The 272,197-nt window shown below is 49.1% G+C and overlaps 3 protein-coding genes and 4 pseudogenes across 3 annotated transcripts; 3 read left to right on the top strand and 4 right to left on the bottom strand.

The window, feature by feature from the left end:
• Positions 1-15,747: 15,747 nt before the first annotated feature.
• On the top strand, positions 15,748-19,739 carry LOC147119164 (uncharacterized). The gene is made up of 2 exons (XM_085984865.1): positions 15,748-15,848; positions 18,232-19,739. The coding sequence occupies exon 2, from the start codon at positions 18,552-18,554 to the stop codon at positions 19,344-19,346; it is 795 nt and encodes a 264-aa protein (XP_085840991.1). The 5' UTR covers positions 15,748-15,848; positions 18,232-18,551; the 3' UTR covers positions 19,347-19,739.
• A 16,881-nt stretch (positions 19,740-36,620) lies between these two features.
• Positions 36,621-243,853, top strand: LOC147119159 (uncharacterized; annotated as a pseudogene).
• Positions 97,288-105,220, bottom strand: LOC147119163 (uncharacterized). The gene is given in 2 exon segments (XM_085987062.1): positions 97,288-98,050; positions 105,215-105,220. Coding segments are annotated over 2 exon segments (609 nt in total). The 3' UTR covers positions 97,288-97,447.
• On the bottom strand, positions 128,307-129,135 carry LOC147119162 (uncharacterized; annotated as a pseudogene).
• On the bottom strand, positions 175,621-187,513 carry LOC147119161 (uncharacterized; annotated as a pseudogene).
• Positions 188,058-190,336, top strand: LOC147119160 (uncharacterized; annotated as a pseudogene).
• Positions 243,854-257,352: 13,499 nt separating the features above from the next.
• On the bottom strand, positions 257,353-261,633 carry LOC147119158 (uncharacterized). The gene is made up of 2 exons (XM_085984868.1): positions 260,042-261,633; positions 257,353-258,582 (listed from the first exon to the last, which is right to left on the bottom strand). The coding sequence occupies exon 2, from the start codon at positions 258,193-258,195 to the stop codon at positions 257,605-257,607; it is 591 nt and encodes a 196-aa protein (XP_085840994.1). The 5' UTR covers positions 258,196-258,582; positions 260,042-261,633; the 3' UTR covers positions 257,353-257,604.
• Positions 261,634-272,197: the final 10,564 nt, after the last annotated feature.

Below are 272,197 nucleotides of genomic sequence, written 5' to 3'. Positions count from 1 at the left end.
TCTTTTAAAATGTCTCGACTTTTATCCATCTTCGAATTGTTAGCTTGGGTAATTCGCTACCGGTAGCCCTCTGTCTCACCCCACACCCACACCCACGCTTCGTCTGGTGCTGCTCCTGCTCTGCTCCACTACCCAATCCCCCGTCCACACCCCCCCCCACCCCCCCACCACATACCCCCACCTCACCCCCCCCCACCCCCCCCACCACAAACCCCCCACCACACCCCCCCCCACCCCCCACCACCACAAACCCCCCACCACTCCCCCCCCCTCCCCCCCCCACCACTTACCCCCCACCACACCCCCCCCCCTCCCCCCCCCACCACACCCCCCCACCTCTCCCCACCCCACCCCCCCCCTACACTAACCCCCCACCACACCCCCCCCACCCCCCCCCCCACAAACCCCCCAACTCACCCCCCCTCCCCCCCCACCACAACCCCCCCCCTCCACCCCCCACCCACACCCCATCTCCCCCACCTCCCCCCCCCCCCACCCCCCCCCACCACCATCCCCCCCACCTCACCCCCCCCCCACCCCCCCCCACCTCTATCCCCCACCACCTCACCCCCCCCCCCCCCCCCCTCCACTAACCCCCCTACACTCCCACCCCACTCACCCCCCACGACCTCAATCCTCCACCCCACTCCTCATCCCCCCACCTCACCACCCCCCCTGACCCCCCCCTCCACATTCACCCCTACTCTCCAACCCCCTCACCCCACTCCTCTTTCACCCCTACTCTCCCACCCCCACACCCCCACCTCAATCACCACTACTCTCCACCCCTCTCACCCCAACTCCCTTTCACCCCCTCTCCCAATAGCCCCTCACCCCACTCCTCTTTCACCCCTACTCTCCACCCCAAACACACCAACTCCTCTATCACCCCTCCTCTCCATCCCCCTCCCCCCAACTCCTCTTCATCCTACTCTCCACCCCCTCACCCCAACTCCACTTCACCCCTACACTCCACCCCCCTCTCCCCAACTCCTCTTTCACCCCTACTCCCCCATCCCCCTCACCCCCAACTCCTCTTTCACCCCAACTCTCCAACCCCCTCACCCCAACTCCTCTTTCACCCCTACTCTCCGAACCCCCTCACCCCAACTCCTCTTTCACCCCTACTCTCCAACCCCCTCACCGCAACTCCTCTTTCACACCAACTCTCCAACCCCCCCTCACCCCAACTCCTCTTTCACCCCTGACTCACTCCAACCCCCTCACCCCAACTCCTCTTTCACCCCAACTCCTCTTTCACCCCTACTCTCCAACCCCCCTCACCCCAACTCCTCTTCACCCCTACTCTCCAACCCCTCTCCCCAACTCCTCTTTCACCCCTACTCTCCAACCCCCTCACCCGAACTCCTCTTTCACCCCTACTCTCCAACCCCTCTCCCCAACTCCACTTTCACCCCTACTCTCCAACCCCCCTCAGCCCAACTCCTCTTTCACCCCTACTCTCCAACCCCCACCCCAACTCCTCTTTCACCCCTACTCTCCAAACCCCTCACCCAACTCCTCTTTCACCCCTACTCTCCAACCCCCTCACCCCAACTCCTCTTTCATCCCTACTCTCCAAACCCCTCACCCCAACTCCTCTTTCACCCCTACTCTCCAGCCCCCTCACCCCAACTCCTCTTTCACACCTACTCTCCAACCCCCTCACCCCAACTCCTCTTTCACCCCTACTCTCCAACCCCCCTCACCCCAACTCCTCTTCACCCCTACTCTCCAACCCCCCTCACCCCATCTCCTCTTTCACCCCTACTCTCCAACCCCCCACCCCATCTCCTCTTTCACCCAACTCCTCTTTCACCCCTACTCTCCACCCCCTCACCCTAACTCCTCTTTCACCCCTACTCTCCAACCCCCTCACCCCAAGTCCTCTTTCACCCCTACTCTCCAACCCTCACCCCAACTCCTCTTTCACCCCTACTCTCCAACCCCCCTCACCCAACTCCTCTTTCACCCCTACTCTCCAAACCCTCACCAAGTCCTCTTTCACCCCAAATCTCCAACACCCCTCACCCCAACTCCTCTTTCACCCCTACTGTCCAACCCCTCACCCCAACTCCTTTCACCCCAAATCTCCAACACCCCTCACCCCTCACCCCTACTCCTCTTTCACCCCTGCTCTCCAACCCCTCACCGCAACTCCTCTTTCACGCCAACTCCTCTTTCACCCCTACTCTCCAACCCCCTCACCCCAACTCCTCCTTCACCCAACTCCTCCTTCACCCCTACTCTCCAACCCCCTCACCCAACTCCTCTTTCACCCCTACTCTCCAACCCCCTCAACCCAACTCCTCTTTCACCCCTACTCTCCAACCCCCTCACCCCAACTCCTATTTCACCCCTACTCTCCAACCCCCTCACCCAACTCCTCTTTCACCCCTACTCTCCAACCCCCTCACCCCAACTCCTCTTTCACCCCTTCTCTCCAACCCCCCCTCACCCCAACTCCTCTTTCACCCCTACTCTCCAAACCCCCTAACCCCAACTCCTCCTTCACCCCTACTCTCCAACCCCCTCACCCAACTCCTCTTTCACCCCTACTCTCCAACCCCCTCACCCCAACTCCTCCTTCACCCCTACTCTCCAATCCCCTCACCCCTACTCCTCTTTCACCCCTACTCTCCAACCCCCTCACCCCAACTCCTCTTTCACCCCTTCTCTCCAACCCCCCCTCACCCCAACTCCACTTTCACCCCTACTCTCCAAACCCCCTAACCCCAACTCCTCCTTCACCCCTACTCTCCAACCCCCTCACCCAACTCCTCTTTCACCCCTACTCTCCAACCCCCTCACCCCAACTCCTCCTTCACCCCTACTCTCCAAACCCCTCACCCCAACTCCTCTTTCACCCCTACTCTCCAACCCCCTCACCCCAACTCCTCTTTCACCACTACTCTCCAACCCCCTCACCCCAACTCCTCTTTCACCCCTACTCTCCAACCCCTCACCCCAACTCCTCTTTCACCCCTACTCTCCAACCCCCTCACCCCAACTCCTCTTTCACCCCTACTCTCCAACCCCCTCACCCCAACTCCTCTTTCACCCCTACTCTCCAACCCCCTCACCCCAACTCCTCTTTCACCCCTACTCTCCAAACCCCCTCACCCCAACTCCACTTTCACCCCTACTCCCCAACCCCCCTCACCCCAACTCCTCCTTCACCCCTACTCTCCAACCCCCCTCACCCCAACTCCTCTTTCACCCCTACTCTCCAACCTCCCTCACCCCAACTCCTCTTTCACCGCTACTCTCCAACCCCCTCACCCCCATACTCCTCTTTCACCCCTGCTCTCCAACCCCCCTCACCCCAACTTCTCTTTCACCCCTACTCTCCAATCCCCCTCACCCCAACTCCTCTTTCACCCCGACTCTCCAACCCCCTCACCCCAACTCCTCTTTCACCCCAACTCTCCAACCCCCCTCACCCCAACTCCTCTTTCACCCTACTCTCCAACCCCCCTCACCCCAACTCGTCTTTCACCCCTACTCTCCAACCCCTCTCACCCCAACTCCTCTTTCACCCCAACTCTCCAACCCCCCTCACCCCAACTCCGCTTTCACCCCTACTCTCCAACACCCCTCACCACAACTCCTCTTTCACCCCTACTCTCCAACCCCCTCACCCCAACTCCTCTTTCACCCCAACTCTCCAACCCCCCTCACCCCAACTCCGCTTTCACCCCAACTCTCCAACCCCACTCACCCCAACTCCTCTTTCACCCCTACTCTCCAACCCCCCTCACCCCAACTCCTCTTTCAATCCTACTCTCCAACCCCCCTCACCCCAACTCCTCTTTCACCCCTACACTCCAACCCCCCTCACCCCAACTCCTCTTTCACACCTACTCTCCAAACCCCCACACCCAAACTCCTCTTTCACCACTACTCTGCAACCCCTCTCACCCCAACTCCTCTTTCACCCCAACTCCTCTTTCACCCCTACTCTCCAACCCCCCTGACCCCAACTCCTCTTTCACCCCTACTCTCCAACCCCCTCACCCCAACTCCTCTTTCACCCCTACTCTCCAACCCCCTCACCCCAACTCCTCTTTCACCACTACTCTCCAACCCCTCTCACCCCAACTCCACTTTCACCCTACTCTCCAAAGCCCCTCACCCCAACTCCTCTTTCACCCCTACTCTCCAACCCCCCTCACACCAACTCCTCTTTCACCCCTACTCTCCAACCCCCTCACCCCAACTCCTCTTTCACCCCTACTCTCCAACCCCCTCACCCCAACTCCTCTTTCACTCCTCCTACTCCCCAACCCCCCTCACCCCAACTCCTCCTTCACCCCTACTCTCCAACCCCCTCACCCCAACTCCTCCTACACCCCTACTCTCCAAACCCCCTCACCCAACTCCTCTTTCACCCCTACTCTCCAACCCCCTCACCCCAACTCCTCTTTCACCCCTACTCTCCAACCCCCCTCACCACAACTCCTCTTTCACCCCTACTCTCCAACCCCCCTCACCCCAACTCCTCTTTCACCCCTACTCTCCAACCCCCTCACCCCAACTCCTCTTTCACCCCTACTCTCCAACCCCCTCACCCGAACTCCTCTTTCGCCCCTACTCTCCAACCCCCTCACCCCCAACTCCTCTTTCACCCCTACTCTCCAACCCCCCTCACCCCAAATTCTCCTTCACCCCTACTCTCCAGGCCCCCTCACCCCAACTCCTCTTGCACCCCTACTCTCCAAACCCCTCACCCCCAACTCCTCTTTCACCCCTACTCTCCAACCCCCTCACCCCCAACTCCTCTTTCACCCCTACTCTCCAATCCCCCTCACCCCAACTCCTCTTTCACCGCAACTCTCCAACCCCCTCACCCCAACTCCTCTTTCACCACTCTCCAATTCCTCATCCCAACTCCTCTTTCACCCCTACTCTCCAACCACCCTCATCCCAACTCCTCTTTCACCCCTACTCTCCAACCCCCTCAGCCCAACTCCTCTTTCACCCCTACTCTCCAACCCCCCTCACCCCAACTGCTTCTTCACCCCTACTCTCCAACCCCCTCTCCCCAACTCCTCTTTCACCCCTACTCCCCAATCCCCCTCACCCCAACTCCTCTTTCACCCCAACTCTCCAACCCCCTCACCCCAACTCCTCTTTCACCCCTACTCTCCAACCCCCTCACCCCAACTCCTCTTTCACCCCTACTCTCCAACCCCCTCACCGCAACTCCTCTTTCACCCTACTCTCCAACCCCCCCTCACCCCAACTCCTCTTTCACCCCTACTCTCCAACCCCCTCACCCCAACTCCTCTTTCACCCCAACTCTCTTTCACCCCTACTCTCCAACCCCCCTCACCCCAACTCCTCTTTCACCCCTACTCTCCAACCCCTCTCCCCAACTCCTCTTTCACCCCTACTCTCCAACCCCCTCACCCGAACTCCTCTTTCACCCCTACTCTCCAACCCCTCTCCCCAACTCCACTTTCACCCCTACTCTCCAACCCCCCTCACCCCAACTCCTCTTTCACCCCTACTCTCCAACCCCTACCCCAACTCCTCTTTCACCCCTTTCTCTCCAAACCCCTCACCCCAACTCCTCTTTCACCCCTACTCTCCAACCCCCTCACCCCAACTCCTCTTTCACCCCTACTCTCCAAACCCCTCACCCCAACTCCTCTTTCACCCCTACTCTCCAGCCCCCTCACCCCAACTCCTCTTTCACACCTACTCTCCAACCCCCTCACCCCAACTCCTCTTTCACCCCTACTCTCCAACCCCCCTCACCCCAACTCCTCTTTCACCCCTACTCTCCAACCCCCCTCACCCCATCTCCTCTTTCACCCCTACTCTCCAACCCCCCACCCCATCTCCTCTTTCACCCCAACTCCTCTTTCACCCCTACTCTCCAACCCCCTCACCCTAACTCCTCTTTCACCCCTACTCTCCAACCCCCTCACCCCAAGTCCTCTTTCACCCCTACTCTCCAACCCTCACCCCAACTCCTCTTTCACCCCTACTCTCCAACCCCCCTCACCCCAACTCCTCTTTCACCCCTACTCTCCAAACCCTCACCAAGTCCTCTTTCACCCCAAATCTCCAACACCCCTCACCCCAACTCCTTTCACCCCAAATCTCCAACACCCCTCACCCCTCACCCCTACTCCTCTTTCACCCCTGCTCTCCAACCCCTCACCCCAACTCCTCTTTCACCCCAACTTCTCTTTCGCCCCCACTCTCCAACCCCCTCACCCCAACTCCTCTTTCACCCCTACTCTCCAACCCCCTCACCCCAACTCCTTTCACCCCTATTCTCCAACCCCCTTACCCAAACTCCTCTTTCACCTCTACTCTCCAACCCCCTCACCCCAACTCCTCTTTCACCCCTACTCTCCAACCCCTCACCCCAACTCCTCTTTCACCCCAACTCCTCTTTCACCCCTACTCTCCAACCCCCTCACCCCAACTCCTCCTTCACCCCAACTCCTCCTTCACCCCTACTCTCCAACCCCCTCACCCCAACTCCTCTTTCACCCCTACTCTCCAACCCCCTCACCCCAACTCCTCTTTCACCCCTACTCTCCAACCCCCTCACCCCAACTCCTCTTTCACCCCTACTCTCCAACCCCCTCACCCCAACTCCTCTTTCACCCCTTCTCTCCAACCCCCCTCACCCCAACTCCACTTTCACCCCTACTCTCCAAACCCCCTAACCCCAACTCCTCCTTCACCCCTACTCTCCAACCCCCTCACCCAACTCCTCTTTCACCCCTACTCTCCAACCCCCTCACCCCAACTCCTCCTTCACCCCTACTCTCCAAACCCCTCACCCCAACTCCTCTTTCACCCCTACTCTCCAACCCCCTCACCCCAACTCCTCTTTCACCACTACTCTCCAACCCCCTCACCCCAACTCCTCTTTCACCCCTACTCTCCAACCCCCTCACCCCAACTCCTCTTTCACCCCTACTCTCCAACCCCCTCACCCGAACTCCTCTTTCACCCCTACTCTCCAACCCCCTCACCCCAACTCCTCTTTCACCCCTACTCTCCAACCCCCTCACCCCAACTCCTCTTTCACCCCTACTCTCCAACCCCCTCACCCCAACTCCTCTTTCACCCCTACTCTGCAACCCCTCACCCTAACTCCTCTTTCACCCCTACTCTCCAACCCCCTCACCCCAAGTCCTCTTTCACCCCTACTCTCCAACCCTCACCCCAACTCCTCTTTCACCCCTACTCTCCAACCCCTCACCCCAACTCCTCTTTCACCCCAACTTCTCTTTCGCCCCTACTCTCCAACACCCCTCACCCCAACTCCTCTTTCGCCCCTACTCTCCAACCCCTCACCCCAACTCCTTTCACCCCAAATCTCCAACACCCCTCACCCCAACTCCTCTTTCGCCCCTACTCTCCAACACCCCTCACCCCAACTCCTCTTTCACCCCAACTTCTCTTTCGCCCCTACTCTCCAACACCCCTCACCCCAACTCCTCTTTCGCCCCTACTATCCAACCCCTCACCCCAACTCCTTTCACCCCAAATCTCCAACACCCCTCACCTCTACTCCTCTTTCACCCCTGCTCTCCAACCCCTCACCCCAACTCCTCTTTCACCCCAACTTCTCTTTCGCCCCTACTCTCCAACACCCCTCACCCTAACTCCTTTCGCCCCTACTCTCCAACACCCCTCACCCCAACTCCTTTCGCCCCTACTCTCCAACCCCCTCACCCCAACTCCTCTTTCACCCCTACTCTCCAACCTCCTCACCCCAACTCTTCACCCCCCTCACCCCAACTCCTCTTTCACCCCTACTCTCCAACCCCTCACCCAGTCCTCTTTCACCCCAAATCTCCAACACCCCTCACCCCAACTCCTCTTTCACCCCTACTATCCAACCCCCCTCACCCCAACTCCTTTCACCCCAAATCTCCAACACCCCTCACCCCTACTCCTCTTTCACCCCTACTCTCCAACCACTCTCTCGTATTTACCAATGATTCTAGAAGCTCTTTGAGTTGGGATGTTTCTTTATTCTGTCCACTCGAGGAGTGTGATAACAGACTTTCTCCTGTGAATATAGAGCTGGAGTATTGGGCCATGATGTGTTTGGTGTTCATCTTTTTCACTTTAAAATTTGAGTCTTGTGGTTTCAGACACCAGATAATAAAGCTCACAACAACAGATTGTCTTTCACTGACTTTATTAACAGCACTGCAAAGATACAGACAGAGTATAGTTACCTGATCCGGTGAACAGGGATAATACAGTGGATCCAGAGCTCTCTTCTCCCCAGGTCTGTTCTAACAAGCTGCGACTACACTGGCGATATTTATATTTGACTTGTTTAGTACATTATTGATCTGGCCCTGCCCAAACCATAACCACAAGGATATCTGTCATTGTTCTGACTGTGACCACAAGGCTGTGTCACTATCACACACACACACCGTTTCCTTGTTTCACATCTCCATACACAGACCATCTCTTTACACATCCCCTTTCTACACAATTGCAGCTGACATGAGCAAGGATGTGAGGCTCATTAAAAGACACACTCATTTCATGACAGCAAAGGTTACACTGGGACTAATCTTCAGTTCTTCTCCATTACAGGCAAAATGCAAAGTGGTCCTGCAGCACATGGCACCTTAACAGAGTCTCATCGGCCTACAATAGAGCTAGAGGATTGGGCCGTGATCTGTTTACTTGTTCATCTCTTGTTCAATACATTTACTGAGTGCATTTAAATTTAAAACCAGGTTTGCAGGTGTGATGCTCTATTCACACATCGAAGGTGAGAGAGATGCTGTGGGTCACACACTAAGCCCAGTAGCTGAAAGTGATTAACAGACTGGGTTTTGTGTTTAGTGATCCCGAGCGTGTTACCGATACCTTCCCTGGATACCAGGGCTAGGAGAGGCACTCTGGAAGGTATGGGGAGCTGGGACTTGTCCATGAGAGATACCGAAGGTTTGAGAACTGAAATGATCTAGACTTAGAAAAGAGAACAGGCCCAAAAATGGAACAGTCGGTAACAGGACATCAATTAGTCTCCTCTTAGCTTCGAGAAATGAAGGGCTCGACACACTATGTGTTTGAAACAAAGCTGATTTATTTGACAGGTATCAAAATATTAAAATCCAGCCCAGTTATAGGGTTATTGACATCAGCAGAAACAAACCCCAACTGTCACAATGATCATGGTTCAGTCCTGGATGTGATTAACAGCAGCAATAACAGCAGAATCCAACTCCTGCAGTCACTTGTGAACTCGCTGGTGTTGCAGCAGGTTAGATGACTGAGTGAATCCTTTCCCACACACGGAGCAGGTGAATGGCCTCTCCCCAGTGTGAATATGCCGGTGTGTCAGAAGGTGGGATGAACGAGTGAATCCCTTCCCACACGTGGAGCAGGTGAACGGCCTCTCCCCAGTGTGAGTGCGTTGGTGTTTCAGCAGATCCCTTCTGCTTTTAAAGCTCTGCTCACAGTCAGCACATTTAAATGGTCTGTTATCAGTGTGAACAAGGTGATGTGCAGCGAGGGTGGATGACTGAGTGAATCTGTTCCCACACACGGAGCAGGTGAACGGCCTCTCCCCGGTGTGAGTGCGTTGGTGTTGCATCAGATGCTTTCTGCTTTTAAAGCTCTTCTCACAGTCAGCACATTTAAATGCTCTCTTATTAGAGTGAACAAGTTGGTGTGCAGTGAGGCTGGAGGAGTTAGTGAATCCCTTCCCACACACGGAGCAGGTCAATGGCCTCTCCCCAGTGTGAATACACTGGTGGGTCAAAAGGTGGCATAATTTCGTGAATCCCTTCCCACACACGGAGCAGGTGAACGGCCTCTCCCGAGTGTGACTGTGTCGATGAGTTTCCAGCTCAGACGGGTAATTGAATCCCTTCCCACAGTCCCCACATTTCCAAGGTTTCTCCGTGGTGCGGGTGTCCTTGTGCCTCTCCAGGTTGGATGATCAGTTGAAGCCTCATCCACACACTGAATACATGTACGGTTTCTCCCCGCTGTGAACGGTGCGATGATTTTTCAGGCTGTGTAACTGGTTAAAGCTCTTCCCACAGTCAGTGCACTGGAACACTCTCACTCGGGAGTGTGTGTCTCGGTGCTTTTCCAGTCACACTGATGTTTGAAATCTTTCCCCACAGACAGAGCAGACAAACATTCCTCCTTCCACATTCAAAGGCCGATGATATTCAGGTCCTGATGAATTGAGTCACTCTGTCAGATCTTGACAGGATGTTTGGTTTGAGTTTCCCGTCTGTAAATCCTCCCCTTCTAATGCCCTGTAAAAGGAGTTTACAAAAGTCATCACTGTAAGTAGAGGATAGAAATTCAGAACAGACAATTCTAGTTTCTGATATGCCTATCAATTAGTCCAATAAAAGGCGACGAGTTAAGAACGTAACTGAAGGTTTTTATTGGCTAAATAACAGAGCCCACCCTCGTGGGTGATCCGATCCAACAGGGAGGAATACTAGCCAGTCAGCTACCTTTATACCTGGGCAGGTAATGGGCGGAGTCGGAGGTGGTCAGCCCAGGTATAACAGTGCGACAAGAGGCGACCTCGTGTAGTGATGTGACAGTGAGAACAGTGAGAACAATATACAGTGATAACTATAACAGTGGTTTACCACATTCACCCCTTGTTTAGATTAGAGTCCGGCGGGGTGAAGTGTATTACCAGCTCTGGTATGTCAGTCTGTCCGGAGGCTTCGTTAGCCTCTCCGATCGTCGCAGCGGCGGTGTTACATTATCCGGTGTTAAAGCTGGTGTCTGCGTAGTCGGCAAAGGCTCGTGGGGTTCCGGCATGCCGTCTACCTCGGCTGGACTCGGGGGGTTGGGAGGGGGGGGTGAGGGTGCGAGGTCTCGTAAGGAGACAGTGTCCTCCCGTCCGTCTGGGTAAGCCACATAGGCGTACTGGGGGTTGGCGTGCAGGAGGTTCACCTTCTCGACCAGGGGGTCCGTTTTATGGGCCCTCACGTGCTTTCGCAGCAAGACGGGTCCCGGAGAGGTCAGCCAGGTTGGTAGGGTGGTTCCCGTAGTCGACTTCCTGGGGAAGACAAACATTCGAGCATGGGGGGTGGTGTTAATGGCAGTGCAAAGTAGTGACCGGATGGAGTGCAGCGCAATCGGGAGGACCTCTTGCCAGCGGGAGGTTGGGAGGCCCTTAGACTTTAAGGCTAAGAGGGTGGCCTTCCATACCGTCGCGTTCTCTCTTTCCACCTGGCCGTTCCCTCGGGGGTTGTAGCTGGTGGTCCTGCTTGCTGCAATACCCCTCTCCAATAGGAACTGACGGAGTTCCTCGCTCATGAAGGAGGCGCCCCGGTCACTATGTATATAGTTCGGGAACCCGAACAAGGCGAAGAGTTTGTTCAGGCATTTAATGACCGTGTTACTGGTCATGTCTGGGCAGGGGAAGGCAAAGGGGAAACGGGAGTACTCATCAACGATGTTGAGGAAGTACACATTACGGTCGGATGACGGTAGGGGCCCCTTGAAGTCGATGCTCAGACGCTCGAAGGGGCGGGTGGCCTTGATCAGGCTTGCTCTGTCCGGCTTATAGAAGTGCGGTTTGCACTCAGCACAGATCTGGCAGTTCCTGGTCATGGTCCTGACCTCCTCGATGGAGTATGGCAGGTTGCGGGCCTTAATGAAATGGTAGAGTCTGGTGACTCCGGGGTGGCAGAGGTCATTGTGGAGGGTCTGAAGTCTATCACTTTGCGCGCTGGCGCATGTAATGCGTGAAAGAGCATCAGGGGGGTCGTTCAGTTTACCGGGCCGGTACAAGATCTCATAATCATAGGTGGAAAGCTCGATTCTCCACCTCAAGATTTTGTCGTTCTTGATCTTGCCCCTCAGCTTGTTATTAAACATGAAGGCAACCGAGCGTTGGTCGGTGAGGAGGGTAAATCGTTTGCCTGCCAAGTAGTGCCTCCAGCGCCGTACTGCCTCCACAATTGCCTGGGCTTCCTTCTCGACCGACGAGTGTCGGGTCTCGGGGCCCTGTAGGGTCCTTGAGAAGAAGGCTACCGGCCTACCCTCCTGGTTAAGGGTAGCGGCTAGGGCGAAGTCGGATGCATCGCTCTCCACTTGGAAGGGGATTGACTCATCCACTGCGTGCATTGTGGCCTTGGCTATGTCTCCCTTAATGAGGGAGAAGGCCGCGCACGCCTCTTCCGTGAGGGGGAAGGATGTGGTTTTCAGGAGGGGTCTGGCTTTGTCCGCATAATTGGGTACCCATTGGGCATAGTAGGCGAAAAGCCCCAGGGTTCTCCTAAGTGCTTTTGGACAGTGGGGGAGGGGTAGCTCCATGAGGGGGCGCATTCTTTCGGGGTCGGGGCCGATGACTCCGTTCTCTACTACACAGCCAAGGATGGCAAGGCGCGCTGTGTTAAACACGCATTTCTCCTTATTGTAGGTGAGGTTCAGCCGTTGGGCCGTACGGAGGAATTTCTCCAGATTCACGTCATGGTCCTGCCGGTTGCGGCCGCAGATGGTGACGTTATCGAGATAGGGGAAAGTGGCCTGTAGTCCGTTCTGGTCAACCATCCGGTCCATCTCCCGTTGGAAAACCGAGACCCCGTTGGTGACACCAAAGGGGACCCTAAGGAATTGGTAGAGGCGGCCATTCGCCTCGAAGGCGGTGTACTGGCTGTCCTCCGGGCTGATGGGGAGTTGGTGGTAGGCCGACTTGAGGTCGATGGTCGAGAATACGCGGTATTGTGCAATCTCATTGACCATGTCCGATATGCGGGGGAGGGGGTATGCGTCCAGCTGGGTGTATCTGTTTATGGTCTGGCTGTAGTCGATAACCAGGCGATTTTTGTCGCCGGTCTTGACTACCACCACCTGGGCACGCCAGGGGCTGCTGCTCCCCTCAATAATGCCCTCTTTCAGGAGTCGCTGCACCTCAGAGCTAATGAAGGCTCTGTCCCCAGCGCTGTACCGCCTGCTCTTAGTAGCGACAGGTTTGCAGTCGGGGGTGAGGTTAGCGAACAGGGAAGGTGGCGGTACCTTGAGGGTGGATAGGCTGCAGGTGTTACGCGGTGGGCGGTTTAACTTTCGCTGGTTGTCGACTGTGAGTGGGGGGAGGGGTCCACCGTATGCTAGGGTTACACTTTGGAGGTGGGATTGGAAGTCCAGCCCTAGTATGACGGCAGCGCACAGCTGGGGGAGTACGAGGAGTTTAAAATTTTTATACTCTGTCCCTTTAACCGACAATGTCACGACACAGTAGCCGCTGATGTCTGTGGCGTGCGACCTCGATGCCATCGAGATGCGGCTGCGCGTTGGCAGGACGGGGAGGGAGTAGTGGCTCACCGTGTCTGGGTGGATGAAGCTCTCCGTGCTTCCGCTGTCGAACAGGCAGGTCGTGGCGTGGCCGTTGACTTTGATGTCCATCATTGAGCTGGCCAGGTGGTGCGGGCGGGCTTGATCCAGGGTCACGGAAGCTAGGGTGTAGATGAGCGCGTCGTTGTCATGACAAGATGGCGGCGAAGATGGCGGCCCCCGTAGTTCACATGAGGCTCTGTTTAAATCGTTTGCCCCGCACAAAGATGGCCGCCCCTGCTGTTCCCATGAGGCTCTGCAGGCTTCGGCTGCCCCGCACAAAGATGGCCGCCCCTGGTTTTCCCATGAGGCTCTGCAGGCTTCGGCTGCCCTGCACAAAGATGGCCGCCCCTGGTTTTCCCATGAGGCTCTGCAGGCTTCGGCTGCCCCGCACAAAGATGGCCACCCCCAGGGTTCGCATGAGGCACTGCTGGCTTCTGAGGATTTGCTTCTGCAGGCCTTGGAGAAGTGGCCTTTCTTGAGGCAGGTTTTGCAGGTCGAGTTTTTGGCTGGGCAGCGCGACCTCGGATGCTTCTCCTGGCCGCAAAAGAAGCAGCCAGCGGCCCGATCGGGGTTGCCTGATGTCGGGGCCGGTACCGGGGCTAGCGGGCCCGGTCGGATCCGTGATGCAGACGCTGAGGTAGGTCCCGGGGGCAGCGCTGTGAAGGGTGGTGGGGTGGGGGTCGGGCCCGAGTCCCAGGGTCGCGAATAGTACCTGGCAAACGCTTCCTGGTCTTGCTGGGTGGCCTCTAGGGTGAGGGCGAGGGCTTCGGCCTTGTCCAGGTCTATGTCCTTAGCTTCAAGCAGTCTTTGCCGTGTGTAGTCGGAACGTAGGCCTCTCACCAAGGCGTCGCGGACATTGTCTTCCATGTTCACAGTAGCCGTCACCGCTTTAAAGTCACAGTTCCTGCCGAGTTGTCTCAGCGCTCGTGAAAATTCAGCTATCGATTCTCCTGGCAGTTGCTGGCGAGATCTTAAGAGATGCCTAGTGTACATGTAGTTTACCGGGCTCCGGTACTGCTGTTTCAGTAGGTTGATGGCGTCGTCGTACGTAGTCATGTCCTGGATGAGTGTATATACTCTCGGGCTCGCTTGGGCTTTCAGGACTCTTAGTTTGGATCTCTGAGGGACGACGGCTTCCTCCAGGTACGATTCGAAGCAGTCCAGCCAGTGTTTGAAGTCGTTGGCTGAGTTTGGTGCCTGTGGGTTTAGATCCAGGTATGGTGGTTTCAAGGCTTGCAGCCAAGCCGGCTGGTGTGGCCCGTTGTCTGGAGGCTGCTGTTGCTGTGCTGCTGGGTGAGCTCCTTGCTGTTGCTGTTCATTATCAGACATCTTTAAAATTTAGCCAATAAAATTGATATGCCTATCAATTAGTCCAATAAAAGGCGACGAGTTAAGAACGTAACTGAAGGTTTTTATTGGCTAAATAACAGAGCCCACCCTCGTGGGTGATCCGATCCAACAGGGAGGAATACTAGCCAGTCAGCTACCTTTATACCTGGGCAGGTAATGGGCGGAGTCGGAGGTGGTCAGCCCAGGTATAACAGTGCGACAAGAGGCGACCTCGTGTAGTGATGTGACAGTGAGAACAGTGAGAACAATATACAGTGATAACTATAACAGTGGTTTACCACAGTTTCTATGGAACATTCTTTTCTCTCTTGTTCCCCAAAAGCTATAAATCCCTGTCCCACACACTCTGCCTCCTCCCTGTGCTAAAATCCAAGCCCATCGCACGATCTCCAAATTATTTCCTCTGCTCCCAGTTTTCTTCCTCCCCTGAAAGTGCTGACTCTGGCTGGGTTCAGTTCTACACTCGCTGATTCCCCTCCCTCTCCTCCCCTGAAGGTGCTGACTCTGACTGGGTTCAATTCTACACTGATTGGTTCCCCTCCCTCTCCTCCCCTGAAGGTGCTGACTCTGGCTGGGTTCAGTTCTACACTCACTGGTTCCCCTCTCCTCCCCTGAAGGTGCTGACTCTGGCTGGGTTCAGTTCTACACTCACTGGTTCCCCTCCTTCTCCTCCCCTGAAGGTGCTGACTCTGGCTGGGTTCAATTCTACACTCACTGGTTCCCCACCTTTTGAATTGCTCTGGGCACTTTATTAAACACACCCACAGCAGACACACATTAATCTGATGGGAGATCACTGACACACGAGCAGCCAGCGGTGTGAAGCCTCCTGAGAGTCCAGCCCCTTTCCAGCCAGTATTTACAGGAGCTGGGACACAGAAAGTGTCTCATTAAAATCACTGATATATTTGTTCACACAAACCAACCCCCAAAGTAATGAATAATTTCTCCTCCATTTGCAGACTGCCAAGGTCCGCGCATGCTCAGCTCACCTTCTGTTATTCAGGTTTAAAGGTCAAGCCCGTCCCTCACACACTCTGATTGGTTGGAGGACCCGCCGCCCGCTCGGTCCTCCAGCCCCGCTCTTCCTATTGGTCCGGAGCTCCCGTCAATCAGCAGGGCAGTGTGAGCTGAGCATGCGCGGACCTTGGCAGCAGCCGCTGACACATCAGGTGAGAGAGCTCAGGGAGCGGGTTCATGAACCCCGGGGGGACGCGGGCCGCTCACACCCCGAGCTCAGGGAGCGGGTTCATGAACCCCGGGGGGACGCGGGCTGCTCACACCCCGAGTGCGGCCCCAGGCCCCATTATTAAAACACTCAACATTATCCGCCCGCCGCTTCCCGGTTTCTCCCGATTCGCTCAGCAAAGGGGCCCCCGCCAAACTCCGGGCCAGACAGGAAGTCAGGGAGTGTCTGTAAATGGAGGAGAAATGGGGACTGGTCAGGGAGCGTCTGTAAATGATGGAAAAATGCAGACTGGTCAGTGAGCATCTGTAAATGGAGGAGAAATGGAGACTGGTTAGGGAGCATCTGTAAATGGAGGAGAAATGGAGACTGGTCAGGGAGTGTCTGTAAATGAAGGAGAAATGGTTACTGGTCAGGGAGCGTCTGTAAATGAAGGAGAAATGGTGACTGGTCAGGGAGCGTCTGTAAATGGTGGAGAAATGGAGACTGGTCAGGGAGCATCTAAATGGAGGAGAAATGGAGACTGGTCAGGGAGCGTCTGTAAATGAAGGAAAATGGAGACTGGTCAGGAAGTGTCTGTAAATGGAGGAGAAATGGAGACTGGTCAGGGAGTGTCTGTAAATGGAGGTGAAATGGTGACTGGTCAGGGAGTGTCTGTAAATGTAAGAGAAATGCTGACTGGTCAGTGAGTGTAAATGAAGGAAAATGGAAAGTGGTCAGGTAGCATCTGTAAATGGAGGAGAAATGGTGACGAGTGAGCGAGTATCTGTAAATGAAGCAGAAATGGTGACTGGTCAGGGAGCTTCTGTAAATAAAGCAGAAATTATTCATTATTTTGGGGCTTGGTTTGTGTGAATAAATATATCACTAATTTCAATTAGACTCTTTTCCATGACCCAGCTCCTGTAAATACGGGCTGGAAAGGGGCCGGACTCTCGGGAGGCTCCACACTGCTGGCTGCTCCTGCGAAGTGATCTCCCATTAGATTAATGTGTGTCTGCTGTGTGTGTGTTTAACAAAGTGCTCGAAGCAGTTCATAAGGTGGGGAACCAGTGAGTGTAGAACTGAATCCATTCAGATTCAGCACATTCAGGGGAGGAGAGAGAGGGGAATCAGTGAGTGTAGAACTGAACCCGGACAGAATCAGCACCTTCAGGGGAGGAGAGGGAGTGGAACCAGTGAATGTAGAACTGAACCCAGCCAGAGTCAACACCTTCAGGGGAGGAGAGAGAGGGGAACCAGTGAGTGTAGAACTGAACCCAGCCAGAGTGATCACCTTCAGGGGAGGAGTGAGAGGGGAACCAGTGAGTGTCGAACTGAACCCACCCAGAGTCAGCACCTTCAGGGCAGGAGAGGGAGGGGAACCAGTGAGTGTAGAACTGAACCCAGCCAGAGTCAGCACCTTCAGAGGAGGAAGAAAAATGGGTGCAGAGGAAAAAATGTTGGGGATTATGCAATGGGTTTGGATTTCAGCACAGAGAGGAGGGAGAGTGTGTGGGATGGGGATTTATAGCTTTGGGGGAACAAGAGAGGAAAAAATGTTCCATAGAAACTAGAATTGACTTCTTTATTTCTGAATGGCAATAGATTGGGAGAAGGGGAAGTGCAACGAGACCTGGGTGTCCTTGTGCACCAGTCGCTGAAGGTAAGCATGCAGGTGCAGCAGGCGGTTAAGAAGGCAAATGGCATGTTGGCCTTCGTAGCGAGAGAGTTTGAGTACAGGAACAAGGATGTCTTGCTGCAGTTATACAGGGCCTTGGTGAGACCACATCTTGAGTATTGTGTGCAGTTTTGGTCACCTTATCTGAGGAAGGATGTTCTTGCCATGGAAGGAGTTCAGCGAAGATTCACCAGGCTGATACCTGGGATGGCAGGAATGACGTATGAGGAGAGATTGGGTCGATTGGGCTTGTACTCGCTGGAGTTTAGAAGAATGAGAGGGGATCTCATTGAAACTTATAAAATTCTGACAGGACTGGACAGACTAGATGCAGGAAGGATGTTCCCGATGGTCGGGGAGTCCAGAACCAGGGGTCACAGTCTAAGGATAAGGGGTAGACCATTTAGGACAGAAATGAGGAGGAATTTTTTCACCCAGAGAGTGGTGAACCTGTGGAATTCTCTACCACAGAAGGCAGTAGAGGCCAATACATTAAATATATTCAAGAAGGAGTTGGATATATTTCTTAAGGCTAAAGGGATCAAGGGATATGGGGAGAAGGCAGGGACCGGGTACTGAATTTGGATGATCAGCCATGACCGCATTGAATGGCGGATCAGGCTCGAGGGGCCAAATGGCCTACTCCTGCTCCTATCTTCTGTGTTTCTATCCTGTACTTAGTGATGACTTTTGTAAACTCCTTTTACAGGGTATTAGAAGGGGAGGATTTGCACACGGGGAACTCAAACCCCGTCAAGATTTGACAGAGTCACTCAATTCATCAGGACCTGAATATTATCGGCCTTTGAATGTGAAAGGAGAAATGTTTGTCTGTTCTGTCTGTGGGGAAAGATTTCAAACATCAGTGTGACTGGAAAAGCACCGAGACACACAAACCCGAGTGAGAGCGTTCCAGTGCACTGACTGTGGAAAGAGCTTTAACCAGTTACACAGCCTGAAAAACATCGCACCATTCATAGCGGAGAGAAACCGTACACGTGTTCTGTGTGTGGACGAGGCTTCAACCGAATGTCCAACCTGGAGAGACACAAGGACACCCGCACCATGGAGAAGCCATGGAAATGTGGGGACTGTGGGAAGGGATTCAATTACCCATCCAAGCTGGAAACTCATCGACGCAGTCACACTGGGGAGAGACCATTCACCTGCTATGTGTGTGGAAAGGGATTCAATTACCCATCTGAGCTGGAAACTCATCGACGCAGTCACACTGGGGAGAGACCATTCACCTGCTCTGTGTGTGGGAAGGGATTCACTAAATTATGCCACCTCCTGACACACCGGCGTATTCACACTGGGGAGAGGCCATTGATCTGCTCCATGTGTGGGAAGGGATTCACTAACTCCTCCAGCCTCTCTGCACACCAACTTGTTCACTCTAATAAGAGATCGTTTAAATGTTCTGACTGTGAGAAGAGCTTTAAAAGCAGAAAGCATCTGATGCAACACCAACGCACTCACACCGGGGAGAGGCCGTTCATCTGCTCTGTATGTGGGAAGGGATTCACTCAGTCATCCACCCTTGCTGTACATCAACTTGTTCACACTGATAAGAGACCATTTAATTGTGCTGACTGTGAGCAGAGCTTTAAAAGCAGAAGGGATCTGCTGAAACACCAACGCACTCACACTGGGGAGAGGCCGTTCACCTGCTCCACGTGTGGGAAGGGATTCACTCGTTCATCCCACCTTCTGACACACCGACATATTCACACTGGGGAGAGGCCATTTCCCTGCTGTGTGTGTGGGAAAGGATTCACTCAGTCATCTAACCTGCTGAAACACCAGCGAGTTCACAAGTGACTGCAGGGGTTGGATTCTGCTGTTATTGCTGCTGTTAATCACATCCAGGACTGAACCATGTTCATTCTGACAGTTGGGGTTTGTTTCTGCTGATGTTAATAACCCTATAACTAGGTTGGATTGGAAGGAAACGATGTGTGTGTGTGATAGTGACACAGCCTTGTGGTCACAGTCAGAACAATGACAGATATCCTTGTGGTTATGGTTTGAGCAGGGCCAGGTCAATAATGTACTAAACAAGTTAAATATAAATATCGCCAGTGTAGTCACAGCTTGTTAGAACAGACCTGGGGAGAAGAGAGCTCTGAATCCACTGTATTATCCCTGTTCTCCGGATCGGCCAACTATACTCTGTATCTTTGCAGTGCTGTTAATAAAGTCAGTGAAAGACAATCTGTTGTGAGCTTGATTATCTGCTGTCTGAAACCACAAGACTCAAATTTTAGAGACAACAAGATGAACAAGTAAACACATCACGGCCCAATACTCCAGCTCTATATTCACAGGAGAAAGTCTGTTATCACACTCCTCAAGTGGACAGAATAAAGAAAGATCCCAACTCGAAGAACCTCTAGAATCATTTGTAAATATCTTTCAAATTCTGACATATCAATTGTCAGTGTCCGTTCCATGGACGATGAGAGAGGGGCTGGAGAGTAGGGGTGAAAGCAGCTCAACACCCTTTTCAATGGGAAATTTCCAAGCACAAAAGGTGCAGCAGGGAAATGGAGCCACAGAGGGGCTCGGCGGGGAGAGGTCCCTCTTCACCCACATTAAAATTTAGATTCCTGAGGCATTGGGACCAGTTCTGGGGGATGTGGGACCTGTACAGGCTGGACGGTTTGCACCTCAACAGGGCCAGGAGCAATATCCTCTCGGGGGTTGGGGTTTGCTGGTGCTGTTCGGGAGGGTTTAAACTGATTTGGCAGGGGGGGTGGGCACCAGGATGTAGCATTAGAAAGGAGAAACATGGTGCACAGAAGAGTCTGAGATACAGATAGCACTAGAGTAAGAGATAGTACAGTATTAGGTGGGGTCAGACTAAGAGAAAATACAAGAAGGTCTAAGATAGGTTTACAGTGCGTGTATGTTACCTTGGGCTGATAAGTGGCAGTAACATTCGCACCACAAAAGTGCCAGGCAATGACTATCTCCAACAAGCGAGAGTCTAACCACCGCCCCTTGACATCAACGGCATTACCATCGCCGAATCCCCCACCATCAACATCCTGGGGGGTCACCACTTACCAGAAACTTCACTGGACCAGTCACATAAATACTGTGGCAACAAGAACAGGTCAGAGGCTGGGTATTCTGCGGAGTGCCTCACCTCCCGACTCCCCAAAGCCTTTCCATCATCTACAAGGCACAAGTCAGGAGTGTGATGGAATACTCTCCACTTGTCTGGGTGAGTGCAGCTCCAACAACACTCAAGAAGCTCAACATCATCCAGGTGTGTAAAGCAACCCACTTGATTGGCACCCCATCCACCACCTCAAACATTCACTCCCTCCACCACCAGCGTACCGTGGCTGCAGTGTGTACCATCTACAAGATGCACTGCAACAACTCGCCATGGCTTCTTTGGCAGCACCTCCCAAACCCACGACCTCTTCCACCTAGAAGGACAAGGGCAGCAGGCGCATGGGAACACCGCCACCTCCAAGTTACCCTCCAAGTCTCACACCATCCTGACTTAGAAGTATATCGATGATCCTTCATCGTCACTGGGTCAAAATCCTGGAACTCCCTACCTAACAGCACTGTGGGAGTACCTTCACCACACGGACTGCAGCAGTTCAAGAAGGCGGCTCACCACCACATTCTCAAGGGCAATTAGGGATCAGCAATAAATGCTGGCCTTACCAGCAATGTTCACATCCCATAAACGAATAAAAAAAAGGAGGGCCAATTTCAATAGGTTAAGAACGGACCTGGTCTGGGTAAATTGGAATCAAAGATTGGCAGGCAAAACTCATTGAACAATGGGCTGCCTTTGAAGAGGAGATGGTTTGAGTACAGTAGAGGTACATTCCCATGAGGGGGAAAGGTAGGTCAACCAAAGCCAGAGCTCCCTGGATGATGAAAGAGATAGAGATTAAGATAAAGCAGAAAAAAGGGGCATATGACAGATGTCAGATTGAGAATGCAAGTGAGAATCAGGGTGAATACAGAAAGTTCAGAGGGGAAGTGAAAAAGGAAGTAAGAGGGGCAGAGAGGGAGAATGAGAATAGACTGGCAGCTAACATAAAAGGGAATGCAAAAGTCTTCAATAGGCATATAAATAGTAAACGGGTAGTAAGGGTGGAGCCGATTAGGGACCAAAAATGACAACTATGCATGGGGGCAGAGGGCATAGCTGAGGTACTAAATGAGTACTTTGCATCTGTCTTTACCAAGGAAGAAGATGCTGCCAAATTCATAGTGAAAGGGGATAAAAATTGATAAAGAGGAGGTACTAGAAAAGCTGGCTTTACTTAAAGCAGATAAGTCACCACGACCGGATGTGATGCACCCCAGGATGCTGAGGGAAGTAAAGGTGGACATTGCAGAGGAACTGGCCATAATCTTGCAATCCTCCTTGGATACGGGGGTGGTGCCAGAGAACTGGAGAATTGCAAATGTTACAAGCTTGTTCAAAAAAGGGCGTAAGGATAAACCCAGCAACTATAGGGCAGTCAGTTTAACCTCGGTGGTGGGGAAGCTTTTGGAAACGATAATCTGGGACAAAATTAAAAGTCACTTGGACAAGTGTGGATTAATTAAGGGAAGCCAGCACGGATTGTTAAAGACTAACTTGATTGAATTTTTAAAGAGGTAACAGAGAGGGTTGATGAGGGCAATGCGGTTGACGTGGTGTACGTGGACTTCTAAAAGGGGTTTGATAAAGTGCCACATAATAGGCTTGCCAGCAAAATTGAAGCCCATGGAATAAAAGGGACAGTGGCAGCATGGACATGAAATTGGCTAAGTGACAGGAAACAGAGAGTAGTGGTGAACGGTTGTTTTTTGGACTGGAGGAAGGTACACCGTGGTGTTCCCCAGGGGTCGGTACTAGGATCACTGCTTTTCTTGGTATATATTAATGATTTGGATTTAGGTGCACAGGGCACTATTTCAAAATTTGCAGATGACAAAAAACTTGGAAGTATAGTGAACAGTGAGGAGGATAGTGATAGACTTCAGGAGGACAGACAGGCTGGTGGAATGGGCGGACACGTGGCAGATGAAGGTTAACACAGAAAAGTGTGAAGTGATACATTTTGGTAGGAAGAACGAGGAGAGACAATATAAACTAAAGGGTACAATCCTAAAGTGGGTGCATGAACAGAGAGACCTGGGGGTATGTGTGCACAAATCATTGAAGGTGGCAGGGCAGGTTGAGAAAGCGGTTACAAAAGCATCCTTGGTACAAAAGCAGAGAAGTTATGATGAGCCTTTGTAAAACACTAGCACGATTTTTTTTGGTGGCCGCGGGGGGGAGATCTCCAGAGGAGATGAGGTCAGTGACAGTCTTGGAAACGGTGGTTTGATGTTCGGTAGTGGGGTCATTGTCCAGGTGGAGGTAGGAGGAGGTGTCGGAGAGTTGGCGTTCAGCTTCCGCTAGGTAGAGGTCAGTGCGCCAAACAACAACAGCACCACCCTTGTCAGTGGGTTTAATGACAATGTCAGGGTTGGATCTAAGAGAATGGAGTGCTGCACGTTCAGAGGGAGGTAGGTTGGAGTGAGTGAGGGGAGCAGAGAAATGGAGACGGCCGATGTCACGGTGGCAGTTAGCGATGAAAAGATCTAGAGAGGGTAAGAGGCCAGGGGGAGGGGTCCAGGTAGAACGGGAATTCTGAAAGTGGGAGAAAGGGTCAGTCGTGCGGGGGGAAGACTCCTGGCCAGAGAAGTGGGCACGGAGACGAAGGCGGCAGAAAAAGAGCTCAACATCGTGCCGAGCTCAAAATTCATTGAGGTGGGGGTGTAAGGGGATGAAGCTCAGACCTTTGCTGAGGACTGATCGTTCGGGGTCAGAGAGGGGAAGGTCAGAGGGGATAGTGAAAACGCGGCAGGAGATGAGATTGGGGGAAGGGGGGTCAGAGGAAAGTGAAGGGGAAGAAGGTTCCGGAGGGGCGTTGGTGTCCAAGAGTCGATGAAGCTTGTGATCCTTGACATCGGAAAGGAAGAAAAAAAGTTTTTTGTTGAAGTGTCAGATGAGTCGAAGGATGAAATGGAACTGTGGACCCGGACAGCTTTGAGACAGAGTGCGCCGGTGTTGCTGAAGAGAGAGGTCGAGAGTGTTCATGTGGCACCGCATGGTGTTGAGCGTGGATCTCAGGATGCGGCGAGAGCAGTAGTTCGAGGAACGATGAATATCTTGGAGATATTTGTAATCCTGGGTGGGTCTGAAACACGAAGGGTGGAAGTTTAGTTGGAATCCACGTGGAATAAGTCGGAACCAGAGACAGTTGCTGAGGAAAATGATGTGGCTGTGAAACCGAGTCTTGGCAGATACCTGATCAAACATGAGAAGGGAGACTGAAAGTAATGAAGAAGAACAAGGTTGAAGAGCCAAACGGAGATCCCGTCAAAGAGAAGAGCAGAACCTCTTCAAGGTAGGCATTCCTAGAAGAGGTGTGGCAGTGAACCAAACACTAGTACGATAACAAAATACTGCAGATGCTGGAAATCCGAAATAACAACAGAAAATGCTGGAAAAACTCAGCAGGCCAGGCAACATCCGTGGAGAGAAATTAGAGTCGACGTTTCGGGTCTAACCCTTTTTCAAAACTGGATAGGAAATGAAATAAATCGAAAGGCAGGGCTGTTTTGAAAAAGGGTTAGACCCAAAACGTCGACTTTAATTTCTCTCCACGGATGTTGCCTGGCCTGCTGAGTTTTTCCAGCATTTTCTGTTGTTATTTCTTTATAAAACACTGGTTCAGCCTCAATTAGGGCATTGTATCCAATTCTGGGCACCGCACTTTAGGAAGGATGTGAAGGCTTGAGAGAGGGTACAGAAAAGATTTACAAGAATGGTTCCAGGGATAAGGGACTTCAGTTACGTGGATAGACTGGAGATGCTGGGGTTGTTTTCCTTAGAGCAGAGAAGGTTGAGAGGAGATTTGAAAGAAATGTAATCAATTTAATCAAGGAAAAAATTAACAGGCACTTGGAGAGGTTTAAGCTAATTGAGGAGAGCCAACACGGATTTGTGAAAGGCAGATCATGTTTGACTACTCTAATTGAATTTTTTGATGAAGTAACAGAGAGGATTGATAAAGAGAATGCAATGGATGTTGTCTATATGGATTTTCAGAAGGCGTTGGACAAAATAACACATAGAAGGCTGGTTAACAAAATTGAGGCTCATGGAATAGGTGGGTCAGTGGCAGCTTGGATAAGGAATTGGCTTAAGGACAGAAAACAACCAGTCTAAAAAACAACCGTTCACCACTACTTTCTGTTTCCTGTCACTTAGCCAATTTCGTATCCATGCTGCCACTGTCCCTTTTATTCCATGGGCTTCAATTTTGCTGGCTGTTTTTCAGACTGGAGGATGGTGGACAGTGATGTTCACTTTGGGTCAGTGCTGGGGCCACTGCTTTTTTGATGTATATAAATGACCTGGATATTGGAATACAGAGTACAATTTCTAAATTTGCCGATGACACCAAACTTGGGGGTGTGGCAAACAGTGATGATGACATCAATCGACTGCAACAGGACATGGAAAGGCTAGCAGAATGGGCAGACAAGTGGCAGATGGAATTTAATACGGAGAAGTGTGAGGTGATGCATTTTGGCAGAAGGAACAGGGAGAGGCAATATACACTTAATGGCACAGTTTTAAAGAGTGTGCAGGGACAGAGGGACCTCGGAGTTAATGTGCATAGGTCCCTGAAGGTGGCAGGACATATTGAGAGAGTGGTTAATAAAGCATATGGGATCTTGGGCTTCATAAATAGAGGTATTGAGTACAAAAGTAGAGAAGTTATGCTGAACCTTTATAAAGCTCTGGTTAGGCCACAACTGGAGTATTGCATCCAGTTCTGGTCACCACACTTTAGGAAGGATGTGAAGGCCCTTGAGAGGGTGCAGAGGAGATTTACCAGAATTGTTCTGGGGATGGGGGATCTTAGCTACAAGGACAGGTTGGAGAAGCTGGATCTGTTTTCATTAGAGCAAAGGAGGTTGAGGGGTGATTTGATAGAGGTGTACAAGATTATGACAGGTTAGGATAGGCTAGCCGGGGAAAGGCTGTTCCCACTAGTTGATGGTACAAGGACTAGGGGATACAGAATTAGAATTAAAGTTTGGGCAAGCGATACGGTGGGGGGACGTGAGGGAAAACTTTTTTACGCAGCGAGTGGTGAGGACCTGGAACTCGCTGCCGACGGAAGTGGTGGAAGCGGAGACACTCAATGTTTTCAAGGGGAGACTGGATAGGCACTTGAGGGAAATAAACTTGCAGGGCTACGGGGATAGAGCGGGGGAATGGGACTGACTGGATTGCTCTACAGAGAGCCGGCACAGACTCAATGGGCCGAATGGCCTCCTTCTGTGCCGTTATGACTCTATGACTCTCGGTGTTCAAAATGATGAGGGTTCTGGACAGAATAGATAAAGAGAAACTGTTCCCATTAACGGAAGGGTCGAGAACCAGAGGACACAGATTTAAGGTGATTGGCAAAAGAACCAAAGGCGACATGAGGAAAAACTTTTTATGCAGCGAGTGGTTAGGATCTGGAATGCACTGCCTGAAAGGGTGGTGGAGGCAGATTCAATCACGGCTTTCAAAAGGGAATTGGATAAGTAGCTGAAGGAAAAAAATTGCAGGGCTACGGGGAAAGGGCGGGGGAGTGGGACCAGCTGAAGTGCTCTTGCAGAGAGCTGGCACGGGCTCGACAGGCCGAATGGCCTCTTTCTGTGCTGTAACCATTCTATGATTCTTGGTTTCCAGTTTGGGCTTTCGATGGCGGACTTGTTACCCAGCATGCACCGCGATACAGAATGTGCTAAATAACAACAGAAAATGCTGGAAAAACTCAGCAGGCCAGGCCACATCCATGGAGAGAAAATAGAGTCAACTTTTCAGGTGAACCCTTTATCAACCCTTTTCTCTCCACGGATGTTGCCTGGCCTGCTGAGTTTTTCCAGCATTTTCTGTTGTTATTTCGGATTTCCAGCATCTGCAGTATTTTGCTATCGTACAGAATGTGCTGTTCGCCAAAGGTGCCCAGTGCGCAGGCGCAGTGCGGTTCTGGCGTTGGAGCATGCGCAGTGTGACTTTAATCAGTGCGGCGCGAGTGCTGGAGACGGACACAGGCTGAAGACACATTTTGGCAGTGGGAATGAGGCGGCGAGGTGAGAGGCAGCGGAGCGAGAGGAGTAATGGACCCGGTGAGAGGGCGTGGAGCTTTCATAAGCTGCTGATGTAGGCCGCAAGCCCGAAAAAGAATCTACAGATTCCGCGTTTGCAGCTACGGGGCTTTTCCGGACAACAGGCCCAAATAATGGCCGCCATCTTTGTAAAGGAAAGCGGGAGGGGTTACTGTGCAGCTATGTTGATTCAGTGAGATACAGAGCGCATGTGTGGCCATCTTCATACAGGAACAGTGAGTGGGCGGGGCTTCAGGGTCCCAGTGACCAGGAGAGACAATCATTGACTCATTGATTTTATTCTCACTCTGCACACACGGAGTTTCTCACCATCTCTCCTGAAGGCGCTGGAAAGTGCCGGGGTTGCAATTTACTTCCCACAGAATTGTAACAGAAGGGCCCCAGATTTAGGTCCCCTTGTTCTCAGAACTGATCCCCGAGACCAACCAATGTGGAGTGTAGAGGGAGTTCTGATAAAAAGACGACCGACCTGAAACGTCAACTCTGTTTCTCTCTTCACAGCTGGTGCCTGAGTATTTACAGCAGTTTCTGTTTTTACTTCAGATTTCCAGCAGCCGCAGTATTTTACTTTTTTACAAGTGTAGAACTGAACCCAGCCAGAGTCAGCACCTTCAGGGGAGGAGAGGGAGAGAGGAACCAGTGAGTGTAGAACTGAACCCAGCCAGAGTCGGCACCTTCAGGGGAGGAGAGGGAGGGGAACCAATGAATGTAGAACTGAACCCAGCCAGAGTCAGCACCTTCTGGGGAGGGGAGGGAGGGGATCCAGTGAGAGTAGAACTGAACCCAGCCAGAGTCAGCACCTTCAGGGGAGGAGAGGGAGGGGAACCAGTAAATGTAGAACTGAACACAGCCAGAGTCAGCACCTTCAGGGGAGGAGAGAGAGGGGAACCAGTGAGTGTAGAACTGAACCCAGCCAGAGTCAGCACCTTCAGGGAAGGAGAGGGAGAGGAACCAGTGAATGTAGAACTGAACCCAGCCAGAGTCAGCACCTTCAGGGGAGGAGAGGGAGGGGAAGCAGTGAATGTAGAACTGAACCCAGGCAGAGTCAGTGTTGTGTCCGTCAGTAATAAGACACAAGACTGCAGGAGAACGGTACAACAGGTGTTTACTCAACGTGGCTCACTCTGGAACTGAACTGTACAGATTACTACTCAGTGCTATATACAGGTGTGGTCACTGCCGGTACTGCAGTATACATGAGCTGTAAAAAGTAGTTCCCCCCTTAAAGGTATATATATACATTACAATTCCTCCCCTTTTAGATTAAAAGTACCATAACACTCATTTAACAATTAAATATCAAACTAATTACAATTAACACTTTTAACATACAACGTTATCTGAAAATAGTCCATTTATATATTCAGTCTTTGGGGAGGCTTCCTGATCCTTTCTGGATAACGCCTTTCCCGAGTGTCTCGCTCTTGGTGCGGAGGCGATTCTGGCACCCTGTCGTTGGTTGGGTCATCAGCTTCCGATGCTACTGTTTCTGGGGTAGATGCGACCTGTACATTGGGTTCCTCACCAGGTACGTATGGGCGAGACATGGGGTTGACTTGTTCTAGGATCTGGTCAGCATGGCGTCTCACGATGTTCTCCCCAACGTCCACTGTGTACATTAGTGGGCCCTGCCGTGTGCATATCGTTCCTGGCTGCCATTTTTCTGTTCGGTAGTCGCGGGCCAAGACTGGTTGCCCTACATTGAAGCTCCTTGTTGGCTTCTCATGGATGTGCTGGAATTGCTTACTCTCAACATCTCTTCGTACGTTTGGTCTGAGCAAATCCAGGCGAGATCTTAACCTTCGGTTAAAGAACATCATGGCCGGGGCCTGGTTGGTGACTGCATGTGTCGCATTCCGGTAGGTGAACAGGAAATTGTCCACCTTGTGCTGCAGCGGAATGTTGTCATTGTACATAGCCTTTATTGCCTTCTTAAAGGTTTGTACGAACCTCTCAGCCAATCCATTTGTGGCTGGATGATACGGGGCGGATGTGTAATGCCTTACCCCATTCTTCTTCATAAACCTCTGGAACTCTTCGGACACAAACTGTGGTCCGTTATCGGAGCAAATCTGTTCTGGCAAGCCGTTCCTGGCAAAAATGGTCCGTAGGACTGCAATAGTTTTCTCCGTGGTGGTGGAGGACATTTTGATGACCTCAGGCCATTTCGAGTGCGCATCCACGGCTATTAAAAACATTGAGTCCATGAATGGACCAGCAAAATCAATATGCACCCATTGCCATGGAGATGAGGGCCACGCCCATGGGTGTAGAGGGGCATGTGGTGGTGCATTTTGGACTTTCTGGCATCCTGAGCAGCTCTTGGTCAGGTCCTCGATTTGTTTATCGATTCCCGGCCACCACACATAAGCCCTGGCAAGGCTTTTCATTTTTACCCCTCCCAGATGACCCTCATGAAGCTCATTGAGCACTCTATCCCTTAACTTGGGTGGAATTACCACTCGGGATCCACACATCAAGGTCCCCTGGCACACTGACAGCTGTTCTCTTCTTGACGAGAATGCTGGCAACAGTGAGTCGCCATGTGCTGGCCATCCCTTCACCGTCAAATCATATACCCGAGACAGTGTCGGGTCATTTCGGGTCTCCTTTTCCATACGAGCGTTAGTTACCGGTAGGTATTCAACTATAGTCGAATGAAATATTTCGACAGGATCCACTGCTGGTGCTTCCTCCGCAGTAGGCAGTGGCAGGCGTGATAGCCCATCAGCATTTCCATGCTGTTTCGTGCCCTTATATTCAATCTCATAGTGGTGCGCCCCTAGAAAGAGTGACCATCTTTGTAGTCATTGTGCAGTCATCACCGGAACGCCCTTCTTCGGATTAAAAAATGGAGACAAGGGGCTGGTGGTCAGTCAGCAAGGTGAACTTCTGCCCGTGCAGATAGTGATTGAACTTTTTCACTCCCCACACTAGGCTGAGGGCCTCCCTGTCAATCTGGGCGTAGTTACGCTCGGCTGAGGTTAGTGATCGTGACGCAAAGGCTACTGGCCTCTCTGAGCCGTCCGAGAATTTGTGCGACAGCACCGCTCCAATGCCGTAGGGTGACGCATCACACGCCAACCGAATTGGTAATGCTGGGTTGAAATGGGCCAATACCTCTTTCGATGTGATTAGTGTTTTGCTCTTCTGGAAAGCTCGTTTACATTCGTCACTCCACTTCCATGGCACTCCAGTTTGCAGTAGGGTGTTCAGTGGGTGTAGTATTGTAGACAAATTTGGCAAGAACTTATGGTAGTAGTTTACCGGCCCGAGGAACGACCTCAGTTGTGACACATTTTCCGGTGCTGGAGCCTTGACTACTGCCTCAATCTTTTCTGGGGACTTATGTAACCCCTCTATCAATAACGTGGCCAAAATACGAGATCTGTTTTTTTAAAAACTCGCATTTGTGGCGGTTAGCTCAGAGCCCATATTCCTTCAATCTAGTGAGCACCTGCTCCTGGTTGGCGAGGTGATCACTGTCATTTTTGCCCGTGGCCAGGATGTCGTCCAAATAACACTGGGTCCCTGGGATCCCTTGCAGGACTTGTTCCATTGCCCTTTGCCAAATAGCCGGAGCTGATGCTACCCCGAATACCAGCCGGTTGTATTGGCAGAGACCTTTATGGGTGTTGATTGTGAGGTATTTTTTTGATGCTTCTTCTACCTCCATTTGCAGATACGCCTGGGCCAGATCAATCTTAGTGAAGCGTTTCCCTCCAGATAGCGAGGCGAAAATATCTTCAATCCGCGGAAGTGGATTTTGTACGGTGTGAAGGACCGGGTTCACTGTTACCTTAAAGTCCCCACAGATGCGAACCTTCCTTGGTTCCCCAGGCGTACTGCTCAACGACTTTTTCATCACAGGGACGATGGGCGTAGCCCACTCGCTCCAGTCTACCTTGGACAGTACACCTGAACGTTCCAGACTCTCCAGCTCTGCTTCGACGGCTGGGCGGATTGCGTAAGGTACCGGTCTGGCCTTAAAAAATTTTGGGCTTGCCTTTTCTTTGATTTTAATTGTTGCTGTCATGCCTTTTAGTGTTCCGAGTCCTTGCTGGAACACTGCTTGCACGTCGGTTAGGATCTTTGAAAGTCGCCCAGGTGTGACGTCGTCATCCTTTTTGGCAGCCACAGTCAGTGCCTGTATGGAATGCCAACCTAGCTGTATTTTCTGGATCCATTCACGTCCCAGTAATGGTGGTCCTCCATCTTGCAATACATACAGGTCTAGTTTTGGTGTTTCCTTACTGTTATATATAATGGTCACCCTTATTTTTCCTTTGGGGTAGACGTTTTGCCCCATGTACGTCTTCAAAATAATTTTTGTGTCTCTCAAGGGTATGTGTGAGAATAGCCGCTCGTAGTCCCGTCGGTTTATGACTGTTAGGGCTGATCCTGTGTCCGATTCCATTTTTACCTGTACTCCTGCTATCTTGAGAGTGACCCAAATGGTTCAGTGATCCTCCGGTGTGATCACATTATGTAGTTTCAGACAACTCAGCTCCCTGCTTTCGGAGTCGGTATCATTCTTTTGTTCGTCTGAACTATTCTCCATCACCTTATGTACCTTCTTGTACTTTTCTTTTGGAGGTTTCTTATTGCTGGTTTTCTTTCCCGACCTGCAGACTCGTGCTATGTGTCCTACTTTTCCACACTGTCTGCACACTTTGTCTTTGAACCAGCAATCATTGTGGTCATGTGTTGTTCTGCCGCAGCGATAGCACTTCTCTGTTCTGTATGAAATTTCATTTGTGCCATATTCTTGCAGTCTCTGTTGTATCTCTGCAGCGCCCCGTGCTGCTGCTTCATATGATACCGCAATGCTGAAAGCCTTGTCCAGCGTAAGGTCCTTTTCAGATAAAAGCCGTTTCTGGGTTCCTTCACTTTGAAGCCCACACACAAACTTGTCCCTTAAGGTATCTGCCAGTCCCGTTCCAAACTGGCAGTGTTTCGATAGTTTGCGCAGTTCTGTTAAATATTCAGCATTGCTTTCATCCTTATGCTGGTTCCGTTTGTGAAACTTGAATCTTTCTGCTATCAGCAGCGGTGTGGGGTTTAAATGTTCCTGTAGTATCGTCACTATGTCGCCAAAACTCTTTTCCACTGGCTTCGCTGGGGTTACTAGATTTCGTAATAAACCATATGTCTTTGCACCCATTAAGTTTAACAATACCAGCGCTTTCTTGTCATCTGGCACCTCATTTGCCTTGCAGTATACCTCTATTCGTTCGACATATGTAGTCCAATCTTCGACTTCATTGTCAAATGCGGTGATACTGCCACTCTTCGACATTTTGGGTGTGGTTTAAAATGGCGTCTCCCAATGGCTTAAAATGGCATCTCCCGCGCTTTCCTTCCTCCCCCGCTGCTGCCAATGAGTTTTCCGCGGGCCTTCCTATGCTGCTGCCAATGCCGCTCTCGGCGGTCCTCGTGGCAATGGTGGCGCCTCGCAGGTTTCTGCGCGTCTCTCTCTCTCTCCTCGATGCTGCTCGGCCCCTGAACACCGGCTGCGCCCGGTGCGCTCTGCCCTCTCTCTCCCCCGTCGACGCTGCTCGCCCCTTTGCTGTGCCGCTCGGTCGGGCTCTAGCCCACCGCTGTCCGGGAAGGGTCTGCGCACTACCTGTTGTCAGCCCGTTTCGCTGGACCACCGTGACTGGAAAGCCAAGCCTGGCTCTCAACAGCCTCCCCCGCAATTCTCGAGTCTCTGCTGCTCTGATGGATGACTGGGCAGTTTCCCGTGGTCGACGCCCGTGTCTCTGGCCTTGACCTCCAATCTTCTGGTCTCCAGGAACGAATCCCTGGGAGGTGATGCAGAATTGCAGGTAGGATCGAATTTTTCTCGTCGCCAATGTTGTGTCCGTCTGTAATAAGACACAAGACTGCAGGAGAACGGTACAACAGGTGTTTACTCAACATGGCTCACTCTGGAACTTAACTGTACAGATTACTACTCAGTGCTATATACAGGTGTGGTCACTGCCGGTACTGCAGTATACATGAGCTGTAAAAAGTAGTTCCCCCCTTAAAGGTATATACATTCTATATATACATTACAGTCAGCACCTTCAGGGGAGGAGAGGGAGGGGAACCAGTGAGTGTAGAACTGAACCCAGCCAGAGTCAGCACCTTCACGGGAGGAGAGGGAGGGGAACCAGTGAGTGTAGAACTGAACCCAGCCAAAGTCAGCACCTTCAGGAGAGTAGAGGGAGGGGAACCAGTGAGTGTAGAACTGAACCCAGCCAGAGTCAGCACCTTCAGGAGAGTAGGGGGAGGGGAACCAATGAGTGTAGAACTGAACCCAGCCAGAGTCAGCACCTTCAGGGGAGGAGAGGGAGGGGAACCAGTGAGTGTAGAACTGAACACAGCCAGAGTCAGCGCCTTCAGAGGAGGAGAGGGAGGGGAACCAGTGAGTGTAGAACTGAACCCAGCCAGAGTCAGCACCTTCAGGGGAGGAGAGGGAGGGGAACCAGTGAGTGTAGAACTGAACCCAGCCAGAATCAGCACCTTCAGGGGAGGAGAGGGAGGGGAACCAGTGAGTGTAGAACTGAACCCAGCCAAAGTCAGCACCTTCAGGAGAGTAGAGGGAGGGGAACCAGTGAGTGTAGAACTGAACCCAGCCAGAGTCAGCGCCTTCAGAGGAGGAGAGGGAGGGGAACCAGTGAGTGTAGAACTGAACCCAGCCAGAATCAGCACCTTCAGGGGAGGAGAGGGAGGGGAACCAGTGAGTGTAGAACTGAACCCAGCCAGAATCAGCACCTTCAGGGGAGGAGAGGGAGGGGAACCAGTGAGTGCAGAACTGAACCCAGCCAGAGTCAGCATATTCAGCGAGAAGGATAAAGGTGTTGGAGATGGTGGGATGGGTTTGGATTTCAGCACAGGGAGGGGGTAGAGCGTGTGGGATGGGGATTTACAGCTTTGGGGAAACAAGGGAGGAAAGTGTGTTCCATAGAAACTAGAATTTTCTGTTCTGAATTTCTATCCTGTACTTACAGTGATGACTTTTGTAAACTCCTTTTACAGGGTATTAGAAGGGGAGGATTTACAGACGGGAAACTCAAACCAAACATCATGTCAAGATCTGACAGTCACTCCATTCATCGGGACCTGAATATCATCGGCCTCTGAATGTGGAAGGAGAAATGTTTGTCTGTTCTGTCTGTGGGAAAAAATTCAATCATCAGTGTGACTGGAAAAACACCGAGACACACACACACCCGAGTGAGAGTGTTTCCAGTGCATTGACTGTGGAAAGAGCTTTAACCAGTTACACAGCCTGAAAAAACATCACACCATTCACAGTGGGGAGAAACCGTACACGTGTTCTGTGTGTGGACGAAGCTTCAACCGATCATCCAACCTGGAGAGACACAGGGACACCCGCACCACGGAGAAACCGTGGAAATGTGGCGACTGTGGGAAGGGATTCAATTACCCATCCCAGCTGGAAACTCATCGACGCAGTCACACCGGGGAGAGGCCGGTCACCTGCTCCGACTGTGGGAAGGGATTCACTCGGCCATCCTACCTTCTGGTACACCAGCGAGTTCATACTGGTGAGAGGCCGTTCACCTGCTCCGTGTGTGGGAAGGGATTCACTCAGTCATCCAACCTGCTGAAACACCAGCGAGTTCACAAGTGACTGTGGGGTTGGATCCTGCTGTTATTACTGCTGTTAATCACATCCAGGACTGAACCATGTTCATTCTGACAGTCAGAGTTTGTTTCTGCTGATGTTAATAACCCTATAACTGGGCTAGAGTTCAATGTTTTTATATCTGTCGATTAAATCAGCTTTGTTTCTAACACACCATGGGTCGAGTTCTTCATTTCTCCAAGATAAGGGGAGACTGATTCATGTTCTGTTAATGACTGCTTCATTTTTGGGCCTTTTCTCTTTTCTAATTCAAGATTATTTCAGTTCTCATACCTTAACATAGAAACATAGAAGATAGGAGCAGGAGTAGGCCATTCTGCCCCTCAAGCCTGCTCTGCCATTCAATGAGATCATGGCTGATCATCCAAATTCAGTACCCTGTCCCTGCTTTCTCCCCATATCCCTTGATCCCTTTAGCCTTAAGAAATATATCCAACTCCTTCTTGAATATATTTAATGAATTAGCCTGAACTGCCTTCTGTGGTAGAGAATTCCACAGGTTCACCACTCTCTGGGTGAAGAAGTTCCTCCTCATTTCTGTCCTAAATGGCTTACCCCTTATCCTTAGACTGTGACCCCTGGTTCTGGACTCCCCCGCCATCGGGAACATCCTTCCTGCATCTAGTCTGTCTAGTCCTGTTAGAATTTTATAAGTTTCAATGAGATCCCCTCTCATTCTTCTAAACTCTAGCGAATATAAGCCTAATCGACCCAATCTTTCCTCATACATCATTCCTGCCATCCCAGGTATCAGTCTGGTGAATCTTCGCTGCACTCCTTCCATGGCAAGAACATCCTTCCTCAGATAAGGCGACCAAAACTGCACACAATACTCAAGGTGTGGTCTCAACAAGGCCCTGTACAACTGCAGCAAGACATCCTTGCTCCTGTACTCGAATCCTCTCGCTATGAAGGCCAACATACCATTTGCCTTCTTAACCGCCTGCTGCACCTGCATGCTTAACTTCAGCGACTGGTGAACAAGGACACCCAGGTCTCGTTGCACTTCCCCTTTTCCCAATCTATTGCCATTCAGATAATAATCTGTCTTCCTGTTTTTGCCACCAAAGTGGATAACCTCGCATTTATCCACGTTATATTGCATCTGCCATGCATCTGCCCAATCACCCAACCTGTCCAAATCATACTGGATTTTCTCTGCATCCTCCTCACAGCACACACGCCCACCCAGTTTTGTGTCGTCTGCAAACTTGGAGATATTACATCTAGTTCCCTCGTCTAGATCATTAATATATATTGTGAATAGCTGGGGTCCTAGCACCGAACCCTGCAGTACCCCACTAGTCACTGCCTGCCACTCGGAAAAAGACCCATTTATTCCAACTCTTTGCTTCCTGTCTGCCAACCAGTTCTCTATCCAAGTCAGTACCTTACCCCCAATCCCATGTGCTTTATCTTTGCACGCTAATCTCTTCATGCGGAACCTTATTGAAAGCCTTCTGAAAGTCCAAATACACCACATCCACTGGTTCTCCCTTAACTATTCTACCAGTTACATCCTCAAAAAATTCCAGTAGATTAGTCAAACATGATTTACCGTTTGTCAATCCATATTGACTTTGTCCGATCCTGTCACTGTTTTCCAAGTGCTCTGCTATTACATCTTTTATAATGGCCTCTAGCATTTTCCCCACTACCGGTGTCAGACTTACCGGTCTATATTTCCCCGTTTTCTCTCTACCACCTTTTTTAAATAGTGGGGTTACATTAGCAACCCTCCAATCCATGGGAACGGCTCCAGAGTCTATAGAATTTTGGAAGATGACCAGCAATGCATCTACTATTCCTAGGGCCACTTCCTTAAGTACCCTAGGATGTAGATTATCAGGCCCTGGGGATTTATCGGTCTTCAATCCCGTCAATTTCCCTAAAACCATTTCCCTACAAATACTGATTTCATTCAATTCCTCCCTCTCATTAGACCCTATGTTCCCCGACATCGCTGGGAGGTTATTTGTGTCCTCCTTTGTGAAGACAGAACCAAAGTATGTATTTAATTGGTCTGCCATTTCTTTGTTCCCCATTATATATTCCCCTGATTCTGACTGCAAGGGACCTACGCTTGACTTCACCAATCTTTTTCTCTTCACATATCTATAAAAGCTTTTACAGTCAGTTTTTATGTTCCCTGCAAGCTTACTCTCATACTCTATTTTCACCTGCTGCATGTGTGGGAAGGGATTCACTCAGTCATCCACTCTGCAGACATGCCAGCTTGTTCACACTGACGAGAGACCCTTTAAATGTTCTGACTGTGCCTAGAGCTTTAAAAGCTCCGGGGAGCTGAAGAAACACCAGCGAGTTCACGCTGGTGAGAGACCATTCACCTGCTCCGCTTGTGGGAAGGGATTCACTGAGTCATCCCACCTGCTGGAACATCAGCGAGTTCACACTGGAGAGAACCCATTTAAATGTTCTGACTGTGGGAAGAGATTTAAAAGCTCTCGGGAGCTGAAGGGACACCAACACCTACACACTGGGGAGAGGCCGTTCACATGCTCCATGTGTGGGAAGGGATTCACTCGGTCATCCAACCTGCTGGCACATCAGCGAGTTCACACTGGAGAGAGCCTGTTCACCTGCTCTGTGTGTGGGAAGGGATTCATTCAGTCATCCAACCTGCTGGCACATCAGTGAGTTCACACTGACGAGAGACCCTTTAAATGTTCTGACTGTGGAAAGATCTTTAAAAGCTCCAAGGAGCTGAAGAGACACTGGCTCCTCCACACTGGGGAGGGTCCGTTCACCTGCTCCGTGTGTGGGAAGAGATTCACTTAGTCATCCACCCTCCAGTCACACCAGTGAGTTCACACTAACGAGAGGCCCTTTAAATGTTCTGACTGTGGGAAGAGCTTTAAAAGCTCCAAGAACCTTAAAGTCACCAGCATCTTGACACTGATCATAGAATCTAACAGCACAGAAGGAGGTGATTCGGCCCATCGTGTCTGTGCCGGCTCTTTGAAAGAGCTGTCCAATTTAGTCCCAAACCCCAGCTTTATCCCCAGAACTCTGCAAACTAGTCCTCTTCAAGTACATGTCCAATTACCGTTTGAAAGTTCCTGTGGAACCTGATTCCAGCATCCTTTCAGATGGTGCGTTCCACATCTTAACAAACCTCTGTGTGAAAACAATTCTCCTCATTTCCCTCTAGTTCTTTTAGCAACTATTTTAAATCTGTGACCTTTGGTTACCGACCCACTTGCCAGAGTGAACAGTTTCTCCCTCGATCAAAATCCCTTGTAATTTTGAACACCTCTATTAGGTCTCCTCTTAACCTTCTCTGCTCTAAGGGGAACAATCCCAGCTTCTCCAATCTCTCCACATAACTGAAGTCCCTTATCCCTGGTACCATCCTGGTCAACCTCCTCTGTACCCCCCCCAAGGCCTGGACATCCTTCCTAAAGTGTGGTGCCCAGAACTGTAAAGAAGGCTCCAGCTGAGGCCAAAACACTGCAGCTGTACAAAACCCTGGTTAGACCACACCTGGAGTACTGTGAGCAGTTCTGGGCATCACACCTTAGGAAGGATATATTGGCCTTGGAGGGAGTGCAGCGTAGGTTTATCAAAATGATACCCGGACTTCAAGGGTTAAGTTACGGGGAGAGATTACACAAATTAGGGTTGTATTCCCTGGAATTTAGAAGGTTAAGGTGTGATCTGATCGAAGTTTTCAGGATATTAAGGGGAACAGATAGGGTAGATAGAGAGAAACAATTTCTGCTGGTTGGGGATTCTAGGACTGGGGACATAGTCTAAAAAGTAGAGCCAGACCTTTCAGGAGTGAAATTAGGAAACACTTCTACACACAAAGGGTGGTAGAAGTTTGGAACTCTCTTCCGCAAACAGCAATTGATGCAAGATCAACTGTTAATTTTAAATCTGAGATTGATAGGTTTTTGTTACCCAAAGGTATTAAGGGATATGGGCCAAAGGCGGATGTATGGAGTTAGGTCACAGATCAGCCATGATCTCATTGAATGGTGGAACAGGCTCGAGGGGCTGAATGGCCTCCTCCTGTCCTATGTTCCTAACTCGTGATTTGTAAAGGTTTAGTATAACTTCCTTGTTTTTGTATTCAATGGCCCTATTTACAAAGCCAAGTATCCCATACGCTTTCTGAATCGCCTTACCAACTTGCCGTGGCACTTTCAAAGATTTGTGAATAAGGCCCCCCAGGTCCCTCTGCTCTTCCACCCCCTCAAAATAGTCCCATTTAGATTATACGGCCTCTCCCTGTTGTTTCTCCCAAAGTGCATCACTTCACACTTATCCTCATTTAATTTCATCTGCCTTGTGTCTGTTCATTTCATAGTCTGTCTCTGTCCTCCTGAAGTCTGCTACTACTATGCTCACTATTTACTACATTGCCAAGTTTTGTATCATCTGTAAACTTCAAGCTTGTACACCTATACCCAAGTCCAGGTCATTTATATATAACAAGAAAAGCAGTGGCCCTAATCCCGACCCCTGGGGGAACCCACTGCATACTTCCCTCCAGTCAGAAAAACATCCCTCAGCACTGCTCACTGCCTCCTCTCCCTTAGCCAATTATATACCCAAATTACCATCAGCCCTTTAATTCCCTGTGCTTCTATTCCCCGAGTAAGTCTCTTATGTGGTACTTTATCAAATGCCTTTTAAAAGTCCATATATACAACATCTACTGCACTACCTTTATCAACCCTCTGTTACTTCATCAAAGAACTCAATCAGGTTAGTCAGACATGATTTACCTTTAACAAATCCATACTGGCTGCCTCTTATTAACCCATGCTTCTCCAAGTGAGAATGAATGTTGTCCTTGACAATGGTCTCCAGTTGTTCACCCACCACTGACATTAGACTGATTGGCCTGCAGTGACCAGGTTTATCCCTCTCCCCTTTTTTAAACAGGGTGTAACATTTGCAATCCTCCAGTCCTCTGGCACCACTCCCATATATCTGAGGGAGACTGAAAGATTGTGGTCGGAGCTTCTGCTATCTCCACCCTAGCTTCCCTCAGCAATCTAGGATGCATCCCATCTGGACTGGGTGACTTGTTAACTTTGAGTGATGACAACCTATTGAGCACCTCCTTTTGATCCATTTTATCCAATTTCTCTACTCCCCCCTCCTCTACTGCGACATTAACTTCATCCTCTTCTTTTGTGAAGACAGATGCTAAGTACTCATTCAGTACCTCAGCCACGCCCTCTGCCTCTGTATGATGAACTCCTATTTGGTCCCTAATCGGCCCCACCATTCCTTTAAATATCCTTTTACTTTTCATGTGTTTATAAAAGATTTTTTGGTTCCCTTTTACATTACCCACTAATCTTTTCTTGTATTCTCTCCCTTGTGGCTCAGTGGGTAGCACACTCGCCTCTGAGTCACAAGGTTGTGAGTTCTAGTCCCACTCCAGAGACTTGAGCACATAAAGCTAGGCTGACAGTGCAGTGCTGAGGGAGTGCTGCACTGTCAGAGGTGCTGTCTTTCTGATGAGACTTTAAACTGAGGCCCCGTCTGCTCTTTCAGGTGGATGTGAAAGATCCCATGGCACTATTTCGAAGAGTGGGGGAGTTATCCCCGGTGTCCTGGCCAATATTTATCTGTCAACCAACATCGCAAAAACATTGCTGTTTGTGGGAGCTTGCTGAGTGCAAATTGGCTGCCGTGTTTCCCACATTACAGCTGTGACTTTGAGATGTCCGGTGATCGTGAAAGGCGCTATATAAATGCAAGTCTTTCTTTCATATATCCTTTTTCAATTTCCCGCACTCTCTGTATTCTCCTGGTTTTTGACTGCATTCTGTACCTGACATTTGTTGTAAACTTCCTTGTACTGTTTTCTTCTAACCTCTATATCCTTTGTCATCCAGGGAGCTCGAGCTTTGGATGCCCCATCTTTACTCCTTATGGGAATATGTTTGGTTTGTACCCGGTGTCAAATTTTGTTTTATAACGCTCCCATGAAGCGCGTTGGGAGTTTTTTCAACATTGTATAAATACAAGTTATTGTTATTGTCTGAAACTAACAAATTGTCCAGAGGAAAAATAACAGTATTTTTACTCCCAAATATTAAATATTTTGTTCCACGAAGTTTATCTGCTTTTATTCCTGAATTTAAAAAGTCTCTATTAAAACCTGAGCCAGTGTGTTGTGAGACAAAGAGCCTTGTGTCCAATAAGGGGAATAAAGGCCCACAGCCTCCCCTGGCCCCGGGCCCTGAACAAGGGACTGGAGAAACTCGCTGCCCTGCGGATCAGACAATCAGCCGGCGCTAGTCCTGCCCCTCGGGCTCCCCAATTGGTTGGAGGACCCGTCGCCGGCTCGCTCCTCCAGCCCCGCCCCGCTCGCTCCCTATTGGTCAGAAGCACCCATCAATCAGGCCGCTGGCCCGGGTCACGTGACTCCGAGGAGATCATGTGCACCGTCCAACTGCCTGCGCTTGGTCCGGGGCCTCGCGGACTCTCAGGTTTTTCTATTTCACTTTATTCTCTCCTGATCCACCCCTCCCCCCACCCCGCGCGATTCTCCACCCAATCGGAGGGGAAAAAACTCACTTTGCGTCACCGATCGTGACTCTGGAACCGATGAATGGAGTGACTCTGTCAGATCTTGATGTGATGTTTGGTTTGAGTTTGCGGTGTGTAAATGCTGCCCTTCTCACAGCCTGTAAAAGGAGTTTACAAAAGCCATCATTGTGAGTTCAGGATAGAATTTGACAAGATTCTCTCCTCCTGGTTCCTGGCCAAGGGGGCCGCGCATGCGCCCTGCTGCCCCCTGAGCCTCTCAAGATGGCGGCCGTTACCCCGACCCTGTCACCGGGAGAAAGCCCCGCAGCTGCCGCCCCGCTCGGGGCAAACGCCCGGCGCTTCTTGTTCGGGGCCTGAGGCCCACCCCGGGTGTGAGTGAAGCGGATAATGTTGAGTGTTTTAATAATGGGGCCTGGGGTTATGGGGAAAGGGCGGGGGAGTGGGACTAGCTGAAGTGGTCTTGCAGAGAGCCGGCATGGGCTCGACAGGCCGAATGGCCTCCTTCTGTGCTGTAACCATTCTGTGATTCTATAAAATATTAGAAAGTTTGTTCCACAGAAGCACGGGGTTTATCTGCTTTTATTGATGAATTTAAAAAGTCTCTATTAAAACCTGAGCCAGTGTGTTGTGAGACAAAGAGCCTTGTGTCCAATAAGGGGAATAAGGGCCCACAGCCTCCCCGGCCCCGGGCCCTGAACAAGGGACTGGAGAAACTCGCTGCCCTGCGGATCAGACAATCAGCCGGCGCTAGTCCCGCCCCTCAGGCTCCCCGATTGGTTGGAGGACCCGCCGCCGGCACGCTCCTCCAGCCCCACCCCGCTTGCTCCCTATTGGTTGGAAGCTCCCATCAATCAGGCCGTGGCCCGGGTCACGTGTTCCTCACCGACTTTACAAAGAAAGCCTTGCGCAGTCGGCGGGCGGAGCTGCAGGTCGGCGGGAGCGGGGTCGGGAGATTAATAAACTGCGGGTAGGTCGTGCCACGGTGTTTATAAAGATGGAGAATGGCCTCAGGCCAGAATGAGATCCCGCGGCCAGGTCTGTGTTCCACCGGATGGCAGCGGTGAGGCTTTTTCTCGGTGACAGGCCCGGGTTACGCGCCGCCATCTTGGTGGAGTAAAGACGGTCTGGTTCCACCAGCAGCAGGGCGCATGCGTGGCCATCTTGGTACAGGAACATGAAGCAGGCAGGGCTTCAGGGTCCCAGTGACCAGGTGAGACAGTCATTGACTCATTGATTTTATTCTCACTCTGCACACAGCGGGTGTAGAACTGAACCAAACCAGAGTAGAGGGAGGGGGAAAACTGGGAGTGGAGGAAAGAAATGTTGGAGATGGTGCGATGGGTTTGGATTTCAGCACAGGGAGGAGGGAGAGTGTGTGGGACGGGGATTTACAGCTTTAGGGGAACAAGAGAGACAAGAATGTTCCATAGAAACTAGAATTGTCTATTCTGAATTTCTATCCTGTACTTAGTGACGACTTTTATAAACTCCTTTTACAGGGAATCAGATGGGGAGGATTTATAGACAGGAAACTGAAACCAAACATCATGACAAGATCTGACAGAGTCACTCGATTCATCAGGACCTGAATATCATCGGCCTTTGAATGTGGAAGGAGAAATGTTTCTCTGTTCTGTCTGTGGGAAAAGATTTCAAACATCAGTGTGACTGGAAAAGCACCGAGACACACACACCCGAGTGAGAGTGTTCCAGTGCACTGACTGTGGAAAGAGTTTTAACCAGTTACACAGCCTGAAAAAACATTGCACCATTCACAGCGGGGAGAAACCGTACACGTGTTCTGTGTGTGGACGAGGCTTCAACCGATCGTCCAACCTGGAGAGACACAAGGACACCCACACCGCAGAGAAACCGTGGAAATGTGGGGACTGTGGGAAGAGATTCAATTACCCGTCTGAGTTGGAAATTCATCGACGCAGTCACACTGGGGAGAGGCCGTTCACCTGCTCCGTGTGTGGGGATTCACTAAATTATCCCACCTTCTGACACACCAGCGAGTTCACACTGGGGAGAGGCCGTTCACCTGCTCTGTGTGTGGGAAGGGATTCACTCGGTTATCCAGTCTGCTGACACACCAGCGAGTTCACACTGGGGAGAGACCGTTCACCTGCTGTGTGTGGGGGAAGGGATTCACTTGGTCATCCAGTCTGCGGAAACACCAGCGAGTTCACACTGGGGAGAGACCGTTCACCTGCTCCGTGTGTGGGAAGGGATTCACTTGGTCATCCAGTCTGCGGAACACCAGCGAGTTCACACTGGAGAGAGACCGTTCACCTGCTCCGTGTGTGGGAAGGGATTCACTCATTGTTCCACCCTGCTGACACACCAGCGAGTTCACACTGACGAGAGACCTTTTAAATGCTCGGACTGCGGGAAGTGCTATAAAAGTTCCGGGGAACTGACATGCCATCAACATGTTCACACTGGGGAGGCCGTTCAGGTGCTCTCACTGTGGGACTGGGTTCAAGCAATCATCTGAACTCACTGTACACCAGCGCACTCACACTGGGGAGAGGCCATTCACCTGCTCGGAGTGTGGGAAGGGATTCACTCAGTCATCCCACCTCACTTCACACCAACTTGTTCACACCAATAACAGACCTTTTCAATGTTCTGATTGTGAGAAGAGCTTTAAAAGGAGAAATGATCTGCTGAGGCACCAGCGAGTTCACAAGTGACTGCAGGGGTTGGATTCTGCTGTTATTGCTGCTGTTAATCACATCCAGGACTGAACCATTTTCATTCTGACAGTTGGGGTGTGTTTCTGCTGATGTTAATAACCCCTGTAACTGGGCTGGAGTTTAATATTCTGGATATTTGTCAAATAAATCAGCTTTGTTTTAAACACCTTGTTGTGGATTTCTCATCTCTCTTCACTGACAGCAAAGTCCCCGTGTGGGTTAATCTCGAGGTGTGTAAGAACTGTGTCCCAGCCGCTCTCTGCCATGGTTCAGAGCCCCTAGCCACGGAACAGAAGGCTCCTTTACAGCTGTGTTTAGAGTCAGGAAGAACAACGGTGAATGCTGGAAACGTGCTGTCAAATCAGATATTGGTGTCAAACTGCGATCAGTTCCTGACTGAAAGTGAAACGGAAGGTTTAAGTTTCCAGTCTAAAAATGACTGTGGTAATTATTCTATGTAGATTTAACGTGTTTGTCTGACAGTCCTGAGTCTACCATTTTAAGGCAGGCATTAACCCATTTAAAATAAACCTGTTTAAAATAAATTGGTTAAAGTCTGCTTTAAAATAGCAGATGGAAGAATTTACAAGAGCCTGTTAACTGCTGGTACAATTATACAACAGATAAAGAAGGACCTGCAGCGTGTTTCCAGGAATTCCCTGTTTTATTGATGTGTGTGTGTGTTAAACACCAGGATAACTAAAAATACACAACCCGGAACATCCACGGGGGTGCGATCCCGACAGTTACTCTGGGATCACTCCCGCTGCGGAACTCCACCACTGACCCTGCTGAAGGTTGTAGGCTCAGGGAGTGGGGCCTCCAGGAGTGGACGGTTAGAAAGCTGGGCTTTAGTATCCTGACAAATATATGGCGAGAACCAGAGGAATCCTTACTGATGAACCGTCTGGGGTTTTACCTGTCAGCGTAGATCTAGGGGAGAATGATGTCTGACTCGCCGGACTTTCTTACATTGAATCCAGTTTGGATCAAGATTCATTCAGTTTACAGGAGAATAGGGACAAATATCACCCAGAATTGAGGAAGACAAAAGCAGCCATTAGAGAAGCTCAGAGATCTTTGGAAAAGAAGATGCTGCACAATTGTGGTAATAATAGTAAAAGCTTTTCCAGCTACGTCAGGAGTCAGAAGACCATTAAAGATGGTTTAAGGCCACTGAAAGACAGTTCAGGACAGATTGAAACAGATTCCCAGGCTGTGACAGAGCTGTTAAATGACTATTTCACATCAGTCTACGCTCCTGTGGGTGATGCTCAGATTCCAGCTGTGGGATGTGCTGTCGACAAAATAACATCATAAATATTAAAATAGAAAGGGATTGTCATCTTGGATAAAATAGGAGATCTGAAATTGGATGGCACTCCAGGTCCAGATGATATCCACCCACGGGTGTTTAAAGAGATGGGTCAGTGCTCTGTGAGCCCCTTGCCCGTATCATCAACAGCTCCATAGAGTCAGGGATTGTTCCCTGAGATTGGAAGGTAGCTCACGTAGTTCCCATTTTCCAAATCGGGGAGAGATCAGAGCCAGAGAACTACAGGCCCGTCAGTGTGACCTCGATCACAGGGAAAATGCTTGAAGGGATCCTGAGAGATGCTGTTTATGATCACCAGGGAAAGGGAAGGGGCCGTTAGAGAGACTCAACACGGCTTCCAGAAAACAAGGTCACGTCTACAAACTAGCTGGAGTTTGTGAAGAAGTTGTTAGGTTGGTGGATGAGGGGAATCCGGTTGACATTGTCGACCTCAGGGTTGTCAAACTCATTTTCTATGGTGAGTCTGATCCGATATCCTGGCACTTGGTGAGGGCCACATTCAGCAAACGTTATTAAAATAGGAATAAATGAAGATAAACTATGTCAGTGATTATTTACAGTTAGATTTTATTTACAGCTGCTGCTGCTCCCGATCCCTGGCACCTCTCGGCTTGAACCATTGCACCAACATTTGGAGCAAGTGACTGGGCTGAGGCCTGTCCTGGATAAAAACATGAGGATCACTTGTCACCACAGAACCTTGTTACCCAACCACTGACCCTGGAAGTGAATTCCACAGCCTCACAACTCTGTGTGAAGAAGGTTCTCTCGATCACTGTTCCAAATCTCCTACATTTAATCTTGTATCTCTGGCTCCTTGTCCTGACCCCTCCACCACTGGAAACAGCCGGCTTCTATCGACCCCATCCCACCTTTCATCATTTTAAACATTTCTATCATATCACCCTGGAATCTGTGCTGAATATGAGAAGCACGAGTCCGAACAGAAAGGACACAAAGTCAGACTGGGCCAGAGACCGAGCCACCTACCATTCTGGTCAGGAATGCACCTGTACTTCCTGGACTCCTTTTTGTCTGAGATGTGGGTGTCGTTGGCAAGGCTGGCATTTATTGCAATTATTGCCCCCTCCCTAACTGCCCTTGAGAAGGTGGTGGTGAGCCGCCTTCTTGAACCGCTGCAGTCCGTGTGGTGAAGGTCTTCCCACAGTGCTGTTAGGGAGGGAGTTCCAGGATTTTGACCCAGCGACGATGAAGGAATGGCGATTATATTTCCAAGTCTGATGGTGTGAGACTTGGAGGGGAACTTGGAGGTGGTGGTGTTCCCATGCGCCTGCTGCCCTTGTCCTTCCAGGTGGTAGAGGTTGTGGGTTTGGGAGGTGCTGCCGAAGAAGCTTTGGCGAGGTCATGGGTTTGGGAGGTTAACCAAAGGTTTTTAGGGATATGGATCAAAGGCAGGTATGTGGAGTTAGGTCACAGATCAGCCATGATCTCATTGAATGGTGGAACAGGCTCGAGAGGCTCAATGGCCTTCTCCTGTTCCTATGCTGCTGAAGAAACCTTGGCGAGTTGCTGCAGTGCATCTTGGTGGTGGATGGGGTGCCGATCAAGCGGGCTGCTTTGTCCTGGATGGTGTCGAGCTTCGAGTGTTGTTGGAGCTGCACTCATCCAGGCAAGTGGAGACTATTCCATCACACTCCTGACTTGTGCCTTGTAGATGGTGGCAAGGCTTTGGGGAGTCAGGAGGTGAGACACTCGCTGCAGAATACCCAGCCTCTGACCTGCTCTTGTTGCCACCTGATCTGTTTACAACCACAACTGTCTGCCTCAGTGATTATTAGATAAACCACAAGTACACAACACTCTCTGCTGCACACACCTTGTAAACATTATCTCTGGGCCTCCACAGTGAGGAGGTAAACTGCAAGGAGAGGGGAAAAGAGGAGCCCTTCCTTCCCATGGCAATCTGCGTGCTTTACTCTGTAACCTTTACTCTTCAAATAACGTCACTCCCTGCGGCTCTTTTCAAGGTTTCTTTGGTGACCTTTTCCCGCAGTTCGGAATATTGACAACACGGCCAACCTGCATCATCGGTGACATCACAATGACTGTTGACAACACGGCCGACCTGCATCATCGGTGACATCACAATGACTGTTGACAACACGGCCGACCTGCATCATCGGTGACATCACAATGACACTGAACGGTTTAGGGTTCGTGGTCGGGGTCTTGTGGTTCGGAGCTGGTGTTACACTTCGGGGTTAGTGGTTAGGGTTAGGACTAGGTGTTAGAGGTTAGTGGATATGCTATGGGTTAGGATTCGTGGTTAGGCGTTAGGAGATAGTGATTGAGGTTACAAACCACTATTGACAATGCCGTGTCACTGGACACGTCCTTTTTCTTTTCATTTTTTGATGTGTGCTCTATACACACATCGAGGGTAATGGTTGATGGGTGTTTTTCTGACTGAAAGACTGTTTCCAGTGGGGTTCCGCAGGGCTCAGTACTAGGTCACTTGCTTTTTGTGGTATATATTAATGATCTAGACTTGAATATAGGGGGTATGATTAAGAAGTTTGCAGATGATACTAAAATCGGCTGTGTGGTTGATACTGGAGAAGGAAGCTGCAGACTGCAGGAAGATATCAATAAATTGGTCAGGTGGGCAGAACAGTGGCAAATGGAATTCAATCCGGAGAAGTGTCAGGTAATGCATTTGGGGAGGGCTAACAAGGAAAGGGAATACACATTAAATGGTAGGACACTGAGTAATGTAGAGGAACAAAGGGACCTTGGAGTGCATGTCCACAGATCCCTGAAGATAGCAGGCCAGGTAGATAAGGTGGTTAAGAAGGCTTACGGAATGTTTGCCTTTATTAGCCATGGTATAGAATACAAGAGCAGAGAGGTTATGCTTCAACTGTATAAAACACTAGTGAGGCCTCAGCTAGAGTACTGCGTGCAGTTCTGGTCACCACATTACAGGAAAGATGTGATTGCACTAGAGAGGGTGCAGAGGAGATTTACAAGGATGTTGCTGGGAGTAGAGAATCTTAGCTATGAGGAAAGACTGGATAGGCTGGGTCTGTTTTCCATGGAACAGAGGAGGCTGAGGGGAGACCTTATTGAGGTGTATAAAATTATGAGGGGCCTAGATAAAGTGGATAGAAAGGACCTCTTTCCCTTAGCAGAGGGGTCAAAAACCAGGGGGCACAGATTTAAAGTAATTGGGGGAAGGTTTAGAGGGGATTTGAGGGGAAATTTCTTCACCCAGAGGGTTGTGGGGGTCTGGAACTCACTGCCTGAAAGGGTGGTAGAGGCAGGAACCCGAACCACATTTAAAAAGTACTTGGATGTGCACTTGGGATGCTCTAACCTGCAGGGCTACGGACCAAGAGCTGGGAAGTGGGATTAGGCTGGATAGCTCTTTGTTGGCCGGCGCGGACACGATGGGCCGAAATGGCCTCCTGCCGTGCTGTAACTTTCTATGATTCTATGTTGTGGATCACACGCTAAGTCCAGTTGCTGAAAGTGATTAACAGACTGGGTTTTATGTTTCGTGATTCCGGCTGTGTTACTGAGACTTTCCCTGGATATCAAGGCTAGGAGAGGCACTCTGGAAGGTATGGGGAGCTGGGAGTTGTCCATGAGAGTAACTGAAAGTATGAGAACTGAACTAAACTATAATTAGAAAGGAGAAAAGGCCCAAAAACGGAACAGTCGGTAACAGGACATCAATTAGTCTCCTCGTCTTACAGAAATAAAGAACACAACAGTTTATGTTTACACCAAAACTGGCTTGACAGAAATCCAGAAACTTAAACTCCAGCCCAGTTAAAGGGGTTATTAACATCAGCACAAACAAAGGATGTGATTAATGGCAGAATCGAACCTCCTGCAATCACTTGTGAACTCGCTGGTGTCTCAGTAGGTGAGATGTTCGACTGAATCCCCTCCCACACACGGAGCAGGCGAATGGCCTCTCCCCAGTGTGAATTCGCTGGTGTCTCAGCAGGTTGGATGACTGAATAAATCCCTTCCCACACACAGAGCAGGTGAATATCCTCTCCCCAGTGTGAACACGCTGGTGTGTCTGGAGATTGGATGCAGAAGTGAATCCCTTCCCACATACAGAACAGGTAAAGGGCCTCTCCCCGGTGTGAACTCGCTGGTGTTGAATAAGGTGAGATGACTGCCTGAAGCTCTTCTCACAGTGAGTGCAAGTGAACGGTCTCTCGTCTGTGTGAACAAGCTGATGTTTAATTAGATCTGCAGAGAGTTTAAAGCAGTTCCCACAGTCAGAACATTTAAAAGGTCTCTCGTCAGTGTGAACTCGGTGGTGTAATTGGAGGCTGGACGACAGAGTGAATCCCATCCCACACACGGAGCAGGTGAACGGCCTCTCCCCGGTGTGACTGCGTCGATGAGCTTCTAGCTGTGATGGGGAACTGAATCCCTTCCCACAGTCCCCACATTTCCACGGTTTCTCCGTGGTGCGGGTGTCCTTGTGTCTCTCCAGGTTGGACGATCAGTTGAAGCCTCATCCACACACTGAATACGTGTACGGTTTCTCCCCGCTGTGAATGGTGCGATGTTTTTTCAGGCTGTGTAACTGGTTAAAGCTCTTTCCACAGTCAGTGCACTGGTACACTCTCACTCGGGTGTGTGTGTCTCGGTGCTTTTCCAGTCACACTGATGTTTGAAATCTTTTCCCACAGACAGAACAGACAAACATTTCTCTTTCCACATTCAGAGGCCGATGATATTCAGGTCCTGATGAATGGAGTGACTGTCAGATCTTGATGTGATTTTTGGTTCGAGTTTGCGGTGTGTAAATGCTGCCCTTCTCACAGCCTGTAAAAGGAGTTTACAAAAGCCATCACTGAGAGTCCAGGATAGAAATTGACAAGATTCTCTCCTGCTGGTTCCTGGTCAAGGGGGCCGCGCATGCTCAACATCCAAGGGTATTCAATATTTAGGAAGGGTAGGCAAAAAAGAAAGGGAGGTGGGGTAACATTGCTGGTTAAAGAGGGGATTAACACAATTGAAAGGAAGGATATTAACTCTGATGATGTGGAATCTGTATGGGTAGAACTGAGAAATATCAAGGGGAAGAAAACGTTAGTGGGAATGGTGTATAGACCTCCAAACAGTAAGGTGGAGGTTGGGGATGGCATTAAAAGGGAAATTAGAGAAGCATGCAGAAAGGGCACAGCAGTCATCATGGGTGACTTTAATTTACATATAGATTGGGCTAACCAAATTAGTAAAAATACTGTGGAGGAGGAATTCCAAGAATGTTTACGGGATGGTTTTCTGGAACAATATGTCGAGGAACCAACCAGAGATCAGGCCATCTTAGACTGGGTATTATGTAATGAGAGAGGATTAATTAGCAATCTTGTTGTACGAGGCCCCTTGGGTCAGAGCGATCATAATATGATAGAATTCTTCATTAGGATGGAGAGTGAAGTAGTTGACTCAGAGACTAGGGTCCTGAATTTAAATAAAGGAAACTACGATGGTATGAGGCGCGAATTGGGTAGGATTGATTGGGGAATGTCACTCAAAGGGTTGACGGTGGATAGGCAATGGCAAACATTCAAAGACCGCATGGATGAACTACAGAAGTTGTTCATCCCAGTTTGGGATAAGAATAAAACAAAAAGGATGACTCAACCGTGGCTAACAAGGGAAATTAGGGATAGCATAAGATTCAAGGAGAGGGCATATAAATTGGTCAGAAAATGCGGTAACCCTGAGGATTGGGAGCAGTTTAGGATTCAACAAAGGAGGACAAAGGGATTAATTAAGAAGGGGAAAATAGAATATGAAAGTAAGTTTGCAGGGAACATAAAAACTGACTGTAAGAGCTTTTATAGATATGTGAAGAGAAAAAGATTAGTGAAATCAAGTGTAGGTCCCTTGCAGTCAGAAGCAGGGGAAGTTATAATGGGGAACAAAGAAATGGCAGACCAATTAAATGCATATTTTGGTTCTGTCTTCACAAAGGAGGACACAAATAACCTTTCAGAGATGTTGGAGAACATAGGGTCTAATGAGAGGGAGGAACTGAAAGAAATCAGTATTTGTAGGGAAATGGTGTTAGGGAAATTGATGGGATTGAAGGCTGATAAATCCCCAGGGCCTGATAATCTACATCCTAGGGTACTTAAGGAGGTGGCCCTAGAAATAGTAGATGCATTGCTGATCATCTTCCAAAATTCGCTGGAATCTGGAACTGTACCCATGGATTGGAGGGTAGCTAATGTTACCCCAATATTCAAAAAGGGTGGCAGAGAGAAAGCAGGGAATTACAGACCGGTAAGCCTGACATCGGTAGTGGGGAAAATGCTAGAGTCCATTATAAAGGATGTAATAGCAGAGCACTTGAAAAACAGTGAAAGGATCGGACAAAGTCAACATGGATTTACAAAAGGTAAATCGTGCTTGACTAATCTACTGGAATTTTTTGAGGATGTAACTGGGAAAATAGATAAGGGAGAACCAGTAGATGTGGTGTATTTGGACTTTCAAAAGGCTTTTGATAAGGTCCCGCATAAGAGATTAGCGTGTAAAGTTAAGGCACATGGGATTGGGGGCAAGGTATTGACTTGGATAGAGAACTGGTTGGCGGACAGAAAGCAGAGAGTAGGAATTAATGGGTCTTTTTCCAAGTGGCAGGCAGTGACTAGTGGGGTAAGCACAGGGATCGGTCCTTGGGCCCCAGCTATTCACAATATACATTAATGATCTAGATAAGTGAACTAGATGTAATATCTCCAAGTTTGCAGACGACACAAAGCTGGGTGGGCGTGTGTGCTGCGAGGAGGATACCGAGAAACTCCAGGATGATTTGGACAGGTTGGGTGATTGGGCAGAAGCGTGGCAGATGCAATGTAACGTGGATAAATGCGAGGTTATCCACTTTGGTGTCAAAAACAGAAAGGCAGACCATTATCTGAATGGCAATAGATTGGGAGAAGGGGAAGTGCAACGAAACCTGGGTGTCCTTGTGCACCACTCGCTTAAGGTAAGCATGCAGGTGCAGCAGGCGGTGAAGGCGGCAAATGGTATGTTGGCCTTCACAGCGAAAGGGTTTGAGTACAGGAGCAAGAATGTCCTGCTGCAGTTGTACAGGGCCTTGGTGAGACCACACCTTGAGTACTGTGTGCAGTTTTGGTCGCCTTATCTGAGGAAGGATGTTCTTGCCACGGAAGGAGTTCAGCGAAGATTCACAAGGCTGATCCCTGGGATGGCAGGAATGACGTACGAGAAGAGATTGGGTCGATTGGGTTTATACTCGCTGGAGTTTATAAGAATGAGAGGGGATCTCATCGAAACTTATAAAATTCTGACAGGTCTGGACAAACTAGATGCAGGTAGAATGTTCCCGATGGTCGGAGACTCCAGAGCCAGGGGTCATAGTCTAAGGATAAGGGGTAAGCCATTTAGGACAGAGATGAGGAAGAATTTGTTCACCCAGAGAGTGGTGAACCTGTGGAATTCTCTACCGCAGAAGGAGGTTGAGGCTAAGTCTTTAAATATATTCAAGAAGGAGTTACATATATTTCTTAGAGCTAAAGGTATCAAGGGATATGGGGAGAAGGCAGGTACGCGGTACTGAGTTTGGATGATCAGCCATGATCTCATCGAATGGTGGAGCAGGCTCGAGGGGCTGAATGGCCTACTCCTGCTCCTATCTTCTATGTTTTTATGCGCCCTGCGCCTTTCAAGATGGCGGCTGTTACCCCGGGCCTGTCACTGGGAGAAAGCCCCGCAGCTGCCGCCCCGCTCGGGGAAACGCCCGGCCCGGAAGCTCTTGTTCAGGGCCTGAGGCCCACCCCGGGTGTGTGTGAAGCGGATAATGTTGAGTGTTTTAATAATGGGGCCTGGGGCCGCACTCGGGGGGTTAATGAACCCGCTCCCTGAGCTCGGGGTGTGAGCGGCCCGCGTCCCCCCGGGGTTCATGAACCCGCTCCCTGAGCTCGGGGTGTGAGCGGCCCGCGTCCCCCCGGGGTTCATGAACCCGCTCCCTGAGCTCGGGGTGTGAGCGGCCCGCGTCCCCCCGGGGTTCATGAACCCGCTCCCTGAGCCCGGGGTGTGAGCGGCCCGCGTCCCCCCGGGGTTCATGAACCCGCTCCCTGAGCTCGAGGTGTGAGCAACCCGCGTCCCCCCGGGGTTCATGAACCCGCTCCCTGAGCTCGAGGTGTGAGCAACCCGCGTCCCCCCGGGGTTCATGAACCCGCTCCCTGAGCTCGAGGTGTGAGCAACCCGCGTCCCCCCGGGGTTCATGAACCCGCTCCCTGAGCTCGAGGTGTGAGCAACCCGCGTCCCCCCCGGGGTTCATGAACCCGCTCCCTGAGCTCGAGGTGTGAGCAACCCGCGTCCCCCCCCGGGGTTCATGAACCCGCTCCCTGAGCTCGGGGTGTGAGCAACCCGCGTCCCCCCCGGGGTTCATGAACCCGCTCCCTGAGCTCGAGGTGTGAGCAACCCGCGTCCCCCCGGGGTTCATGAACCCGCTCCCTGAGCTCGCTCACCTGATGTGTCAGCGGCTGCTGCCAAGCTCCGCGCATGCTCAGCTCACACTGCCTGGTAATTGACGGGAGCTCCGGACCAATAGGAAGAGCGGGGCGGGGCGGGGCTGGACGACCGAGTGGGCGTCGGGTCCTCCAACCAATCGGAGTGTGGGAGGGGCGGGGATTGACCTTCAAACCTGATCAACAGAAGGTGAGCTGAGCATGCGCGGGAGAGGCTGATTGTTGCGCAGTGTGAGCTGAGCATGCGCGGGAGAGGCTGATTGTTGGGCAGTGTGAGCTGAGCATGCGCGGGTGGCGAGGCTGCAGCAGGTCAGAGGGAGGCGGGTTAATGAACCCCGGGGGGACGCGGGCTTCACACACCCCGAGTGCGGCCCCAGGCTCGATTGTAAGAGCAGTGAACATTATCGGCCCCCACCAGCGGGTTCCCGTTTCACTCCGGCCCGAATCTCAACAAAGCGCCAAACTCCGGGACAGACAGGGAGTGAGTCAGGGAGCGTCTGTATATGGAGGAATGAAGACTGGTCAGGGAGCGTCTGTAAATGGAGGAGAAATGGTGACTGGTCAGGGAGCGTCTGTAAATGCAGGAGAATTGGTGACTGGTCAGGGAGCTTCTGTAAATGGAGGAGAAATGGCAGCAACACAGCAATCGCCATTGCAGCCAGCGGGTGAAGAAGACGAGCGCGGGAAAGACCGCCAAGCGCGGGAAACCACCATTTTGGAAAAAAAAAATTGGAAAAAGACTAAACATGGGAACATTAATACTTTTGATAGCGACATCGAAGATTGGACCACGTATGTAGAACGCGTAGAAGTTTATTGTAGAGCAAATAAGATACCAGATGGGGAGAAAGCACTAACCTTATTAAACTTAATGGGTGCGAAGACATACGGGCAATTGAAACACCTTCTATTACCAGAGAAACCGGCGGATAAGACTTTAGCGGATATTGTTACCGTCCTGAGAAATCATTTAAGCCCCACGCCGCTGATGGTAGTGGAACGATTTCAATTTTACAGCAGAAAGCAGCTGAAAGATGAAAGCAATGCTGAATTTTTAATTGCATTGCGTAAGCTAGCAAAGTACTGTCAGTTTGGAACAGGACTAACAGATGCGCTAAGAGATAAATTTGTGTGTGGATTGTTAAAAGAAGAGACACAAAAGCGACTGCTTGAGAATGAGCTGACGCTTGATAAAGCTGTCGCTATGGCAGCATCGCACGAAGCCGCAGCGAGAGGCACGGCGGTAATGCAGCTACGGTCACCGGAACTCAGCACAAATCAAATGGTCTTGGGTACAGTAAAATGTTATCGTTGTGGAAAGACAACGCACGATCAGAACCAGTGCTGGTTCAAAAATAAGGAATGCAGAAAATGTGGCAGGCTTGGTCACATAGCTAAAGTATGCCGGTCAGGAGAGAAGACCAGCAACAAAAAGTCACCGCAGGGAAAGTACAGAAAGGTACACAAGGTGACAGAGAACAGTTCGAACGAACAGAAGTCAGATTCAGACACCAGCAGTAATGAACTGGGTGGCTTAAGAGTACACAACGTTGGTAAGGAAGCAGACCTCCAGACAATTTGGGTCACACTTCAGATAGCAGGAGTCCAAGTGAAGATGGAATTGGACACTGGATCGGCATTGACGGTCATGAATAAGAAAGATTACAAAAGGTTATTCCAACATATTCCCCTACGGGATACGGAGATTGTATTGAAAACATACACTGGGCAAAGAGTATACCTCATCGGAAAGATAGAGGTAAAGGTGGTCCACAAGGGCAAAGAAAGCCGAGGAATGGACTTATATGTGCTACCTGAAGGAGGTCCACCACTACTGGGACGGGAGTGGATTAGAAAAATGAATATGGACTGGCATTCCTTAAAAGCACTAACGGTAGATGCCAGGGAAACAGATGTCAAACCTAAACGATTGTCCAGAATATTGGACGATGCTAAAGAGGTGTTCCAGCAGGGACTGGGAACACTGAGAGGAATTACGGCAAACATCAAGATTGAAGAGCATGCACAACCAAAATTTTTCAAAGCCAGACCGGTACCCTATGCGATACGACCTGCTGTGGAAGCGGAGCTGGAAGCGCTAGAACGTTCAGGAGTACTGTCTAAGGTAGACTGGAGTGAGTGGGCTACGCCCATTGTTCCCGTGATGAAACGTCCTTCGAGCAACAAGCCGGGAGAACCAGGGAAGGTTCGCATCTGTGGAGATTTCAAGATCACTGTTAATCCGGTGCTTCACACGGTGCAGTATCCGCTTCCGCGGATTGAGGATATCTTCGCTTCATTGTCGGGCAGGAAACACTTCACCAAGATAGACCTGGCGCAGGCGTACTTACAGATGGAAGTTGAGGAAGAGTCACGCCAGTACCTCACGATTAACACGCATAGAGGCTTGTACCGGTATAATAGACTGGTTTTTGGAGTGGCATCGGCTCCAGCAATTTGGCAGAGGGCCATGGAGCAGGTATTACAGGGAATTCCAGGCACACAATGTTACCTGGACAATATTCTGATTGCAGGAGATGGTGACGAGGAACACCTCGCAAATTTGGAACTGGTGCTCATCAGATTGAAAGAATATGGACTTCGAGTTAATCGGCAGAAATGTGAGTTCTTTCAGAAGCGGATCTCGTACTGTGGCCATGTCATTGACCAGGAGGGACTTCATAAGTCTCCTGACAAGATCGAAGCGGTTGTGAAGGCTCCCGCTCCGGTTAATGTATCTCAGTTGAGGTCGTTCCTAGGATTGATTAACTATTACCATAAGTTTCTGCCAAATTTATCCACGGTACTGCACCCGCTGAATGCTCTTTTGCAGAAGGGAGTACCATGGGAGTGGAGCGAGGACTGTAAGAAGGCCTTTCGCAAAAGCAAGGAATTGATAACCTCAGAGGAAGTGTTGGCTCACTTCAACCCAACACTGCCTATTCGTTTGGCTTGTGATGCTTCTCCATATGTTATTGGGGCAGTACTCTCACACAAGTTGCCAAATGGCCTGGAGAGGCCAGTCGCGTTCGCATCCAGATCATTGACCTCCGCTGAGCGCAACTATGCTCAGATAGATAGGGAGGCTCTCAGCCTTGTGTGGGGAGTAAAGAAGTTTAATCATTACCTGCAGGGCCAAAAGTTTACGCTTCTGACAGACCATCAGCCGTTGGTATCCATTTTTAACCCTAAGAAGGGTGTGTCGGTGATGACAGCACAGAGACTCCAGAGATGGTCCCTTTTCCTAGGGGCACATCAATATCAGATAGAATTCAAAGGTACAAAGCAGCATGGTAATGCTGATGGGCTGTCGCGCCTGCCACTACCTGAAGAAGAGGAGACAACGAAGGTTGACCCTGTTGAGTTATTTCACTCGACCATCATCGAGTGTTTACCAGTCACCAATGCAAGTATTGAAAGAGAAACCAGGAACGACCCGACACTGTCCCGAGTCTACGAGGTGACAGTGAAGGGATGGCCAGCACATGGTGATTCTCTGTTACCGGCATTCTCGGCAAGACGAGACCAGCTGTCCGTCTGTCAAGGAACATTGATGTATGGAACGAGAGTGATTATTCCTCCTAAGTTAAGGGAAAGAGTTCTAAAGGAACTGCATGAAGGTCATCTGGGGGGAGTCAAGATGAAAAGCCTTGCTAGGGCTTATGTGTGGTGGCCGGGTATCGACCAACAGATAGAGGAGCTGACGAAAAGCTGCTCAGGGTGCCAAAAAGTGCAAAATGCACCTCCGATTGCACCGCTGCATCCATGGGAATGGCCTTCAGCCCCATGGCAACGCGTACATATTGACTTTGCTGGTCCATTCATGGACTCCATGTTTCTAATTGCAGTGGACGCACATTCCAAATGGCCAGAAGTGATCAAGATGACTACCACTACTTCAGAAAAGACAATTGCGGTGTTAAGAACGATATTCGCAAGGAACGGATTGCCAGAACAAATATGTTCCGACAACGGACCACAGTTCGTGTCAGAAGAATTCCAAAAATTCTTAAAGAAGAATGGGGTGAAACATTATACCTCTGCCCCATATCATCCGGCTACAAATGGGTTGGCCGAGAGATTTGTACAAACATTCAAAAAGGCAATAAAGGCCATGAGCGAAGATCAGATTCCACTACAACATAAGGTGGACAAGTTTCTACTGGCATATCGAAACGCCGCTCATGCAGTGACAAACCAAAGTCCTGCCATGATGTTTTATAACAGGAGGTTGCGGTCCAGGTTGGACTTGTTAAAACCAAATGTGCGGAGGGAAGTTGAAAACAAACAGTTCCAGCATATAAATAACAAGACCACTCGGAGTTTCGAGGTAGGACAACCAGTGTTGGCCAGGGACTATGGAACCGAGAAATGGCAATCCGGAACAATTCGGGCCAGACAAGGACCCCTGATGTACACGGTAGATGTTGGTAAAAATGTAATACGGCGTCATGCTGACCAACTGGTAGAATCGAGAACAAGGGTCGAACCCATGGTTACGACAGGGACAACCGTGGAAGAAGTTAGTGAACCTGAAGCATCTACCTCGGCAGTGAATGTACCTGATGATGATGTCCAAGACATAAGAGACCAACTAGAGGAGTCACCTCAGCAACAAGAATCAAAGACCCCTGAAAGGCGTTATCCAACTCGAATCAGGAGGCCTCCTGAGAGACTGAACCTTTGAACTGTTTCTACATGAAGTTGTATATGTATATATGTTATTATGTTATGTTAAATGGGGATATAACTGTTAAGCTAAAAAGGGAGGATTGTGGTGTATGTAACTTGTTCCACCTTAAGAGAACTTAAACCTGTTCCACCTTAAGAGATGTACTACTTTCTCTGGCTGCTGTATACGGTAATACCGGTGGTGACCACACTGGTATATAAGTGCTGTGTAGTAATTTGCTGGGTAGTACAGCCCTAACCTCCGAATGGTAAAGACCTATTGAAAAGTTATTCTTGTAGTCTGTGTCAGTAATTGACCTTAAATATAACTGGAACACACAGACTTAACAGAGACTGCTCAGGGAGCGTCTGTAAATGAAGGAGAAATGGAGACTGCTCAGGGAGCGTCTGTAAATGGAGGAGAAATGGTGACTGGTCAGGGAGCGTCTGTAAATGGAGGAGAATTGGAGACTGCTCAGGGAACGTTTGTAAGTGGAGGAGAAATGGAGACTGCTCAGGGAGCGTCTGTAAATGGAGGAGAAATGGTGATTGCTCAGGGAGCGTCTGTAAATGGAGGAGAAATGGTGACTGGTCAGGGAGTGTCTGTAAATGGAGGAGAAATGGTTACTGCTCAGGGAGCATCTGTAAATGAAGGAGAAATGGGGACAGGTCAGGGAGCGTCTGTAAATGGAGGAGAAATGGTGACTGCTCAGGGAGCGTCTGTAAATGATGGAGAAATGGGGACTGGTCAGGGAGCATCTGTAAATGGAGCAGAAATGGTGACTGGTCAGGGAGCGTCTGTAAATGGAGCAGAAATGGTGACTGGTCAGGGAGCATCTGTAAATGGAGCAGAAATTGTGACTGGTCAGGGAGCGTCTGTAAATGGAGGAGAAATGGGGACTGGTCAGGGAGAGTCTGTAAATGGAGGAGAAATGGAGACTGGTCAGGGAGCGTCTGTAAATGGAGGAGAAATGGTGACTGGTCAGGGAGTGTCTGTAAATGGAGCAGAAATGGTGAATGGTCAGGGAGCGTCTGTTAATGGAGCAGAAATGGGGACTGGTCAGGGAGAGTCTGTAAATGGAGGAGAAATGGTGACTGGTCAGGGAGCGTCTGTAAATGGAGGAGAAATGGGGACTGGTCAGGGAGCGTCTGTAAATGGAGGAGAAATGGAGACTGGTCAGGGAGAGTCTGTAAATGAAGGAGAAATTACTCATTATTTTGTGGCTGTTGGTTTGTGTGAACAGATATATCTGTGATTTTAATGAGACGCTTTTCTGTGTCCCAGCCTCTGTAAATACTGGCTGTAAAACTAGTAGGGAGCAGAAACAAAGGCCAACAGTGAAGAGGGTCAAAGTGCGGAAAAAATTAAACAGGCAAAGGTGAAGGCACTTTATCTAAATGCACGTAGCATTTGCAACAAGGTGGATGAATCAATGGCACTAATAGAAGTACAGTAAATGGGTGTGATGTAATTACCATTACAGAGATATGGTTGCAGGGTAAGCTGGGAACTGAATGTTTCAGGGTACTCAACATTTAGGAAGGACAGACAAAAAGGAAAAGGAGGTGGCGTAGCACTGTTAATAAGGGATAAGATCGGTACAGTAGAGATAAAAGATCTTGGCTTGGCAGATCGTGATGTAGAACCGGAATCAGTTTGGGTGGAGCTAAGAAACAGCAAAGAGTGGAAAACATTGGTGGGAGTTGTGTATAGGCCACCAAACAGTAATGGTAATGTAGGGCACAGTATCAATCAAGAGATTAGAAGTGCATGTAACAAGGGCAATACGGTAATCATGGGGGACTTTAATCTACATATTGACTGGGCAAATCAAATTACCACTAATAGTGTGGAGGACGAATTCTTGGAATGCATGCGAGATGGTTTCCTGGATCAGTATGTGGAGGAAGCAACCAGGGAACAGGCTATTCTGGATCTGGTGCTGTGTAATGGGAAAGGGCTAATCAATAATTTTGTGGTAAAGGGGCCTTTAGGGACAAGTGACCATAATATGATTGAAGTTTACATTAAGTTTGAGAGTGATGTTGTCCAATCTGAAACTAAGGTCTTCAATCTAAACGGAGGAAACTACAAGGGTATGAGGGACAAGTTGGCCATGGTAGATTGGGAGACTACACTATGAAGGTGGACATACAATGGCTAACATTCAAGATAATAATGCATAATTTGCAACAAACATATATTCCTCTCGGGCATAAAAACCCAAAAGGAAAAGTGATCCAACCATGGCTAACAAAAGAAATTAAAGCTAGTATTAAGTCAAAGGAGGAAGCTTATAAAGTTGCCAGAAAAAGCAGTCAGCCTGAGGATTGGGATCATTTTAGAAATCAGCAAAGGGGGACCAAGAAATTGATAAAGAAAGGAAAAATGGAATATGAGCACAAACTAGCGAAAAATATAAAAACGAATTGTAAATAATAATTCTAATAGGTCTAAGAGCGTTAAAAAAACAAGCCTGAAGGCTTTGTGTCTTAATGCGAGGAGCATTTGTAATAAGGTGGATGAATTGGCTGCGCAAATAGAGGTAAACGAATATGATTTGGTTGGGATTACAGAAACGTGGCTCAAGGATGGCCAAGACTGGGAACTCAACATCCAGGGGTATTCGATATTTAGGAAAGATAGGCAAAAAGGAAAGGGAGGTGGGGTAGCATTACTGGTTAAAGAAGGGATTAACACAATTGTAATGAAGGATATTAGCCCTGATGATGTGGAATCTGTATGGGTAGAATTGAGAAATACTAAGGGGAAAAAAACGTTAGTGGGGGTGGTATATAGACCTCCAAACAGTAAGGTGGAGGTTGGGGATGGCATTAAAAGGGAAACTAAAGAAGCGTGCAATAAGGGCACAGCAGTCATCATGGGTGACTTTAATCTACATATAGATTGGCCCAACCAAATTAGTAACAATACTGTGGAGGAGGAATTCCTGGAGTGTTTACGGGATGGTTTCCTGGACCAATATGTCGAGGAACCAACCAGACATCAGGCCATCTTAGACTGGGTATTATGTAACGAGAAAGCATTAATTAGCAATCTTGTTGTATGAGGCCCCTTGGGTCGGAGCGATCATAATGGGCCAGAAATTCGCGGCCAAAGGCGTGAGTGCGCTCGGGGTACTCACGCATCTGGCCGTTGGAAATGCCGGCGTTCAGCATGAACAGCGCATGCGGGGAACGCCGGCATTTCCAGACCTCGAGCGCGTGCGACTGCACAGGCAGCGCTTGCGCAGTGAACTTCGTAGATTTCATTCATGAAATCCGTGAGGGTAAGTCCTCAGAAGTTACACTTGAAAAAAGCAAGTGTAAAGTGGTTCATTGGCTGCGGAGGAAGAAACATTTTATCGTGGAGCTTCTGAAATGCAATATTTTTGTTTGGGAAAGGGAGGGAAGTTATTTTAAGTAAGTTTTAAAGTTAAAATTTTTTTATTTTTTTTTAAAGGGTTTTCAGAACGGTAGGTAGAAGGAGCAATTGTGGCTGTGTGAATGGAATGTGAGAATGAGTTATGTATGTATGTCCACATATATTCCTTTACGTATATGTATGTATGTTTTATATTCCTTTACTAATGTGTATGAATGTATGTTTTTAATTATGATTTTCAAATAAGTTACTTTCTCTGAAAGTCATAATTAAATAATACATTCATACACATAAGTAAAGGAATATATACATAACACGCAAAGGAATATATACAGACATACATACTTTCAGAAGCTCCACGATAAGAAATATCTTCCTCCGCAGCCTCTGGAGCAACTGTACCCATGCTTTTTTCATGTGTAAGTTGTAATGACTTGACCTCACTGAAAGCATTAATGAAAGCGGCGAATTATACTGCGCACGCGCTGCCTGTGCAGTCGCACGCGTTCTGCCTCTGAACCCCTTCGTTCAGAGGACAGGAAATGCCGGTTTTCCCCAAAAGCACTGTGCATGCTGAAAACCGGCATTTCATCCGGCCAGATGCGTAAGTACCCCGACCGTACTCGCGCAGTTGGAAGGGAATTACTGGGCCAACATTTTACATGTCAATAAAATGAAAAATTTATCAATTGCACGACTTGCCCCCTCGCATCTGCGACTGAGGGTCCAAGGAGGTGCATTGCGCAAGAGGTCATCATCGTACGTATCCTCACACTGTTCCCTTTGGGGAACTGTATGAAGTGGTGGAAGGATTTATGGCCGTGATTAACGCTCATTCCGTGACCGTAACCATCTTTGAACCAGCCATTAGGGTGGTTAGTCCTATGGCGGGAGGGTTTTACGGGCTCCCACAACCCATCTGAGGGGGGGGGGGCCACCAACACCCACGGACGCAAGTATCCTGCTGGATGTCCACCCAGAATTTAAAGTTGGAACTCTGACTCCACTTGCCGGGACTGTCTGGAGTGGGGTTCAAAACCCTACTCCTTCTGGCCCAGCGGCGGGGATGCTTACTGCTACGCAAAAGGCCCACTCCGCACAAAAGGTGACACCCATACGTTTCCTGCGCCTTTTCCCTCCCCGTGACTGGAGCCCTATGCTGCCATTTCACGTTGCTAATCGGATTGGGCATTTGTCATAGCGGTAGGATCCCCGCCGCTGGGCCAGATCAGGGTAGGGTTTCGAACCCCGCTCCAGACAGTCCCGGCAAGTGGAGTCGGAGCTCCGGCTCTAAATTCTGGGTTGACATCCAGTGGGATATTTGCGTCCGTGGGTGTGGGTGGCCCCCCCTCCTTGTATAGCTTGTGGGAGCCCGTAAAACCCTCCCGCCATAGGACTAACCGCCCTAATGGCTGGTTCAAAGATGGTTACGGTCACGGAATGAGCGTTAATCACGGCCATAAATCCTTCCACCACTTCATACAGTTCCCCAAAGGGAACAGTGTGAAGACACGTATGACGACAACATTGCTAAATAAATAAATGGAATTTAAAAAATTCTTTTAGGGCTTTTAAAAGTCTTTAAATTGCTTTAATTCTCTTTAAAACTACTTCAGATTACTCAAAATAATGTAAACATTTAAAAAAGTTTATAAAAGTTACCAAAATCTTCAAAAAACTTCCAAAAACCTATTTAAACTGCTGCTTTGCATGTAAAAATCCTTAGCAGCTTGACAGAAACATTGGGGGCGTGTCCAGTGAAACTGAGACCTCAAGGGGCGTGTCTCACTTACACTGCACGCTCCTGGCTTCGCGCTGGCTGCACTCCTGGGCGGCGTGACGTCATACGCTGCCCGGGATTCTTCTTTTTCATTCACCAAGTCCAGGCGTCCCTGGAGCTGATCGTCAGTAGCACGGGGTAAGTGTAAATACGGGGCTTGCACGCGCTGCAAGCCCCGTTCTGGAATTTCTGGGCCAATATGATTGAATTCTTCATTAAGATGGAGAATGAAGTAGTTGACTCGGAGACTAGGGTCCTCAATTTTAATAAAGGAAACTACGATGGTCTGAGGAGTGAGTTGGGTAGGATTGATTGGGGAATGGCACTCAAAGGGTTGACGGTGGATAGGCAATGGCAAACATTCAAAGACCGAATGGATGAACTACAGAAGTTGTTCATCCCAGTTGGGCATAAAAATAAAACAAAAAAGGTGACTCAGCTGTGGATAACAAGGGAAATTAAGGATAGCATAAGATTCAAGGAGAGGACATATAAATTGGCCAGAAAGAGCAATAATCCTGAGGATTGGGAGCAGTTTAGGATTCAACAAAGGAGGACAAAGGGATTAATTAAGAAAGGGAAAATAGAATATGAGAGTAAGCTTTCAGGGAACATAAAAACTGACTGTAAAAGCTTTTATAGATATGTGAAGAGAAAAAGATTGGTGAAGTCAAGCGTAGGTCCCTTGCAGTCAGAATCGGGGGAATTTATAATGGGGAACAAAGAAATGGCAGACCAACTAAATACATATTTTGGTTCTGTCTTCACAAAGGAGGACACAAATAACCTCCCAGAGATGCCGGGGAACATAGGGTCTGATGAAAGGGTGGAACTGAAAGAAATCAGTATTTGTAGGGAAATGGTGTTAGAAAAATTGATGGGACTGAAGGTCAATAAATCCCCAGGGCCTGATAATCTACATCCCAGGGTACTTAAGGAAGTGGCCCTAGAAATAGTAGATGCATTGCTGGTCATCTTCCAGAGCTCGATAGACTCTGGAACAGTACCCATTGATTAGAGGGTACCTAATGTTACCCCACTATTCAAAAAAGGTGGTAGAGAAAAAGCGGGGAATTATAGACCGGTAAGCCTGACATCGGTAGTGGGGAAAATGCTAGAGTCCATTATAAAAGATGTAATAGCAGAGCACTTGGAAAGCAGTGACAGGATCGGACAAGTCAACATGGATTTACAAAAGGTAAATCATGCTTGACTAATCTACTGGAATTTTTTGAGGATGTAACTGGTAAAATAGATAAGGGAGAACCAGTGGATGTGGTGTATTTGGACTTTCAGAAGGTTTTCGATAAGGTCCCGCATAAGAGATTAGCGTGCAAAATTAAGGCACATGGGATTGGGGGCAAGGTATTGACTTGGATAGAGAACTGGTTGGCGGACAGAAAGCAAAGAGTTGGAATAAACGGGTCGTTTTCCGAGTGGCAGGCAGTGACTAGTGGGGTACCGCAAGGATCGGTCCTAGGACCCCAGCTGTTCACAATATATATTAATGATCTGGACGAGGGAATTGGATGTAATATCTCCAAATTTGCAGATGACACAAAGCTGGGTGGGGGAGGATGTGAAACTCCAGTACGATTTGGACAGGTTGGGTGATTGGGCAGAAACATGGCAAATGCACTATAATGTGGATAAAAGTGAGGTTATCCACTTTGGTGGCAAAAACAGGAAGGCAGATTATTATTTGAATGGCAATAGATTGGGAGAAGGGGAAGTGCAAAGAGACCTGGGTGTTCTTGTGCACCAGTCGCTGAAGGTAAGCATGCAGGTGCAGCAGGCGGTTAAGAAGGCAAATGGTATGTTGGCCTCCGTAGCAAGAGGGTTCGAGTACAGGAACAAGGATGTCTTGCTACAGTTGTACAGGGCCTTGGTGAGACCGCACCTTGAGTATTGTGTGCAGATTTGGTCGCCTTACCTGAGGAAGGACGTTCTTGCCATGGAAGGAGTGCAGCGAAGATTCACCAGGCTGATACCTGGGATGGCAGGAATGACCTTTTGAGGAGAGATTGTGTCGATTGGGCTTATACTCACTTGAGTTTACAAGATTGAGAGGGGATCTCATCGAAACCTATAAAATTCTGTCAGGCCTGGACAGACTAGATGCAGGAAGGATGTTTCTGATGGCCGGGGAGTCCAGAACCAGGGGTCATAGCCTAAAGATAAGGGGTAAGCCATTTAGGACTGAAATGAGGAGGAATTTCTTCACCCAGAGAGTGGTGAACCTGTGGAATTCTCTGCCACAGAGGGCGGTGGAGGCCAGTTCATTAAATATATTCAAGAAAGAGTTGGATATATTTCTTAAGGCTAAAGTGATCAAGGGATATGGGGAGAAGGCAGGGACAGGGTACTGAATTTGGATGATCAGCCATGATCTCATTGAATGGCAGAGCAGGCTCGAAGGGCCGAATGGCCTGCTCCTGCTCCTATCTTCTATGTTTCTATGTAAAAGCTTCTATAGGTATGTAAAAAGGAAAAGACTGGCGAAGGTAAATGTAGGTCCTTTACAGTCAGAGACTGGGGAATTTAAAATGGGGAATGAGGAAATGGTTGAGAAATTTAAGTAAATACTTTTTTTCTGTCTTCACGGAGGAAGACACAAAAAACCTCCCAGAAATACGAGAAAACCAAGGATGTTTCGAGAATGAGGAACTTAAAGAGATTATTATTAGTAAAAAAAAATACTCGCAAAATTAATGGGACTAAAAGTCGATAAATCCCAAGGACCGGATGATCTACATCCTAGGGTTTTGAAAGAGTTGGCCATTGGAATAGTGGACGCACTGGTTGTCATCTTCCAAAATTCTATAGATTCTGGAACGGTTTCTGCAGATTGGAGGAGAGCAAATGTAACCCCTCTATTTAAGAAAGGAGGGAAGAGAGAAAACGGGGAACTACAGACCTGTTGGCTTCACTTCAGTAGTTGGGAAAATGCTGGAATCTGTTATAAAGGATGCACTAACTGGGCACTTAGAAACTAATAGTAAGATTGGACAGAGTCAATATGGATTTATGAAAGGGAAGTCCTATTTGACAAACCTATTGGAGTTCTTTGAGGATGTAACTAGTGGTGTATCTGGATTTTCAGAAGGCCTTCGATAAGGTCCCACACAAGAGGTTGGTGAACAAAATTAGGGCACATGGAATTGGGGGTAATATACTAGCATGGATTGAGAATTGGTTAACAGACAAAACAAAGAGTAGCGATAAACAGGTCTTTTTCAGGATGGCAGGCTGTGACTAGTGGGGTACTGCAAAGATCGGTGCTTGGGCCCCAGCTATTCACAATCTATATCAGTGATTTGGATGAGGGGACTAAATGTAACATTTCCAAATTTGCTGATGATACAAAGCTAGGTGGCAGTGTCAGTTGCGAAGAGGATGTGAAGAGCCTTCAAGGGGATCTCGACAGGCTCAGTGAGTGGGCAAGAACATGGCAGATGGAATATAATGTGGATAAATCTGAAGTTATCCACTTTGGTAGAAAAAAAAAGGCAGAGTATTTCCTAAATGGTGAAAGATTGGGGAATGCAGATGCTCAAAGGGACCTGGGTGTCCTTGTACATGAGTCACTGAAAGTGAATGTGCAGGTGCAGCAAACCATTAGGAAGGCAAATGGTATGCTGGCCTTCATTACAAGAGGATTTGAGTACAGGAATAAAGAAGTCTTACTCCAATTATATAGGGCCTTGGTGAGACCACACCTGGAGTACTGTGTACAATTTTGGTCTCCTTACCTAAGGAAAGGTGTACTTGCCATAAAGGGAGTGCAACGAAGGTTCACGAGATTGATTCCTGGGATGGCGGGACTGTTGTATGAGAAGAGATTGAGTAAACTAGGCCTGCATTCTCATGAATTCAGAAGAATTAGAGGGGATCTCATTGACGCATACAAAATTATTACAGGGCTTGATAGGATGGATGCTGGGAGAATGTTTCCCTTGGCTGGGGAGTCTAGAACAAGGGGCCACAGCCTCAGGATAAAGGGTAGGCCATTCAGGACTGAGATGAGAAGACATTTCTTCACACAGGGTGGTGAATCTTTGGAATTCTCTACCCCAGAGGGCTGTGAAGGCTCAGTCATTGGGTATATTCAAAACAGATTTGATAGATTTCTGACGAGTAAGGACATCAAGGGATATGGCGATAGGGCCGGTGAATGGAGTTGAGGCAGAAGATCAGCCATGATCTCATTGAATGGTGGAGCAGGCTCGAGGGGCCGAATGGCCACTCCAGCTCCTATTTCTTATGTTCTTAAAGGGGCTGGACTCTCAGGAGGCTCCACACCGCTGGCTGCTCGTGTGTCAGTGATCTCCTATCAGATTAATGTGCTTCTGCTGTGTGTTTAATAAAGTGGCCAGAGCACTTCACGAAAGGTGGGCCTTTATTACAAGAGGATTTGAGTATAAGAGTAAAGACGTCTTACTGCAAATATATAGGGCCCTGGTGAGACCACACCTGGAGTATTGTGCACAGTTTTGGTCTCCTTGCCATAGAGGGAGTGCAACGAAGGTTCACCAGACTGATTCCCGGGATGGCGGGATTGTCCTATGAGGAGAGATTGAGTAGACTAGGCCTATATTCTGTAGTGTTTAGAAGAATGAGAGGTGATCTCATTGAAACATACAAAATTCTTACAGGGCTTGACAGGGTAGATGCAGGGAGGATGTTTCCCCTGGCTGGGGAATCAAGAACCAGGGGTCACAGTCTCAGAATAAGGGGTCGGCCATTTAAGACTGAGATGAGGAGAAAATTCTTCATTCAGAGGGCGGTGAATCTTTGGAATTCTCTGCCCCAGAGGGCTGTGGGGACTCAGTCATTGAGTATATTAAAGACAGCGATCAATAGATTTTTGAATATTAAGAGAATCAAGCGATATGGGTACACTGCAGGAAAGTGGAGATGAGGTAGAAGATCAGCCAGGATCTTATTGAATGGCGGAGCAGTCTCCAAGGGCCGAATGGCCTACTTCTGCTCCTATTTCTTATGTTCTTATGAACCAGTGAGTGTAGAACTGAACCCAGCCAGAGTCAGCACCTTCAGGGGAGAGAGGGGAACCAGTAAGTGTAGAACTGAACCCAGCCAGAGTCAGCACCTTCAGGGGAGGAGAGAGGGGAACCAGTGAGTGTAGAACTGAACCCAGCCAGAGTCAGCACCTTCAGGGGAGGAGAGGGAGGGGAACCAGTGAGTGTAGAACTGAACCCAGCCAGAGTCAGTACCTTCAGGAGAGGAGAGAGGGGAACCAGTGAGTGTAGAACTGAACCCAGCCAGAGTCAGCACCTTCAGGGGAGGAGAGGGAGGGGAACCAGTGAGTGTAGAACTGAACCCAGCCAGAGTCAGCACCTTCAGAGGAGGAGAGAGAACGGAGCCAGTGAGTGTAGAACTGAACCCAGCCAGAGTCAGTACCCTCAGGGGAGGAGAGGGAGGGGAACCAGTGAGTGTAGAACTGAACCCAGCCAGAGTCAGCACCTTCAAGGGAGGAGAGGGAGGGGAACCAGTCAATTTAGAACTGAACCCAGCCAGAGTCAGCACCTTCAGGGGAGGAGAGGGAGGGGAACCAGTGAGTGTAGAATTGAACCCAGCCAGAGTCAGCACCTTCAGGGGAGGGGAACCAGTGAGTGTAGAACTGAACCCAGCCAGTGTCAGCACCTTCAGGGGAGGAGAGGGAGGGGAACCAGAGAGTGTAGAACTGAACCCAGCCAGAGTCAGCACCTTCAGGGAGGAGAGGGAGGAGAACCAGTGAGTGCAGAACTGAACCCAGCCAGAGTCAGCACCTTCAGGGGAGGAGAGATAGGGGAACCAGTGAGTGTAGAACTGAACCCAGCCAGAGTCAGTACCCTCAGGGGAGGAGAGGGAGGGGAACCAGTGAGTGTAGAACTGAACCCAGCCAGAGTCAGCACCTTCAAGGGAGGAGAGGGAGGGGAACCAGTCAATTTATAACTGAACCCAGCCAGAGTCAGCACCTTCAGGGGAGGAGAGGGAGGGGAACTAGTGAGTGTAGAACTGAACCCAGCCAGTGTCAGCACCTTCAGGGGAGGAGAGGGAGGGGAACCAGAGAGTGTAGAACTGAACCCAGCCAGATTCAGCACCTTCAGGGGAGGAGAGGGAGGGGAACCAGAGAGTGTAGAACTGAACCCAGCCAGAGTCAGCACCTTCAGGGGAGGAGAGGGAGGGGAACCAGTGAGTGTAGAACTGAACCCAGCCAGAGTCAGCACCTTCAGGGAAGGAGAGGGAGGGGAACCAGTGAGTGTAGAACTGAACCCAGCCAGAGTCAGCACCTTCAGGGAAGGAGAGGGAGGGGAACCAGAGAGTGTAGAACTGAACCCAGCCAGAGTCAGCACCTTCAGGGGAGGAGAGGGAGGGGAACCAGTGAGTGTAGAACTGAACCCAGCCAGAGTCAGCACCTTCTGGGGAGGAGAGGGAGGGGAACCAGTGAGTGTGGAACTGAACCCAGCCAGAGTCAGCACCTTCAGGGGAGGAGAGATAGGGGAACCAGTGAGTGTAGAACTGAACCCAGCCAGAGTCAGCACCTTCAGGGGAGGAGAGGGAGGTGAACCAGTGAGTGTCGAACTGAACCCAGCCAGAGTCAGCACCTTCAGGGGAGGAGAGGGAGGGGAACCAGTGAGTGTCGAACTGAACCCAGCCAGAGTCAGCACCTTCAGGGGAGGAGAGGGAGGGGAACCAGTGAGTGTAGAACTGAACCCAGCCAGTGTCAGCACCTTCAGGGGAGGAGAGGGAGGGAAACCAGAGAGTGTAGAACTGAACCCAGCCAGAGTCAGCACCTCGAATTGTCTGTTCTGATTTTCTATCCTTGCTTTGCAGTGATGACTTTTGTAAACTCTTTTTACAGGCTGTAAGACCGCAAACTCAAACCAAACATCAGGTGAAGATCTGACAAAGTCACTTAATTCATCAGGACCCGAATATCATCAGCCTTTGAATGTGGAAGGAGAAATGTTTGTCTGTTATGTCTGTGGGAAAAGATTTCAAACATCAGTGTGACTGGAAAAGCACTGAGACACACACACCCGAGTGAGAGTGTTCCAGTGCACTGACTGTGGCAAGAGCTTTAACCAGTTACACAGCCTGAAAAAAACATCGCACCATTCACAGCGGGGAGAAACCATACACGTGTTCTGTGTGTGGACAAGGCTTCAACTGATCGTCCAACCTGGAGAGACACAAGGACACCCGCACCGTGTGGGGACTGTGGGAAGCGATTCAATTACCCATCCTAGCTGGAAACTCATCGATGCAGTCACACTGGGGAGAGACCATTCAGTTGCTCTCACTGCCTGAAGACTTTCAAAGAATCATCAAACCTGCTGAAACACCAGCAAATTCACACTGGGGAGAGGCCGTTCACCTGCTCATTGTGTGGAAAGGGATTTTCTCAGTCTAACCACCTGCTGACACACCAGCGAGTTCACACTGAGGAGAAGCCTTTCACCTGCTCTGTTTGAGGGATGAGATTAACTCAGTCATCCAACTTCCAGACACACCAACTTGTTCACACTAATAAGAGACCTTTTAAATGTTCTGAGTGTGAGAAGAGCTTTAAAAGCACAAAGGATCTGCTGACACACCAGTGAATTCACACTGGGGAGAGGCCGTTCACCTGCCTCAAGTGTGCAAAGGGATTCGCTAATTTATCCAACCTGCAGACACACCAGCGAGTTCACACTGGGGAGAGGACGTTCACCTGCTCCGTGTGTGGGAAGGGATTCACTCAGTCATCCAACCTGCGGACACACCAGTGAGTTCACAAGTGACTGCAGGGTTTGGATTCTGCTGTTATTGCTGCTGTTGATCATATCCAGGACTGAACCATGTTCATTCTGACAGTTGGGGTTTGTTTCAGCTGATGTTAGTAACCCCTATAACTGGGCTGGAGTTTAACCTGTATCAATGTCAAATAAATGAGTTTTGTTTCCCACACACGCAGTGTGTCGAGTCCTTGATATCTCGACAATAAGACGAGCTGATTGAGGACTTGTTACAAACTGAGTGGAATCCATCTGAGAACTGAGTTCCCACAACTTGTTAAAAGATGGATCGACAAGATGTCCAAGTCTGACAGGACAGAAAATTCTATTATATCACAGGGTCCACTTCAACCCTCCAGGGCAGTGAGTCCCTGTAATATTGGATTTTAACCTATGGGAAATATTCTGATAATCTGTTATTGTCACGGGGCAAAGCAGCCTTGTTACTTTAACATCCGTTTAATCAAACTCAATGGACAATCTGATCTCCAAAGGGAAGCGTCTCCTTAAAGCTGACGGTGTCGGCAGTTCTGCAGCTCATTTCTCAGTGTGAGCATGTCAGAATGTAAAGCTTTAACAACAGCCGATGTTTCACAAAGGGAGACCTCACCAGACCAAAGGTCATTGGTGGAGTTTAATGGGCTGTTTGTGTCCCTGGGCTACAGGAGGCCATTTTTAACCGAAGGAAAACTGGTCACAGCAAACGGAGAGTTTAACAGACTGTCCCTGGTCCACTCGAACCCCCACCTCTCTCTCTCACTATTTATGGGCACTGCTGCAGTAATTGCTCCTCTGACCTTTCCTCTCTTGTCCCTCCTACACCCCTAATACACGGCCCGACACAATCTCCCTCCCCCTACATCCTCACTGTGCTGGAATCCACACCAGTCTCCCCATCTGCTCCTTGTTCTCTCCCTGGATCCTAAAACTACTGAACTCACTCTTCCCCTCCTGAAGTCTACAGGCTCTAAAACTGAAGCTCGGTGTCCCTCAGTCCCGACTCCTTGATTTACCTCCCCTTCGCTCCTCCTCTTTCCCCCTTGGTTGTGTTCCACACTCTGGGCCTTGGGCCTTCCCCGGGGATTCTCAGTATGAACAGGTGGGATGTGTTTGGAGACAGGATGTCCCGGCTCTCCACCTTTAAAGGGACAAGGAGACGATCAGCTGAGCTGAATGGCCCTGCTTTATGACATCACTGCAGTGCCTAGCAACCAGCCTCCCTGGGCCCTGCTCATTATGGGCTGGGTTTAGCTCAGTGCTGTTACAGGAAGGGAAACAGGAGCAGGATTCGCCCCGTGTGGAGCCCAGGATTAATGGGGAGAGGTACAGGATCAATTTATACCTTATTGAGTGAGAAATGTCATTGTCCCGGACACTCCCTGTCCCTTGGTATCTGTGTCGGGGAGCGGCTGATGGGTTTATTCTGTATCTAACCCGTGCTGTACCCGACTGGAGCGTGTTTGATGCTGACACTAGGGGCTCAGCTCCACGAGCACAACATTTAACCCAAAGATGATCTGATAAACCCATCAGCTTCTCCCCTGGACACAGGTCCTGAAGGACAGGGAGTGTCTCTGATATTTTAGTTGGTGTCGTTGATCAAGTTTAAACACCTCGCTCACATCTCCTCTCACCCTGCTTTGTTCTAATGAGAAGTGCCCCAGTTTCTCTCGTCTCTCCTCCTGGGAAAGAGAAGTTCGCCTCAGTTAGAAACTCAAACAGGCGCTTCACTGCAGACAGGTCATCATGAGGAAACATTTCTTTGCCAGCGAGTTCTTATGATCTGAAATGCACTGCCTGAAAGGGTGGTGGAAGCAGATTCAAGAGTAACTTTCAAAAGGGAATTGGATAAATATTTGAAGGGAAAACATTTACCGGGATATGGGGAAAGAGCAAGGGAGTGGGACTAATTGGATCGCTCTCCCAAAGAGCTGGCACAAGCATGATGGGCCAAATGGCCACCTTTTGTGCTGTATCATTCTAGGATTCTCTGATAACTAAAGCCTCTCATCCGTGGTATAACCTCAGTGAATTTATTCTGCAGCCTCTCTGTGGCCCCGACATCCTTCCTAGTGTAAGATGCCCAAAACTTATTCTAACTGCAGTCGAACCGATGATTTTGTTTTCTACGCCCCATTTATAAAAAACCTCGGGTAACATTTTTAAACCACTTTATAAACTTGTCCTCCAACATTTAAAGATTTGTGTATCTGATCTCCCTGTAGATTTTAGAGATATTAACATAACATGGTTAAAATACATTGACATCAAATGTCTGATATAATGTGTATTATGGGAAAGAGAAGTTTAGTCTGAGTTAGAAACTCAAACAGGCCTTTCACTGCAGACAGGTCGCCATGGCAACACTGATAAGACATTCCATTCACTGAATCGACTGGTTGGAAACTGTAATCAGATCAGGGGAAAGAACAGGTTTTGTCTGTTATTAACCACAATATAAGCTTAGAATCATAGAATGGTTACAGCACAGAAGGAGGTCATTTGTCCCGTCCAGCCCGTGCCGGCTCTCTGCAAGAGCACTTCAGCTAGTCCCACTCCCCGCCCTTTCCCCGTAGCCCTGCAAATATTTTTCTTTCAGGTACTTATCCAATTCCCTTCTGAAAGCCGTGATTAAATCTGCCTCCACCACCCTTTCAGGCAGTGCATTCCAGACCCTAACCACTCGTTGTGTAAAAAAGTTTTTCCTCATGTCGCCTTTGGTTCTTTTGCCCATCACCTTAAATCTGTGTCCTCTGGTTCTCGACCCTTCCGCCAATGGGAACAGTTTATCTCTATCTACTCTGTCCAGACCCCTCATGATTTTGAACACCTCTATCAGATCTCTCAACCTTCTCTGCTCCAAGGAAAACAGCCCCAGCTTCTCCAGTCTATCCACATCACTGAAGTCCTTCATCCCTGGAATCATTCTTGTAAATCTTTTCTGCACCCTCTCTAAGGCCTTCACATCCTTCCTAAAGTGCGGTGCCCAGAACTGGACATAATACTCCAGTAGAGGCCGAACCTATGTTTTATGAAGGTGCATCATGACTTCCTTGCTTTTGTACTCTGTGCCTTCCTTGCTTTTGTTGCCTCTTGTTGCTGGCTCCAGGCACTGGAGCAGTTTCTGTGTGTTCAGCTCTCAGCTGCAGCCAGTACCTGGGCCGGGTCAGCACTTTACCCAGCACATCTATGTCCACGTTGTCATACTTGACATGGAGGGGCTGCGCAGGCTTCTCGTCCACCTCGGTCAGGGCGAGAGGTCCCGACCACTCGTGCAAGTCTACGGGCATGTTGCGGCTGCACTGCGGACAGCCCGGGCTTAGGCTGCGTGAGCTGGAGCCACGTGAGCTACACTGGAGAAGGTTGAGATTCCAGAAATAATGGGGAACCAAGGGGCTAATGAGAGTGAGGAACTTAAAGTAATTCATATCAGTCACGAAAAAGTACTTGAGAAACGAACGGAACTAAAAGCCGACAAATCCCCTGGACCTGACGGCCGACATCCTAGGGTTCTAAAAGAGGTGGCTGCAGAGATAGTGGATGCATTGGTCGTGATCTTCCAAAATTCACTAGATTCTGGAAAGGTCCTCGTGGAATGGAAGGTAGCAAATGAAACCCCGCTATTCAAGAAAGGAGGGAGAGAGAAAACAGGGATCTACAGGCCAGTTAGCCTGACATCAGTCCTCGGGAAAATGCTGGAATCCATTATTAAGGAAGTGGAACAGGGCAGTTAGAAAATGATAATATGATTAGGCAGAGTCAACATGGTTTTATAAAAGGGAAATCGTGTTTGTATAAAGCTCCAAAGTGGGTTCCAAATCATTAATGCTCCAGATTCTAAGATTGGGAAGTGAACAGCTGTGAAATGGCAGGTTTTCGACCACTTCTGCAGCTTTCACCTATTCACAGCAATCCACAGTCATTGAGAACCCGACATACTTACCTGACGTGATCGCCGCTCTCCGGGAACCTCATTAAAGACCTGGTAAAATGGTAAGTACTTGGGAAAATGGTGCTTAACTACCTTTTATCAAGCTTTAAAGTATCTAAATTGGCTGACCTGCTGCTTGGTGTTGGGTCTGTTCAGGGATGACAGACCCGACACTTAGGAAACTCACAAGGAGGTGGTTCAGAGCGGGATACCGACCCACTGTCAATCTTTGTGATTTTGACAGCGGACTCGCCTCCAAACCCGCACTCTGAGCGCCGGCAAAAATCAGCCCTTAGAGAACTGCGTCCAGTTCTGGTCACCATATTATAACAAGGATATAGAGGCACTGGAGAGAGTGCAGAGAAGATTGAGAAGGATGATACCAGAAATGCGAGGGTACACATATCAGGAAAGGATGAACAGGCTGGGTCTCTTTTCTTTTGAAAAAGGGCTGAGGGGTGACCTAATAGAGGGCCTTAAAATTATGAAACTTGCTGCCCTGCGGATCAGACAATCAGCTGGCGCTAGTCCCGCCCCTCGGGCTCCCCGATTGGTTGGAGGACCCGCCGCCGGCTCGCTCCTCCAGCCCCGCCCCGCTTGCTCCCTATTGGTCGGAAGCTCCTGTCAATCAGGCCATGGGCCCGGGTCACGTGTCCCTCGCCGGGCGGAGCTGCAGGTTGGCGGGAGCGGGGTCGGGAGATTAATAAACTGCGGGTAGACCGCGCCGCAGGGTTTATAAAGTCGGTGGAGGGAGCGAGTTAATGAACCCGGGGGGATGCGGGCTGCACACACCCCGAGCTCAGGGAGCGGGTTCATGAACCCCGGGGGGACGCGGGCCGCTCACACCCTGAGCTCAGGGAGCGGGTTCATGAACCCCGGGGGGACGCGGGCCGCTCACACCCCGAGCTCAGGGAGTGGGTTAATGAACCCCGGGGGGACGCGGGCTGCACACACCCCGAGTGCGGCCCCAGGCCCCATTATTAAAACACTCAACATTATCCACTTCACAAACACCCGGGGTGGGCCTCAGGCCCCGAACAAGAGCCTCCGGGCCGGGTGTTTGCCCCAAGCAGGGCGGCAGCTGCGGGGCTTTCTCCCGGTGACAGGCTCGGGGTAACGGCCGCCATCTTGAGAGGCTCAGGGGGCAGCAGGGCGCATGCGCGGCCCCCTTGGCCAGGAACCAGGAGGAGAGAATCTTGTCAGTTTCTATCCTGGACTCAGAGTGATGGCTTTTGTAAACTCCTTTTACAGGCTGTGAGAAGGGCAGCATTTACACACCGCAAACTCAAACCAAACATCACATCTAGATCTGACAGAGTCACTCCATTCATCAGGACCTGAATATCATCGGCCTCTGAATGTGGAAGGAGAAATGTCTGTCTGCTCTGTCTGTGGGAAAAGATTTCAAACATCAGTGTGACTGGAAAAGCACCGAGACACCCACACCCAAGTGAGAGTGTTCCAGTGCACTGACTGTGGAAAGAGCTTTAACCAGTTACACAGTCTGAAAAAACATCGCAACATTCACAGCGAGGAGAAACCGTACACGTGTTCTGTGTGTGGACGAGGCTTCAACTGATCGTCCAACCTGGAGAGACACAAGGACACCCGCACCATGGAGAAACCGTGGAAATGTGGGGACTGTGGGAAGGGATTCAATTACCCGTCTGAGCTGGAATCTCATCGATGCAGTCACACCGGGGAGAGGCTGTTCACCTGTTCCGTGTGTGGGAAAACATCATTTGTTTCCCACTTGGCGCAAAAAGAATATATTAATGGCAACAATTCATTTGAGTTGATTTGAAATAGTTTAGTTTACAAATTGAATCATGTTCCTCTCATTGTATTTCCCAACTCAGATTCATGACCTCATTTTCTTCCTCTGAACCCCTGAACCTCATCTGGCAGTGTAATGTGGGCGAGTGGTGATTGATGGCCCTGGGAACCAATAGGAAGAGAATTCAGAGGCCGGAGGGCCAAGGGAGCAGCGAGTTCGGCAACCAATCGCGGTGTTTGAGGAGTGGAACCTGAGTCGGGTGAGTCAGTGTGAACCCGTTAAACAATTTATTCTTTTAAAACTTAAATTGAGATTTCATTTGTCAACAGAACAGTTTAACATTTGTCAGTATTTTGTTTCCCTGGAGTTCCTATTATGAGTTTCAGACACTTCAGTGCCAAGTGGACCAGGTGTTTACAACCCTCTTAATAAGGAGAAACTGACTCCAGTGTCAGAAGGGTCGGTAACCAGAGGACTCAGATTTAAGGTCATTGTCAAAAGAACCAGCAGCGACATGAGGAAAGAATTTAAGCAGCGAGTTGTTATGACCTGGAAGGCACTGCCTGAAGTGGTGGTGGAAGCAGATTCAATGGCAACTTTCAAAGGGGAATTGGAGAACTACTTGAATTGGAAACAAATTGCGGGTCTGTGGGGATAAAGCAGAGGAGTGGGCCTAAATTCAAAGAGCTGGCTCTGGGACAATGGGCCGAAGGGCTGCACCATTCTCTGATTCTATGAACTCTGCATTCCTCCAATTCTGGCCTGTTGTGCATCCCCCACTTCCTTCGCTCCACCATTGGTGGCCGTGCCTTCAGTTGCCTCGGCCCTAAGGTCAATTGTTGTCTGATTCTGCTCTTGTGAAGCACCTTGGAACGTTTTACTACGTTAAAGGCACTATGTAAATGCAAGTTGTTGTTGGTGTGTTACCAGTGGCCTCAGCTTTTCCAGACAGAATCAGCCAGGGCCGGCGGCTGTGCTGCTCCCCATGGTCGAAATGCTGGCAGCTCGCCGTATAGGCCCACAAGCTCAGAATTGCCATTAGCAAGGAACTGGAGGGCAAAGAGTGACTGGGGCCCAACTCTATCATCAAGCACCACCTTCAGGAGAGAAAGGGAATAAAATCCGAATTTCTATCCTGTATTTACAGTCATGACTTTTGTAAACTGCTTTTACAAGGCATTAGAAGGGGAGGATGTGCAGACGAGAAATTCAAACCAAACATCACGTCAAAATCTGACAGAGTGACACGATTCATCAGGACCTGAATATCATCGGCCTATTAATATAGAAGGAGAAATGTTTGTCTGTGGGAGAAGATTTCAAACGTCAGTGTGACTGGAAAAGCACCGAGACACACACACCCGAGTGAGAGTGTTCCAGTGCACTGACTGTGGAAAGAGCCTTAACCAGTTACACAACCTGAAAAAACATTGCACCGTTCACAGCGGGGAGAAACCGTACACGTGTTCTGTGTGTGGACGAGGCTTCAACCGATCGTCCAACCTGGAGAGACACAAGGACACCCGCACCACGGTGAAACCCTGGAAATGTGGGGACTATGGGAAGGGATTCAGTTCCCCATCGAAGCTGGAAATTCATTGATGCAGTCACACTGGGGAGAGGCCATTCACCTGCTCCATGTGTGGGAACAGATTCACTTGTTCATCCGAGCTTCTGAGACACCAGTGCATTCACACTGGGGAGAGGCTGTTCACCTGCTCCATGTGTGGGAAGAGATTCACTTGTTCATCTGAGCTTGTGAAACACCAGCATATTCACACTGGAGAGGGTCTGTTCACCTGCTCCGTGTGTAAGAAGGGATTCACTCGTTCATCCGAGCTTCTGAGACACCAGCGAGTTCACGCTGAGGAGAGGCCGTTCACCTGCTCCATGTGTGGGAAGGGATTCACTCAGCACTCCAACCTGCTGACACACCAGCGAGTTCACACCGGGGAGAGGCCATTCACCTGCTCCGTGTGTGAGAAGGGATTCACTAATTCATCCGATGTTATAGAGTCATAGAGTCATAGAGTAATACAGCACGGATAGAGGCCCTTCGGCCCATCGTGTCCGCGCCGGCCATCAAGCCCTGTCTAATCTAATCCCATATTCCAGCATTTGGCCCGTAGCCTTGTATGCTATGGCATTTCAAGTGCACATCCAAATGCTTCTTAAATGTTGTGAGGGTTTCTGCCTCCACAACCCTTTCAGGCAGTAAGTTCCAGACTCCAACCACCCTCTGGGTGAAAAAGTTCTTTCTCAAATCCCCTCTAAACCTCCCGCCCTTTACCTTGAATCTATGCCCCCTAGTTATTGACCCCTCTACTAAGGGAAAAAGCTCCTCAGCATCCATCCTATCTATGCCCCTCATAATTTTGTACACCTCAATCATGTCCCCCCTCAGCCTCCTCAGCTCCAAGGAAAACAAACCCAATCTGCCCAGTCTCTCTTCATAGCTGAAGCGCTCCAGCCCTGGTAACATCCTGGTGAACCTCCTCTGCACCCTCTCTAACGCGATCACATCCTTCCTGTAGTGTGGCGACCAGAACTGCACACAGTATTCCAGCTGTGGCCTAACCAGTGTTTTATACAGCTCCATCATAACCTCCTTGCTCTTATATTCAATGCCTCGGCTAATGAAGGCAAGTATCCCATATGCCTTTTTTACCACCTTATCCACCTGTTCCGCTGCCTTCAGGGATCTGTGTACTTGCACACCCAGATCCCTCTGACCCTCCGTCTTGCCTAGGGTCTTTCCATTCATTGTGTATTCCTTTGCCTTGTTAGTCCCCCCAAAGTGCATCACCTCGCACTTTTCCGGGTTAAATTCCGTTCTGACGCACCAGCGAGTTCACACCGGGGAGAGGCCATTCACCTGCTCCGTGTGTGAGAAGGGGTTCACTAATTCATCCGATGTTCTGACACACCAGCGAGTTCACACTGGGGAGGGGCCGTTCACCTGCTCTGAGTGTGGGAAGGGATTCACTCGGTAATCGCACCTCACTACACATCAACTTGTTCACACAGATAAAAGACCTTTTTAATGTTCTGACTGTGAGAAGATCTTTAAAAGCACAAAGGAACTGCTGATACACCAACGAGTTCACACTGGGGAGAGGCAGTTCACCTGCTCCATGTGTGGGAAGGGATTCACTCAGTCATCTAACCTGCTGACACACCAGCAAGTTCACACTGAGGAGAGGCCATTCACCTGCTCAGTATGTGGGAAGGGATTCACTCAGTCATCCAATCTGCTGACACACCAGCGAGTTCACACTGAGGAGAGGCCATTCACCTGCTCAGTGTGTGGGAAGGGATTCACTCAGTCATCTAATCTGCTGACACACCAGCTAGTTCACCAGTTTGTTTCTGCTGGTGTTATTAACCCTATAACTGGGCTGGAGTTTAATATTCTGGATATATGTCAAATAAATCAGCTTTGCTTTCAATGCATTCCTGTAGATTTTTGTCACCATTTTTCCTTCATTTACAGATGCTCCCTGACCAGTCACCATTTCTCCTTCATTTACAGACGCTCCCTGACCAGTCACCATTTCTCCTCCATTTACAGACGCTCCCTGACCAGTCACCATTTCTCCTCCATTTACAGACGCTCCCTGATTCCTGTCTGTCCCGGAGGTTGGTGCGGGGCCCCTATGCTGAGGGAACAGGCAGGTGGATAATATTCACTGTTTTTAAAGGTAGTAATCTCAGGATTGCTACCAGTGCCACGTGCTAGTCAGAGTAGAAATAGAAGGATATTTCAGATGAATACGTGGCTAGAGGAATGGTGCAAGGGGGAGGGATTCAAATTCCTGGGACATTGGAACCGGTTCTGGGGGAGGTGGGACCAATACAAAATGGACTGTTTGCACCTGAGCAGGGCCGGGACCGATGTCCTAGGGGGAGTGTTTGCTAGTGCTCTGGGGGAGGGTTTAAACTAAAATGGCAGGGGGTTGGGAACCTGAGCGGGGAGACAGGGGAAAGGGAAACAAGGATAAAAGCAAAAGACAGGAAGGAGAAAAATAAAAGTGGCAGACAGAGAAATCAAGGGTTTAAATCAAACATGGCCACAGTAAATAATAATTGTAAAAGATCTAAGAGCGTTAAAAAAACAAGCCTGAAGGCTTTGTGTCTTAATGCGAGGAGCATTCATCATAAGGTGGATGAATTAGCTGCGCAAATAGAGGTAAATGAATATGATATGATTGGGATTACGGAAACATGGCTCCAGGGTGGCCAAGGCTGGGAACTCAACATCCAAGGGTATTCAATATTCAGGAAAGATAGGCGAAAAGGAGGTGGGTAGCATTGCTGGTTAAAGAGGGGATTAACACAATTGTAAAGAAGGATATTAGCTCTGATGATGTGGAATCTGTATGGGAAGAACTGAGAAATACCAAGGGGCAAAAAACGTTAGTGGGAGTGGTATATAGACCTCCAAACAGTAATGCGGAGGTCGGGGATGGCATTAAAAGGGAAATTAGTGAAGCATGCAATAAGGGCACAGCAGTTATCGTGGGTGACTTTAATCTACATATTGATTGGTCTAACCAAATTAGTAACAATACTGTGGAGGAGGAATTCCTGGAGTGTATACAGGATATTTTCCTGGACCAATATGTCGAGGAACCAACCAGAGATCAGGCCATCTTAGACTGGGTATTATGTAATGAGAAAGGATTAATTAGCAATCTTGTTGTGCGAGGCCCCTTGGGTCGGAGCGATCATAATATGATAGAATTCTTCATTAAGATGGAGAGTGAAGTAGTTGACTCAGAGACTAAGGTCCTGAATTTATATAAAGGAAACTACGATGGTATGAGGCGCGAGTTGGGTAGGATTGATTGGGGAATGTCACTCCAAGTGTTGACGGTGGATAGGCAATGGCAGACATTCAAAGATCGCATGGATGAATGACAGAATTTGTTCATCCCAGTTTGGCATAAAAATAAAACAAAAAGGGTGACTCAACCGTGGCTAACAAGGGAAATTAGAGATAGCATAAGATCCAAGGAGAGGAAATATAAATTGGCCAGAAAAAGCAGTAAACCTGAGTATTGGGAGCAGTTTAGGATTCAACAAAGGAGGACAAAGGGATTAATTAAGAGGGGGAAAATAAAGTATGAGAGGAAGCTCACAGGGAACATAAAAACTGACTGTAAAAGCTTTTATAGATATGTGAAGAGAAAAAGATTGGTGAAGTCAAGCGTAGGTCCCTTGCAGTCAGAATCAGGGGAATTTATAATGGGGAACAAAGAAATGCCAGACCAATTAAATACATACTTTGGTTCTGTCTTCACGAAGGAGGACACAAATAACCTCCCAGAGATGTTGGGGAACATAGGGTCTAATGCAAGGGAGGAACTAATAGAAATCAGTATTTGTAGGGAAATGGTGTTAGAGAAATTGACGGGATTGAAGGCCGATAAATCCCCAGGGCCTGATAATCTACATCCTAGGGTACTTAAGGAAGTGGCCCTAGAAATAGTTGATGCATTGCTGGTCATCTTCCAAAATTCAATAGACTCTGGAACAGTACCCATGGATTGGCAGGTAGCTAATGATACCCCACTGTTCAAAAAAGGTGGTAGAGAGAAAATGGGTAATTACAGACCGGTAAGCCTGACATCGGTAGTGGGGAAAATGCTAGAGACCATTATAAAAGATGTAATAGCAGAGCACTTGGAAAACAGTGACCGAATCGGACAAAGTCAACATGGTTTTACAAAAGGTAAATCCTGCTTGACTAAACTACTGGAATATTTTGAGGATGTAACTAGTAAAATAGATAAGGGAGAACCAGTGGATGTGGTGTATTTGGACGTTCAAAAGGCTTCGATAAGGTCCCGCATAAGAGATTAGCGTGTAAAGTTAAGGCACATGGGATTGGGGGCAAGGTATTGACTTCGGTAGAGAACTGGTTGGCAGACAGAAAGCAAAGAGTTGGAATAAACGGCTCTTTTTCCGAGTGGCAGGCAGTGACTAGTGGGGTACTGCAGGGATCGGTCCTTGGACCCCAGCTATTCACAATATATATTAATGATCTGGACGAGGGAACTAGATGTAATATCTCCAAGTTTGCAGATGACACAAAGCTGGGTGGGCGTGTGTGCTGTGAGGAGGATGCCGAGAAACTCCAGTATGATTTGGACAGGTTGGGTGATTAGGCAGAAGCATGGCAGATGCAATATAACGTGGATAAATGCGAGGTTATGAACTTTGGTGTCAAAAACAAGAAGGCAGATTATTATCTGAATGGCAATAGATTGGGAGAAGGGGAAGTGCAATGAGACCTGAGTGTCCTTGTGCACCAGTCGCTGAAGGTAAGCATGCAGGTGCAGCAGGCGGTTAAGAAGGCAAATGGTATGTTGGCCTTCGTAGCGAGAGGGTTTTAGTACTGGAACAAGGATGTCTTGCTGCAGTTGTACAGGGCCTTGGTGAGACCACATCTTGAGTATTGTGTGCAGTTTTGGTCGCCTTATCTGAGGAAGGATGTTCTTGCCATGGAAGGAGTGCAGCGATGATTCACCAGGCTGATACCTGGGATGGCAGGAATGACGTATGAGGAGTGATTGGGTCGATTGGGCTTGTACTCGCTGGTGTTTAGAACAATGAGAGGGGATCTCATTGAAACTTATAAAATTCTAACAGGACTAGACAGACTAGATGCAGGAAGGATGTTCCCAATGGTCAGGGAGTCCAGAACCAGTGGTCGCAGTCTAAAGATAGAGATGAGGAGGAATTTCTTCACCCAGAGAGTGGTGAACCTGTGGAATTCTCTACCACAGAAGGCAGTAGAGGCCAATTCATTAAATATATTCAAGAAGGAGTTGGATATATTTCTTAAGGCTAAAGGGATCAAGGGATATGGGGAGAAAGCAGTGACAGGTTACTGAAGTTGGATGATCAGCCATGATCGCATTGAATGGCGGAGCAGGCTCGAGGGGTGGCATGGCCTACTCCTGCTCCTATCTTCTATGTTTCTATGTTTATAATCAGGCTGGGGGCCGCACTCAGTATAGTGGGGAAGGAAATGCAGTGGGTGTTGTGGAGATGGATTGTCAAAAGGTGTTTGATAAGGTGCCGGACAGGAGGCTTGTTGACAAATTAAGGCTCAAGGTATGAAAGGGAATGGGGCAGCGTGGATAGGAAGTTGGGTAAAGGGCAGAGAACAGAGAGGAGTGGTTAATGGATGTTCTTCAGACTGGAGATGTCTGAGGTGATAGATTTAGGAGGAAGAAAAACATAGGAAATGTACATGAAATGGAAAACGTTGAAAGGAGTAGAGGAGCAGAGAGAGTTAGGGTGTAAGATTCCAGCTAATGCCTCGTCTTATTAACTTGCAGGTTCAAGTGTCCAGTGTCACCAACTTTAATACTCTATTAAGAAGCTGATGGTTTATATTCTATCATCTTTGGGTTAAATGTTGTGATCATCGAGGTCAGCACCAAGTGCCCCATCAAAACTCCTGGGGCAGGTACAGCACGAGTTAGATACAGAGTAAAGCTCCCTCTACACTGTCCCATCAAAACTCCCAGGGCAGGTACAGCATGGGTTAGATACAGACTAAAGCTCCCTCTACACTGTCCCTTCAAACACTCCCAGGGCAGGTACAGCACGGGTTAGATACAGAGCAAAGCTCCCTCTACACTGTCCCATCAAACACTCCCGGGGCAGGTACAGCACGGGTTAGATACAGAGTAAAGCTCCCTCTACACTGTCTCATCAAACACTCCCAGGGCAGGTACAGCACAGGTTAGATGCAGAGTAAAGCTCCCTCTACACTGTCCCATCAAACACTCCCAGGACAGGAACAGCACGGGTTAGATACACAGTAAAGCTCCCTCTACACTGTCTCATCAAACACTCCCAGGGCAGGTACAGCACAGGTTAGATGCAGAGTAAAGCTCCCTCTACACTGTCCCATCAAACACTCCCAGGACAGGAACAGCACGGGTTAGATACACAGTAAAGCTCTCTCTACTCTGTCTCATCAAACACTCCCAGGGCAGGTATAGCATGGGTTAGGTACAGAGTAAAGCTCCCTCTACACTATCCCATCAAACACGCCCAGGGCAGGTACAGCACGGGTTAGATACAGAGTAAAGCTCCCTCTACACTGTCCCATCAAACACTCCCAGGGCAGGTACAGCACGGGTTAGGTACAGAGTAAAGCTCCCTCTACACTGTCCCATCAAACACTCCCAGGGCAGGTACAGCACAGGTTAGGTACAGAGTAAAGCTCCCTCTACACTGTCCCATCAAACACTCCCAGGGCAGGTACAGCACGGGTTAGATACAGGGTAAAGCTCCCTCTACACTGTCCCATCAAACACTCCCAGGGCAGGTACAGCACGGGTAAGATACAGAGTAAAGCTCCCTCTACACTGTCCCATCAAACACTCCCAGGGCAGGTACAGCACGGATTAGATACAGAGTAAAGCTCCCTCTAAACTGTCCCATCAAATACTCCCAGGGCAGGTACAGCACGGGTTAGATACACACAGTAAAGCTCCCTCTACACTGTCCCATCAAACACTCCCAAAGCAGGTACAGCACGGGTTAGATACAGAGTAAAGCTCTCTCTACATTGTAGGATTCGCAAAATCCAGGAAAATCCAGCCTACATTTTAAAACCCCTGAAATGGCCACATTTTTAAGAGCACAAGATGGAGTCGGCTGATCACATGACTCATTTCAGAAGGACATACCACTGCAATACCTTAAAGAAACCTGAGTCACCACCGATTGGAAAATTCCAGACTGACTGCAATTGATATGGTAATAAAGGTAGCAGCAGTAACGAAGTCAAAAACAAAGGACTTGCACTTGAAAAGGTCATGTTAATCGCCAGATAAATGTAAACCCATCACTGAAATCACAGAGCACAGACAAGACCCATTATCTGCATCAAACTCAGCGGGACACGGGACATAACCCATCAGTTTGGTTTCGGCCACAATTAAAGTCGTTAAACTAAAGTACCAGCTTTTATCAAAGTAGCCGGCCCAAACCTTTGACAAAAGAAAACCCCTGATTTGGTGCCAAAGATAAGGGCAAGGAAACGGTTTAACTGTTGGGGGAAAATCGACGGGCAGAAGGTACGATCGGAGGCAGAGAACAACGAGAGGTTAAGGTTAATTGAACGGTTCGAGTGGAGAGGTCCGATTAGGAGGTTCGATTACGGTTCGAGGAGCACGGAGGTTCTACAAGTTCGAGCAGGAGAGCAGGTTCAGGAGCCCGTCCCAGAAGGAAGATCAATCGGGAATCCCGGAAGCTACAGGAGCACCAAGGTCGAGGACAGTTTGAAAACCCTGGTGAGCATAGAGGTCCAACTCCACCTAGCTGACCTAGTAGAGGGATACTTTAGAGACGGGAGGGTTTCAATATTAAGGGCTTTGTAATCGGGAGTGTTATTTATCCTTCATTGTACCGCGCGCTTTCCCCACCCCCGTTTTATTATACCGCAGCTAATGAATTGATGTATTTTAAGATAGTCAAAGTAATTCTTGTGTGTTAAATTTTAGTTCCCATTGGGAGGTGTGTTAATGATTTTGTCTGTGTTGTTTCTTTGTTCCCTGTGTTTTTATTCTCCTTATAAATAAAGAAACCATTAATTTTAAAACTTACCTTGTCTCACCTGATCCATTTGTCTTCCGAGTCACAAGTTGGGCCAACACATCAAGGTTGTCTGGCAATAAGTCCAGTGTCTAGAATCAGTGAGTGGGGAGCGCTTCGAAACTGCTCACGAGCAGTGTGAAATCAAGAATCGATCTCGCACACCACAAGCTCGTTAAAAAGACCCCTTACAGAATGGTGACCGCGGCAGGACACTGGCTACAGACCCCTTGTGTGGTGGACAAAGACTCGGGTGAGACAGATGTGATGGAGGACAGGTTATCCTCCTACGTGTGTGGTAAAGTAAACGTTGCAAAAAAATGGGTATGCGACCTGTTAGGGGCCGAGCGTCCCCTAGAGGCAGCCGCCCAGTGGACGGCTAGTAAAGAGCGCCGCAAGGGCATTGAAAAAGCGGTATCGCTTATGTGTTATAAAAAGCAGGTTCTGATACTGGACCAAGCAGTGGCCAGTAAGGAAACAAAAATAAGGCATTTGTCCCGGGAGCTGCAGGAAAAAGTTGCAGCGGAAGGGAAGGTGCTAGTGGCCCTGGAGGCTGTAAGCCAGGAGAGGGCAGCGATGGTCCGGGACCATCAGGGGAAGGTAGAGCACATGGAAAGCCAGGCCGCTGAAGTGCAGCGTGAGCACCAGGCCAGGGTAGAAAGGCTGGAGGGCAAGATAGCTGAGCTGGAGGGGAGCGCTAGGTTCAGGGCAGAACACGTAGAATATCAGGCAAGAGAATCCAGGGAGAAAGAGAGGAGATTAAAGACGGAGATTAGCCGCCTCACGGGGGAACTGAAGGCACAGGAGGAAAAGGTAGGCGAAGTAAAAGCAGCCTATAAGCTGGCCTGCGCTTGGGGGTTTGAAGAGGCAGACCACGGCCCCTGTAGGCAGGAAATAGAAAGCCTGAATATGGCGTTGGCCAGGGCAAAGGGGATGATATGCCTCATTAGCCCCAAGGTCGGCCAGGCTGAGTTCAACGGCAACCCAAGCAGGGAAGTCCCGCAGGCAGCCCCCAGAGCAACACGGGTTAGGGAACCACAGGTTTCACAGCTACCACCCATAGCCCCTAGTTTTCCAGAGGTCTGGGATAAGGAGGGGGTGGAGGATGAAGACTTCAAGGTAGACCAGGATAGCCCGAGAGAGATTCAGGGACCGGGACCGGTGTACCCCGTGACACAACGAAGGTACGGACCACCCGGTGAGGACGGGGAACCTGGGGACCTCCAGAACCAATTCCTGGTGCCACACAGTGTGCAACAGTTGCGCTCCATGGTGAGCTACATCCCCAAGCTCACCATGAAGGGGGACCCTTCTCTTCACTTTAGGGAGATAGAACAGGCGGCCTGTGTTAACGACTGCGACGAGGCAGAGCAGGCCAAGATACTGTTGTTCTCCCTGGGTAGCGATCTCCTCCAGACGCTACCCGATGGGTGTAAGAGGGGTCAGGAAAATTATGAGGAGCTGAGGGACGAGATCCTGGAGGCCATGGGGATGAACGAGGGGAGTCCGTTCACCCGGGTGGAGAAAACAGTCCAGCTCCCCGGGGAATCCCCGCAGGCATTCGCGGACAGGCTGTGGCCAGTCTACCGGGGTGCGTGCCCGGGAATGCCGGCGCGAGAGCACCTGAACAGGGACCAGTTAGTCCACTGGCTCAGGTGCCTGATGAATAACTCCCTGCCCCGCGTTCGAATGCAGGCAATGGCCTGGTTCGACCCCCGAAACCCTCAGACCACGGAGGGGACGGTGATCCGCCAACTCACCGTCACCTTTAGAAACGGGAGGGATAGTGAGACACCCCAGCAAAAAGGGAAGGTTTGTGAGGTCAGGCCTGGTGACCAGCCCCGTAAAGAGTGGCGCCAGGAAGGGAGTCGTCCCAACCAAGGCAGACAAACATACTACGGTTGCGGGAAGGAGGGGCATTGGCGCAGGGACTGTAAGAATCCCTGGAAGGACACAAGGGGAAAGGTCCCCACAGCCCCAGCCCAAGCCCAGGCCACACCCCCGACCCCTGCCCCAGAGAGAGAGATGGAGTCAATTGTTCCTCCAGAGCTGCTGGAGGCGCTGCTCGCTTTGGTGAGATCGTTTGTCCTCACCAAGGGAAAAGTAGCAGCTACCACTGGTCCGGCGGTTCCCCCAACCCCTTCCCAAAGTGGCCAGCAATGACTGGAGCCTGCGCAGCCCGTCTACCTATGTGCGCTTCGGTACGACGGATGGAAGAGAAAAAATGCAGGGGGGCTGCAGCCGCAGGTCACACAGGCAGGACGAGCAGCCTGCGTGAGGGGAGGAGTTGTCCCATCCACACGGGAGACTCCCCCATTGTTCTGGGACCCAGAAGGGGAGGAGCCGGAGGTCCTAGATCCTGTCCCTGGTCACAGGAGAGGGGAGGAGCCGGAGGTCCTAGGTCCTGTCCCTGGTCACGGGAGAGGGGGGGAGCCAGCAAGGTTAGGTCCCGCCCCGGTTTTTAGGAAGGAAGCCGAGTCGGAGGACGAAGGTCCCACCCCCGACTGCGGTGAAGGGGAGGAGCCGGAGGTCTTAGGTCTTGCCCCTGAGTACAGTATCAGAGAGGTGGCATCTGGGGGCGGAGACTCTCGACCTGGAGTCCCAGGTAGCGGAGAGGTGCCTGCCGCTGACCCAGAGCCTAGGGAGGCAGAGCCTGCGGGAGGAAGCCCACAGCCGGCAGTCGTGGGGAAGCCACGGGCTGCAGTCAGGGCCAAAGCTCCAGCCAAGGGTCCGACCCACAAGGAAGCCTCACATGTGGTGACCCTCAGACGGTCAAATAGGAAACCGCAACCGAGGAAGGTTTGGTCGCCGGCTTCCACAAAAGGGACCCCCTGGAAGAAAGCTGCGGGAAGTTTAAACGGTCCACAGCCAGCAGCCACGGGCGGCCAGGGACCAGCAGCTGAGACCGATGTGGGAACGCAGCAGGGGGAGGCCTGCGACGGTCCCCACAGGTTATAAGCTGGCCGTCCGGAGACGGGCGGCAGATGTATATATATATATAGTTTTGGGGTAATAAGGTTAGTTTAATTGTAATTTTGGTAAATAAGTGAGTGGTCTTCTGGAAGTATGGTAGCACTTTGGAGCGATAGAATGTGGCAAGTTTTAGGTGAGCTAGGGTCGCAGGACCCACTCAGCCCGCACCCAAGCCGAGGAGCCCAGGGAGCCCGGCTCGAAACCTTTTTTTATCTCTCCGCCAGATAGTAACAAGATGATGCCAGTCGGAGGCATCATCCTCGCGGCCCTGGTGGGCCTCAACGTCGCCTGGAGGGGAGAGACGGAGGATCACCGTATCTTTGGCTGCTCCGGGGAAACTGCGCCTCTGGCCCACGACGGGCAGGGCCTGCGCGAAGCAGAGGAAGTCGCTGGGTACACCCAAGAGGGCAACTGGCCCGGATGGCTGGGGTCGAACTCCACGAAATATTCGAGCGAGACCGGCTTCGCCTACGAAGAGGTCTCTTTGTCGTGTCCTCGGATCAAGATCCAGGCCACGCGGATTAGTGTGACCATGGGGAAGCGTATTTGCCTAACCTGCAGGGGGAACGTCCACCTGGATAGGTGGTGGTGGCTCAGGAAACTGAGCAGGGACATGGGGAACCCCAGAGTAAAGTGGGAAAGGTTAGGGAACAACACTCACCGGACTATCACAGGGACCCAGGGAGGGTTGACAGTGTGCTGGGATAAATGGTGGGAACCCGATCAGGGGATTTATGTGTGTATGTGGGGTTCGGAGAAAGTCTGCCCCACAGGTGTTTCCATCATTTTCCACAGCCAGTGGCAAGATAACGGGAGGGGGATAGACTGGGAATCGCGCTTGGACGCATGCGCGGTCCCCTACTCCCCAATCGCGGTTAATGCCACTGAGCTAGTGACCCGCCCCCGACAGCCCCTGCCCACGACCCAGACACCACGGACGGTAGCAGAGGGATGCCCCACCACCACCAAGGGACCAGGGAACAGGTTAGTATTAGTTCCCACTGACCAAATGGCCTATCAGGGGGTCCATTACGCGGTGGCCTCGGTCATCCTCAACCTGACCGAGGTGCACCTGCCGGAATGGTGCCCTGTAGAAACGGCAAGGCTGTACCAGGCCCTGCTGAAAGAGACCCTGCAGAAGTTTTACGAGTTTGACTTCGCGGGGGTCAATAGAACTGAACTCTACACCGAGGGCCACAAGGAATGGGAGCAAGTGGGGAGACAAAGAAGGGGCGCCGTGAATGACTGGTTCACAGGGTTCAACACTGGGTCGTCCATCATAAATAGTATGGACGACATCGAATTACAACGGCAGGTTAACGGGTTAAAGACCCAGTTGAAGGGGATCCTCACGGACGAAAACCGGGTGGTGGGTTCGGAGCTCCATGAGGATCAGGCTATGACTCTCCATTTAAAGGAGATCATAGCAGAGCTGGAGAAGCAGGCTCGGATGGTCAACGCTCTCATTAGGGAGAACAGGAACGCCTCAGATCAGGCTGCCCAGAATGAGGTGTGCGTACTGTACGGGGCATGGTTGCTGGGCGAGGGCCGCAGCAATCTGGAGGACATAAAACAGGGTTTGGTCCCCTCCTGGATCAGTAACAAACACCTCGCAGCCCTCCACCCCTTTGAGAACGCGTTGAGTCCGTGCCAGCTCCGGCTCGCTTCTGAGGCCTACCCAGTCCCTGTGGACTGTGGTCGCTCCAACCACACCATCATGGGGGCCGTCGTGCGGATCCCAGTAATGAGTAGGGCGGCCTGACCTGCGCCGGTGTATAGGGTGGTGAACATTGGAGTCATTTGGGGGGGAGCACACGTCCGTTTCGCAGCGGTCCCACCCTACGTCATTAAGTGGGAGCATGCTATGACGGGTACGGACCTCTCGGGGTGCCGTAGCCGGGGAGCACACATAATCCTGTGTCCCCAGCACTTGAATGCCTATTCAACACCACAGTGCGGGTTCAGTTCTGCTGATGCTAATCCTATCAATTGCACCATGGAAGCCATGGCACAGGACCATGTTCCCCCACAGGTGGCATACATAGGAGGTGGGACATACTGCGTCGCCACCGCAGCGTCCCACTACCGGCACGGACAGCACGGCTGGTGCGCGGTCAGTGAAAGCAGCTTCTGTTTCAAACCCGAGGCAGTAGTTCAAGTGGCACAGCTGCGGATTATCCCGATCCCTGAGCCATCCACTGTTCACCTCACTGTCAAGGAGAACTTCATCGATCTCCAGAAGTACGTGGCCCACTTTGGTTTCATAATTCCCCCTCTCCCAGAACATCTAACCGAACTGCTGAAAGCAGTTACTGTCTCCCAAAAGCACTTCTATACTTTAGAGCAGAAGAACATCGACATAGGGGCAAAAATTCTAGACATAGTGGTTCCACCATGGTGGGACCTCTTTGATAATATAGAGATCCCATCATGGGTCAGACTGGCTTCCCACGTTTTAGTGGTGTGCCAGATAGGGATCGTTCTGTCCCTGGTCTGTGTCCAGTGCAGGAGGAAGGGACACGACAGGGAGTTCCCTAGTCAGCAGACTTGGTGGGACCGCTATGTCAGCATAAACGGGGACTCGCCCGTGTAACTACCTTATTTTCCCATCTGTTTTTTTGTGTATTATAATAAAGATTGTGTTGCGTCGGGTTATGACTCTAATGCGAGTCTGCACGTAGTATAAATGTTTCTCCGGTGGGGGATATCTACTCAACTCCATTTTCGGGATGAGGAAAGTGCGTGTGCAAGGTACACTCCATAGTCAGGTAAACTACGGGGAAGGTCAGCTGGGGAGGGAATGGATTTATGCTCACCCTAAAACATTCATGATACAAAAAGACGATTCGAGATGTCCATTGTATCACAGGGGAGACTGTAGGATTCGCAAAATCCAGGAAAATACAGCCTACATTTTAAAACCCCTGAAATGGCCACATTTTTAAGAGCACAAGATGGAGTCGGCAGATCACATGACTCATTTCAGAAGGACATACCACTGCAATACCTTAAAGAAACCTGAGTCACCACCAATTGGAAAATTCCAGACTGACTGCAATTGATATGGTAATAAAGGTAGCAGCAGTAACGAAGTCAAAAACAAAGGACTTGCACTTGAAAAGGTCATGTTAATCGCCAGATAAACATAAACCCATCACTGAAATCACAGAGCACAGACAAGACCCATTATCTGCATCAAACTCAGCGGGACACGGGACATAACCCATCAGTTTGGTTTCGGCCACGATTAAAGTCGTTAAACTAAAGTACCAGCTTTTGTCAAAGTAGCCGGCCCAAAACTTTGACAAAAGAAAACCCCTGATTTGGCGCCAAAGATAAGGGCAAGGAAACGGTATAACTGTTGGGGGAAAATCGACGGGCAGAAGGTACGATCGGAGGCAGAGAACAACGAGAGGTTAAGGTGAAGTTGAACGGTTCGAGTGGAGAGGTCCGATTAGGAGGTTCGATTATGGTTCGAGGAGCACGGAGGTTCTACAAGTTCGAGCAGGAGAGCAGGTTCAGGAGCCCGTCCCAGAAGGAAGATCAATCAGGAATCCCGGAAGCTACAGGAGCACCAAGGTCGAGGACAGTTTTAAAACCCTGGTGAGCATAGAGGTCCAACTCCACCTAGCTGACCTAGTAGAGGGATACTTTAGAGACGGGAGGGTTTTAATATTGAGGGCTTTGTAATCGGGAGTGTTATTTATCCTTCGTTGTACCGCGCGCTTTCCCCACCCCCGTTTTATTATACCGCAGCTAATGAATTGATGTATTTTAAGATAGTCAAAGTAATTCTTGTGTGTTAAATTTTAGTTCCCATTGGGAGGTGTGTTAGTGATTTTGTCTGTGTTGTTTCTTTGTTCCCTGTGTTTTTATTCTCCTTATAAATAAAGAAACCATTAATTTTAAAACTTACCTTGTCTCACCTGATCCATTTGTCTTCCGAGTCACAAGTTGGGCCAACACATCAAGGTAGTCTGGCAATAAGCCCAGTGTCTAGAACCGGTGAGGGGGGAGCGCTTCGGAACCGCTCACGAGCAGTGTGAAATCAAGAATCGATCTCGCACACCACAAGCTCGTTAAAAAGACCCCTTACAACATTGTCCCATTAAACACTCCCAGGGCAGGTACAGCACGGGTTAGATACAGAGTAAAGCTCCCTCTACACTGTCCCATCAAACACTCCCAGGGCAGGTACAGCACGGGTTAGATACAGAGTAAAGATTCCTCTGTGATTCTGCAATTATTTACATAGGAGATCCGCAGTACCCACATCCTGACTATTCAGCAAAATTTTCACAGGGATAAACCTTGCACTAGACTTCACTGTATTGACACTAATCTGCTGTGTGATAAACTCTCTGGAGTTTAGAAGAATGAGAGGTGATCTCATTGAAACATACAAGATTCTGAAGGGGATTGACAGGGTAGATGCTGAGAGGTTGTTTCCCCTGGCTGGAGTGTCTAGAACTCGGGGCCATAGTCTCAGGATAAAGGGTAGGCCATTTAAGACTGAGATGAGGAGGAATTTCTTCACTCAGAGGGTTGTGAATCTTTGGAATTCTCTGCCCCAGAGGGCTGTGATTGCTGAGTCTTTGAGTATATTCAAGGCTGAGATCGATAGATTTTTGGACTCGAGGGGAATCAAGGGATACGGAGATTGGGCGGGAAAGTGGAGTTGAGGTCGATGATCAGTCATGATCTTATTGAATGGCGGAGCAGGCTCGAGGGGCCAAATGGCCCATTCCTGCTCCTATTTCATACGTTCTTAACCCCAGTCACTGACACCAATCTCCTCCTGTCTGATAAAAACCAATTCCACAGTCACTGGCACCAATCTCCTCCCGTCTGATATAAACCAACCCCAGTCACTGACACCAATCTCCTCCTGTCTGATATAAACCAACCCCACAGTCACTGACACCAATGTCCTCCTGTCTGATATAAACCAACCCCAGTCCCTGACACCAATCTCCTCCTGTCTGATATAAACCAACCCCACAGTCACTGACACCAATGTCCTCCTGTCTGATATAAACCAACCCCAGTCCCTGACACCAATCTCCTCCTGTCTGATATAAACCAACCCCAGTCCCTGACACCAATCTCCTCCTGTCTGATATAAACCAACCCCACAGTCACTGACACCAATCTCCTCCTGTCTGATATAAACCAGCCCCAGTCACTGACACCAATCTCCTCCTGTCTGATATAAACCAGCCCCACAGTCACTGACACCAATCTCCTCCTGTCTGATATAAACCAACCCCACAGTCACTGACACCAATCTCCTCCTGTCTGATATAAACCAACCCCAGTCACTGACACCAATCTCCTCCTGTCTGATATAAACCAGCCCCACAGTCACTGACACCAATCTCCTCCTGTCTGATATAAACCAGCCACAGTCACTGACACCAATCTCCTCCTGTCTGATATAAACCAGACCCACAGTCACTGACACCAATCTCCTCCTGTCTGATATAAACCAACCCCAGTCACTGACACCAATCTCCTCCTGTCTGATATAAACCAACCCCAGTCACTGACACCAATCTCCTCCGGTCTGATATAAACCAACCCCAGTCACTGACACCAATCTCCTCCTGTCTGATATAAACCAACCCCAGTCACTGACACCAATCTCCTCCTGTCTGATATAAACCAGCCCCACAGTCACTGACACCAATCTCCTCCTGTCTGATATAAACCAGCCCCAGTCACAGACACCAATCTCCTCCTGTCTGATATAAACCAACCCCACAGTCACTGACACCAATCTCCTCCTGTCTGATATAAACCAACCGCACAGTCACTGACACCAATCTCCTCCTGTCTGATATAAACCAGCCCCAGTCACTGACACCAATCTCCTCCTGTCTGATATAAACCAACCCCAGTCACTGACACCAATCTCCTCCTGTCTGATATAAACCAGCCCCTCAGTCACTGACTCCAATCTCCAGTGTATGTCAGACTGAAGTTGTTTACAATCCTGATGAGCTTTTATGCTATTCCTAGTTGAGTTTGAGATCTCCAATGAAACACTCCACACACCTTAATCCCCCTGAGCACAGGATTTATTTTTACTGTGTAGATTCCACAATAATACAACTCCTATACTAAATGAGTGCAAAATATTCATATGGGAGATTCTACAAAGGAATGCATTTGTAATATTATAGTTATATAGTATAAGACTCATAATCTAACAAGCTGTATCCATGAACTCAGACTTTGATCATTGCCAAGCCTGAGAGGCACGAAAGGATGTTCAACTCTTTTAAAATGCCAATTAGAATGACATTGTCTTCAATCAATGTCACATTACCGAGAGAGCCCCCTTTTTAAAGGGGCACAAACAATCAACTCCCAATTATAATTAAATCAGATCCGAATACTGTTGCTGATGTTGACAATTGACTCCAGTCCCTTCGGTGCCCACCGGTCATGGAAGGCCTCCAGCGTCCCGGCGGACACCGCGTGCTCCCTCTCCAGGGACAGCCCGAAGGATGTTCCACCTTGGCTGTAGCCATCAGCTTTCTTCTTCCCGGGGTGCTCTCTGACCTGAGCTGCAAACTGTTCCTGTATTTAAAGCCCAATCAGGTACAGCCCATGTGACCCTGGTTACCTCGGCCAATCAAACCATTGAGCTGAAAGACATTTATCAAACAAAGCATTCCATTGGATGGCTGTTTAGGGTTCATCGAGTAACCGCTTCCTGTTCATTGGAGCTATGAGGAATCTGCGAGTCAGAACAATGTCAGAGTTTGCTTTTACTGGGGCATTTCAAGAAACAAATGGCCTTCATGTTTCCGCTCAGTCCACACAGGCAGAGTTCTCAGCTCTGCTGGTTCTGTTCACATGAGGTCTGTTTCAGCTTAAAAGGGATAATTGGAGCCTGTTCTGTCTGAGGTGATTACAAGCTAATAGTTCACTAGACATGGGTCTTTAATACAAAGTCCACTAATATTAAACATACATGTATATAAAACAAAGCAAGACTTTACTTTTATGACTCTATTTCATGTTAAATCTGATCTTCTAATAAAACCCAGCTTTCTTACCGTCCACTCCTGGAGGCCCACTCCCTGAGCCTACAACCTTCAGCAGGGTCAGTGGTGGAGTTCCACAGTGGGAGTGATCCCAGAGTAACTGTCGGGATCGCACCCCCGTGGATGTTCCTGGTCGTGAATTTTTAGTTATCCTGGTGTCTAACACACACACATCAATAAAACAGGGAATTCCTGGAAACACGCTGCAGGTCCTTCTTTATCTGGAGATCAAATGTCTGTTGTATAATTGTACCAGCAGTTAACAGGCTCCTGTGAACTCCTCCGTCTGCTATTTTAATGTAGGCTTTGGTTAATTTATTTTAAACAGCTTTATTTTAAATGGGTTAATCTGTCTTAAAATGGTAGACTCAGGGCTGTCAGACAAACACATTAAATCTACATAGAATAATTACCACAGTCATTCTTAGACTGCAAACTTAACCCTGCCATTTTACTTTCAGTCAGGAACAGATCGCAGTTTGACACCAATCTCTGATTTGACAGCACGTTCCCAGCATTCACCGTTGTTCTTCCTGACTCTAAACACAGTTGTAAAGGAGCCTTCTGTTCCATGCCTAGGACCTCTGAACCATGGAACAGAGCAGCTGGGACACATTTCTTACACGTTCGATATTAACCCACATGGTGACTTTGCTGTCAGTGAAGAGAGACAGCAAAGACCAAAGTGCTGGTTGCCCCCTCAGTGTGGCCCTGAAGGACTGTGTCCAGGCTGAAGTTCTGTTCCCGCCGTACGATCCTCCCCCAGATTGTCCTTTCTGAGCTCCAGCCAGGTGATGCTAAACACTCAGGTTAGAAAGACAAAAATCTATAGAAATGTTTTGAAAACAAAGCTGATTTATTTGACATCTATCCAGAATCTTAAACTCCAACCCAGTTATAGAGGTCATTAGATCAACAGAAATAAATCCCAACTGTTAGAATGAAACTGGTTCAGTCCTGGATGTGATTAACAGCAGCAATAACAGCAGAATCCAACCCCTGCTGTCACTTGTGAACTCGCTGGTGTGTCAGCAGGTTGGATGATTGAGTGAATCCCTTCCCACACATGGAACAGGTGAACGGCCTCTCCCCGGTGTGAACTCGCTGGTGTCTCAGCAGATCCTTTGTGCTTTTAAAGATCTTCTCACAGTCAGAACATTTAAAAGGTCTTTTATCTGTGTGAACAAGCTGATGTTCAGTGAGGTGCGATGACCGAGTGAATCCCTTCCCACACTCAGAGCAGGTGAACGGTCTCTCCCCAGTGTGAACTCACTGGTGTGTCAGAACGTCGGATCAATTAGTGAATCCCATCTCACACACGGAACAGGTGAACGGTCTCTCCCCAGTGTGAATGCGCTGGTGTGTCAGAAGTTTGGATGGTCGATTAAATCCCTTCCCACATGTTGAGCCAGTGAATGGCCTCTCTCTAGTGTGAATGCACTGGTGTCTGAGAAGCTTGGATGAACAAGTGAATCCCTTCTTACACACGGAGCAGGTGAACAGCCTCTCTCTAGTGTGAATGTGCTGGTGTTTCACAAGCTCAGATGAATGAGTGAATCTCTTTCCATACATGGAGCAGGTGAACGGCCTCTCCCCAGTGTGAACTTGCTGGTGTACCAGAAGGTTGGATGAATGAGAGAATCCCTTCCCACACACAGAGCAGGTGAACGGCCTCTCCCCGGTGTGACATCGTCGATGAATTTCGAGCTTCGATGGGGAACTTCCCACAGTCCCCACATTTCCAGGGTTTCTCCGTGGTGTGGGTGTCATTGTGATTCTCCAGGTTGGATGATCTGTTGAAGCCTCTGTGGTGTATGTGCCTTTAAGAGCAATTGTGGTGTATGTGCCTTTAAGAGCCCCAGGTGTGCGTAATGCCGGTAATTGCCACTTGGGCTATATAAGCCTGTGTATTGTGTATATCCTTTAGAACCCCCCCCCCCAGACTTCCTTAGTAAATACCTATGAACCAACTCCTGTCTTCAGTGTCTTTATCTACACATGGACACTACAGTGGCGACGAAGTGGAAACGGACTTACCTGCAATTCGGCAGCACCTCAAGGACATCGATTCCTCCAGCGTCCAGAAGACTCAAGGAAGTAAGAGAAACTGTGGTTTCACCAGCTGGCCAAGCTGGTGACAGGTACTGCGCTAATCCTTCCTGGGCGTCAGGCTGGAGCTCCAGCGGCGGGCTCTACAGCTGAGACAGGCAGCGAAATCGGAGGCAAGCAATAACGGACTGGGAGGGTGCACTCGGGAGACGGCCGGCGCGGCAAGCAGGTCAGCATTTAGACCTCCGTCGGGAACGAGTCTCCAACAGTGAATAAATGGAAACCACAGTAAAACAGCGTTGTTATCGGTAGCAGCGGCGGGAAAGCACAGGAAGCGCCATATCGTTGATACAGAAAAAAAAAGCGCGGGAAGCGCCATATCTTTTTTGAAATGCCTAAGTCTGGCAATATTGATGCTTTTGATAACGAAACAGAGCCTAACTTTGGCAGTATTGATGTTTTTGATAACAAGATAGAGGATTGGGCCACATATGTAGAAAGAGTGGAGGTGTTTTGCACCGCAAATGGAATAGAAGATGAAAAAAAAGCTGCAGTGCTTCTGGATCTAATGGGCGCAGAAACATACAAGCTGTTACGCAACTTAATCACTCCAGCCGAACCGATGGACAAGAATTTTGAGGAGATTGTTGATACCCTACACTGCCAATTCGAGGCAGGACTGGCAGATTCTCTGCAAGACAAATTCATCTGCGATCCCCTAAGTGTAGAAACACAAAAAAAGGTATCTTCTGGAAAAGATTTAACACTGGACAAGGCTTTCAGTGCAATAGGAGCGGCAAAGATACAGCAAAGGCCACAGGACTTCGGCACCCATGAAATGACACGGGGTTTCGAGAGATGTTATCGCTGCGGCAGATCCAACCATGACCAGAGGGATTGCTGGTTCAAAGAAAAAGCATGCAGGCGATGCGGAAAGATGGGACACATTCCACGTGTATGCCGATCTGAAAATAAAAAATCCACTAACGGGAAAAGAATCAATAAGGAAAAGCACAGAAAGGTACAAATGATGACGGACAGTAGCTCCAAAGACCAGAAGAGCGATAGCGACTCCAGGAACAAGAGACTAAGCTCTCTCAAATTACATAATGTAATTGCCAATGAAGATTACCAGACCATTTGGGTTACCCTCATAATAGCAGGGTCCCCAGTTAAAATGGAGCTAGATACAGGATCAGCTCTAACCGTAATAAATCGACGAGATTACGAGAGTTTTTTTTCGCATATACCTCTAAAAGACACATCCATTATCTTAAAAACATATACGGGGCAGAAAGTATAAACCAAAGGAAAAATAAAGGTGCCTGTGGTATACAACGGCAAAGAAATACAAAAGTTGTATTTATACATTCTACAAGATGGTGGTCCACCATTGTTGGGACGTGAATGGATAAGGAAGATACGTTTAGACTGGCACTCCATTCAGGCACTGACGGTGACCAGTAAGGAAAAAAACAATGATGACATCATACCTGAACGATTAAAAGACATCTTGGCCAACGCCAAAGAAGTGTTTCAAGAGAAACTAGGAACCTTGAAAGGCATCACCGCCTCAATAAAAGTGGAAGATGCAGCAATTCCAAAAAATTTTAAGGCAAGACTGGTGCCATACGCAATACGTCCAGCAGTCAAGGCAGAGCTGCAGAATTTGGAAAAGGCAGGCGTATTATCCAAAATAGATTGGAGCGAATGGGCAACACCCATCGTTCCAGTCATGAAAAAAGCATTGAAAAATAACTCTGAGGAACAGAGAAAAATTCGCATCTGTGGGGACTTTAAGGTGACTGTAAACCCGGTCCTTCACACGGTACAGTATCCTCTTCCGAGGATAGAAGATATTTTCGCCTCAGTATCCGGAGGAAAACGTTTCACAAAAATTGACTTGGCACAGGCATATCTACAGATGGAGGTTGAGGAGACCTCTAAAAAGTATCTCACAATAAACACACACAAAGGCCTGTACCAGTACAATCGACTGGTTTTTGGAGTAGCATCAGCTCCAGCTATCTGGCAAAGAGCTATGGAGCAAGTCCTGCAAGGGATTCCGGGGACTCAGTGTTACCTAGACGACAGGAGAAAACGACAACGAGCACCTTGCCAATTTGGAGCAGGTGCTCACTAGGCTGAAAGAACGGGGCCTACGAGCAAATCGCCCCAAGTGCGAATTTTTCCAAAATCAGATATCATATTGTGGCCACATAATTAATAAGGAAGGGTTGCATAAGTCACCTGAAAAAATTGAAGCAGTTATAAAAGCCCCAGCACCTGAAAATGTTTCACAATTGAGGTCATTCCTGGGATTAATAAATTACTATCATAAATTTTTACCGAACTTATCAACTATTCTACACCCTCTTAATGATCTTCTACACACAGGAATGATTTGGAAATGGAACGAAGACTGTAAACGTGCCTTCCATAAATGTAAAGACTTAATCACATCCGAGAAAGTTTTGGCTCATTACAACCCATCACTACCAATCAGACTGGCGTGCGATGCATCCCCTTACGGCATAGGAGCGGTATTGTCCCATAGATTCCCTGATGGCTCGGAACGGCTGATAGCTTTTGCGTCACGCTCATTGAACTCAGCTGAGCGTAACTATTCCCAGATAGACAGGGAAGCACTCAGCCTGGTATGGGGAGTGAAGAAATTCAACCATTACCTACATGGACAAAAATTTACCTTGCTGACTGACCATCAACCCCTCATCTCCATATTCAACCCTAAGAAGGGTGTCCCCATTATGACGGCACAAAGACTACAGAGGTGGTCCCTTTTTCTCGGGGCACGCCAATACAACATTGAATACAAAGGGTCAAAACAGCATGGGAATGCTGACGGTTTATCGCGCCTGCCGTTGCCAACGATAGAAGAGGCACCTACAGTAGACCCAGTAGAGATATTCCACTCTACCATAGTGGAATGTCTACCGGTGACAAATTCTGCCATTGAAAGGGAGACCAGAAATGACCCTACTCTCTCACGGGTCTACGATTTAACAATGAAGGGATGGCCAGCACATGGAGAACCACTGTTGCCAGCATTCTCGCAAAGAAGAGAACAGCTGTCAGTGTGCCGAGGAACCTTGATGTGTGGATCCAGAGTGGTGATTCCACCCAAACTCCAGGATAAAGTGCTAAAGGAGCTTCACGAGGGGCATCTGGGTGGAGTGAAAATGAAGAACCTAGCTAGGGCATTTGTATGGTGGCCAGGTATCGATGGAGACATCGAAGACATGACCAAGAGCTGCCTAGGATGCCAGAAGGTCCAAAATGCTCCACCACAGGCCCCTCTACATCCATGGGAGTGGCCCTCATCTCCCTGGCAAAGGGTGCACATCGACTTTGCTGGTCCATTTATGGACTCAATGTTCTTAATCGCAGTTGATGCACACTCCAAGTGGCCGGAGGTAATAAAGATGTCCTCCACCACCACGGAAAAAACCATCACAGTATTAAGGACCATATTTGCCAGGAATGGGCTGCCGGAACAGATATGTTCTGATAATGGACCGCAATTTGTGTCCGAAGAATTCAGAAAGTTCTTAAAGAACAATGGGGTAAAGCACTACACGTCCGCCCCATACCATCCCGCCACCAATGGATTGGCTGAAAGGTTTGTCCAGACCTTTAAGAAGGCCATAAAGGCCATGGGTAATGAAGACATAAAACTTCAGCACAAGGTGGATAACTTCTTATTTGCATATAGGAATGCAACACATATGGTTACAAACCAAACTCCCGCCATGATGTTCTACAATAGAAACCTAAGATGCCGGCTGGATTTGGTCAAGCCCAACATCTGAAGGGACGTGGAGAACCGGCAGTTTCAGGGCATGAATGAAAGGCCAACTAGGGCCTTCCAGATAGGCCAACCGGTTTTGGCCCGGGACTACCATACCGAGAAATGGCAGCCTGGAACTATCTGCACACGACTAGGACCATTGATCTATACCGTGGACATCGGAGAAAGCATAATAAGGCACCATGCTGACCAAATCATCAAGTCATCCGAAAAGGGACAACCTACACCACCACGCTATACATCTAACGATGAAGTAGAGATACCCATATCTACCTCCGATCCGGTGATACTGGAACCCGATGAACCCGACACTGGCCTTCAAGCCGAATCAGCCTTGCCAGAAGAACCTACTACACCACCAGAAACTACTACACCCCCGAGGCGTTATCCGGACCGAGTCAGGAAGCCTCCTGAGAGACTAACTTATAATTAATTAATACAGCAATGTATATTATTTTGCATATAACATGTAATTAATAATTACTTAAAATATGATGTACTAGTTAGCTAGAAGGGGAGGAATTGTGGTGTATGTGCCTTTAAGAGCAATTGTGGTGTATGTGCCTTTAAGAGCCCCAGGTGTGCGTAATGCCGGTAATTGCCACTTGGGCTATATAAGCCTGTGTATTGTGTATATCCTTTAGAACCCCCCCCCAGACTTGCTTAGTAAATACCTATGAACCAACTCCTGTCTTCAGTGTCTTTATCTACACACGGACACTACAGCCTCGTCCACACACAGTACACGTGTACAGTTTCTCCCCGCTGTGAATGGTGCGATGTTTTTTCAGGCTGTGTAACAGGTTAAGACTCTTTCCACAGTCAGTGCACTGGAACACTCTCACTCGGATCTGTGTGTCTCGGTCACACTGACGTTTGAAATCTTTTCCCACAGACAAACATTTCTCCTTCCACATTCAAAGGCCAATGACATTCGGGTCCTGATGAATGGAGTTTGCGGTGTGTAAATGCTGCCCTTCTCACAGCCTGTAAAAGGAGTTTACAAAAGCCATCACTGTGAGTTCAGGATAGAAATTGACAAGATTCTCTCCTCCTGGTTCCTGGCCAAGGGGGCCGCGCATGCGCCCTGCTGCCACCTGAGCCTCTCAAGATGGCGGCCGTTACCCCGACCCTGTCACCGAGAGAAAGCCCCACAGCTGCCGCCCCGCTCGGGGCAAACGCCTGGCCCGGAGGTTCTTGTTCGGGGCCTGAGGCCCACCCCGGGTGTGTGTGAAGCGGATAATGTTGAGCAATGAAGCGGATAATGTTGAGTAATGATTCGATAAAATATTAGAAAGTTTGTTCCACAGAAGCACGGGGTTTATCTGCTTTTATTGATGAATTTAAAACGTCTATGTTAAAACCTGAGCCAGTGTGTTGTGAGACAAAGAGCCTTGTGTCCAATAAGGGGAATAAAGGCCCACAGCCTCCCCTGGCCCCGGGCCCTGAACAAGGGACTGGAGAAACTCGCTGCCCTGCGCATCAGACAATCAGCCGGCGCTAGTCCCACCCCTGGGCTCCCCGATTGGTTGGAGGACCCACCGCCGGCTCGCTCCTCCAGCCCTGCCCCGCTCGCTCCCTATTGGTCGGAAGCACCCGTCAATCAGGCCGTGGGCCCGGGTCACGTGACTCCGAGGAGATCACGTCCTCAGTCCAACAGCCTGCGCTCGGTCCGGGGCCTCGCGGACTCTCAGGTTTTTCTATTTCTCTTTATTCTCTCCCAATCCACCCCTCCCCCCACCCCACGCGATTCTCCACCCAATCGGAGGGGAGAAAACTCACTTTGCGTCACCGATCGCGACTCTGGAACCGACACCAAGGCCTTTCCCGGAATGCCCCGCGCCGACACCGTCCGACAGGATCCGACCGCGCAGGCGCAGCTCCGAGTGGGGGCGGGGCTTTGGTCTCCTCTGGGCATGCGCGGTTATTACGATAGCAAAATACTGCAGATGTTGGAAATCCGAAATAACAACAGAAAATGCTGGAAAAACTCAGCAGGTCAGGCAACATCCGTGGAGAGAAATTTGAGTTGACGTTTCGGGTTTGACCCTTCTTCAAAACTGGAGAGAAAAGGAACTGGATCGAAGGCAGGGCTGCGATCGGACAAAAGAGTAAAAGAACCAAAAGAAGTAAAAGAGATTAGAAGCTAGACGAGATGGTAATAGGCTGGGATTAGGTGTAAAGTGTACTGGCAGGGCAAAAGATAGCTGCCAGGTGTGAGAGAGAAACAAAAGGAAAGGGGGGGGGAGGAAAGGAGTGGAAAAATATAAGTAAAAATGAAATAGGGGCCGAGGTTATGATCTGAAATTGTTGAACTCGATATTGAGTCCGGAAGGCTGCAGAGTGCCTAATCGGAAGATGAGGTGCTGTTCCTCGAGTTTACGTTGAGCTTCCGTGGAACAATACAAGAGGCCAAGGACGGTGAGGTCCGAGTGGGAATGGAGCGGTGAATTGAAATGACAGGCGACCGGAAGCTCGGGGTCACCCTTACGGACTGAACGGAGGTGTTCCGCAAAGCGGTCACCCAATCTGCGTTTGGTCTCCCCAATGTAGAGGAGACCGCATCGTGAGCAGCGAATACAGTATACTAGATTGCGAGAAGTACAAGTAAATCGCTGTTTCACCTGGAAGGGGTGTTTGGGGCCCTGGACAGTGGGGAGGGGGGAGGTATAGGGGCAGGTGTTACATCTCCTCCGCTTGCACGGGAAGGTGCCAGGCGAAGGGGAAGGGCTGTTTGGGGTGATAGAGGAGTGGACTAGGGTGTCTCGGAGAGAGCGGTCCCTGCGGAATGCTGAAAGGGGAGGGGAGGGGAAGATACGTTTGGTGGTGGGATCACTTTGGAGGTAGCGGAAATGGTGACCGGAAGGGGTCGCTGTGCTAGACTCGGCCCAAACCGCCATCCCGGATGCGCATGCGCGGGCTCCTGACTGTCAATCAACCATCAGCCAGAAGAGGTCGCTGGTGATACCAGTGAAGAAAGAAAGACTTGCGTTTCTATAGCGCCTTTCACCACCACCGGACGACCCAAAGCGTTTTACAGCCAATGAAGTACTTTTGAAGTGTAGTCACTGTTGTAATGTAGGAAACGCGGCAGTCAATTAGCGCACAGCAAGCTCCCACAAACAGCAATGTGATAATGACCAGATAATCTATCATTTTGTTGCATTGATTGAGGGATAAACATTGACTAGGACACCAGGGATAATTCCCCTGCTCTTTCCCACTTCTCTTCTTCTTCTTAGGCAGTCCCTCGGAACCGAGGATGACTTGCTTCCACATTAAAAATGAGTTCTCAGGTGACTGATGAGTCCAATGCGGGACCTACAGTCTCTGTCACAGGTGGGGCAGACAGTGGTTGAAGGGAGGGTGGGTGGGTGGGGTGCTTGGGTTGACGTGTGCTCCTTGCGCTCCATGCGCTTGCTCCTGGCGAAGAGACTCGAGGTGTTCGGCGCCTTCCCGGATGCTTCGCCTCCATTTTGTGCGGTCTTGGGCCAGGGATTCCCAGATATCTCTCCCACATTACAACAGTGACTACACGCCAAAAGTACTTCATTGGCTGTAAAGCACTTCAAGACGTCTGCTGGTCATGAAAGCACTGTATAAATGTAAGTCTTTCTCGAAATAGTGCCATGGGATCTTTTATATCCACCTGAGCGAGCAGACGGGGCCTCAGTTTAACGTCTCATCCAAAAGACGCCACCTCCAACAGTGCCGCACTCCCTCAGCACTGCACTGCAGTGCCAGCCTAGATTTTTGTGTTCAAGTCTCTGGAGTGTGACTTGAACCCACAACTTTCTGACTCAGGTGAGAGTGCTACCAACTGAGCCACAGCTGACACTAAAGAACAAGCAGTTCTGACAAAAGGTCATCGACCTGAAACATTAACTCTGTTTCTCTCTCCACAGATGCTGCCTGACCTGCTGAGTATTTACAGCATTTTCTGTTTTTATTAAAGAAACAAGGGAGTGATTGCTGACAGGAAGAATTTTGGGTCGTCCTGCGCATGCGCACCTCCCTGGCGTCTGAGGCGAAACACCGACTCACCCCCACCTGAGCCGCGCACATGTACCAGATGTTGCGGCTCCGCATGCGCACCCGATGTTCCAACCGTGGGGTTTTGTGCGCTGAGCATGCGCGTTGCGGACCGATCGGGACGGGCGATTGTAGAGCAGGAGGGAGAGCGCGGGTCCTTGAGCACATGCGCGGGACTCAGCGTCAACAGAGCGCTTTCTGCAGCGCTGGGGCTTGTGGGTATTCCAGCCGCCATTACTATTGAACCTTTCAACCAACCTGTGCAGCAGCTGGGGCCTGAAAATCAGCTTCACTGTCCCTAGGTTCGGAAAGGGGAAAATTAAACAACAGTTTGCCTCTGATCCTTTTCTGATCTCAATTTACAGGGTTATAGAAGTGGAGCAGTTACAGGCGGGAAGCTTAAACCAAACATCACGTCAAGATCTGACAGAGTTGCTCAATTCACCCGGACCTGAATATCATCGGCCTTTTCACATGGAAGGAGAAAGCAGCGATCGCAGCAATGACAAACCGCACACGTGTTAGGTGTGTGGACACGGATTCAGCCGATCGCCTGACCTGGTGAGACATGTGCACCGTCACACCGGGGAGAAACCAGGTAAAGGTGGGGACGGCGGGAAGGGATTCAGTTCCCCGTCTGCATTGGAAGTTCAATGGCGCAGTCGCACCAGGGACAGTCCGTTCACCTGCTCCGTGTGTGGAAAGGGATTCATTTGTTCATCCCACCTGCAATCACACCAGCGAGTTCACACTGGGGAGCGACCGTTTAACTGTTCTGACTGTGGGAAGAGCTTTAAAAGCCCCGGGGATCTGAAGGGACACCAGCTTGTTCACACTGATGAGAGACCCTTTAACTGTCCTGACTGTGGGCAGAGTTTTAAAAGCTCCTGGGTGCTCAAGCAACACCAGCGAGTTCACACTGAGGAGAGGCCATTCACCTGCTCCATGTGTGGGAAGGGATTCACTGAGTCATCCAACCTGCAGACACACCAGCTTGTTCACACTGACGAGAGATCCTTTAAATGTTCTGACTGTGGGAAGAGCTTTAAAAGCCCCCAGGAGCTGAAGAGACACCAGCTTGTTCACACTGATGAGAGGCCGTTTAACTGTCCTGACTGTGGGAAGCGTTTTAAAAGCCCCCAGGAGTTGAAGAGACTGCGGAAAGGCTGTTCACCTGCTCCGTGTGTGGGAAGGGATTCTTGAAGTCCTCCACCCTGATGAGACACCAGCTTGTTCACACTGTTGAGAGACCATTTAACTGTTCTGACTGTGGGAAGAGCTTTAAAAGCCCCCAGGAGCTGAAGAGACACCAGCTTGTTCACACTGATGAGAGACCATTTAATTGTTCTGACTGTGGGAAGAGCTTTAAAAGCCTTGGGAAGCTGAAGGGACACCAGCGATTTCACACTAACGAGAGACCCTTTAAATGTTCTGAGTGTGGGAAGAGTTTTAAAATCCCTGGGGAGCTCAAGCAACACCAGCGAGTTCACAATGGTGAGAGGCCGTTCATGTGCTCCATGTGTGGGAAGGGATTCACTGTGTCATCCACCCTCCTGTCACACCAGCGAGTTCACACTAACGAGAGACCCTTTAAATGTTCTGAGTGTGGGAAGAGTTTTAAAATCCCTGTGGAGCTCAAGCAACACCAGCGAGTTCACACTGGGGAGAGGGCATTCACCTGCTCCATGTGTGGGAAGGGATTCACTGAATCATCCACCCTGCAGACACACCAGCTTGTTCACACTGACGAGAGACCTTTTAAATGTTCTGACTGTGGGAAGAGCTTTAAAAGCTCCCGGGAGCTGAAGCGACACCAACACCTACACACTGGAGAGAGACCATTCACCTGCTCCGAGTGTGGGAAGGGATTCGCTCGGTCCTCCAACCTGCTGGCACATCAGCGAGTTCACACTGACGAGAGACCCTTTAAATGTTCTGAGTGTGGGAAGAGTTTTAAAATCCCTGTGGAGCTCAAGCAACACCAGCGAGTTCACACTGGGGAGAGGGCGTTCACCTGCTCCATGTGTGGGAAGGGATTCACTGAATCATCCACCCTGCAGACACACCAGCTTGTTCACACTGACGAGAGACCTTTTAAATGTTCTGACTGTGGGAAGAGCTTTAAAAGCTCTAAGAACCTTAAGAGACACCAGCGTCTTCACACTGATCATAGAATCTAACAGCACAGAAGGAGGTGATTCGGCCCATCGTTTCTGTGCCGGCTCTTTGAAAGAGCTGTCCAATTTAGGCCCAAACCCCAGCTTTATCCCCAGAACTCTGCAAACTAGTCCTCTTCAAGTACATGTCCAATTACTGTTTGAAAGTTCCTGTGGAACCTGATTCCAGCATCCTTTCAGATGGTGCGTTCCAGATCTGAACAACCCTCTGTGTGAAAACAATTCTCCTCATTTCCCTCTAGTTCTTTTAGCAACTATTTTAAATCTGTGACCTTTGGTTACCGACCCACTTGCCAGAGTGAACAGTTTCTCCCTACTTGCTCGATCAAAACCCCTCATCATTTTGAACACCTCTATTAGGTCTCCTCTTAACCTTCTCTGCTCTAAGGGGAACAATCCCAGCTTCTCCAATCTCTCCACATAACTGAAGTCCCTCATCCCTGGTACCATCCTGGTCAACCTCCTCTGCACCCTCTCCAAGGCCTTGACATCCTTCCTAAAGTGTGGTGCCCAGAATTGTACACAAGACTCCAGCTGAGGCCAAAACCCTGCAGCTGTACAAAACCCTGGTTAGACCACACCTGGAGTACTGTGAGCAGTTCTGGGCACCACACCTTAGGAAGGATATATTGGCCTTGGAGGGAGTGCAGCGTAGGTTTACCAGAATGATACCCGGACTTCAAGGGTTAAGTTACGGGGAGAGATTACACAAATTAGGGGTGTATTCCCTGGAATTTAGAAGGTTAAGGTGTGATCTGATCGAAGTTTTCAGGATATTAAGGGGAACAGATAGGGTAGATAGAGAGAAACTATTTCTGCTGGTTGGGGATTCTAGGACTGGGGACATAGTCTAAAAATTAGAGCCAGACCTTTCAGGAGTGAAATTAGGAAACACTTCTACACACAAAGGGTGGTAGAAGTTTGGAACTCTCTTCCGCAAATGGCAATTGATGCGAGATCAGTTGTTAATTTTAAATCTGAGATTGATAGGTTTTTGTTACCCAAAGGTATTAAGGGATATGGGCCAAAGGCGGGTGTATGGAGTTAGGTCGCAGATCAGCCATGATCTCATTGAATGGCGGAACAGGCTCGAGGGGCTGAATGGCCTCCTCCTGTCCTATGTTCCTAACTAGTGATTTGTAAAGGTTTAGTGTAACTTCCTTGTGTTTGTATTCAATGGCCCTATTTACAAAGCCAAGTATCCCATATGCTTTCTGAACCGCCTCACCAACTTGCCGCGGCACTTTCAAAGATTTGTGAATATGGACCCTCAGGTCCCTCTGCTCTTGCACCCCCTCAAAATAGTCCCATTTAGATTATACGGCCTCTCCCTGTTGTTTCTCCCAAAGTGTATCACTTCACACTTATCCTCATTTAATTTCATCTGCCTTGTGTCTGCTCATTTCACAGTCTGTCTCTGTCCTCCTGAAGTCTGCTACTACTATGCTCACTATTTACTACGTTGCCAAGTTTTTTATCATCCATAAACTTCAAACTTGTACACCTATACCCAAGTCCAGGTCAGTTATATATAACAAGAAAAGCAATGGTCCTAATCCCGACCCCTGGGGGAACCCACTGCATACTTCCCTCCAGTCAGAAAAACATATAGAAACATAGAAGATAGGAGCAGGAGTAGGCCATTCAGCCCCTCGAGCTTGTTCTGCCATTTAATGAGATCATGGCTGATCATCGACCTCAACTCCACTTTCCCGCCCGATCTCCGTATTCCTCGATTCCCCCAAAAATCTATCTCAGCCTTGAATATACTCAACGACTCAGCATCCACAACCCTCTGGGGCAGAGAATTCCAAAGATTCACAACCCTCTGAGTGAAGAAATTCCTCCTCATCTCAGTCCTGAATGGCCGACCCCTTATCCTGAGACTATGGCCCCTAGTTCCAGACACTCCAGCCAGGGGAAACAACCTCTCAGCATCTACCCTGTCAATCCCCTTCAGAATCTTGTATGTTTCAATGAGATCACCTCTCATTCTTCTAAACTCCAGAGAGTATCGGCCCATTCTACACAATCTCTCCTCATAGGACAGTCCTCTCATCCCAGGAATCAATCTAGTGAACCTTTGTTGCACCACCTCCAAGGCAAGTATATCCTTCCTTAGATAAGGAGACCAAAACTGCACAGTACTCCAGGTGTGGTCTCACCAAGGCCCTGTACAATTGGAGCAAGACTTCCTTACTCTTATACTCCAACCCCTTTGCAATAAAGGCCAACATGCCATTTGCCTTCCTTATTGCTTGCTGTACCTGCATGCTAGCTTTCTGTGTTTCTTGCACGAGGACACCCAAATCTCTCTGGACACCAACAATTAATAGTTACTCACCATTTAAAAAAATAAATTCTGTTTTTCTATTCTTCCTACCAAAGTGAATAACCTCACATTTCCCCACATTATACTCCATCTGCCACCTTACTGCCCACTCACTCAGTCTATCTATATCCCTTTGCAGACACTTTGTGTTCTCCTCACAGCTTACTGTCCCACCTAACTTTGTATCATCAGCAAACTTGGATACATTACACTCGGTCCCTTCATCTAGGTCATTAATATAGATTGTAAATAGCTGAGGCCCCAACACTGATCCTTGCAGCACCCCACTAGTTACAGCCTGCCAACCTGAAAAAGATCCATTTATCCCTACTCTCTGTTTTCTGTCCATTAACCATTCCTCTATCCATGCTACTATATTACCCCCAACCCCTTGTGTAATAATCTTTTATGTGGCGCCTTATCGAATGCCTTTTGGAAATCCAAATACACTACATCCACTGGTTCCCCTTTATCTACCCTGCTAGTTACATCCTCAACAAACTCTAATAAATTTGTCAAACACGATTTCCCTTTCATAAAACCATGTTGACTCTGCCTAATCATATTATCATTTTCTAAGTGCCCTGTTCCACTTCCTTAACAATGGATTCCAGCATTTTCCCAACGACTAATGTCAGGCTAACTGGCCTGTCGTTCCCTGTTTTTTCTCTCCCTCCTTTCTTGAATAGCGGTGTTACATTTGCCACCTTCCAATCCGCTGGGACCATTCCAGAATCTAGTGAATTTTGGAAGATCACGACCACTGCATCCACTATCTCCACAGCCACCTCTTTTAGAACCCTAGGATGTAGGCCGTCAGGTCCAGGGGATTTGTCGGCTTTTAGTCCCATTAGTTTCCCTAGTACTTATATTAATGACATTAAGTTCCTCACCCTCATTAGACCCTCAGTTCCCCACCATTTTTGGTATGCTTTTGTGTCTTCTACTGTGAAGACAGATACAAAATATTTGTTTAATGTTTCTGCCATTTCCTTATTCCCCATAATTTCTCCTGTCTCGACCTCTAAGGGACCAACGTTGTCAGCTCTAGCTCAGTTGGTAGCACACTCACCTCTGGGTCAAAGGGTTGTGGGTTCATAGTCCCACTCTAGGGACTTGAGCACATAAAGCTAGGCTGACACTCCAGTGCAGTGCTGAGGGAGTGCTGCACTGTCAGAGGTGCTGTCTTTTGGATGAGATGTTAAACCAAGGCCCCGTCTGCTCTCTCAGGTGGATGTAAAAGATCCCATGGCACTATTTTGAAGAGAAGTAGGGGAGTTATCCCCGGTGTCCTGGCCAATATTTATCCCTCAACCAACATAACAAAACAGATTATCTGGTGATTATCACATTGCTGTTTGTGGGAGCTTGCTGTGTGCAAATTGGCTGCCGCATTTCCTACATTACAACAGTGACTCCACTTCAAAAAGTACTTCATCGACTGTAAAGCGCTTTGAGACGTCCGGTGGTCGTGAATGGCGCTATATAAATCAAAGTCTTCTTTCTTTACTTTTGCTATTCTCTTCCTTTTTGATGCTTTTGATTTAATCATTAAACATTTAAGAAATTATTGCAGTGACCAAGGCTGTCTCTAAAACTGTAGGCAATGTGTTTTTAAATAATCTTCTTTAGTGAAGCTGCTGTGGCTCTGGCCCTTTGCCAGACCCGCTGACTGCGGCCCCTCTCCCAGCTCCAGCTCTGTGCTGACTGCGGCCCCTCTCCCAGATTCCAGCCCCAGCTCTGTGCTGACTGCGGCCCCTCTCCCAGATTCCAGCCCCAGCTCTGTGCTGACTGTGGCCCCTCTCCCAGATTCCAGCCCCAGCTCTGTGCTGACTGTGGCCCCTCTCCCAGATTCCAGCCTCAGCTCTGTGCTGACTGTGGCCCCTCTCCCAGATTCCAGCCCCAGCTCTGTGCTGACTGTGGCCCCTCTCCCAGATTCCAGCCCCAGCTCTGTGCTGACTGTGGCCCCTCTCCCAGATTCCAGCCCCAGCTCTGTGCTGCCTGCGGCCCCTCTCCCAGATTCCAGCCCCAGCTCTGTGCTGACTGTGGCCCCTCTCCCAGATTCCAGCCCCAGCTCTGTGCTGACTGTGGCCCCTCTCCCAGATTCCAGCCTCAGCTCTGTGCTGACTGTGGCCCCCGTCCCAGATTCCAGCTCCAGCTCTGTGCTGACTGTGGCCCCCGTCCCAGATTCCAGCCCCAGCTCTGTGCTGACTGTGGCCCCTCTCCCAGATTCCAGCCTCAGCTCTGTGCTGACTGTGGCCCCCGTCCCAGATTCCAGCCCCAGCTCTGTGCTGACTGCAGCCCCTCTCCCAGATTCCAGCCCCAGCTCTGTGCTGACTGTGGCCCCTCTCCCAGATTCCAGCCTCAGCTCTGTGCTGACTGCGGCCCCTCTCCCAGATTGCAGCCCCAGCTCTGTGCTGACTGTGGCCCCTCTCCCAGATTCCAGCCCCAGCTCTGTGCTGACTGTGGCCCCTCTCCCAGATTCCAGCCCCAGCTCTGTGCTGCCTGTGGCCCCTCTCCCAGATTCCAGCCTCAGCTCTGTGCTGACTGTGGCCCCCGTCCCAGATTCCAGCCCCAGCTCTGTGCTGACTGTGGCCCCTCTCCCAGATTCCAGCCCCAGCTCTGTGCTGACTGAGGCCCCACTCTCAGATTCCAGCCCCAGCTCTGTGCTGACTGTGGCCCCCGTCCCAGATTCCAGCCCCAGCTCTGTGCTGACTGTGGCCCCTCTCCCAGATTCCAGCCCCAGCTCTGTGCTGACTGTGGCCCCTCTCCCAGATTCCAGCTCCAGCTCTGTGCTGCCTGTGGCCCCTCTCCCAGATTCCAGCCCCAGCTCTGTGCTGACTGTGGCCCCTCTCCCAGATTCCAGCCCCAGCTCTGTGCTGACTGTGGCCCCTCTCCCAGATTCCAGTCCCAGCTCTGTGCTGACTGTGGCCCCTCTCCCAGATTCCAGCTCCAGCTCTGCTGACTGTGGCCCCTCTCCCAGATTCCAGCCCCAGCTCTGTGCTGACTGTGGCCCCTCTCCCAGATTCCAGCCCCAGCTCTGTGCTGACTGTGGCCCCTCTCCCAGATTCCAGCCCCAGCTCTGTGCTGACTGTGGCCCCTCTCCCAGATTCCAGCCTCAGCTCTGTGCTGACTGTGGCCCCTCTCCCAGATTCCAGCCCCAGCTCTGTGCTGACTGTGGCCCCTCTCCCAGATTCCAGCCCCAGCTCTGTGCTGACTGTGGCCCCTCTCCCAGATTCCAGCCCCAGCTCTGTGCTGCCTGCGGCCCCTCTCCCAGATTCCAGCCCCAGCTCTGTGCTGACTGTGGCCCCTCTCCCAGATTCCAGCCCCAGCTCTGTGCTGACTGTGGCCCCTCTCCCAGATTCCAGCCTCAGCTCTGTGCTGACTGTGGCCCCCGTCCCAGATTCCAGCTCCAGCTCTGTGCTGACTGCGGCCCCCGTCCCAGATTCCAGCCCCAGCTCTGTGCTGACTGCAGCCCCTCTCCCAGATTCCAGCCCCAGCTCTGTGCTGACTGTGGCCCCTCTCCCAGATTCCAGCCTCAGCTCTGTGCTGACTGCGGCCCCTCTCCCAGATTGCAGCCCCAGCTCTGTGCTGACTGTGGCCCCTCTCCCAGATTCCAGCCCCAGCTCTGTGCTGACTGCGGCCCCACTCCCAGATTCCAGCCCCAGCTCTGTGCTGACTGCGGCCCCTCTCCCAGATTCCAGCCCCAGCTCTGTGCTGACTGCGGCCCCACTCCCAGATTCCAGCCCCAGCTCTGTGCTGACTGTGGCCTCTCTCCCAGATTCCAGCCTCAGCTCTGTGCTGACTGTGGCCCCCGTCCCAGATTCCAGCCCCAGCTCTGTGCTGACTGTGGCCCCTCTCCCAGATTCCAGCCCCAGCTCTGTGCTGACTGTGGCCCCTCTCCCAGATTCCAGTCCCAGCTCTGTGCTGACTGTGGCCCCTCTCCCAGATTCCAGCTCCAGCTCTGCTGACTGTGGCCCCTCTCCCAGATTCCAGCCCCAGCTCTGTGCTGACTGTGGCCCCTCTCCCAGATTCCAGCCCCAGCTCTGTGCTGACTGTGGCCCCTCTCCCAGATTCCAGCTCCAGCTCTGTGCTGCCTGTGGCCCCTCTCCCAGATTCCAGCCCCAGCTCTGTGCTGACTGTGGCCCCTCTCCCAGATTCCAGCCCCAGCTCTGTGCTGACTGTGGCCCCTCTCCCAGATTCCAGCCCCAGCTCTGTGCTGACTGTGGCCCCTCTCCCAGATTCCAGCTCCAGCTCTGTGCTGCCTGTGGCCCCTCTCCCAGATTCCAGCCCCAGCTCTGTGCTGACTGTGGCCTCTCTCCCAGATTGCAGCCTCAGCTCTGTGCTGCCTGCGGCCCCTCTCCCAGATTCCAGCCCCAGCTCTGTGCTGACTGTGGCCCCTCTCCCAGATTCCAGCCCCAGCTCTGTGCTGACTGCGGCCCCTCTCCCAGATTCCAGCCCCAGCTCTGTGCTGACTGTGGCCCCTCTCCCAGATTCCAGCCCCAGCTCTGTGCTGCCTGCGGCCCCTCTCCCAGATTCCAGCCTCAGCTCTGTGCTGACTGTGGCCTCTCTCCCAGATTCCAGCCCCAGCTCTGTGCTGACTGTGGTCCCTCTCCCAGATTCCAGCCCCAGCTCTGTGCTGACTGTGGTCCCTCTCCCAGATTCCAGCCCCAGCTCTGTACTGACTGAGCTGCTCTCACCTGGGGACAGCGCGTCACAATCGAGCCCTGCGCACCTGAGCTGCTCACCAGGTCCCGCCCCCTTGCTGCGCTGCCATTGGTTGGAGGACCCACCGGCAGCTCGGTCCTCCAGCCCCGCCCCGCTCTTCCTATTGGTCCAGAACACCCATCAATCGCCCAGGCGGTGTGAGCTGAGCATGCGCGGACCTTGGCAGCAGCCGCTGACACATCAGGTGAGAGAGCTCAGGGAGCGGGTTCATGAACCCCGGGGGGGACGTGGGCTGCTCACACCCCGAGCTCAGGGAGCGGGGTCATGAACCCTGGGATCCCTGATAGCCAGCCAGGAATCTTGATCTTGTGCTGCTGCTGTGCCAGAGGAGAGGGGAGGAGAGGAGAGGAGAGGTCTCTCTCTCTGTGTCCAGGAGGAGAGATCACATCTGTTGCTGCTGCAGCTACTATTGGGGTGCCAGAGGAGAGAGAGGAGAGGAGAGACCAGACCAGAGCTAACAACAAAGGGAAGCCATTCCATCACTGCTTCCCCAACTGGTCTCCATTACGGGAGAGAGGGGAGAAAAATGAACATCCTACATCTGTTCAGAAGGAGGGAGAGCCATTGGAAAACTTCTACAGGTGGGTGTTTCATGGTGCACTCTCATAAAGACTTTGTATTTAAGTGGGAGGAGGAAAGAAGAAGGAGAAGAAAACATATAGGCGTGTGTGTGAGTGTGTGTGGCTCTTGTATAAACTAGGCCACACACACCACTAGCAAACACCCCTCCCTATTGCTTGACCTGGGACAGCTGGAGCTGCCCAGGCGAAGTCATCATTTAATTATCACATCGTTCAGACCTGGTGGTGGACTGAGCCTGGGCATCTCCACCTTTATTTTCCCCGGTGAAGACATCTTCTCCCCCCACAAGAAGACCATCAATAGAGACTTATTTTTCAGAGAGTGCACCCCTGCGAGCACCCACCCACCATCTTGAGTGGAGACCCAGCCCCTGCAGCCTCCCTCCTTCCCACCCCCCTTTCTCTCTCTCTTTGCCTCTCTCTAAGAGGCACCTCATATCCATTAATTGCCCGTTGAGCAGAGGGGAGAAGGCCCCTCTCCCAATTTAATCAACAAGGGGAGAGGTGTGCCTTCACTTTTAAAGCTCCCTCTGCTCAGGGAAAAACTACCATTGAGGCCATTAAGATCACCAGGCCTGTGACTTGGGGTGGGTGTAGCCCTTTATAATAAGCACCCCACGATGGCGACCACATCATCGCCGGTGACGGGGCCAGCAAGATCATACGGAAGTGTGGCAGCCACGGCTGCTCCCGCTGCTTCTGCTGCCCCGTCACCATTCCGCCTCATCGCTAAAAAACACAGGGTGAAGAGCTACACTCACCCCAACATGACTATCGAGGCATGTGTGAAGGCCATGGCTGGGGTTGTCAGCCCTTCAGCCATCGTCGCCGCCTCGAAAATGTACGGCAAGGCTGTGTTCTTCCTGGGGTCGGAGCGGGCGGTGTCCCTGGCCGTAACCAAGGGGCTCACCGTGGGCGGGACCTTCCTGCCGGTGGATCCTCTCGAGGCCACCGCACAGAGGATCCTCTTATCAAACGTCCCGCCCTTTGTTTCAGCTGAGCTCCTCCTCCCCCACCTACGTCAACTGGGGGAGGTGAGGTCGGGGATCACACCGATCCCGCTCGGATGCAGGGAGGCCAGCCTCCGGCCGTCTTCTCCTTCCAGCGCCAGCTTTTTGTTCAGCTGGCGTGGGAGGAGGACACCGAGAGCACTTCTGTCATGTGCCACGAGGGGGCTGCACACCGCGTCTTCTGGACGTCGGACGGTGTGCGGTGCCACGCCTGTAAGGAAGTGGGGCACGTACGAAAGAACTGCCCCGCCTCCAAGGCCGCCAGAACATCTGAGGCGGCCAAGGCTGGCGCCGTCGCCGCTCCTCCCCCCGATCCTGTACGCGCGTCCTCAACACCTGATGCGCGGTCGACGTCGGAGGCTAACGCCATCACGGCCTCCGGCGGGGGGGCGGTGGGAGGGAGAGCGTCCACGCAGAGGGAAGGTACAGAAGAAGATGAAGCACCTTAGGGCGGGTCCCCTCGGTGAGCACACGGATACGGACGATCTGCTTGAACTTAGGCCCGCATACCATGCGCTGGTGGCGGTGGAGTCTCGGAGTTTGGGGGGCCTTGTGCCCGGGCCCGTGATCGCAACTGCTGAGGCGGAAAAATCAAGACCTGCGACCGGGCTCGGGCTCAAGGGACCCGAGCAACCCGCTCGATGGGAGGGAGCGGAGGAGGAGGCCTCGGTAGGTATGGAGGTCTCCCAGCCTTCGTGTCCCTCCATAACATAGAAACATAGAAGATAGGAGCAGGAGTAGGCCATTCGGCCCCTCGAGCCTGCTCCGCCATTCAATGAGATCATGGCTGATCATCCAAATTCAGTACCCAGTCCCTGCTTTCTCCCCATACCCCTTGATCCCTTTAGCCTTAAGAAATATATCCAACTCCTTCTTGAATATATTTAATGAATTGGCCTTCACTGCCTTCTGTGGTAGAGAATTCCACAGGTTCACCACTCCCTGGGTGAAGAAATTCCTCCTTATTTCTGTCCTAAATGGCCTACCCCTTATCCTTAGACTGTGACCCCTGGTTCTGGACTCCCCGACCATCGGGAACATCCTGCATCTAGTCTGTCCAGTCCTGTCAGAATTTTATAAGTTTCAATGAGATCCCCTCTCATTCCTCTAAACTCCAGCGAGTACAAGCCCAATTGACCCAATCTCTCCTAATACGTCATTCCTGCCATCCCAGGAATCAGTCTGGTGAATCTTCGCTGCACTCCCTCCATGACAAGAACATCCTTCCTCAGATAAGGCGACCAAAACTGCACACAATACTCAAGATGTGGTCTCACCAAGGCCCTGTATAACTGCAGCAAGACATCCTTGTTCCTGTACTCAAACCCTCTTGCTACGAAGGCCAACATACCATTTGCCTTCTTAACCGCCTGCTGCACCTGCATGCTTACCTTCAGCGACTGGTGCAGAAGGAGACCCAGGTCTCGTTGCACTTACCCTTCTCCCAATCTATTGCCATCAAGGCTGCTCCTCAACTCTTGGTTACACTTTAGCCCCACGCTCCTAATCATTGCCCGCCCAGTGTGGAGGGGGGTGGGTAAGTGGGAGGATCTTCTCCTGGACCTGCTCTTGGTCCTGGTGAAAACAGCAATTTGTAGGTCCAGGATGGGCGGGGCCCATGGGGGGGTCTCTCTGGCTGCCTGCCTCTCTACCTCAAAAAAACAAGCCTTGACCCCGCCCCTACCGCCCCATCTCCAACCTCCCTCTCCTCTCCAACGTCCGTGAGCGTTTTGTCACCTCCCAAATCCGTGTCCACCTTTTCTGGAAATCCATGTTTGAATCCCTCCAATCAGGTTTCTGCCCCATCACAGTACCGAAACAGCTCTTATTAAAGTCATAAATGACATCCTATGTGACTGTGACAAAGGGAAACTATCCCTTCTTGACCTGTCTGCAACCTTTGACATGGTTGACCACACCATCCTCCTCCAACACCTCTCCACCATCGTCCAACCCGGTGGGACTGCAGTCACCTGGTTCCATTCTTATCTACTCAGTCGTAGCCAAAGAATTTCCTGCCATGGCTTCTCTTCCTGCTCCAGCACTGTTACCTCTAGTGTCTCCTAAGGAACTATCCTTGTCCCCCTCCTATTTCTCATCTACCTGCTGCCCCTCAGTGACATCATCTGAAAACACAGCATCAGTTTCCACATGTACGCTAACTACTGCAATGAGGAGGAATTTCTTCACTCAGAGGGTTGTGAATTTTTGGAATTCTCTACCCCAAAGGGCTGTGAATGCTGAGTCGTTGAGTATATTCAAGGCTGAGACAGATAGATTTTTGGACTCTAGGGGAATCAAGGCTTATGGGGATCAGTCGGGAAAGTAGGGTTGAGGTCGAAGATCAGCCATGATCTTACTGAATGGGGGAGCAGGTTCGAAGGGCCGTATGGCCCACTCCAGCTCCGAATTGTTATATTCTTATGACAGCCAGATCTATCTCACCACCACCTCACTCAACCCCTCTGCTGTCTCTAAATTGTCAGACTGCTTGTCCGGAATCCAGTTCTGGATGAGCAGAAATTTCCTCCAACTAAATATTGGGAAGACTGAAGCCATTGTCTTCGATCCCTGTCACAAACTCCATTCCCTAGCTACCGACTCCATCCCTCTCCCTGACAACTGTCTGAGGCTGAACCAGACTGTTCACAACCTTGGTGTCGTATTTGATTCCAAGATGAGAGCTGACCACATTTCCACACCATCACTAAGATAGCCTATTGGCACCTCTGTAACATCGCCCGACTCCACCCCTGCCTCAGCTCATCCGATGCTGAACCCCTCATCCATGCCTTTGTTACCTCGAGACTTGACTATTCCAATGCACTCCTGGCTGGCCTCCCACATTCTACTCTACGTAAACTTGAGGTCATCCAAAACTCGGCTGCCCGTGTCCTAACTTGCACCAAGTCCTGTTCGCCCATCAACCCTGTGCTCGCTGGCCTACATTGGCTCCCAGTTAAGCAGCGCCTCAATTTTAAAATTCTCATCCTTGTTTTCAAATCCCTCCATGGTCTCGCCCCTCCCTATCTCTGTAACCTCCTCTAGCCCCACAACCCCCTGAGATATCTGCGCTCCTCTAATTCTGCCCTCTTGAGCATCCCTGATTATAATGGCTCCACCATTGGCAGCCGTGCCTTCAGCTGCCAGGGCCCTAAGCTCTGGATATCCTTCCCTAAACCTCTCTGCCTCTCCACCGCTCTTTCCTCTTTTAAGACACCCCTGAAAACCTGCCTCTTTGACAAAGCGTTTGGTCATCTGCCCTAATATGTGGCTCTGTGTCAAATTTTGATTTCTAACGCTCCTGTGAAGCACCTTGGAACGTTTTACTATGGCAAAGGCGCGATATAAATACAAGTTGTTGTTCTGCAGTCTTCTCCGTGCCCAGGTGGCTCTGGAGAGGGAGCAGGCGGTGTCCACCGGTTCACTTGATATCTTCCTCGGCCGGTGGGCACCTCAGGGTACAGAGTGTCTCTCAGACACTGGCAACAACATTCTGGTTTAGTTGGGAAGGTTCCCTTTGCTTTTGGAGGGATTTTGTTGCTTATTTTGGTTTCTTTTAGTTTGATTGGACCACATGATTTAGGGAACAAGAGAGGAAAGAATGTTCCATAGAAACTAGAATTGTCTGTTTGGAATTTCTATCCTGCACTTACAGTGATGACTTTTGTAAACTCCTTTTACAGGGTATTGGAAGGGGAGGATTTACAGACAGGAAACTCAAACCAAACATCACATCAAGATCTGACAGAGTCACTCGATTTATCAGGACCTGAATATCATCAGCCTTTGAATGTGGAAGGAGAAATGTTTGTTTGTTCTGTCTGTGGGAAAAGATTTCAAACATCAGTGTGACTGGAAAAGCAGCGAGATACCCACACCCGACTGAGAGTGTTCCAGTGCACTGACTGTGGAAAGAGCTTTAACCTGTTACACAGCCTGAAAAAACATCGCACCATTCACAGCGGGGAGAAACCGTACATGTGTTCTGTGTGTGGAGGAGGCTTCAACCGATCGTCCAACCTGGAGAGACACAAGGACACCTGCACCACGGAGAAACCGTGGAAATGTGGGGACTGTGGGAAGGGATTCAGTTACCCATCTGAGCTGGAAACTCATCGACGCAGTCACACCGGGGAGAGGCCATTCACCTGCTCCATGTGTGGGAAGGGATTCACTCAGTCATCAAACCTTCTGACACACCAGCGAGTTCACACTGGGGAGAGGCCATTCACCTGTTCAGTGTGTGGAAAGGGATACTCACAGGAATCCAAACTGCTGACACACTGGCGAATTCACACTGGGGAGAGGCCGTTCACTTGTTCAGTGTGTGGAAAGGGATACTCACAGGAATCCAAACTGCTGACACACCGGCGAATTCACACTGGGGAGAGACCATTCACCTGCTCTGTGTGTGGGAAGGGATTCACTCAGTCATCCAGCCTCACTGCTCACCAACTTGTTCACACTGATAAGAGACCTTTTAAATGTTCTGACTGTGAGAAGAGCTTTAAAAGCAGAAGTGATCTGCTGAAACACCAACGCATTCACACTGGGGAGAGGCCGTTCACCTGCTCCATGTGTGGGAAGGGATTCACTCGGTCATCCACCCTGCTGAGACACCAGCGAGTTCACAAGTGACTGCAGGGGGTTGGATTCTGCTGTTATTGTTGCTATTAATCACACCCAGGACTGAACCATGTTCATTCTGACAGTTGGCGGTTGTTTCTGATGTGAATAACCCCTGCTGGACATAGCATGTGGCCTGCAGCATCTCTCTCACCTTCGATGTGTGAATAGAGCATCGCGCCTGCAAACAGGTCACGGCCCAATCCTCTCGCTCTATACTGACAGGAGAAAGTCTGTTCTACAACTAGAGGAGGAGGTTATGTAAACACTGAATGTTGGTAATCACACGTAGACTTGAGCTATTTGATAAACGGGCTGTTCAAAGCCGTTAACGTGTCAGCTATCAAAGGAATTATTCTTAAAGTAATCTCACCAATTTATAACCACTGGTCCCTGTTGTAATTAATACTCAGCATCCATTAGTGTTGATTGACAGCGATTCACTGAATAGCCTGGGTAACCTTTGCTGCTTGTTTTGTTAAGATACTCTTCACTGTATAACTGCTGGGTGACTCTGATTACATTTATACTTGTCTGTAAAGCATCCCTGTGTCCAAATGTAACCAGAAGTTGAGAGTTGTTACCAATAAACGGAGTTGAGGGCGTGACTTGTGGTCTGGCTTTCTGGTGATTTGTGAAGAAAGTGTTGATTCACTCAGTCAGCAGCTTGAGGGGAAGCAGACTGAGGTTTAATAAACTGAACTCACCTCGACCCGACCTGGGTTCAATGTAAAACAGTTCAGGGAGTCAGGCATCTTTCACCCCTAGACCTACGCTGGCCAGTAAAACCACAGACTGAGGTTTAATAAACTGAACTCACCTCGATCCGACCTGGGTTCAGTGTAAAACAGTTCAGGGAGTCAGGCATCTTTCACCCCTAGACCTACGCTGGCCGGGAAAACCCCAGATTGAGGTTTAATAAACTGAACTCACCTCGACCCGACCTGGGTTCAGTGTAAGACAGTTCAGGGAGTCAGGCATCTTTCACCCCTAGACCTACGCTGGCCGGTAAAACCCCAGACGGTTCCTCAGTAAGGATTCCTCTGGCTCTCGCCATATATTTGTCAGGATACCGAAACCCAGCTTTCTTACCGTCCACTCCTGGAGGCCCCACTCCCTGAGTTTACAACCTTCAGCCGGGTCAGTGCTGGAGTTCCGCAGTGGGAGTGATCCCAGAGTAACTGTCGGGATCGCACCCCCGTGGATGTTCCCAGTCGTGTATTTTTAGCTTTCCTGGTGACTAACACACACACATCAATAAAACAGGGAATTCCTGTAAACAGGCCACAGGACCTTCTTTATCTGGAGATCAAATGTCTGTTGTGTAATCGCCCACCACCTTGGTACAGGAACAGAGAGTGGGCGGGGATTCAGGGTCCCAGTGACCAGGAGAGACAATCATTGACTCATTGAATTTACTCTCACTCTGCACACAGGGAGTTTCTCACCTCCTCTCCTGAAGCCTCTTGCAACTTTACCGTTTAAATCCCAAAGAATTGTATTGGAGGAAACATAGGGTTAGAATCCCCATGCACAGTCCCAGGGTTAGAATCCCCATGTACAGTCCCAGGGTTAGAATCCCCATGTAAAGTCCCAGGGTTAGAATCCCCACGTACAGTCCCAGGGTTGGAATCCCCACGTACAGTCCCAGGGTTAGAATCCCCACGTACAGTCCCAGGGTTGGAATCCCCATGTATAGTCCCAGGGTTGGAATCCCCATGTATAGTCCCAGGGTTAGAATCCCCATGTACAGTCCCAGGGTTAGAAACCCCATGTACAGTCCCAGGGTCAGAATCCCCTTGTACAGTCCCAGGGTTAGAATCCCCATGTACAGTCCCAGGGTTAGAATCCCCATGTACAGTCCCAGGGTTAGAATCCCCATGTACAGTCCCAGGGTTAGAATCCCCATGTACAGTCCCAGGGTTAGAATCCTCATGTACAGTCCCAGGGTTAGAATCCCCGTGTACAGTCCCAGGGTTAGAATCCCCATGTACAGTCCCAGGGTTTGAATCCCCATGTACAGTCCCAGGGTTAGAATCCCCACGTACAGTCCCAGGGTTAGAATCCCCATGTACAGTCCCAGGGTTAGAATCCCCATGTACAGTCCCAGGGTTAGAATCCCCATGTACAGTCCCAGGGTTAGAATCCCCATGTACAGTCCCAGGGTAGGAATCCCCATGTACAGTCCCAGGGTTAGAATCCCCATGTACAGTCCCAGGGTTAGAATCCCCATGTACAGTCCCAGGGTTGGAATCCCCATGTACAGTCCCAGGGTTAGAATCCCCATGTACAGTCCCAGGGTTAGAATCCCCATGTACAGTCCCAGAGTTGGAATCCCCATGTACAGTCCCAGGGTTAGAATCCCCATGTACAGTCCCAGGGTTAGAATCCCCATGTACAGTCCCAGTGTTAGAATCCCCATGTGCAGTCCCAGGGTCAGAATCCCCTTGTACAGTCCCAGGGTTAGAATCCCCATGTACAGTCCCAGGGTTAGAATCCCCACGTACAGTCCCAGGGTTGGAATCCCCACGTACAGTCCCAGGGTTAGAATCCCCACGTACAGTCCCAGGGTTGGAATCCCCATGTATAGTCCCAGGGTTGGAATCCCCATGTATAGTCCCAGGGTTAGAATCCCCATGTACAGTCCCAGGGTTAGAAACCCCATGTACAGTCCCAGGGTCAGAATCCCCTTGTACAGTCCCAGGGTTAGAATCCCCATGTACAGTCCCAGGGTTAGAATCCCCATGTACAGTCCCAGGGTTAGAATCCCCATGTACAGTCCCAGGGTTAGAATCCCCATGTACAGTCCCAGGGTTAGAATCCTCATGTACAGTCCCAGGGTTAGAATCCCCGTGTACAGTCCCAGGGTTAGAATCCCCATGTACAGTCCCAGGGTTTGAATCCCCATGTACAGTCCCAGGGTTAGAATCCCCACGTACAGTCCCAGGGTTAGAATCCCCATGTACAGTCCCAGGGTTAGAATCCCCATGTACAGTCCCAGGGTTAGAATCCCCATGTACAGTCCCAGGGTTAGAATCCCCATGTACAGTCCCAGGGTAGGAATCCCCATGTACAGTCCCAGGGTTAGAATCCCCATGTACAGTCCCAGGGTTAGAATCCCCATGTACAGTCCCAGGGTTGGAATCCCCATGTACAGTCCCAGGGTTAGAATCCCCATGTACAGTCCCAGGGTTAGAATCCCCATGTACAGTCCCAGAGTTGGAATCCCCATGTACAGTCCCAGGGTTAGAATCCCCATGTACAGTCCCAGGGTTAGAATCCCCATGTACAGTCCCAGTGTTAGAATCCCCATATGCAGTCCCAGGGTAGGAATCCCCATGTACAGTCCCAGGGTTAGAATCCCCATGTACAGTCCCAGGGTTAGAATCCCCATGTACAGTCCCAGGGTTGGAATCCCCATGTACAGTCCCAGGGTTAGAATCCCCATGTACAGTCCCAGGGTTAGAATCCCCATGTACAGTCCCAGGGTTAGAATCCCCATGTATAGTCCCAGGGTTAGAATCCCCATGTACAGTCCCAGGGTTAGAATCCCCATGTACAGTCCGAGGATCGGAATCCCCATGTACATTCCCAGGGTTAGAATCCCCATGTACAGTCCCAGGGTAGAATCCCCATGTACAGTCCCAGGGTTAGAATCCCCATGTATAGTCCCAGGGTTAGACTCCCCATGTACAGTCCAAGGGTCAGAATCCCCATGTACAGTCCGAGGGTCGGAATCCCCATGTACATTCCCAGGGTTAGAATCCCCATGTACACTCCCAGGGTTAGAATCCCCATATACGTTCCCAGGGTTAGAATCCCCATGTACAGTCCCGGGGTTAGAATCCCCATGTACAGTCCCAGTGTTAGAATCCCCATGTACAGTCCCAGTGTTAGTATCCCCATGTATAGTCCCAGGGTCAGAATCCCCATGTACAGTCCGAGGGTCGGAATCCCCATGTACAGTCCCAGGGTTAGAATCCCCATATACATTCCCAGGGTTAGAATCCCCATGTACAGTCCCGGGGTTAGAATCCCCATATACGTTCCCAGGGTTAGAATCCCCATGTACAGTCCCAGGGTTAGAATCCCCATGTACAGTCCCAGGGTTAGAATCCCCATGTACAGTCCCAGGGTTAGAATCCCCATGTACAGTCCCGGGGTTAGAATCCCCATATACGTTCCCAGGGTTAGAATCCCCATGTACAGTCCCAGGGTTAGAATCCCCATGTACAGTCCCAGGGTTAGAATCCCCATGTACAGTCCCAGGGTTAGAATCCCCATGTACTGTCCCAGGGTTAGAATCCCCATGTACTGTCCCAGGGTTAGAATCCCCATGTACAGTCCCAGGGTTGGAATCCCCATGTACAGTCCCAGGGTTAGAATCCCCATGTACTGTCCCAGGGTTAGAATCCCCATGTACAGTCCCAGGGTTGGAATCCCCATGTACAGTCCCAGGGTTAGAATCCCCATGTACTGTCCCAGGGTTAGAATCCCCATGTACAGTCCCAGGGTTAGAATCCCCATGTACAGTCCCAGGGTTAGAATCCCCATGTACTGTCCCAGGGTTAGAATCCCCATGTACTGTCCCAGGGTTAGAATCCCCATGTACAGTCCCAGGGTTGGAATCCCCATGTACAGTCCCAGGGTTAGAATCGCCCTGTACAGTCCCAGGGTTAGAATCCCCATGTACTGTCCCAGGGTTAGAATCCCCATGTACAGTCCCAGGGTTGGAATCCCCATGTACAGTCCCAGGGTTAGAATCGCCCTGTACAGTCCCAGGGTTAGAATCCCCATGTACAGTCCCAGGGTTAGAATCCCCATGTACAGTCCCAGGGTTGGAATCCCCATGTACAGTCCCAGGGTTAGAATCCCCATGTACTGTCCCAGGGTTAGAATCCCCTGCGTAAGTTAATTGGAAAACCCAGTATAAGTTTCACCCAGAGTGCCCTCTCTGAAGCCGGTTTTCTGCTCACTCAGTGCCCAGCACTCCCTGCACCCCTGGAGCACGGAAGTGAATTTCAGCCTCAGTGTTACAAGTTTCATCAGTTACAGGCTGGAGAGAGGAATAATTCAAACTGACCCAGAGCTGTGTGATTGGTTCAATCTGTAGAGGACTGACGAGCCCTTTTTAAATTCCCAGTAACTCTAATCCTGGATATAAAAGAGGGGAGAGCTGTGTTTAAATCAAAGAGTCTCCTTGGAGATTCTCTGAGGGAAGGAACTGGTCAGCTTCAAACTCTAGTTAGAAATTTCCAATTCGCAGTTATTGCCCAATATCGATTCCCACAGGGATGGGGAATTCTAGAATAAGGAAGGAACCGATCACGATTTGAAAGGTATTAATAAAGAATTCAAGGGCATCTTCCATTTGGGATCGTTCCTTATTTTGTCCACTCGAGGTTTAGATACCAGACTTTCTCCTGTGAATATAGAACTGGATTCTTGACCCGTGATGTGTTTACTTGTTCGTAATTTGTTAAATACATTTGCTGAGTGGATTTAAATTCAAGATGAGGTTTGCAGGCTTGATTCTCCATTCACACATCGAAGGTGAGAGATGCTGTGGGTCACACGCTAAGTCCTGTAGCTGAAAGTGATTAACAGACTAGGTTTGTATTTAGTGATCCCGGGCGTGTTACCGATACCTTCCCTGGATGCTGGAAGGATGTTCCCGATGGCCGGGGAGTCCAGAACCAGGGGTCACAGTCTAAGGGTAAGGGGTAAGCTATTTAGGACAGAGATGAGGAGAAATTTCTTCACCCAGAGAGTGGTGAACCTGTGGAATTCTCTACCAAAGAAGGCAGTAGAGGCCAATTCATTAAATATATTCAAGAAGGAGTTGGATATATTTCTTAAGGCTAAAGGGATCAAGGGATATGGGGAGAAGGCAGGGACAGGGTACTGAATTTGGATGATCAGCCATGATCTCATTGAATGGTGGAGCAGGCTCGAGGGGCCGAATGGCCTACTCCTGCTCCTATCTTCTATGTTTCTATGTTTTTGAACACCTCCCACTGATCTTCTGTCGCTTTACCCATTAACAGACTTCCCCAGTTTACTGTGGACAGTCTCTGTCTCATCCCATTGAAATTGCCCTTATCTAACACTAGAATCTTAGTAGCTGTTTAGCGTTTCTCCCTTTCAAACATAACGTGAAACTCGATCATGTTATGATCATTGTTAGATAAATGTTCACGCACCGTGAGGCTGTTGACTAAATCTGGCTCATTACTAAATCTAATATGGCCTGCCCCCTTGTTGGTTCTAGGACATATTGTTGCAGAAAATGATTCTGGACACGTGAGAAATTCACCCGAGAAGACGATAGAGACCAAAGTGCCGTTTACCCCTCTCAGTGTGGCCCTGAAGGACTGTTTCCAGGCTGAAGTTCTGTTCCCGCCGTACGATCCTCCCCCAGATTGTCCTTTCTGAACTTCAGCCAGGTGATGCTAAACACTCAGGTGGGAAAGACGAAAATCTACAATGTATTTAAAACAAAGCTGATTTATTTGACATATATCCACAATATTAAACTCCAGCTCAATTACAGGAATTACAGACATCAGCAGAAACAACTGTCAGAATGAACATGGTTCAGTCCTGGATGTGATTAACAGCAGCAATAACAGCAGAATCCAACCCCTTCCGTCACTTGTGAACTCGTTGGTGTGCCAGCAGGTTGGGTGACTGAGTGAATCCCTTCCCACACATGGAGCAGATGAACGGCCGCTCCCCAGTGTGAAGTCGCTGGTGTGTCAGCAGGCTGGAGTGCTGAGTGTATCCCTTCCCACACACAAAGCAGATGAACGGCCTCTCCCCAGTGTGAGCACATTGATGTCTCAGCAAGTTGCCTACCAGAGTGAATCCCTTCTCACATATGGAGCAAGTGAACGGCCTCTCCCCAGTGTGAACTCGGTGGTGTGTCAAAAGGTCGGATGACTGAGTGAATCCCTTCCCACACACGGAGCAGGTGAACGGCCTCTCCCCAGTGTGAACTCGCTGGTGTCTCACCAGCTCTGCAGAACTTTTAAAGCTGTCCCCATAGTCAGAGCATTTAAAAGGTTTCTCCCCAGTGTGAATGAGCTGGTGTGTTCGGAGCGGGGATGAGTGAGTGAATCCCTTCCCACAAACGGGACAGATGAACGGCCTCTCCCCAGTGTGAACTTGCTGGTGTGTCAGCAAGTGGGATGACTGAGTGAATCCCTTCCCACATACGGAGCAGGTGAATGGCCTCTCCCCGGTGTGACTGCGTCGATGAATTTCCAGCTGGTGCAGGTAATGGAATCTCTTCCCACAGTCTTCACATTTCCACGGTTACTCCATGGCACGGGTGTCCTTGTGTCTTTCCAGTCTGGATCATCAGTTGAAGCCTCGTCCACACACACAAAACACGTGTACGGTTTCTCTCTGCTGTGAATGGTGCGCTGTTTTTCAGGTTGTGTAACTGGTTAAAGCTCTTCCACAGTCAGTACACTTGAACACTCGGTGCTTTTCCAGTCACACTGATGTTTGAAATCTGAAAAATGGAGTGACTGTCAGATCTTGACGTGATGTTTGGTTTGAGTTTCTCGTCTGTAAATCCTCCCCTTCTAATACCCTGCAAAAGGAGTTTACAAATGTCAGGATAGAAATTTGGATTTTTCAACGGGTAGTTGTGGGGAAGCGGATAATGTTGTGTTTTAATAATGGGGCTGGGGCCGCACTCGGGGTGTGTGCAGCCCGCGTCCCCCCGTGGTTCATTAATCTTTTATTTAAATCTGTTAGTACTTGTTACAATTCATCAATTACATGATAAATCCATTACATTCATTAACCACAATAAGGCTAAGCCTTAGAAGAAACAGCTTTAGGATTAACAGTACAAATACAATAATAAATTTTTCCAGACAAAATCAATGTCAACAATACAGGTACCCATAGTAAAAAACAATACATACCAGTCCTACTGGCAATCTCGTAACTCTTCATTTTTGCTCGGTATAACCTGTTGTCCTTTTTTTTAAATTTTAACATTCAAGTACAACAGTACTTATACAACTCAACAGTTACATAGTAAATCCATTACATTCATTGACCAATTATGGTCAACAATATAAATACAACAATAAATTTTACAGGTAAATCAATAATATTTACAGTACAAACTGCAACTATTTAATTAACCAAGAATCCGTACACGCCAGTCCAACTGGCATCGTTCAATCATTCAGTCATTCATTCGTCCGTTCGTTCGCTCAAGCGTAAGTTCCATGTGCATGACTGCGTACATGTGTGCCATTTCTATCTGCGTGCATGCCTATGTGTTCGTTGATCTGTCCGGCAGGCTTCTCGCTCACCAAGCCGACTTTCACCTGGGGAGCGAGGGCCCTTCATTCGGTCGAACGTAAGTTTCATTGTGTAAGCGTGCGTATCATTTGTCTACCTGTGTGCATGCGTGCGTTCATTCATCCGTCCGGCAGGCCTCACGCTCACCGAGTGACCCCCATCCTGGAGAGCGGGCCCTTCAGTCGGTCGAACGTAAGTTCCATTGTGTATGCGTGCGTGTGTGCATATATTTGTATCCGCATGCGTGCGTTCACTAGAGTGTTCGTTCATTCGATTAAGGAAGGCTTTAATACTAAATAACATCACAATATAGAAAATCCCACAACATATCAAAAAATCACTTAAGACTTCAAGTAAACTACTTTTAACCAGAACCTGAAACTTCTTCAAAAACAGGTAATACCAGTTCAATGTCAGTCCTATTGGCACTCTAATAACTCCTCGTCTTCACTTGATGTTATCCAACCATATAATGTCATAATCCTTATCCACAGTCTTCAACCTTTCCAGAGAATAGAAGCCGACCACTTTCTCAAATCGCGTCAAAGAAGAAAACGACTACTCAAATTTCCTTCTTCTTGCTGTTATCACTCACAGGACTCAGCCATCAAGACATTCGTTATTCCTCGCCGATATTACTTTGTTTTGTCTCTTATTTTCCTTTTTTACTTTTATCCCGTTCTCATTTCCCATCTTATGGCTGTTCAAGCACCATACTATAGATAGGAACAGTCTGTCTTTCCTCCACCGAATGGCGGCGCACAAACCCGATCCCATCACTGAAACAAAGCCTCACAGCTGCCACCAAACGGAGCACAGGCGGGGCCGCTGGAACTCTTTAGGGCCGGAGACCGTTCTTCATCTTTAGAAACCGTGCAGCATGCTCACCCACAGCATCTCCCGACTCCGCTTCTGGCGACCAGCCGCTCCGCCCTAGGCCCCCCGCCTGGGGTCCTCCGTGCTGGGCCTCCCGCCTAGGACACTCTCCTCTGGGTCTTCCACCCTGGGCCTTCTGCACTGGGCTCTCCGCACTGGCATTCCCCGTGAGCAGCCGGGGTGTGGAGCAGCCCGTTCACACAGCACCGAGCCGAGCTGAGCTGCTGAGAATCTCACAGCCTCCCCCGGAGTTCATGAACCCGCTCCCTGAGTTTGGGGTGTTGGGCAGTGTGAGCTGAGCATGCGCGGGTGGCGAGGCTGCAGCAGGTCAGAGGGCGGCTGGTTAATGAACCCCGGGGGGACGCGGGCTTCACACACCCCGAGTGCGGCCCCCGGCCGATTATAAGAGCAGTGAACATTATCCGCCCCCACCCGCGGGATCCCGTTTCACTCCGGCCCGAATCTCAACAAAGCGCCAAACTCCGGGACAGACAGGAAGTGAGTCAGGGAGCGTCTGTAAATGGAGGAGAAATTGTGACTGGTCAGGGAGCGTCTGTAAATATAGAAACATAGAAGATAGGAGCAGGAGTAGGCCATTCGGCCCCTCTAGCTTGCTCCACCATTCAATGCGATCATGGCTGATCATCCAAATTCAGTACCCTGTCCCTGCTTTCTCCCCATACCCCTTGATCCCTTTAGCCTTAAGAAATATATCCAACTCCTTCTTGAATATATTTAATGAATTGGCCTCAACTGCCTTCTGTGGTAGAGAATTCCACAGGTTCACCACTCTCTGGGTGAAGAAATTCCTCCTCATTTCTGTCCTAAAACGCCTACCCCTTATCCTTAGACTGTGTCCCCTGGTTCTGGACTCCCTGACCATCGGGAACATCCTCCCTGCATCTAGTCATTCCAGTCCTGAGGAGAAATGGAGACTGGTCAGGGAGAGTCTGTAAATGAAGGAGAAATTACTCAGTATTTTGTGGCTGTTGGTTTGTGTGAACAAATATATCCGTGATGTTAATGAGAAGCTTTTCTGTGTCCCAGCCTCTGTAAATACTGGCTGTAAAACTAGTAGGGAGCAGAAACAAAGGCCAACAGTAAAGAGCGTCAATGTGCAGAAAAATATTAAACAGGTAAAGGTGAAGGCCCTTTATCTAAATGCACGTAGCATTTGCTACAAGGTAGATGAATTAATGGCACTAATAGAAGTACAGTAAATGGGTGTGATGTAATTACCATTACAGAGACACGGTTGCAGGGTAAGCTTGGAACCTAATGTTTCAGGGTACTCAACATTTAGGAAGGACAGACAAAAAGGAAAAGGAGGTGGCGTAGCGCTGTTAATAAGGGATGAAATCGGTACGGTAGAGATAAAATATCTTGGCTTGACAGATCGTGATGTAGAACCGGAATCAGTTTGGGTGGAGCTGAGAAACAGCAAAGGGTGGAAAGCATTGGTGGGAGTTGTGTATAGGTCACCAAACAGTAATGGTAATGTAGGGCACAGTATCAATCAAGAGATTAGAAGTGCATGTAACAAGGGCAATACGGTAATCATGGGAGACTTTAATCTACATATTGACTGGGCAAATCAGATTATCATTAATGGAGGACGAATTCTTGGAATGCATGCGAGGTGGTTTCCTGGATCAGTATGTGGAGGAAGCAACCAGGGAACAGGCTATTCTGGATCTGGTACTGTGTAATGGGAAAGGGCTAATCAATAATTTTGTGGTAAAGGGGCCTTTAGGGACAAGTTTACATTAAGTTTGAGAGTGATGTAGTCCAATCTGAAACTAAGGTCTTCAATCTAAACGGAGGAAACTACAAGGGTATGAGGGACAAGTTGGCCATGGTAGATTGGGAGACTACACTAAAAGGTATGAAGGTGGACATACAATGGCTAATATTCAAGATAATAATGAATAATTTGCAACAAACATATATTCCTCTCGGGCATAAAAACCCAAAAGGAAAAGTGATCCAACCATGGCTAACAAAAGAAATTAAAGCTAGTATTAAGTCAAAGGAGGAAGCTTATAAAGTTGCCAAAAACGCAGTCAGCCTGAGGATTGGGATCATTTTAGAAATCAGCAAAGGGGGACCAAGAAATTGATAAAGAAAGGGAAAATGGAATATGAGTACAAACTAGCGAAAAATATAAAAACAGATTGTAAAAGCTTCTATAGGTACGTAAAAAGGAAAAGACTGGCGAAGGTAAATGTAGGTCCTTTACAGTCAGAGATGGGGGAATTTATAATGGGGAATGAGGAAATGGTTGAGAAATTTAAGTAAATACTTTGTTTCTGTCTTCACGGAGGAAGACACAAAAAGCCTCCCAGAAATACGAGAAAACCAAGGGTGTGGCGCGAATGAGGAACTTAAAGAGATTATTATTAGTAAAAAAACAGTACTAGCAAAATTAATGGGACTAAAAGTCGATAAATCCCAAGGACCGGATGATCTACATCCTAGGGTTTTGAAAGAGGTGGACATTGGAATAGTGGTCGCATTGGTTGTCATCTTCCAAAATTCCATAGATTCTGGAACGGTTCCTGCAGATTGGAGGATAGCAAATGTAACCCCGCTATTTAAGAAAGGAGGGAAGAGAGAAAACGGGGAACTACAGACCTGTTAGCCTCACATCAGTAGTTGGGAAAATGCTAGAATCTGTTATAAAGGATGCAGTAACTGGGCACTTAGAAACTAATAGTAAGATTGGGCAGAGTCAACATGGATTTATGAAAGGGAAATCCTGTTTGACAAACCTATTGGAGTTCTTTGAGGATGTAACTAGTGGAGTAGACAAAGGGGAACCGGTAGATGTGGTGTATTTGGATTTTCAGAAGGGCTTCGATAAGGTCCCACACAAGAGGTTGGTGAACAAAATTAGGGCACATGGAATTGGGGTTAATATACTAGCACGGATTGAGAATTGGTTAACAGACAAAACAAAGAATAGGGATAAACGGGTCTTTTTCAGAATGGCAGGCTGTGACTAGTGGGGTACCGCAAGGATCGATGCTTGGGACCCAGCTATTCACAATCTATATCAATGATTTGGATGAGGGGACTAAATGTAACATTTCCAAATTTGCTGATGATAGAAAGCTAGGCGGCAGTGTCAGTGTCAGTTGTGAAGAGGCTTCAAGAGGATCTCGACAGGCTCAGTGAGTGGGTGAGAACATGGCAGATGGAATATAATGTGGATAAATGTGAAGTTATCCACTTTGGTAGAAAAAACAGAAAAGCAGAGTATTTCCTAAATGGTGAAAGATTGGGGAATGCAGATGCTCAAAGGGACCTGGGTGTCCTTGTACATGAGTCACTGAAAGTGAATGTGCAGGTGCAGCAAACCATTAGGAAGGCAAATGGTATGCTGGCCTTCATTACAAGAGGATTTGTGTACAGGAGTAAAGAAGTCTTATTCCAATTATATAGGGCCTTGGTGAGACCACACCTGGAGTACTGTGTACAATTTTGGTCTCCTTACCTAAGGAAGAATATACTTGCCATAGAGGGAGTGCAACGAAGGTTCACGAGATTGATTCCTGGGACTGTCGTATGAGAAGAGATTGAGTAAACTAGGCCTGCATTCTCTTGAATTCAGAAGAATGAGAGGGGATCGCATTGAAGCATACAAAATTATTACAGGGCTTGATAGGATGGATGCTGGGAGAATGTTTCCCTTGGCTGGGGAGTCTAGAACCAAGGGCCACAGCCTCAGGATAAAGGGTCGGCCATTCAGGACTGAGATGAGAAGAAATTTCTTCACAGAGTGTGGTGAATCTTTGGAATTCTCTACCCCAGAGGGCTGTGGAGGCTCAGTCATTGGGTATATTCAAAACAGATTCGATAGATTTCTGACCAGTAAGGGCATCAAGGGATATGGGGATAGGACCGGTGAATGGAGTTGAGGCAGAAGATCAGCCATGGTCTCATTGAAGGGCGGAGCTGGCTCAAAGGGCAGAATGGCCGACTCCTGCTCCTATTTCTTATGTTCTAATGAACCACTGAGTGTAGAATTGAACCCAGCCAGAGTCAGCACCTTCAGGGGAGGAGAGGGAGGGGAACCAGTGATTGTGGAACTGAACCCAGCTAGAGTCAGCACCTTCAGGGGAGGAGAGAGTGGGGAACCAGTGAGTGTAGAACTGAACCCAGCCAGAGTCAGGACCTTCAGGGGAGGAGAGGGAGGGCAACCAGTGATTGTGGAACTGAACCCAGCCAGAGTCAGCGCCTTCAGGGGAGGAGAGGGAGGGGAACCAGTGAGTGTAGATCTGAACCCAGCCAGAGTCAGCACCTTCAGGGGAGGAGAGAGAGCTGAACCAGTGAGTGTAGAACTGAACCCAGCCAGAGTCAGCACCTTCAGGGGAGGAGAGAGGGGGGAACCAGTAAAGGTAGAACTGAACCCAGCCAGAGTCAGCACCTTCAGGGGAGGAGAGGGGGACCAGTGAGTGCAGAACTGAACCCTGCCAGAGTCAGGACCTTCAGGGGAGGAGAGGGAGGGGAACCAGTGAGTGTAGGACTGAACCCAGCCAGAGTCAGCACCTTCAGGGGAGGAGAGAGAGGGGAACCAGTGAAGGTAGAACTGAACCCAGCCAGAGTCAGCACCTTCAGGGGAGGAGAGGGAGGGCAACCAGTGTGTGTAGAACTGAACCCAGCCAGAGTCAGGACCTTCAGGGGAGGAGAGGGAGGGCAACCAGTGAGTGTAGAACTGAACCCAGCCAGAGTCAGCACCTTCAGGGGAGGAGAGGGAGGGGAACCAGTGAGTGAAGAACTGAACCCCGCCAGAGTCAGCACCTTCAGGGGAGGAGAGGGAGGGGAACCAGTGAGTGTAGAACTGAATCCAGCCAGAGTCAGCACCTTCAGGGGAGGAGAGGGAGAGGAACCAGTGAGCGTAGAACTGAACCCAGCCAGAGTCAGCACCTTCAGGGGAGGAGTGGGAGGGGAACTAGTGAGTGTAGAACGGAACCCAGTCAGGTTCCGCACCTTCAGCGTATGAGAGAGAGGGGAACCAGTGAGTGTAGAACTGAACCCAGCCAGAGTCAGCACCTTCAGGGGAGGAGAGAGAGGGGAACCAGTGAGTGTAGAACTGAACCCAGCCAGAATCAGCACCTTCAGGGGAGGAGAGGGTGGCGACCCAGTGAATGTAGAACTGAACCCAGCCAGAGTCAGTACCTTCAGGAGAGGAGAGAGACGGGCACCAGTGAGTGTAGAACTGAACCCAGCCAGAGTCAGCACCTTCAGGGGAGGAGAGGGTGGCGACCCAGTGAATGTAGAACTGAACCCAGCCAGAGTCAGTACCTTCAGGAGAGGAGAGAGACGGGCACCAGTGAGTGTAGAACTGAACCCAGCCAGAGTCAGCACCTTCAGGGGAGGGGAGGGAGGGGAACCAGTGAGTGTAGAACTGAACCCAGCCAGAGTCAGCACCTTCAGGGGAGGAGAGGGTGGCGACCCAGTGAATGTAGAACTGAACCCAGCCAGAGTCAGTACCTTCAGGAGAGGAGAGAGACGGGCACCAGTGAGTGTAGAACTGAACCCAGCCAGAGTCAGCACCTTCAGGGGAGGAGAGGGAGGGGAAGCAATGAGTGTAGAAGTAAACCCAGCCAGAGTCAGTACCTTCAGGGGAGGTGTAGAGGGTTTCTCTTGCTCGTTCTGGTCTCCTACCAGGCTTCGTGCAATAATTACCCTTGAGTGGTTCGACCCACTCTCCCCTATGGTTCTAGACCTTGGACTTGAATAGCACGAAATGGATGCTTTTATTATTAAACAGTTTGCAGCATTAAGAAATACATGTCATAAGCACAGATTAATGTAACTACAAGCATACACATATCTATAAACTTAACTCTATGGAAATGGGGAACACACGGCACATCGTAAAAGGGGAAACACATTACGATTACCCTTACCCCCTCCTCTAAGCTAGACTAAGTTTCGATTTGAGGAACTCGGAATCATGCTCACCACTTTCAGATTCGCAAAAGAGGGGGTTCGCAGCCCCTTTGGCACAGCTTTCCGTCGTCACGTGGATTTGGAAACTTCTGGCGCAGCTTGTTTTTCTCTCTCTCAGGCGATGAGGCAGTGGACACAGCCTCGATGAGCGCTCGTCATGACTGAATCCGTTAAAAGTTGTTGGAGAACTGGATGCACATGGGAAAGTCCATTCCTGGGAAGCTAAGAATGGGATGTTGAGGCACGGGAGTGCTGGGCCCGGAGTGTCTTTTATTTCTCGCTCCCGCCTGGCTCGTCAGTTTTCCTGAGGGTGTCTTCTCCTTCGGCCTGGGTCGTCGATGATCTCCCGACACCAGTACCCAGGCCACCCTCGTCGTCTTCCCATCGTCACCGAGCCTTGCCTGGCTGGACACCGACCATGTCCTGAAAATGTCCTGGTCGAATTCCGAAGCTGCCGAGGTAGAAGAAGCGAGTTCCCGAAGCGAAGCGTAGAATCGTAGAAGAAGCGAAGCGTCCTGATGAAATTCTGAAGCGCAAAAGCGTTAAGCCTCCTGATGGACTTTTCAATCCATAGTTATACCTATTTGGGACAGTCTTATCTCCCGCCTAATCATAGTCCAGTCTTTGTAATATTTTTGGCGGGCAGAAATCTCTGCAGGGGCGCTTTGTCTTGTAATGGGAGCCGGTGATAGCTTAACTGGCCTTCCTGGCTGATAATGTCTTTTACTTTGTCACCGTAACTCGGTTCGCATATTGATCGTTCTGGAGATTGCCCTTGATGGCTGTTAAACGGTCTTTCCTTTGTACAGTAAATGGGTTAAAGTGTTCATTCAATTGTCCGCCCATTTCTTGATGGGCCCCATCCTGTTACCTGAAACTGTCTTGTACTTAGAATCCAATTAATATGTATGCTCAGTTCCCTGAGTTTCGGTTTCCCGATACTGGCTTTCGTGGGCTTACTGTCCTCAATCCACAAGCCTGTCTGGCTTGCAGTAACAGAAATCAAATGGTCCCAGAAGCTGATCACGAGGTCCGGTGGCCATTTTGTATGCCCCTTTTTTCAAAGGTTTTTCTGTACAAGCTTTCTCTTGGTCAATAAACTGTCTTATCAACCCTGTTTTGTCGTGTGATTAAATTCCTGAAAATTTCGAATCTTACAGTCCCCCCTGTGATACTGATAGCTTGCTTAAAGTATCAACAATCCTTGGTGAGCAAATTTTCCTGGTTCCTCACGTCCAAACATTCCCGGTAATTAACTATCTATGACCCCCACGACACATGCAGTTCCCATTTCAGAACATTATCTTGTGTACAATTGGACAATCATAGGCAGTATTATCTTCAACTATAACACATTCATCTTTCAGATGTGAAGGGGGCCAAGGCCCCTTGCACCACCTGCATACACCTTTTATTAATCAAACAAACAAAACTTCACCAACGGCTATAACATTACAGTATTCACACACTTAAATCATGCAGTGGCTGAAATCCAAAAAAAATGGAGGGCCGCTTTAACTTTTAATACTAGCCGCTTACACTGGGGTGTCCTCTTCCCCCACTCGTACATAGTGTTCTCTCCATTCTCCTGTGTTCTCGTGCCTCTGGAGGCATTTGCCTCTCTTGCAATGCACGAACAATAAAAATATTACAATTAAAACCTGACACACTACTAGGATGTGGGATGCTATTCTAATCCAGGCCGGGATCTCTATATTGGTGAACAGGTCCCACCATGGTGGGGTGACTATGTCCAATATGTCCTTCCCTATCTCTAATGTCTTTTGATCCAGTGTGTAGAAATGCTTCTGTGAAACTACAACGGCTTTTAAAATCTTGGTGAGGTGTTCGGGAAGAGGGGGAAAGACATAACCAAAATGCGCGACGAATCGCTGCAAGTCCGTGAAATTTTCTTTTTCAGTGAGGTGAACGGTGGAGGGTGCAGGAATGGGGACAATCCATTGTTGTGCCACTTGAACTTCCGCCCTGGGTTTAAAACAGAAACTGCTGTCACTGACCGGACACCGCTCGTGCTGTCCGTGGCGGTAGTGAGGCACTGCAGTGGTGACACAGTATGTCCCACCTCCGATATAGGCCACCTGCGGGGGCACATGGTCCTTTGCCATTGCCTCCATGGTGCAATTTATCGGCTTCGCGCTAGCGGCTCTGAACCAGGAATGTGGTTTCAAAAAGGCATTCAAATGCGGGGGACACAGGATGATGTGTGCTCCTCGGCTACGACACCCCGATAGGTCGGTGCCTGTCATCGTACGCTCCCATCTGTTGACATAAGGCGGGACCACTGCGTAACGAATGTGCGCACCCCCCTGAATGACTCCAATGTTCTCCACCCTGTATACCGGGGTGGGCTTTGCTGCGGGACCCAACACCGGCATCCTTACCACTATTCCCATGATAGTGTGGTTTGAGCGTCCACAGTCCACTGGGACTGGGTACGCCTCTGCAGCTAGTCTGAGCTGGCACGGGCTTAATGCGTTCTCAAAAGGGTGGAGCGCTTGCAAGTGCTTGTTGCTGATCCAGGACGGGACCAAACCTTGTTTTAAATCCTCCAGATTACTGCAGCCCTCGCCCAGTAACCATGCCCCGTATAGCACACAGGCCTCGTTCTGCGCAGCCTGATCGGACGCATTCCGATCCTCCTTAATGAGCGCATTTACCGTTCTAGCGTGTTTCTCCAGCTCAGCAATTATTTCCTTTAAGTGTAGTGTCATGGCTTGGTCCTCATGCAGCTCAGAACCCACTACCTTATTCTCGCTCGTCAGTATGTTCCTTAACTGGGCCTTTAAACCATTGATCTGTGTCTGCAGCTCCACGTTGTCTAGAGCGTTGACAACAGACGTTCCGGTGTTAAAAGCAGTGAAAATGTCATTTACAATACCCCTTCTTTGCCTTCCTACCCGATCCAAAACTTCCTGTGGTGTGGTGTATAATTTGGCCTTGTCGATGTCGGCAAAGTCAAACTCGAAAAATTGTCTGAACATTCGGGTTAACAGTACCTGGTACAACTGTTCCGTTTCCCTGGGACACCACTCAGGCAATCGTACCTCAGTGAGGTTTAAAATCACTGAGGCCACCGCGTAGTGTACCCCTTGGTACAGCACCTGACCGGTGGGTACCAATACTAGACCGTTCCCGGGTCCCTTTGTGGCGGTGGGGCACCCTTCCTTCTGGGCCAGCGCTACCGGAATCGTGGGCAGGGGCTTTCGTGGGCGGGTGATGAGTTCAGTGGCGTTTACTGGAATCGGGGAGTATGGGGCTCCGCACGCCCGAGTGCTGACATCCCATCTCATCCCCTTTCCTTCATCTTGCCACTGCCTCTGGAAAAAGATGGATACGCCCTTGGGACAAACGCGTTTCGAACCCCACATACAGATATATATCGCTTCATCTGGTTCCCACCATTTGTCCCAACACACACGTAATTGTCCGTGAGTCCCCGTAATTGTCCAATGGGTATTGTTACCCAGTCGTTCCCACTCGATGGTAGAGTTCTTCATGTCCTTCCCCAGCTTTCGTAACCACCACCATCTACTCAACGGTACGTTCCCATTACACACCAAACAGATCCTCTTTCCCACGGTAACGCTGACTCTGGGTGCAAGGATCCTCACCCGAGGGCACATTAACGAAGTCTCTTGGTAGGCGAAGCCGAAATTGCTGGAGTATTCCGTAGAATTCGTTCCCAGCCAACCTGGCCATCTCCCTTGGTGGAAGTAGGTGGCGGTTTCCTCAACCTCTCGCTTCCCCATCCCATCCGTCGCGATGGGGGCTGTGTCCCCGGAACATCCGAACACGATGACGTCCTTGGTGCGGCCCCGGTAGGCCAGCCCGCACCCGATCGCCACGAGCGTCACGAGAATCCTCTCCATTGTATCCCTGGTTTCTGTAATCGATAAGATGATGTAGCCAGGCTCCCAACAGGTGCTGGCTTAATTAAACGAACGCTCGGGTCCCTTGACCCCGCTTCCAAACAAAACACACATTCTGGGCAGACTCCGAAAACTATCTTTTAAACATCCCCATCATCTTAAACTTTACACACCTTAAACTATCATTAAAATTACTTAAACTTAACTTATCATTACCTAAACCTATATACAGCGCCACCCTCCTTCGGGCGGCCTACCTAATTCCTGTGAGGGCTGCAGCGTGCCGCTTCCTGTGGCGGGGCTGCACTGACCTTCGGCTTTGATCCCCCGCAGCCTGTCGCTGCTGAACGGGAATCGTGCCTTTCTCGGGCTGCTCTGTACCGAGGTTGGGGAAGATACGGAGAATTGGGCCATTGCTTTCTGGGCTGGGGCGTTCGAGTCGACCTACGAGGGGCTGCCTTGGGTGAGGCTCCCAGGGCTGACGGACCGGGGGTTGGGACTTTCACCGTCACAGCCTGTGGTTCCACCACAGTTGCCGGCTCCGGCTCCCTTCCCTCAGGCTCCGTCCCCCCGGGGCCGGGATTTGTGGCATCCGACTCCACCTCACCTGTCCCTACAGGTAGTGAGTCTCCGCCCCCAATCCCTACCTCCCCTAAGCTTGAGTCGAGGGCGGGATCTTCGTCCTCTGACTCATCCTCCTCCGTGATCGGGTCAAGGGCGGGGTCGAGCCGTTCGGGCTCCCCCTCGTCCGAATCCCAAATCAGAGGGGAGACCTCACACTCCAATGGGATGACTCCTCCCTTCACGCAGGCTACTGTTCCAGCCTGTGTGGTCTGTGACTCTGTCGCAGGCTGAGGATTTTTGTCCTCAGACCTGGCCACTGTTGTTGGCCCTTGTGCACCCGACTTAAACAGTTTGCACTGGTCATGAACCATTTTAAAAACCCTTAGCTGACCCTCTAAACTGCCAGCCCTCGCTGTTAACCTGGCGTTCTCCTCCCTTAAAACCTGCTCAACTAACTTAGCCTCCGCAACCTGGCACCGCAGGTATTCCTCCATTTTACAGGAGGTCTCTTCCTGTGCATGTCTTTCTAGGGGACACAGGTCGACAGGCTGCGCTGGCTCTAGTCAATTGGGCACATCGGTTGGGGCTGGGGGAGCAACAGGGCCGTTGGCGACTGCCACCTTCCCCTGCGAGGTCATTAGAGACCGCATTGCCTCTAAAACTGACTCGATCGTGTCGGGATGGATCGACACATCAGCTCCTTTCTCCAGGATGGGCGTTTGGGCTGGGGCTGAGGGAGCTTTTCCCTTTAAATCCTTCCAGGGATTTTTACAGTCCCGGCGCTAGTGACCTTCCTTCCCACACCCGTAACAACTATTCTTGGCTTGGGGGGCGCGATTCCCCTCCTGATGCCATTCCTTTTTAGCAGGAGCTGCAGGCCTCGCCTCATGCACCTTTCCTTTTGAGGAAGGCACATCCCTACTCTTGTTGTTCCTGTAACTTATCGTGAGCTGATCAAGTACTACGTCCTCCGTGGAGCGGGGGTTAGTGGGGTCAAACCATGCCTTGGCCTGCTCCCTCACCGGCGGCAAGCAATTGGCGACCAGACACCGGAGCCAATGAGCCCTTTGGTCATCATTTAGCGCGTTCCGGTCCGGTCCTCCCGGGCAGCTGCGCCGGTACACTGGCCACAACCTTCCGGCGAAAACCCGTGGGGGTTAGAACATAAGAACATAAGAAATAGGAGCAGGAGTAGGCCAATTGGCCCCTCGAGCCTGCTCCGCCATTCAATAAGATCATGGCTGATCTGATCCTAACCGCCAATCCACTATGACAGGACTATCTCCTGAATCTAACAGAATTAGACACACGAAACAGGAGCAGGATTAGGCTACACGGCCCCTGGGCCCGCTCCGCTACCCACAGGGCCATGACCGATCCAAACCTAGACTCATGTCCAAATTCCTGTCCGCTCCCCGTAACCCTTAATTCCCTTTTCTTCTAGGAAACTGTCTATTTCTGTTTTAAATTTATGTAATGATGTAGCTTCGACAGCTTTTTGGGGCAGCATATTCCATGGACCTACCACCCTCTGAGTGAAGTAGTTCCTCCTCATCTCAGTTTTGAAAGAGCAGCCCCTTATTCTAAGACTATGCCCCCTAGTTCTAGTTTCACCCATCATCTGGAACATCCTCCCTGCATCCACCCGATCCAACCCTTTCATAATCTTATATGTTTCAATAAGATCGCCTCTCATTCTTCTAAACTCCAATGAGTAGAGTCCCAATCTACTCAACCTCTCCTCATATGTCCATCCCCTCATCCCCGGGATCAACCGAGTGAACCTTCTTTGTACTGACTCGAGAGCAAGTATGTCCTTTCTTAAGTATGGACACCAAAACTGTATGCAGTATTCCAGGTGCGGTCTCACCAATGCCTTGTACAACTGAAGCAATACCTCCCTATTTTTATATTCTATCCCCCTAGCAATGAAAGCCAACATTCCATTGGCCTTCTTAATCACTTGCTGCACCTGCATACTAACTTTTTGAGTTTCGTGCACCAGGACCCCCAGATCCCTTTGTACTTCAGTACTTTCCAGTTTCTTGCCATTAAGATAATAACTTGCTCTACGATTTTTCCTGCCAAAGTGCATAACCTCACACTTTCCAGTATTGTATTCCATCTGCCAAATCTCTGCCCACTTACTTAGCCTGTCTATGTCCCCTTGCAGGTTTTTTATGTCCTCCTCACTCACTAGGTTCTCCCTCTAGCTGTACCGTCCTTTCCAATTGGAGGAACGGAGTTCCGTCACCCTCCCCTATAATCTCCAGGATCTCATCCCGTATTTCCTCGTACGTCTTTTGCCCCCTTTTGCTCTCGTCAGGGAGACACTGGAGGAGCGAGCTGTCCAGGGAGAACAGCAGCATTTTGGACAGTTCGGCCCCGTCGCAGTCGTTAACTGCTGCGGTTTGCTCCACGTCCCTAAAATGCACGGAGGGATCTCCTGACTCGGAGAGTTTCGGGATGTTACTGATCATTTCCCTTAGCTGTCGTGCGCTATGGGGCATTATGATCTGATTCACGAGGGGTCCGTCATCGCCATTTTCTTCATTCGGACCGAGCCTCTGGTGTCGCGTGGGACACATCAGCGCCGGTCCCGACCCTACTACCTGGTGTTGCTCTACCTCAAGAACCCCTGTGTCTGACTTCTCCGTTTCCTCCCCTGGAGTCCAAGACTCGGTATAGGCGGGAGGTGCTGAGGGCTCGGGGGTTGGTACCCTAACTGCCTCCTGTGGAATTGGTCTTGTTGATTCCTTGGCTAACAGTAACTGGCTTGCTGGTGGGTTTATGAGACACACCAAGCCGGTTGCCTTTGCTAGGGCCATTCTCAGGTCCTCCAGCTCCCTGTGGCAAGCGCTATGATTGGTGTTCTCAGACCTATCCTCCATGGCCATCTTATAAGCTGCCCTGGCCCCCAAGATTCTTTCCTCCTGTGTCGCTATCTGCTTAGCTAGGCGGAAACACCTCTCTTTCATTCTACCTTCACTGGCCTTGGCCTCAATGACCTGACATTCCAAATACTCTATCCGGGTCTCATGGCGGTGAGTTATGGATTGGTGTTCCTGATTCAGCGCGTTAAGCGATTCAATCAGTTTCTTTCCTCCTGCAACCTTTTCCTCTACTTCTGTTAATAACCCTTTGATCTGGGCTGTCTGTGCTACAACGACTTGGTCCAAAAGGTGGACTTGCTTCTTGTAGCACATCAGCCAGACCGCCTTTTCTACAGATCTTTTGTGCTCTTTACTTTCTGTCCACTTGATGGCTGCGTCTAGCGGGCGCCTATCTCTCAATAGGTCAGATATCCACTGTTTTGTAAGGTTTACCTTCCCAAAAACATAATCCGCTATCCTCTCATCCATCACATTTCGTTTATTCAAACCTTGATCTAACACGCTACATTCCTGCTGCCAAGGTCCTGCCGCGGTCGCCATCTCTGTAGGGGGTTTCTCTTGCTCGTTGTGGTCTCCTACCAGGCTTCGTGCAATAATTACCCTTGAGTGGTTCGACCCACTCTCCCCTACGGTTCTAGACCTTGGACTTAGGTGCAGGGAACTGTAGTGCAGAGAAAGGCTCAATAGACCAGGTTGAATAGCACGAAATGGATGCTTTTATTATTAAACAGTTTGCAGCATTAAGAAATACATGTCATAAGCACAGATTAATGTAACTACAAGCATACACATATCTATAAACTTAACTCTATGGAAATGGGGAACACACGGCATATCGTAAAAGCGGAAACACATTACGATTACCCTTACCCCCTCCCCTAAGCTAGACTAAGTTTCGACTTGAGGAACTCGAAATCATGCTCACCACTTTCAGATTCGCGAAAGAGGGGTTCGCAGCCCCTTTGGCACAGCTTTCCGTCGTCACGTGGATTTGGAAACTGCTGGCGCAGTTTGTTTTTCTCTCTCTCAGGCGATGAGGCAGTGGACACAGCCTCGATGAGCGCTCGTCATGACTGAATCCATTAAAAGTTGTTGGAGAACTGGATGCACATGGGAAAGTCCATTCCTGGGAAGCTGAGAATGGGATGATGAGGCACGGGAGTGCTAGTCATGACTGAATCCATGAAAAGTTGTTGGAGAACTGGATGCACATGGGAAAGTCCATTCCTGGGAAGCTGAGAATGGGATGTTGAGGCACGGGAGTGCTGGGCCCGGAGTGTCTTTTATTTCTCGCTCCCGCCTGGCTCGTCAGTTTTCCTGAGGGTGTCTTCTCCTTCGGCCTGGGTCGTCGATGATCTCCCGACACCAGTACCCGGGCCACCCTCGTCGTCTTCCCGTCGTCACCAAGCCTTGCCTGGCTGAACACCGACCATGTCCTGAAAACGTCCTGGTCGAATTCCGAAGCTGCCGAGGTAGAAGAAGCGAGTTCCCGAAGTGAAGTGTAGAATCGTAGAAGTAGCGAAGCGTCCTGATGAAATTCTGAAGCGCAAAAGCGTTAAGCCTCGTGATGGACTTTTCAATCCATAGTTATACCTATTTGGGACAGTCTTATCTCCCGCCTAATCATAGTCCAGTCTTTGTAATATTTTTGGCGGGGAGAAATCTCTGCAGGGGCGCTTTGTCTTGTAACGGGAGCCGGTGATAGCTTAACTGGCCTTCCTGGCCGATAATGTCTTTTACTTCGTCACCGTAACTCGGTTCGCATATTGATTGGTCTGGAGATTGCCCTTGATGGCTGTTAAACGGTTTTCCTTTGTACAGTAAATGGGTTTAAGTGTTCATTCAATTGTCTGCCCATTTCTTGATGGGCCCCATCCTGTTACCTGAAACTGTCTTGTACTTAGAATCCAATTAATACGTATGCTCAGTTCCCTGAGTTTCGGTTTCCCGATACTGGCTTTCGCGGGCTTACTGTCCTCAATCCACAAGCCTGTCTGGCTTGCAGTAACCGAAATCAAATGGCCCAGAAACTGATCACGAGGTCCGGTGGCCATTTTGTATACCCCTTTTATCAAAGGTTTTTCTGTACAAGCTTTCTCTTGGTCAATAAACTGTCTTATCAACCCTGTTTTATCGTGTGATTAAATTCCTGAAAATTTCGAATCTTACAAAGGAGAGAGAGGGGAACCAGTGAGTGTAGAACTGAACCCAGCCAGAATCAGCACCTTCAGGGGAGGAGAGGGAGAGGAACCAGTGGGTGTAGAACTGAACCCAGCCAGAGTCAGCACCTTCAGGGGAGGAGAGGGAGGGGAACCAGTGAGTGTAGAACTGAAACCAGCCAGAGTCAGCACCTTCAGGTGAGGAGAGGGTGGGGGACCAGTGAATGTAGAACTGAACCCAGCCAGAGTCAGCACCTTCAGGTGAGGAGAGGGTGGGGGACCAGTGAGTGTGGAATTTAACCCAGCCAGAGTCAGCACCTTCAGGGGAGGAGTGGGAGGGGAACCAGTGAGTGTAGAACTGAACCCAGCCAGAGTCAGCACCTTCAGGGGAGGAGTGGGAGGGGAACCAGTGAACGTAGAACTGAACCCAGCCAGAGCCAGCACCTTCAGGGGAGGAGAGAGAGGGGGACCAGTGAGTGCAGAACTGAACCCAGCCAGAGTAAGTACCTTCAGGAGAGGAGAGGGAGGGGGACCAGTGAGTGTAGAACTGAACCCAGACAGAGTCAGCACCTTCAGGGGAGGAGAGGGAGGGGGACCAGTGAGTGTAGAACTGAACCCGGTCAGAATCAGCACCTTCAGGTGAGGAGAGGGAGGGGGACCAGTGAGTGTGGAACTGAACCCAGCCAGAATCAGCACCTTCAGGGGAGGGGAGGGAGGGTAACCAGTGAGTGTAGAACTGAATCCAGCCAGAGTCAGTTAATTCAGGGGAGGAGAGGGAGGGGCACCAGTGAGTGTGTAACTGAACACAGCCAGAGTCAGCACCTTCAGGGGAGGAGAGGGAGGCGAACCAGTCTATGTAGAACTGAACCCAGCCAGAGTCAGCACCTTCAGGAGAGGAGAGAGAGGGGAACCAGTGAGTTTAGAACTGAACCCAGCCAGAGTCAGCACCTTCAGGGGAGGAGAGGGAGGGGAATCAGTGAGTGTCAAACTGAACCCAGCCAGAGTCAGCACCTTCAGGAGAGGAGAGAGAGGGGAACCAGTGAACGTAGAACTGAACCCAGCCAGAGTTGGCACCTTCAGGGGAGGAGAGAGAGGGGAACCGGTGAGTGTAGAACTGAACCCAGCCAGAGTTGGCACCTTCAGGGGAGGAGAGAGAGGGGAACCTGTGAGTGTAGAACTGAACCCGCCCAGAGTTAGCACCTTCAGAGGAGGAGAGAGAGGGGAACCAGAGAGTGTAGAACTGAACACAATCAGAGTCAGCACCTTCAGGGGAAGAGAGGGAGGGGAACCAGTGAGTGTAGAACTGAACCCAGCCAGACACAGCATCTTCAGTGGAGGACTGGGAGGGGAACCAGTGAGTGTAGAACTGAACCCAACCAGGGTCAGCACCTTCAGGGGAAGAGAGGGAGGGGAACCAGTGAGTGTAGAACTGAACCCAACCAGGGTCAGCACCTTCAGGGGAAGAGAGGGAGGGGAACCAGTGAGTGTAGAACTGAACCCAGCCAGAGTCAGCACCTTCAGGGGAGGAGAGGGAGGGGAACCAGTGAGTGTAGAACTGAACCCAGCCAGAGTCAGCACCTTCAGGGAGCGAGAGGGAGGGGACCCAGTGAGTGTAGAACTGAACTCAGCCAGAGTCAGTACCTTCAGAGGAAGAGAGAGTGGGGTACCAGTGAACGTAGAACTGAACCCAGCCAGTGTCAGCACCTTCAGGGGAGGAGAGGGAGGTGAACCAGTGAGTGTAGAACTGAGCCCAGCCAGAGTCAGCACCTTCAGGGGAGGAGAGAGAGTTGAACCAGTGAGTGTAGAACTGAACCCAGCCAGAATTATCACATTCAGGGGAGGAGAGGGAGGGGAAGCAGTGAATGTAGAACTGAACACAGCCTGGTTCAGCACCTTCAGGGGATGAAAGAGAGGGCAACCAGTGAACGTAGAACTGAACCCAGCCAGAGCCAGCACCTTCAGAGGAGGAGAGAGAGGGGGACCAGTGAGTGTAGGACTGAACCCAGCCAGAGTCAGCACCTTCAGGGGAGGAGAGAGAGAGGAACCAGTGAGTGTAGAACTGAACCCAGCCAGAGTCAGCACCTTCAGGGGAGGAGAGAGAAGGGAACCAGCGGGTGTAGAACCGAACCCAGCCAGAGTCAGTACCTTCAGGGGAGGAGAGGGAGGGGAACCAGTGAGTGTAGAACTGAACCCAGCCAGAGTCAGCACCTTCAGGGGTGGAGAGGGAGGGGAACCAGTGAGTGTAGAACTGAACCCAGCCAGAGTCAGCACCTTCAGGGGAGGAGAGGGAGGGGAACCAGTGAGTGTAGAACTGAACCCAGCCAGAGTCAGCACCTTCAGGGGAGGAGAGGGAGGGGAACCAGTGAGTGTAGAACTGAACCCAGCCAGAGTCAGCACCTTCAGGGGAGGAGAGGGAGGGGAACCAGCGGGTGTAGAACTGAACCCAGCCAGAGTCAGTACCTTCAGGGGAGGAGAGGGAGGGGAACCAGTGAGTGTAGAGCTGAACCCAGCCAGAGTCAGCACCTTCAGGGGAGGAGAGGGAGGGGAACCAGTGAGTGTAGAACTGAACCCAGCCTGAGTCAGCACCTTCAGGGGAGGAGAGGGAGGGGAACCAGTGAGTGTAGAACTGAACCCAGCCAGAGTCAGTACCTTCAGGGGAGGAGAGGGAGGGGAACCAGTGAATGTAGAACTGAAACCAGCCAGAGTCAGCACCTTCAGGAGAGGGAGAGAAGTTGACCGAAAGGAAATTTTTTGGAGATGGTGCGATGGGTTTGTGTGACTTCTTACATTTGTCCACCCCAGTCCAACGCCGGCACCTCCACACTTTGGGGCAACAAGAGAGGAAAGAATGTTCCATAGAAACTAGAATTGTCTGTTCTGAATTTCTATCCTGTACTTACAGTGATGACTTCTGTAAACTCCTTTTACAGGGTATTAGAAGGGGAGGATTTGCAGACGGGAATCTCAAACCAATCATCAGGTCAAGATCTGACAATCACTCGATTCATCAGGACCTGAATATCATTAGCTTTTGAATGTGGAAGGAGAAATTTTTGTCTGTACTGTCTGTAAGAAAAGATTTCAAACATCAGTGTGACTGGAAAAGCACCGAGACACACACACCCGCATGAGAGTGTTTCAGTGCACTGACTGTGGAAAGAGCTTTACCCAGTTACACAGCCTGAAAAAACATCGCACCATTCACAGCGGGGAGAAACCGTACACATGTTCTGTGTGTGGACGAGGCTTCAACTGATCGTCCAACCTGGAGAGACACAAGGACACCTGCACCACAGAGAAACCGTGGAAATGTGGGGACTGTGGGAAGGGATTCAGTTACCCCTGTGAGCTGGAAACTCTTCGCTACAGTCACACTGGGGAGAGGCCGTTCGCCTGCTCCGTGTGTGGGAAGGGATTCACTCAGTCAGCCCACCTTCTGAGACACCAGCGGGTTCACACTGACGAGAGACCTTTTAAATGCTCTGACTGTGTGAACTGCTTTAAAAGGTCTGAGGAACTGATTCAACACCAGCGAGTTCACACTGACGATAAACCATTCAGTTGCTCTCATTGTGGGAAGAGTTTCAGGCAGTCATTCAATCTCATTGTACACCAGTGAGTTCACACTGGGGAGAGACCGTTCACCTGCTCCGTGTGTGGGAAGGGAATTACTCAGTCATCCAACCTGCTGAGACACCAGCGAGTTCACGTGACTGCAGGGGTTTAATATTCTGGATATATAGCTGATTGTGTTTGCGGGGCTGCAGTGTCCCTTTGAGAACCGCTGTCTGTGATCTTTCCCCTTAATTCAGGGACTCTCATCAGAAATTGCAATAAAATTATACATTTTACTTCAATCCTATATTAATCTTTCGTACAAATCAGTGTCTGAAAGTTTCCACTGATTAACATTTCCAGTTAGAAAGTGCAGACTAATCCTTGCTGACAATTCTTACTGACTTGCACATTACACACAGTGGCACCTCCATTATCCACCAGAAAGGGGGGAATTGGAAATTCGTGGAGAATCGAGTGTCCCCAAATGTTGCTCCTCCCATCTGGAACAGCAATCCCCTCGGCACGGGAACGGAGTCAAGTCCGATCCAAGTAACAGGCTGAGTTTCATCAGCCTCTGAATGTGGAAGGAGCAATGCTTTTCTGTGTGAATCAAAGATTTTCTCTCCTGGTCACTGGGACCCTGAAGCTCTGCCCACTCTCTGTTCCTGTACCAAGATGGCCGTGCAGGCGCCGTGCTGCAGGGGGAACCGGCCTGTCTTTCCTCCACCAAGATGGCGGCACGTCACCCGGGCCTGTCACCGAGAAAAAGCCTCACCGCTGCTGTCCAGTTGAACACAGACCGGGCCGCAGGATCTCATTCAGACCTGAGGCCATTCTCCAACTTTATAAACCCTGCGGCGTGGCCTACCCGCAATTTATTAATCTCCCGACCCCGCTCCCACCGACCTGCAGCTCCGCCCGGTGACCGCGCAGAGCCTGTCCCGCGCCTGCACGCTGGGCTTCTGACATCCTCCCCAGAAAACCTGACAGAGGAATCTGGATTGTCCCCGTCACTCATTCTTAAAGGGACAGCACCCTGTGTCTGGGCAGCTGCCGTTAACGGGACAGACACAGCTTCACCCTTCTCTATTATAAATAAAAACAGGAAATACTCAGCAGGTCAGGCAGCATCTGTGGAGAGAGAATCAGAGTTAATAGATAGATCTTCCCTAACCGACTTCTTAGACTTTTTTGAAAGAGATGACGTCCCGAATTAAATGGGGCATATCCCAAATTAAATGGTGTAGTATACCCGGACATCCAAAAGGCCTTTGATAAAGTATTGAATGAGAGACTTCTTTACAAACCAAGGTCAGTAGGTTTCAAGGTGAAACATGCATATTGATTGATTACTGTCGAGGTGAAGCTAGGTTGCAAAGGGAGGATACTGAGTGGGTTACCCCAGGGGTCCGTGCTGGGAATCCCTCCTGGTCTTGGTCTAGACCACCTGGAATCATAATCATAATATAAAACAGTTACATTTGGAGATGACACCAAGCTAGGAAAGAATGTGAATTCAGATAGGACAACTAGGATCTTACAAAGGGAGCTTTCAAAGAATGACCATTGGCAGATGAAACTCAATATAGAAAAAGGCAAGATACTGTTTATTAGGGAAAAATAGAAATGGGTGGGCTAGAACTTGTCAAGTGGGAAGTTGAGACAAACCTTGGGTGTTAGATGAGTCACCATTCATCATTCCTAAAAGGTGTGGCTCATCAATAAACAAAGGAAATAGCATGCTGGATCATATTGTCCAATCAATTCAGTTCAAATACCTAGAGCTAATGTCGAAGCAGCCCCGGTCACATTGCACTTGGTATGCTGCATATAGTCCTGGTCACTGTGATATTATGGGAGCCATCCAGGTCTTACTGGCAATCCAGAAGAAAGCAACAAGCCCTGATCCATGGTGTTAGAGGGAAGAGTTATGATGTACAACTTGATCAGCAAGTCCTCTTCTTCAACCTCAAGAAGACAGGCCTTAGAAGCAACATTAATAGAGGAATATAAATACTTACCTGGATAGAGAAAGTAAATCTGGAACAATACTTTCAGATACGTCTGGGCAGCAGGACATGAGGGCACAGGGTTCATGGGTGTGAAGAGCAAATTTAGGATAGATGGCAGGAAATCGTTCTTTACTCAGAGGGTGATCAACAGCTGAAATGGGTTGCCAGCAGGGTGGTTTATGCCAGGACACTGGAGTAATTAAGAAACAGATGCTGTAATGGAAAGATGGTAAGGTTGGTATTCTAGAAGGAGATTAAATGGGCTGAAGGGCCATCTTCATCCAAACCTATCCTGTGATCTTGTACAAACAAAATCTAGAATATTCCACCAGGAATTGAAAAGATAAATGACTGTTTGCTTTAGATGCCAATAAGTCAAGCATCTTCTTAAAGCTGCTAATAGCCAATGTGTACCATCTGTCTAAATATAAGAACATTATAGCAAACGATTTTATGGTTTTCACAGGAAAAAAATGGATGATTGCAGAATTCAGCCTCGAAAACTCTGGTAACATTCCCAGAATCCCATGTAGTAAAATAGAATTTGCCTTGTTCGGTCGCCAGTAGTCAGTGGTCCTGTGGATGTTCCCTCCTCCTTCGAGCAACATTACATTTGGTTATTAATCTCCCACAGGGCCACGAGATCTGTAGCCAAAATTCCCATGTTGTCACATCATTGCCAGTCACTCTCACAGCTTGTTGTCTGAAATCCTCATAACCTCGGGTTTAGTTTCCAGCCACTTTACAAGGCTGCTTATGTTGTGTCAGCGAACATGAAGGGCTGCATTTAGTTTATTTAATATTTGGTGTTAACATGATCATTGAACTGCTTTATGCACCTGTTCCCATTAAATAAACAAGTGTGACTTTATCCACAAAATATGGTGCAGCATCACTGATTAAATTATCTGCATTGCTTTGTGGAGGAAGATTCCCTTCCTGTCATTGTATGTCCCAAAAGAACAGCGAGGTTATGCTAAAACTGTATACAACACTAGTTAGGACACAGCTAGAATACTGAGTACAGTTCTGGTCACCAGATTACACGAAGATGTGATTGCACGAGAGAGGGTACAGAGGTGATTCACGAGGATGTTGCCAGGACTGGGGAATTTTAGCAATGAGGAAATATTGGATAGGCTGGGGTTGTTTTTTTTGGAACAGAGGAGGCTGAAGGGAGACTTAATTGAAGTGTATAAAATTATGAGGGGCCTAGATAGAGTGGATAGGAAGGAACTATTTGTTAAGTCCGTGAATGATTGAGACACGGGCTAGCAGGAGTGAAAACAAACAGGTCTTTACTGGTGGAAGGCAATAATGAAACTAACAAACAGAGGCTCTCTAGCGCCTTTTATACAGGGGTGGTCACTGCCGGTACTGCAGTCTGAGACCAGTTATTCTCTTAAAGGTACATACACAACAATTCCTCCCCTTTTAGATAAACAGTACATAACATTCATTTAACAACTAAGTAATAACTAATTACAATCACAATTACGGTTGCTAGATACATTGGTTAAGTTTAAGCAATTATAAGTTCAGTCTTTGAGGAGGCTTCCTGATTCTGTCTGGATAACGCTTCTTTGGGGTATCAGGTTCTTCTGGCAATGTTGAATCGGAATCAATGTCGTTGTTTGGTTCATCTGCTTCCAATATTACCGGTTCTGCGGTAGCTGCAATTGGAACATCGATTTCATTACCAGGTGTATCAGATCATTGTGTGGAGTTGAAGTTTTCCAGTGACTCTAGAATCTGGTCAGCATGGCATCTTACAATGCTCTCCCCAACGTCCACGGTATACATGAGAGGTCCTTGTCGTGTACAAATCGTTCCTGGCTGCCATTTCTCAGTGCGGTAGTCCCGGGCCAAAACTGGTTGACCTATCTTAAAACTCCTGGTCGGCCTTTCATTCATATTCTGAAACTGCCTGTTCTCCACATCTCTTCGGACGTTTGGCTTAACCAAATCCAAGCGGCATCGTAGTCTTCGATTGAAGAACATCATGGCTGGAGTTTGGTTGGTAACCGCATGTGTCGCATGTGTCGCATATACCCCTACAACACAAGAAGTTGTCCACCTTGTGTTGTAGGGGTATATCTTCATTACACATTGCCTTGATAGCCTTCTTGAATGTTTGGACAAACCTCTCGGCCAATCCATTAGTGGCTGGATGATATGGGGCAGATGTGTAATGCTTAACACCATTGTTCTTTAAGAACCTCCGGAACTCTTCAGGCACAAACTGTGATCCATTGTCAGAGCAAATCTGTTCAGGCAGCCCATTCCTGGCGAATATGGTTCGTAAAACTGTGATAGTTTTTTCCGTGGTGGTTGAGGACATTTTTATTACCTCTGGCCACTTTGAATGTGCATCCACCGCAATTAAAAACATCGGGTCCATGAAGGGACCAGCAAAATCAATGTGCACCCTTTGCCATGGCGATGAGGGCCACTCCCATGGATGCAGAGGAGCTTCTGGTGGGGCGTTTTGGACCTTCTGGCATCCTGCACAGCTCTTGGTCATCTCTTCGATTTCTCTATCGATTCCCGGCCACCACACAAACGCTCTGGCTAAGCTCTTCATTTTTACCCCACCCAGATGACCCTCATGAAGCTCATTGAGCACTCTATCCATCAACTTAGGTGGAATTACTACTCTGGATCCACACATCAAGGTTCTTCTGCACACTGACAGCTGTTCTCTTCTCGGCGAGAATGCTGGCAGCAGTGGTTCGCCATGTGCTGGCCATCCCTTCACCGTTAAATCATAGACCCGTGATAGTGTCGGGTCATTCCGTGTTTCCTTTTCTATGTTTGCATTCATCACAGGGAGACATTCGACTATGGTCGAGTGGAATAACTCCATTGGATCCACTGCAAGGTCTTCTTCTTCCACCGTCGGCAATGGTAGACGTGACAATCCATCAGCATTTCCATGCTGTTTAGTTCCTTTGTACTCGATGTCATATTGGTGTGCCCCTAGGAAAAGGGACCATCTCTGCAGCCGTTGTGCTGTCATTATCGGTACGCCCTTCTGAGGGTTGAAAATGGAGACAAGAGGTTGATGATCGGTTAGTAGAGTAAATTTTTGACCGTGCAGATAGTGATTGAACTTCTTCACCCCCCAGACTAGGCTGAGGGCCTCTCTGTCAATCTGGGCGTAGTTACGCTCGGCAGAAGTTAACAAGCGTGACGCAAAAGCTATCGGCCTCTCCAAACCATCAAGGAATTTATGTGACAGTACCGCCCCAATGCCGTAGGGAGACGCATCACACGCCAGCCTGATTGGCAGTGCTGGGTTGTAGTGAGCCAATACTTCCTTTGAAGTGATTAAGTCCTTACTCTTCCGAAAAGCACGCTTACAATCATCGCTCCATTTCCATGCTACCCCCATTCGTAGCAGGGCGTTCAGTGGGTGCAGAATTGTCGACAAATTCGGCAAAAACTTATGATAGTAATTCACCAACCCGAGGAATGACCTCAGTTGCGACACATTTTCAGGCACTGGGGCCTTAACAACCGCTTCAATTTTGTCAGGGGACTTATGTAACCCCTCTTCCTCAATCACGTGGCCACAATACGATATCTGTTTCTTAAAAAATTCGCACTTGGGGCGGTTGGCTCGCAGCCCATGTTCCCGTAGTCTAGTGAGCACCTGTTCTAGGTTGTTAAGGTGTTCACTGTCATCTTCACCTGTTACAAGGATGTCGTCCAAGTAACACTGAGTCCCCGGAATCCCTTGCAGGACTTGTTCCATCGCTCTTTGCCATATCGCCGGAGCCGATGCTATTCCGAATACCAATCGATGATACTGGTAAACACCTTTGTGAGTGTCTATCGTGAGATACTTCCTAGAGGACTCTTCAACCTCCATCTGCAAATATGCTTGTGCTAGGTCAATTTTTGTAAAACGCTTCCCTCCAGACAGTGAGGCGAAGATGTCTTCTATCCTTGGAAGAGGATATTGTACTGTGTGAAGGACAGGGTTCACCGTCACCTTGAAATCCCCACAGATGTGAATCTTCCTTGGCTCTCCGGACTTATTGCTTAACGTTTTCTTCATGACAGGAACGATGGGTGTCGCCCACTCGCTCCAGTCGACGTTAGACAACACGCCCGCCTTCTCCAGATTCTCCAGCTCTGCCTCGACGGCTGGGCGAATTGCATATGGTACCGGTCTCGCTTTGAAAAACTTGGGAACTGCATTCTCTTCTATTTTTAATGAGGCGGTTACGCCTTTAAGTGTGCCCAGTTCTTGTTGAAATACCTCTTTGGCGTTAGCTAAGATTGTTGACAATCGTCCAGGAGTGACGTCTTCATCTTTTCTACCATCCACCGTCATTGCATGAATGGAATGCCAATCTAAGTTTATCTTCCTGATCCATTCCCATCCCAATAATGGTGGTCCACCATTTGGCAGTATGTAGAGATACAATTTCCGTATTTTCTTGCCATTGTATTCGACAGGCACCCTTATTTTTCCTCTGGTGTATACTTTTTGCCCCGTATACGTCGTCAAGACGATGGATGTCTCTCTCAAGGGTATGTGTGAAAATAGCCGCTCGTAGTCTCGTCGATTCATGACGGTTAGCGCTGATCCTGTATCCAATTCCATTTTAACTTGGGACCCTGCTATTGTGAGAGTGACCCAAATGGTTCGGTGATCCTCTTTTGCGATTACATTGTGAAGTTTGAGACAGCTTAGTCTCCTGTTTCCGGATTCAGTATCGCTCATCTGGTCTTCGGAACTACTGTCCGTCATCTTTTGTACTTTCTTGTACGGTTCCTTAGTAGCCTTTTTGTTGTCGCTGGTCTTCTTCCCAGACCTACAAACTCATGCAATGTGTCCAATCTTCCCGCATTGTCTGCATATTTTGTCTTTGGACCAGCAGTCCTTCTGGTCATGGTTAGTTCTGCCGCAGCGATAACATTTTGCAAATCCCCATGTCATTTCGTGGGTGCCATATTCCTGTGGTTTTTGTTGAATTTCTGCAGCTCCCCTGGCTGCTGCTTCATACGATACTGCCACGCTGAAAGCCTTATCTAGCATCAGCTCTTTTTCTGAGAGTAACTTCTCCTGTGTTCCTTCACTCAGGAGTCCACAGGCAAATTTGTCCCATAGGGTATCTGCCAGTCCTGCTCCGAACTGGCAGTGCTTTGATAGCTTGCGTAGTTCCGTAAGATACTCAGCATTGCTCTCATCTTTGTGCTGAGTTCTCCTGTGGAATTTAAATCTTTCTGCTATCAACAGCGGTGCAGGGTTTAAGTGTTCCTGTAGGACAGCAACAATTTCGTTAAAACTCTTCGCCTTCGGTTTGGCTGGAGTAATCAGGTCCCGCAATAGGCCGTACGTTCTAGCACCCATTAAGTTTAGCAATATCGATGCCTTTTTCCCCTCCGCTATATCGTTTGCCTCGAAATATACCTCGACTCTTTCCACATACGTGGTCCAGTCCTCTAATGTATTATCAAAAGCAGTGATACAGCCAGTCTTCGGCATCTTGCAAATCTAAAATGGCACCTCCCGCGCTTTGCCTTCTTCCCCGATTTAACAAAATGGCGCCTCCTGCGCTTTGCCTTCTTCCCCGCTGTTGTTAGCACTGCTTTCCACGGTTTCTTGCGCGTATTCTTTTTCTTTTATTATTTTCCCGTCGTGGAGCGGGCCCTCTGGGACACTTCCCTCCCTCTTCTTAGGTCCGAACGCTGCCCGGCTTCGAAACACCGGCCACGCCCTGTGTGCTCCACCCTCTCTCTCTCTCTTTGCTTCCCGGCTCACTGCCCGGCCCCGTTGAAAGGCCACCCGATCGAGCTTCAGCCCGCCGCAGCCCAGGAAGGATCAGAGCACTACCTGCCACCAGCCCGATTAGCTGGGAAACCACGGACCGAGGAACCCAGCCTGGCTCTGGAAAGTCGCTCCTGCAAGTTTTTAACCCGATGATTGATGGTCGACGCCCGTTTCTCGAGTTTCAATGGACTCTATTTTTTTTTTTTTTCTTCTGGCTCTGACCTTCAACAACGTCGTCGGAGCTGCTGCCGAGTTGCAGGTAAGTACGTTTCTTACTCGTCGCCAGTGTTAAGTCCGTGAATGATTGAGACATGGACTAGCAGGAGTGAAAACAAACAGATCTTTACTGGTGGAAGGCAATAACGAAACTAACAAACAGAGGCTCTCTAGCGCCTTTTATACAGGGGTGGTCACTGCCGGTACTGCAGTCTGAGACCAGTTATTCTCTTAAAGGTACATACACAACACTATTCCCCTTAGCAGAGGGGTCAATAACCAGGGAGTGGGAGGAATCGACCAACATCCACTATAAGCCCACTGACTCCCACAGCTACCTGGACTACACTTCCTCCTACCCCGCTTCCTGTAAGGACTCTATTCCATTCTCCCAGTTTCTCTGTCTCCGCCACATCTGTTCTGATGATGCCACCTTCCATACTAGTGCTTCCGGTATGTCTTCCTTTTTCCTAAACCGAGGATTCCCCTCTACCGTAGTTGACACGGCCCGCGACTGTGTCCACTCCATTTCCTGTACTTCTGCTCTCACCCCTTGCCCTCTCTTTTCCGGAACCACGATAGGGTTCCCCTTGTCCTCACCTTTCACCCCACCAGCCTCCACATTCAACGGATCATCCTCCGCCATTTCCGCCACCTCCAACGTGATCCCACCACCAAACACATCTTCCTCTCCACCCCTTCAGCATTCCGAACTAACCGCTCCCTCCGCGACACTCTGGTCTGCTCCTCTATCACCCCCAACACCCCTTCGCCTGGCACCTTCCTGTGCAAGCGCAGGAGATGTAACACCTGCCCCTATACCTCCCCCCTTCCCACTGTCCAGGGCCCCAAACACCCCTTCCAGGTGAAACAGCGATTTACTTGTACTTCTTGCAATCTAGTATACTGTATTCGCTGCTCACGATGCGGCCTCCTCTACATTGGGGAGACCAAATGCAGATTGGGTGACCGCTTTGGGGAACACCTCCGTTCAGGCCGTAAGCGTGACCCCGAGCTTCCAGTCACCTGTCATTTTAATTCTCCACTCCCACTCCCACTCGGACCTCACCGTCCTCGACCTATTACACTGTTCCAGCGAAGCTCAACGTAAGCTCGAGGAACAGCACCTCATCTTTCTATCAGGCACTTTACAGCCTTCTGGACTCAACATCAAGTTCAACAATTTCAGACTACAGGTTGAACGTCCCGAATCCAGCAACCTCGGGACTGAGGCCGAGCTGGTTTTCGGGTTTTTCCGGACTTCAGAACGTGTTTCTGATGTCCGAAGTCAGGAAATATTGCAACCTGAGCTTGGGCGTTTCCGGACTTCGGACATCAGAAACACGTTCCAAATCTGGAAATGCCTGGGCCCGGCTGGCGGCGGAAACAGGGTGTCCGGATTCCAGAACATTTTACGGATTCTGGATGACCCTGCCACCAATCGCCCCAGAGTCTGGATTCTGGATTCTGGATTTTGGGTGCTCAACCTGTATAACCTTGGCCCCTGTATTTCTTGGTGTGGAGATGCCGGTGTTGGACTGGGGTGGACAAATGTAAGAAGTCACACAACACCAGGTTATAGTCCAACAGTTTTATTTGAAATCACAAGCTTTCGGAGCGTTGCTCCTTCATCAGGTGAAGTGGAGAGATGCATAAAGACACAGCTTATATAGTCAGAGAATAATGCCAGATGATTACAGGTAATCTTTCTAACTGCCATTTGTCACACCTCGGCAGAGAGATAATCACAGCAGTCAAAGGTGTGAATGGTGTCCAAACAGGTCTCTCAGGAAAACATTACATCAAAGAACAATGAGGTGGGGTCACAAGGGGTCAAATGTTGCAGATGCTGGGGTCTGTATGAAGAACAAAAAACAGACAAAAAAACATTTTTTTTTGCTGGAAATCACAGCAGATCCGGCCACATCTGTGTAGAGAGAACAAGCCAATGACGACTCGAGTCTGGATGACCCTACGTCAGGTGGGGTTACATGTAGCGTGACATGAACCCAAGATCCTGGTTGAGGCTGTCCTCATGAGTGTGGAACTTGGCTATCAGTTTCTGCTCTACAATTTTGCGTTGTCGTGTGTCTCGAAGGCCGCCTTGGAGAATGCTTACCCGAAGATCGGAGGCTGAATGTCCTTGACTGCTGAAGTGCTCCCCGACTGGGAGGGAACACTCCTGCCTGGCGATTCTTGCCCCGGAGCATGGTACATCGGCGAGACCATGCAGACACTGCGACAACGGATGAACGGACACCGCGCAACAATCGCCAGGCAGGAGTGTTCCCTCCCAATCGGGGAACACTTCAGCAGTCAAGGACATTCAGCCTCCGATCTTCGGGTAAGCATTCTCCAAGGCGGCCTTCGAGACACACGACAACGCAAAATCGTAGAGCAGAAACTGATAGCCAAATTCCGCACTCATGAGGACGGCCTCAACCGGGATCTTGGGTCATGTCACACTACATGTAACCCCACCTGACGTAGGGTCATCCAGACTCGAGTCGTCATTGGCTTGTTCTCTCTACACAGATGCAGCCGGACCTGCTGTGATTTCCAGCAAAAAAAAAAGTTTTTTTGTCTGTTTTTTGTTCCTCATACAGACCCTAGCATCTGCAACATTTGACCCCTTGTGACCCCACCTCATTGTTCTTTGATGTAATGTTTTCCTGACAGACCTGTTTGGACACCATTCACACCTTTGATTGCTGTGATTATCTCTCTGCCGAGGTGTGATAAATGGCAGTTAGAAAGATTACCTGTAAACATGACATTATTCTCTGACTATATAAGCTGTGTCTTTATGCATCTCTCCACTTCACCTGAAGAAGGAGCAGCGCTCCGAAAGCTTGTGATTTCAAATAAAGCTGTTGGACTATAACCTGGTGTTGTGTGACTTCTTACACCTGTATTTCTTGATATTTTTAAAATATTTTTCTCCTTTTCTCACATGGTAGCTGTTAAGAATGATGCCATCATCATTCACACCTCATCTAGAGTCATCTTTTGTTTCTTTACTTGTCCCATTACCTCTCCTTTTGCCTCGCACCATCCTCCCTTTTGTCAGTCAATCTCTCCTGCCTTCCATCCTATCACAGACCTTCCCTTTGTTCTTCCATCCTATCACAGACCTTCCCTTTGTTCTTCCATCCTATCACAGACCTTCCCTTTGTTCTTTCCTCCCCTCCTCCGTGCGTGCCCCTGCTTAAAAATCCCTCTTCTCCAACCTTTTCCAGTTCTGACAAAGGGTCTCCGACTTGAAATATTAACTCTGTTTCTCTCTCCTCGATGCTGCCTGACCTGTTGTTATTTCAGCTTTCCAGCATCCGCAGTATTTTGCTATTGTATTAGTCCTAATATCTCGCCTACATCCATTACAATTTTTGAAATGTTAGATTTTGAAATTGGGAGCTGTTAATGATTTCTGTTTTTCACATAACTATATAGTGATGTGATCAGTCAAAGCATAATTAAAAGATGCTGCTATTTACTGAACACAACTGAATAATTCTACAGGATGTTATCGCAGTCTTCCTTAGTATTAACTACACCCTCCAATTTCGTGGCATCTGCAAATTTTGAAATTGTACCTCTGATTCCCAAGTCCAAATCATTCATGTAAATGGTGAAGAACAGTGGTCCCAGCACCGATCCCCGGGGAACACCACTTCCCACCTTCCGCCCGTCTGAGTAAACACCTTTAACTCATCCCGTCACTATAACTGGACTTCTCTCCATTCCCGTGCCGAGGGGATTGCTGTACCAGACGGGAGGGGCAACATTTGGGGACTCTCGATTCTCCACCAATTCCCATTCCCCTTCTTTCTGGTGGATAATGGAGGTGCCACTGTGTGTAATGTGCAAGTCAGTAAGAATTGTCAGCAAGGATTAATCAGCACTTTCTAATTGGAGATGTTAATCAGTGGAACCTTTGAGACACTGAATTGTAGATTTTGTACCAAAGATCAATTTAGGATTGAAGTAAAAGTTCATAATTTTATTGTAAAATAATTCAGGGACTCTCATCAGAAATTAAGGGGAAAGATCAGACAGCGGTTCTTAAACGGACACTGCAGCCCCAACAAGTCAATCAGCTATATATCCAGAATATTAAACTCCAGCCCAGTTATAGGGTTATTAATATCAGCAGAAACAAAGCCCAACTGTCAGAATGAACATAAAAACATAGAAAAATAGGAGCAGGAGTCGGCCATTTGGCCCTTCGAGCCTGCTCCGCCATTCAGTATGATCATGGCTGATCCTCTATCTCAATACCATATTCCTGCTCTCTCCCCATACCCCTTGATGCCTTTTGTGGCTAGAAATCTATCTATCTCCTTCTTAAATATATTCAGTGACCTGGCCTCCACAGCCTTCTGTGGTAGAGAATTCCACAGGTTCACCATCCTCTGAGTGAAGAAATTTCTCCTCATCTCAGTCCTAAATGTCCTACCCCGTATCCTGAGACTGTGACCCCTCGTTCTCGACCCCCCAACCAGGGGAAACATCCTCCCTGCATCCAGTCTGTCTAGCCCTGTCAGAATTTTATGCATTTCAATGAGATCCCCTCTCATTCTTCTAAACTCTAGTAAATACAGGCCTAGTTAACCCAATCTCTCCTCATGTGACAGTCCTGCCATCCCAGGAATCAGTCTGGTGAACCTTCGCTGCACTCCCTCTATGACAAGTATATCCTTTCTTAGGTAAGGAGACCAAAACTGCACACAGTACTCCAGGTGTGGTCTCACCAAGGCCCTGTATAACTGTAGTAAGACATCCTTGCTCTTGTACTCAAATCCTCTTGCAATGAAGGCCAACATGCCATTTGCCTTCCTAACTGCTTGCTGCACCTGCATGTTTGCTTTCAGTGACTGGTGTACAAGGACACCCAGGTCCCTTTGTACATCAACATTTCCCAATCTATCACCATTTAAATAATACTCTGCCTTTCTGTTTTTTCTACCGAAGTGGATAACTTCACATTTATCCACGTTATACTGCATCTGCCATGTATTTGCCCACTCGCTCAACTTGTCTAAATCGCCTTGAAGCCTCTTTGCATCCTCCTCACAACTCACAATCCCACCTAGTTTCGTGTCATCAGCAAACTTGGAAGTATTACATTAGGTTCCCTCATCCAAATCATTGACATATATTGTGAATAGCTGGGGCCCAAGCACTGATCCCTGCGGTACCCCACTAGTCACCGCCTGCCACCCCGAAAAAGACCCATTTATTCCTACTCTCTGTTTCCTGTCTGTTAACCAATTTTCAATCCATGCCAGTATATTACCCCCAATCCCATGTGCTTTAATTTTGCACACTGACCTCTGATGTGGGACTTTATCAAAGGCCTTCTGAAAATCCAAATACACCACATCCACTGGTTCTCCCTTATCTATTCTACCAGTTACATCCTCAAAAAACTCCAGTAGGTTTGTCAAACATGATTTCCCTTTCATAAATCCAGGTTGACTCTGTCTAATCCTGTTGATATTTTCTAAGTGTCCTGTTATCACATCCTTTATAATCGAGTCTCGCATTTTCCCTACTACTGATGTTAGGCTATAGTCTGTAGTTCCCTGTTTTCTCACTCCCTCCTTTTTTAAATAGCGGGGTGACATTTGCCACCCTCCAATCTGCAGGAACTGTTCCTTAATCTATAGAATTTTGGAAGCTGACAACCAATGCATCCACTATTTCCATGGCTACCTCTTTTAGTACTCTGGGATGCAGATTATCAGGCCCTGGGGATTTATCGGCTTTCAGACTCATTAATTTCTCCAGCACTATTTTTTTACTAATACTAATTTCCTTTAATTCCTCCTTCTCAATAGACCCTTGGTTTCCTAGCAGTTCTGGGAAGTTATTTGTGTCCTCTTCTGTGAAGACAGAACCAAAGTATTTGTTTAATTGCTCCTCCATTTCCTTGTTCCCCATTATAAATTCTCCCGTTTCTGACTGTAAGGGACCTATAATTATTTTTTTGCATACAGGAAACTTTGTGCTATCCGGCACCCATGGGACCGAGCTGCTGCTGTTGCCTCAAAACTGCCGGACACTCCAGAGTTAATGTTGAAAGATACGGAGATTCTTATCTCCGTATCTGACAACAAACACTGTTGCTTAGCAACAGCTTCTAAACACTCGGGTGTGGCTGCAAGCCTCTGTAGCTAAAGCTGTTGCTATAGCTACAGACCTTGCAGAGCTTGACTGTTCAAATAAAGCAAAGAAAACAAACAAAAAGAATAAAAAACGGCTCCTGATTTTTGCCGGTGGCTCCAGCTTGCCGGATAGTTCACCTCCGGATAGCACAAAGTTTCCTGTACTTGTAACATGGTTCAGTCATGGATGTGATTAACAGCAGAATTCAACCCCTGCAGTCACATGTGAACTCGCTTGTGTGTCAGCAGGTTGGATGAATGATTAAATCCCTTCTCACACACGGAGCAGATGAACGGCCTCTCCCCAGTGTGAATTTTCTGGTGTCTCAGCAGGTTCGATGATCGATTAAATCCCTTCCCACATGCGGAGCAGGTGAACGGCCTCTCCCCAGTATGAATGCGCTGATGATTTTTCTGCTCAGAATGGTAATTGAATCCCATCCCACACAAGGAGCAGGTGAACGGCCTCTCCCCAGTGTGACTGCGTCGATGAGTTTCCAGCTTGGACGGGTAATTGAATCTTTTCCCACAGTCCCCACGTTTCCACGGTTTCTCCATGGTGCGGGTTGAGGAAATCTACATGATATAAGGGGTTAATTTCAAGTGCTTGCTGGGTAAAAGTTTTCAGACTTGACACAGGTAAAGAGTTGATGTGTAACTAGAGCTATTGCACGTACTTGGATTACAGCCAAGAACAGATGTCTGCCCACCTAATGAGAATGTAGAAGTGAAACAATGGGTTCCGTTTCTGAAGTACCCAGTGACCTGACAACTTGCGACCGTAAGCAAACCTAGCCTCCCAATACATGATTAAGATTAAAGAGGACCTCCGGTTACACGATTCATGCCCTGTTATAGATTAACGGTTGACTTATGTGTCCAGGATCCTTCTGTCAATATGTCATAAGACCTGATGATTAATCTAAAATGTATCCTGATAGAGGAACAAAGGAATGTCAATCAAACTTGTTTGTTACACTGTATAAATATGGAACGCTTACGCTGTATCATTGGAATAGTAGCCTCACCCCTTGAGTAGAGGTGCTGATTCCCCTTGCAAGCGAAATAAAAGGCCTGTCCGTCTGACGAATCCAAGAGTGTATTGAGTCATTACCCAGAGCTAAGAAAAAAGGCACTTCTACAATTTGGAGGTTCCACCGAGATGGCTTGCTGTACCAATTGGTGAGTTAACAGACACCGAGTACGTTGCTCGGTTAGGAAAAATCCCATCGGCCGAAGGTGGTGTTTTGCCACATTTTTGGGACTTTTCCTGCCAGAAGCATAGCTGCGCATAGTCTGTTTATTCCATTGGACAGTACTGCCATCGGGTAATTGACTCACAAGGTTCGGAGGTTAAACTGCCGTTGTGACTGCTTCCCTTTCAGAAACGGAACAGAGGATCAGCCATGAGGCGCTGACGCCCCGCGAACAGGATCGTGCAGAAAAGGACTGTATAAAGGTACCAGAGAGAGAAGGTTAAGTCAGGAATTTGATTAACTAAGGAGCTAGCGATTTACTGGAAATTGAACTAGCAAGGTTCCATAAAGGGAGTAGGGTAGAAGGAGAGAGAGTGGGTGAAGTTAGTTGGGACAAATTGAAGGCCCTTTTTGCTAAAAAATTTGGCTAAAGGGAGTAAGGTAGAGGGAAGAAGAGTGGGCGATTGTCTGAAACACAGTGTCAATGTTTAATGTTTATGAGAGTGAGTATTTAACTACTTGTTATTATCAATCAACTTTGCAACTTTGTCCAGTAAGGCTGCATAGGTTGGGGATTTAGTAACACTTTGGTTATTGTTTAACAAGTGTATTGTTTATTGTTTATTGTCATATGTACTAATGTTTAGTCATGTCTGATCTGCAGAGGCGTCCCACGCAGATCATAGAGTGTTACGGAATTGTTGTATGTTTTAACTAAAATATTTAAGCTGAAAAAAAAACTGCAGAAGGGGTTGGAAAAGACCCAAGCCGGGGAAGTGAGTCCCGCGGCGGAATGTATGGTTGAGAAAATAGTGATGTCTTTTACATGATCCACTCAGCTATTGTGGATTCAGTATTTTCCCCAGTTAGAAATACCTTCCACGAGGGTTGAGAACCCTCGAGTTTTAAAGCATAAGGATATGTCTTAATGTGTTGTAAATATTAAAAAAAAACCTTGTTGCAGTCAGTTGACTAAATTCAGTCGGGAAGTGCTGAGTTTCAGTCGCCTAGCCTCAGGCCGGTTATTAAGAGGGCAAATGCCCCACGTGAAGGCCGGGACCATAAAGTAGGCGCCGAAACTCTAAAGGCACTCGGAGTGACAAATGGTCAAGGACTTTGTGACACTGATTTGAAGTAAAGACCAAGAAGATTGGATGTGACTGTAATTTGGATACGTATGTATAGTTTATTAATCTGATCTGTAGGGGCGTACAACGCAGATCACGGATTGTCACAGGAGTTTAGATTGCTTTAAGTGAACCATTTAAGCTGCTAAAATGGGTGCTAGCACCAGTAAGCCACCCGAGAAAGGCATGCCAGCAGCCTTTATGTTAAAGAACTGGTCAATCATCCATTGATCACCTACCAAATTGGTCCAAATGGACTGTAAATAAGACTAGACCCTTTCCCTCAGATGGTTCATTTAACATAGAAAGAATTACTTGCCTCGAGGAATGTTTAACGGACAAGAGAGAAATAGAGAACAGCCAGATAAAAAGACTGCCTCTATGTTTGTTGAGTCAGAAGAAAAAAAAAAATTAATTACCCCGAAGAAACACCTTTCTCCTCTATTATGGTAGGATAACAAGGTAACTATAGAAGGATGAATAGAGGGGAATATAGAGGAAGACGTGGTAGAGTAAGAGGGTATGGACGATCTGGTAATTGTTACAATTGCGGACAACCCGGACATTGGGCAAACCAATGCCCTGCGAAAAATCGTCAGAACCAAACCTCCAATAATGGACCTCCGTTAGAGAATAAAGGTCCTAATTTCACTGTCCATAACCCTTTTTCGGACCAGTCAGGAGGTTACCCTACAAACGGACAGGGATTTAGGAGAAATAGAGATCAGAATTACTGACTGACACCTGCAGCCCCAGGCGCCACAGACCACCAAATGCCCGTTGTTTCTTTAAATTCACGCAGCGAACCTGAAATTAAAATGCAAATAGCTGGGAGACCTATGTCATTTTAGTAGATACAGGAGCAACCTTTTCGGTGTTAGGGAAAGGATATTCTGAAGGAATGCCTATTAATGGGAAAAAGACCCCGATAGCTGGATTGGCTGGAATACTACAACGCTTGAATCAATCGACTCCCCTCACAGTAAAAGTAGAAGAATTTGAGGAAGAACACTCCTTTCTGTTATCAGGAGATGTCTCTATGAATTTATGTGGAAGAGACTTGCTGTGCAAAATGAATGCTACAATCATTTGCTCCCCATCAGGAGTAACGGTAAAAATCCAAGTAGATAAGGCATATGCGTACCCAGTAACAGAAATAAAACACCCTGTTCTTTACGCATGGGAAATTGCCGACCCAAGTTTGAGTCCCAAACTTGTCAGTCTGTTAGGAGCATGGGGATTCGTTACAAGCTCCATAAAACAATACCAGGAATCCCTGAAACTAGGGAAATGGCATTCAAAATTGCACTGCATGGCCTGCTATGACAAAACAGGACAAGATTATCAGCCGTTTATAAATTTAAAATACCTCCTAACTATTAGACTGCACAGCCCTATAAAGTTACAAGTAATCCAGCTGCACCATTACCCAAAAGGTCACAGTATCCATTGTCAGAGAAAGCAGAAAAAGGAATTAAGCCAGTGATGGAATCATTGTTAAAACAGGGAGTTAACGCCGGATAGAATAAAGGTCGTTTGCAACACATCGTTGCCAAAAACTAAAAGAGAAATGAAGCATTTTCTAGGAATGACTGGCTATTGTAGACAATGGATATTGAACTATTCAGAAATAACCAGACCACTATTGGACATGAGCATGACAAATTTGGAAAATTCGCGGTTACCTGACTTCCTCGGGAACCCAGATTAAAAATGCACAAGAAGTGCAAAATCTTTTACTAGCTATTCAGAGACGTAAACAGATTGCAATTATTAAGTGCCAAGCGCACACGGGGCATTTGGACAAGGTTGCGCTTGGAAACGCTGCTGCAGATAGCGCTGCTAAGTCAGTAGCTATATCAAGTACTGAACGACAAGTTTCAGCCTTCCCTGTTAGGGAAAAGCCAGAGATACCGCAGCCCCCATCCTTAGATGATGTGCTGACCCATCAAGATAGGGCCAGTTCTGATGAAGTAAAGGAATGGGTTGTTAATCGTTGTTTTAAAAACACTGACGGCTTATGGGTTCACCATGACGGCCGCATGGTGGCACCCAAATCATTACTATCACCAATTGCCCGATGTGTTCATAAATTCACCCATGCGGGCTAAGGGGGGATGGCGGACTATATCCTCAAGACCTGGTATGCACCAGGAATCTCAAAGTTGGCAAAACAAATATGTGAAAATTGTACTATCTGCCAGACCATGAATGCAGGGAAAATAAAGAAGGTACAGCCCGTATCCCACCCAAACCCCATGGGCCCTTTTGTACACTTGCAAATGGATTTTATTGAACTACCTGTGTGTATGAGCTTTAAATATGTATTAGTTATTGTTGATATGTTTTCACGATGGATTGAAGTGTTTCCTTGTAGAAAGAGTGACGCCACTACTGTTGCTAAATGTTTATTGAAGGACATTGTACCTCGCTTTGGGATACCAGCAAAACTGTCAAGTGACAATGGGTCCCATTTTACGGGAACATTGATTAAGGAACTATGCAAAGCCTTACAGATTAACCAGCACCTCCATTGCAGTTATCATCCACAGTCGGCTGGACTAGTGGAAAGATATAACGGGATGCTGAAAAACAAGCTTGCAAAACAGTGTAAAGAAACTGGACTTAAATGGGTTGATTTGTTACCCATAGCTTTAATGACAATGCAGTCTGCTACCAACAGAACTACAGGATTGTCGCCTCACGAGATCATCATGGGAAGACCACAAAGATTGCCCTTTTCGGCACCTTTAACAGCTAAACAAATGGACATTCATAAAATGGAGGAAGATATGTTGAGTTATTGCATTGCACTAACCAAATGCATTTCTAGTTTCCATCAACAGGTGAAGGAAGCCCAGGTCAATCCCGCTGAAGGAAAGTGCCATACTTTCGAGCCAGGAGATAACGTCTATATAAAAATCTTCAAGTGAAAGAATGGCCTTCAACCCAGATTTGAGGGACCCTTCCAAGTACTCCTGACCACAAACACCGCTGTAAAAGTAAAGGAGCGACCAACATGGATACATGCGTCCCATTGTAAGAAGGCATCAGTTGAAGACGATACACTGCCAAGATGAACTGGATTTGGACTCTAATAAGACTGTTCCCTTTGTTAACGATAATTGAAACTGCCATATTGATTTACCCAGATCCCCTGAAGGGCAAACCATGCATAGAAGAATGTGTACTTTTAAACAGTGATTTCTTTTATATTATATGCTATAACGAGACTATGAAGGTTCAGCTTCAGGATCACACTATGCAGGTACCCCCGTATCAACCCCTGAGTCTTAGGATTAGGCAGAATAAGATAGTAGAAGAAGATAGTGGACAGAAGCTTGATAAGATATGGGTTATATGCCCCGATACTGTGTCACCAAGTGAAAGAATTGCGAATGAAGGAGTTATCTGTAGTGGTAATCCAAAGGGAGGACTGGCCCTGACGGCCAGGCCAATGTTTTGTAACAATCCAGTTACAGAGCCCTTTATTTCAACATTAGCCACTCAGAAAAGAAAACTTAATAAGACAGATCCAGAACAACTAGAAGATGAGTGGAAGGGAGCAGGATATAACCTAACGAAATTCGAAGGATGGTTTCATCCCCAATATGATAGTCGAAGGAATCCAGAGAGTCTATTAGTGACGTCAATGGGAACCATAAATAAAACAAAAGGAGAAGTCTGTCTGGTAAACGACAATGGAGAAGGATTGATGGTTGGATGGAGTGAGTGCAAATGTAACTACACTTTGACTAAAACTGCTACTAAACCACCGGGTGCAGTCGAATGGCCCTATTGGGGATGGTGGAACCTGTCCACAGTACAAAATTTGACTAGTAAAAAAATCTGGAAAGGAGAACAAGGAATAGGAATGATGCACCAGATATGGAACAAATTTGAAGCCTATAATAACACCTATTTCATCTGTGGGCATAGAGCATACCCCTGGTTACCACAAAATTGGACTGGGTCATGTTATTTGGGATATGCAGTGCCCTATATACATCATATTTCATCTTTGGATAGCCACCCTGGGACACGAGCAAAACGAGCCATTACAGAAACTGAAAGGTTCTTTGCTATAGCATTTCCCTGGTATGGAACAGGGAAGTTAGCAAGAGAATCTATAAACATGGCAGCAGTGTTGGAACAAATAGCCAATGATACTGCTGATGCTCTTAGTGATGTAAACGCAGAAATGGTGGCTTTGCGCACTGTTGCCTTACAAAACTGCATGGCTCTGGACTATTTGTTGGCAAAAGAAGGGGACACATGTGCAATCATAAAACCGAATGTTGCACCTATATCCCAGATAGCTCAGAAAATATCACCAATCTGGTAAACCACATAAAGGAGGCTGTAGAGAAACTACGTCAACCTGAACTATGGTCCATGTGGGATTGGATTTCAGGATGGGGAGGAGCATTAGGAAAGCAAATTTTGGAAGTCTTAATTGCAATTGTGATGATTATAATTTTAATTAGTTTATTGATTGGTTGTTTAAAATTATTGTGTACAAAAGTCCTTTCCTCATTAACATCAACTCCCCCAGTACCCATGATGTCTGAATATGAGGATATTAAGGGTGAAACCTTTGATGTGGAATTTCTTAAACTTAGCGAAATAGATTGTCCTTAGAAAGGACAAAAGGGGGGAATGAGGATATCTACATGATATAAGGGGTTAATTTCAAGTGCTTGCTGGGTAAAAGTTTTCAGACTTGACACAGGTAAAGAGTCGATGTGTAACTAGAGCTATTGCACGTACTTGGATTACAGCCAAGAACAGATGTCTGCCCACCTAATGAGAATGTAGAAGTGAAACAATGGGTTCCGTTTCTGAAGTACCCACTGACCTGATAACTTGGGACCGTAAGCAAACCTAGCCTCCCAATACATGATTAAGATTAAAGAGGACCTCTGGTTACACGATTCATGCCCTGTTATAGATTAACGGTTGACTTATGTGTCCAGGATCCTTCTGTCAATATGTCATAAGACCTGATGATTAATCTAAAATGTATCCTGATAGAGGAACAAAGGAATGTCAATCAAACTTGTTTGTTACACTGTATAAATATGGAACGCTTACGCTGTATCATTGGAATAGTAGCCTCACCCCTTGAGTAGAGGTGCTGATTCCCCTTGCAAGATAAATAAAAGGCCTGTCCGTCTGACGAATCCAAGAGTGTATTGAGTCATTACCCAGAGCTAAGAAAAAAGGCGCTTCTACAGGGTGTCCTTGTGTCTCTCCAGGTTGGACGATCAGTTGAAGCCTCGTCCACACACAGAACACATGTACGGTTTCTCCCCGCTGTGAATGGTGCGATGTTTTTTCAGGTTGTGTAACTGGTTAAAGCTCTTTCCACAGTCAGTGCACTGGAACACTCTCACTCGGGTGTGTGTGTCTCGGTGCTTTTCCAGTCACACTGATGTTTGAAATCTTTTCCCACAGACAGAACAGACAAAAATTTCTCCTTCCACATTCAAAGGCTGATGATATTCCCTGTAAAAGCAGTTTACAAAATACATCACTGTAAGTTCAGGATTAAAATACAGAACAGATAATTCTAGTTTCTATGGAACATTCTTTCCTCTCTTATTACATAGAATTACATAGATTGTACAGCACAGAAACAGGCCATTCGGCCCAACTGGTCCATGCGGTGTTTATGCTCCACACGAGCCTCCTCCCATCTCTCTTCATCTCACCCTATCAGCATCTCCTTCTATTCCTTTCTCCCATGTGTTTATCCAGCTTCCCCTTAAATACATCCCTGCTCTTCGCCTCAACTACTCCCTGTGGCAGCAAGTTCCACATTCTCAGCACTCTCTGGGTGAAGGAGTTTAATCTAAATAGGACTTTCCTGGGCAGCCAATGAGCACTGCTGCCTCTTTTGTGCATTTCCTGGCGAGGCGAAACAGTTGATATTTTCGGATCAAAAAGAGCTGAGCTCGGCAGCATTAGTCCTGTTTTGCCTCCTTTGGAGACCAGGTGTACGAGCAGAGTGAGCGCAGCCTTCACAGCAACCGCAATAAAATTGTTACAGTTGTGAAGGAACTTTGTGTCAGTGCACTGGACCACAAAGTATGTGTGTCGATTATTGTCTGACTGCAGTACTGTGATATTTTAAAGGTGCTATATAAAGGTAAATTGTTGGTATATAGAGTACTCTGTTTAAATTTAGTGAAATGATCGATAACCAAGTAAGATCATTTCTTTGTTTGGTTCTGTTAGTTTTCATAGAATCATGGAAATGTACAGCACGAAGGAGGCCATTCGGCCCATCGGGCCTGTGCTGGCTCTTAGAATGAGCACTCGTGCTTAGTCCCACATCCCTGCTTGTTGTCCGTAACCCTGTAAGATCCTCATCCTGAAGTACCCGCCCAGCTCCCTTTTAAACTCATTGATGGAATCAGCTCATGACCTTTTCAGGTAGAGCGTTCCAGATCCCGACAACTCTCCGAGTTTTATTCAATTGTTGCCACAGTTGTCTTCTGTGAAGGTTTAATAATGAATGCATTTTGCTGTGAAAGCAATTAAAACATTTCTAGTGTATAAATAGACAGATGCATCAAAATATTAAAATTGTGGGAGGGAGGGCAGTGCTCGCCAGGGCCCAATAAACAATGGAATTCTTGTTTCCCAACCCAATGCTCAGAAGATGAAGTCCCAGAGCTGCCTGTGGCTCGGTTCCACCTGCCCTATTCTGACAAACTAAGGTGTTGGTCAGTGCACTGTGATTGCCCTGTGGGCAGAAAATGGCAAATCTAGAAATATGACCAAAATAAAACATTTTAACCCCAAAGCTGTAAATCCCCATCCCACACACTCTCCCTCCTCCCTGTGCTGAAATCCAAACCCATCGCACCATCTCCAACATTTCTTTCCTCCACTCCCAGTTTTCCCCCTCCCTCCACTCTGGTTGGGTTCAGTTTTCCACCCGCTGTGTGCAGAGTGAGAATAAAATCAATGATTGTCTCTCCTGGTCATTGGGACCCTGAAGCCCCGCCCACTCTCTGTTCCTGTACCAAGATGGCCGTGCATGTGCGTATGGGGACGGTGGCATATTGGTAATATCACTGGACTAGTAATCCAGAGGCCTGGACTAATGATCTGGAGACGTGAGTTGAAATCCCACCACAGCAGCTGGGGAATTCAAATTCAGTTAATTCAATAAATCTGGAACAAAAAGCTAACGCAAGTAATGGTGACCATGAAACTATCGGATTGTCGTAAAAGCCCATCTGGTTCATTAATGTCCTTTCGGGAAGGAAATCTGCCGTCCTTACCCGGTCTGGCCTATTGGTGACTCCAGACCCACAGCAATGTGGTTCACTCTTAACTGCCCTCTGAAATGGCCCAGCAAGTCACTCAATTGTAACAAACCGCTATGACCTTCACCACACGGACTGCAGCAGTTCAAGAAGGTGGCTCACCACCACCATCTCCATGGCAACTCGGGATGGGCAATAAATGCCAGCGACGCCTACATCCCAGAAACAAATAAAAAAATCGCGCCCTGCCCAAGATGGCAGCCCGTGACCCCGTTCTGCCCAAGATGGCAGCCGGTGACCCCGCTGACCCGGGCGGCCCATGACCCCGCTGACTCAGGCAGCCCGTGACCCCACTGACCCGGGCGGCCGGGCCTGTCCCTGCGGGGTAAACCCGAGGCCTGTGGGCTCTAATTCGGGGCCTGAGGCCTACACCGGGTGTTTGTGAAGCTTCCCAGCCCAGCCGCAGCTCCAATTCCTCCTTCTGTCCCCGGGAGAAAGCCTCACAGCCGCCGCCCCACAGCTGGATGAGCCCTGGCCCCGGGGGCTGTTATTCGGGCCTAAGGCCGCAGCCCCTTTATTATAAAGCCGGCCTTGTGGTTTATTCTCGCACTGCGCCCGCCCGCCCTCGATCCCTCCCTCTCCCCCTCCCTCCCCCCTTCCCTCCCTCTCCCCCCTCTCTCCCTCCCTCCTTTCTCCCCCTCCCTCTCCCTCCCTCCCTTCTCCCCCTCCCTCTCTCACCCCCTCCCTCCCCCCTCCCTCCCTCCTCCCGCTCCCTCCCCCTCCCTCCCCTACTGCATCCACCCGCCCTCCCTCTCCTATCGCATCCGCCCGCCCTCCCTCTCCTACCGCGTCCGCTCTGTCCCGACCGCCATCTTCCTCCAGGCGGCCCAGGAACCCGGCTCTACTGCGCCTGCGCACCGGGCCCCTGTCACTCAGATAGGGCGTATTCCCAACCGCGCAGCATTCTGGGTACCCACAGCCGCCATTGAGGATGTGAAGAAATTCCTGATAATTGAATTTTTTTATACGTATCAGCGGCCTGTCCTCTAAATAATATTTTGGGTCTTGGGTGAATGGAGCGGTTGAGGAACAGAATAGGCGCATTTGGACCAGGAAGTGAAGCGAGAAAACATTTTTTTTATTATTTCATGGGATGTGGGCGTCGCCGGCAAGGCCAGCATTTATTGCCCATCCTTAATTGCCCTCGAGAAGGTGGTGGTGAGCCACCTTCTTGAACCACTGCACTCCACAGTGCTGTTCGGGAGGGAGTTCCAGGATTTTGACCCAGTGACGATGAAGGAACAGCGATATACTTCCAAGTCAGAATGGTGTGTGACTTGGAGGGGATGGCGTTCCCATGCACCTGCTGCCTTGTCCTTCTAGGTGGAAGAGGTTGCGGGTTTGGGAGGTGCTGCTGAAGAAGCCTTGGCAAGTTACATATTAAAAAATAACCTGGCCGTTGACCTCTGCCCCACGATGATATCGCAATCACTATTGCGAGCGGGCACTTTAGGGATCAGTGATAGACGTGAGGACTGTGGTTAGGGTGATACAGTCAGGGGTTGGGGTTAGGGATTACGTTAATGATTCGGGTTAGGATCTTACAGTTAGGCTACCAAGGCTAGGAGAGGCTCTCTGAAAGATATGGGGAGCTGGGACTTGTCCATGAGGGTAACCAAATTTATGAGAACTTAAAAATTCTAGAGTAAGACAAGGGAAAAGGCCCAAAAATGGAACAATCGGTAGCAGGAAATCCATTCGTCTCCTCTTATCATGGAAAAACCAAGGAATTGACACACTGTTTAAAACAAAGCTGATTTATTTGGCATATATCCAGAATCAACATCACTGAAACAGATTATCTGGTTATTATCACATTGCTGTTTGTGGGAGCTTGCTGTGCCCAAATTGGCTGTCATTTGTCCAACATTACAACAGTGACAACACTTCAAAAAAAAAGCATCTCATTGACTGTAAAGCACTTTGGGACGTCCGGTGGTCATGAAAGGCGCTATATAAATGTAAGTCTTTCTTTTAATATTAAATTCCACCCCAGTTAGAAGGGTTATTAACACCAGCAGAGTGAACATGGTTCAGTCCTGGATGTGATTAACAGCAGCAAAAACAGCAGAATCCAACCCCTGCTGTCACACGTGAACTTGCTGGTGTGCCAGCAGGTTGGATGACTGGGAGAATTCCTTCGCACACACGGAGCAGATGAATGGCCTCCTCCTCGTGTGAACACACTGGTGTGCCACAGGTTGGATGAACCTCTTCCCGCAGTGAGAGCAACTAAACGGTCTCTCATCAGTGTGAACTCGCTGGTGTTTAATCAGACTCACAGAGCGTTTAAAGCTTTTCCCGCAGTCCAAGCATTTAAAAGGTTTCTCCCCAGAGTGAACTCGCCGGTGTCTCACCAGCTCTGCCGAGCGTTTAAAGCTGTTCCCACATTTAGAGCATTGAAACGGTCTCTCATCAGTGTGAACTCGCTGGTGTTTAATCACTCCCTCTGAACTTTTAAATCTGTTCCCACATTCAGAGCATTTAAAAGGTCTCTCGTCAGTGTGAATACGCTGGTGTTTAATCAGCTCTGCAGCACTTTTAAAGCTATTCCCACAGTCAGAGCATTGAAGTGGTCTCTCGTCAGTGTGAACTCGCTGGTGTCTAATTAGACCCACAGAGCGTTTAAAACTGCTCCCACAGTCCAAGCATTTAAACGGTCTCTCATCAGTGTGAACTCGCTGGTGTTTAATCAGATCTGCAACACGTTTAAAGCTGTTTCCACAGTCAGTGCAGTTAAATGGTCTCTCGTCGGTGTGAACTCGCTGGTGTTTACTCAGCTCACCAGCGCTTTTAAAGCTGTTCCCACAGTCAGAGCATTGAAAAGGCCTCTCCCCAGTGTGAACACGCTGGTGTTCAGTGAGATTGGATGAGTGCTTGAATCTCTTTTCGCAGTGAGAGCAACTGAATAGTCTCACTTCAGTGTGAACTCGCTGGTGTCTAATCAGTCCCTCAGAGCTTTTAAAGTTGTTCTCACAGACAGAGCATTTAAAAGGTTTCTCATCAGTGTGAACTCTCTGGTGTCTTATCAGGTGGCATGGCCAAGTGAATCCCTTCCCACATACGGAGCAGGTGAACGGCCTCTCCCCAGTGTGACTGCATCGATGAGTTTCCAGCTGGGACGGGGAACTGAATCCCTTCCCACAGTCCCCACATTTCCACGGTTTCTCCGTGGTGCGGGTATCCTTGTGTCTCTCCAGGTTGGATGATTGGTTGAAGCCTCATCCACACACAGAACACGTGTACGGTTTCTCCCCGCTGTGAATGGTGCGATGTTTTTTCAGGCTGTGTAACTGGTTAAAGCTCTTTCCACAGTCAGTGCACGGGAACACTCTCACTCGGGTGTGTGTGTCTCGGTGCTTTTCCAGTCACACTGATGTTTGAAATCTTTTCCCACAGACAGAAGAGAGAAACATTTCTCCTTCCACATTCAAAGGCCGATGATATTCAGGTCCTGATGAATTGAGTGACTGTCAGATCTTGTTGTGATGTTTGGTTTGAGTTTCCCGTCTGTAAATCCTCCCCTTCTAATACCCTGTAAAAGGAGTTTACAAAAGTCATCACTGTAAGTACAGGATAGAAATCCAGACCAGACAATTTTAGTTTCTATGGAACATTCTTTCCTCTCTTGTTCCCCCAAAGCTGTAAATCCCCGTCCCACACACTCTCCCTCCTCCCTGTGCTGAAATCCAAACCCATCGCACCATCTCCAACATTTCTTTCCTCCACTCCCAGTTTTCCCCCTCCCTCTACTCTGGTTGGGTTCAGTTCTCCACCCGCTGTGTGCAGAGTGAGAATAGAATCAATGAGTCAATGATTGTCTCTCCTGGTCACTGGGACCCTGAAGCCCCGCCCACTCTTTGGTCCTGCCCAAGATGGTGGGCGATTATACAACAGACATTTGTTCTCCAGATAAAGAAGGACCTGCAGAGTGTTTCCAGGAATTCCCTGTTTTATTGATGTGTGTGTGTTAGTCACCAGGAAAGCTAAAAATACATGACCAGAACATCCGTGGGGGTGCGATCCTGACAGTTACTCTGTGATCACTCCCGCTGCTGAATTCCAGCACTGACCCTGCTGAAGGTTGTAAACTCAGGGAGTGGGGCCTCCAGGAGTGGACGGTAAGAAAGCTGGGTTTCGGTATCCTGACAAATATATGGCGAGAGCCAGAGGAATCCTTACTGAGGAACCGCCTGGGGTTTTACCGGCCAGCGTAGGTCTAGGGGTGAAAGATGCCTGACTCCCTGAACTGTCTTACACTGAACCCAGGTCGGGTCGAGGTGAGTTCAGTTTATTAAACCTCAGTCTGGGGTTTTCCCGGCCAGCGTAGGTCGAGGGGTGAAAGATGCCTGACTCCCTGAACTGTTTTACACTGAACCCAGGTCGGGTCGAGGTGAGTTCAGTTTATTAAACCTCAGTCTGGGGTTTTCCCGGCCAGCGTAGGTCTAGGGGTGAAAGATGCCTGACTCCCTGAACTGTCTTACACTGAACCCAGGTCGGGTCGAGGTGAGTTCAGTTTATTAAACCTCAGTCTGGGGTTTTACTGGCCAGCGTAGGTCTAGGGGTGAAAGATGCCTGACTCCCTGAACTGTTTTACACTGAACCCAGGTCGGGTCGAGGTGAGTTCAGTTTATTAAACCTCAGTCTGCTTCCCCTCAAGCTGCTGAGTGAGTGAATCAACACTTTCTTCACAAATCACCAGAAAGCCAGACCACAAGTCACGCCCTCAACTCCGTTTATTGGTAACAACTCTCAACTTCTGGTTACATTTGGACACAGGGATGCTTTACAGACAAGTATAAATGTAATCAGAGTCACCCAGCAGTTATACAGTGAAGAGTATCTTAACAAAACAAGCAGCAAAGGTTACCCAGGCTATTCAGTGAATCGCTGTCAATCAACACTAATGGATGCTGAGTATTAATTACAACAGGGACCAGTGGTTATAAATTGGTGAGATTACTTTAAGAATAATTCCTTTGATAGCTGACACGTTAACAGCTTTGAACAGCCCGTTTATCAAATAGCTCAAGTCTACGTGTGATTACCAACATTCAGTGTTTACATAACCTCCTCCTCTAGTTGTAGAACAGACTTTCTCCTGTCAGTATAGAGCGAGAGGATTGGGCCGTGACCTGTTTGCAGGCGCGATGCTCTATTCACACATCGAAGGTGAGAGAGATGCTGCAGGCCACATGCTATGTCCAGTAGGGGTTATTCACATCAGACACAACCGCCAACTGTCAGAATGAACATGGTTCAGTCCTGGATGTGATTAATAGCAACAATAACAGCAGAATCCACCCCCTGCAGTCACTTGTGAACTCGCTGGTGTCTCAGCAGGGTGGATGACCGAGTGAATCCCTTCCCACATACAGAGCAGGTGAACGGCCTCTCCCCAGTGTGAATGCGTTGGTGTTTCAGCAGATCACTTCTGCTTTTAAAGCTCTTCTCACAGTCAGAACATTTAAAAGGTCTCTTATCAGTGTGAACAAGTTGGTGAGCAGTGAGGCTGCATGACTGAGTGAATCCCTTCCCACACACAGAGCAGGTGAATGGTCTCTCCCCAGTGTGAACTCGCCAGTGTGTCAGCAGTTTGGATTCCTGTGAGTATCCCTTTCCACACACTGAACAGGTGAATGGCCTCTCCCCAGTGTGAATACGCTGGTGTGTCAGAAGGTTTGATGACTGACTGAATCCCTTCCCACACATGGAGCAGGTGAATGGCCTCTCCCCGGTGTGACTGCGTCGATGAGTTTCCAGCTCAGATGGGTAACTGAATCCCTTCCCACAGTCCCCACATTTCCACGGTTTCTCCGTGGTGCGGGTGTCCTTGTGTCTCTCCAGGTTAGATGATCAGTTGAAGCCTCGTCCACACACAGAACACGTGTATGGTTTCTCCCCGCTGTGAACGGTGCGATGTTTTTCAGGCTGTGTAACTGGTTAAAGCTCTTTCCACAGTCAGTGCACTGGAACACTCTCACTCGGGTGTGTGGGTCTCGGTGCTTTTCCAGTCACACTGATGTTTGAAATCTTTTCCCACAGACAGAACAGACAAACATTCCTCCTTCCACATTCAAAGGCCGATGATATTCAGGTCCTGATGAATCGAGTGATTCTGTCAGATCTTGATGTGATGTTTGGTTTGAGTTTCCCATCTGTAAATCCTCCCCTTCTAATACCCTGTAAAAGGAGTTTACAAAAGTCATCACTGTAAGTGCAGGATAGAAATTCAGAACAGACAATTCTAGTTTACATAGAAACATAGAAGATAGGAGCAGGAGTACGCCATTCGGCCCCTTGAGCCTGCTCCGTCATTCGATGAGATCATGGCTGATCATCCAAACTTAGTACCCTGTCCCTACCTTCTCCCCATATCCCTTGATACCTTTAGCCTTAAGAAATATATCTAACTCCTTCTTGAATATATTTAAAGACTTGGCCTCAACCACCTCCTGTGGTAGAGAATTCCACAGGTTCACCACTCTCTGGGTAAAGAAATTCTTCCTCATCTCTGTCCTAAATGGCTTACCCCTTATCCTTAGACTATGACCCCTGGTTCTGGACTCTCCGACCATCAGGAACATTCTACCTGCATCTACTCTGTCTAGTCCTGTTAGGATTTTGTAAGTTTCGATGAGATCCCCTCTCATTCTTCTAAACTCCAGCGAGTATAAGCCCAATCGACCCAATCTCTCCTCATACGTCATTCCTGCCATCCCAGGGATCAGCCTTGTGAATCTTCGCTGAACTCCTTCCATGGCAAGAACATCCTTCCTCCGATAAGGCGACCAAAACTGCACACAGTACTCAAGGTGTGGTCTCACCAAGGCCCTGTGCAACTGCAGCAGGACATCCTTGCTCCTGTACTCAAACCCTTTCGCTATGAAGGCCAACATACCATTTGCCTTCTTCACCGCCTGCTGCACCTGCATGCTTACCATCAGAAGGATGTTCTTGCCATGGAAGGAGTTCAGCGAACATTCTTTCCTCTCTTGTTCCCAAATCATGTGGTCCATTCAAACTAAAAGAAACCAAAATAAGCAACAAAGTCCCTCCAAAAGCAAAGGGAACCTTCCCAAATAAACCAGAATATTGTTCCCAGTGTCTGAGAGACACTCTGTACCCTGAGGTGCCCACCGGTCGAGGAAGGTATCAAGTGAACCGGTGGACACCGCCTGCTCCCTCTCCAGAGCCACCTGGGCACGAAGAAGACTGCAGAACAACAACTTGTATTTATATCGCGCCTTTGCCATAGTAAAACATTCCAAGGTGCTTCACAGGAGTGTTAGAAATCAAAATTTGACAGAGCCACATAATAGGGCAGATGACCAAAATTAGGGCATCTGCCCATATTAGGGCAGATGACCAAACGCTTGGTCAAAGAGGCAGGTTTTCAGGGGTGTCTTAAAAGAGGAAAGAGAGGTAGAGAGGCAGAGAGGTTTAGGGAAGGATATCCAGAGCTTAGGGCCCTGGCAGCTGAAGGCACGGCTGCCAATGGTGGAGCCATTATAATCAGGGATGCTCAAGAGGGCAGAATTAGAGGAGCGTAGATATCTCAGGGGGTTGTGGGGCTAGAGGAGGTTACAGAGATAGGGAGGGGCGAGACCATGGAGGGATTTAAAAACAAGGATAAGAATTTTAAAATTGAGGCGCTGCTTAACCGGGAGCCAATGTAGGCCAGCGAGCACAGGGTTGATGAGCGAACGGGACTTGGTGCAAGTTAGGACACGGGCAGCCGAGTTTTGGATGACCTCAAGTTTACGTAGGGTGGAATGTGAGAGGCCAGCCAGGAGTGCATTGGAATAGTCAAGTCTCGAGGTAACAAAGGCATGGATGAGGGGTTCAGCATCGGATGAGCTGAGGCAGGGGTGGAGTCGGGCGATGTTACAGAGGTGGCAATAGGCCATCTTAGTGATGGTGCAGAAATGTGGTCAGCTCTCATCTTGGAATCAAATACGACACCAAGGTTGTGAACAGTCTGGTTCAGCCTCAGACAGTTGTCAGGGAGAGGGATGGAGTCGGTAGCTAGGGAACGGAGTTTGTGACGGGGAGCGAAGACAATGGCTTCGGTCTTCCCAATATTTAGTTGGAGGAAATTTCTGCTCATCCAGAACTGGATTCCGGACAAGCAGTCTGACAATTTAGAGACAGCAGAGGGGTTGAGTGAGGTGGTGGTGAGATAGAGCTGGCTGTCATAAGAACATAACAATTCGGAGCTGGAGTGGGCCATACAGCCCTTCGAACCTGCTCCGCCATTCAGTAAGATCATGGCTGATCTTCGACCTCAACCCTACTTTCCCGACCGATCCCCATAAGCCTTGATTCCCCTAGAGTCCAAAAATCTATCTGTCTCAGCCTTGAATATAGTCAACGACTCAGCATTCACAGCCCTTTGGGGTAGAGAATTCCAAAAATTCACAACCCTCTGAGTGAAGAAATTCCTCCTCATTGCAGTAGTTAGCGTACATGTGGAAACTGACGCTGTGTTTTCAGATGATGTCGCTGAGGGGCAGCAGGTAGATGAGAAATAGGAGGGGGACAAGGATAGTTCCTTAGGAGACACTAGAGGTAACAGTGCTGGAGCAGGAAGAGAAGCCATGGCAGGAAATTCTTTGGCTACGACTGAATAGATAAGAATGGAACCAGGCGACTGCAGTCCCACCAGGTTGGACGATGGTGGAGAGGTGTTGGAGGAGGATGGTGTCAAAGGTTGCAGACAGGTCAAAGAAGGGATAGTTTCCCTTTGTCACAGTCACATAGGATGTCATTTATGACTTTAATAAGAGCTGTTTCGGTACTGTGACGGGGCAGAAACCTGATTGGAGGGATTCAAACATGGATTTCCAGAAAAGGTGGACTCGGATTTGGGAGGTGAAAAATCGTTCACGGACTTTGGAGAGGAAAGGGAGGTTGGAGATGGGGCGGTAGTTTGCAAGGACGGAGGGGAGGGGTCAAGGCTTTTTTTTTTGAGGTAGAGAGGCAGGCAGCCAGAGCGACCCCCCCAATGGGCCCCACCCATCCTGGACCTACAAATTGCTGTTTTCGCCAGGCCCAAGAGCAGGTCCAGGAGAAAATCCTCCGACTTACCCACCCCCCTCCGCGAAAGATTAGGAGCGTGGGGCTGAAGTGTAACCAAGAGTTGAGGAGCAGCCCCTTCAGGTAACTATACAGTGCTGCAACCTGTCACACTGAATATATACACGGCCCGTGGACTCCTCTAGGCCGCAAACATGACATGTGGCCTGGGAGTGGGTGAAGGTGATTAAAAACCTGTTGCCCAGGATGCTCCATCTACCGGGCACTGGGACCCGGTTGGAAACAGAGACCCTGAAGCCCCGCCCACTCCCTGTTCCTGGCCAAGATATCTGCGCATGCGCCGTGACCCCGCCCTGTCCAAGATGGCGACCAGTGACCCCGCTGACCCGGGTGGCCGGGCCTGTCACCGCGGGGCAAACGCGGGGCCTGTGGGCTCTTATTCGGAACCTGAGACCTACAGCAGGTGTCTATGAAGCTTCCCAGGCGTCCCGCACGTCCAATTCCTCCCCGAGCCCACAATCTCCTACCGCCTCCCGGAACCGTCTCTTCCGCTTCAGACCATCGCCAACTCGCACTGCGTAAGCTCAGATCACTGCCCGGTCCCGCGCCTGCGCACTGGGCTCCTGCAGTCATTAATGGGGCACATTCTGCTGCGCGAGGGATCCTGGGTAGACACTCGCTATTGAAAGACCCAATTGTTGATCAGAATTTTTTATGTCAACCCATGGACGTTGGGGCCGGATTGCAAATCAATAAAAGTAATAAATATATATTATTTCTTAAAACAGTTACTGAACCCTGTGGTATGCACAATCTGCAAGATGTCCAAAATCAGACCCCAACACCCCTTCCACTTCGCCCGGCACCTTCCCGTGCAAGCGCAGGAGATGCAACACATGCCCTTATACCTCCCCACTGTCCAGGGCCCCAAATGCCCCTTCCAGGTAAAACAGTGATTTACTTGTACTTCTTGCAATTTAGTATACTGTATTCGCTGCTCACGATGTGGTAATAATAATAATAATAATAATAATCAACTTTATTGTCATTGTTAGTGCACAAGTGCAGTACAACGAAATGTAGGCTTGCGGCTCCCGAGATTGTACATTTAGATTAAGACATTTAAACATTCAACATACATTTGGCTTGTAATACATTAACATAAACATAACCATAATAAAGTGCATTGGCAGATGTGCAGGCTTTAGAGTTTATTTGTGGAGTTCAGTAGGATGACAGCCCTGGGAAAGAAGCTGTTCCTGAATCTGGTCGTATGGGTGCGAATGCATCTGTAGCGTCTCCCAGATGGCAGGAGGGCGAACAGACTGTGGCTGGGGTGGGTAGGGTCTTTGATGCTCGACCGTGACCTCCGTAAACAGCGTTTCTGGTATATGTGCTCTATGGTCGGTAGCCGGGTGCCGGTAATGCGTTGGGCAGTTTTGACTACCCGCTGCAGGGCTTTCCGGTCATAGTAGCTACAGCTGCCATACCATACTGTGATACAGTTTGTCAGGATGCTCTCTATTGTACAGCGGTAAAAGTTAGAGAGGATCAGGGGTGACAGGTTACATCCCTTCAGCCTCCTTAGGAAATATAGGCGCTGCTGGGCCTTCTTCACCAGAGAGGAGGTGTTGAGGGACCAGGAGAGGTCTTCCGTGATGTGGACTCCGAGGAACTTAAAGCTGTCCACCCTTTCCACCACAGCCCCATTGATGTGGATCAATGTCTCCTCTACATTGGGGAGACCAAACGCAGATTGGGTGACCACCTTGCAGAACACCTCCGTTCAGTCCGTAAGGGGGACCCCAAGCTTCCGGTCGCCTGTCACTTTAATTCACCGCTCCACTCCCACTCAGACCTCACCGTCCTCGGCCTCTTGCATTGTTCCACTGAAGCTCAGCGTAAGCTCAAGGAACAGCACCTCTTTCGATTAGGCACTTTACAACCTTCTACACTCAATATAGAGTTCAACAATTTCAGATCATAACCTCGGCCCCTATCCTATATATATTTTTTGTCCACATCTTGGCCTAGAAATTCACTGGCATCCCGTTTGGGGTGCCAGCCTCACCAGGGCGCCAGAAGTACCACCCTGGAAGGAGTCGCGACCGCCTGCCGGAAATTCAGTTTCAGCACCCCAGACGGAAGCGCGGCGCTACTCGAGGCGCCCCGCATCCCTCTTGGGGCGCTGCAACTGAAAATCGCAGCGCAATGTGCCGCAGCGCCACACGCCACACTTCTTAAAGGGGAGGGGCCTGCTGCAGCACGATCGGCGATCGCGAGTGCCGGCAAAAGAGCCCGGCACCGAGGAGAAGTGCCGGGCTCTTGGGACACAGCCGGCACAACACAGGGGTGGGGGGCCGGGGAAGGCAGCGCGAAGAGGTGCTGGCAGGTGGCCAGCAAAAAAAATCGCCACCCCGCACCTCAGCGCCTCTTCTGCCGCAGGTAGGCCCCCCTGAACTGGTTGCAAATTGCAACTGGCGTTAAAGCAGGGGGCGCTACCAAATTTTGCGATGGGGCGGTAGCGGGGCGCTGCGCACACCGATGACGTCATCGGTAGCGGCGCAGCGCTAACGGCTAGCGCCACCATTAGCGTCCCGCTAAATTTAGCAGGAGACGTGGCCAGTGGCATAAAACCCACTAAGTGCCCTCTTTGGCGCTAATGGGTGGCGCAGCCCACTGAATTTCTAGGCCCTTTTGTTTGTGTCTTTTCTTCTCTCCCACATGGCAACTGTCTTTCATTCTGCCAGCGCAGTTTACACTTCATCTAGAGCCATCCTTTGTTTCTTAACCTGTCCTATCTCCTCTTGCCTTGAATATCTCTTAATGTCTCTTTAATTCTCCTGCCTTCCATCCTATCACAGACCTTCCCTTTTGTTCTTTCATCCCTCCCCCCTTTCCCAGCCTCTACACTTGCTTAAAAACCTGTTCCATTTCCTGCTTTTTTCCAGTTCTGACGAAAAGTCAGTGACCTGAAACGTTAACTCTGTTTCTCTCTTCACAGATGCTGCCTGACCTGCTGAGTATTTCCAGCATTTTCTGTTTTTATGCCAAAATCAGGCCATTTGGATTCAAGGGCCAGTGAGCAGAATGGATGGAAATTCCGGTACAAAACAGAAATCAGCGGGTAGTAGTTACGGGAAGTTTCTTGGACTGGCAGAAAGTGAAAAGTGGTGTCATGCAGGGATCTGTGCTGGGACCACTTTTCTTCGCCATCATTTGGACTCAGAAAATTGATGTACATAGGAACAGGAGGCCATTGAGTCCATCTAGCTTGTTTCACCATTCAGTTAGATCTTGGGTGGTCTGTACCTTATCTCCATCTACTCAACTTGGTTCAGTCACCCTTAATACTCTGACCTGACCAAAATCTATCAATCGCAATGGGATGTTGTCGCAATTTGCAGATGTCACCAAATCGGGTGGTATATAGCCAATAATATGGAGGAGTGCACCAAAATACAGGAAGACATAAGCAACCTTGCAGCTGGGCAGATAAATGGGAACTTAAATTCAATATAGTGAAATGTGAAGCGTTATTTTTGGTAGGAGGAATGCAGAGGCCAGTCATTGCTTAGAAGGTAAGAAGTTAGATGGGGTAGAGGAACTAAGATCTGGGAATACAGTCACCTAAATGACTACATTAGCAACACAAGTTGATAAGGCCATAAAGAGTGCAAAGAATGTACTGGAATTAATTTCCAGAATAGAATAAAAAAGCAGGGAGGTAATGTTAACTTTATATGGATCCTGTGTTTGACCACAGTTGGAGCACTGTATGTAGCTTTGGTCTACATACTACAAAAATGTGATTGAAGTGCTGGAGAAAGTGCAGGAAAGATTTACAAAGATGTTACCTGAATTAGGAGGATGCAACTATCAAGCAAGATTGAGCAGCCTGTGGCTCTCTTCCCTGGAAAAGAGAAGACTGACAGGAGACATAATATAGCTCTTTAAAGTTATGGAGGGGTTGGATAGCATGGATAAGGAGAAACTGTTTCCACTTATAGGTGAGTCAGAATAAGGGTCAGCAATTTAAGATAATAATTGTTGAAATAAAGTATTTAGGAGGAATTTTGTCACACACCGTGCAGTGAGAACTCGCTACCATGTGGATAGCAATGATGCATTTAAGGGGAGGCTTGATCCATCCATGAGGGAGAAGGCAATAGAGGGATATGGGAGCAGGATGGGAAGAGGAAATTAGAGTGGGAGGAGGCTCGTGTAGAGTATAAACGCTGGCACAGACCAGTTGGGCCGAATGGTCTGTTCTGGTACAGTAATCCGGTGCAGCAGGGGTGAATTAATACTCATGAGGCCCCCATCACACATTCAGTTCCCTAGACATTAACTCCATCTCCCTCCATTGCAATGTCTGCGGCTGAACCAGTTTGTTCGCAACCTCGGCATTCTATTTGACCCTGAGCTGAGCATCCGATCACATATCCACTCCATCACTAAGATCACCTCCTCCCACCTCCATAATATTGCCCATCTCTGCCCTTGCCTCAGCCTTTCTGCTGCTGAAAGCTTCATCCAAGCCGTTGTTACCTCCAGACTAGACTGTTACAATGCTCACCTGACCGGCCTTCCATCTTCCACCCTTTGTAAACTTCAGCTCATCCAAAACGCTTCTGCCCGTATCTTAACTCACGCCAACTCCTACTCATGCAGCACCCCTGTGCTCACTGATCTACACTGGTGTTTTTTCACCACTTTCCAATTAAAAAAAAACCTATTGCCAGCTTATTGAACCCTTTAACAGCCTCTCAAGTCGGACTCATAAACAATGAGGCCTCGTAAGTTTTCCTCAGAATGACAGGCCTGAACTGGAGTTAGAAAACACAGTTAGAAAACATTTAGCAATTAAACCAGACTGGGCTGGCCAGAGGTAGGAGTTAGTAAAGGAATAGTGGCGGCCAGCGCACTTCGCACGGTGGCTGAGGACCCGGACACTCAGGCTTCTGTTTAATTTATTGATTCATTTTGTTTATTGCCCCTCCGGCCCCAATCTCAACGAAATTACAAAAAAAGTTCCCCTCACCAATTGGGGCTTTCAATGATGGGGTGTTTACCAGAATGCCCCGCATGGCAGAATGTGTCCTATCATGAGCCCAGTGCGGATGCGCAGGACCGAGCATGCGCAGTGCGAGTGGAGGCTTTGGGCTGATGAGGAAGAGACTGTCCCAGGAGGCGGTAGGAGATTGTGGGCTCGGGGAGGAATTGGACCCGCGGGTGTAGGCCTCAGGCCCAGAATAAGAGCCCACAGGCCCCGTGTTTGCCCCGCGGTGACAGGCCCGGCCGCCCGGGTCAGCGGGGTCACTGGCCGCCATCTTGGACAGGGCGGAATCACGGCGCATGCGCGGCCATCTTGGCCATGAACAGAGAGTGGGCGGGGCTTCAGGGTCTCTGTTCCCAACCGGGTCCCAGTGCCCGGGAGCTGGAGCATCCTGGGCAACAGGTTTTTAATCACCTTCACCCACTCCCAGGGCGCATGTGATGTTTGCGGCCTAGAGGAGTCCACGGGCCGTGTATATATTCAGTGTGAGAGGTTGCAGCCCCTGTATAGTTACCTGAAGGGGCTGCTCCTCAACCCTTGGTTACACTTTAGCCCCACGCTCCTAATCTTTGCCCACCTGGTGCGGAGGGGGGTGGGTAAGTCGGAGGATCTTCTCCTGGACCTGCTCTTGGGCCTGGCGAAAACAGCAATTTGTAGGTCCAGGATGGGCGGGACCCATGGGGGGGGTCACTCTGGCTGCCTGCCTCTCTCCCGTGGCCTTGTCCGTGCCCGGGTGGCCCTGGAGAGGGAGCAGGCAGTGTCCACCGGTTCACTTGATACCTTCCGCGACCGGTGGGCACCTCAGGGTACAGAGTGTCTCTCAGACACTGGGAACAACATTCTGGTTTAGTTGGGAAGGTTCGCTTTGCTTTTGGAGGGACTTTGTTGCTTATTTTGAATTCTTTTCATTTGATTAGACCACATATTTGGGGGAACAGGAGAGGAAAGAATGTTCCATAGAAACTAGAATTGTCCTGAATTTCTATCCTGTACTTTCAGTGATGACTTTTGTAAACTCCTTTTACAGGGTATTAGAAGGGGAGGATTTACAGACGGGAAACTCAAACCAAACATCACATCAAGATCTGACAGAGTCACTCCATTTATCGGAACCTGAATATCATTGGCCTTTGAATGTGCAAGGAGAAATGTTTGTTTGTTCTGTCTGGGAAAAGACTTCAAACATTACTGTGACTGGAAAAGCACCGAGACACTCACACCTGAGTGTCAGTGTTCCAGTGCACTGATTGTGGAAAGAGCTTTAACCAACCTGAAAAAACATCGCACCGTTCACAGCGGGGAGAAGCCGTACACGTGTTCTCTGTGTTGTCGAGACTGATCGTCGAACCTGAAGAGACACAAGGACACCCGCACCACAGAGGAAATGTGGGGATTGTGGGAAGGGATTCAATTACCCATCCCAGTTAGAAACTCATTGATGCAGTCACACTGGGAAGAGGCCGTTCACCTGCTCCGAGTGTGGGAAGGAATTTACTAAATCATCCCACCTGCTGACACACCAGCGAGTTCACACTGGAGAGGATCCATTCACCTGCTCCGTGTGTGGGAAGGGATTCAGTCTGTTATATAACATGCTCAGACACCAAAATGTTCACACTGTTGCCACACAATTTAATAGCTCCGTGTGTGGGAATGAATTCACTCAATCGCCTAACCAGCGAGTTCACACTGACGAGAGTCTGTTTAAATGTTCTGACTGTGGGAACTGCTTTAAAAGCTCTGAGGAACTGATTAATCACCAGCGCCTTCACACTGGGGAGAGACGTTCACCTGCTTCGTGTGTGGGAAGGGATTCACTAACTCCTCCAGCCTCTCTGCACACCAACTTGTTCACTCTAATAAGAGACCGTTTAAATGTTCTGACTGTGAGAAGAGCTTTAAAAGCAGAAAGCATCTGATACAACACCAATGCACTCACACCGGGGAGAGACCGTTCACCTGCTCCATGTGTGGGAACAGATTCACTCAGTCATCCCACCTCGCTGCACATCAACTAGTTCACACTGATAAGAGACCATTTAAATGTTCTGAGTGTGAGAAGAGCTTTGAAAGCACAGTTGATCTCCTGAGACACCAGCAAGTTCACACTGGGGAGAAGCCGTTCACCTGCTCTGAGTGTGGGAAGGGATTCACTCGGTCATCCAGCCTGCTGTCACACCAGCGAGTTCACAAGCGACTGCAGGGGTTGGATTCTGCTGTTATTGCAGCTGTTAATCACATCCAGGACTGAACCATGTTCATTCTGACAGTTGGGATTTGTATCTGCTGATCTTAATAACCCCAATAACTGGGTTGGAGTTTAATATTCTGAATATCTGTCAAATAAATCAACTTTGTTTCAAATACACAGTGTGTTGAGTATCTGATTTCTCCAAGATAAGAGGAGACTAATTAATGTCCTTTTACCGACTGCTCCATTTTTGGGCTTTTTCTGCTTTCTAACTCTAGATTATTTCTGTTCTCATACCTTCGGTTACTTTCATGGACAAGTCCCAGTTCCCCATACATTCCAGAGTGCCTCTCCTAGCCTTGGTATCCAGGGAAGGAATCGATAACACGCCCAGGATTACTAAACACAAACCCAGTCTGTTAATCACTTTCAGCTATTGGGCTTAGTGTGTGTCCCACAGCATCTCTCTCACCTTCGATGTGCGAATAGTGCATCATGCCTGCAAACTGCGTTTTGTATTTGCCCTTGCCCCGGGTTTTCCGATGAGCTTGTCCTGGGGCCCAGTGGGCTTTCACTGCTCCGGGGTGTTTCCGGGCATGTCCTTGCTGCCCCTGGAATTCCCACACATTGCCCCCTGGGTGTGAGGCCAGCGCTCTGTGCCTTTAAACACTGGAGTGAAGCCGAGTCCTGCAGGCACACAGTCACCAGGAGGAGTTTCTAACCGTCCGCACCGACCTTTTGGGGAGATTATCCCACTTTTGGGCCGGTTGTGGTTTCTTCCCATTGTCCTGTTGCTTGTTCCCTTGGATTGGATCTTTATTTGTTCCCTTTGGTTTGGTTTCAGTTTCACTGCTGGACCCACCACTCAAAGCACTTTGTCTGATCTGCCCCCGGGAATGAGCAGACTCCTCCCTCACCTCCCACACTGCACCATCTATGTTTAAATGAGGGGAGAGTGTAAACCCGGGGAGTCCGCCGTATTCACCGGGCGAAATGTACCAGTGGCAGCGATGGACGAGGAGTGGAGTTTCAGCCCCGATATCTCACTCCCTCCACACAAGTCCAGATCAGCATCAGCCCCCTGCCCCGGGATCACCTCCTCCACCCCTTGAAGCCCAATCGGGAGAAAGAAGGACACCCTCTGTATAAAGAGACTCCTTGTGTTCTCTCCTGTAATGATATCAGCAAATAGAGATGGTATTTGCCTGTTCGATTATGATGCCTTAACAGCATGTTTGCATGTATTGATTGCTTGTGCCTGACCAGCAGAGGGCATGTGACCGAGACAAGCAAGGCAGTTTAGTTTAGTTTCGGTTTTGTTCTAGATGCATCACTAGCATGATGTCTCCTGTAAATGCTGTTAAAAGGGTTGAATAAGCTTTAGATTAAAAGACATTCTCTTTCATAAATGTCTCGTCATTGAACCCACAAAGAAATCAATACACTCTCCCACCACTCGAATCCCTCAGATATCTGGGGAAGTGCACAGACTCACAGCTAAGGGTTCGACAGTCAATGGAAACACCAGGGGGGCAATGGACCCCCTGCCCAGAACCCTGAATGGTGCAAAAGGGACAGGCCCAATCCCATTGGTGATCATTAAAGGTGGAGGGTGAGAGCACAGTGAGGAGACCCACTGAGTGAATGTTTCAAACCCCATCGACTCCAGCACCATCTCCAGAGAGACTCTCAACTCGGGACAAAGTCTTCTGAGAAAGAATGGAGAGGGCAAGCGCTTGGATCAGCCTCAGAACCTGCAGCCTGGGGAGCGTTTAGTAGTCATCGGATCAAATCGTCCTCGCAAACAGTGGACAACCATCAACCGCCTCAGAAACGGTCATGGTACATGCTGCCACCTTCTCCATAGATGGAAGATTAAAGCATCCCCATCATGTGACTGTGGAGCTCCTGATCAGACCCTGGAGCCCATCATTGAGCACTGCACTCAGAGGAAATTCACAGGCAGCCGACAAGATATCCACACTGTTACACAGGAAGCTTTGGCCTGGATATCTGACTTAGATATTGACATTTGATTTGATTTCCTACTATCATACGAAAAAAAAAGATTGGACTTTATCTGATTGTCTCCTTCAGGCAGTCTGTCTGATCGGGAGGGGATCGGCGAATCAGACTCACTGAGGTGATAGTTTACACAATATCTTTGAATCACCATTGAGAGGGGAGGCGGGTCTGTCCCCAGGAACCCTGGTCTGTTACAGGATAAGGGAGATGGGTCTGTGGGGTCTGTCCCCAGGAACCCTGGTCTGTTACAGGATAAGGGAGATGGGTCTGTGGGGTCTGTCCCCAGGAACCCTGGTCTGTTACAGGATAAGGGAGATGGGTCTGTGGGGTCTGTCCCCAGGAACCCTGGTCTGTTACAGGATAAGGGAGATGGGTCTGTCCCCAGGAACCCTGGCCTGTTACAGGATAAGGGAGATGGGTCTGTGGGGTCTGTCCCCAGGAACCCTGGTCTGTTACAGGATAAGGGAGATGGGTCTGTCCCCAGGAACCCTGGCCTGTTACAGGATAAGGGAGATGGGTCTGTGGGGTCTGTCCCCAGGAACCCTGGTCTGTTACAGGATAAGGGAGATGGGTCTGTGGGGCCTGTCCCCAGGGACCCTGGTCCGTTACAGGGTAAGGGAGATGGGTCTGTGGGGTCTGCCCCCAGGAACCCTGGTCTGTTACAGGATAAGGGAGATGGGTCTGTGGGGTCTGTCCCCAGGAACCCTGGTCTGTTACAGGATAAGGGAGATGGGTCTGTGGGGTCTGTCCCCAGGAACCCTGGTCTGTTACAGGATAAGGGAGATGGGTCTGTGGGGTCTGTCCCCAGGAACCCTGGTCTGTTACAGGATAAGGGAGATGGGTCTGTGGGGTCTGTCCCCAGAAACCCTGGTCTGTTACAGGATAAGGGAGATGGGTCTGTCCCCAGGAACCCTGGTCTGTTACAGGATAAGGGAGATGGGTCTGTGGGGTCTGTCCCCAGGAACCCTGGTCTGTTACAGGATAAGGGAGATGGGTCTGTGTGGTCTGTCCCCAGGAACCCTGGTCTGTTACAGGGTAAGGGAGATGGGTCTGTGGGGTCTGTCCCCAGGAACCTTGGTCTGTTACAGGATAAGGGAGATGGGTCTGTGGGGCCTGTCCCCAGGAACCCTGGTCTGTTACAGGATAAGGGAGATGGGTCTGTGGAGTCTGTCCCCAGGAACCCTGGTCTGTTACAGGATAAGGGAGATGGGTCTGTGGGGTCTGTCCCCAGGAACCCTGGTCTGTTACAGGATAAGGGAGATGGGTCTGTGGGGTCTGTCCCCAGGAACCCTGGTCTGTTACAGGATAAGGGAGATGTGTCTGTGGGGTCTGTCCCCAGGAACCCTGGTCTGTTACAGGATAAGGGAGATGGGTCTGTGGGGTCTGTCCCCGGGAACCCTGGTCTGTTACAGGATAAGGGAGATGGGTCTGTGGGGTCTGTCCCCAGGAACCCTGGTCTGTTACAGGATAAGGGAGATGGGTCTGTGGGGCCTGTCCCCAGGGACCCTGGTCCGTTACAGGGTAAGGGAGATGGGTCTGTGGAGTCTGTCCCCAGGAACCCTGGTCTGTTACAGGATAAGGGAGATGGGTCTGTGGGGTCTGTCCCCAGGAACCCTGGTCTGTTACAGGATAAGGGAGATGGGTCTGTGGGGTCTGTCCCCAGGAACCCTGGTCTGTTACAGGATGAGGGAGATGGGTCTGTGGGGTCTGTCCCCAGGAACCCTGGTCTGTTACAGGATAAGGGAGATGGGTCTGTGGTGTCTGTCCCCAGGAACCTTGGTCTGTTACAGGATAAGGGAGATGGGTCTGTGGTGTCTGTCCCCAGGAACTCTGGTCTGTTACAGGATAAGGGAGATGGGTCTGTGGGGTCTGTCCCCAGGAACCCTGGTCTGTTACAGGATAAGGGAGGTGGGTCTGTGGGGTCTGTCCCCAGGAACCCTGGTCTGTTACAGGATAAGGGAGATGGGTCTGTGGGGTCTGTCCCCAGGAACCCTGGTCTGTTACAGGATAAGGAAGGTGGGTCTGTGGAGTCTGTCCCCAGGAACCCTGGTCTGTTGCAGGATAAGGGAGATGGGTCTGTGGGGTCTGTCCCCAGGAACCCTGGTCTGTTACAGGATAAGGGAGATGGGTCTGTGGGGTCTGTCCCCAGGAACCCTGGTCTGTTACAGGATAAGGAAGGTGGGTCTGTGGGGTCTGTCCCCAGGAACCCTGGTCTGTTACAGGATAAGGGAGATGGGTCTGTGGAGTCTGTCCCCAGGAACCCTGGTCTGTTGCAGGATAAGGGAGATGGGTCTGTGGGGTCTGTCCCCAGGAACCCTGGTCTGTTACAGGATAAGGGAGATGGGTCTGTGGGGTCTGTCCCCAGGAACCCTGGTCTGTTACAGGATAAGGGAGATAGGTCTGTGGGGTCTGTCCCCAGGAACCCTGGTCTGTTACAGGATAAGGGAGGTGGGTCTGTGGGGTCTGTCCCCAGGAACCCTGGTCTGTTGCAGGATAAGGGAGGTGGGTCTGTGGGGTCTGTCCCCAGGAACCCTGGTCTGTTGCAGGATAAGGGAGATAGGTCTGACACAGCCCTCCGCCCAGCACCACCTCTTATTACTGACTGGCAGTGATGCCCTTATTTATAGTGGGAGGGCGGAGCTGTGGGAAAACAGCTCAGTGCAACACATAAGGATTGAGGGTAAGCAGCACAGAGCCTATCAGATGTTGGGAGTATAAGAACATTAACGTAAGAATTAGGAGCAGGAGTGGGCCATTCGACCCCTCGAGCCTGCTCCGCCATTCAATAAGATCATGGCTGACCTTTGCCCTCAACTCCACTTTCCCACCATATCCCCATATCCCTTACTTTCCCTCGAGTCCAAAAATCTATCGATCTCAGCCTTGAATATAGTCAGCAACTCAGCACCCACAACCCTCTGGGGTAGAGAATTCCAACGAATCACAACCCTCTGAGTGAAGAAATTGCTCCTCATCTCAGTCCTGAATGGCCGACCCCTTATCCTGAGACTATGGCCCCTAGTTCTAGACTCTCCAGCCAGGGGAAACAACCTCTCAGCATCTACCCTGTCAATCCCCTTCAGAATCTTGTATGTTTCAGTGAGATCACCTCTCATTCTTCTAAACTCCAGAGAGTATCGGCCCATTCTACACAATCTCTCATCATAGGACAGCCCTCTCATCCCAGGAATCAATCTAGTGAACCTTCGTTGCACCGCCTCCAAGGTAAGTATCTCCTTCCTTAGATAAGGAGACCAAAACTGAGCACAGTACTCCAGGTGTGGTCTCACCAAGGCCCTGTACAATTGGAGCAAGACTTCCTTACTCTTATACTCCAACCCCCTTGCAATAAAGGCCAACATGCCATTTGCCTTCCTAATTGCTTGCTTTATCTGCATGCTAACTCTTGTAGGTAGGTGAACCCGCACCTCCCGTCTTATAATCCCAGAATCCGACATGAACCCCTTCTGGGTGGAGTAAAATGATCAAGGCTCACAAACTCAGTACAACTCAGTCTGTCTTTAACTATTTATTGTACTCCAATAACATACAAACATCAATGCACTATTCCCTTATAACTCCAAACAATACCAACATACACCGTTGCCTTTAACTATTTAATTTCAAACACACTCACCCCGGCGATCAAGTGGAGGAGTCTGTTTCCATCTGTACGGGTGATTAAACCCTCCGCAGTTTTCCTCGCAAGTTGCCCTGTTCCCTTTCTAAACACACCCTTTTATAATACAAAAGATCAAAGTCTGTGACAATAGATTGACACAAACCCTTTCCCTTTTGATTGTACCATCTTAATCTCATTTTTCTGCCATTCTGTTCGATTTCAAACCATACTTCTTCTTCTTCTTAGGCAGTCCCTCAGAACCGAGGATGATTTGCTTCCACATTAAAAATGAGTTCTCAGGTGGCCGATGAGTCCAATGTGGGACCTACAGTCTCTGTCACAGGTGGGGCAGACGGTGGTTGAAGGGGCGGGTGGGTGGGGTACTTGGGTTGATGTGCGCTCCTTGCACTGCCTGCGCTTACAATACAAAAAGAAATATCTTCATCCTGTTGGATGTTCGACCATTATTACACAAAGAAATGTCTTGATTAGACACTTCCTTGCTTATCATCAGTTTGAAAGGTTCTTTTTCTTAGGCAGTCCCTCGGAACCGAGGATGACTTCCTTCCACACTAAAGGTTAGTGAATGTGTTTCAATCCAGCGACAATCCTGAAATTAACATTTCCAAAAGATGTTCCAGACTCGGTGGAGCCAATTGTAAGTGTGGTTAACAGCTGGAGTGAGGAGTTTCGCTGGACAGGACAGTCAGTTGAATTTACACAAACACAGGCCATTGTGTGGTTCGATTGTTCCAGCCACTTCCTTGATTAGCATATTCATGAAGTAAAAGGAGTCGTGTCTGTGGTTCTTGTGCTGTTTAATCCAGAGCGTGTATTACACATTCCCTTTAAAAGTCTCGCTGGTTCCTCAGGTGATGCTGGGATACGAAGTTTGGTCAGTTTCTTATGATTGGTCAATTTCACAAAACTGCCTTTACAGACCAGCCGTTTGACTTTAATGTTGGTATCATTTGTGTTGAATGCGTTCTTGCTGCAGGAACTGGCTACACTCGGAGTTTCTTGTATGAGGACACCTAAATCTCTCTAAACACCAACATTTAATACAATAGCAAAATACTGCGGATGCTGGGAATCTGAAATAACAACAGAAAACGCTGGAAAAACTCAGCAGGCCAGGCAGCATCAGTGGAGAGAGAAACAGAGTTAACGTTTCAGGTCCAATATTTAATAGTTTCTCACCTTAACAATATTCTGTTTTCCTATTCTTCCTACCAAAGTGAATAACCTCACATTTCCCCACATTATGCTCCATCTGCCACCTTACTGCCCACTCACTAGTCTATCTATATCCCTTTGCAGACTCTGTGTTCTCCTCACAGCTCACTGTCCCACCTAGCTTTGTATCAGCAGCAAACTTGGATACATTACACTCAGTCCCTTCATCTAGGTCATTAATATAGATTGTAAATAGCTGAGGCCCCAACACTGATCCTTGCAGCACCCCACTAGTTACAGCCTGCCAACAGGAAAATGACCCATTTCTCCCTACTCTCAGTTTTCTGTCCGTTAACCATTCCTCTCTCCATGATAATACATTAGCCCCAACCCCATGTGTAACAACCTTTTATGTGGTACCTTACTGAATGCCTTTTGGAAATCCAACTACATCCACTGGTTCCCCTTTATCTACTCTGCTAGTTACATCCTCAAAAAACTCTAATAAATTTGTCAAACACGATTTCACTTTCATAAAACCATGTTGACTCTGCCTAAATCATATTATCATTTTCTAAGTGCCCTATTCCACTTCCTTAACAATGGATTCCAGCGTTTTCCTGAGGACTGATGTCAGGCTAACTGGCCTGTAGATCCCTGTTTTCTCTCTCCCTCCTTTCTTGAATAGCGGGGTTACATTTGCTACCTTCCAATCCATGAGGACCTTTCCAGAATCTAGTGAATTTTGGAAGATCACGACCAATGCATCCACTATCTCTGCAGCCACCTCTTTTAGAACCCTAGGATGTAGGCCGTCAGGTCCAGGGGATTTGTCGGCTTTTAGCCCTGTTAGTTTCTCAAGTACTTTTTCTCGACTGATATGAATTACTTTAAGTTCCTCACTCGCATTAGCCCCTTGGTTCCCCACTATTTCTGGAATCTCAACATTCTCCAGTGTAGCTCACGCGGCTCCAGCTCACACAGCCTAAGCCCGGGCTGTCCGCAGTGTGGCTGCAACATGCCCGTAGACTTGTACGAGTGGTCGGGACCTCTCGCCCTGACCGAGGTGGACGAGAAGCCTGCGCAGCCCCTCCGTGTCAAGTATGACAACGTGGACAGAGATGTGCTGGGTAAAGTGCTGACCCGGCCCAGGTATTGACTGCAGCTGAGAGCTGAACACACAGGAACCGCTCCAGTGCCTGGAGCCAGCAACAAGAGGCAACAAAAGCAAGGAAGGCACAGAGTACAAAAGCAAGGAAGTTATGATGAACCTTCATAAAACACTGGCTCGTCCTCAACTGGAGTATTGTGTCCAATTCTGGGCCCTGCACTTTAGGAAGGATGTGAAGGCCTTAGAGAGGGTGCAGAAAAGATTTACGAGAATGGTTCCAGGGATGAGGGACTTCAGTTACATGGATAGACAGAAGAAGCTGGGGTTGTTCTCCTTAGAGCAGAGAAGGTTGAGAGATCTGATAGAGGTGTTCAAAATCATGAGGGGTCTAGACAGAGTAGATAGAGAGAAACTGTTCCCATTGGCAGAAGGGTCGAGAACCAGAGGACACAGATTTAAGGTGATTGACAGAAGAACCAAAGGCGACATGAGGAAAAACTTTTTACGCAGCGAGTGGTTAGGATCTGGAATGCACTGCCTGAAAGGGTGGTGGAGGCAGATTAAATCACAGCTTTCAAAAGGGAATTGGATAAGTACCTGAAGTAAAGAAATGTGCAGGGTTACGGGGAAAGGGCGGGGGAGTGGGACTAGCTGAAGTGGTCTTGCAGAGAGCTGGCATGGGCTCAACGAGCCGAATGGCCTCCTTCTATGCTGGAACCATTCTCTGATTCTAAGCTTATATTGTGGTTAATAACAGACAAACTCTGTTCTTTCCCCTGATCTGATTACAGATTCCAACCAGTCGATTCAGTGAATGGAATGTCTCATCAGTGTTGCCATGGCGACCTGTCTGCAGTGAAACGCCTGTTTGAGTTTCTAACTCAGACTAAACTTCTCTTTCCCATAATACACATTGGCCCAGAAATTCGGGTCGGGGGCTTGCCGCGCGTGCAAGCCCCCGATATGCACTTACCCGACGCGCCGGCCGTTGAGCTTCAGGGACGCCTGGAATTGCTGTTTTAAAATGTTGACTCCCGAGCAGTGTCTGATGTCACGCCGCCCAGGAGTGCAGCCAGCGCGAAGCCTGGAGCGCGCTGTGCAAGTGAGACACGCCCCTTGAGGTCTCAGTTTAATAGGACACGCCCCCAATGTTTCTCACAAGCTGCTAAGCATTTTTACATGCAAAGCAGCATTTTAAATAGGTTTTTTGTATTTTTATGAAGCTTTTGGTAACTTTTATAAACTTTTAAAAACGTTTACATTATTTTGAAGAATCTGAAGTAGTTTTTAACAGAATTAAAGCAATTTAAAGCCCTAAAAGATTTTTTTTTATTGCATTTATTTATTTAGCAATGTCGTCGTCATACGTATCTTCACACTGTTCCCTTTGGGGAACTGTATGAAGTGGTGGAAGGATTTATGGCTGTGATTAACGCTCATTCCGTGACCGTAACCATCTTTGAACCAGCCATTAGGGTGGTTAGTCCTATGGCGGGAGGGTTTTACGGGCTCCCACAAGCTATACAAGGAGGGGGGGCCACCCACACCCACGGACGCAAATATCCCACTGGATGTCAACCCAGAATTTAGAGCCGGAGCTCCGACTCCACTTGCCGGGACTGTCTGGAGCGGGGTTCGAAACCCTACCCCGTCTGGCCCAGCGGCGGGGATCCTACCGCTACGCCAAAGGCCCAATCCGATTAGCAACGTGAAATGGCTGGAATGAGCACAATTCACGGCATTAAAAGAACTCACAGTTGAACTGATGATGACCTCAGCAATCTCCTCAACGAGGTGGAGGCGCAGCGCCTGCTCATCATTGGTAATGAGAAGTCAAAGGCGCCGCAAAAAGGACAGATGATAGCTTGGTCTTTCAAGTGGCAGCATAGGGCTCCAGTCACGGGGAGGGAAAAGGCGCAGGAAATGTATGGGTGTCACCTTTTGCGCGGAGTGGGCCTTTTGCATAGCGGTAAGCATCCCCGCCGCTGGGCCAGGAGGAGTAGGGTTTCGAACCCCGCTCCAGACAGTCCCGGCAAGTGGAGTCGGAGCTCCAACTATAAATTCTGGGTGGACATCCAGCGGGATACTTGTGTCCGCGGGTGTGGGTGGCCCCCCCCCCTCAGATGGGTTGTGGGAGCCCGTAAAACCCTCACGCCATAGGACTAACCACCCTAATGGCTGGTATGAAGATGGTTATGGTCACGGAAGGAGTGTTAACGTGGCCAGAAATCCTTCCACCACTTCATACAGTTCCCGAAAGGGAACAGTGTGAAGATACGTACGACGATGACCTCTTGCGCAATGCACCTCCTTGGACCCTCAGTCGCAGATGTGAGGGGGCAAATCGTGCAATTGTTAAATTTTTCATTTTATTGACATGTAAAATGTTGGCCCAGTAATTCCCTTCCAAACACCCGAGTACGGTCGGGGTACTTATGCGTCTGGCCGGAGGAAATACCGGTTTTCAGCATGCACAGCGCATGCGGGGAAAACCGGCATTTCCTGTCCTCTGAACGAAGGGGTTCAGAGGCAGAACGCGTGCGACTGTACAGGCAGCGCGTGCGCAGTAAAATTCGCCGCTTTCATTCATGCTTTCAGTGAGGTCAAGTCCTTACAACTTACACATGAAAAAAGCATGAGTACAGTTGCTCCAGAGGCTGCGGAGGAAGATATTTCTTATCGTGGAGCTTCTGAAAGGCAATATTTTTGTTTGGGAAAGGGAGGAAAGTTATTTTAAGAAATGCTGAGGTAAGTTTTAAAGTTTATTTTTGTTTTTTAAAACGGGTTTTCAGTACTGTAGGTAGAAGGATCAATTGTGGCTATGTGAATTGAATTTGCTGTGTTTATTAAATGTGAAAATGACTCCAACATTTTTAAGAAAGAAACTTTTCATCAGTAATATATTCTTTTAAGTAATTATGTATGTATGTCTGTATATATTCCTTTGCGTGTATGTATATATTCCTTTACTTATGTGTATGAATGTATGTATTTAATTATGACTTTCAGAGAAAGTAACTTATTGGAAAATCATAATTAAAAACATACATTCATACACATAAGTAAAGGAATATAAAACATACATACATATACGTAAAGGAATATATGCGGACATACATACATAATTACTTATTACTGATGAAAAGTTTCTTTCTTAAAAGTGTTGGAAATGTTACATTACTCATTTTAGAACACTCATTTTCACATTCAATTCACACAGCCACAATTGCTCCTTCTACCTACCGTACTGAAAACCCGTTTAAAAAAAAAAAACTTAAACTTTAAAACTTACCTCAGCATTTCTTAAAATAACTTTCCTCCCTTTCCCAAACAAAAATATTGCCTTTCAGAAGCTCCACGATAAAATATATCTTCCTCCGCAGCCTTGGAGCAACTTTACACATGCTTTTTTCATGTGTAACTTGTAAGGACTTACCCTCACTGAATCCATGAATGAAATCGACGAAGTTCACTGCGCAAGCGCTGCCTGTGCAGTCACATGCGCTGTGCCTCTGAACCCCTTCGTTCAGAGGACTGGAAATGCCGGTTTTCTCCTCATGCGCTGTGCATGCTGAACGCCGGCATTTCCTCCGGCCAGACGCGTGAGTACCCAGACCGTACTCACGCGTTCAGAGAGGAATTACTGGGCCAATATATCAGACATTTGATGTCAATGTATTTCAGCCATGTTATGTTAATATCTCTAAAATCTACAGGGAGATCAGATACACGAATCTTTAAACGTTGGAGGACAAGTTTATAAAGTGTTTTAAAAATAACTGAGGTTTTTAATAAATGGGGCGTAGAAAACAAAACCATCGGTTCGGCTGCAGTTAGAATAAGTTTTGGGAATCTTACACTTGGAAGGATGTCGGGGCCACAGAGAGGCTGCAGAATAAATTCACTGAGGTTATACCACGGATGAGAGGCTTTAGTTATCAGAGAATCAGAGAATGAAACAGCACAAAAGGTGGCCATTCGGCCCATCATGCTTGTGCCAGCTCTTTGGGAGAGCTATCCAATTAGTCCCACTCCCTTGCTCTTTCCCCATATCCCGGTAAATGTTTTCCCTTCAAATATTTATCCAATTCTCTTTTGAAAGTTACTCTTGAATCTGCTTCCTCCACCCTTTCAGGCAGCGCATTTCAGGTCATAATAACTCGCTGGGTAAAGAAATGTTTCCTCATGATGGCCTGGCTGCAGTGAAGCGCCTGTTTGAGTTTCTAACTGAGGCGAACTTCTCTTTCCCAGGAGGAGAGACGAGAGAAACTGGGGCACTTCTCATTAGAACAAAGCAGGGTGAGAGGAGATGTGAGCGAGGTGTTTAAACTTGATCAACGACACCGACCAAAATATCAGAGACACTCCCTGTCCTTCAGGACCTGTGTCCAGGGGAGAAGCTGATGGGTTTATCAGATCATCTTTGGGTTAAATGTTGTGCTCGTGGAGCTGAGCCCCTAGTGTCAGCATCAAACACTCTCCAGTCGGGTACAGCACGGGTTAGATACAGAGTAAACCCATCAGCTGCTCCCCGACACAGATACCGAGGGACAGGGAATGTCCGGGACAATGACAGTTCTCACAATAAGGTATAAATTGATCCTGTACCTCTCCCCATTAATCCTGGGCTCCACACGGGGCGAATCCTGCTCCTGTTTCCCTTCCTGTAACAGCACTGAGCTAAACCCAGCCCATAATGAGCAGGGCTCAGGGAGGCTGGTTGCTAGGCACTGCAGTGATGTCATAAAGCAGGGCCATTCAGCCCAGCTGGTCGTCTCCTTGTCCCTTTAAAGGTGGAGAGCCGGGACACCCTGTCTCCAAACACATCCCACCTGTTCATACTGAGAATCCCCGGGGAAGGCCCAAGGCCCAGAGTGTGCAACACAACCAAGGGGGAAAGAGGAGGAGAGAAGGGGAGGTAAATCAAGGAGTCGGGACTGAGGGACACCAAGCTTCAGTTTTAGAGCCTGTAGACTTCAGGATGGGAAGAACCCCGGGGGGACATGGACTGCTCACACCCCGAGCTCAGGGAGCGGGTTCATGAACCCCGGGGGGACGCGGGCCGCTCACACCCCGAGCTCAGGGAGCGGGTTCATGAACCCCGGGGGGACGCGGGCCGCTCACACCCCGAGCTCAGGGAGCGGGTTCATGAACCCGGGGGGACGCGGGACGCTCACACCCCGAGCTCAGGGAGCGGGTTCATGAACCCCGGGGGGACGTGGGCTGCTCACACCCCCCGAGTGCGGCCCCAGGCCCCATTATTAAAACACTCAACATTATCCGCTTCACACACACCTGGGGTGGGCCTCAGGCCCTGAACAAGAGCCTCCGGGCCGGGCGTTTGCCCCGAGCGGGGCGGCAGCTGCGGGACTTTCTCCCGGTGACAGGCCCGGGGTAATGGCCGTCATCTTGAGAGGCTCAGGGTGCAGCAGGGCGCATGCGCAGCCCCCTTGGCCAGGAACCAGGAGGAGAGAATCTTGTCAATTTCTATCCTGGACACTCAGTGATGGCTTTTGGAAACTCCTTTTACAGGCTGTGAGAAGGGCAGCATTTACAGACCGCAAACTCCAACCAACAACAACTTACCTTTATATAGCACCTTTAAAATATCACAGTATTGCAGTCAGGCATTAATTGACACATGTACTTTGTTTGTGGTCCAGTGCACTGACACAAAGTTCCTTCATTAACAAAGATGCACAAAACTTATTCTAACTGCAGCCGAACCGATGATTTTGTTTTTTACGCCCCATTTATAAAAAACCTTCGTTATTTTTAAACCGCTTTATAAAATTGTCCTCCAACTTTTAAAGATTTGTGTATCTGATCTCCCTGTAGGTTTAAAAGATATTAACATAACATGGCTGAAATACATTGACATCAAATGTCTGATATAATGTGTATTGTGGGAAAGAGAAGTTTAGTCTGAGTTAGAAACTCAAACAGGCGTTTCACTGCAGACAGGTCACCATGGCAACACTGATAAGACGTTCCATTCACTGAATCGACTGGTTGGAATCTGTAATCAGATCAGGGGAAAGAACAGGTTTTGTCTGTTATTAACCATAATATAAGCTTAGAATCATAGAATGGTTCCAGCACAGAAGGAGGCCATTTGGCCTGTCGAGCCCGTGCTGGCTCTCTGCAAGACCACTTCCGCTAGTCCCACTCCCCCGCCTTGTCCCCGTAGCCCTGCAATATTTTTCTTTCAGATACTTATCCAATTCCCTTTTGAAAGCCGTGATTGAATCTGCCTCCACCACCCTTTCAGGCAGTGCATTCCAGATCCTAACCACTCGCTGTGTAAAAAAGTTTTTCCTGATGTCACCTTTGGTTCTTCTGCCAATCACCTTAAATCTGTGTCCTCTGGTTCTCGTCCCTTCCGCCAATGGGAACAGTTTCTCTCTATCTACTCTGTCTAGACCCCTCGTGATTTTGAACATCTCTATCAGATCTCCTTCCAACCATCTCTGCTCTAAGGAGAACAACCCCAGCTTCTCTAGTCTATCCACATAACTGAAGTCCCTCATCCCTGGAACCATTCTCGTAAATCTTTTCTGCACCATCTCGAAGGCCTTCACATCCTTCCTAAAGTGTGGTGCACAGAATTGGACACAATACTCCAGTTGAGGCCGAACTAGTTGTGGTAAACCACTGTTATACCTGCCTGTGTGGGTGTTTGTATTCCACTGTGTACATGTCTGTACATGCCTCGGCTGACTCCTCCCACGAGTCCAGGTATAAAGGTGACTGCTCCACAGTCCCTCTGTATTCTGGACTGGTCGACCACTCGAGGCACACCTTCATTCTCTTGTTAATAAAAGCCTGTTAGTTACTCGCTTAACCTCAGTCTTTTGAGTAATTGATAGCGCATCAATTTTATTAACAAGATTTTTTTATAATGGAGAAGATCCTCACACCAGCATGCCTGGACTTAGACCATCGGGAGGCGGACGCATCCATCACGTTTGCTCACTGGCTTAGGTGCTTTGAAAGATTCCTGATCGCCTCCGCTGCAACGGTCAAATCGGATGAGGACAAACTGGATGTCCTGACCTCCAAAGTGAACCACCGAGCGTACTCGGTCATCCAGGACGCGACCTCATACACGGCTGCTCTCACGCTCCTCAAGGACCAGTACACGTGCCCAGTGAACGAGGTGTATGCCAGGCACCTCCTGGGGAGTCGTAAACAACAACCTGGGTAATCGACCGAGGAATACCTTCAGGCACTGTCTGTGCTTGGCCGGGCCTGTGGTTGTAAGGATGTAAAGGCCGCCGTGTACACAGAGGAACTTATCCGGGGCGCTTTTGTAGCGGGCCACAGGTCCAATTACACCCGACAGCGACTGTTGGAGCAGAGTGACCTTGACCTCAACAAGGCCTCTGAACTCGCACTATCATTGGACGCAGCCTACCAGGGCATGGATGCCTACTCCTCTGCACCGTGGACGCCGCGGGGAACGACAGCCTGGGACACGGTAGGACCGTCTCATAGAGCCGTGCCACCCCAGCCACATCCCAGCAACGGCCCAACTACCGCAGCAGTGTCCCAAGGCCAGAAATGCTACTTCTGTGGCCAGGCCAAACACCCCAGAGTGCGCTGCCCGGCGAAAAATGCGATCTGCTCGGGCTGCGGGAAGAAGGGACACTATGCCAGCGTCTGCAGGGCCAAAGCCACCCCGAACCCCAGCAGCACCGCGTGTGGGCCGTGCGGGCCGCCATCTTGGGCCTCCCCAGCCATGTGCGAACCACCGGAACAGCAGCCATTTTGGACGCCTCCAGCCACATGGGGATCATGGACGACGCCATCTTGGACGCCAGCCGGGACACAGCAGGCCCCCAACACCGCCTCATCTGATACCCGCAGCGACACACCGACCCCTACGCTGGCCTCCGTTACGCTGGACCAAGCGAGACCGCACCAACTGGCCCGGTCCACAATGGACATTAAGGTAAATGGTCACGAAACAACCTGCCTTTTTGACTCTGGGAACACGGAGAGCTTCATCCACCCCGACACGGTGTGGCGTTGCTCTCTCCCAGTCCTGCCTGCGCACCAGCGGATTTCTATGGCCTCCGAGTCCCAGTCGGCGGACATTGGCGGCTACTGCGTGGTGACACTCTTAGTAGACGGGACTGTGTACGATAATTTTAAACTTCTGGTCCTGCCCCACCTCTGCGCTGCCGTTCTACTGGGGTTAGATTTTCAGTGCCACCTTAAAAGTGTTACGATGGCGTACGGTGGACCCCTCCCCCCACTCACAGTCCGCAGCCAGCAGCTTCCAAATTGCCCGCCGCGCACCAGGTGCAACCTCTCCACACTCAGAGTCACCCCCCCCCCACTGTTTGCTAACCTCACCCCCGACTGTAAGCCCATCGCCACAAAGAGCAGGCGATACAGTGCCGGGGACAGGGTTTTCATTAAAACCGAAGTGGAGCGGCTCCTGAAGGAAGGGATTATTGAGGGCAGCACCAGCCCCTGGCGAGCCCAGGTTGTGGTCGTTAAGACCGGCGAGAAGCAGCGCCTGGTCATCGACTACAGCCAGACAATAAATCGCTACACCCTGCTGGACACTTACCCACTCCCCCGCATAGCTGATATGGTCAACCAGATCGCGCAGTACCGCGTCTTCTCGACCATTGACCTGAAATCAGCGTACCACCAGCTCCCTATCCGCCCTGAGGACCGCCAGCATACTGCCTTTGACGCAAACGGCCGCCTCTATCACCTCCTTAGGGTTCCCTTTGGCGTCACCAACAGGGTCTCCGTCTTCCAAAGGGAGATGGACCGGATGGTCGATCAAAATGCGTTGCAGGCCACTTTCCTATATCTGGACAATGTGACCATCTGCGGCCATGACTTGCAGGACCATGACGCAAACCTCGAAAAATTCCTCTGCACCGCCCAACTCCTGAACCTGACGTATAACAAGGAGAAGTGCATATTCCACAAAACCCGCCTCACCATCCTTGGCTGTGTTGTGGAACACGGAGTCATCGGTCCCGACCCCGACCGGATGCGTCCCCTTATGGAACTCCCACTGCCCCACTGCCTCAAGGCCCTGAAGAGGTGCCTAGGGTTTTTCTCCTATTATGCCCAGTGGGTCCCCTACTATGCGGACAAGGCCCGTCCGCTGATCAAGTCCACCTCTTTTCCCTTGACGGCAGAGGCCCGCTTAGCCTTCCACCGTATCAAGGAAGACATTGCCAAAGCCACCATGTACGCAGTGGACGAATCCATCCCCTTCCAGGTGGAAAGCAACGCGTCCGACTTTGCCCTGGCCGCTACCCTTAATCAGGCGGGGAGACCCGTGGCCTTCTTTTCACGAACCCTCCAGGGCCCGGAGACCAGACACTCCGCTGTTGAGAAAGAGGCCCAGGCTATTGTGGAGGCTGTGCGTCATTGGAGGCACTACCTGGCCGGAAAACGATTTACCCTGCTCACTGACCAGCGTTCAGTTGCTTTTATGTTTAACAACAAGCAGAGGGGCAAAATCAAAAACAACAAGATCTTGAGGTGGAGAATTGAACTTTCCACCTACAATTACGAGATCTTGTACCGGCCCGGGAAGCTCAATGAACGCCCGGATGCTCTATCGCGTGGCACCTGCGCCAGCGCGCAGATCGATAGACTGCGGGCCCTCCACAATGACCTCTGCCACCCGGGGGTCACCAGGTTCTTCCACTTCATCAAGGCCCGCAACCTCCCTTACTCCATTAAGGAGGCCAGGACCATGACCAGGAACTGCCAAGTCTGCGCTGAGTGCAAACCGCACTTTTATAGACCAGACAGGGCTCACCTGATAAAAGCCACTCGCCCCTTCGAGCGCCTGAGCGTTGATTTTAAAGGGCCTCTCCCCTCCTCCGACTGCAATGTGTACTTCCTCAACATTATTGATGAGTACTCCCATTTCCTGTTCGCCATCCCCTGCCCGGACATGACCAGTGCCACGGTCATTAAATGTCTGAACGACTTCTTCACCTTGTTCGGTTTCCCCAGCTATATCCATAGCGACCAGGGCTCATCGTTTATGAGCGACGAACTCCGCCAGTACCTGCTCGCTAGGGGTATTGCCACAAGCAGGACCACCAGTTAGAAACCCCGGGGGAACGGACAGGTGGAAAGAGAGAATGCAAAAGTTTGGAAGGCCGCCCTGCTAGCCTTAAAGTCGAGGGGCCTTCCGACCTCCCGCTGGCAGGATGTGCTCCCCGATGCGCTCCACTCTATTCGGTCACTGCTCTGCACTGCCACTAATGCCACCCCTCATGAGAAAATGTTTGTCTTCCCAAGGAAGTCCACATCGGGGACATTGCTACCGCCATAGCTGACGTCCCCAGGGCCGATCCTACTGAGAAGACACGTGAGGACCCATAAAACGGACCCCCTAGTCGAGAGGGTCGACCTCCTCCACGCCAACCCCCAGTATGCTTACATTGCGTACCCGGACGGGCGGGAGGACACAGTCTCCATACGAGACCTCGCACCCTTGGGGGCCCCAGTAACCCACTACCCACTACCACCGCCCCCCACGATCCAATATCCAACCCCAGCAGACGGCATGCCTGGGCCCCGCGACCCGCTCGACACCCACGAGGACTACACACCAGTGCCCCAGCCTACGCGGGACTCGACGCCGGAAGCTTCACTACCCCTGTCGTCGCCACGTCGATCACAGCGGCAGACAAGACCTCCGGAGAGACTCCAATACACAAACTTTTAATACACTTCACCCCGCCGGACTCATTTTTAAACAAGGGGTGAATGTGGTAAACCACTGTTATTCCAAAAGGCATTCGGTAAGGTACCACATAAAAGATTGTTATGCATGGGGTTGGGGGTGATGTGTTAGCATGGATAGAGGATTGGTTAATGGACAGAAAACAGAGAGTAGGGATAAACAGATCTTTTTCAGTTTGGCAGGCTGTAACTAGTGGGGTGCCGCAAGGATCAGTGTTGGGGCCTCAGCTATTTACAATCTATATTAATGACCTAGATGAAGGGACCGAGTGTAATGTATCCAAGTTTGCTGGTAATACAAAGCTAGGTGGGACAGTAAGCTGTGAGGAGAACACAGAGTCTGCAAAGGGATATAGATAGACTAGTGAGTGGGCAGTAAGGTGGCAGATGGAGTGCCTTACTTCTTAGCTCTGTGTAATGGCTCAATACACACTTGGATTCGTCAGACGGACAGGCCTTTTATTTTCCTTTTCTTGCAAGGGGAATCAGCACCTCCACTCAAGGGGTGAGGCTATTATTCCAATGATACAGCGTGAGCGTACTATATTTATACAGTGTAACAAACAAGTTTGATTGACATTCCTTTGTTCCTCTATCAGGATACATTTTAGATTAATCATCAGGTAGAAATAACATATTGACAGAAGGATCCTGGACACATAAGTCAACCGTTAATCTATAACAGGGCATGAATCGTGTAACCGGAGGTCCTCTTTAATCATATATAGGGAGGCTAGCTTTGCTTTCGGTCACAAGTTATCAGGTCATTGGTACATCAAAGGAACTCATTATTTCACTTCTACATTCTCATTAGGTGGGCAGGCATCTGTTCCTGGCTGCAGTCCGAGTACTTACAATAGCTCTAGTTACACATCGACACTTGCCCAGTGTCAAGTCTGAAAACTTTTACCCAGCAAGCACTTGAAATTAACCCCTTATATCATGTAGATTTCCTCATTCCCCCCTTTTGTCCTTTCTAAGGACAATCTATTTCGCTAAGTTTAAAAAACTCTACATCAAAGGTCTCACCCTTAATATCCTCATATTCAGACATCATTGGTACTGGAGGAGTTGACGTTAATAAGGAAAGGACTTTTGTGCACAATAATTTTAAACAACCAATCAATAAACTAATTAAAATTATTATCATCACAATTGCGATAAAAGCTTCCAAAATTTGCTTTCCCAATGCTCCTCCCCATCCTGAAATCCAATCCCACATGGACCATGGCTCAGGTTGACGTAGTTTCTCTACAGCCTTCTTTATGTGGTTTACCAGATTGGTGATATTTTCTGAGCTATCTGGGGTATAGGTGCAACATTCGGTTTTTATGATTGCACATGTGTCCCCTTCTTTTGCCAACAAATAGTCCAGAGCCATGCGGTTTTGTAAGGCAACAGTGCGCAAAGCCACCATTTCTGCGTTTACATCACTAAGAGCATCAGCAGTATCATTGGCTATTTGTTCCAACACTGCTGCCATGTTTATAGATTCTCTTGCTAACTTCCCTGTTCCATACCAGGGAAATGCTATAGCAAAGAACCTTTCAGTTTCTGTAATGGCTCGTTTTGCTCGTGTCCCAGGGTGGCTATCCAAAGATGGAATGTGATGTATATAAGGCACTACATATCCCAAATAACATGACCCAGTCCAATTTTGTGGTAACCAGGGGTATGCTCTATGCCCACAGGTGAAATAGGTGTTATTATAGGCTTCAAATTTGTTCCATATCTGGTGCATCATTCCTATTCCGTGTTCTCCTTTCCAGATTTTTTTACTAGTCAAATTTTGTACTGTGGACAGGTTCCACCGTCCCCAATATGGCCATTCGACTGCACCCGGTGGTTTAGTAGTAGTTTTAGTCAAAGTGTAGTTACATTTGCACTCACTCCATCCAACCATCAATCCTTCTCCATTGTCGTTTACCAGACAGACTTCTCCTTTTGTTTTATTTATGATTCCCATTGACGTCACTAATAGACTTTCTGGATTCCTTCGACTATCATATTGGGGATGAAACCACCCTTCAAATTTTATAAGGTTGTATCCTGCATCTTTCCATTCATTTTCCAACTGATCTGGGTTTAAACTATTTTGGGTCTGAAATGTACTGGCTGCCTCCTTATTCCAGGTGGTATTAGACTGTAATAACCACCCTACCATCTCTTCTATTTCGAAGGGAATGGGCCTTAGAGGTATTCCACCCTCTGCGTGCACAGGGATGTGGCTGCATATCCAGCATTTGGCAAGGTCCTGTCTTTTAGCGTACAGATAGCTCATGTATACAAAGGTATTAACTTGATGATAGTTATATCATGTAGATTTCCTCAGATATAGATAGACTAGTGAGTGGGCAGTAAGGTGGCAGATGGAGTATAATGTGGGGAAATGTGAGGTTATTCACTTTGGTGGGAAGAATAGGAAAACAGAATATTGTTAATGTGAGAAACTATTAAATGTTGGTGTCCAGAGAGATTTAGGTGTCCTTGTGCAAGAAACACAGAAAGCTAGCATGCAGGTACAGCAAGCAATTAGGAAGGCAAATTGCATGTTGGCCTTTATTGCAAGAAGGTTGGAGTATAAGGGTAAGGAAGTCTTGCTACAATTATACAGGACCTTGGTGAGACCACACCTGGAGTACTGTGCTCAGTTTTGGTCTCCTTATCCGAGGAAGGATATACTTGCCTTGGAGACGGTGCAACGAAGGTTCACTAGATTGATTCCTGGGATGAGAGGGCTGTCCTATGATGAGAGATTGTGTAGATTGGGCCGATACTCTCTGGAGTTTGGAAGAATGAGAGGTGATCTCATTGAAACATGTACGATTCTGAGGGGGATTGACAGGGTAGATGCTGAGAGGTTGTTTCCCCTGGCTGGAGTGTCTAGAACTAGGGGGCATAGTCTCAGGATAAGGGGTCGGCCATTTAAGACCGAGATGAGGAGGAATTTCTTCACTCAGAGGGTTGTGAATTGTTGGAATTCTCTGCCCCAAAGGGCTGTGAATGCTGAGTCTTTGAGTATATTCAAAGCTGAGATAGATACATTTTTGGACTCTCGGGGAATCAAGGGATATGGGGATAGTGCAGGAAAGTGGAGTTTAAGTCAGTGATCAGCCATGATCTTATTGAATGGTGGAGCAGGCTCGAGGAGCTGAATGGCCACTCCTGCTCCTAATTCTTATGTTTATGTTAATGCTCTTATACTCCCAACATCTGATAGGCTCTGTGCTGCTCACAATCAATCCTTATTGCTTGCACTGAGCTGTTTTCCCACAGCTCCGTCCTCCCGCTATAAATAAGGGCATCGCTGCCAGTCAGTAATAAGAGGTGATGCTGGGCGGAGGGCTGTGTCAGACCCACCTCCCTTATCCTGTAACAGACCAGGGTTCCTGGGGACAGACCCCACAGACCCATCTCCCTTATCCTGTAACAGACCAGGGTTCCTGGGGACAGATCCATCTCCCTTATCCTGTAACAGACCAGGGTTCCTGGGGATAGACCCCACAGACCCATCTCCCTTATCCTGTAACAGACCAGGGTTCCTGGGGACAGACCCCACAGACCCATCTCCCTTATCGTATAACAGACCAGGGTTCCTGGGGACAGATCCATCTCCCTTATCCTGTAACAGACCAGGGTTCCTGGGGATAGACCCCACAGACCCATCTCCCTTATCCTGTCACAGACCAGGGTTCCTGGGGACAGACCCCACCGACCCATCTCCCTTATCCTGTAACAGACCAGGGTTCCTGGGGACAGACCCATCTCCCTTATCCTGTAACAGAGCAGGGTTCCTGGGGACAGACCACACAGACCCATCTCCCTTATCGTGTAACAGACCAGGGTTCCTGGGAACAGACCCTACAGACCCATCTCCCTTATCCTGTAACAGACCAGGGTTCCTGGGGACAGACCCCACAGACCCATCTCCCTTATCCTGTAACAGACCAGGGTTCCTGGGGACAGACCCCACAGACCCATCTCCCTTATCCTGTAACAGACCAGGGTTCCTGGGGACAGACCCCACAGACCCATCTCCCTTATCCTGTAACAGACCACGGTTCCTGGGGACAGACCCACAGACCCATCTCCCTTATCCTGTAACAGACCAGGGTTCCTGGGGACAGACCTCACAGACCCATCTCCTTTAACTGTAACAGAGCAGGGTTCCTGGGGACAGACCCCACAGACCCATCTCCCTTATCCTGTAACAGAGCAGGGTTCCTGGGGACAGACCCCACAGACCCATCTCCCTTATCCTGTAACAGACCAGGGTTCCTGGGTGTAGTGTCCAAGGATCAATAATACTCAGACTGCAGGAGAACAATAAAACAGGTATTTACTGAACAGAGAGTAATTCAAGACTGAAATACAGAAGCCTGTTATGGCCTTATATGCAGGGGTGGTCACTGCCGGTACTGCAGTATAGAATCAGTTCTTCTCTTAAAGGTACATACACAACAATTCCTCCCCTTTTAGATAAACAGTACATAACATTCATTTAACAACTAAATAATAACTAATTACAATTACAATTTTCTCTGTACTATATACATCAACTGAAATAATCATTTATAAGTTCAGTCTTTGAGGAGGCTTCCTGATCCTGACTGGATAACCCCTTTCTCGAGTATCCTGTTCTTGCGGCAGAGTTGATTCTGGCTCATTGTCATTGGTTGGTTCGTCAGCTTCCAATACCACTGCTTCTGAGGTAGACGCAATCTGTACTTCGGGTTGATTACCAGGTGCACCTGCTCGTGGTATGGGTTTGGCTTGTTCCTGTGACTCTAGAATCTGGTCAGCATGGTGTCTCACGATGCTCTCTCCAATGTCCACTGTGTACATTAGTGGTCCCTGCTGTGTGCATATCGTTCCTGGCTGCCATTTTTCTGTTCGGTAGTCGCGGGCCAATACTGGTTGCCCTATCTTGAAGCTCCTGGTTGACTTCTCATTTATGTGCTGGAATTGCTTATCCTCAACATCTCGTCTTATGTTTGGTTTGAGCAAATCCAGGTGACATCGTAGCCTTCGGTTGAAGAACATTATGGCTGGAGTTTGGTTGGTGACTGCATGTGTCGCATTCCAGTAAGCAAACAAGAAATTATCCACCTTGTGTTGTAGTGGTATGTCGTCATTATGCATTGCCTTTATTGCCTTTTTAAAGGTCTGAACAAACCTCTCAGCCAATCCATTTGTGGCTGGATGATATGGGGCAGATGTGTAATGTTTCACCCCATTATTCCTCAGAAACCTCCGGAAATCATCGGACACAAACTGTGGCCCATTGTCGGAGCAAATCTGTTCTGGCAAGCCATTCCTGGCGAAGATGGTCCGTAGGACTGCAATAGTTTTCTCCGTGGTGGTGGAGGACATTTTGATGATCTCTGGCCATTTTGAATGGGCGTCCACAGCGATTAGGAACATTGAGTCCATAAATGGACCAGCAAAATCAACGTGTACCCGTTGCCATGGAGATGAGGGCCACTCCCATGGATGTAGCGGGGCCTGTGGTGGAGCGTTTTGGACCTTCTGGCATCCTGTGCATCTCTTGGTCATATCCTCGATTTCTTTATCGATTCCCGGCCACCACACAAACGCCCTGGCTAGGCTCTTCATTTTTACCCCTCCCAGATGACCCTCATGAAGCTCATTGAGCACTCTATCTCTCAACTTGGGTGGAATTACCACTCGGGATCCACACATCAAGGTCCCCCGGCACACTGACAGCTGTTCTCTCCTTGTCGAGAATGCTGGCAACAGTGAGTCGCCATGTGCTGGCCATCCCTTCACCGTCAAATCATAGACCCGAGAGAGTGTCGGGTCATTTCGGGTTTCCTTCTCTATACTTGAGTTTGTAACAGGTAGACATTCGACTATGGTCGCATGGAATATCTCAACAGGGTCCACTGCAGGTGCTTCATCTAACGTAGGCAACGGTAGGCGTGACAGCCCATCAGCGTTTCCATGCTGTTTCGTACCCTTGTACTCTATGTCGTACTGATGTGCCCCTAGAAAAAGTGACCATCTTTGCAGCCGTTGCGCCGTCATCACCGGAACACCCTTCTTTGGGTTAAAAATGGAGACCAGGGGCTGATGATCAGTCAGTAGGGTGAATTTCTGCCCGTGCAGATAATGATTGAACTTCTTCACCCCCCACACCAGGCTGAGGGCCTCCCTGTCAATCTGGGCATAGTTACGCTCGGCTGAAGTTAGCGAGCGCGACGCAAAGGCTATTGGCCTCTCTGAACCTTCAAGGAATTTGTGTGACAGCACCGCTCCGATGCCGTAGGGAGACGCATCACATGCTAACCGAATCAGTAGTGTTGGATTGTAGTGGGCCAATACTTCTTTTGAAGTGATTAGGCATTTACATTTCTGAAAGGCACGCTTACACTCATCACTCCATTTCCATGTTACTCCAGTTTGCAGTAGGACGTTCAGTGGGTGCAGAATTGTAGATAAATTCGGCAAGAACTTATGGTAGTAGTTCACCAACCCGAGGAACGACCTCAGTTGCGACACATTTTCCGGTGCTGGAGCCTTGACTACAGCCTCAATCTTGTCCGGCGACTTATGCAACCCTTCCTCATCAATCATGTGGCCACAATACAAGATTTGTCTCCTGAAGAACTCGCATTTGGGGCGGTTGGCTCGTAGCCCATATTCCTGTAATCTCGTGAGCACCTGCTCCAGGTTGGCAAGGTGTTCACTGTCATTTTCGCCCGTAACCAGGATGTCGTCCAAATAACACTGGGTCCCCGGGATCCCTTGCAGGACTTGTTCCATCGCCCTCTGCCAAATAGCCGGGGCTGATGCTACCCCAAATACCAGTCGATTGTACTGGTAAAGGCCTTTGTGAGTGTTTATCGTGAGGCATTTCCTAGATGCTTCTTCCACCTCCATTTGTAGATACGCTTGGGCCAGATCAATCTTTGTAAAGCGTTTCCCTCCAGATAGTGAGGCGAAAATATCTTCTATCCGCGGAAGTGGATATTGTACTGTGTGCAGGACTGGGTTCACAGTTACCTTGAAGTCCCCACAGATGCGAACCTTCTTCAGTTCCCCAGGCGTGCTGCTCAATGATTTCTTCATTACAGGAACAATGGGTGTGGCCCACTCGCTCCAGTCCACCTTGGACAGCACACCCGAACGCTCCAGGCTCTGCAGCTCTGCTTCAACGGCTGGGCGGATCACGTAAGGTACCGGTCTGGCCTTAAAAAATTTTGGGTTTGCGTTATCTTCGATTTTTGTCGTTGCCGTTACTCCTTTTAGAGTCCCAAGTCCTTGTTGGAACACCTCTTTCACGTCAGTTAGAATTTTTGACAGTCGTCCAGGTGTGACGTCATCATCCTTTTTATCAGTCACAGTTAGCGCCTGAATGGAATGCCAATCCAATTGTATTTTTCGGATCCATTCACGTCCCAATAGTGGTGGTCCTCCATCCGGTAGTATATATAGATACAGTTTCTGTGTTTCCTTGCCGTTGTATTCAACTGGCACCCTTATTTTTCCTCTGGGGTAGACTTTTTGCCCCGTGTATGTCTTCAATACAATGGACGTGTCCTTCAAGGGTATGTGTGAGAATAGCTGCTCATAGTCTCGTCGATTCATGACAGTTAGGGCTGATCCTGTATCCAATTCCATCTTTACTTGGGACCCTGCTATCATGAGGGTGACCCAAATGGTTCAGTGATCCTCCTTTGCGATCACGTTGTGTAACTTTAGACAACTTAGTCTCCTGCTCCCGGAATCATTATCACTCTCCTGATCTTCCGAACTACTGTCTGTCATTTTTTTTACTTTCTTGTACTTTTCCTTAGTAGTTCTTGTAGTGTTGGTTTTCTTTACCGACCTGCAGACTCTTGCTATATGTCCCATTTTCCTGCATTGCCTGCATACTTTGTCCTTAAACCAGCAGTCCTTCTGATCATGGGTTGTTCTGCCGCAGCGATAGTACTTTTCTGCTCCATACGCCATTTCGTTAGCGCTGTATTCTTGTGGTTTCTGTTGTATTTCCGCAGCTCCCCGTGCTGCTGCTTCGTAGGATACTGCCACGCTGAAAGCCTGTTCTAGCGTCAGGTCCTTTTCCGAAAGTAGTCATTTCTGGGTTCCTTCACTCTGGAGCCCGCAGACAAACTTATCCTGTAAGGTGTCTGCCAGTCCTGCTCTGAACTGGCAGTGCTTCGATAACTTGCGTAGTTCCGTAAGATAGTCAGCATTGTTCTCATCTTTGTGCTGGTTTCTTTTATGGAACTTGAATCTTTCTGCTATCAGCAGCGGTGTAGGGTTTAGGTGTTCCTGTAAGATATTAACAATCTCTTCAAAACTTTTCTCCATTGGTTTAGCTGGGGTAATTAAATTCCGCAATAGGCCGTACGTTCTCGCGCCCATCAAATTTAATAATACTGACGCCTTCTTTCCATTGGCCACCTCATTGGCATTGCAGTATACTGCAATTCTTTCCACATACGTGGTCCAGCCTTCTACCTCGTTGTCGAGAGCAGTGATACTGCCACTCTTCGGCATCTTAGGTGATATAAAATGGCGCCTCCCGCGCTTTTCCTTCTTCCCCAATGCAATAAAATGGCGCCTCCCGCGCTTTTCCTTCTTCCCCTTGCTGCCACGCTGCTCCTAGCATTCTACAGGGTAATTGCAGTGACCCGTGGCTTCGGCGCGTCTCACTTTTCCTACCCCGCGTTCTATCCTCTCCACGCTGCCCTGTTCTTGAGCACCGACCGCGCCCTGTGTGCTCCACTCTCTCTCTCTCTCTTTTCCTCCCGACGACGCTGCACGGCCCCTTTGCAGTGCCGCTCGATCGAGCCCGAGCCCGCCGCAGTTCGGAAGGGTCAGCGCACTACCTGCTACCAGCACGACTTGCTGGAACACCTCGACTGGGGAGCCAGGCCCAGCTCTCCACAGCCTCCCCTGCAACTCTCCGATGGATCCCTGGGCGGTTGCCCGCGGTCGACGCCCGCCGTTCTGACTTCGACCTCCAAGAAGCTTCTCTTCAGGGAAAAGATCCCCGTGAGGTGATGCAGTACTGCAGGTGAGTTCAAACCTGCCCGTCGCCAGTGTAGTGTCCGAGGATCAATAATACTCAGACTGCAGGAGAACAATAAAGCAGGTATTTACTGAACAGAGAGTAATTCAAGACTGAAGTACAGAAGCCTGCTATGGCTTTATATACAGGGGTGGTCACTGCCAGTACTGCAGTATAGAATCAGTTCTTCTCTTAAAGGTACATACACAACACAGGGGACAGATCCCACAGGCCAATCTCCCTTATCCTGTAACAGACCAGGGTTCCTGGGGACAGACCCATCTCCCTTATCCTGTAACAGACCAGGGTTCCTGGGGACAGACCCCACAGACCCACCTAACCTCTCAATGGAGACTCAAAGCAATTGTGCAAACCTTCACCTGATCGGGTGGGGATCGGCGAATCAGACCCAAATCAGACAAACTCTGCCTGAAGGAGACTCTCAGATAATTCCGATCTTCTTCTTCTTCTTTCGTAGCAAAGCAAATCCAATGTCAATATCTAAGTCAGATATCCAGGCCAAAGCTTCCTGTGTAACAGTGTGGATATCTTGTCGGCTGCCTGTGAATTTCCTCTGAGGGCAGTGCTCAATGATGGGCTCCAGGGTCTGATCAGGAGCTCCACAGTCACATGATGGGGATGCTTTAATTTTCCATCTATGGAGAAGGTGGCAGCATCTACCATGACCATTTCTGAGGCGGTTGATGGTTGTCCACTGTTTGTGAGGAAGGTTTGATCCGATGACTATTAAACGCTCCCCAGGCTGCAGGTTCTGTGGCTGATCCCAGCCCTTGCCCTCTCCGTTCGTTCTCAGAAGACTTTGTCCCGAGTTGAGAGTCTCTCTGGAGATGGTGCTGGAGTCGATGGGGTTTGAAACATTCACTCAGTGGGTCTCCTCACTGTGCTCTCACCCTCCACCTTTAATGATCACCAATGGGATTGGGTCGGTCCCTTTTGAACCATTCAGGGTTCTGGGCAGGGGGTCCATTGACCCCCTGGTGTTTCCATTGACTGTCGAACCCTTAGCTGTGAGTCTGTGCACTTCCCCAGATATCCGAGGGATTCGAATGGTGGGAGAGAACACAAGGAGTCTCTTTATACAGAGGGTGTCCCTCTTTCACCCGATTGGGCTTCAAGGGGTGGAGGAGGTGAACCCGGGGCGGGGGGGCTGATGCTGATCTGGACTTGTGTGGAGCGAGTGAGATATCGGGGCTGAAACTCCACTCCTGGTCCATCGCTGCCGCTGGTACATTTCGCCCGGTGAATACGGCGGACTCCCCGGGTTTACACTCTCCCCTCATTTAAACATAGATGGTGCAGTGTGGGAGGTGAGGGAGGAGTCTGCTCATTCCCGGGGCAGATCAGACAAAGTGCTTTGAGTGGTGGGTCCAGCAGTGAAACTGAAACCAAACCAAAGGGAACAAAGATCCAATCCAAGGGAACAAACAACGGGACAATGGGAAGAAACCACAACCGGCCCAAAAGTGGGATAATCTACACAAAAGGTCGGTGCGGACAGTTAGAAACTCCTCCTGGTGACTATGTGCCTGCAGGACTCGGCTTCACTCCAGTGTTTAAAGGCACAGAGCGCTGGCCTCACACCCAGGGGGCAATGTGTGGGAATTCCAGGGGCAGCGAGGACATGCCCGGAAACACCCCGGAGCAGTGAAAGCCCACTGGGCCCCAGGACAAGCTCATCGGAAAACCCAGGGCAAGGGCAAATTCAAAACGCAGTTTGCAGGCGTGATGCTCTATTCACACATCGAAGGTGAGAGAGATGCTGTGGGACACACACTAAGCCCAGCAGCTGACAGATTAACAGACTGGGTTTTGTGTTTAGTAATCCTGGGCGTGTTACCGATACCTTCCCTGGATACCAAGGCTAGGGGAGGCACTGTGGAAGATATGGGGAGCTGGGACTTGTCCATGAGAGTAACCGAAGATATGAGAACTGAAATAATCTAGAGTTAGAAAGGAGAAAAGGCCCAAAAATGGAGCAGTCGGTAACAGGACATCAATTAGTCTCCTCTTATCTTGGAGAAATCAAATACTCAACACACTGTGTATTTGAAGCAAAGCTGATTTAATCGACAGATATCTAGAATATTAATAACTCCAATAACTGGGCTGAAGTTTAAGATCAGAAGAAACAAACCCCAAATGTCATAATGAACATGGTTCAGTTCTGGATGTGATTAACAGCAGCAATAACAGCAGAATCCAACCCCTGCAGTCACTTGTGAACTCGCTGGTTTGCCAGCAGGTGGGATAACTGAGTGAATCCCTTCCCACACACGGAGCAGGTAAACGGCCTCTCCCCAGTGTGAACTCGCTGGTGTGTCAGCAGGTGGGATGAACGTTTGAATCGCTTCCGACACACGGAGCAGGTGAACGGCCTCTCCCCAGTGTGAACTCGCTGGTGATTCAGCAGGTGAGATGAACAAGTGAATCCCTTCCCACACTCGGAGCAGGTGCACGCCCTCTCCCCAGTGTGAACTCGCTGGTGTGTCAACAGGTTGGATGACCGAGTGAATCCCTTCCCACACACGGAGCAGGTGAACAGCCTCTCCCTAGTGTGAACTTGCTGGTGTCTCAGGAGATCAGCTGTGCCTTTAAAGCTCTGCTCACAGTCAGAACATTTAAATGGTCGCTTATCAGTGTGAACAAGTTGATGTGTAGTGAGGTGGGATAACTGAGTGAATCCTTTCCTACACTCGGAGCAGGTGAACGGCTTCTCCCCAGTGTGACTGCGTCGATGAATTTCCAGCCGGGACGGGGAATTGAATCCCTTCTCACAGTCTTCACATTTCCACAGTTTCTCCATGGTGCGGGTGTCCTTGTGTCTCTCCAGGTTGGATGATCAGTTGAAGCCTCGTCCACACACACAACACGTGTACGGTTTCTCCCCTCTGTGAATGGTGCAATGTTTTTTCAGGCTGTGTAACTGGTTAAAGCTCTTTCCACAGTCAGTGCACTGGAACACTCTCACTCGGGTTTGTGTGTCTCAGTGCTTTTCCAGTCACACTGATGTTTGAAATCTTTTCCCACAGACAGAACAGACAAACATTTCTCCTTCCACATTCAAAGACCAATGATACTCAGGTCCTGATAAATGGAGTGACTCTGTCAGATCTTGACATGATGTTTGGTTTGAGTTTCCCTGTAAAAGGAGTTTACAAAATTCATCACTGTAAGTACAGGATAGAAATTCAGAACAGACAATTCTAGTTTCTATGAAACATTCTTGTCTCTCTTGTTCCCCCAAAGCTGTAAATCCCCGCCCCACACACTTTCCCTTCTCCCTGTGCTGAAATCCAAACCCATCGCACCATCTCCAACATTTTTTCGTCTGTTCACAGTTTTCCTCCTCCTCTGAAGGTGTTGACTCTGACCGGCTTAAGTTCTACACTCGCTGGTTCTCCTCGCTCTCCTCCCCTGAAGGTGCTGACTCTGAATGGATTCAGTTCTACACTCACTGGTTCCCCTCTCTCTCCTCCCCTGAAGGTGCTGACTCTGGCTGGGTTCAGTTCTACACTCACTGATTCACCACATTTTGTAAACAGCTTCGGGCACGTTGTTAAACACACACACAGCAGAAGCACATTAATCTGATGGGAGCTCACTGACACACGAGCAGCCAGCAGTGTGGAGACTCCTGAGAGTCCGGCCCCTTTCCAGCCAGTATTTACAGGAGCTGGGGCACGGAAAAGAATCTAATTGAAATTAGTGATGTAGTTATTCACACAATCCAAGCCCCAAAATAATAAATAATTATCCTTTGTTTACAGATGCTCCCCGACCAGTCACCATTACTCCGCCATTTACATACGCTCCCTGACCAGTCACCATTCTCCTCCATTTCAGACGCTCCCTGATGTCACAATTTCTCCTCCATTTACAGACTCTCCCTGACCAGTCCCCATTTCTCCTTCATTTACAGATGCTCCCTGACCAGTCTCCATTTCTCCTCCATTTACAGATGCTCCCTGACCAGTCCCCATTTCTCCTTCATTTACAGATGCTCCCTGACCAGTCTCCATTTCTCCTCCATTTACAGACGCTCCCTGACCAGTCCCCATTTCTCCTTCATTTACAGATGCTCCCTGACCAGTCTCCATTTCTCCTCCATTTACAGACGTTCCCTGACCAGTCTCCATTTCTCCTCCATTTACAGACGCTCCCTGACCAGTCCCCATTTCTCCTTCATTTACAGATGCTCCCTGACCAGTCTCCATTTCTCCTCCATTTACAGACGCTCCCTGACCAGTCACCATTTCTCCTCCATTTACAGATGCTCCCTGACCAATCACCATTTCTCCTCCATTTACAGACGCTCCCTGACCAGTCACCATTTCTCCTCCATTTACAGATGCTCCCTGACCAGTCACCATTTCTCCTCCATTTACAGACGCTCCCTGACTTCCTGTCTGTCCCAGAGTTTGGCGTGGGGCCCCTTTGCTGAGCGAATCGGGAGAAACCGGGAAGCGAGCGGCGGATAATGTTGAGTGTTTTAATAATGGGGCCTGGGGCCGCACTCGGGCTGTGAGCTGCCCGCGTCCCCCCGGGGTTCATGAACCCGCTCCCTGAGCTCGGGGTGTGAGCTGCCCGCGTCCCCCCGGGGTTCATGAACCCGCTCCCTGAGCTCGGGGTGTGAGCTGCCCGCGTCCCCCCGGGGTTCATGAACCCGCTCCCTGAGCTCGGAGTGTGAGCGGCCCGCGTCCCCCCGGGGTTCATGAACCCGCTCCCTGAGCTCTCTCACCTGATGTGTCAGTGGCTGCTGCCAAGGCCCGCGCATGCTCAGCTCACTTTTCCCACAGACAGAACAGGCAAACATTTCTCCTTCCACATTTAGAGGCCGAAGATATTCGGGTCCTGATGAATGGAGTGACTCTGTCAGATCTTGATGTGATGTTTGGTTTGAGTTTGCGGTGTGTAAATGCTGCCCTTCTCACAACCTGTAAAAGGAGTTTACTAAAGCCATCACTGTGAGTCCAGGATAGAAATTGACAAGATTCTCTCCTCCTGGTTCCTGGCCAAGGGGGCCGCGCATGCGCCCTGCTGCCCCCTGAGCCTCTCAAGATGGCGGCCGTTACCCCGGGCCTGTCACCGGGAGAAAGCCCCGCAGCTGCTGCCCTGCTCGGGGCAAACGCCCGGTCTGCGGGCTCTTGTTCGGGACCTGAGGCCCACCCCGGGTGCTTATGAAGCGGATAATGGTGAGTGTTTTAATAATGGGACCTGGTGCCCCACTCGGGGTGTGTGCAGCCCGCGTCCCCCCGGGTTTTATTTATTTATTTATTTTTTTCAGACGCTCCCTGACCAGTCTCCATTTCTCCTCCACTTACAGACGCTCACTGACCAGTACCTATTTCACCTCCATTTACAGGCGCTCCCTGACCAGTCACCATTTCTCCTCCATTTAGAGACGCTCCCTGACCAGTCATCATGGCTCCTCCATTTGCGGACGCTCCCTGACCAGTCTCCATTTCTCCTCTATTTACAGACTCTCCCTGACCCATCACCATTTCTCCTCCATTTACAGATGCTCCCTGGGGATTTCCCAGCACTTCCTGGTTGTTCTGGAGTTTGTATCTTAAACAGGCGGGTAGTTGTGGGGAGTCAGCTAATGTTGAGTGTTTTAATAATGGGGCCTGGGGCCGCACTCGGGGTGTGTGCAGCCCGCGTCTTCCTGGAGTTTTTTTTTTGATGCTCCCTGACCAGTGTAAGAAATAGCTGTTAGATTCCAAGATGGGTTTTAATTCTTAGAACAGAGACTGACTACAGGCAAGCGGGAAAAGATAGCATAAATGTCAGCAAGGTCGAATATCAAGCATCAAAATACAAATAGAAGTGATAAGGGAATTGTAAAATGCAAGGAAACAGGGAGGATAGCCCCTGCTAGATAACAAGGAGCCACGAAGCCATAAAATGCCCTTGAAGAAACTTGACAAAACATTTCTCAGAAAGATAAGAGGGAGGCCTTGTCAGTCATGCAGAAAGGGACGGCGAGGGTTACCTTCCCGCTTCACAATTGGACAATGATTGACACCAGGTGATTACCAGCCCACCAAAATAACTATAAATATAGACGACCGAGAGGAAATCAGGCAGTCAGGGGCGAAGGCTTCCCCGAGGTGGCTACGGCCTAACACCTTGATCAAGTTTAGCCTCTGAGGTGGCTGATGGCCTCACACCTCCAACAGCTTGAGAGATGACCCAACAGAAGTGACCACTGCAGCCGACTGCAGGAATCCACCCAATCCGAGACCACCGTACTGCCTCCCCGTCCGTCCGGTCGTGTCATTCCGATTTGGGAGTTGTAGACCGCTCCTACTGTCACGGGTTGTATGTCTATTATACTCAGTTTAAACCATATGTACTATCTGATTATTCTTTAAAACTGTAGCTCTTTAATAAAAGCCTTACAACTTCTAAAGCCCTGTTGGGTAATCTGTGTGAGCCTGTGATCCTAATCTTACAGTGGTGTCAGAAGTGGGATCACAGAGTTAGGAGTTGTAAGGTTCCGGTTGGGATGACCGGAGGGACCGGTCAAACACACGTGATCGTTGCTTAGACTGTGTATAGTGTTTTTTTTCTGTCTGAAAGAAGGGAGCAGTAAAGAGCTTGTTGAAAGGTAAAACCAGAAATACAATGGCATTGGCATATCACCGGGAACAGTTGATAGATAGCCTGAGGGAGGTAAAGCATAAAGTGCAGGAGAGAGAGGGAGAGATAAAGAAGGAAAAATATCTAATTTGCTGGCTAACCAATCTGAAAACTCAGCAAAGGAAGGGAAAAAACAGGGATTTGGAAAGCCAGGAAAAGCTGCTGGGACACCGATGTAAAAAGAGAAAAAAAAACAGAAACTTAAAGTTTTACCGACATCGAAGTTATTAACATTTGTGCTGAGACAAATAAAACACAAGATTGCTGAGTGAAAGGAACCTTAAAAAATGCTAGAATTTCAGTTTGTATGAAAATGTGTGTTAAAGTGTGAATGTTTTCCTGACTATGAATGTTTAAGAAGTTACAGTATTTCTTTTGTCTGAAAAGTCTGTCTTTAAAAGCGTCTGTGTTAAAAGCGTTTAAATCTTTTGACTTGTCTTGGATTTTGGAAGTTTTAAGAATGTGCGAATAAGATTGTGCCCCAAGAATTGGAAAAAAACCTTTGAGCTTGTTGTATCCATGTGTTAATGGAGACACGGAATGCAGGAGTTGGTTTAACAGGTGTTTACTGAACAAAGTCTGGAGGTGAACTAAAAGATACAAGACGCTATACAGGCTTATATACCTGAGTGGTCACTACCAGTATTACAGTACACAGGGGCTCTTAAAGGTACATACACTACAATTCCTCCCCTTTTAGATAATTAGTACATAACATTTTAAGTAATCATTAATTAACATGTTTACAAGAACAATAAGCTACACATTTGCTGCAGTTAATCAATTATGAGTCAGTCTCTCTGGAGGCTTCCTGACTCGGTCCAGATAACGCCTCGGTGGTGTAGTAGTTTTCGGTGGTGTAGTAGGTTCTTTTGGCAAGGTCGATTCGGCTTGAATGCCAGTGTCGGGTTCATCTGGTTCCAGTATCACCGGATCGGAGGTAGATACTATGGGTATCTCTGCTTCATCATTAGGCGTATAGAGTTGTGGTGTAAGTTGTCCCTTTTCGGATGACTCTATGATCTGGTCAGCATGGCGCCTTATTATGCTTTCTCCAATGTCCACGGTATACATCAACGGTCCTAGTCGTGTGCAAATAGTTCCAGGCTGCCATTTCTCGGTACGGTAGTCCCGGGCCAAAACTTGTTGACCTATCCGGAAGGTTCTAGTTGGCCTTTCATTCATGCCTTGAAATTGTCGGTTCTCTACGTCCCTTCTGATGTTTGGCTTGATCAAATCCAGCCGGCATCTTAGTCTTCTATTGAAAAACATCATGGCGGGAGTTTGGTTTGTTACCACATGTGTTGCATTCCTGTACGCAAACAAGAAGTTATCTACCTTATGTTGTAGATTTATGTCTTCATTACCCATGGCCTTTATGGCCTTCTTGAAGGTCTGGACAAACCTTTCAGCTAATCCATTGGTGGCGGGATGGTATGGGGCGGACGTGTAGTGCTTAACCCCATTGTTTTTTAAGAACTTCCTGAATTCTTCGGACACAAATTGCGGTCCATTATCAGAACAGATCTGTTCAGGCAGCCCATTCCTGGCAAATATGGTCCTTAATACTGTGATGGTTTTTTCCGTGGTGGTGGAGGACATCTTTATTACCTCCGGCCACTTGGAGTGTGCATCAACCGCGATTAAGAACATTGAGTCCATAAATGGACCAGCAAAGTCGATATGTACCCTTTGCCATGGAGATGAGGGCCACTCCCATGGTTGTAGAGGGGCTTGTGGTGGGGCGTTTTGGACCTTCTGGCATCCTAGACAGCTCTTGGTCATTTCTTCGATGTCTCCATCGATACCTGGCCACCACACAAACGCTCTGGCTAGGTTCTTCATTTTCACTCCACCCAGATGCCCCTCGTGAAGCTCCTTTAGCACTTTATCCTGGAGTTTGGGTGGAATCACCACTCTGGATCCACACATCAAGGTTCCTCGGCACACTGACAGCTGTTCTCTTCTTTGCGAGAATGCTGGCAACAGTGGTTCGCCATGTGCTGGCCATCCCTTCACCGTTAAATCGTAGACTCGTGAGAGAGTTGGGTCATTTCTCGTTTCCTTTTCAATGGTAGAATTTGTTACTGGTAGACATTCCACTATGGTTGAGTGGAACATCTCCACTGGGTCCACTGTAGGTGCCTCTTCTACCGTTGGCAACGGTAGGCGCGATAAACCGTCAGCATTCCCATGCTGTTTTGATCCTTTGTATTCTATGTCATATTGGTGTGCCCCTAGGAAAAGGGACCACCTCTGTAGCCTTTGCGCTGTCATAATGGGAATGCCCTTTTTAGGGTTGAATATGGAGACGAGGGGTTGATGGTCAGTCAACAAGGTAAATTTTTGTCCGTGTAGGTAATGGTTGAATTTCTTCACTCCCCACACCAGGCTGAGTGCTTCCCTGTCGATCTGGGCATAGTTATGCTCAGCTGAGTTCAATGAGCGTGACGCAAAAGCTATCGGCCGCTCTGAGCCATCAGGGAATCTATGCGATAATACCGCTCCTACGCCGTAAGGGGATGCATCGCACGCCAGTCTGATTGGCAGTGATGAGTTGTAATGAGCCAACACTTCCTTGGACGTGATCAAGCCTTTGCATTTATGGAAGGCACGTTTACAGTCTTCGCTCCATTTCCAAATTACTCCCATTTGTAGCAGTGCGTTAAGAGGGTGCAGAACAGTTGACAAGTTCGGTAAAAATTTATGATAGTAATTTATCAATCCCAGGAATGACCTTAATTGTGAGACATTTTCAGGTGCTGGGGCTTTTATGACCGCTTCAATTTTTTCAGGTGACTTATGCAACCCTTCTTCGTTAATTATATGGCCACAATATGATATTTGTTTCTGGAAAAATTCGCACTTGGGGCGATTTGCTCGTAGGCCCCGTTCTCTCAGCCTAGTGAGCACCTGCTCCAAATTGGCAAGGTGCTCGTTGTCGTTTTCTCCTGTTACAAGGATGTCGTCTAGGTAGCATTAAGTCCCCGGAATCCCTTGCAGGACTTGCTCCATAGCTCTTTGCCAGATAGCTGGAGCTGATGCTACTCCGAAAACCAGTCGATTGTACTGGTACAGGCCTTTGTGTGTGTTTATCGTGAGATACTTTTTAGAGGCCTCCTCAACCTCCATCTGTAGACATGCCTGTGCCAAGTCAATTTTGGTGAAACGTTTCCCTCCGGATAGTGAGACGAAAATATCTTCTATCCTCGGAAGAGGATACTGTACCGTGTGAAGGACTGGGTTTACAGTCACCTTGAAGTCCCCACAGATGCGAATTTTTCTCTGTTCTTCAGATTTATCATTATTCAACGTTTTCTTCATGACCGGGACGATGGGTGTTGCCCACTCGCTCCAATCTACCTTGGATAACACGCCTGCCTTTTCCAAATTCTCCAGCTCTGCCTTGACTGCTGGACGAATTGCGTATGGCACCAGCCTTGCCTTAAAAAACTTGGGAATTGCCGCATCTTCTACTTTTATTGAGGCGGTGATGCCGTTCAAGGTTCCTAGTTCCTGTTGAAACACTTCTTTGGCGTTGGCCAAGATGCCTTTTAATCGTTCAGGTATGACGTCATCATCATTTTTTTTCTTACTGGTCACCGTCAGTGCCTGAATGGAGTGCCAGTCTAAACGTATCTTCCTGATCCATTCACGTCCCAACAGCGGTGGACCACCATCTTGCAGAACGTATAAATACAACTTCTGTATTTCCTTGCCGGTGTATACAACAGGCACCCTTATTTTCCCTCTGGGGTATACTTTCTGCCCCGTATATGTCTTCAAGATAATGGATGTGTCTTTCAAAGGTATATGCGGAAATAGCCGCTCGTAATCCCATCGACTTATGACGGTCAGAGCTGATCCTGTATCTAGCTCCATTTTAACTGGGGACCCCGCTATCGTGAGGGTAACCCAAATGGTCTGGTAATCTTCTTTGGCAATTACATTATGTAATTTGAGACAGCTTAGTCTCTTGTTTCCGGAGTCGCTATCGCTCTTCTGGTCTTCGGAGCTACTGTCCGTCATCATTTGTACCTTTCTGTACTTTTCCTTATTGATTTTTTTTCTGTCAGTGGATTTTTTGTTTCCAGATCGGCATACACATGCAATGTGTCCCATCTTTCCGCATTGCCTGCATGCTTTGTCCTTGAACCAGCAGTCCCTCTGGTCATGGGTGGATCTGCCACAGCGATAACATCTCTCGAAACCCCGTGTCATTTCATGGGTGCTGAAGTCCTGTGGCTTTTGCTGTATCTCTGCAGCTCCTCTTGCTGCTGCTTCGTATGATACAGCCACACTGAAAACCTTGTCCAGTGTCAAATCTTTCTCATAAAGTAGCCTTTTCTGTGTTCCTTCACTTAGGAGACCGCAGACGAATTTGTCTTGTAGAGAATCTACCAGTCCTGCCCCGAATTGGCAGTGCTTTGACAGCTTTCTTAATTCGGTGAGGTAATCAGCGTTAATTTCATTCTTCTGCTGATTCCTCCTGAAGAATTTGAATCGTTCCTCTATCAGCAGCGGTGTTGGGTTTAAGTGCTCCTGTAGGGTATCAACAATCTCCTTAAAATTCTTGTCCATCGGTTTGGCTGGAGTGATTAAGTTTCGTAACAGCCCGTATGTCCTTGCGCCCATCAGATTTAGAAGTACCGATGCCTTTTTATCATCCTCTACTTCATTCGCTGTGCAATATACCTCCACTCTTTCCACATACGTGGTCCAATCCTCTATATCACTATCGAAAGCAGTAATATTGCCAGTCTTAGGCATCCTGAAAATCAAAAATGGCGCCTCCCGCGCTTTCCCGCCGCTGCCGCTGCTGACAACGCTGTTCTCCGCGGTTTTTATTTACACAGATATTTTTAATAGTTGGAGACTCGTTCCCGCCGGACTCTCTGGGACTTTTCCCTCCCTCTGCTTGGTCCGAACGCCGACCTGCTTTGCAGCACCGGCCGTCTCCCGAGTGCTCCACCCTCCGTCTCTGTTTGCCTCTGCCTTCCGACTCACTGCTCGGCCCCGCTGCAGAGCCACCCGATCGCGCCCCAGCCCGCTGGCCAGGAAGGATTAGTGCAGTACCTGCCACCAGCCTGGCTAGCTGGTGAACTCACAGTTTTTTTTCTTCTTCGACCTTCGTCTGAGGAATCGATCTCCTTGAGGTGCTGCCGAATTGCAGGTAAGTCCATTTCCAATTCGTCGCCACTGTTGTATCCATGTGTTAATGGAGACACGGAATGCAGGAGTTGGTTTAACAGGTGTTTACTGAACAAAGTCTGGAGGTGAACTAAAAGATACAAGATGCTATACAGGCTTACGTACCCGAGTGGTCACTACCGGTATTACAGTACACAGGGGCTCTTAAAGGTACATACACTACAGAGCTAATTTAAGTTAAGCTGGTGTGTAAAAACTGAGAAAAGCAACAAAAAGTTTGTTTAACAAATTCAGTCTAAGATTTAACCTTGGAGTCGCGGTTGCTATGGTGAAATCTTCTAAAGCAGTTTGATTTGATTTGTTTAAATGTGGAAAAACTAATTTTTCTCCAGTTATATTCAATGTTTTTACAGTATTTTGGAAAGACATCTGAAGAAAGGACAATAAGAAATATGACGTAATTTACGGTTTTCTGCAAGAATGTGCTATTTTGTTTTGTTTTATCTGTTCTGTTCGTGTTTCATTAAAGTGTGAAAACACAACTGTCTTTCGATCGGGAAAGTTTTTTAAAATTTACGTGAAATAACGTAATTGCGTGCGCCTGATAATGTTTTGCTCCACCTTCTTAAAATCCTGCAAAGGAGTTATACTTCCCACTGACAGCTGTTTAAGTTCACCAAGCAACAACTTTAGTATGACATTTAAAGATATTGGACATTACTAAATTTAAGTTTCTTAATTTTAAGTTAATATTTCCCCACAGTGACAGAAGGAAAATTATGATTTGGTAAATTAACCCCTTGGGCTCTAAGCAGAGTCACAATGGATTCCCTTCTGTCTTCTGTTGTATGGAAGTTACCTTGTAAACTAACTGCAGCACTTCTGTCTCTAATGTTAAAACACTGTGTAAGCCACCTAGCCTGAGAATCACTTGTTTCTGAAATTGGAAATGGAAGATAAAGTGATAGAAATGAAATTGAACATTGACAAAACCTGTCAGTTCAACTGTACTGCTGTTTGGATTTTGGGATAATTTTGTAATATCAAAATGGACTCAGGCACTATATATTAGGTTACTTTTGGGAAAATAAAATATCCTCTAAAATAATGATAAATAAAAAGTGTTAATAACTTGGACCAAGTGAGAATGTTTGATCTATGTTTTCAATCTTAAATATTGTACTGGACAGTAAAGTTCCTCCAGGGCTCATGAATGAGATATGAATAGTGATTAATAGGATGTGTAAAATGGAGAGAGGAAATGAGTGATTGAGGGTGTGAGATAGAAACAGGAGAATTACACCACCAATTGAGAATTTTCAAAACTTTCTAGTGAAAGTCAGGAAAGTGTAGTTAAGAATAGTAAATTGATAGCTTTCTCTTGGAGACATTTGTGTCCCTGCCTTTAATGAACTTTAAAGAAAACTGAATGGTCTGGCCACGACCCAAGACATCGGGACCATGCAGAGGAAGATGAGCAAAGATCTCCAGATGACTACAATCTTTTGATAAGACACCTGAAAGCTTGAGAAAGGCTTGTATCGGAGGGCACGGATGGCACAATATGGAGATACCGGTGTGAGTGTGCAAATGTGATTTGTTACGTATGAAGTAATTACCATCCAGGAATGTGTGGTGAATTTACACTGAAGAACGGGTCTCAGACATGCTCAGTTACTTGACAACAGCAAGACATGAAATGGTTAATGTGGCTCAGGAGAGCGAGACAACTTTTAAACATTGACACATACTCCATCGAGAAACTATCTAATTAATGAAACAATCAGAGTAGAGTTAAAGACACTGGTACCTGTTAGAGGGATTGAAATTGAAGTTGAAGTGGAGAGTTACATGAAATCTGGATTGGTACAATCGAGGGCTAAAGAGAAATCATGTTTAGTAAGAATTATCCACAAGATGGATACGAGTAAAAGAGAGATCTGGAGAATCTTTTAAGTCCATGATTTGTTGATTAGATGTGAAACTGCAATGTCGCTTGAAATGATTGTAAGACTGAATTTAACTGTGACTGTAATAATTGTGTTTTGTAGGTAACAGAGTGTGGGAAAATCCAGTATGAGGTGGTTTTGGTGGTGCCTCCTGTGTCACTACTACTGCAACTACCATGCTTTACGGGTCTAACAGGACCTGTCCCATCAACCAACACGTTTTTAAGTATGAGCTACACAATTATGTGGCACAATTCGGATACTCGGATACGACATTCCCCTGTTGTTTGTGGGTTTCAGTGAGCTCATGATGCAACTGAACTCCTCCCTAAAGCATTTTTATGTTTTGCAGCAAGACAACTTGAGAATGGATATTGAAATTGACAGCATAGAGGACAACTCACACTGGTGGGATATTGGGCTTAATATATCAGCACACCCTTAGGTTCATATTATTTCACATTCTTTGGCAGTTATCCAACTTGTAATGATAGTGTATTTCATATATGTAACGTGTGTCGTAAGACTTTGATACATAAGCCAATTGGGTACTCATGCCCATGACTAACCAGCACTAACAAATTAACTGAGCACACCGAAAGAGAAGATCCGAAGTAATGTAGAGGAGACCCCAGGCGGGGTAAGATCAGGAAAGATAGAAGAAATAGAGGATACCCCAGGCGGGGCAGAACTGGAACACTGGAACAGTGAATTGAATTTGAGTAAGGGGTCAGAGGTTGCTCCTTCTCCTCAAAGGAATGGACTGTAAGGAAGGGAGAAATCTTTAAGACTCCCTACTAACTAACGCCCAAGTTGAGAGAGCAATAAGAGCTGGCTAGATTAGTCAAGAGCCGATTGTGAGAAGTCAGTAAGGATATTTCCTTCTCAAAGAAACATAGAAACATAGAAGATAGGAGCAGGAGTAGGCCATTCGGCCCCTCGAGCCTGCTCCGCCATTTAATGAGATCATGGCTGATCATCCAAATTCAGTACCCTGTCCCTGCCTTCTCCCCATATCCCTTGATCCCTTTAGCCTTAAGAAATATATCCAACTCCTTCTTGAATATATTTAATGAACTGGCCTCCACCGCCCTCTGTGGCAGAGAATTCCACAGGTTCACCACTCTCTGGGTGAAGAAATTCCTCCTCATTTCAGTCCTAAATGGCTTACCCCTTATCCTTAGACTATGACCCCTGGCTCTGGACTCCCCGGCCATCAGAAACATCCTTCCTGCATCTAGTCTGTCCAGGCCTGACAGAATTTTATAGGTTTCGATGAGATTCTCTCTCAATCTTCTAAACTCCAGTGAGTATAAGCCCAATCGACACAATCTCTCCTCATACCTCATTCCTACCATCCCAGGTATCAGCCTGGTGAATCTTACCTGCACTCCTTCCATGGCAAGAATGTCCTTCCTCAGATAAGGCGACCAAAACTGCACACAATACTCAAGGTGCGGTCTCACCAAGGCCCTGTACAACTGCAGCAAGACATCCTTGTTCCTGTACTCGAACCCTCTTGCTACGAAGGCCAACATACCATTTGCCTTCTTAACCGCCTGCTGCACCTGCATGCTTACCTTCAGCGACTGGTGCACAAGAACACCCAGGTCTCTTTGCACTTCCCCTTCTCCCAATCTATTGCCATTCAAATAATAATCTGCCTTCCTGTTTTTGCCACCAAAGTGGATAACCTCACATTTATCCACATTATAGTGCATTTGCCATGTTTCTGCCCAATCACCCAACCTGTCCAAATCGTACTGGAGTTTCACAACATCCTCCTCACAGCATACCCTCCCACCCAGCTTTGTGTCGTCTGCAAATTTGGAGATATTACATCCAATTCCCTCGTCCAGATCATTAATATATATTGTGAACAGCTGGGGTCCTAGGACCGAACCTTGCGGTACCCTACTAGTCACTGCCTGCCACTCAGAAAACGACCCGTTTATTCCAACTCTTTGCTTTCTGTCCGCCAACCAGTTCTCTATCCAAGTCAATACCTTGCCCCCAATCCCATGTGCCTTAATTTTGCATGCTAATCTCTTATGTGGGACCTTATCGAAAGCCTTCTGAAAGTCCAAATACACCACATCCACTGGTTCTCCCTTATCTATTTTACCAGTTACATCCTCAAAAAATTCCAGTAGATTAGTCAAGCATGATTTACCTTTTGTAAATCCATGTTGACTTTGTCCGATCCTGTCACTGCTTTCCAAGTGCTCTGCTATTACATCTTTTATAATGGACTCTAGCATTTTCCCCGCTACCGATGTCAGGCTTACCGGCCTGTAATTCCCTGTTTTCTCTCTGCCACCTTTTTTGAATAGTGGGGTAACATTAGCTACCCTCCAATCCATGGGTACCGTTCCAGGGTCTATCGAGTTCTGGAAGATGACCAGCAATGCATCTACTATTTCTAGGGCCACTTCCTTAAGTACCCTAGGATGTAGATTATCAGGCCCTGGGGATTTATCGGCCTTCAGTCCCATCAATTTTCCTAACACCAAGGGAATTGTAAGAAATAGCTGTTAGATTCAAGGATGGGTTTTAATTCTTAGAACAGAGACTGACAACAGACAAGCGGGAAAAGATAGCATAAATGTCAGCAAGGTCGACGATCAAGCATCAAAAGACAAATAGAAGTGATAAGGGAATGGTAAAATGCAAGGAAACAGGGAGGATAGCACCTGCTAGATAACAAGGAGCCACGAAGCCATAAAATGCCCTTGAAGAAACTTGACAAAACATTCCTCAGAAAGATAAGAGGGAGGCCTTGTCAGTCATGCAGAAAGGGACGGCGAGGGTTGCCTTCCCGCTTCACAATTGGACAATGATTGACACCAGGTGATTACCAGCCCACCAAAATAACTATAAATATAGACGACCGAGAGGAAATCAGGCAGTCGGGGTGAAGGCTTCCCCGAGGTGGCTACGAACTATCACCTTGGTCAAGTTTAGCCTCTGAGGTGGCTGATGGCCTCACACCTCCAACAGCTTGAGAGATGACCCAACGGAAGTGACCACTGCAGCAGACTGCAGGAATCCACCCAATCTGAGACCACAGTACTGCCTCCCCGTCCGTCCGGTCGTGGCATTCTGATTCGGGAGTCGTAGATCGCTCCTACTGTCACGGGTTATATGTCTATTATACTCAGCTTAAACCATATGTACTATCTGCTTATGCTTTAAAACTGTAGCTCTTTAATAAAAGTCTTACAACTTCTAAAGCCCTGTTTGGTAATCAGTATGAGCCTGTGATCTGGATCTTACACCAGTCCCCATTTCTCATCCATTTACAGACGCTCCCTGACCAATCTCCATTTCTCCTCCATTTACTGACGCTCCATGACCTGTCACTATTTCTCCTCCATTTACATACGCTCCCTGACCTGTCACCAATTCTCCTCCATTTACAGACGCGCCCTGACCAGTCTCCATTTCTCTTCCATTTACAGACGCTGATCAGTCCCCATTTCTCCTCCATTTACTGTCGCTCCCTGACCAGTCACCATTTCTCCTCCAATTACAGACGCTCCCTGACCTGTCACCAATTCTCCTCCATTTACAGATGCTCCCTGACCAGTCCCCATTTCTCCTCCATTTACAGACACTCCCTGACCAGTCACCATTTCTCCTCCATTTACAGACGCTCCCTGACCAGTCACCATTTCTCCTCCATTTACAGACACTCCCTGACCTGTCACCAATTCTCCTGCATTTACAGACACTCCCTGACCAGTCCCCATTTCTCATCCATTTACAGATGCTCCCTAACCCGTCACCATTTCTCCTACATTTACAGATGCTCCCCGACCAGTCACCATTTCTCCTCCATTTACAGATGCTCCCCGACCAGTCACCATTTCTCCTCCATTTACAGATGCTCCCTGACCTGTCACCAATTCTCCTCCATTTACAGACGCTCCCTGACCAGTCCCCATTTCTCCTCCATTTACAGACGCTCCCTGACCAGTCACCAATTCTCCTCCATTTACAGATGCTCCCTGGCCAGTCCCCATTTCTCCTGCATTTACAGACGCTCCCTGACCAGTCACCATTTCTCCTCCATTTACAGACGCTCCCTGACCAGTCACCATTTCTCCTCCATTTACAGACGCTCCCTGACCAGTCTCCATTTCTCCTCCATTTACAGATGCTCCCTGACTTCCTGTCTGGCCCGGAGTTTGGCGTGGGTCCCCTTTGCTGAGCGAATCGGGAGAAACCAGGAAGCGGCGGGCGGATAATGTTGAGTGTTGTAATAATGGGGCCAGGGGCCGCAATCGGGGTGAGGGCAGCCCGCGTCCCCCCGGGGTTCATGAACCCGCACCCTGAGCTCGGGGTGTGAGCGTCCCGTGTCCCCCCGGGGTTCATGAACCCGCTCCCTGAGCTCGGGGTGTGAGCGGCCCGCGTCCCCCCGGGGTTCATGAACCCACTCCCTGAGCTCGGGGTGTGAGCGGCCCGCGTCCCCCCGGGGTTCATGAACCCGCTCCCTGAGCTCGGGGTGTGAGCGGCCCGCGTCCCCCCGGGGTTCATGAACCCGCTCCCTGAGCTCGGGGTGTGAGCAGCCCGCGTCCCCCCGGGGTTCATGAACCCGCTCCCTGAGCTCGGGGTGTGAGCGGCCCACGTCCCCCCGGGGTTCATGAACCCGCTCGCTGAGCTCGGGGTGTGAGCGGCCCGCGTCCCCCCGGGGTTCATGAACCCGCTCCCTGAGCTCGGGGTGTGAGCAGCCCGCGTCCCCCTGGGGTTCATGAACCCGCTCCCTGAGCTCGGGGTGTGAGCGGCCCGCGTCCCCCTGGGGTTCATGAACCCGCTCCCTGAGCTCGGGGTGTGAGCGGCCCGCGTCCCCCCGGGGTTCATGAACCCACTCCCTGAGCTCGGGGTGTGAGCGGCCCGCGTCCCCCCGGGGTTCATGAACCCGCTCCCTGAGCTCGGGGTGTGAGCGGCCCGCGTCCCCCCGGGGTTCATGAACCCGCTCCCTGAGCTCGGGGTGTGAGCAGCCCGCGTCCCCCCGGGGTTCATGAACCCGCTCCCTGAGCTCGGGGTGTGAGCGGCCCACGTCCCCCCGGGGTTCATGAACCCGCTCGCTGAGCTCGGGGTGTGAGCGGCCCGCGTCCCCCCGGGGTTCATGAACCCGCTCCCTGAGCTCGGGGTGTGAGCAGCCCGCGTCCCCCTGGGGTTCATGAACCCGCTCCCTGAGCTCGGGGTGTGAGCGGCCCGCGTCCCCCTGGGGTTCATGAACCCGCTCCCTGAGCTCGGGGTGTGAGCGGCCCGCGTCCCCCCGGGGTTCATGAATCCGCTCCCTGAGCTCGGGGTGTGAGCGGCCCGCGTCCCCCCGGGGTTCATGAACCCGCTCCCTGAGCTCGGGGTGTGAGCGGCCCGCGTCCCCCCGGGGTTCATGAATCCGCTCCCTGAGCTCGGGGTGTGAGCAGCCTGCGTCCCCCCGGGGTACATTAACCCGCTCCCTGAGCTCGGGGTGTGAGCGTCCCGCGTCCCCCCGGGGTTCATGAATCCGCTCCCTGAGCTCGGGGTGTGAGCGGCCCCCGTCCCCCCGGGGTTCATGAACCCGCTCCCTGAGCTCGGGGTGTGAGCGTCCCGCGTCCCCCCGGGGTTCATGAACCCGCTCCCTGAGCTCGGGGTGTGAGCAGCCCGCGTCCCCCCGGGGTTCATGAACCCGCTCCCTGAGCTCGGGGTGTGAGCGGCCCACGTCCCCCTGGGGTTCATGAATCCGCTCCCTGAGCTCGGGGTGTGAGCAGCCCGTGTCCCCCCGGGGTTCATGAACCCCGGGGGTACGCGGGCTGCTCACACCCCGAGTGCGGCCCCAGGCCCCATTATTAAAACACTCAACATTATCCACTTCACAAACACCCGGGGTGGGCCTCAGGCCCCGAACAAGAGCCCCTGGGCTGGGCGTTTGCCCCGAGCAGGGCAGCAGCTGCGGGGCTTTCTCCCGGTGACAGCCCCGGGGTAACGGCCACCATCTTGAGAGGCTCAGGGGTCAGCAGGGCGCATGCGCGGCCCCCTTGGCCAGGAACCAGGAGGAGAGAATCTTGTCAATTTCTATCCTGGACTCACAGTGATGGCTTTTGTAAACTCCTTTTACAGGCTGTGAGAAGGGCAGCATTTACACACCGAAAACTCACACCAAACAACAACTTACCTTTATATAGCACCTTTAAAACGTCACAGTAGCGCAGTCAGACAATAATCGACACACATACTTTGTTTGTGGTCCTGTGCACTGACACAAAGTTCCTTCACAACTGTAATAATTTTATTGCGGTTGCTGTGAAGGCTGCGCTCACTCTGCTCGTACACCTGGTCTCCAAAGGATGCAAAACAGGACTAATGCTGCCGAGCTCAGCTCATTCTGATCAAAAATATGAACTATTTAGCCTCACCAGGAAATGCACAAAAGAGGCAGCAGTGCTCATTGGCTGCCCAGGAAAGTCCTATTTAGATTAAAGTCCTTCACCCAGAGAGTGCTGAGAATGTGGAACTTGCTGCCACAGGGAGTAGTTGAGGCGAATAGCATTTATATAGCACCTTTCATGACCACCGGACGTCTCAAAGTGTTTTACAGCCAATGAAGTACTATTTGAAGTGGATTCAGAGTTGTAATGTAGGAAACGCACAGCCAATTTGCACACAGCAAGGTCCCACAAACAGGAATGTTTGTGAATAGCATAATGCATTTAAGATAAACTGGATAAACACATGGTAGAAAGGAATAGAAGGAGATGCTGATAGGGTGAGATGAAGAGAGATGGGAGGAGGCTCGTGTGGAGCATAAACACCGTGAGGACCAGTTGGGCCGAATGGCCTGTTTCTGTGCTGTACAATCTGTGTAATTCTATGTAATAAGAGAGGATAGAATGTTCCATAGAAACTGGAATTAATCTGTTCTGCACTTTAATCCTGAACTTAGTGATGTCTTTTGTGAACTACTTTTACAGGGAATAACATCAGCCTTTGAATGTGGAAGGAGAAATGTTTGCCTGTTCTGTCTGTGGGAAAATATTTCAAACATCAGTGTGACTGGAAAAGCACCGAGACACACACACACAAGTGAGAGTGTTCCAGTGCACTGACTGTGGAAAGAGCTTTAACCAGTTACACAGCGTGAATAAACATCGCACCATTCACAGCGGAGAGAAACTGTACACGTGTTCTGTGTGTGAACGAGGCTTCAACTGATCATCCAACCTGGAGACACACAAGGACACCCCCAAAATTGATGTGTCAAATAACTGCCCGAATCCATGAAGTTAAAGCTTAAGACTGAAGGCTTTTATTAAGTAAGAATAATGGCAGAGTTAACAGAGTTCTTCATCGACCGAGTCCTTGGTAGAACATACCAGAAGAGGGGCGGGGCCAGGGAGGAGCATTAGTGGTTCCCCCCGGTGGAACATTCCAGACATTACAAGTACAACAACAACAACAACAACAATACAAATACCAGAACACAGAGTTATTTCATCACATTCACCCCCTGCTATAGATTCAGTCTGTCAGGGGGTCTGATAATCCTCTGGGAACGACGTAACTCTTGCTGAGGCTCCTCCTGGCGTACTAACTCCGGTTCATTCGAATTCCCAGAATCATCAGTATTTTCCACACTGAGGGTTTGTGTCTCTGAAGGTCCAATACCACGATTGAAAACTCTACTCTCAGAGTCGAACTCTTTTCGAGATCCAGCAGGTGCAAGATCTTTAATAGAGACCGTATCCTCTCGCCCATCCGGATATTGAATATAAGCATACTGGGGATTAGCATGGAGGAGTTGTACTTCCTCCACCAGTGGATCAGTCTTGTGGCCTCTCACATGTCTGCGCAACAACACAGGGCCCGTGGTCATCAACCATGTGGGTAACGATACTCCATTAGTAGCTTTTCTTGGAAAACTAAACATCCTTTCATGAGGGGTGGCATTCGTCGCTGTACACAAAAGAGACCTTATGGAATGCAGCACGTCTGGCAGGACATCCTGCCAGCGAGAGGTTGGCAGGCCTCGTGACTTCAGAGACAGTACGATAGCCTTCCACACTGTCGCATTTTCTTTCTCGACCTGTCCATTACCACGAGGGTTATAGCTGGTAGTTCTACTCGTTGCAATCCCCTTCGATAGCAAAAACTGTCGTAATTCTTCGCTCATAAAGGAAGAACCCCTATCACTATGTATATAGTTAGGCATGCCGAACAAGGAAAACAGTTGGCAGAGGCATTTAATTACAACAGCACTAGTCACATCCGGACAGGGGATAACAAAAGGGAACCGAGAGTACTCGTCTATAATATTAAGAAAATAGACATTACGGTCGCTCGATGGAAGGGGACCTTTAAAATCGAGACTTAAACGCTCAAATGGTCGAGTTGCTTTAATAAGATGAGCTGGCTCGGACGGCTTATAGAAGCGGGGTTTGCATTCAGCACAAACATGACAGGTTCTGGTCATTGTCCGGACCTCCTCAATAGAGTAGGGTAGATTGTGGGACTTAATGAAGTGGTTCATTCTGGTAACCCCAGGGTGGCAGAGTGTGTCGTGGAGACTTTGAAGCTTATCTGTACCTAGACTAGCACATACTCCTCGTGACAAAGCATCCGATAGCTCATTAAATACTCCAGGCCTGTACTGAATATCATAGTCATATGTTGACAGTTCTATTCGCCATCTTAAAATCTTATCATTTTTGATCTTGCCTCTCTGCTTAGTGTTGAACATAAAGGCCACAGATCGCTGGTCAGTAATGAGTGTAAAACGTTGGCCAGCGAGATAATGTCTCCAATACCTGACTGCTTCGATAATCGCCTGTGCCTCCTTTTCCACTGAAGAATGTCGAACTTCTGGTCCTTGCAATGTACGAGAGAAGAAAGCTACTGGTCTACCAGCTTGGTTAAGAGTTGCTGCCAACGCAAAATCAGATGCATCACTTTCCACTTGAAATGGGATCTTCTCATCCACGGCACATACCACTGCCTTCTCAATGTCCCGTATGATATTAAGGAAAGCCTCTTGAGCTTCCGCCAATAGCAGAAAAGACGTCGACTTAATAAGAGGTCGGACTTTATCTGAGTAGCTAGCCACCCACTGGGCATAGTACGAGAAGAATCCCAGACACCTTCTTAAAGTTTTTACAGTGTGAGGTAAAGGTAATTCCTTAAGTGGGCGTAATCTTTCAGGGTCTGGCCCGATTACCCCATTCTCCACAACGCAACCAAGAATACACAAACGTGTTGTATTGAAGGTACACTTGTTTTCGTTGTAGGTCAGGTTTAACCTCTTTGCAGTCTCTAGGAACTTCGCGAGATTTTGATCATGCTCCCGTTGGTCACGCCCACAGATGGTAACATTGTCCAGGTACGGGAATGTTGCTTCCAACGCGTATTCATCCACCATACGATCCATCTCCCGTTGGAAGACGGATACCCCATTCGTCACTCCAAAGGGCACCCGAAGGAATTGGTACAGGCGCCCATTAGCTTCGAAGGCCGTATAAGGTCGGTCTTCTATTTTGATGGGGAGTTGATGGTAGGCAGACTTTAAATCAATGGTGGAGAACACGCGGTACTGAGCTATCTGGTTCACCATCTCAGAAATACGAGGCAAAGGATAGGCATCTAATTGGGTATACAAGTTTATAGTCTGGCTATAATTGACCACAAGTCTTTTCTTCTCATTAGTTTTAACCACCACCTGGGCACGCCACGGGCTACCACTGTGTTCGATGATTCCCTCCCATTGAAGCCTTTCCACTTCCTCTTTTATAAATGTTTTATCTCCTGAACTGTACCGTCGACTCAGTCGCTATAGGTCTACAATTAGGAGCAAGGTTCGCAAACAAAGAAGGCGGACTTACGTTTAAAGTAGAAAGGCCGCAGACTGTGAGCGGAAGCTGAGATCCACCATACTTAAGGGTAACGCTCTCATGCTGACACTGGAAGTCCAAGTCTAATATTAAGTTCACACACAACTGAGGTAATATGAGGAGTTTAAAGTCCTTATACTCCGTATCCTTAACGGTCAATGTGACTTTACAATATCCAGTTACCTCCGAAGTAAGGGATTTGGACGCCATCACAATTTCACCGAGTAGGATACACCTTCAATGAACAGGAGTTAACAAGGTTGGGGTGTATAAAACTTTCAGTACTGCCACAGTCTATCAAACACCCAGTAGGACGACCATTAATCTTAATGTCCATCATAGATTTTGACAAGGAACATGGTATGGTCTGGTCAACCATAGCCGAGGCTAGAGTAAAACGATAGGTGGCAGCAGAGAAGACATCGGGTACAGGATTACCCTTACACACTTTACTAAAATGTCCCCATTTCTTACATTTAAAACAGGTAGCCTCTCTGGCTGGGCAACTTTGCCTGGGGTGTTTAGATTGGCCACAAAAATAACACTTAGACCCATGGGGCACAGCCGCAACAATAGGATTAAGTGGGGGCTCCATTGGTGTTATGGATACCTCCATACTCGGAACACACGAGGCTGAGAGAGATGCATGGGCTGATGCATACACTTCTGAATTCTTCTGGGCTACATCTAACGACCGAGCAGCAGCGACGACCGTTTTTAAAACTAACGAGTCATTCTCGAGGAGTCTCTGTCTAATATAATTAGATCGGAGGCCAGATATGAAAGAATCGTGGATGGCTTCTTCCTGATACACTATGGCAGAGACAGCCTTGTAGTTGCAACCCTTAGCCAAAGCCTTAAGGTCCTGCAGGGAATCGTCCAGAGATTCCTCGGGTAATTGCCTGCGAGTAGACAGGAGATACCTGGCGTATACTTCGTTAACCGACTTAAGGTACTGGGCTTTAAGAGCTGCGAGGGCCTCTTCATATGTAGTAATATCTTCAATTATAGAGTAAGTTTGATGACTTACCAAGTTGGTTAGAAGACCCAACTTGTTAACTGTCGAATCGAACGATGCGATGAAGTGTTCAAAACATCGCAGCCAATGCGTAAATTTCTTCGACGCGTCTGCCGAATGCGGATCGATATCCAGACGCTCTGGTTTCAAAAATCGATCCATCTTCCAAAAGTTGTTACTTAATAACATTGATGTGCCAAATAACTGCCCGAATCCGTGAAGTTAAAGCTTAAGACTGAAGGCTTTTATTAAGTAAGAATCATGGCAGAGTTAACAGAGTTCATCATTGACCGAGCCCTTGGTAGAACATACCAGAAGAGGGGCGGGGCCAGGGAGGAGCATTAGTGGTTCCCCCCGGTGGAACATTCCAGACATTACAAGTACAACAACAACAACAATACAAATACCAGAATGTGGGGACTGTGGGAAGGGATTCAGCTCCCCGTCCCGGCTGGAAACTCATCGACGCATTCATACCGGGGAGAGGCCGTTCATCTGCTCCGAGTGTGGGAAGGGATTCAGTCAGTCATCCCACCTTCTGACACACCAGCGAGTTCACACTGGGGAGAGACCGTTCAGTTGCTCTCGCTGCGGGAAGAGATTTGGGCAGTTATTGAACCTCACTGACCACCAGCGAATTCACACCGGAGAGAGGCCATTCAGTTGCACTCAATGCGGGAAGAGGTTCAGGCAGTCATCTAGCCTCACTGAACACATGCGAGTTCACACTGGGGAGAGGCCATTCACCTGCACTGTGTGTGGGAAGGTTTTTGCTCGATTAGCCAACCTCACTAAACACCAACTTGTTCACACTGAAAAGAGACCTTTCAAATGTTCTGAGTGTGGGAAGAGCTTTAAAAGCACAAGAGATCTGCTGACACACCAACACACTCACACCGGGGAGAGGCCATTCACCTGCTCTGTGTGTGGGAAGGGATTTGCTAATTCCTCCCACCTGCTGACACCCCAGCGAGTACACACTGGGGAGAGGCAGTTCACCTGCTCAGTGTGTGGGAAGGGATTCATTCAGTCATCCCACCTGCTGACACACCAGCAAGTTCACACTGGGGAGAGGGCATTCATCTGCTCCGTGTGTGGGAAGGGATTCACTGATTCATCCACCCTGCTGAGACACCAGTGAGTTCACACTGGGGAGAGGCCATTCACCTGCTCCATGTGTGGGACAGGATTCATTCAGTCATCCCACCTGCTAAATCATCAGCGAGTTCACACTGGGGAGAGACCATTCACCTGCTCAGTGTGTGGGAAGAGATTCACTTGGTCATCCCACCTGCTGAAACACTAGCGAGTTCACAAATGACTGCAGTGGTTGGATTCTGCTGTTAGTCACATGCAGGACTGAACCATGTTCATTCTGACAATTGAGGTTTGTTTCTGATTATGTTAGTAACCCTATCACTGGGCTGGAGTTTAATATTTTGATATTTGTCAAAAAAATCAGCTTTGTATCAAACACACAGTGTGTCGAGTCCTTGATTTCTCCAAGAGAAGAGGAGACTAATTGATGTCCTGTTACCAACTGCTCCATTTTTGGGCCTTTTCTCCTTTCTAACTCGAGATTATTTCAGTTCTTATACCTTTGGTTGCTCTCATGGACAAATCCCAGCTCCCCATACATTCCAGAGTGCCTCTCCTAGTCTTGGTATCCAGGGAAGGCATCGGTAACACGCCTGGGATCACTAAACACAAAACCCAGTCTGTTAATCACTTTCAGATACTGGACTTAACGTGTGACCCACAGCATCTCTCTCACCTTCGATGTATGAATAGAGCATCACGCCTGCAAACCTGGTTTAGATATTAATTCCCTCAGGAAATGTATTTAACAGAAGATGAACAAGTAAACAGATCACGGCCCAATAAGCCATCTCTATGTTCACAGGAGAAAATCTGTTTTCTAACTCCTTGAGTGGACAGAATAAAGAAAGATCCCAAATGTAAGAGCCCTTCGTATCTGTTGTAAAATAAATTTTAAATCCTGACCGATTCTGTGCTTATTATAGATTTCCCCATCCCTGTGGGAGTCAAATTTGGTCAAAAACTGCTTCTTGGAAATTTCTTTCAAATGTAACCCTGCTATTCAAGAAAGGAGGGAGAGAAAAAACAGGGAACTATAGGTCAGTTAGCCTGACATCAATAGTAGCGAAAATGCTAGAATCTATTATTAAGGGCACTTGGGAAATCACACTATGATCAGACAGAGTCAACATGGATTTATGAAAGGAAAATCGTGTTTGAAAAATCTATTGGAGTCTTTTGAGGGTGTAACTAGCAGGGTAGATAAGGGGGAACCAGTGGATGTAGTATATTTGGATTTTCAGAAGGCATTTGATAAGGTGCCACACAATAGGTTGTTACACAAGGTTAGGGCTCATGGGTTTGGGGGTAATATCTTCACATGGATTGAGGATTCGGTAATGGACAGAAAACGGAGAGTACGGATAAACGGGTCATTTTCAGGGTGGCAGGGTGTAACTAGTGGGGTACCACAAGGATCAGTGCTTGGCCCTCAGCTACTTCAATGAGTTAGATGAGGGATCCGAGTGTAATAGGTGTGAAAGTAAGCTGTGAGGAGGACGTAAATAGGCTGCAAAGAAATATAGACTGGTTCAGTGAGTGGGCAAGGAGGTGGCAGATGGAGTATATGTGGAGAAATGTGAAGTTATCCACTTTGGTAGGAAGAATGGAAAAGCAGAATATTTTTTAAAAGGTGAGAGACCAGTAAAGGTTGGGATTCAGAGGGATTTCACAGAATCATAGAATGATTACAGCACGGAAGAAGGCCATACGGCCCATCGAGCCGTGCCAACTCTCAGCTAGTCCCACTCCCCTGCACTTTCCCTGCAAATTTTTTTCCTTCAGATACTTATCCAACCCCCTTTTGAAAGATAAGATTGAGTCTGCTATTCCAGATCTCAACCACTCGCTGCGGAAAAAAGTTTTTTCTTACATCGCCTTTGGTTCTTTTGCCAATCACCTTAAATCTGTGTCCTCTGATTCTCGACCCTTCTGCCAATGGGAACAGTTTCTCTCTATCTACTCTGTCCAGACCCCTCATGATTTTGAACACCTCCATCAAATCTCCTCCCAACATTCTCTGCTCCAAGGAGAACAACCCCAGCTTCTCCAGTCTATCAACTTAACTGAAGTCCCACATTCCTAGAATCATTCTCAGAAATCTTTTCTGCACCCTCTCTAAGGCCTTCACATCCTTCCTAAAGTGTGGTGCTCAGAATTAGACACAATACTCCAGTTGGGGTCGAACCAGTGTTTTATAAAGGTTCATCATAATTTCCACACTTTTGTACTCTAGGGCCTCGATTTACATTGGGCCGTGAGGCGGGCTTTTAGGCATGCGGGGGGGGTTAAAATCGCAAAACCTGGGGGTCGCGACCCCCCTGCCTGGTTCCCGCCTCCATGCCATTTTAACCTAGGTGTGTCTGATTGACCCGAATCAGTCCCGCCTGCAACAGGCGGGACTGGTCTTTAGGACCCTAAAGCAGCACTGATTGGCCTTTATAATCCCATTTTAACAGACCCTTGCCTGTTTAACCCATTTCCCACGTAAAATGTGCCTGGTGGGGATGATGCCTGTGAAACCTAACATGAACACTATTGGCTTGCTGACTATCAGCTGTAGGTCCAACATTAAAGCGGATATTTGATCAGTCATCATTTGAAGGTGGCAGGACTTTGTTGTCTCAGATCTGGGGGAACCTTTAGAAGGCATAACTGTTGTGTCTGGGTATAATAAGATACAGACTGCAGCAGAAATGGTACAACAGGTGTTTACTCAACGTGGCTCACAGTTGAACTGACTGTACAGATTACTACTCAGTGCTATATACAGGTGTGGTCACTGCCGGTACTACAGTATACATGAGCTGTAAAAAGTAGTTCCCCCCCTTAAAGCTATATACATTACAATTCCTCCCCTTTTAGATTAACAGTACCATAACACTCATTTAACAATTAAATATCAAACTAATTACAATGAACACTTTTAACATGCAACATTAGCTGAAAATAGTCTATTTATATATTCAGTCTTTGGGGAGGCCTCCTGATCCTTTCTGGATAGCGCCTTTCCTGAGTGTCTTGCTCTTGGTGCGGAGGCGATTCTGGCCCCCTGTCGTCGGTTGGTTCACCAGCTTCCGATGCTACTGTTTCTGGGGTAGATGCGACCTGTACGTCGGGTTCATCACAAGGTACGTATGGGCGAGGCATGGAGTTGACTTGTTCTTGTGACTCTAGGATCTGGTAGCATGGCGTCTCACGACACTCTCCCCAATGTCCACTGTGTACATTAGTGGGCCCTGCTGTGTGCATATCGTTCCTGGCTGCCATTTTTCTGTTCGGTAGTCGCAGGCCAAGACGGGTTGCTCTACATTGAAGCTCCTTGTTGGCTTCTCATGGATGTGCTGGAATTGCTTACAACATCTCTTCGTACGTTTGGTCTCAGCAAATCCAGGCGAGATCTTAACCTTCGGTTAAAGAACATCATGGCTGGGGCTTGGTTGGTGACTGCATGTGTCGCATTCCGGTAGGCGAACAGGAAATTGTCCACCGTGTGCTGCAGCGGAATGTTATCATTGTACATAGCCTTTATTGCCTTCTTAAAGGTTTGTACGAACCTCTCAGCCAATCCATTTGTGGCTGGATGATACGGGGCGGATGTGTAATGCCTTACCCCATTCTTTTTCAAGAACCTCCGGAACTCTTCGGACACAAACTGTGGTCCGTTGTCGGAGCAAATCTGTTCTGGCAAGCCATTCCTGGCAAAAATGGTCCATAGGACTGCAATTGTTTTCTCCGTGGTGGTGGAGGACATTTTGATGACCTCAGGCCATTTCGAGTGCGCATTCACGGCTATTAAAAACTTTGAGTCCATGAATGGACCAGCAAAATCAATATGCACCCATTGCCATGGAGATGAGGGCCACTCCCATGGGTGTAGAGGGGCCTGTGGTGGTGCATTTTGGACTTTCTGGCATCCTGAGCAGCTCTTGGTCAGGTCCTCGATCTGTTTATTAATTCCCGGCCACCACACATAAGCCCTGGCTAGGCTTTTCATTTTTACCCCTCCCAGATGACCCTCATGAAGCTCATTGAGCACTCTATCCCTTAACTTGGGTGGAATTACCACTCGGGATCCACACATCAAGGTCCCCCGGCACACTGACAGCTGTTCTCTCCTTGTCGAGAATGCTGGCAACAGTGAGTCGCCATGTGCTGGCCATCCCTTCACCGTCAAGTCATATACCCGAGACAGTGTCGGGTCATTTCGGGTTTCCTTTTCGATACAAGCGTTAGTTACCGGTAGGTATTCAACTATAGTCGAATGGAATATTTTGACAGGATCCACTGCTGGTGCTTCCTCCGCAGTAGGCAGTGGCAGGCGTGAAAGCCCATCAGCATTTCCATGCTGTTTCGTGCCCTTATATTCAATCTCATAGTGGTGCGCCCCTAGAAAAAGTGACCAGCTTTGTAGTCGTTGCGCATTCATCACCGGAACGCCCTTCTTCAGATTAAAAATGGAGACAAGAGGCTGGGGGTCAGTCAGCAAGGTGAATTTCTGCCCATGCAGATAGTGATTGAACTTTTTCACTCCCCAAACTAGGCTGAGGGCCTCCCTGTCAATCTGGGTGTAGTTACGCTCGGCTGAGGTTAGTGATCGTGACGCAAAGGCTATTGGCCTCTCTGAGCCATCCGAGAATTTGTGCGACAGCACCGCTCCAATGCCGTAGGTTGACGCATCACATGCCAACCGAATTGGTAATGCTGGGTTGTAATGGGCCAATACCTCTTTCGATGTGATTAGTATTTTGCTCTGCTGGAAAGCTCGTCTACATTCGTCACTCCACTTCCATGGCACCCCAGTTTGCAGTAGGGTGTTCAGTGGGTGTAGTATTGTAGACAAATTTGGCAAGAACTTATGGTAGTAGTTTACCAGCCCGAGGAACGACCTCAGTTGTGACACATTTTCCGGTGCTGGAACCTTGACTACTGCCTCAATCTTCTCTGGGGACTTATGTAACCCCTCTTTATCGATAACGTGGCCACAATACGAGATCTGTTTTCTAAAAAACTCGCATTTGGGGCGGTTAGCTTGGAGCCCATATTCCTGCAATCTAGTGAGCACCTGCTCCAGGTTGGCAAGGTGATCACTGTCATTTTCGCCCGTGACCAGGATGTCGTCCAAATAACACTGGGTCCCTGGGATCCCTTGCAGGACTTGTTCCATTGCCCTCTGCCAAATAGCCGGAGCTGATGCTACCCCGAATACCAGCCGGTTGTATTGGTAGAGACCTTTATGAGTGTTGATTGTGAGGGATTTTTTTGATGCTTCTTCTACCTCCATTTGCAGATACGCCTGGGCCAGATCAATCTTAGTGAAGCATTTCCCTCCAGATAGCGAGGCGAAAATATCTTCAATCCGCGGAAGTGGATATTGTACGGTGTGAAGGACCGGGTTCACTGTTACCTTAAAGTCCCCACAGATGCGAACCTTCCTTGGTTCCCCAGGCGTGCTGCTCAATGACTTTTTCATCACAGGGACGATGGGTGTAGCCCACTTGCTCCAGTCTACCTTGGACAGTAAACCTGAACGTTCCAGACTCTCCAGCTCTGCTTCGACGGCTGGGCGGATCGCATAAGGTACCGGTCTGGCCTTAAAAAATTTTGGGCTTGCGTTTTCTTCAATTTTAATCGCCGCTGTCATGCCTTTTAGTGTTCCGAGTCCTTGCTGGAACACTTCTTTCGCATCAGTTAGGATCTTTGACAGTCGCCCAAGTGTGACGTCGTCATCCTTTTTGTCAGCCACAGTCAGTGCCTGTATGGAATGCCAATCCAGTTGTATTTTCCGGATCCATTCACGTCCCAGTAATGGTGGTCTTCCATCTTGCAATACATACAGGTCTAGTTTTGGTGTTTCCTTACCGTTACATATAACGGTCACCCTTATTTTTCCTTTGGGGTAGACTTTTTGCCCCGTGTACGTCCTCAAAATAATTTTTGTGTCTCTCAAGGGTGTGTGAGAATAGCCGCTCGTAGTCCCGTCGGTTTATGACTGTTAGGGCTGGTCCTGTGCCCAATTCCATCTTTACCTGGACTCCTGCTATCTTGAGAGTGACCCAAATGGTTCGGTGATCCTCCATTGTGATCACATTATGTAGTTTCAGACAACTCAGTTCCCTGCTTTCGGAGTCGTTATCACTCTTTTGTTCGCCTGAACTATTCTCCGTCATCTTATGTACCTTCTTGTACTTTCCTTTGGTAGGTTTCTTATTGCTGGTTTTCTTTCCCGACCTGCAGACTCGTGCTGTGTGTCCTACTTTTCCACACTGTCGGCACACTTTGTCTTTGAACCAGCAATCATTCTGGTCGTGTGTTGTTCTGCCGCAGTGATAGCACTTCTCTCTTCCATATGACATTTTGTTTGTGCCATATTCTTGCGGTCTCTGTTGTATCTCTGCAGCGCCCCATGCTGCTGCTTCATATGATACCGCAATGCTGAAAGCCTTTTCCAGCGTAAGGTCCTTTTCAGATAAAAGCTGTTTCTGGGTTCCTTCACTTTGAAGCCCACACACAAACTTGTCCCTTAAGGTATCTGCCAGTCCCGCTCCAAACTGGCAGTGTTTCGATAGTTTGCGCAGTTCTGTTAAATAATCAGCATTGCTTTCATCCTTATGCTGGTTCTGTTTGTGAAACTTGAATCTTTCTGCTATCAGCAGCGGTGTGGGGTTTAAATGTTCCTGTAGTATCGTTACTATGTCTTCAAAACTCTTTTCCATTGGCTTCATTGGGGTTACTAGATTTCGTAATAAATCATACGTCTTTGCACCCATTAAATTTAACAATACCGATGCTTTCTTGTCATCTGACACCTCATTTGCCTTGCAGTACACTTCTATTCGCTCGACATATGTAGTCCAATCTTCGACTTCATTGTCAAATGCGGTGATACTGCCACTCTTCAGCATTTTGGGTGTGGTTTAAAATGGCGTCTCCCAATGGCTTAAAATGGCATCTCCCGCGCGTTCCTTCCTCCCCCGCTGCTGCCAACGCCGCACTCGGCGGTCCTCGTGGCAATGGCGGCGCCTCGCGGGTTTCTGCGCATCTCTCTCTCCCTCTCTCCGACGCTGCTCGGCCCCTGAACACCGGCTGTGCCCTGTGCGCTCTGCCCTCTCTCTCTCTCCCCCGTCGACGCTGCTCGGCCCTTTGCTGTGCCGCTCGGTCGGGCTCTAGCCCGCCGCTGTCCGGGAAGGGTCTGCGCACTGTCTGTTGCCAGCCCATTTCACTGGACCACCTCGACTGGAAAGCCAAGCCTGGCTCTCGACAGCCTCCCCCGCAATTCTCGAGTCTCTGCTGGATGACTGGGCGGTTGCCCGTGGTCGATGCCCGAGTCTCTGGCCTTGACCTCCAGTCCACTGATCTCCAGGAACGAATCCCCGGGAGGTGATGCAGAGTTGCAGGTAGGTTCGAACTTGCCTTGTCGTCAATATTGTGTCTGGGTATAATAAGATACAGACTGCAGCAGAAACGGTACAACAGGTGTTTACTCAACGTGGCTCACAGTTGAACTGACTGTACAGATTACTACTCAGTGCTATATACAGGCGTGGTCACTGCTGGTACTACAGTATACATGAGCTGTAAAAAGTAGTTCCCCCCCCTTAAAGGTATATACATTACAATAACCACAGCTGTGGAAGTTTGGAGCCTCACACACTTCTCCAGTGTGGCCTCCTGCGAGACCCCTCTCGCCACCCTCACTCAGCGCTTCCTCAACTGAGGCACCTACCAGAAGCATGGGAGGCCTTTTTTTCCTTCCTCTCTTGCCATTAGAGGACCTCCAGCCCCATTTGCGAAATGACACACGCCACAACTGCAGAAGTTGCCATCAAAAATTTTATTTACAATAACCAACTGATGGCATTTTAAAAATAAACACAACATTTCACCCAAGTGACTACCCTTGTGACTATTAGTGCTTTATTTTCCTCTTACGCGTGCTCCTACGTAGTGGTTCCCCTGTGGCTTCAGCAGATGTGGAGGCCCCTTGCTCACTTTCCTGCTGCTCCTGTATCGACACCTTTGGTGGGCGTCCTCTGGGGTTGCGAGCCTGTGAGGGCTCGTCAACAGTCTACTGCTCCTGCGGCTGTGCAGGGGTTGAGACCTCTATCTCCGTTGGGTGTGTACTCCGGCGGGGCTCTGGCCGAGGGCTCTGCAGTGGCATGGAAGTGTGAGAGCTTGGAGAGGAGCTCCCACTTCCTTGAGGTCTGCCACCAACCCCCCTCTCATGGGTCAGGTCCCCCTCAGTGCCTGCAAGTGGCTTGAGAGCAGCTTGCTGCACATCAGGGGGGCCATGGGGACCCGTTTCTACAATGGCCGTCCTACTCAGAGGGCCTGCCATGAAGGCCTGGTTTCTCTGTTCAATAGCTGACCATCGCTCCTCCAGAGATGTCAGCCTATTCTGAACACTCACCATGTTTACAACACTCTGGCGACTTAGCTCCTCCATGGCCGTAGCCATCCTCTCCTCTACTGTAGCCATCCTTTCGGAGGTAGCCATCCTTTCCGTGGTGATGCGTTCATGCGCCAATGACTCCACAAAAGCTCTGCTCATGTTCGCTATGGCCTCCTCCATTCGCTCCACACTCGCAGCGACCCTAGAGACAAAACCTGCCAGAGACTCCTGCATCTGTGCCTGGAGTTCCATCACCTCTGATCTTACGGATGGACCCAGAGGCAGAGGGTCGACATGCTGCTGAGCCGAGCTGGCAGAGTCCTGCGCCCTCCCTGTCTCCACAATCTGCTGATGCTCACTTGTGAGCTGTGATACACCAGGTGACAACTCTACTCTATGTCCCTAAGGTCCCACCGAGGTGTGAGTGTCTGCGCTGGTGCTGGGTGCGCTTATTGCTGATGACGCTGCACCCTCAGAGGTTGCAGATTCCTCTGAGGAGTCTGGCTGCTCAGGCTCTTCCTCCTGCAGAGTGGGGACGGGGGCTCTGGATGGTCCTGTGGGGGAGTCATGGAAAAAGTTAGAGATGTGATGCCAAGGTTACATGCACATTGCATTAATCCACACTTGTCGAAGTGTCTGTTAATTTTGTCCCTGATTACTGTTTCTAAAAGCTTCCCCACTACCGAGGTCAAACTGACTGTCCTGTAGTTGCTGGGTTTATCTTTACACCCTTTTTTAAACGATGGTGTAACATTTGCAATTCTCCAGTCCTCTGGCACCACCCCCATATCTAAGGAGGATTGGAAGATTATGGCCAGTACCTCCACGATTTCCTCCCTCAATTCCCTCAGCATCCTAGGATGCATCCCCTCCACTCCTGGTGATTTAGCCAGCCTTTCTAATACCTCCTCTTTATCAATTTTTATCCTTTCAAGTGTCTCCACTACCTCATCCTTCGCTGTGTCTATGGCAGCATCCTCTTCCTTGGTGAAGACAGATGCAAAGTACTCGTTTAGTACCTCAGCCATACCCTCTGCCTCCATGCCTAGGTCTCCTTTTTGGTCCCTAATTGGCCCCACCCCTGCTCTTACTACCCTTTTACTATTTAAATGCCTATAGAAGACTTTTGGATTACCTTTTATAGTGGCTGCCATTCTATTCTCATACCCTCACTTTGCCCCTCTTATTTTCTTTTTCACTTCTCCTCTGACCTTTCTATATATAGCCTGATTCTCAGTTGTATTTGCAACCTGACATCTGTCACAGGCACTCTTTTTCTGCTTCATCATATTCTCTAACTCTTTCGTCATCCAGGGAGTCCTGACTTTCCCCCTAGTGGGAATGTACCTCAACTGTACCTGAACTAGTTCCTCTTTAAAGGCAGCCCATTGTTCCATTACAGTTTTGTTGCCAATCTTTGATTCCAGTTTACCCGGGCCAGATCCGTTCTCATCCCACTGAAATTGGCCTTCCCCCAGTTAAACATTTTTACTCTAGATTGCTCCCTGTCCTTTTCCATAACTAATCTAAACCTTATGATACTATGATCACTGTTCCCTAAATGTTCACCAACTGACACTTGCTCCACTTGACCTACCTCATTCTCCAGAACCAGATCCAGCAATGCCTCCTCCCTCACCGGGCTGGAAACATACTGATCAAGAACGTTCTCCTGAACACACTTCAGAAATTCTTCCCCTTCTCTGCCCTTTACACTATTATGATCCCAGCCTATATTAGGATAGTTGAAGTCCCCCATTATCACTACTCTATAGTTCTGGCTCTCTCTGTAATTTCTCTGCAAATTTGCTCCTCCATATCTTCCCCACTATTTGGTGGTCTATAGAATATACCTAGTAGTGTAATGGCACCTCTATTATCTCTTAACTCCAGCTATATAGATTCTGTCCTCGACCCCTCCAGGCCATCCTCCCTCTCCAGCACTGTAACATTCTCCTTGACCAATACTGCCACACCACCTCCGATCTTTCCTTCCCTATCTTTCCTGAACACTATAACCAGGAATATTTAATACCCAATCCTGCCCTTTTTTGAGCCAGGTCTCAGTTATTGCCACCACATCATATTCCCATGTGGCTATTTGTGCCTACAGCTCACTGACCTTGTTTACTGCGCTTCATGCGTTCACATACATACACTGTAAACCCATCTTAGACCATCCTGTATTCTCTCTTAGTTTGACCCCACCTAATACCTTACTATATCTTACTTTAGTGATCTCTGCCTCTCCCAATCCTGTGAGCACTTTATTTCCCCTTTCTAATGTTTCATCCTGGTGCCCATCCCCCTGCCAAATCAGTTTAAACCCTCCCCAACAGCACTAGCAAACCTCCCTGTGAGGATATTGGTTCCGGCCCTGTTGAGGTGCAAACCTTCGGGCCTGTACAGGTCCCACCTCCCCTAGAACCAGTCCCAATGCCTCAGGAATCTAAAGCCCTCTCTTCTGCACCATCTCTCCAGCCACATGTTTATCTGCTCTATCCTCCTATTTCTATACTCACGAGCGAGTGGCACCGGGAGTGATCTGGAGATTACTGCCTTTGAGGTCTTGCTTTTTAATCTCTTTCCTAGCACCCTAAAATCTGCCTGCAGGACCTCATCCCTCTTTCTACCTATGTCGTTGGTACCGATATGGACCACGACCTCTAGCTGTTCACCCTCGCCCCTCAGAATGTTCAGGGCCCGGGGCCAAGGGAGGCTGTAGGGCTTTAAAAGAAAAAGAAAGACTTGCATTTCTATAGCGCCTTTCATGACCACCGGACGTCTCAAAGCGCTTTACAGCCAATGAAGTACTTTAGAAATGGAGTCACTGTTGTAATGTGGGCAACGTGGCAGCCAATTTGCGCACAGCAAGCTCCCTCAAACAGCAACGTGCTAATGGCCTGATAATCTGTTTTTGTTATGTTGGTTGAGGGATAAATATTGGCCAGGACACTAGGGATAACTCCCCTGCTCTTCTTCAAAATAGTGCCAAGGGATCTTTTACATCCACCTGAGAGAGCAGACAGGACCTCAGTTTAATGTGTCCGCCGAAAGACGGCACCTCTGACAGTGCAGCAATCTCTCAGCACTGCACTGGAGTGTCAGCCTAGCTTTATGTGCTCAAGTCCCTGGAGTGGGACTTGAACCCACAACCTTCTGACTCAGAGGTGACTGTGGTAAACCACTGTTTGTATTCCTGTTTGTCCTGTTTGTATTCCACTGTGTACATGCCTGGACATGCCTCGGCTGACTCCTCCCACAGGTCCTAGTATAAAGGTGACTGCTCCCCAGCCCTTTGTATCCTGGACCGGTCGACCACGCGAGGCAGACCTCCATTCTGTTGTTAATAAAAGCCTTTAGTTACTCTTCTAACTCTCAGTCTTTTATGAGTAATTGATAGCGCATCAGTGACTTATTCCCCTTATTGGACACAAGGCTCTTTGTCTCACGACGCACTCTCTCAGATTTTAAAGATGTTTCATTCACCAGAAAATGATGAAGTACAACACTAAATAAATCTGGAATGAAAAGTTTGTATCAGTGATGGTGACCATGAAACTATCAGATTGTGTAAAAACCCATCTAGTTCACTAATGTCCTTTAGAGCAGGAAATCTGCCGTCCTTACCTGGTCTGGCCTATTGGTGACTCCAGACCCACAGCAATGTGGTTCACTCTTAACTGCCCTCTGAAATGGCCCAGCGAGTCACTCAGTTGTATTCAGAAGGCGGCTCACCACCACCTTCGAGGGCAATTAGAGATGGGCAATAAATACTGGCCTTGCTGGCGATGCCCACATCATGTGAATGAATAAAAACACACAGTGGTCAGCTTCAGAACATAAGAATTAGGAGCAGGATTGGGCCATACGGCCCCTCGAGCCTGCTCCACAATTCAATGAGATCATGGCTGATCTTCGACCTCAACTCCACTTTCCCACCTGATCCACATAACCCTTGATTCCACTAGAGTCCAAAAATCTATCTCAGCCTTGAATATACTCAACGACTGAGCATCCACAGCCCTTTGGGGCAGAGAATTCCAAAGATTCACAACCCTCTGAGTGAAGAAATTCCTCCTCATCTCAGTCTTATATGGCTGACCCCTTATCCTGAGACTATGCTCCCTAGTTCTGGGCTCTCCAGCCAGGAGAAACAACCTCTCAGCATCTACCCTGTCAATCCCCCTCAGAATCTTGTATGTTTCAAACAGATCACCTCTCATTCTTCCAAGTCCCATTTAACACTCCCAGGGCTGGGACAGCAAGGGTTAGATGGAGAATAAAGCTCCCTCTACACTGTCCCATCAAACACTCCCAGGGCAGGTACAGTACGGGTTAGATAGAGAATAAAGCTCCCTCTACACTGTCCCATCAAACACTCCCAGGGCAGGTACAGCATGGGTTAGATACAGAGTAAAGCTCCCTCTACACTGTCCCATCAAACACTCCCAGGGCAGGTACAGCATGGGTTAGATACAGAGTAAAGCTCCCTCTACACTGTCCCATCAAACACTCCCAGGGCAGGTACAGCACAGGTTAGATACACAGTAAAGCTCCCTCTACACTGTCCCATCAAACACTCCCAGGGCCGGTACAGTACGGGTTAGATACGGAGTAAAGCTCCCTCTACACTGTCCCATCAAACACTCCCAGGGCAGGTACAGTACAGGTGAGATAGTCATTGACACCAATCTCCTCCTGTCTGATATAAACCAACCCCAAAGTCACTGACACCAATCTCCTCATGTCTGATATAAACCAACCCCACAGACACTGACACCAATATCCTCCTGTCTGATATAAACCAACCCCACAGTCACTGACACCAATCTCCTCCTGTCTGATATAAACCAATCCCAGTCACTGACACCAATATCCTCCTGTCCGATATAAACCAACCCCACAGTCACTGACACCAATCTCCTCCTGTCTGATATAAACCAACCCCACAGTCACTGACACCAATCTCCTCCTGTCTGATATAAACCAATCCCAGTCACTGACACCAATCTCCTCCTGTCTGATATAAACCAAACCCACAGGCCCAGAAAGAATAAACTCAGCCCTTTACTTGGTTTGGACTTGTCTCCATTCCCGTGCTTAGGGGATTGCTATACCAGACAGGAGGTGCAACATTTGGGGATTCTCCACCAATTCCCATTGCCCTTCTTTCTGGTGGATAATGGAGGTGCCACTGTGTGTAATGTGTAAGTCAGTAAGAATTGTCAGCATGGATTAATCAGCACTTTCTAATTGGAGATGTTAATCAGTGGAACTTTTCAGACAATAAATTGTAGATTTTGTACCAATGGTCAATTTAGGGTTAAAGTAAAATTCATAATTTTATTGTCAAATAATTTCTTATGAAAGTCCTAAATTAAGGGGAAAGATCACAGACAGCGATTCTTAAAGGGACACTGCAGCCCCAACAAGTCAATCAGCTATATATCCAGAATATTAAACTCCAGCCTAGTAATAGTGGATATTAACATCAACAGAAATATACCTCAACTGTCAGAATGATTTCAGTCCTGAATGTGATTAACAGCAGCAATAACATCAGAATCTAACTCCTGCAGTCACATGTGAACTCGCTGGTGTCTCAGCAGGTTGGATGATTTAGTGAATCCCTTCCCACACACGGAGCAGGTGAACGGCCTCTCCCCGGTGTGAACTCGCTGGTGTCTCAGCAGGGTGGATGAACAAGTGAATCCCTTCCCACACATGGAGCAGGTGAATGGCCTCTCCCCAGTGTGAGTGCTTTGGTGTACAATGAGATGGGATGACTGCCTGAATCTTTTCCCACAGTGAGAGCAACTGAATGGTCTCTCGTCAGTGTGAACTCGCTCGTGTTGAATCAGTTCCTCAGAGCTTTTAAAGCAGTTCGCACAGTCAGAGCATTTAAAAGGTCTCTCGTCATTGTGAACACGCTGGTGTCTCAGAAGGTGGGCTGAATTAGTGAATCCCTTCCCGCACACTGAGCAGGTGAACGGCCTCTCCCTAGTGTGAACTCGCCGGTGTCTCAGCAGGTTGGATGACTGAGCGAATCCCATCACACACTCAGAGCAGGTGAACGGCCTCTCCCCAGTGTGATTGCGTCGATGAGTTTCCAGCTGGGACGGGGAAATGAATCCCATCCCACAGTCCCCGCATTTCCATGGTTTCTCCATGGTGCTGGTGTCCTTGTGTTTCTCCAGGTTGGACGATCAGTTGAAGCCTTGTCCACACACAGAACACGTGTACGGTTTCTCCCCACTGTGAATGGTGCGATGTTTATTCAGGCTGTGTAACTGGTTAAAGCTCTTTCCACAGTCAGTGCTCTGGAACACACTCACTCGGGCATGTGTGTCTCGGTGCTTTTCCGGTCACACTGATGTTTGAAATCTTTTCCCACAGACAGAACAGACAAACATTCCTCCTTCCACATTCAGAGGCCGATGATATTCAGGTCCTGATGAATGGAGTGACTCTGTCAGATCTTGATGTGATGATTGAAAAGGATCAATCCGTCTGTCTGTCTGTCTGTCCGGACTTAACTCAAAAGTTATAGAGCGTACCTACACATATGTTATATCAAAAGAAAGCTTATGATTAGGGGAGTGTCATATGTGTATTTACTTTTTGGTCAGACAAAAATTGTTCGGACAGTATACAAAAAACGTTCACAAAATGGACAAAATCCGCTCATTAGCGGTTGACCAATCCTACTGCTCCTTAGCATTGAGTGACGTGATGGTTGACCAATCCTACGGGGGAAGCGCGCTGCGTCATGGGGGGGGCATTTCATGGCATTTGTGGGCGGGGCCTAATCCTTCAAACTGCCATTAGTGTGGGAGCGGGACCTGAGCTGAGGTGAGTGGCAGCCATTAAAGACCAGCCGGGCCTGAAGCTAAAAAACTGGTAATGGAGGTGAGGAAATTGTTGATTCATTAGTATTGATTCAGGAATTTCTCTCTCTCTCTCTCTCCTTCCCCCCCTCTCTCCTTCCCCCCATCTCTCTCTCTCCCGAAGCGGGAGTACACCCTCGCGGCCATCAGGGGTCAGCCCGACCGAGAGACTCGGCGCCATTCCCTCCTTCCTCCCCGCCCAGCGAGCAGGTGACCGGCGGCGCACGGGGGCTCCGGGTCACCAAGGCCGGGCTCTCAGTCCTACCCCTTCGCCATGGTATCAACCGCACGGCCCGAGAGCCCGGGGGAGAGAGAAGGCGGCTCTATTACAGCCCCGGGGGGCTCGGAGTGTGTGAGAGAGACTCGGCGCCATTCCCTCCTTCCTCCCCGCCCCCGGCCAATCACCCCCCACACACCCGGGGGGGGGGGGCTGGGCTCAGCTCACACTCAGTGTGAAAGAGGAGGAGAAGGCCGGGGATCTGCGGCCCACTGCCTCAACATCAATCCCCGAGCTCAGAGCTTTAGCAAAGCGCAGAGAGAGAGACTCACCTCAGATGGTGTTCAGCAGGGCTGCAGAGAGTCTCCATCTCCTCACACAACCCACACACAGCAAAATGCAATCAGACCCTCCGGCTTCACCTACATCTCCTCTCTCTAGATCCTTTTTTTAACATTTTGAATCCACAATCTTGCCTTCTTCCTTCCTTCAGCCACCGCGATTCAAACTTCCCGCCGACCTCACCAAATGGCGGGCGCCCTTCTTCACCTGCCGGGCTCTGAGTCCAATCCCTTCCCCGGGGTGTCTTCCTCTCTTCTCTATCTCCTTCCCTCACTCTCTCCTTCCCTCTCTCTCTCTCCTTCCCCCTCTCTCTCTCTCCTTCCCTCTCTCTCTCTCCTTCCCTCTCTCTCTCTCTCCTTCCCCCTCTCTCTCTCTCTCCTTCCCCCCTCTCTCTCTCCTTCCCTCTCTCTCTCTCTCCTTCCCCCTCTCTCTCTCTCTCCTTCCCCCTCTCTCTTTCCCTCTTCTCTTCCCCCCCTCTCTCGCTCTCATTCCCACACAGACAGACAAATTCATTTACATATCTAAAAATTATTTGTTCTCCATTAACAAAAAATGAAGTTAAAGAACCACCTCCTGGGTGCTTAGGAAGAGTTCTTCAATCCCAACAGTTTCATAAACAGTTTCATAAACATCGCACAGGGTTCTTGAGTTCCCTCGGCACCGCCGGGCAATCCAGCTAGTACCCTATAAAAGGGGTTTACAAAAGTCATCCCTGTAAGTACAGGATAGAAATTCAGAACAGACAATTCTAGTTTGTGCACAACGTTCTTTCACACATGGGGATTCTAACCCTGGGACTGTAGACGGTGATCACTAAACACAAAACCCAGGCTGTTAATCATTTTCAGCTACTGGACTTAGCGTGTGTCCCACAGCATCTCTCTCACTTTTAATGTGTGAATAGAGCATCACGCCTGCAAACCTGGTTTTCAATTTAAATTCACTCACCAAATGTAGTGAACAAAAGATGAACAAGTAAACATGTCCTAGCCCACTAATCCAGCTCTACATTCACAGGAGGAAGTCTGCTACCTAACTCCTCGAGTGGGCAAAATAAACATCCCAAATGTAAGTGTCCGTCGAATCCTTTGTAAAGACCTTTCAAATCCTGACCGGTTCCTGCCTTATTCTAGAATTCCGCATCCATGTGGGAGTCGATATTGGTCAAAAACTGCTAATGGGACATTTTCAACCGATTTTTCAGCTGTTTTAAGCTGACCAGGCCCTTCACTCAGAGAATCTCCAAGGACACTCTTTAATTTAAACACAGCTCTTCCCTCTTTTATATCCGGGATTAGAGTTTACGGGAATTTGAATACCTGACCACTCAAATTTAACAGGACCCGTCAGTGATATACAGACTAAACCAATCAAACAGTTCTGGGTCAGTTTGAATTACTCCTCTCTCCAGCCTGTAACCGATGAAACTTGTAACACTGAGGCTGAAATTCCACTTCCGGGTGCCGGGTTCCAACCCTGGGAATGTACATGGGGATTCTAACCCTGGGACTGTACATGGGGATTCTAACCCTGGGACTGTACATGGGGATTCTAACCCTGGGACTGTACATGGGGATTCTAACCCTGGGACTGTACATGGGGATTCTGACCCTGAGACTGTTCATGGAGATTCCGACCCTGGGACTGTACATGGAGATTCCGACCCTGGGACTGTACATGGGGATTCTAACCCTGGGACTGTACATGGGGATTCTAACCCTGGGACTGTACATGGGGATTCTAACCCTGAGACTGTTCATGGAGATTCCGACCCTGGGACTGTACATGGAGATTCCGACCCTGGGACTGTACATGGGGATTCTAACCCTGGGACTGTACATGGGGATTCTAACCCTGGGACTGTACATGGGGATTCTAAACCTGGGACTGTACATGGGGATTCTAACACTGGGTCTGTACATGGGGATTCTAACCCTGGGACTGTACATGGGGATTCTAACCCTGAGACTGTACATGGGGATTCTAACCCTGGTACTGTACATGGGGATTCTAACCCTGGGACTGTACATGGGGATTCTAACCCTGGGGCTGTACATGGGGATTCCAACCCTGGGATTGTACATGGGGATTCTGACCCTGGGACTGTACATGGGGATTCTAACCCAGTGGCCATACATGTGGATTCTAACCCTGGGACTGTACTTGGGGATTCTAACCCTGGGACTGTGCATGGGGATTCTAACCCTGGGACTGTACATGGGGATTCCAACCCTGGGACTGTGCATGGGGATTCTAACCCTGGGACTGTACATGGGGATTCCAACCCTGGGACTCTACATGGGGATTCTAACCCTGGGACTGTACATGGGGATTCTAACCCTGGGACGGTACATGGGGATTCTAACCCTGGGACTGTACATGGGGATTCTAACCCTGGGACTGTACATGGGGATTCCGACCCTGGGACTGCACATGGGGATTCTACCCCTGGGACTGTACACGGGGATTCTAACCCTGGGACTGTACATGGGGATTCTAACCCTGAGACTGTACATGGGGATTCTAACCCTGGGACTGTACATGGGGATTCTAACCCTGGGACTGTACATGGGGATTCTAACCCTGGGACTGTACATTGGGATTCTAACCCTGGGACTGTACATGGGGATTCTAACCCTGGGACAATACATGGGGATTCTAACCCTGGGACTGTACACGGGGATTCTAACCCTGGGACTGTATATGGGGATTCTAACCCTGGGAATGTACATGGAGATTCCGACCCTGGGACAGTACATGGGGATTCTAACCCTGGGACTGTACACGGGGATTCTAACCCTGGGACAGTATATGGGGATTCTAACCCTGAGACTGTTCATGGAGATTCCGACCCTGGGACTGCACATGGGGAGTTTAACCCTGGGACTGTATATGGGGATTATAACCCTGGGACTGTACATGGGGATTCCAACCCTGGGACTGTACATGTGGATTCTAACCCTGGGACTGCACATGGGGATTCTAACCCTGGGACTGTACATGGGGATTCTAACCCAGGGACTGTACATGGGGATTCTAACCCTGGGACTGTACATGGGGATTCCGACCCTGGGACTACACATGGGGATTCTAACCCTGGGACTGTACATGGGGATTCTAACCCTGGGACTGTACATGGGGATTCTAACCCTGGGACTGTACATGGGGATTCTAACCCTGGGACTGTACATGGGGATTCTAACCCTGGGACAATATATGGGGATTCTAACCCTGGGACTGTACACGGGGATTCTAGCCCTGGGACTGTACATGGGGATTCTAACCCAGGGAATGTACATGGAGATTCCGACCCTGGGACAGTACATGGGGATTCTAACCCTGCGACTGTACATGGGGATTCTGACATTGAGACTGTTCATGGAGATTCCGACCCTGGGACTGTATATGGGGATTCCAACCCTGGGACTGTACATGGGCATTCTAACCGTAGGACCTTGCATGGGGATTCTAACCCTGGGACTGTACATGGGGATTCTAACCCTGGGACTGTACATGCGGTTTCTAACCCTGGGACTGTACATGGGGATTCCAACCCTGGGACTGTACATGGGGATTCTAACCCTGGGACTGTACATGGGGATTCTAACCCTGGGACAGTACATGGGGGTTCCAACCCTGACACTGTACACGGGGATTCTAACCCTGGGACTGTACATGGGGATTCTAACCCTGGGAATGTACATGGAGATTCCGACCCTGGGACAGTACATGGGGATTCTAACCCTGGGACTGTACACGGGGATTCTAACCCTGGGACAGTACATGGGGATTCTAACCCTGAGACTGTTGATGGAGATTCCGACCCTGGGACTGCACATGGGGCGTCTAACCCTGGGACTGTATATGGGGATTCTAACCCTGGGACTGTACATGGGGATTACAACCCTGGGACTGTACATGTGGAATCTAACCCTGGGACTGTACACGGGGATTCTAACCCTGGGACTGTACATGGGGATTCTACCCCTGGGACTGTACATGGGGATTCTAACCCTGGGACTGTACATGGGGATTCTAACCCTGGGACTGTACATGGGGATTCTAACCCTGGGACTGTACATGGGGATTCTAACCCTGGGACTGTACATGGGGATTCTAACCCTGGGACTGTACATGGGGATTCTAACCCTGGGACTGTACATGGGGATTCTAACCATGGGACTGTACATGGGGATTCTAACCCTGGGACTGTACACGGGGATTCTAACCCTGGGACTGTAAATGGGGATTCTACCCCTGGGACTGTACATGGGGATTCTAACCCTGGGACTGTACATGGGGATTCTAACCCTGGGACTGTACATGGGGATTCTAACCCTGGGACTGTACATGGGGATTCTAACCCTGGGACTGTACATGGGGATTCTAACCCTGGGGCTGTACATGGGGATTCTAACCCTGGGACTGTACATGGGGATTCTAACCCTGGGACTGTACATGGGGATTCTAACCCTGGGACAATACATGGGGATTCTAACCCTGGGACTGTACACGGGGATTCTAACCCTGGGACTGTACATGGGGATTCTAACCCTGGGAATGTACATGGAGATTCCGACCCTGGGACAGTACATGGGGATTCTAACCCTGGGGCTGTACACGGGGATTCTAACCCTGGGACAGTACATGGGGATTCTAACCCTGAGACTGTTCATGGAGATTCCGACCATGGGACTGCACTTGGGGATTCTAACCCTGGGACTGCACATGGGGATTCTAACCCTGGGACTGCACATGGGGATTCTCACCCTGGGACTGTACATGGGAATTCTAACCCAGGGACTGTACATGGGAATTCTGACCCTGAGACTGTTCATGGAGATTCCGACCCTGGGACTGTGCATGGGGATTCTAACCCTGGGACTGTACATGGGGATTCTAACCCTGGGACTGTACATGGGGATTCTAACCCTGGGACTGTACATTGAGATTGTAACCCTGGGACTGTACATGGGGATTCCAACCCTGGGACTGTACATGGGGATTCCAGCCCTGGGACTGTACGTGGGGATTCCAGCCCTGGGACTGTACATTGAGATTGTAACCCTGGGACTGTACATGGGGATTCCAACCCTGGGACTGTACGTGGGGATTCCAGCCCTGGGACTGTAAATGGGGATTCCAGCCCTGGGACTGTACATGGGGATTCCAGCCCTGGGACTGTACATGAGGATTCCAGCCCTGGGACTGTACATGGGGATTCCAGCCCTGAGACTGTACACGGTGATTCTAACCCTGGGACTGTACATGGGGATTCTAACCCTCGGACTGTACATGGGGATTCTAACCCTTGGACTGTACATGAGGCCGTTCACCTGCTCTGAGTGTGGGAAGGGATTCACTAAATCATCCCACCTTCTGACACCCCGGCGTGTTCACACTGGGGAGAGGCCGTTCACCTGCTCCATGTTTGGGAAGGGATTCAGTCTGTTATGCAACATGCTCAGACACCAAGGTGTTCACACTGTTGCCACAGTTTAATAGCTCCGTGTGTGGGAATGAATTCAATCAATCGCCTAACCTGCTGAAACACCAGCGAGTTCACACTGACGAGAGTCTGTTTAAATGTTCTGACTGTGCGAACTGCTTTAAAAGCTCTGAGGAACTGATTAAACACCAGGGCGTTCACACTGGGGAGACTGTTCACCTGCTCCGTGTGTGGGAAGGGATTCACTAACTCCTCCAGCCTCTCTGCACACCAACTTGTTCACTCTAATAAGAGACCATTTAAATGTTCTGACTGTGAGGAGAGCTTTAAAAGCAGAAAGCATCTGATGCAACACCAATGCACTCACACTGGGGAGAGGCCGTTCACCTGCTCCGTGTGTGGGAACAGATTCACTCAGTCATCCCACCTCGCTGCACATCAACTAGTTCACACTGATAAGAGACCATTTAAATGTTCTGAGTGTGAGAAGAGCTTTGAAAGCACAGCTGATCTCCTGAGACACCAGCAAGTTCACACTGGGGAGAAGCCGTTCACCTGCTCTGAGTGTGGGAAGGGATTCACTCGGTCATCCAGCCTGCTGTCACACCAGCGAGTTCACAAGCGACTGCAGGGGTTGGATTCTGCTGTTATTGCAGCTGTTAATCACATCCAGGACTGAACCATGTTCATTCTGACAGTTGGGATTTGTATCTGCTGATCTTAATAACCCCAATAACTGGGTTGGAGTTTAATATTCTGAATATCTGTCAAATAAATCAACTATGTTTCAAATACACAGTGTGTTGAGTATTTGATTTCTCCAAGATAAGAGGAGACTAATTAATGTCCTTTTACCGACTGCTCCATTTTTGGGCTTTTTCTGCTTTCTAACTCTAGATTATTTCTGTTCTCATACCTTCGGTTACTTTCATGGACAAGTCCCAGTTCCCCATACATTCCAGAGAGCCTCTCCTAGCCTAGGTATCCAGAGAAGGTATTGGTAACACACCCGGGATCACTAAACACAAAACCCAGTCTGTTAATCTGTCAGCTACTGGGCTTAGTGTGTGACCCACAGCATCTCTCTCACCTTCGATGTGTGAATAGAGAATCACGCCTGCAAACTGCGTTTTGAATTTGCCCTTGCCCTGGGTTTTCCGATGAGCTTGTCCTGGGGCCCAGTGGGCTTTCACTGCTCCGGGGTATTTCCGGGCATGTCCTCGCGGCCCCTGGAATTCCCACACATTGCCCCCTGGGTGTGAGCCAGCGCTCTGTGCCTTTAAACACTGGAGTGAAGCCGAGTCCTGCAGGCACACAGTCACCAGGAGGAGTTTCTAACTGTCTGCACCGACCTTTTGGGGAGATTATCCCACTTTTGGGCCGGTTGTGGTTTCTTCCCATTGTCCCGTTGTTTGTTCCCTTGGATTGGATCTTTATTTGTTCCCTTTGGTTTGGTTTCAGTTTCACTGCTGGACCCACCACTCAAAGCACTTTGTCTGATCTGCCCCCGGGAATGAGCAGACTCCTCCCTCACCTCCCACACTGCACCATCTATGTTTAAATGAGGGGAGAGTGTAAATCCGGGGAGTCCGCCGTATTCACCGGGCGAAATGTAGGCAGCGATGGACCAGGAGTGGAGTTTCAGCCCCGATATCTCACTCCCTCCACACAAGTCCAGATCAGCATCAGCCCCCCGCCCCGGGGTCACCTCCTCCACCCCTTGAAGCCCAATCGGGTGAAAGAAGGACACCCTCTGTATAAAGAGACTCCTTGTATTCTCTCCCACCACTCGAATCCCTTAGATATCTGGGGAAGTGCACAGACTCGCAGCTAAGGGTTCGACAGTCAATGGAAACACCAGGGGAGCAATGGACCCCCTGCCCAGAACCCTGAACGGTTCAAAAGGGACCGACCCAATCCCATTGGTGATCATTAAAGGTGGAGGGTGAGAGCACAGTGAGGAGACCCACTGAGTGAATGTTTCAAACCCCATCGACTCCAGCACCATCTCCAGAGAGACTCTCAACTCGGGACAAAGTCTCCTGAGAACGAATGGAGAGGGCAAGGGCTGGCATCAGCCACAGAACCTGCAGCCTGGGGAGCGTTTAATAGTCATCGGATCAAACCTTCCTCGCAAACAGTGGACAACCATCAACCGCCTCAGAAACGGTCATGGTAGATGCTGCCACCTTCTCCATAGATGGAAGATTAAAGCATCCCCATCATGTGACTCTGGAGCTCCTGATCAGACCCTGGAGCCCATCATTGAGCACTGCCCTCAGAGGAAATTCACAGGCAGCCGACAAGATATCCACACTGTTACATACGAAGCTTTGGCCTGGATATCTGACTTAGATATTGACATTTGATTTACTTTGCTACTATCATACGAAAGGAGAAGAAGATCGGACTTTATCTGAGAGTCTCCTTCAGACAGAGTCTGTCTGATCGGGTGGGGATCGGCGAATCAGACCCATTCAGGTGAAGGTTTACACAATATCTTTGAATCGCCATTGAGAGGGGAGATGGGTCTGTGGAGTCTGTCGCCAGGAACCCATGTCTGTTACAGGATAAGGGAGATGGGTCTGTGGGGTCTGTCCCCAGGAACCCATGTCTGTTACAGGATAAGGGAGATGGGTCTGTGGTATCTGTCCCCAGGAACCCTGGTCTGTTACAGGATAAGGGAGATGGGTCTGTGGGGTCTGTCCCCAGGAACCCTGGTCTGTTACAGGATAAGGGAGATGTGTCTGTGGGGTCTGTCTCCAGGAACCCTGGTCTGTTACAGGATAAGGGAGATGTGTCTGTGGGGTCTGTCCCCAGGAACCCTGGTCTGTTACAGGATAAGGGAGATGTGTCTGTGGGGTCTGTCCCCAGGAACCCTGGTCTGTTAAAGGATAAGGGAGATGTGTCTGTGGGGTCTGTCCCCAGGAACCCTGGTCTGTTACAGGATAAGGGAGATGGGTCTGTGGGGTCTGTCCCCAGGAACCCTGGTCTGTTACAGGATAAGGGAGATGGGTCTGTGGGGTCTGTCCCCAGGAACTCTGGTCTGTTACAGGATAAGGGAGATGGGTCTGTGGGGTCTGTCCCCAGGAACCCTGGTCTGTTACAGGATAAGGGAGATGGGTCTGTGGGTCTGTCCCCAGGAACCCTGGTCTGTTACAGGATAAGGGAGATGGGTCTGTGGGGTCTGTCCCCAGGAACCCTGGTCTGTTACAGGATAAGGGAGATGGGTCTGTGGGGTCTGTCCCCAGGAACCCTGGTCTGTTACAGGATAAGGGAGATGGGTCTGTGGGGTCTGTCCCCAGGAACCCTGGTCTGTTACAGGATAAGGGAGATGGGTCTGTGGGGTCTATCCCCAGGAACCCTGGTCTGTTACAGGATAAGGGAGATGGGTCTGTGGTGTCTGTCCCCAGGAACCCTGGTCTGTTACAGGATAAGGGAGATGTGTCTGTGGGGTCTGTCCCCAGGAACCCTGGTCTGTTACAGGATAAGGGAGATGGGTCTGTGGGTCTGTCCCCAGGAACCCTGGTCTGTTACAGGATAAGGGAGATGTGTCTGTAGGGCGAGAAACAAAGGACACAGATTTAAGGTGATTGCCAAAAGAACCAAAGGCGATATGAGGAAATCTTTTTTACACAGCGAGTGGTTAGGATCTGGAATGCACTGCCTGAAAGGGTGTTGGAGGCAGATTCAATCACGGCTTCCAAAAGGGAATTGGATAAGTATATGAAAGAAAAATATTTGCAGGGCTACGGGGAAAGGTTGGGGGAGTGGGACTAGCTGAAGTGCTCTTGCAGAGAGCCGGAACGGGCTCGACGGGCCAAATGGCTTCCTTCTGTGCTGTAATCATTCTATGATTTTAAGCTTATATTGTGGTTAATAATGGACAAACTCTGTTCTTTCCCCTGATCTGATTACAGATTCTAACCAGTCGATTCAGTGAATGGAATGTCTTATCAGTGTTGCCATGGCGACCTGTCTGCAGTGAAACACCTGTTTGAGTTTCTAACTCAGACTAAACTTCTCTTTCCCACAATACACATTATATCAGACATTTGATCTCAATGTATTTTAACCAGGTTATGTTAATATCTCTAAAATCTACAGCGAGATCATACACAAATCTTTAAAAGTTGGAGGACAAGTTTATAAAGTGGTTTAAAAATGTTACCTGAGGTTTTTTATAAATGGGGCGTAGAAAACAAAACCATCGGTTCGGCTGCAGTTAGAATAAGATTTGGGCATCTTACACTAGGAAGGATGTCGGGGCCACAGAGAGGCTGCAGAATAAATTCACTGAGGTTATACCACGGATGAGAGGCTTTAGTTATCAGAGAATCATAGAATGATACAGCACAAAAGGCGGCCATTTGGCCCATCATGCTTGTGCCAGCTCTTTGGGAGAGCTATCCAATTAGTCCCACTCCCCTGCTCTTTCCCCATATCCCGGTAAATGTTTTCCCTTCAAATATTTATCCAATTCCCTTTTGAAAGTTACTCTTGAATCTGCTTCCTCCACCCTTTCAGGCAGTGCATTTCAGATCATAATAACTCACTGGGTAAAGAAATGTTTCCTCATGATGGCCTGTCTGCAGTGAAGCGCCTGTTTGAGTTTCTAACTGAGGTGAACTTCTCTTTCCCAGGAGGAGAGACGAGAGAAACTGGGGCACTTCTCATTAGAACAAAGCAGGGTGAGAGGAGATGTGAGTGAGGTGTTTAAAATTGATCAACGACACCGACTAAAATATCAGAGACACTCCCTGTCCTTCAGGACCTGTGTCCAGGGGAGAAGCTGATGGGTTTATCAGATCATCTTTGGGTTAAATGTTGTGCTCGTGGAGCTGAGCCCCCAGTGTCAGCATCAAACACTCTCCAGTCGGGTACAGCACGGGTTAGATACAGAGTAAACCCATCAGCCGCTCCCCGACACAGATACCGAGGGACAGGGAGTGTCCGGGACAATGACATTTCTCACTCAATAAGGTATAAATTGATCCTGTACCTCCCCCCATTAATCCTGGGCTCCACACGGAGCGAATCCTGCTCCTGTTTCCCTTCCTGTAACAGCACTGAGCTAAACCCAGCCCATAATGAGCAGGGCTCAGGGAGGTTGGTTGCTAGGCACTGCAGTGATGTCATAAAGCAGGGCCATTCAGCCCAGCTGGTCGTCTCCTTGTCCCTTTAAAGGTGGAGAGCCGGGACGCCCTGTCTCCAAACACCTCCCACCTGTTCATACTGAGAATCCCTGGGGAAGGCCCAAGGCCCAGAGTGTGGAACACAACCAAGGGGGAAAGAGGAGGGGAGAAGGGGAGGAAAATCAAGGAGTCGGGACTGAGGGACACCAAGCTTCAGTTTCAGAGCCTGTAGACTTCAGGAGGGGAAGTCTGAGTTCAGTAGTTTTAGGATCCAGGGAGAGAACAAGGAGCAGATGGGGAGACTGGTGTGCATTCCAGCACAGTGAGGATGTAGGGGGAGGGAGATTGTGTTGGGCCGTGTATTAGGGGTGTAGGAGGGACAAGAGAGGAAAGGTCAGAGGAGCAATTACTGCAGCAGTGCCCATAAATAGTGAGAGAGAGAGAAGGTGGGGGTTCGAGTGGACCAGGGACAGTCTGTTAAACTCTCCGTTTGCTGTGACCAGTTTTCCTTCGGTTAAAAATGGCCTCCTGTAGCCCAGTGACACAAACAGCCCATTAAACTCCACCAATGGCCTTTGGTCTGGTGAGGTCTCCCTTTGTGAAACATCGGCTGTTGTTAAAGCTTTTCATTCTGACACGCTCACACTGAGAAATGAGCTGCAGAACTGCCGACACCGTCAGCTTTAAGGAGACGTTTCCCTTTGGAGATCGGATTGTCCATTGAGTTTGATTAAATTGATGTTAAAGTAACAAGGCTGCTTTGCCCTGTGACAATAACAGGTTATCAGAATATTTCCCACAGGTTAAAATCCAATGTTACAGGGGCTCACTGCCCTGGAGTGTTGAAGTGGACCCTATGATATAATAGAATTTTCTGTCCTGTCAGACTTGGACATCTTGTAGATCCATCTTTTAACAAGTTGTGGGAACTCAGTTCTCAGATGGATTCCACTCAGTTTGTAACAAGTCCTCAATCAGCTCGTCTTATTGTCGAGATATCAAGGACCCGACACACTGCGTGTGTGGGAAACAAAGCTAATTTATTTGACATTGATACAGATTAAACTCCAGCCCAGTTATAGGGGTTACTATCATCAGCTGAAACAAACCCCAACTGTCAGAATGAACGTGGTTCAGTCCTGAATGTGATTAACAGCAGAATCCAACCCCTGCAGTCACATATGAACTCGCTGGTGTCTCAGCAGGTGGGATGACTGAGTGAATCCCTTCCCACACATGGAGCAGGGGAACGGCCTCTCCCCAGTGTGAGTGCGTTGGTGGGTCAGCAGATCTTTTGTGCTTTTGAAGCTCTTCTCACAGTCAGAACATTTATAAGGTTTCTTATCAGTGTGAATTCGTTGGTGTGTCAGCAGGTTGGATGAATGAGCAAAATTTTCCCCAGACACGGAGCAGATGAACAGCCTCTCCCCAGTGTGAATTCACTGGTGTGTCAGCAGGTTGGATGGATCAATGAATCCCTTCCCACACATGGGGCAGGTGAACGGCCTCTCCCCAGTGTGAATGCGTCAGTGAGTTTCCAGCTCAGATGGGTAAATGAATCTCTTCCCACAGTCCCCACATTTCCACGGTTTCTCCGTGGTGCGGGTGTCCTTGTGTCTCTCCAGGTTGGACGATCAGTTGAAGCCTCGTCCACACACACAACACGTGTACAGTTTCTTCCCGCTGTGAATGGTGCGATGTTTTTTCAGGCTGTGTAACTGGTTAAAGTTCTTTCCACAGTCAGTGCACTGGAACACTCTCACTCAGGTGTGTGTGTCTCAGTGCTTTTCCAGTCACACTGATGTTTGAAATCTTTTCCCACAGACAGACCAGACAAACATTCCTCCTTCCACATTCAAAGGCCGATGATATTCAGGTCCTGGTGAATCGAGTGACTCTGTCAGATCTTGACGTGATGTTTGGTTTGAGTTTCCTGTCTGCAAATCCTCCCCTTCCAATACCCTGTAAAAGGAGTTTACAAAAGTCATCATGGAAAGTAGGATAGAAATTCAGAACAGACAATTCCCCGAAAGCTGTAAATCCCCGTCCCACACACTCTCCCTCCTCCCTGTGCTGAAATTCAAACCCATCGCACCATCTCCAACATTTTTCCTTTCGGTCGATTTTCTCCCTCCCCTGAAG

This window comes from Somniosus microcephalus, chromosome 4 (assembly GCF_052327205.1).
Source record: "Somniosus microcephalus isolate GS21.2 chromosome 4, FLI_Smic_1.0, whole genome shotgun sequence".
In the NCBI taxonomy this organism is placed as follows: domain Eukaryota; kingdom Metazoa; phylum Chordata; class Chondrichthyes; order Squaliformes; family Somniosidae; genus Somniosus; species Somniosus microcephalus.
Note: the sequence above shows the minus strand (reverse complement) of the source record. Positions and strands in the feature narration are given on the sequence as shown.

Bases quoted from the DNA above. Each gene is read 5' to 3' on its own strand.
- LOC147119164 (XM_085984865.1), top strand. From the start codon at position 18,552: ATGTCCAACCTGGAGAGACACAAGGACACCCGCACCATGGAGAAGCCA.
- LOC147119158 (XM_085984868.1), bottom strand. From the start codon at position 258,195: ATGGAGAAACCATGGAAATGCGGGGACTGTGGGATGGGATTCATTTCC.